The sequence below is a fragment of the Trichosurus vulpecula genome, chromosome 5 (genome assembly GCF_011100635.1).
Source record: "Trichosurus vulpecula isolate mTriVul1 chromosome 5, mTriVul1.pri, whole genome shotgun sequence".
Classification (NCBI taxonomy): domain Eukaryota; kingdom Metazoa; phylum Chordata; class Mammalia; order Diprotodontia; family Phalangeridae; genus Trichosurus; species Trichosurus vulpecula.
The window spans coordinates 168,859,486-169,147,843 of record NC_050577.1 but is presented as its reverse complement, the minus strand read 5'-3'; the positions used below and the strand labels follow the sequence as shown (position 1 = coordinate 169,147,843).

The 288,358-nt window shown below is 37.0% G+C and overlaps 2 protein-coding genes across 4 annotated transcripts; one reads left to right on the top strand and one right to left on the bottom strand.

The window, feature by feature from the left end:
• Positions 1–47,256: 47,256 nt before the first annotated feature.
• On the bottom strand, positions 47,257–268,542 carry USP6NL (USP6 N-terminal like). Of its 3 annotated transcripts, none has more exons than XM_036760376.1 (15): positions 268,383–268,542; positions 247,989–248,069; positions 144,779–144,846; positions 139,739–139,821; positions 136,426–136,465; positions 106,750–106,830; positions 93,504–93,611; positions 87,769–87,878; positions 86,638–86,686; positions 83,027–83,147; positions 79,520–79,614; positions 78,541–78,606; positions 78,358–78,457; positions 74,247–74,399; positions 47,257–50,371 (listed from the first exon to the last, which is right to left on the bottom strand). In XM_036760376.1, the coding sequence occupies exons 2-15, from the start codon at positions 247,990–247,992 to the stop codon at positions 48,954–48,956; spliced, it is 2,496 nt and encodes an 831-aa protein (XP_036616271.1). In that variant the 5' UTR covers positions 247,993–248,069; positions 268,383–268,542; the 3' UTR covers positions 47,257–48,953. The 3 variants fall into 3 exon arrangements, with proteins under 3 accessions (XP_036616271.1, XP_036616273.1, XP_036616272.1); XM_036760378.1 differs by lacking the exon at positions 268,383–268,542 and adding an exon at positions 268,145–268,246; XM_036760377.1 differs by lacking the exon at positions 268,383–268,542 and adding an exon at positions 268,151–268,246.
• On the top strand, positions 268,170–268,862 carry LOC118851107 (basic proline-rich protein-like). The gene has a single exon (XM_036760655.1). It carries the CDS (start codon positions 268,170–268,172, stop codon positions 268,860–268,862), a length of 693 nt encoding a protein of 230 aa, XP_036616550.1.
• The last annotated feature ends 19,496 nt before the right edge of the window (positions 268,863–288,358 follow it).

Genomic DNA, 288,358 nt, shown 5'->3' with positions numbered 1-288,358 from the left:
CAGGACTTAGCAGCTGATTGGACATAGAGGGAGCAGGGTTGAAAGAGAGTGAGGTAGAATCTATACCCTGTGCCATTAAATATTTCTTTTCTTTTTTTTTGGAGGGGGGAGGTGAGGCAATAGGGGTTAAGTGACTTGCCCCAGGTCACACAGCTAGTAAGTGTCAAGTTTGAACTCAAGTCCTTCTGACTCCAGGGCTGGAAATCTATCCACTGCACCACCTAGCTGCCCCTGATGTTAAATATTTTTAATAAACACAGCATTGGGATAAAGTGAGAGATGACACACTTACATATCCAGATAATACAAACATGAGTGGAGCCACCAGGTGGTGCAAAATTAGAAAGACCCAAGTTAAATCCTTCCTCAGACACTAGCAGTGCAACCCGGACAAGTCACTTTACCTTTTTCAGCCTCAGTTTCCCATAGTACCTACCTAACAGGGTTGTCATGGGGATCCAATTAGATAATATACGTAAAGTGCTTTGTAAACCTTAAAGTGCTACATACACAAGCGTTATCATAGGAGTCTGACACGGAGAGCTAACGTGCTGGAAAAGAAGATTCAAAAAGATCTCAACAGGCTGGAACACGGGGCATAATAGACCAAGAGGAAAGGTAATCGGGCTAAATACAAAGTTTTTGTGTAGCTTGTGAGCCCAGAGCCCCCTCAATACCGCATTAAATCCTGGCCACCTCACCACAAGGGTCAGTTCTTCCCCTCAGGTTCACAGCCTCCACCTGGGGATTCTACTGGAAATCTCAAAAATAAAGATTGGGTATAGTTTGTGTCTGCTGGGAAAGGAAATGGCATGCCGCTCCAGCATCTTTGCCAAGAAAACCCCAATGAGGTCATGAAGAGTCGGACACCACTGAGATAACTAAACAACAACAACAACAAATGGGTTTTTTCTTTCCCCTAGATCTCCCTAACTGGGGGTAACAGAATCCCTAGCCTGAGCAATTAAGGTAGCACAATGCAAATCACTTATGGGACAAACTTTGTTTCACCTCATAGAAAATGCAGAAGACACCGAGGACTCCCAGGGACCATAAAAAGATACAGAAACACACCCAGGGCTCAGGCTCAAATTGGCTATTAGCTCCCCCTGGAAGAGAACTGAAATTGGGGTTGCTTTTGGGACAACCTTTTGACATCCTGATGAGTTCCTCTTTTCCCCAGAGTCCTCTTCAGCCTCAACAAAGCTCATGCATACAGAGTGGTTCCGATGCATCACTTCCTTAGAATGCAAACACGCTTTGTGGACTGCTGAACAAATGATTCTTTTCCTTTCAGACAGACCTCTGTCTGAATAACCCATTGGCTTTGCTTTCCAGGTGGGGTGCTACTCAAGAAGGATGGGGATGACCCTCTCCTTTCTCCCAAGAGCACACAGCATCAGGAAATCCCCTTCTCTGCCTAGAACATGAGCTCTTAGAGCTTGTGTTAGTGTGTCATGGACCCTTTTGGCAATCTAGTAAAGCCTACAGGCCCCTTCTCAAAGCAATGTTTTTCAATGCACAAGATAAAATATAAGATTACAAAGGAAATTAATTATATTGAAACACAATTATCAAAATATTTAAGAAAATAAATTTACAGACTCCAGGTTAAAAACTCTTGAAGAAGGTCCAATCACTAACCTTTTGTGCTTGGGAACCCTAGGACTTGGATCACATAGACCAGCACATGTCTCTTTTTTGCTATGGGGTTCCATAAGAAAACTCCATTTGCCTCAGCTGCTATCCTCTCTTGACATGAAGAGGTCCATTCTCAGGTTTTCAGTCACTGGTTTTTCCCATAAAAGGAAACTGAAAGGCAGAAAACAGTCAGAAACTCAAGGTCCCATAACTATCCTCTCAAGCCACCTGAAAAAAGAATTCAATTTGTGCTGCAAATAGTCTCTAATTGTTCCCAGGAAAGTGGGAAGAACGCCTGTCTTCTTGTTCTCCCCATCATATTCCAGAAGGCACAAGAGTAAAGGTGAAAAAGTCCAGAAAAGAGTGAAAAAAGAAAGCTAGTTTGTTGGCTTTCTTTAAAGTCCATGGAAATGGGTAGTTCTACAAGTCCATTCTCTTGAATCTGTCAAGCAGTCACAGAAACTCCCTGAGCCCTCCCAGTACATTACAAAGAGACGTCCTTCAGCTTCCCCAAGCCCCGATACATGCTTTAGAGTCTCATCAGGTAAATTAGGGAAACTCATCATCAGGGAAGTTCATCAGGGAAACCTTAATTACCTCCACTCCTTACACGTGGCTGCATAAGTACAAGATGGGAAAGGCATGGCTAAGCAAGTGTGAAAAAAAGATCTGGAGGTTTTAGCAGATTGAAAGATACTTGTGAGTTGACAATTCACATGATCTTAGAATTCATCATAAGACATCATAAAGAGACCTGCTGTACAGTGTGTTGGTCAGATCCCATCTGGAGGGCATTCTTAGTTCTAGGCTCCAAATTTTAAATAGGACGTTAAGAAAGCAGGGAGCTTAAAACCAGAGAAAGGTTAATTAGGATGTCCAAGGGCCTTGATTAGGCCACGTGAGGAATGATTGAAGGAACTGAGGGTATTTAGCCTGGAACAGAGAACAGGTGGGAGGAGCATGAGAGCAGCCTTTAGGTGCTTAAATGTTGTCACCTAGAAGAGGCTATGAGCCTCTGAAATCAACGGAAACTTAAGGAAAAAGAGGGAGAGTGGAATTTTGCATAGTGAGGAGCAAGTCCCTGGCCCTGTTTCCTTACTTTTACAAGAAAGAAAGAGTGCATTTTTCTAAGAAGCAGCCAGAGACTCCTTGGCAGGCATGTTACTGCACAAAATCAATGCAATTATTGGTAAACCAAATAGCCTCAGTGATGAACTACCTGAAGGCCTATGGACAACCTACCCTGAAGGCGAGCAGGCAGCCATTAGTGTCTGGGGATGCCCTCGTACAATGGGCTGTGAATTACCCAGCTCAAATTCAGCAGCTGAACAGTCTTTTGGGAAAAGACAACCCTTGTTCAGCCTTTGCAATCTGTGATGTGCAGGTGAATGCTTTACATTTGGAGGGCCTGGCACAGAAAGCAAAATTTCTCTATTGAGAGAGCTCCGGCTACAAAACAGCACAGGGCCAAGGCTTTGTCCTCAATTTAAAAACATTCTTTTCCCCACAGACCCCTGAGCTGGGATTGTAAAGAACTGCAGTGAAGTTCTTCAAGTCAGGCAGAATGAGATCCTTTTGCTGGACCTTGATATGACCATTTGAAATACACACAGTATCCACTTAGTTCCCTTAGAAAGATTCTGCATCCTAAGGCTTTGTGAGTTTAGGTTCAGGGACAATTTGTAATGGAATTATAGTTTGTGAAGTTTTTCTACAGAGAGGCAGAGCGCTAGATTGGAAAGAGGCTGAAATTCCAACTCTTCTACTCAAGACCTGTGTGACCTCACACAAGATACTTAATCTCATTGGTCCTCAGTTTCCTCATGTATAAAAATGAAAGGGTTATATTCTTCTATATTCTTCTTTTCCCTGTTTTTGTGATGGACACATTCCTTGTGTCCTCTTAGGGTCACATCTTTTGAATTAAGTGCTTCAAACATACCATTCCACATGGCCTGAAAAGAATATATAAAAATGTCTATGGTGAAGAGGTAACGAGTTTAAAACCTAGGCAATGGGTGTTGCTAAAAGTAAGACCTAGCTCAGCCTCAGCCTACTCTGCAGAACTTGGTCCCTCTTTTCCCTCTTGAGCTGGGGGAAGTAGGAATATCAAAAGGATGGTAGGAAGAAAAGAACCCATGGGAGGCTCCAAAAATTCAAATGCAAAGAAAATGAACAGAAACAGGGTAATCTAAGCCTCATCTTGTCCTGCTTTGCTTTTATAATTGTAGCATTTTTTTTTAATCGGAATGGACCCTTAGGATTATTTAATACAAGCTTCTCATTTTAGAAATGAGGAAATTAAGGGTACAATGAAAGTCACTGGATTTAGAGTTGGAGGACTTGCATTCAAATACTGTTTCTGCCGCTTACCTGTTGACCTGTATCTTCCTTAAACTTTCAGTGCTTCAGTTTTTTATCTGTAAAACGAAGAGGTTTGGCTAGATGACCTCTAAGATTTGGACCTTCCAGCTCTAAACCTTTGATACTTTGATTCTACAAACTGAGATTCCAAGAGGTGGAAGTTAATTAGCCACAGTCTCACAGTTACTTAACAGGAAGAACTGAGACTATAATTCTGGATCTTCAGATGCCCACCCATTTCTCTGACACTTTCACTACCTTCTTTGGGTTTAACAGCATTTTACCATATAGCTCAGCTCCTGAGGGTAGAATTACTCCGTCTTTAATCCAAACAGTTAAGCACCTATTATGTGTAAAGCATTGGAGATAAACCAATAAAAACAGAAAATAGTTCCTGCCCTGAAGGAATTGGGTCATGGGCATATAATATATAAACAGAGAAACATAAACATGACAGGAGTAATATCCTAACCCTTCTCCCCAAGCAAGTTAGGCTAGTTTTTCCTTAAAAGGTATCAGGACCTTCCTTGAGACTTGGCTGGCTCAGGGAACTATTAATGTCACTTCTTTGCCTGAAACAAAGTAGCCATGAGGAAAGGTTCTGGTGTTTGGCTGGTGTGTCATAATTGGTCACTCAGGCAAGGGGTTATCACTCAGCTGAAACAACTCAAGGTATCCTCAATGTCTATCCTTGTTGAACAGCCTTGTCTTGTTATGACTAAGTAAATCTGGTTGTTTTTTTTTTTAAGCTCTTGAATGACTTACAAGTATCTCATTTTGTTCCAAAAAAGAACTTGAACTTTCAGGGGCCTGGCCTGAGTCCATCAGGAACACATGACAAATTAAAGAGGAGGAGATGAGCACCAACTAAGGACATTAGGAAAGGATTTCCATGAGAGAAGGTACATGACCTGAGACTTTGAGGAAACTAAAAAATTTGGGATCTAGAGGTGAAGAGGGAGGGCATGTGTGGCATGGAGGACAGCCTGTACAAAGGAACAGAAGTGGGAAATGGAGTGCTGGATTCAAAGAAAAGCAAGTAGTCCAGTTTGGCTGAAACCTAAAACACATAAAGGAGAGTAATGTGCTATATGTTACCCACCCGTGGGCCACATATCTCTGGAGAGGCAGGGCAGTAGTGATTCATAAGTCATTTAACAGAATTACTGCAAGGAGTACTTTCCTTAACTGATTCAGTACAATAAATAAGCAAACATACTACTATAGATTACATAAATAATATTTCTTGCAAGTATATTTATTACTGCTCTTAAAATGAGCATAGATGTGATTAATAAAATACAAGTTAATCTAAAAACATTGCTTCTTTTTGTTATTACATGTTGTGTTAAAATTGTAACTTATTCTGGTCCTCCTGACACTACCCCCACCACCCCCTTATAGTCAGTACCATAAGTTTTATAGGTAGCCAGTATAAAGAGGCAATAAAGTTTTACTAATACCTTTGAGATGATTTGGACCTGTTAATGAATTAACCCCAAGGTGGCACAGATAGGAGTTATTTTGTTTCCCCCTAAAAAAGGCCCTATGAAAATGAGGCTCCAAACTGCTGCCCCCTCCCCCAGCACTCTTCCTTCTCCTGTCTGCTGTTACTTAAGTGACTCATCCCCTCTCTATCTTTCTTCCTCATGCTGCCTGCCCTCTTTCATTGTCCCATTCCCTCCTATGTCATCGGCCTCTGTATCTCCACTTTTCATCCATTGTGCCACTTAGCTTCCCTGGAGTTATATTATTAGTGTCTGTTGATTGAGAAAATATGTGAATTGATAATTTATGAAATTATGAAATAGGTACAGGCGTGCCCAGTTCTTTGGGCACTCACTGGTAAAGGGGCAGCAATTACATTTTAATAACCACAAAGGGTGTAAGGATGAACAGCACAGGAAATTTAGAAACAACAAGTAAGAGCAGGGACTTTTTTGGTTGCCATTTTCAGGCAATATAGGTGAGCAAATGTTGGTTGATTGATGACTTGAGCTGAAAAATTCAATTGCCCAAGAACAAGATCACAGTTAGATAATAGTTCATGTGAAGAACTAGAATTTTTCATGGACTGAATAGTCAGTATGGATCAATAGTGTGACCCTGGTAGCCCCACAAAAGCAAAATTTGCATAATATTAGGCTGCAGTAACCTAGAGGGGCAAAGTGTCCAGGAGTAGGGAGATGATTGTACCGCTGACTTCTGCCCTCATGAAATCACAGCTGAAAATCATTTATTTCTGGGTGTCACATTTTAGGACAGACATTGGCAAACTGGATTACTTAAAGAGGAAGGTAAACTAGGTTGGTAGCAGAGCTAGAAAGCAAAATTAACTAACTAGCATATATTAAGTGCCTCCAATATGTCAGGCACTAGAGATACAAAAACAAAAGCGAAACCATTTCTGCCTTCAAGGGGATTATATTCTTTAAGAGAAGGTGACATTTACATATGTAAGGATTAGACATGGGGACTAGACCTATGATTTGTTCTTTAGAGAAGACTCCCTTTAGCAAGGTCGGTCAGCCCCTGCTCTGCAGTTGCAGACTGCAGGAGTTGCCTAGAGAGGTTGTGACTTGCCCAGGGTCAATTTAATTCAATAAACATTTATTAAGAACCTATTAGGTATTAGGGACTGTGCTAAGTGCTAGGAATACAAATAAGGAAAAGAGTGCACTCAAGGAGATTACAGTCTAATGCGAGAAGACAATGCACAAAAGGAAGCTGAAAAGGGCCCAGGGGACTGGTTGAGTGCGGAGAGAGGGGGAGGATCTGCTGATGGAAAAAAGAGTTACTGGGAAGGTTGTGAGCCCTTTATAAAGGAAAGCTTTGGGAGGAGTTTAGTGCTCCACCCTCCAGTCAGACTGAGAGGCAACTGAGGGTGAGTTAAGGTGTAGAGTATCCAGACTGAGCACTATTCACGAGGTTGAGATTTCAGGTGATGGCTTATACTGGCCGGGAGGCGGGGAAAGGGGTTGGTCACATAGCTAGCACGTGTCAGAGGAGGGACCTGGGTCCAGGCCTTCTTGGCTTTGAGGTTAGTTCTCTATCTACCATTACACTAGCTATATAGCAGATACAAACTATAGACAATATAAATACAAGGTAATTTTGCTAGGGAAGGCACCAGTAGCCAGAGGAGATGAGGAATGACTGCACTTGGGCAGTGTTTTATTTTGTTTTGTTTTGTTTTTGTAAACAACTGATGGGTGGTGAGCAGGACTGGCAGAGCTCCCTCCACCCAGAATGGCGACTGCCCGCAATTTGATAGCAGAAGTTTAACTGAACTTTGGCTACTTGTACCCTGGAGATTCTTATCAGCTCATGTCTCAGGAGGAATCTGACTCAACTACTCTTCTCTTTTCCCCTCTAATGCTCCTTAATTAAATACTCAGCTCGAACACCCAGGTAATTTGTCTTGGCAAAGACAGATTGGTTTATAAAACCTTGATACTTCAGTATCATGCTCTGGCCCCACTTTCTCAGGGCCAGGCCTAAGGCATTTCCCTCCTGCCTCCCTTGAATTGGGGCACCTCTCTTCTCTGCCATCAGTTCAATCTGCCACCTGCTGTGTTCCTATTTTAGGGGCCAAGTGATATGGCCCCCAGTTTCATATGATCATTGAACATGGAATTAGCTTTTACAACGGGATATTTACTTCAAAGATATAGCAAGAACAAGCATACAAGCATTTTCCCCTACCCATGGGTGCATTGTAAACCTCAGGTCTCTGAGGAGGGGGAAGGATTGGGCTCACATTTGAGCTCAGTTTCTATATAGCATCAGTCTTACCCAGTTCATGTCCAAAGCTAGAGCATTGCCAGCTGCCAAGCTGGAATCTTGGGACCCTTGCTGGGCTGATTACAGCACCTAGCCCAGACTCTAGACTCCGGGATCCCTGTGGCTCAAGCTTCCAGGTCCGACCAATGACTCCAGGCAGAATCTCAATGGCTCAAGGAGCAAGAAGCAATCTTTAAGATTGACCTTCAGGACCTTAGACCAGCAGAAGGATTCAAATTAGGCAGTTGTACTGCATCAGGATTGGACTCATCAGGACCAATGCTATGGTGGGACTGAGCTAAGTTTTGAGCCTCCTCACCTAGAGACTGAGGTGGTCTCTCTCCAGCCCCTTTTCTACTTCCTCTACTATCATTTGTGGTTACATCCATATACTTGTCAAGGCAGCATGGCATATCAATCAACAGGTATTGATTAAGCTCCTTCTATGGCCCATGTACTAGGAATACAAACAAGGAAAGAAATGGCCCCAGTTGTAAGGAGTATGCACCAGAGTTAGGAAGACCAGAGTTTAAGTCCTGTCTTTTCCATGGCACTCTGGATGAGCCACACATCCTCTTAATGACCCCAGGCAACTTTGGGTAAGACTAAGTGGTAGAACTGAATAGGCAGAGGAAGTTTACCTTATCTGTAGTTCCCAATGCCAACAAAGTCACTATTGGGGTTCCAACACTGCCTTTCCAACTCAGTCACAAACCCAATTAACCTACTTATCCTTCTTAAACCTATTTAAAGGCCATAGTATGCCATATCAAATAAGTTTGGCAAACATTGCTTTGGACTATATCCCGCTCTCCTGAAGCTCCTCAGTTCTGGCTCCTGCTTGGTCCAAGAATCCGTCTTCTCTCAAGAAATCTTCTAAGAAATTGGCATTATCTAGGAACTTCCTTCTTCTCTCCAAGTAGTTCAGTAGCTTAATAACCACCACTCCTCTAAAAAAAAAAATAAAAATTGACAGTCAAACCGATTTTCCCGGGGCATAAAAAAAAAGACTTTTTTTGGTGTCAAATTGAATCCTAGTAATATCTTAAGAGTCTTAATTTCAGGTAAACTACATAACAAATAGAAAACTATACTATATACAACAGGTATTTCTTTCAATACGTAAAGCTGGTTATCTGCCATTAGCTTGAAACAAAGGAAAATTACTTGCAATTATCTGAAGTTGAAGTAAAATAGCAAGTTTGGAAAGTTTTTGTCTTCCCTCCTACAAAGCCCATTAATAGACATAAAGGAGAAATAATACCACATTGATTCCAAGTAACTCAAGATATCAGAACATGATTCACTTCTTAAGAGGAGGTGGGTGAGAAGGATCTACCTTTAAAGAAGCCCAATTAAAGTAATTACCATTGTGACAAAAATTACTGTTTTTAAGATACTGAAGTCCTCTATTGGAGAACATATTCAGAGGGGAGGAAAAAAATGCCACATGACCAGCATTATTAATGCTAATGAGAGCAGCACATTGTTTAAACTCATCTACTTAAGTCCTCCCATGCTAGGACTCTTTGTGCATGCAGTCGCCATTTTGGGAGCTGTCAGACTTTTCAAGTTTTAAAAGAACTGTCAATGTCAAACCCAAAAGGCTTTCCACGTGTGCTATGCTTCACGTGTGCCTGTGTGTGAATAGATAGAGTGCTCAATGTTACGGGACAAGATGGCTGTTACATTTTCTTGAGTTATGGACTTTTTCTTCTACAAGGCATTGCTATTTAATCACCTTCCTGCAGAGCATTAATAAGAATTAAAGTATTCATAGATGAGTTTGAGAAACAAGATTCAGAGAATTTGCAAGTCAGAGCCCCTTACAGGATAGGGTGCTGAAGAAGCTATATGAACAGAGACTATTAACATTTGAAGTTGGATTATTCCAGAGAGCAACCTAGCCTTTGCCTGGTGCCTTGCTGACAAAAGATGACTTCTTATCCATTTCCCAGTGGCAGGAAGAGCAGTATCAATGCCCTGATGCCTGGGGGAGCCATCTATTGGCCTGAGCATCAATCAATAAATTACTATAAAGTGTTTACTATGTGCCAGGCACTGTGCTAAGCTCTGAGGATGCAAAAAGAGGCAGAAGACAGTCCCTGCCCTCAAGGAGTTTACAATATAAGCATCATGGGAGTTTTCCCATCATACCTTGTATAAATAGGGTACTGTGTGAGGAAATCTGATGGATAAGCTGAACAATCCGTGTCCAATACTGAGCTGATCAAGAGTAGGGAAAGTTATCTTTTCAAACAGCCTTCAATAGTCACTACAGAAGCACAAAGAATTGTTCATGGCATAACTTTACTTAGTTGCAACAGAGGACTCTCACTTTTATTGACACTGTATTTTGGTAACCACATAGTATGCTGGGACGAATAAACTCCATAAAGTATGAGTGCTTATTATACTATGGAACTCACCAATTCTACCAGCTTCTTCCAACTCTACCAATTCTTCCCGTACTCACTCAACCCAGGAACCAGAATGAGATTTCCTAATTAAGGTGGTATCAGTTTAATATCTCATAGTACAATTAATTTCTTTCCAGAGGAAAACATTTGAAACTATAGTGTCTCTCTCCTCCCTTTAAAATCCTTTAAAACAATTATGAATGATCCCATTTCTACCTCTCCAAACCCTAAATGTGACTCACACTGAGGTCAGTGGAAACGGGCTAGTGTTACGACACATGTATGGTATGGCTGCCCGTACTGTAGAGCTTCGTAACTCTCACATAGAGCATGTGAATACCTACCAACTCTGAGATGACTTGTTCATTCCAATATGCTGTCACTGGCAGTTCTAGGTTCCCAGAGAAGGACTACCTACATTGTTACACTCAAATTGGCTCTTTGGCCCTTACGGGTATGCTCTTATTTATACAAAACCAGTTACTAATAATAATGGCACATTTATATCATAAGCATAAGCATTTAGTTATTGATAAGGAAAAAGAAATAATAATATCGCAGATATTCATATATTAAAGCAAATAGAGTATTAATAAATACATCACAATACACACATATAGTGTCACACTCTCCCACTAATGCACTCAGGATATGTCGGGGAGAGTGGATACACTCAGAAACCCACCAAGAAAGCACACAAGGGAGGAAAACTCATGTGCTTAGATTAACTTGCAACTTTGGAATTTTAAACCTTGTCATCTTCTTTCTGTTTCAAAACATATACATAAAGTTTCTTCAGAAACATAACTTCTGTATTGGACATACTTTCACTGCTAAGCTGAGATGATCTATTCTTCTGGAGTAACACCCCAATACTAGTAAATCTGCTAGGTGGCTCCTCTGATTTTCTATTTCAAAGCTGTTACTCTGTTCAGATGAACTCCTTAATAGCAACTGTAGTATCCATCACTTCAAACTTCAAACCTAGCTGATGAGGTTCTGAAATCTGTCCTTTTACCTCTCTTCTCTTAATGGGTCGGTCCATTCTTTGAGTCCTCTCTGTGAACAAATCCATCTTGGCACAGTTAGTAACTAAATTCTGATCTTCAGCCTATAATCAGATATAAATTATATTTATCTCATAGTCATAGAATAGCGCTAGTTTCCATATTGCTCCAGTACACAGCTTGTCATGTTCAAAATGAGTAACAACTGTCTCAGAACTAAGATAGAGTTCACTGCTTCTCTTGGAACTCTGAGCAGACCTATGCTCCAGATGAAAGAACCAGGAACTGCTTTTCTCAGCACACACATCCTACACAAACGAACTGTCACTCCCTTAAAGGGTAACTACATTAGAATCAGACTCGTCTTCCTGAGTTCAAATCTTGCCTCAGATACTTACAAGCTGTGTGACCCTGGACAAGTCACTTAACCCTGTTTGCCTCAGGTTTTTCATCTGGAAAATGAGCTGGAGAAGGAAATGGCAAACCACTCCAGTATCTTTGCCAAGAAACCCTAAATGGGGTCAGAACGACTTGGACACAACTGAAAATGACTGAACAACGCATCAGAATTACAGAATTTGAGAGTAGGAAGAGAACTCTGTGGCTGTCCAGTCCAAGCCATATACCAAATGAACCCCAACTATAACATACCTGAAAAGTTGTCTACACTCTGCTTTATAACCTCTAGCTAAGGGAAACCCATCATCCCACAAGGCAGGTCGTTCCATTTTTAGTCAGCACTAGTCATCAGAATGATAACATTTTTCTTGATATCAATCACAAATTTTCCTCTTTCCAACTTCTACCCATTGCTCTTGGTTTAGCCCTCCAGGGCCAAATGGTACAAGACTAACATTTCCTCTCCATGAGAGCTTTTCAAAACCTTGAAGACAGCTAACACAACCCTCACTTAGTCTTATTTTCTCTAGATTGAACATACCCAAGTCACCGCACCTTAATATGTTAAGGACACTCCATTTTGTCAATGTCCTTCTTAAACCATAATGCCCAGAACTGAACACAATTGGTCTGTTGAGGGCAGAGTACAGTGGGACTGTCACCTCCCTGTTCTTGGCAGCTCTGTCCCTCTTAATACTTTTTTAGCTGACTCATCTTGAGCCTGTGGTCCTACTAAAACTTCATGATTTTAAGAACAGCAATTTGTCTCTATTTTCCTCATCTTTTACTTGGGAAGTTGATTGGTTTTTTTGGTTTTTTGGGGGGGGGCGGTTTACCCAGAACTAGATTTAGTCCTTTGCTCTGTAAGTGTTACTGACATAGGAAACACTGGAAGGCTGTTGCATATACTCCATCTAGATCTTTGTAGATGTCAAAGATGAGATCTTTTTTTTCTTAAATTATTGTCAAACTATCATAGGTCTTCCAGGTATTGCTGTACATATCTTACCTACCTCCTTACCTCCCTGACCCCAGTTTCTTATCTATTTGTTTCTACTACCCTATATTCTTCTTCAGGAGATAACCAAAAGACTTGGCAAACTTTAGATCATAGATTTAGAGACAGAAAGGACCTTTGAGGCCCCTCATTTTACAAATACAAAGATGGACACAGAGGGGTGAAGCAACTTGCAAAACTGGTATTTGTTTGCAAAGCAAACCCAGTTTGTCTAGCTCCAGATCCAGTTTTCTTTCCATTATACCATGGTGCTTCTGAGTTCAGCTAATGTGGCTACTCATCCAAGAAAATCCCAACTCCTTATCACTTGGGCTCAAGCTGCTGCTCATGATTCTCTATGTATTTTGTATTAACATGGTATTTTACCCCAGGAGTCATTGAATTGTGGATAACTGACTGAGCTGCTCTAGTGGGATTTCCTTGGTGCCAGAGACATAAGGGCTTAATATATGCTTGTTGATTAAGTGACCAAGCAGATCTCTTGTTTTGGACCCTTGATGTTCAGGAATGAGGTAGCTGCAGTAGAGAGAGGCAATGGCAGACCTAGAACAAGGAACCTTTCCCAGAATTCAATTCAATTTAATCATAATGGGGACATGAGCCATTTGCTTTTGAGGCAGGACACCACTGGCAGCAGCTGCCAGCTTTGCCTCTCATGTGCAGATTTTCTAGACCTTTCTTGGGGTTTCTCAAAGCCTTGGGCATAGTTTTATAGTGTGCTCCTAGCCAAGGACTAGGTCCTGGTGGGACATGAGGGAAACCTAAATGCAGAGGAATGTGAAGTCATCTAATCTAATCCCTGATTTTACAGATGAGGAAATTGAACCCTAAGGAGGTTGACTTGCTCAAGGTCACACAGGGAATAAACATCAGAGATAAGATTTGAGCCCAGGTTCTCTGGCTCCAGAATTAGGATGCTTTTCCCCAGTCTCAAAAAAAACCCTTAAAACACCTCAAGAAAGGATTGATGACTATAGGGGCACATTGTGAATACTGTGAGGTGGAGAAAAGGTAAATGAAATTCATTTGTTCTAACCCAGCTAGGAGTAAAGGTTGGGGGCTGTTGGTTTGTACAGACAAGTTGAGACATCAGCACAGCTGCCTAAGGGAGCCTCTTTTGGCCAATGCTGATCTATGGACCTAACTGTCTCTAAATAGCTTTAACACTTCACTAAGGCAGTAAGACAAGCAATAGTCACGGCAGCAGTAGCCATGACAACAGCTAGCAGCTGTGGCAGCAAAAGTTATGGAACAGCAGACAACAGGTATCACTGAGCTGTGCATGGGCTGGAGAGAGTGCAATGCCAGAAAGTGTCAAGCAGGAGTCATGGAGCTACTGAGTTCCCACCACTGTGGGAAGAGAGATCATACAGCACTGAATCCTGGACCCAAGGGCCAGAAGTAAAGAGGAATCATCCATGATGCCCAAGTGGAGCAAACATGGGTCATGGCCTTCACTGGTTGTGTGACTTAAGTGGACTGTTAAGAACTATGGGAAAAGGGTGGACTCTCAAGAAACTCCCAAGTTCTTTCCTTATTTGGAGTGGAGCTCAACTTCAGGGTGGTATAAGTCTACGGTAGCTCTATAGATCCCCAGGGAAGATGGAGCCAATCAGAAAGGTGGGTTACTTTATGCCCTAGTAGCCCAAGTTATTTTCCTACCTCTGTGAAGCAGGGAGGGAGCCACGACCCCTGTGGTGACAGCAGTAGTTAAAGCAACTGTATAGATATATGAAGAAATTAAGTCTTCCTGAGAGGAATTTTCTAAAAACTTTCTATGGGCTAGATCAGAGGTTCCCAAACTTATTTGGCCTACTGTTCCCTTTAAGAAAAATTATCCAGTGCCCTGCCCCCCCGAAATCTATTTTCTTTAACCTTTTAATGTATTTTTGAAATTTGTATCATTTCAAAAAAATTTTGAAATGATGCATCTTAAATGTAATAATTTATTGTAAATTTGTGAGTTTTCTGCATTGAAATTTTGATGATGCCAAATTACATCATGTAACTGTATAATACAGTATTGTAAACAAGTCGTTACATGCACATAATCCTGCTGATGCATGCTGAACTTCTGGACAGCGTGCAACATGCTCATCTGTCAACACTAGTTTGTTGAGGCCTGTTGGCGCACTCGACCACCGATTGGTTATAACTTGCATTTTGTACGTTTATTTAGAAAATAATGTAATCACTATGACATTAACTCTGTTATACAACAGATGAAACATGTACAAACGGTTTTTCAAAATGTTCTTCTCTTCTTTACTTAATGTTTCCAGCACCCCCTCCAATTGTATCCAATGCTACTACTGCCCCCCTGGATTGTTCCAGTGGGGGCCCCCCCCCCGCCTCCACGGAGTGGTATTGCCCACTTTGGGAACCTGTGGGCCAGACCATGAGTTATTTCTTCTTTCTTTGTTTTGTGTAATAAACTTGTTCTATGTGTCATATTTTGTAATCTTGGTGCTTGCTAGAAAACTAAGAACATCTAGAAACTAGACAAGTTCAGATTTTCCCAGGCTTGACCTGGGTGGGGACATGAACCATTGAGGTAATCAGTGAAAAGCCTATAAGGTTGAACCCTTGAGATAATTACTGAGAAGCCTACAATGTTGAACCCGGTCTATGGAAGCCCAAGCCTTCAGTTCTGGGACATATTACACAATAAACATTTACTCATTCTGACTAAATACCACGGATCCACAGGTTTAATAGTTTTCTTTTTGCTGTAGGACAATAGGAGAATTCCCCTTGGCACATGGAGTGGGGCTATCTCCAGATTTTGCCTCAGATTTTTTAGAGTGGAGAAAAGTGAGATTTCTTCCTATTTCCCTTCTTCCCAATGTATAATACATACCTGCAGACTGGCAGGGGACTAACCCATCTCTACCACCCCTAAACTCCTCTAGAGACTTTATACTTAAGAAATTTTTCCTCCCACATTGCACTTAACAGTTAGTTATACTTTAAATTCATGGTTCCAGAAATCCCAACCTTGCATTTGCAAAGATGCTTAACATACATTAAATTGACTCACTCACCCATATTTGCCCATGAAACATCTTAACACTCCTGCAGGAGTTAGATATCACCTTCATTTTGTAAATAGAATTTTCTCTTTCAGTATTCCTCTTGTCACTCATGCAGTTGACCAAAAAATCAAGTTTGTTCCTGGATGCCTTTAGCAATGAAGCCACAACACGATATGATTCCCCACTGTGGCACTGTAGAAAACATTTTATACAACTCCTTTAATTCCCCAATGCCTTTCCTCTCTCCATTCCTCTGTGGTCTGGAGGCCCATCTCTAGGACACGTCTACACCACCACAGCTTGCTGGAGGTAGAAATGGGCATGGCATGGAGGTCCAGAGAACTGCTTCCTTCTGCTTCTCCTCCTTCCTGCTGTCAATCCAAATGAAGCTCATAGTATCCCAGGTCTGGAGAGGATCTCTGAGGCCTCAGAGGCCACTAAGTCCCAGCTCTTCATTTCACAAATGAAGGAACTAAGAACTGGTATGACACAGATAGCAGCACAGAAAGGATAAGGCAATGCTCACAGAGGACATGGCACATGGTGCTGCAAAGGCATACTCAAGTGTGTACAAGGGCTACCAATATGGTCTCTTTGGGGTAGAAAACTCAGCAGCATCTTCAGATTCTGGCTTACCCACCCCCATCCTATGGATGTCACAGCTGGACACCATTCTCTCTGTGCTACTGCTTGCCATGACCTGCCTAGGTGAGTCTAATTTGAAGTAGAGCCACCCATTAGTGGAGACCTCCAAGTTCAAGAACCAAGGTATGTGTCCATGTGACTTGCCAGAAGCCCTGTGATAATTCTAGACCCTTAGAAGATTCAGTAGCCATCAGAATGGAAGCAGATGTATAGGGTAAGAGTGAGTCACCCTTTAGGCCCTCAAGTGTGTCCCTTTTACTGAATCCAAACTTCACAGAACAAATCCCCTTAATAAAAGGATTTGTTCTATAAAACTTGGACTCCATCAAAAGGCCACACCCAAGGACCTAGAAGGCCACATGTGACCTCGAGGCCTCAGGTCCCCATCCCTGCTCTAGGTATACAGTGTTAAATGTGTAAAAATCAAGGGGGCAACCAAAGGAGCTGGTGCATGCACTCTCTTCCTGCACTTTGGTCCTATCTCAGTGTCAATACGGGATCATAGATTTTGAGCTGGAGGGACATTAGAGGCCAGGTAATACAACCTCATTTTTTTTTAACAGGTAACAAAGGAAAGTTAACTTGATGATAGCAAGGAAAGGTATGTGACAAGGATACAGGACTGACTTAATAGGTGCAGCTTCTCTGACTCTTCATAGAGAAGCCTCTGACTCTTCATGTCCTAGCTTTTAATATTTAGATCATGAAGAAGTTATGTCAATGTCAACCCCCTCATTTTGCAGATGAAGAAACTGAAGCCCAGGAAGTTACATGACTTGCCTGCAGTCCCATGGCTAGTAAGCATCTCAGAAGGGGAATTTGAATTCAGGCTCTCTGATGCCTGTAAAAATCAAAGCCATTCTATTGGAGGTGAGAAAGATCTGGTATTCATTTGGCAAGACCAGAGACAGTGGGCAGTAATTAATTTATATGGTTGTGTGCCTGGAGATTCCCAGGGACTCCAGATGTGGACAGGGTTCTAGCAGCTGCTACTGTGCATAAAGCAGGTATCTGAATGGGCTGAGGCCAATAGAGGATATAAGTCATAATAGACCATGAGGATATCGGAGTATGGGATAAAGAACCTTCTAGACATTGTTGGGTACCATCTGAATATGAAGACATCAAGCAACAAAGACAAGGATCTTGTCCTTCCAGGACTGTTCTCCCAACTTTCTCCCACTTGCTCAAGCTTATGTGTATACCTTTTCTCTGTATGGAAAATAGAAGATTAGAAAGTTTAGAAGATTTAGGAGAATTAGGAGATTAGATTGATTAGTTTGGCAAGTTGGGTGCAAACAACCATTACCTGATTTGTGACATTTATAGAATGCTCACCATAAGCTAGGACACAATCTGTGACAGAGGGCTTCAAATTCCATACCAGGAAGAGGAGTCAAAAGACTAAGCCCAAGGGCATTAGTTTTTGATACAACCCTACTCTTCCTTCTAAAGAGCTTGGCATCTGGGGCTGAGAGTCTGCTGTCGGTGAGATCAGAGGTCTCAGTAGCCACTTGGCTATTGACTATGCTCCCTTGAAAAAAAGAGAGGCTTTTCTGCTATTCTAGAGTAAGGGACTTCTGCCTTTATTAAAAGAGCTGGGGTTGGGGGCAGGGGGAGGGAGTCTATCCATAGACTGGAAGCTAAAAGAATGTGAGATGAGTTTATCTGAGCCAAGCACTCGATTGGTGGAGCAATGCGCAGCAGAGACTTCCTGTCCAGGCTCAGCAGCATCTGGCAGCCATCCGTGGGAGCAGCATCTGGTAGAGAAACAATGAGACCAATGGGGAGCAGGCCCATTCAGCAGATGCTGCAAAACCAGCATCATTGGAAGCAGCATGACATCGGCTAGAAGACATCAGCAGCATTGGAGATACACATCGTCTCCCCTCCCCTCATGCATATGCCTTGGCTCCATGACCTCCCTACATGTATACCTTTTCCATTCATGTTTGCATGTTCTCTTCCCATAGATGCTTCATATATTTGTGGGAGAGTGTGCCTTAGGTTTCTGGAGGACATTTTTGCTGCTACATTTCTTCATATGTCATTTCATCCAAAGGGCAGCTAGATGACATCAGTGGATAAAGTGCCAGGCCTGAAGTTAGGAATATTCATCTCCCTGAGTTCAAATCTGGCCTCAGACACTTATTGGCTGTGTGATCCTGGGCAAGTCACTTAACCATGTTTGCCTCAGTTTCCTCATCCGTAAAATGAGCTGGCGAAGGAAATGGCTTTGCCAAGAAAACCCCCAATAGAGCCAGGGTCAGACATGACTGAAATGACTGAACCTCCACAACAATATTTCATCCCACTGCTATGATTTAACTCTGACTCCACCTAACTATTAATAATAATCACCTCTGCAAGGGGCTTCTCAGATGAAGTTTCAGGGGATGCAGAACCACACATTATTTTCACCGCAGGGAAACTTACCTACTTGGTGGGGATGGGAGTGCCTCTCAGGCATAACATACATAATAGGGAATGCTAGGCCAGTAGGGAAAATAATGGGTCACAGTGAGGGTCTGGGTATTCCTGCATGAATGGAAAGATCTGCTGCCATTGGCAGCAGAGGACTGTGACTTTTCCTTTAGGCCTCTACTATTTCAAGACAAGGGCCCATTTGTCTGAAACGAAGTAGATGGACCCATCCAGTTCTGCTTTGAGTGGATAGCTCTGCTCCTCGACCGGCAGGATTTCCCTGAAAATTCCTTTCCAGCCTGGTTCCTGCCCACCTGCTTATTCCTAGGTACTCTTCCCAGACTGTACCCTCTAGTTCTCTGATGCTCTCTTTTGCTTTCTCCACCATTCTATCAACTAATACCTTGACTGCTGCTTTGCGTACAATAAGCACTTGGTGGATGCCCTGGCTGAGCACGATATCATTATCTGTAATAGTACCCATCCAATCAGAGGTCAGAGCCCTCTTCTCCTCATTCTGCCCCCCAAGGCAAAAATGAAGTAAGCAGCAGATATTCTATTGGCTACATTGCCTCAGCTAGAAGTCATGGGGAGAAGGGAGAAGGGAAGGATGATTCATCTTCTCAGCTAGGGTACTGATACCCACTGACAGATACTCAGGTAAAGTGCCTTACATGACTTCAATGCTTACTAAATATTTGTTGAATTTGTTAAAACATAAAAGAAAGCAAATTATGACTTTGGAAGCAATTGTTGGTCTTTTCCCCTTCTTTTCCTTCTCTTCTTCTTTTGACTATACCTAAGGAGTGACAGTAGTACCTGAAGGCTTTTTGGGGAGGGGGCGGGAGGTCTGACTGTGCTAAACTTCATTCAGATACGATTTCATAACACTTTCTTTGATGTTGATAGGTCACATTTCACCAGCTGTGGCTGCTGATTTCTGAACTCAAGAATAGCCTGAGGGATAGCCTAGGTAAGTGAGAAGTATGTCTTAAGGTGTGCTTTTAGAAATACTTTGGGAGAAACCAGAGGAAAGAAAGGGTAGGTGAGCAGTGACTACAGATTTACTGGAAACAAACTTGTCTGCAGATTTGGGTGTTACAGGGATGAGTTTGCCAGAGTTGGCACTTGTCATATGGCACAAGGCCCAGGCATAGCAGGTGGCTCAGACAAAGCTTTAATTGATGGCTTGATTGAGGAATTAGGTAGGTTATGACTTCCAACCTATAACTCCCTTAAGTTAAATAGCATTCTCTGCCTTTCCCTTAGAAAGGTAAATTACATGTAGAAACAAATGAGCCATATCATTAGCTCAAAATTTCATTGGTAAAATGGCTTGGGGAAAGTTTTTTGTTTCTTTGGCCAACTGTAAGGGTTATACAAACCTACCTCTGTGCCCTTGCACTGATTGTTCTCAATACCTGGAATACATCCCTCCTCATCTCTACCTCTTGAAATCCCTGGTTAAAATTAAGCTCAAGCACCACCTTCTACATGAAGTCTTTCCTAATTTCCCAACTTCTAGTTCTGTCCGTCCCTAACTACCATGTATTCATTGTACCTTGTATATAGCCTTTAGGAATACGTGTGTGTGTGTGTGTGTGTGTACAGCCAGCAATCTATCCATCCATCCATCCATGCTGTCTCCACTGTTCAAATGTAATCTTGAAACAAGCACTGTTTGTTTTTTTATATCTAGCGCCTGGCACATAGCAGGTGCTTAATAATTGCTTGTTGATTGAAAGGCAAAAATGCCAGATAGCAAGGGGATGTGGTGGTGGTGGGGGAACAGCCTGTTCTGGGAACTGGCATCACTTCCTTCACTTGTTCAAAGGTACTAGGAAAAACACCTCATTCCTTTGGGTGAATTTTCTGAGGACACACTTAAAAAGTGCTTTCCCAGAATAGCAAAACCTTTTGGAGTCATCTGCATATCTCCAGTTTATTTCCATTAAATTAATTTATGTTATTTTACTGTCAAGGACAGAGGGGCAGCCACAGACTTAAACATTATAGTGCTACGTGTGCTCACTGAGGAGGTAGAAATGGAAGTAAAAAGAACAAAGATGGTGAAAACAGGTGAATTAGACCAAGTGCACATAGAGGAGATCTGTGCTGAAGGCAACACAATCATGAAGATACTGAAGTATCTGTTCAAGAGATATAATGATGATGATGATGATGGTGGTGGTGGAGGTGGTTGGGGTGGGGTGCTGGTGATGATGATAATGCTAATAGCAATGATTTATAGTTCTTTAAGGAGAAGACACCAAAGGCATGTAAGAGTTCTTGGACCTTATCAGTTCTGCAAAATGACAAATGATAAAACATCAAAAAACTACCACCTATATCCCTATTTTCCCACCCACATAAGAATAAGCATGGAAGGTATCCTTGATGAAGGTCTGGACAATGGAGCTCCATGCCCAGAGAACACTTACTGTGTTCTGCTGCTATCAGCCCAAGTGGAAGAGGCTGGTGTCAGATGCACATGATTCAAAGACTCTGTTCCCAGATTTGGAGTATTCTCAGATATTCTATAACTACTTTAATAAACATGTGGAGAAGAAACAAATTGCTAAACCAGAACTGGGGGTGCATTCAAAAGGCACTGATCAAAGAAAATAATTTTCTCTTTCCTTTCTGATTGCTGGAGAGAGAGGGAGACATTCTATGTCTTTGTCTTGAAAAGGAGCGGCCTTGGGCCCTCCCCAACAAGGATGACATGCAACCCATAAATATGGGGCCTCTGTTCTTTGCCTCTGCAATTGTTCTTTCAATCAATCAACAAATATTTATTAGGCACGATGTGCCAGGAACTGGGTTAATGGGGATATAAAAAGAGGCAAAAGATAGATCCTTGCCCTCAAGGAGCTTACGAGCTAATGGGATGGAAGCACAGAAAAGGCTATGGCCCTGAGAGCTTTGCAAAGTTACAGTAACTATAGCAAAGGAAGTCTGGGACCTGGAATCCATGCCAGAATTTCCAGGAAGCCCAGCACGGTTGAGGTGGCAGTCTAGGCCCTGATAGGGATATGCTCTATCTAGCCCAGCAGTAGCAAAGACTCAGACTTAACCATTATACACTCGGAAGCAAACTTGATGGAGAGAACCCCTCTGGTATAAATGCTTTAAGTGTGAGTTTGTTCTTCTCAGGGACTGAGGGAATAGATGGGATTGTATGGCTTCCTCCCATCCCCTGGGCTTGTTTGATGGGAAATGCTTGGTAAGTTCTGTTTTTGCTATATCTTCACAGTAAATTAAAAAAAAAAGCCAACTCATGTACATTGGTACACTAATTGATATCAGGGAGAACATACCAGAATGGGAGCTTGAAACCCATACCATTAGAGAAATATATTCTCTACTTCCTTGGAGGAGGAGGTACCCTCAAGGGGAAACATAGACTTGCTTGGGTACCTAACTCATCTGTGAGAGTGGGAATTGGGATGAAGACACCCAGAGCTTTACACAGGCTACTTAAAGAACATATTTTAAAAGCTTAAATTAAAATCACTTATATCAAAACAATTCACATTGCAGTAAATGCTAGCTAGCAAAATGCAACCCCACAAAATTGCAGCTTCACAAATTATAAAACTCATAGTGTAACATATTTAAAATTAACTGCAAAGTTGCAAAATGTAATCTTTTTGTTTTCCCTACAATGTTAACTTTTCATTTTTTAAAGTAATTTTGGCATGAGATCTTATTTAATTGAAGAAAAAGAACAAGTACAATGAGAAATATTTTAAAAAAAGAAATTGTTTTAGGGGAAAATTTGTACTTATGCCAATCAACCTTTTTGTAATTAAAGAATGCCAAATTTTAAGGACATAGTTTATCATAATAAAATTACAATGTACTCCAAATTTTTACTTTATTAATAAAAGCTTCATTTTTGCTACTCACAGTTTTGTCAATTAACATGCATTTATTTCTTCCTCTTCCCACTTTCCCCCTTCTGAATTGAAAAAAGAAAAAGAAAATCCTTGCAACAAATATGCGCAGTCAAGCAACACAAATTCTTACACAGGCCATGTCAAAATATATGTCATTCTGTATCTTGAGTTTGAGTTGGTAGGTAGCAAGCTTCATCATCAGTCCTCTGGAATCATGGCTAGTCACTGAATTAATCAGAAGTCTGAAGTCTTTTAAAATTGTTTGTCTTTACAATGTTGTTATTATGTAAATTGTTCTCCTGGTTCCGTTCACTTTTCTATCACTTCATGCTCACTTTACTTTCTTCAGTTCATGTTTCTCTAAAACTGTCCCTTTCATCATTTCTTACAAGGCAATAATACTCTCTTAATTCATATACCATAATTTGTTCAGCCACTCACCAACTGACTGGTACCTTTTTAGTGTCTAGTTTTGTGGCACTAAAGATTGCTGCTACAAATATTTCTGTACATAGGGGTTCTTTTCCTCTTTCCTTAATCTACATGGGGTACAGACCCAGTAGAGGTATTGCTGAGTGAGATTGTATGGACAGTTTAGTGATGTTAGGAGAACAGTTCCAAACTGTTTTCCAGGATGATTATATCAGTTCACAACTCCACCAACAGCACATTAATGTGTCTATTTTCCCACAGTACACTGCCCTCCAAACATTTGTCATTTCCCTTTTTATCATCTTTGCCCATCTGATTTGGTGGCTGGCAGAACCTATGGCATATGTTTTAGTTTATATTTCTCTAATTATTAGTGATTTGGAGTATTTTTTCAAATGATTATTGATACTTAAAAAGCTAAGATCAATTCATCAATCTCACTCTTGGGTCTTAGACTAAGTAAGAAAAGCCTTTAAAAGCAATTTTATTACGTGGATGGAAGTCTGTTCCAAGGGCATGAGGGATTTCATCACACCCTCTGAATTCTGCATAAAAGCATAGAATTGGCTGGAATTGAGGAGTTCTGCTATGTAGAGAGGTAGGAGCAAGTGTGGCTCTCTAGGAAACACTCTGAAAACAATCTAACAGTGGGAAAAAGAGATCTTAGTTTTGGCCTGAGGTCTCCTTTCCCCCTGTCTCCACTCTTTGGCTGGCAGAAGAAATTGTGAGGTTTGAAGGTTCTGGAGGATTTTGGATTTATTTCCTTCCTTCCTTCCTTTTTCTTCTTTTCTTCCTTCCTTCTCCTTTCTTCCTTTCTTTCCTTCTTTCTTTCTTTCTTTCTTTCTTTCTTCCTGTCTTTCTTTCTATCAGAATCCTAGCACCATCATGTTCTGTTTGCATTATTTTCCTCATCTGTAAAATGGGAACAACCTCTGAGGGTTGTTATGAGGATAAAATGAGATGATATTTGTAAAGTGCTTTGTCAATCTTAAATCACCGTAAAAATGCTAGCTATTGTTGTTGTTGCTATCATTAATTTGGAGCTTATCTCACTGTTTGGTTTGAAGTGTTGATCTAAACCTAATTTCTTCTAGATGGCTTTCCAGTTTTCACAGCAGGTTTTTTTTTTAACCAAATAATGAGTCCTAGGGTTTTAGGCTATATTAAACACTAGGCTACTAGGTTCATTGGCATCTATATATTGTATATTTAGTCAGTTCCAATTAATTTCTCTAATTTTTTAAACAAGCATGAAATAATTTTGATGATTAATGCTTTGCATTTTAGTTTGAGATCTGGTGGTTCTAGATCTTCGTTCCTATTTTTCCCATTATTTTCCTTGATATTACTGACCTTTTGATACTCCAGATGAATTTTGTTATTACTCTTTCTAGCTTTTTGAAAGTAATCCTTTGGTGGTTTAATTGGCATGACACTAAATAAGCAAAATAATTTAGATAATTTTGTCTTTCTATTATATTGGCTCAGCCGACCAATGAGCAATTAATATTTCTCCAATTATTTAGGTCTATTTCTAGAGAGTACTTTGTTGTATTCATACAGTTCTTGTATATGGCTCTGTAGACAGACTTGCAAATGTTCTGTATCTTCTATAGACATTTAAAATGAAATTTCTCTTTCTATTCCTGTTGGATTTTGTTGGTATCATACAGAAATGCTGAGGATTTATGTGGATTTATTTTATACCTTAAAACTTTTATGGTTATTGTTTAAGTTTTAGTTGACTCTCTAGAATCCTTTAAGTAAGCCATTATATCATGTTCAAAAATAATAATTGTTTCCTCCTTGGCTATACTTATTCCCTCAATTTCTATTTCTTTTCTTATTACTATAGGTGACATTTTTATCCCTATATAAAATAGTGATGATAATGAACATCCCTGCTTTACTCCTGATCTTATTAGAAAGACCTCTAGTTTACCCCCATTTCACATAATGCTGGCTTTGGGTTTTATATCACTATTAACATATTATAGAAAGGCTCAATTATTTCTATGATTTTTTTTTTAGTATTTCTAACAGATATGTGCATGGCATTTTATCAAAAGTTTCCTGTATCTGCTAATATAATCCTATATTCTTATTATTGGTATCTACTATGGTTACAGATTTCCTAATATTGAACTAACCCCCCAATCATAGTATACTATTCAACTTGGTCATAGTGTACAATATTTTTGATATGTTGGTATAGACTCTATGTTTACATTTTATCTAAAAAACTCACATTGATAGTCATTAAAGATGTTGGTTCATAGTTTTCTTTCTCTGTTTTGGACTCACATTTAGCTACTGAGATTATGTTTGTCATAGAACAAATATGCAGTGAAGCATATTTATACTCTGCCTCAACTCCCCTGTTATTACTTGTTCTTTGTTTCCTTTTCAATGACTTCAGTGTTTTGTTTTTTCCTTCTTCTGCTCCATATTCTATGGGGTCCTGCTGCTGATTTCTCTGGGTATTAAAATAAGCTCAGGCTAAGGAACACAAATACTTTCAGTATGCCCTAAATTATTTGATCTAGAGTGAAGTCTAACCATTGACTTCCTAATCTGTGCTCTGCAAGGTCCCAACCTTGGTCTGGGTCTGGGCAACACAACTGCAAACTTTCCCTTATTTGGAACTCAAGTAGACTGCCATTGGCCCCAGATCCTTTCATCTGTCTCAAATGCTCTGCAGATTCCAAGGGACAAAACTCCAGCATCACTCTCGGTGTGAGTTCCTTGTCTTGGTTACTTTGCTGAATCTACAACTCAGTTTAGGTCCACAGCCACCTCCCTTCGGTGGTTTCTGTTCTTGCTCCTTGTCAAGTACACAGCTTCAGGCCTGGTCCATGCTGAATCCACAACTGTTCCTTGCCTTTGTACATGCGTGGGTCCTTCCATGACCAAGACCCAGCTCTGGAGTCAGAGAGACAGTTAATGGCTTACTCTTGCCATTCTAATTCTCATACATAGCCCTGCAAACCCCAGACCAGTCCCTGTACTGGGAGGCCCATGTAGATAGGCCTTCCTGGCTGGACCTGCAGGAATCTCTGTTCTTTCTCCTTGTATATTCCCATTACAATTCAGTCTGGTGCTCTTCCTTGATCTTTGCTGTAATAGCTGTAATAGTGTAATAGTGGTAGGAAAGAACTGAGGTATATTGCTTCTTCCTTCTCTGCCATCTTTCTTGGTCTCCAAAAGATACAGTCTTAGAGTGACTAATTCAGGAAAACTGCGACTATGCAATAAGAAGAGACCATATGAATATACTTATCAAAGTGGAGAAGTGAATGTCTGCATAGAATCAGAGATACCTGGAAATGCTTGATATATGAAAAAAGTTTGAAAACCATTATTCAGAATTATAGCTGCATCGAACATGAAGTATATGTGTGTGTGTAGAACTATATTAAATTTTTATAGTATATTCTTAATATGTAATAGTTCCTTTGTATTTGGAATCTCGATTGATAACTGACAGTATCTTTGTATCATTTTCTTTGCAATTCCCTGATTTTAAACTGGATGTTGGAAACAAATGACACTACCTAGAAAGACAAAGTATATGAAACAGAGTTGGGATCTGGGGCTCAGGACCCCTTCCAAACTGCTATGCCCTGTTCTTCCCTCTTTTAGCCTTGGCACTGCCTCACTTGCCAACAAGAATGGTCAGTCTACTTTCCCATGCTTTCATTTGTTAAGAATGCTACTAGATATTTCACCATTGGCAGTTCTCCTTTCAATAAGAAATATGGCTTCCAGCTAATCTTATGTATAACAGTTACTGAAGACCTTGAGCAGATGGTGGGCTTGGCAGTGTGGGAGAATCACCTTCAGGGAGGCTTCAGGGGAGGTAAGCAGCATTGGAGCAGGCCTACTCACATTGTTAGTACAGATAGCAATTAATAGGAATTAATTAGCAGGAGTAATCTCATAGGAATTAAGCCAATTAGTAGGTATGGCTCAGCTACACCCAAATGACCACTGACTCAGGCACTAGACTATTGATTTTTTGAAACTTTCTTCATTATAGAGAGATTCAATCCAATCATTTATAAGTTGAAATTACCAAGGAGAGGGCAAATACACTCCTGGTTTCACACCTCCATCATTATTGTCCTTATCAGCCCTTAGCTTCAAGACCCACTTCTGTGCCATAGGAGAGAAGACAACAAACATAGTGACTAAGTGTCACAGGCTGAAATTACCCTTCATTTCCCCTTAGCTCTTCCCACCTCAAACACTCCATTGACCTAAATAAAACTCATCTAAAAACCACAACCACTAAGTAAAATTATGCTTCACTGGCCTAGGTTTTCAAGTCTAGCAGCACTCTAGATGACATCTTACCATACCCAAACTTCTAGTTTCTTTTGCATCGGCCACATTTTCCTATTCTAGGACACATTTTCTCTTGAAACTAAATACATGGTTTATTTTGGATGTTTTGTACCCTATGTTTGTCTTACCATAACTCTGCCTAAACTGATACATCCCTTCTGATGTTGAAAAAATATTGAGGCGGGGAGCTGGGGAGCCTTGACTGTTAATCCAAGGCCATTTGCTGAACCCTGTTACATAAAGGCAATAGTTAATTAAGAGCATTCTGACAGTTCCTAACACATCTAACAATGTGTCAATTCTGAGCAGAGACTGTACATTAGGTTTGATGGCACAATTTCATTTTCTGTAATCCATTCAGAAATAAGTTGTTCTATTGGCTGCTGAAGAAAGTCAATAGGTGAGGAACTGGTAATCTCTATAATTACAATCTTTTCTACTTCCTTCCTATTTCACTTATACTATAAAGACCCTATTTTTCTGAACCAAAAATTGGGAAACATAGCTTGCCAAAGAATTTTTTTTTCAAAGTCTTGTTAAAATTTTTCTTGAAATTAATTAATTCAATACTGCACTAGGTGCTGGTGAAGATATAAAATGTAGATAAAGCACAGGTTCTGCTTGTAGAGAGCTTACAGTCTTGTAGGGGGATAGAACACAAACACAGATAAACATTGACTCCCAGAAAACTGAGTCAGATGGTTACAATACCTAACAGTCTGCACTGACTGTTATTTTCCAGTTGCTGCACTACTACAACTATCTTTAAGCCCTCAAGCCCTGGCCAAGTCAGCTCTGACACCTAAACCAGCCATTCCATTCAATTCAACAAGCACATACTAAGTACCTATTATGTGCCAGGTATTATTTTGTACTGATGACAGAAAGATAAGAAATGAAGACAGTTCCCACTCTCAAGAAGCTTACACTGGCGATGAGTGAAGCGAGCAGAGCCAGAACACTGGAACAGTAACACTGTACAATGACCAACTTTGACAGACTTAGCTCTTCTCACCAATACTATGATCCAAGACAGTTCCAAAAAATTCATGATGGAAAATGCTGTCCACATCCAGAGAAAGAACTATGGAGTCTCACTTTTTTGGTTTTTTCCCCTCTTGTTCCGTTTCTTCTTTCACAACATGACTAACGTGGAAATATGTTTTATATTATTGCACATGTATAACCTGTATCAGACTGCTTGCCATCTTGCAGGGAGAGGAGAAAAATTTGGAACTCAAAATCTCTCAAAAAATAAATGTTGCTCTGTGTATGTGTGTGTGTGTGTGTGTGTGTGTGTGTGTCCATGTTTAATTGTAGCCTTGGGGCAGGGGCAGAGGGATGAAGGGGGAAAAAAAGAACAGAGTAGAAAGTGCACAGCAGAGAACAAAAGAAAACTTACAAGGAAGCAAAAAAAAAAAGATGGACAGCTCTGAACACAATGTGTAAGTATTTATTATATAGGCTTTCTTGAAATGGAAATTTATTGCTGTATATTTTGAATCCTCCCTCACATTCTGCTGTGCACATAGCAATGCTTTTTATTTTCTTATTTTGTATTTAAGTTTTAGTATTTAAATCTGTTTCTTTTCTTATTGTGTATTTAAGTTTAAAATAAATTAGTAAATTTAAAAATGAATGCTGAAAATTCTCTTTACATGTAATTAGAAAAAATAAACTACTATTTTAAAAAAGCTTACAGTTTACTGAGGGAAAACACATACAAGTAAATCAGCATAAAACATATACAAAATAAATTGGTTTGGGGTAAGCATTAAAAATTGAAGGGATCAGGAAGGTGGCATTTCAGATGAAGGTCAATGGCACTAGGAATTACAAGGGATAGAGATGTCAAGTAAGGGCATTCCAGAACTGGGGAACAGCCTGGGTCAAGGCCCAGAGGCTGGAGATGGAGCAGATTCTCTGTAATGAAGCATTCATGATGAGGAGTTATGTAAAATAAATCTAAAAATCTAGGTTGCAGTCAGATTGTGAGGGGCTTTCACTGACAAAACAAGGAGTTTCCATTTTACCCCAGAGGCAATAGAGAGCTACTGAAACTTCTTCAATATTCATCAAACTTTGTATCCCAGAAATATTCCAATACCTTAATGTTATCTTTTAAATTGGATAAATTTTGAGATTTGTTAAACAGCCAGTTGTAACTGAATTGTGAATAAGAGACTTTAGGACATGAGACAAGAAAACATTTGCAAGACTAGAAAGCAAGCCAGGAGCAATAATACTAAAACAAAAAGCAGCCCATATATACCTGCATCAGGAGAGGAGGGATGTGAATAATGTCTATCCACATCACAGTTTAGAAAAGGATTTAAATCGGAAGAGCAAAGATAGGATTTTAGTACTTGCAGGGTAGTTAAGGGCTACTGGCCTTGATATGTGTCTTTCTCCTTCAAGAAGGCTTGGACTGGGCTCAGAAGTGACCTGTCTCTGAGAGCTAAGATTTCCATCTCTTACTTTGTATAGGATTTCTCAGTTAATAGGAGTTTCAGTGTATTTATAGGAATGGCTCTATCAGACCCCAGACTCCTTTACTGCTAGGTCCTTTGTTCTTGGAGTTATTTTGTTTAATATTTTTTTAAGTTGATGTTTTACTTCATCCCCAACAACAGATACAGATGCTAACTAAAGCAAATGAATTGGGCAACAGCGATGTAAGATTCAGAGCATGCTGGATTTGGAGTCTGAGATTCTGGGTTTAAATCCTATCTCAGTTATTTATTACCCATGTGACTTTAGGCAAGTCACTTTCTACTCTGGGTCTCAGTTCTCCCTTTCAACTCTGAATCTGTGATCCTATGAGCTGCTGAAATCAAGTGACACAAAATTTGTTAAGCATTTCTTAAAACTTGAAGTTATCTTGAAAATTGTAGCTTTCTCTTCTATCCCCACTTCCCTAAATTTAGATGTGTCTCTCTTCCCTTTAATGAGCATTAGATCCATCCATCTCTTTTTCCTATAATTCATAGCTATGGAGATTTGCCTGGGGGCACTCAGAGGTTAAGTAACTTACCCAGGGATACAGAGCCAGGATGTATCAGAGGTTAGACTTCAGCCCAGGTGTTTCTGGCTCCAAGGCCAGCTGTCTATCCACTACCTCATGCTGCCTTGGCTAGAAGCTTACTAATGTTACGTTCTTTATGTAAGGTAGTTATGTGATAAATTAATTTTTTAGGAATCATTTGGATATATGAGCTAAAATTTACCCAAAGTATTTAATAGACAGTTTAGTCCTTTATACTTAGCATGTACACCATTATATTCAAGAAGGACTTATGTAAGTGTGAGTTGTTGGGTATAATCTATCAAGAGATTCTATCTGAATGTAATCTTCCCCTCATTGAGGTTTCAGTTTTAAGAAAGATTTTAAAAACAAAAGCAAAACACTTTTTAAAAAGGTTTCAGCAAAACCAACCAGTATATTAACCATGTCTGAGAGTGTATAGGATATTCCACACCCATTGCCCCTATCTCTGTAATAATAATACTTAGCACTTATATAGTCCCCTCCTGGATCATTGCCTTGTTGTGGTGGTAAGGCACAATGAAACTATGAGCTACGCTGTGCAGAGTAACCCAAGACAGACAGGTCATAGTGGAACATTCTAACAAAAGGTGATTCACTAGAGAAGGAAACGGCAGTATTTTTGCCAAGAAAACTTTACAGACAGTATTAAAATGACAAAGAAGATGACATCAGAAGATGAGCCCCTCAGGTTACAAGGTGTCCAACACCCTACTGAGGAAGAGTGGAGGACAACCACAAGTTTTAAAGTTCTACACTCAGTATTCCAACAAATTTGAAAAACTCAACAATGGTCACTGGATTGGAAAAGATTAGTTTATGTTCCCAATTCTAAAGAAGGGCAATGCCAAGGAATATTCAAATTACCAACAATTGTGCTCATTTCACACATCAGCAAAGTTATGCTTAATATTCAGCTAGAGTTAGCAATATGTGAACCGAAAGTTGCCAAAAGAGCAGGAGCAGGCTGGTTTTTGAAGAGGAAGAGGAACTAGAGACCAAATTGCCAATATTCACTAGATTACGGAGAATGCGAGGGAGTTCCAAAAACCATCTATCTACCTCTGCTTCATTGACTACCCCAAAGCCTTAAACTGTGTGTGGCCCACAACTAAATTTGGCAAGTTCTCAAAGCGACAGGAGTACCAGATCATCTTGTCTCCTGAGGAATCTGTGTATAGGTCAAGAAGCAATAGTTAGAACCGAACATGGAACAACTGATTGATTTAAGATTAGAAAAGGGGCACAACAAGGCTATATACTGTCACCTTATTTAACTTGAAAAGCATATCATGTGAAATGTCAGCCTGAATGAATTAAAAGCTAGAATTAAGGTTGCCAGGAAAAATATCAACAATCTCAGATATGCAGATGATACCACTCTGGTGGCAGAAAGTAATGAATTAAGAAGCCTCTGGATGAGGGTAAAATGAGGAGAATATAAAAGCCAGCTTGAAGCTAAACATAAAAAGAAACCAAAACTAAGATCTTGACAACTAGTCACATCACTTCCTGGCAAATAGAAAAAAGGAGGATAAAGGAATATGGTGTCAGATTTTCATATTCATGGGCTCAAAGATCACTACAGAAGGTGACTGAAGCCATGAAATTAAAAGATGCTTCCTCCTTGGAAGGAAAGCTATGGCAGATCCGGATAGCATACTAAAAAGCAAACATACCACCTTGCTGACAAAGGTCTGTATAGTCAAAGCTGTAGTTTTTCCAATAGCAATGTGTGGCTGTCCAAGGTGTCCAACACCACAGTTTGCAAGCGTTGGTTCTGCAGCACTCAGATTTCCTTGGACAGCAAGGAGATCAAATCAATCAATACTTAAGAATTAATTCAGGCTATTCACTGGAAGGTCAAATACTGAAACTGAAGCTTAAACACTTCGTCCGATAATGAGAAGATAGGACTCACTAGAAAAGAATCTGATTTGGGAGAGATTAAAAGCAAAAGAAGAAGGGGAGAGCAGAAAATGAGATGGATAGATAGTGTCATGGAAGCAATGAACATGAACTTGGATAGATTTTGAGGTATAGTGGCAAATAGAAAGACCTGGTATCCTATGGTCCATAGGGTTACAAAGAGCCAGACATGACTGAATGACTAAACAACAACATTTATATAGCTCTTAAAAGTTTGCAAAGCTTTGCAAGTGACTTCATTTGATTCTCACAGCAACTCTGTGAGATAGGTGCTAGTATTACCCCCAATCTACAGATCAGGAAACAGGCTGAGAGAGGTTGATTTTCCCAGGGTCACATTACTAGTATTTGAGGTCAGATGAATGAGATGAAGGACAGAATTAAAGAAGCAGAGTCACATCTTCTCCAGGGGCAAATCTGATCAGTACAATCACATAGCACTTTTTAAAAAAAAATTGTCTTTTCATTTACATTTTGGTAGTAGCTGTGTATATTATTTTCCTCAGTCAATCAATCAATAAGCATTTATTGACTGTGATGTGGTAGCCACTGGGATGACAAAAGATCAAAACAAAACTTCAAAGACCTTAAATTCTGTTGGGGGACATAACCAGTCTGGTACGTGCAAACATACACAAAATGAATGAGGTAATCTGGGGGTGAGAAGGGATAAGCTGCTAGGATGGCAGGAGGAATCAAGAAAGCCTCCATGTAGAAGGTTAAATTTGATCTGAATTTTGAAGGAAATAAGGGATTCTAAGAAGTGGAGAGGAGAATGGAATTCATTCCAGACTTGGGAGATGACCTAGGTACAGAAATGAAAGATGGAATAGTATGTGTAAGGAATAGGGAAAAGCTAACTGACTAGAATACAGTGTAGAAAGGAAAATAATGTATAGGGTGTCTGGAAAGGTAGGTTGGGGGTCAGACTGTAAAGCTTTAAAAGTCAACCAGAAGTTTAAATAAAAGGTAACCATTGAAGTTTGAGAAGCGGGGCAGCCTAGTCAGATTTATGCCTTAGGAATATAATTTTGGCATTTTGTAGAGGATGGATTGGAGAAGGGAAAGACATGGGTCCAAGATACTGCCTTCTCCTGGTTCTCCTCCTACATTGTCTGACTACTCCTCAGTCTCCTTTGTTGGCTCTTCCTCTATTACACACTCACCAATTTCAGGTGTCTCCCAGAGGTTCTGTCCTAGGCTACCTTCTCTTTTCCCTCTGTACTAATTTACTGGGTGGTCTCAATTGCTCCCATGGAAAATTATTATTTCTAGGCAGAAATAATGAAAAGAAAGATGATTCTCAGATTTGTCCAGCTTCTACATCTCTTCTGACCTCCAGTCTCATATCATTGACCACCAATTAGACATCTTAAACTCAACATGTCCAAAACAGAATTCATTATCTTTTCACCTAACCCCTCCTCTCTTCCCAATTTCCTTATTACTATTGAGGGAAATACCATTTTGCTAGCCAGATTTGCAACTTTGGCTTCACCCTTGACTTCTTACTTCTTCCCTCTCCCTCACAACCAATCTGTTGCTGTGTCTTGTCATTTCTACCTTCACAGTATCTCTCATATAAATCTCTTCCCCATTCACACAGTCACCACCCCGATGCAAACCCTCATTACCTCATGCCTAGATTATTGCCAGGAGCCTTCTAGTTGGTCTGTACCCACTTCAGTCTAGCCAGCAATTCATCTGCCAAAGTGATCTTCCTAAAGCACAGGTCTGACCATGTCATCCCCTACTCAATAAACTCCAGTAACTCCCTATTACTTCCAGGATCAAATATAAAAAACCTCTGTTTGACCTTTAAAAATATTCACAGGAGTCTGTTGAAGTGACAGGAGGCAGCAGCATAATGCCTGCGGCTGCAAGACATCTATTCCTGAGGCTTGCAGCCCAAAGGTTTGAAACTTGCCTTCTTGAACTTCCAGGAGTCATATTGGTCAGGTAAACATCTCTCATCCCTCCCTCCCTGACCCAGAGAATACCTTGGGAAAAACCCTGGAATAGAGGAGCCAGAAGTGGGGCTTCAGTGGTTAAACAGCTGGAGTTCCTGAGTCCCAGAAGGGTGGAGCCAGCAAGGATCAACACCAGGAACCCAGACGTGCCTTTGCACAGCCAGGGAAAGTGGCAGACACCAGCACAGACAACGGCTGAGACCACCCCTGTTGGAGAGCAGCCTGAGGGGAAGAGAAGACTTCTGGCAGCCAGACAACCCCTCCCCCACACCTCGGGAAACTGGAGGCCATAGCACACAAAGCCAGTAACTAGGCTGACAATTCCCAGAAAAGAAATCTGGGACAGAGTTGCCTGAGCCCCAAAATCAGAAATCCACTTTAAAGTCAGAAAAAGCTAACCAATATGAAGAAGAACATGAAAAAACCAAGGACCACTGATTTTTTTATGGAGACAGGGAAGATCAAAATACCAATATGGAAGAGGACAGCACTGACACTGTACCCACATCTAGGACAGCATTGACACTGTACCCACATCTGATACCTCAAAAGGGAATGTGAACTGGTCTCCAGCCCCAAAAGCATTCCTGGGAAGAGCTAAAGGAGGATTTTAAAAACCAAATTAGGGAGGTAAAAGAAAAAATGGAAAAAAAATCACTGATGAGAATAAATTTTTAAAAGTGGAATCGGCGAAATGGCTAGGGAGATTCAGAATCTAATTAGAGAAAATGACACCCTGAAAGGTAAAATCAACCAATTGGAAAAGGAGACTCAAAAGCAAAATGAACACAGCAATTCATTAAAAATTAGAATTGAGCAAGTGGAAGCTAATGACTTTATGAGGCATCAAGAAGTAGTCAAACAAAATGTAAAGAATGAAAAAATAGAAGAAAACGTGAAATATCTGATTGGAAAAACAACTGACCTGGAAAATAGATCCAGGAGAGACAATTTAAGAATTATTGGTCTCAGAAAGCTATGATGAAAAAAAAGAGCCTGAACAGTATCTTCCAAGAAATCATCAAAGATAACTGTCCTGAGGTCATAGAACCAAAGGGGAAAATAGTCATTGAAAGAATCCACCAATCACCCCCTGAAAGAGATCCCAAATTAAAAACTCCAAGAAATATTATAGCCAAATTTCAGAATTATCAAGTCAAGGAGAAAATACTGCAAGCAGCCAAAAAGAAACAATTCAAATAATATCGTGGAACTACAGTCAGGATCACGCAGGATCTTTCAGCTTCTATATTAAATTACAGGAGAAACCGGAATATGATATTCTGAAAGGCAAAAGAGCTTGGACTACAACCACAGATTAACTACCCAGCAAAATTAAGCATAATTTTTCAGGCAAAGAGATGGACATTCGATGAAATAAGGGAATTCCAGACCTTCCTGATGAAAAGGCCAGAGCTCAATGGAAAATTTGATCTTCAAATACAAAACTCAAGGGAAACATAAAAAGGTAAACAAGGGGAAAAACCCCACAAACCTTTTAATCAATAAGGGCAAATTGTTTATATCCTCATATAGGATTATATTGTTTTATATATATTACATATGTCAATCTTGAAATAGTACAGTTATTACGACAATTGAAAGGGATACAAATAGACTGTGGGTGTCAGTATAAAACAGCTGATATAATGATAAAAAACATAATTAAGAGATGTAAAGGGAAGGTTCTGGGAGAAGAGGCAAGGGGGTAGTAGAAAAGGGTAAATTATATCACATGAAGAGGCACAAAAATATATTATAATAGAGGGAAAGAAGGGAGGAGGAGAGTAGTATATGAGCTTTACTCTCATCGAATTTGGTTCAAGAAGAGAATAACATACTCTGATAAGTATAGAAGTCAAACTTGTCCTACAGGCAGTAGGAGGGGAAAGGGGAAAGAAAAGGGGGGGGTGGTCAGAAGGGAGGGAAGAAGTAGCAAGGGGAGGTAAGATAAAGGAGGAGAATCAAGAGGGAGGGGAAATTGAGGAAGGCAGTGGTCAAAAGTAAAACTCTTTTGAGGAGTGGAAGGGAGAAGGGAGAAAGAAAAGCATAAAGGGGGGGATAGGATGGAGAAAAAGACACAGCTTGTTATCATAACTGTGAATGTGAATGGGATGAACTCTCCCATAAAGCAGAGGTGGATAGCACAATGGATTGAAAACCATAATCCTACAATACGTTGTTTACAAGAAACACATGTGAAACAGGGAGATACACACAGAGTAAAAGTAAAAGGCTAGAGTAGAATATACTGTGCTTCAGCTAAAGTAAAAAAAGCAGGAGTAGCAATCCTAATCTCAGACAAAGCAAAAGCAAAGATAGATCTAATTAAAAGAGATAAGGAAGGACACTATATCCTGCAAAAAGGAACCATGAACAATAAAGCAATTTAACATATATGCACCAAGTGGTATAGCATGCAAATTCTTAGAGGAGAAGTTAAGGGAGGTACAGGAAGAAACAGACACCAAAACCATACTAGTGGGGGACCTCAACCTTCCCCTCTCGGAACTTGATCAATCTAACCTCAAAATAAACAAGAAAGAAGTTAAGGAGGTGAATCAAGTTTTAGAAAAGGTAGATATGATAGACCTCTGGAGAAAACTAAATGGAGATAAAAAGGAATATACTTTTTGTCTCAGCAGTACATGGCACATACTCAAAAACTGACCATGTACTAGGGCATAAAAACCTCATAATCCAGTGCAGAAAGGCAGAAATGTTCAATGCATCCTTTAATTTACTTATTCAATGGCATACCAATCAAAGTACCAAAACTTATTTTACAGAGCTGGATAAAATAATAACAAAATCCATCTGGAAGAACAAAAGGTCCAGAATATCAAGGGAATTAATGAAAAGAAATGCTACGGAAGGTGGCCTAGCCATACCAGATATCAAACTGTACTGTAAAACAATACTCATCAAAACTACCTGGTACTGGCTAAGAAACAGAGTGGTGGATCAGTGGAATAGGTTAGGTACACATTACAAAATGCAAAATGGATAATTTTGATTATGTTAAACCCAAAAGTTTTTGTATAAACAAAGCTAATGCAACCAAGATTAGGAGGGAAGCAGAAAATTGGGAGAAAATCTTTACAGCCAGTATCTCTGATAAAGGCCTCATATCTAAAATATATAGGGAACTGAGCCAAATTTATAGGAATAAAAGCCATTCTCCAATTGAGAAATGGTCAAAGGATATGAACAGGCAGTTTTCAGAGGAAGAAACTAAAGATATCTATAGGTATATGAAAAAATGCTCTAAATCACTATTGATTAGAGAAATGCAAATCAAAACAATCTCTCCTGTCAGATTGGCTAACATGACAAAACAAGAAAATGATAAATGCTGGAGAGAATGTGGGAAAATTGGAACATTAATACATTATTGGTGGAGTTGTGAACAGATCCAGCCATTTTGGAGAGCAATTTGGAACTATCCCCAAAGGGCTATAAAAATATGCATACCCTGTGACCCAGCAATACCACTACTAGAGTTATATCCCAAAGAGATCACACAAGTGGGAAAGGGATCTGTATGTACAAAAATATTTATAGCAGCTTTCTGTGGTAGCAAAGAATTAGAAATCAAGCAGATGCCCATCAATTCAGCAATGGCTGAACAAGCTGTGGTATATGAATGTAATGGAATACTATTGTGCTATAAGAAATGGGCAGGATACGGCCTTCATAATAACCTGGAAAAACCTACATGATATGATGTACATAACCACAGACATGCTGATTCTATGATGACTTTGATGGATTTGGCTCTCCTCAGCAATGCAGGGCTCAAAGACAGCTCCAAGGGACTGGAATGGAATGGAAAAAACTATCTACAACCAGAGAAAGAACTGTGGAGTCTGAATGCAGATTGAGGCAAACTATTTGCTCTTTTTTTTCTCTTCTTTTTTGGTTTTCTTTCTTCTCTCTCATGATTTATTCCATTGGTCATAATTCTTCTTTACAACTTGACTATTGTGAAAATAAGTTTGATGCGAAGGTTTATATTGAATCTATATCAGATTACACGCCATCTTGGGGGGGGAGAGGAGGGAAGGGAAGAAAATTTGAAATTCAAGAACATGTAGAACTGATTGTTGTAAACCAAAAATAAAAAATGCAATTAAAAAAAACCCTTCATAATCTGACCCCTTCTTTCCTTTTCAATTCTTATGCTTCACACCTCTTCACTCAATCAACAATCCAGTGACAGTGACAGTGACCTTTTTGTTCTTCCTCACACAGGACATTTTATCTCTTGGCTTCATGTCTTTTCACTGGCTGTTCCCCATACCTAGAAGGTTCTCCTTCCATCATCAAAGATGATTCATTGGTTTTCTTCAAGATTCAGCTGAAATTCTATCTTATGCAAGTGACCTTTCCTGGTCCTCTCACAATTGCTAGTACCTTCTCTCTCAGACTGCCTCCTAGCTACACTATATCTCTTGTATATACAACATATTTGTGTTTTATCTTTCCCATTAGAATGTGAGCTCCCTGACAGCTGTGACCATATTTTTTCCCTTCTTTGTATCTTTAGCATTTAGCACAGTGCCTGGTATGTAGTACACACTTAAGAAATGCTCTTGATTGACTATATAGAGAGCAATTAATACTCTATTGCAATAGTTCAGTCAAGAGGTGAAGAGAACCTGCATTAAGGTGGTAGCTATGTGAGAGGAGAAGATTACAGATAGGAGAAATGTTGTGGAGGTAGAAATAATGAGACTGAGCAACAGTAGGGGAAAGGAGAGTGAGGAGTTAAAAATAGTGCCAAGGTTAGGAACCTTAGTAACTGAAAAAACGATGATCTCAAGAGAAATAGAAAATTTCAGAAGGGGGATAGATTTGGAGAGAAAGCTAATGAGTCTGTTTTCTTCACTGTGCATTAGTTTGTGTAAGTTTTCCAATGTTTCTCTTTATTCTTCATATTAAAAAAATAATTTCATTGATACTTTTTGTTTTCATATTACCTCACTCTCCCATCTCTTATAACAAGGAATAAAAAAGGGAGGGACAATAGCTCTGCAAAACTAACCCACATATTGAAAAAATCTGTATTTATCCACATCTATAACCCCCCTCCTCTATAAAGAAGGGAGATCTCTTCTTTGGGGCTAAGTATGGACATTGCAACCCCACAGAATTTGATTTCAATTGTTTTATTGTAGTTCTTTCCATTTACATTGTTATAGTCAAAAACATATTGTTCTCCTGGTTCTGTTTACACTTTGCATTACCCCCTTTAAGTCCTCTGTCTCTTTATTCTTCATAAGGCACAGAAATGATTTGTAACACCTATTGGCCTTACTTTACCATTCTCCACAGGATGGGCTCCTACTTTATTTCTAGTTCTTGGCTAAAACAGGTGCTACACTTAGAAATTTTTAATATATGTAATCTCTTTTTTTCCCTAGTGCACAGAATACCAAGCCTGAAGTCAGGAAGACTCATCTTCCTGAATTCAAATCTAGCCTCAGACATTTACTAGCTGTGAGACCCTGGGAGAATCGCTTCATCTTGTTTGTCTCAGTTTCCTCATATGTGAAATAAGCTGGAGAAGGAAATGGCAAACCATTCCAGTATCTTAGCCAAGAAAACCCCAAATAGGGTCATGAAGAATCCGACACAATTGAAAAAATGACTTAACAAGGATCTCTAAGTCAAAAGGTATGGACATTTTAGTCACTTTGTAAGTGTAGTTTCACATTATTTTCCAGAATGGATTGGTTTGCAGCTCAGCCTACAATAAATTAGTGTGTCCCTCCAACATTGGCTATTTCTACCTTTTCTCATCTTTATTAATTTACTAGGAAGTAAAACATAATAATGGTTTTAATTTGCATTTTTCTCATTAATAGCAGTTTGGTACAATTTTTTATTTTGGTACTAGTTTGGAATTCTTGAGACTCGTTATCCATATTCTTTGACCACTTGTCCACTGATTCTTGGTTTTATATATTTGTGCTGGTTACCTTGAATATATTAGTCCCTTACCAGAAAATGTTTTTCCCCCATCAATAGTTTCCCTTTATATCCTCACTGCACTGATTTTGTCCATGCAAAGGATTTTCAATTTCATGTACTATAACAAAAATGATCTATTCAATCTATTGTGATTTCCTTTATCCCTTGTTTGGTTAAGAAATGTTTCTCTAGCCATAGTGTGAAAAGGTGCATTCATCCATGTTTTTTAAAAAAATGATGCAATCTTTCATGTTTAAGTGAGTATTTGGGTCTTATCATAAATAAATCATACATCAATTATATAAGGCTGTGACCTGAACCTGTTTCTGGTCTAATAACTTTTCAGTTTTTCCAGAACATCTAATACCAAGCAATTCTTGTCAAAAGTCCTTCCCCAACTAGTTTATGTTCTTGGGTTTTTCAAAACAATTGTTTCTGATTCTTGCTTATCTACTTCTAATCCACTTATCTACTTTTAAAATTTTTTAACCACTATCAAATAGTTTTAGTAATTACTGTTTCGTAATTTGAGCCCTGGCAGTGATATTTCTCCTCTATTCCAGCTTTTTCCCTCTTATTCTCCCTGAGGTTCTAGGTTATTCAAATGATTTTTTAAAAAAAATTTGTTTAACTCTATAAAGTAACTCCTTGGTAGTTTAATTGGTATTACACAAAATCTATTAATGAGTTTAGGGAGCTTTTATTGGTAATGCCCAACAATGAAAATAGATACTTTTACAATTTTTAAATCCATTCTTTATTTTCTTAAAGTTTTTAAATAGTACTTACACAACTTGAATGTGTCTCAGAGGATTGACTCTCAGATATTTAATGCATCTTATATTTTTTGGGGCGATCTAGGTGGAACACTGTAGACTGCTGGGCCTAGAGTCAGGAAGACCTGCACTCAAATCCAGCCTCACACTTACTAGCTGTGTGTCATTTAACCCTGTTAGTTTCAGTTGCTTCATCTGTAAAATGAGGTGGAAAAAAAATGATAAACTACTCCAGTATCTTTGCCAAGAAAACTCCAAATGGGGTCAGAAAGAATCATACATGACAGAGATTACTGAATAACATAGTATTTTTAATGGGGTTTCCATTTCTATTACTTCTTCCTGGATTTGCTGTTGCTACAAAGAAATGCATATTCCCTGGGGTTTTCTAAATAAATTAATGTCATCTGTAAATAGGGATAAGCTCATCTCCTTTTTGTCAGTTTTATGCCTTTATTTCTCATCTTATTGCTGTAACTAGCATTCCTAGACGTATGTTAAATAACAGAGGGAAAGGATGCTATCTTTGCTTTACCCTTGTATTTATTGTGAAAGCAAATAAGGTAAGATTTTGGTTGGACTAATAAAGTGTTGACTGTTTAACGGCAAATTAATTTGCTAACATTTATAAAGCACTTACTATGTGTCAGGCACTGTGCTAAGAGCTTTAAAATTATAATTTTCATGACAATCCTCAGGAGTAGGTGCTATTATTATCCTCATTTTACAGATAAGGAAACTGAGGCAAACAGTGGTTAAGTGATTTAGCCGAGGTTCACAGAACTGGCCAAGGTTCCGAGGCTGGATTTGAACTCAGGTCTTCATGAGTCCAGGCACAGCTCTTTATCTACTATGTCACCTAACTGTCCTAAAAATATAACCGTAAGATGCATTAATAATTAACATACCAATTACTTTCCTATAATAAAGTTTACTCTGCAGTTCTTGAACATGCTTGAAAAGTTTACTGTCATTATACATTCTGGGAGCAACTTCAGACTCTCTCCTCACCCTGTTCAGAATTCTGCAGAGAAATAAGCTGGGATAATTTGTATAACCATGCCTAGCTTCCCTAGGGGAGGATGGAAGGTGAGGAGATGTTTTGGCCACACAGAGGTGGTGGGAAAGGGATGGACTCCTCATGGGCTGACCAAGATGGGAAAATGTAGACTTCTTGGCATGATACAAGCAAAAGGAGTAGAAGATGAGACTGTGGGACCTCCAGTATGAGATAATACACTATTTCTTAAAACCCAGAGGCATTTTGGCCCTGAGTTTGAAAGATCTATGAAAGACCTATAAAACTGTTAGTCAGGATTCTAGTGTGATTCCCCTTTTAACATCCCTACCTGTCTTCCACCTCCTCAAAAGCTGGCACCATCTCCTAGAAAGAGAGCAGAGGAGTGTTGGAACAGCTGCAGGAGAACAGCAGACAGTTTGGAGGGCCATTCTACCTGTTGAGAACAGAGCATGTTGGTAGCAGATTGGTAGCACGGTAGAAAAGATGCTGGCAAAAGAATGAGGCAGGGAGCCCAAATGGAGGAGAAGCTATTTGTAGGACTCAGAGACGGAAAGGACTGGAGAGGTTATCTGGTTCAACCTCTGCATTATAAATGAGAGGAAACTAAGATCCAGAGAGGTTAAATGATTTGCCCAAGGCAGCACAAGTAGTGACAAAGGACATGAACCCAGTCCTCCCATGCCAAATCCTGTGGTCTTTTTGCTGTGGCACCTCATGATCACACAGCAAAGGCTGATGAAAGGGAAGTTCTTAGAGCCCAGTGAAAGAGTTGGCTTCGGGATCCAAAGGCCTTTCAAAGCCTTACTGTGGGAATCTACTCAGGGTAGCATTTTAAGTCACAAGGACTGCCAACAAGTTCCAGGGAAGGAGGTGGCTTCCCATTAGAAATGGTTTCTTGACTTTCTATAGACTCAGATATAAACCCTTTTCCCTTGCAGTGGCTCCCACTCAAGAGTAGTACTATATCACTTGAATTGTAAAGGTCCCTAGGGAGAGGAGTCAACCTAATGGAACTGGAAGAGGTGGTAGTGACTCTGAACTCAGGTCTTTTACTATGTAAATAAAACCTGTGTTTGGTATCTAATGCTTTTAGAGACCTGTTGCCACCACTGCTAGAATGCCAATACTGCCATCCCCAGGCTCTCTAGGTGGAGAGTAAATGAGCCAGAGAAATTAGTCCTCAAATTAAACCAGGGCTTAGGTCATGGGGTTGCAGAAATGGAAGAGATTTTAGGGGTCATATTGTCAACCTCTCACCCCCTTTACAGATGAGGAAACTGAGGTACAGAGGATTGACTTTCCCAAGATTTTATAGGTTAAGTAGAAGAGCTGGGATTCCAATCCAGGTCATCAGGCTCCAAACTCAGCACCCTTTCTACTATACCACTACTCTCACATCAGGAGAAAACCTGACAGAAGGGCTACATAAACATTCCTCTTACAATGTTGGTTACATTATTTATCAGAGATCCAAAATTAAGCCCAGACTCTATCTGAAGAATAGTGGAAAGAGTAGTGATTGAGAGCCAAGAGAAGCGGAATATAGTCCTGTTCTTACTCCTAGAGCTATGTGATCTTGAGCAGGCAAAAGCTCTCTGAGGTGATCAAGATTTGTTTTGTTGTTTTAGTCTGTAAAGTAAGAGGGTTGAATTAGATGACCTCTAAGGCCCTTTCCAACTTGAACCTGCATTTTATTCCAGAATCTATTCTTTATTCTAGAATAGTCTTCAAATTAACAGGGCTTAAATGTAACATTTGAACTTACTTATCTTCAAGCACAGAGAAACCATAGTTTGGAAAGTCTGTGGCCATTGCAGGTACTTTGGTTCTTGGCTACACCTGCCAATTTCCTTGTAATTTCTTCAGGGGTGGATATGGAAAAAGTTGTAATGATAGAAGGATACTTCCAATATTGGCAACAAGAACACTGCTGATTCTAATGGGAAGGGTATCAAGCTGAGCCAGAAAACTTAATTCAAACACTAGCCCAGCCACTCTACCACCGTAAGCCTTGGGTTTCCTCACCTACTTGCTGAGGCGCCTCAACTAGATGATCTCAGGTTTCTCCCATCGTCACCATTCTCCTACTCTATCTGGCTGGGTCGTGATGGAATAACTAGGATCTCTGTGAACTTCTTCCCAAAGCCAAACTTCTTCTAAGTGGCCAGATTCTCCATCAGCTGAAGGCATAAAATGCTAATTAGGTTGATGAAGAACTTTCGTTTTCTTAGCTGTTTGACTTTATCTACAACATTATAGTTCATAAGGGATTTTTCTGAACAACCCTGTGAGTTACATACGAAAGACACACTCACTTTTTCATGCTATGACCTAAACTCATACAAGAACACACATTCTGGAGATCTCAAATTTGATTAATTTACACAGTAGTTTGTCCAGATAAATGATGGCTAAACTCTCACTGATGACAACAGATCCAAAAACATTATCTTGATTGTCGTTCACTTCCTTACCTTCCCTGTTAAGGTACGGCTACAGCAACGGCTCCTCTGGCGTCTCCTATATTACATACATTGAGAAAAACCGTGAGCGATCATGTACTGCTTTTGTCTTTGAAAACATCAGAATACCAGACCAGAGATTAGGAGTTTCAGCTTGGCCCTGACACTAAATAACCATGTAACCTTGAGCACTCACTACCTTCATGTCTTTTCTGTGTCTGTAAAGCTAGAATAATCTAACACCTTCTGTAATTAATTTCAAGGTCAGCATCAAGGTTTTGGTGAAGTGTAAAAATGAAAGGCAAACTTTCATGTTTGATGGTTTTGCCATTCTTCATTGTTGTCTGTAGTGGAGATTTCTTTCAAATTTGTACATTTCATTTCTAAGACTGACCTTTTCAAGGGGACACTGGGATTCTAACCCAGGGGCTGGGAAAAGTTGCAGGAAGGGGCAAAGGTGAGCAGCATGCTCTGAACCTGTCTCTAACTTGTAGCGAGTAACATGTCTCCTCCAAAGGCATACTTGAATCATTTTTAGTTTCTTTTCTGCGTTCCATAAATGGTGACTTCTTCTAGTGTAAATGCTTCTGAGCTATGAAGCTTTGATCCTTTAGAGTTGCTCACGCCAACCATAGAGGGAATGGATTGAGTCAATTTCAGGGAAATTTTTCTAGGAACGTTCTAATGACTGTGAGCATAAGTCGAACTACAAAAATTAATTCTAATCCTTTCTTCAGTACAGAATTGTCATACAGTCTTAATTAGTTCCTTTGTTTCTCAGTTTTCTCATCTATAAAATGGAGACAATTATATGTAGGGGATATTTATAAAGATGAATAGATAGCTGAAAATCCTTTTGAAAGCATAATTCATTATATAGAATGCTAAGTAGAATTCTATTCCCAATGCTCAATGACCTTGTGTTATCTTAGAAGCAGAGTTCAACTTGTTAAAATTATTGTGTCAAAAGTTATTCATTTCCATATTGGATACAGACATTTAAAAGCCATTAGACAGACAATTTCCTAGAAAATCCCCAGTCTAATTATGCCACAATCAAGTGCATACTAACAGAGCTATGAATCTGAACTGTAGCTGAGATTAAAATATTTCCTAGAGATTATGGTGTAGATTCTCTACGCATACAAATCCATATTTGTGTAGAACGGTATGTATACATAACAATCGGGTTATTTCCCACATGAGGAAAATAAGAAAAGAGATCCCAACAAAGTTGATTTTGGACGCTCACTGTAACCAGGGTGCCTCTTCCAACGACTGCACAATAATGGGCCCCCAAAGACCAATCAGGGATTATTCAAGTCAATTTCATTGTCATGCTTTCGCTAAAAACAACAACAAAAAAGGGACAAAAATAAAAATCTACCACATTCAGGAAAAGCTATATGCCTCCCCAAATCATGAGATTGAGTTTCTTTTCCTAAGGACACGCCAGGTTTTTTTTTTGTATCAGTTTTCATTTATTTTTCTATGAAACATTAAGAAAATGAAGCTTGTTTCTTAAAAAAAATGTTTTCTATCCATAATATGGGTACATGAAACAGAAGGGCTTGTCTTAAACCCTTCAATAGCAAATCTCGTCTAGTTTGTTTAACTTTTCAGATTGGTCCCAAAAAATCTTTTTATGTGCCCAAGTATCTATTTAATGGTGTAGGAAACACTACCATGATGAGAAGTTTTGATAATGACAAGTTTTACTTCAAGCATGCAGTTAACAATAGCTTGCCAACACACTGACTTTTATTCTGTAAAAGAGTCATAAGTTTTCTATTTAGAAAGAACAGCTCATCCCACTGCATAAATTCATATTAAATTATATTTCCTGTTGAAGCTATATTTTTGGAACCATTTAACCTAAATGGTTATATTAGTCAAATAAAAATAAAAGATTATGTTATGTTTTCCTAAGCACGATGACAAGCTAAATTTTTTCTAAAAGTGATGTAAACAATAGCATGTTTCAGGGTGTGGGGTGTGGAGAAGGGAGTCAGGCCTGTGATTTCATTTATGTTGGGAACTCCCAATGAGGTAATTCCCTCTACTAATGCAAATCAACACCTTCTCTACCACTGACAGTGTTGAGAGTTGTCTGGGACACTGAAAGGTTAAGTAATGTTAGTCCAGGGTCACAAGCCATCATGTGACTCTGAGGCTGGCTGTTTATCTGTTTATCTGGCTGTGTATACTGCACATTGTTATTAATGGGGAAAAATCTGAAATGGGCCGGAGTTCTAATTACGTGATTTTTTTTTTAGTGAACAATAAATTCAAAACCATAATGCACAGATACTGAAAAATAACAGACTAAAATTAGTAATTTCAATGAGAAAAGAGTAACTCTTAGAAGAGACAGGGATATGACACTTGATGCTAGGAAGAAAAAGCTCATAGACACCAAATAAGATAACGTTATTAATTTTAGCATGTTAAAAATAATGACACAAAAAAGTATACAGTTAAAAACTGTTATAGGTGACATAAGAAAATAGTGTGTATATATTTCATATATATATATATATATAAAATCTACAGTATTTACCATTATTGATATATATGTATACATATGTATACACACACACACACACATATATACACACATATATTTGGGGGAGGCAGCATAGGTGCTACTAGAATAAAGTAAATTATACAGTGTAGTTTATTATAAATCACAGAATCAAGGTTTAAATTTTAAGGTTAACATCCTTGGCTACATTATATACATATATCCCAAGCAGCTATCAGCAATCTAAATCAATAGCCCAGTGATACTAATAATCAGAATTTCTTCATGATTCAGTGTAGTGTTTAGCTATTAATATGCTGTGTTCTATCATTTAAAATACTACCAAGTTCATTAAAATTACACCAGATACATTATATACATAAACAAGATCTATCACATTCACTAGCTAACTAAATAAATGTTACTTCCATTTTCAAAGGCATTATATTTCTGTACCTTAAAACTTTAAAGAATCGACCTGCAGCAATAGGCTGCAATGCCTATTCTTTGATTCAATAAAAGTTTCTATTATTCAAATATTATGAAAAGTAATTCTCACATCAAACTCTTCAATTACATACAAATAACAATGTATTTTCTTGAATTGCTCAAGAATTGACCTTGTATGTATACTGTAATATAGCTTGTCTAAAGAAATGTCCTCTAAAGACCAATTTAAAAGTATATAATTTGACAAAGTTTTTTCCAAAGTGGAAAAATGCAAAGGAATATTTTCAAAAAGCATGAAAATCACACTTAATTTTTTAAAAAGACAAGTCACTTTAGATTCCTATTGACAAGTGGGGTAATTTTTACATTCAGTTTTAATAATAATAATAATAATAATAATTTAACAGCCTGACAATGTAGCACATCCTGGCTCCACTGCTCTAACTTTTTACATGGGATGGCTATGTTTCAGCATATCTTTTGTATACGGCAAGGACTATTTTGCTCTGGGCCTTCAAAGGGTCAAAACTATAACAAAATAATGGCTATTTTGATATAAGTGACCTCATTATAAGCTGCCTATGTGGCACATATATCCCTGTGATCTACCTTGCTTTTTAAGCACCATTAAGAAGTCAGCTCAGAGAGCTGCACTTCTTCTCCTTCCAATGTCTTTGCTTGTCTGTTTTTCAAGGCGAATGATAGAAGACAGACCAAAAAAAGAAAAAAATTAGCCTCCTTGAGAAGTTGTAGGGCCATTATTTTAGTCAGTTTAGGACCCAAGTGAAGAAGGCAAATGGGTTAAATCAAGCAAAATTCAAGGAAGTCTTTGCTTCAAAGACAAGTTAGGGAAAGTAAGCATACCATTAAATATTAGTCATTCATGATAAATAATTGCTTTTCAATTTCCTGAACATTCCTGCTCAAACATGTATGCATATGTCCACAGATTTCTATTCAGAGATGATACATATACTACATATGGCCAGAAAAATACTCTTTCTATATACGGTTTTTCAGTGCTATTTTTAAAAAATAAAGCTGGCACATGGAATTCTCTGTTCTGAAACATAAAGAGTATGCAAATGAAAACTGAAAAGTAGTAATGAATTCATGTTGTGCGTACATCTCTCCATACTATTGCTATGTTTATATATGCTATCATTTTAAACAGGTTCAATAATAACACAACTTAAAATGCTCCACTTTGGTAGTATCTACCTGGAATGGAAAATGTTTTGATATATTCTTATTATTAACATACATAGAACTGCACAAGTTGTCCAGAACTGTATAAAATACTGCTTTGGCAATTACAAACATAGCAATGTAGATCTTAAATGGTGTCTATTCTCTTCTGTTAAGGAAACATAAGTCGATTTTCATAGCAACACTGACTCATGTATAGAAAGTCCATCACGGTTTCTGTAGTGTGATGGAGGTGGTGCACCTGAATATTGATACCGGGGTGAACTGACATCTTCTAAAGATGGTGAAGTTCTATACCGTACTGGACTATCTATTGAAACAGCTGGAAGGTTATAATCCTGATTGGCTACATGTTGAAAAACTGTATGCTTTGGTAAATTGCTGAAGTGGCTTCTGTTAGCATCTCGGTTCCATGATTGTCCATATGCCTCAGGTCTGTAAGTGTAAGTAACTTCTGGCCATTTTCTGTTATCTGGCAAATAATCCACTGGAGGAATTATGAAGTCACCACCCATAGGAGACCTTGAATTGCCTGAATATGATCCTGCAGCACTGACATCAACAGGTAGGACTTCTATTCGATTAGATGGCATAACAAGAGGGGCAGGGCGGCTGTAAGATTTCTCTGGAGAAAAGTCTATAGAATGATTGGAGCCATAAGGTCTTCGAGAAGGGCTGATTTGAGTCCCATGGTTATAATGTGGAGGTATGAAATTAGTGGTAGCAGTATAGGCATGTTTTGGAGAACTTCCACGGTAAACAGGGGGGTTGCTATAGGATGGTGGTGGCATTCTCATATGAGCTACACCATCAACCGGGGATGAATATCTTGGGGAATTTGGTGGCTGTACATTAAAAGTAAAATTATTTGATACTTTTGATGGACTAGAACATCTCTCAGAATACTTTCTGGGGCTATTTGGGTAAGTTACTTTACTTGGACTTTGAGAGTGAGCTCTTTCTAATACTTCCTCAGCGACAGTCGCATTTTCATTTTCAGCTCCTGGTACATTGTCATACTGGGAGGCATTGGACCCCCGCTTACCTTCATCACCATCTAAAATCTTAACCTTCTGCCTTACATTCAATGCCCATGTCTCAACAGGACTCGGGGGTGTGCCTACAAGTGAGTGATTTACTGTTCTACCTTTGCCTTCAATGGCATATTTTCCTGCTTTTTCAATGGCTGACATATCTGAAGGCTTATTCCACTTTGGTATAAAATCCCTCCGGATATCTGAAGTAGCATTAGAATTTTGGTTAGCTGCAGCATTGTTATATTGCTTAGAATTGTCTTGTGTACTAGGTAGTTGTTTTCTTCGAGTCTCTACCTCACTCTTAATTTTCCCACTATCTTTTTCTACTGAGTCAAGTCTCTTTACAGAAGGAATCTTTTCCCCTGCATTGATTGTACTTTCATGACAGGGCAACATTTCTTGTCTTCTGGGAGTTGCTGTGCCATCTGTTTTTTTGGATGGTTGGGAGTTTGATACACCAACATTTTTCTGTCCATTGCTCAGGTGATTAACAATAGTCTGAGGTTCAGGTGGAAGTTGCCCCAGAGGTTTCTTTGGATATTCATCCTCTTTGCCTAACAGGAAAAAAAGAAATAAAGTTAGGCAATGTACAATTGATACAACTCTTAATAAAATGCTATACAACATATAAAAATCTTTGTCTTCTGCTAATTAAAAATACTAAGCTCTTTCTCAGCAATACAAACCTGATCGGCTTATTTCCTTTCCTAAAAAAATATCCGAAGTCATCTATCAAGCCATCTTCATAACATCTCTTTCACTTTAACCAACTTCTAAAGTTAGAAAGTTGTGAAATCTTAGAGAAAACTGTTCCCCTTCTCAGCTGCAAGCCAAGATGGCCAAATTTAGAAGCCAAATGATGACTTAGAAGGTATCAAAGTTATTTCAATTTGAATAGCTGGTTGTCATTGGAGAGAGAAATGTTAGATATCATTTCTATTCTTGATGATGCTAGCCACTAAAATTGGGTACCTTTTGGTAGGGAACTTTTGGTTATACTGAAAGAGGAATTTTGGTTAAATGTAAACTACCATATATTCTAGAGAAGATTTGTAGGTATGAATTAATAGTCACAAAACTTAAATTGTCTTATACATTCTATAACTTTCTGCCCACATTTGGTCCCTTAATGTCAAATTTAAATATCCTCCAAGTAAGCGTATTCAAAAATTACATGTAGAACAAGAGCTGTGAAATCAATATGCAAATGCTTAAATTATCAGTAGATAAATTTAATGTTTAAATGACTGTAAGTTTATATTCTATGACACACATAGTTCTGAAAAACCACTATTAATATCCTACAATTGAAAGTTTGGCCTTGTTTCTACACATAGAAGGTAACTGGGATCAAGTTTATGACAATCAGCATATCATATATAGAAAGAAAAAAGTACAAAACAGTACAAAAATCACTGATCTCAATAAGCTTAACATCAAGTAAGAGACAAAACTAAAATACACAATAATATATAATAAATACAATAGAAATGCTACCAAGTGCTCTAGAAATTCAGATGAGGGACAAATAACTTCTGGTAGGCAGAGTATGAAAGGATAAGGTAGTATTTAAATTTAGCCTTCTTAAACAAGTAATGAAATGGCTCAGTATAATAGAAAGTATTAACCTAATGCTCGATAATCCATCTTCATGGTAGTAATGAAAAATCTTAAACAATTTTTAAAAATGTTAAAAGAAAAGAAAAATTTATCATTGGGGGTGGGGAGGTAATAATGCTCTTGAATAAATTAGGGCCTACTTAAAATGACTAATTTCATTATTTATTATTTTGTTCCAATGATAAATTGATTAAAAAGTTAAGCAGAGAAAATGTTTCACTTCAAAAAACTCCTGTGTTTCTGTGTGCATTTCAGAAGAGCTTTTTCATCATCTTCTTATCAGCACATAGTGAAACACTCCATGAAATAAGATAAAAAGACATAGTCCTTGCTGTCTGTGATCCATTTAAAAATGTTTGTATTCTGAATACAAAAGCAAATATGACAACTGTATGTCATGGCTTAATTTAATTATATATATTATTATTAATTTATGAGTTCAGATAATTTTCAAGGAAGTATATAATGGTATTACAAATTAAGCCAGTAAATGTGGTTTTAAAATTATCTGCTATAATAACCTATACCCAATAAATGTCATCTTGAGAAAAATAACAGAAGTGATCTGCCAGTAATACCTTAGCTTGAAATGTATCTCTCATCTACTAAAAAATTAATAATTACATAATCATTTAAAGATGAATGTTAAGTTTTCTTAAAATACCCATGATAATTTTATTATCTACACAGATAGCATAAGGTCTCTATGGCAAGTAAATGCCAATAAAAAATGTACAAAAAAGAAACTTGGAAAAAGAAATGTACAAAGAACAGTTTGGGGGTGGGGGAACACATTTACATGTCTCATAGAGTTGACTTTCCTAAAACTAAAAATAAAATCTAAACAATTTTGCTGAATTAAAGTTGTGAAATTGTTTCTGTAAATTCTTTTTTGCACATATTTTTGAACCTCAGAAAAGCATCAATAGTAGCAATGTCAGCAGGCTGATCTATACCCTAGCCTGTTTATTATATAAGTAATAAAAAGGGATGGAAAACACATTGGTTCAACAATGTGTGAAAAGTTAGTCTCAGTTTAGCTTCTGTAGATGCTCAGCATACAAGAATGTGTCAAATAGTGAGATCAGAATGTAGCTCAAGGCAAGAGAAAGTAAAAAACGTTCTCTTTTAGCTTCCTAGAAAGAGTTTTAACTAAGGGGGAAAAGGCAAAAATAAAGGGAAAGAGAGTGCAGGCAGGAGAGGAAAACTATTGACTCAATAAGGTTTTCTCTCATCTGAGAAATATTCATCAGCTCTGTAAGCATTTACCAACTATTCCTTCCTAGAGGACAAACATTTGCAGTGCTCTCCAACATTTTTTTTTAGGGTTCCTAAGGAATCAAAGAATGGAAAAGGTAGCCTTTTGAAATTTCTTCCAGAACCCAGTGCTCAGTGGTCCTACTGCTAGGGATATTCTAATTTACATGGCTGGCTGAATCTGTACCATTCTCAAATTGTTAGCTAGTCTTTCATGGGAAAATGACGTTACCATTAATAAGCAAAAGCTAGCACATAAGAATGGTTAAATATTATTTAGGTGATATAGCATGATAGTGATGGAAACAGATTAGCTGTTGATCTGTTCATTCTGAGTTTTTGAGTAGTCCTCCAATATTGCACAGTGGCTATCTGGCTGCCTGTAGAGACCTATCAGTTCTCTAGTCCCTGTAAAAAGAGATTTTAAAAAAATTTCTCATTATTTGGTGGGCCCTACCAAGGTCTATAGACTGAGCAGGGGCTTGCTGACATACAGCTGTTGTTCAAGAACCCTCTATTCACAAATTGAGTCATCACTAAAAGGATAGACACCAAATGATGATTTTTATTTTTTTAGCTGCAGTCACTCATGAAAAAGTAATTACTATGCTGGCAGGGACAGATCATTATCTATGCTAGTGAAAACTGTATCCACACAAAATTATGAAGGACCTTTGAAGTAAAGTATAACATTATTATTTCTCAATCTCATATCCTTTTCTGACTTTTCTCTAATCAAACAATATACTGATACAACAGGCAATAAAGAGGCAGTTAGGTGCAGACAATAGATTCATTTAGAGCCATTGGAAAATACAGAAATCAACAGACTGAAGTTACAGAAATGCAGATTTAGGCTCAATACTAAAAAAAACCCCAAAAGATTAAAATCCCCAAATTTCCTAACAAAACTATCTAAGAGGAGAATAGGTTGTCTCTACAGGTACTGGTATTCCCTTCCCTCCTAGAAGTCTTCAAACAAAGGCTGGATAATCACTTAGCAAGTAAGTTGTAAAGGGAATTGCTATTGAGGTATAGGTTGCTCTAGATGGCTTCTGAAGTGTCTTGTGACTATGGAGTAAAAAACTGAAATAGCTAAAAGACAGGTATCTGTTCACCTTTGAATGTACTCACTGGTTGAGGTCTCTCAATAGATAAAGAAAAACTTCTAATACTTCCAAGCCTGTGCTGTACACTTGCTTCAATTGTACTCTTCACTATTGTCAACCTGTCACCTTTAAAACTAATTAAAAAAAAATAAAAGTAAAAATGAAGTGTTTAAAAGGTTAGTTCGCTTTAGGCAGCAGGTTAACACTCACAACTAGCTCTCTTTCCTTAAAACATTTTACTGACTGAATCTTGGCCTTAGGACCTTTTACTTCATTTACTGGGATGATCTGCTTTTAATGGACCTATTGCATTTTTGGTATCAGCATTGAAATGAAACCAACTACAGTAATTAGAATTTATTCCCTTATTTATATTCTTTAGAAGGAAAAATCTTATGAATACTGGCAGCAGGACCCTTAAGAGTGCAAATGTTTTCAACAGGTGAAGATAACAATAAAATGGATTTTACTTCAGAAAGAAAGAAGTTTAAAAGTTTTCCAATGTGGCGTCAAGTAAGTTTTATACAAATTAAATACTTCATAAAAGAACTAAGTCTTGAATATGGCATGTCAGGTGAGTGCTGACAGATTTCTATAGATAAGAACTATATTCCTGCTGTTCCTGCTTTACTTTTTATTTACAGTATCCAAATCAATATACTTTCATTGTAATAATGTTACAAAATAAAAATTAAATAAGTAGCAAAACTGAAAGGTGTATATGTATAAAAACATGTGTTTCACACACACACACACACACACACACACACACACACACACACACACCACACACACCCCCGCCCCCCCCCACCAAGTGAAACAACATTATTGTATGTACAATGGATCAGAATGTCAAATTCCTGAGGCCAGAACTTGGCATTTTCAATTTGTTGACAACAGAGTCCATTTTGGGACGGACTCCCAGGTGAACCATATTACATGCTCATTCATAAGCACCTGGGCCCAAGCTACTGCTTCTTTGTATCCATTCCACAGAACGGGCCAGTTAGAGAACATGCTTCCAGTCATTCTAAATAAGTGGAAACAAACTGAGATGACAATAGGCACAGGGGGTGGAGATGGAAACTGTGGTACGTAAAATCAGAGCAGCAACCTATTTCCAGAAAATTTCAACTCATTCCTGACTATAATATTGAGGTATCTGAAAAGATTTTACCTTCTTAAAATTTAGAGAATTTGACACCTGAAAATCACCTTAAGAGTTGTGGAAATAATAGGATAAATAACTCCAATTTAATATACTTACACTTTTGAAACCATTTCCTCCTTCACAAAAGCAATGAAATATAATTACTAAAGCAAGGAAAAGCATATAGTTTTCTTCAATGCTCAGCATTTCCAATAGGTTTACAAAAGGTTGAAGTGAAGAAGAAAAAGAGACTGTTAGATCTAGAAAAAGATAAACTATCATGGAAGCATATGTATGGTACATCCTATCATAATGCTTTCTACATAGTAGATACTCAATAAATACTCAGATGAATGAAAGTCCTGTTTTAGAATATTAGTTCCCTGAGAAATTTTTGTCTACTTTATTGCACTTGCTATAATACCATGCATGGATTTAAAGGAATTATTAGATACAGTAGGCACCTCACTTTTCTGGAACTGTCAAGACATCAAATTGTTACCCCATTAATGAATTTTTCCAGATACCTGAAACTACTCCCTTTAAGTATTAACGGTTTCTTTTTTGTAACATTTACCCTTTTGGATGAAGATCTTCCTAAAATTAATCAATCACACATTTTCCTGTCTTCTTAAAGTGTAATTATCATAATTTGACCTAATGTTGATGACTCAAGTTCACTAGTAGAAGAATTATTACACTGTGCTATAATGCTGTGATGTCATCAGGGTCTTAAGGCATGTAGGAACGATTTACTTTTTAAGTTTCCAAGGACTTAATGCATATAACTCCAGGCCTATAAATTTAGCCTCCTGTCTCTCCCCTGAGATTCAGTTCCATGTCACCAACTTAACACTATTTCAAAGTGGATGTCATTAGAAACATCTCAAATTCAATACGTGCAAAACTGAACCTATTATCTTTTCCCCCAAACCGCCACTCTTCCAAACGTTTCTATTTATGTTGAAGATACCATTATCCTTCCAGTCTCCCAAGTTCATAACTTTGGCATTTTCCTTGATTTCTCACTCTTCATCACCCCACACATCCAACTAGTTACCAAACCTTGCCATATCTTTCTCATATGACTGTCCGCTCATTCAGCTACCACTTTAGTCTAGTCAGTCATAACCTCCTGCTTGGATTACTGTAACAGTTCCTGACTGATCTCCTAATCTCAAGTCTTTTACCACCCCAGTCCTTCCTATGCTGTTGTAGAAGTAATTTTCATTAAGCGCAGATCTGATCATGTGACTCCCCTAAACTTATTTAATTCTGGCTCAAACCTATCCTTCCAGCCTTATTTCATATTACTCCCCACTCCAGTCCTCTGTGATCCAGGCAAAGAGGACTTCTTTCTGTTCCTCCCACATACTATTCCATCTCCTGTCTATGACTCTGCACTGGCCATCCCTCATATCTGGAACTGTCTCTCTTCTCACTTCTGCCTTATAGAATACTTCTCTTCCTTCAAGACCAAGGTCAAGAACCTCCTTCCCCTTCTAAATGGCCTGCCTTGTATTCAACTACTGTACTTTTAGTTGTAATTATTTCCTTTATTTTTATTCCATATATACTTTTTTATGTTCCTATTGTCTCCCCCATTAGAGAGTGTAAGTTTCTTTGAAGCAGGAGTCTTTTTATTCATTATATTTGTATCCTCAGAACCCAGTGCAGTGCTTGGCACACAGTGGCACTGAACAAATGCTTGCTCACTGATCTGATTCTACATTTCATTGTTGTTCTTTCTTTTTCCTTACAGATATTAGTTTTTACTGGTGTCAATGTATCTGCATCTATAAGACTTGATCATTCTACCCCTCCACACCCTCAACCCCTCTCCACCTCCATGCATCCCTCACTCCCCCCCCCCACCCACTTTACAGCTATGTCTGAGAATTCCAACATTTAAATTGGCTAGGATGGTATATAAGCTGACATGCTCAAAGAGAGAGTCTATAAGAATATTCTTTTAGTAAACCGCATGAGCATTATTTCACAGGTTTTGTGATACCTATTTTGGCTTTATTTACTCCTAGGTTCTTACTCATGTTCTAAAAAGTTGAGGCTGCTCACTAAGTCAGTAGTTACAGTTCGTTAGAAATATTACTATTTGATAAGGACACTGAATATACTTGCATATATCTTAAATCACAGTTTTCAGCTCTATACTCTCCACTTTGCAAAACCCAAAACTAACTTTCCTATCTTAAATTTAATTTTGAAAATTTTTATGCAACTATGAAGGACTTTTTGAAGGAAAATATTCTTCACCTCCAGAGAAAGTACTGATATATGGAAGTATGTATTGTATGGTTCCACGTATATATTTATATCAACAGTTGGCCTTCTTTAATATAGGGATGAGAGGGTGGGAGGGAAACAACTTGGAACTCAAAATGTAACAAAAAAATAAATGAATGTATATACATAAAAAAATCACTACTGTGGCTTATGATGTTAAAGGTTCTTATTGAAATGAAAATGTGATCCAGGTTGGGGAAATCGACATCTCATCTTCTGTTTCTTTTGTCTTCCCACAAGGCTAAATTCATTTGCCACCTCCTATGCAAATCCTTTCCTTTGACCCTCCCCCTGAATTATTAGGCTTCTCTTCCTCAAGAAATTACTTTTATGGACTCTCCGGTCTACATATTGTGTCACCCTAATACAGGAGTTCTTAACCTAGGGTCCAAGGAACCAAGAATAGATTTCAAGGGATCTGTGAACTTGGATGGGAAAGAAAACTACATCTTTATTTCAATATAATTAGTTTCCTTTGCCATTCTATATATTTTAAAAAATTACTCATTTAAGAAGATTAGTCCAAGAAAGGATACGTAGGTTTCATCATCAGATTGCCAAAGGGTCTATGACACAAAAGAGATTAAGAACTAGTAGAATATAATGACAGGGGTAGTTTTCATTTTTATCTTTGTATCCCTGTACAGATTTTTATTAATGAGATCATAGACCATTACCCAAGATGAACTAGAAGGTCCCTTCCAACTCTAAAAAAAAAAAAATCTGTGATTCACATGTCAAAAGAGAAAATTACCAGAACCTCCAGTGAAATATGAAAGTGTGAATTTTTTTTCAAGGCATGGATTCCTTTGATAAAGTAATTTAAAAAAACACACCACGAACAGTATTTAAGAATGTGAATAATGTATTCAGCAGAGAAATATAAACAGCAAGGTATATTTTCCTATATTCTAGATGCATTTTCTAACGTGAAGAGTAGAGAGAGGTATCTTGTACTGAATATTACTTGAGCCAATATTTCTCCAGAGAGAGGAACTGTCCATATATCCTCTTATTATTTCAGAAATACATTAAATGTTTTCACATGTCCTATTGGCTGAATGGCAAGAAAGAAAATGGATCACTAAAAAAATGGTTATTCAACAGCTAGAAAGGGAAGTAGTAGTTATAAAAAGCAGCATCACTTCATCTTGAATAGGTCATTCAAGACCAACTTCATTTCTTCTGTTTTGACAGAATTACTCAGCTAACAGATAAGGAGAATGCTGTGGATAGAGTTTACTTACACTTCTGATAAAAGTATCTCATATTATTCTTGTGAAGGAGATGAAGAAACATTGATTAGATAACACAATCAGATGGATTCATAACTAGCTGGATGGCCAGATTCAAATGTTAGTCATTAATAGTTTAATGTCAAAGTGGCAGGAGGTATCCAGTGGAGTACCCGAGGGTTTTGTGCTTGAACTGGTGCTGTTTAACATCAATGACTTGGATAAAACCATAAATGGTAAGCTCATCAAATCTTTAGATAACACAAAGCTGGCAAAGATTGCTAACACACTGGATGACACACAGAATCCTAAAAGGCTACTGATAGGCTAGAACATGAGGCTAAATCTAATAAGATGAAATTCAGCAAGTATAAATGTAAAGACATATTTTAATACAAGAGAAAATCAATTCACAAATACAAGACGGCAGATGCAAGGTTAAATGGCAGGTGTTCTGAAAAAAGATATTGAAATTTTAGTGGATTATAACTTCAGTGAGTCAGTCTTCAATATGATGTGGCATTCAAAAACTAAGGTGATCTTGGGTTTCCTTAAGAGGAGAATAGCTTCCAGGAATAGGAAGATGTTACTGTACTCTGTATTCTACTATATTCTATCCTCATCAGGCCTTATCTGGAATATTGTGCTCAGATATGGCTATCATGGTTTAAGAAGGACAAGTGACAAAATGCTGTATGTTTACAGGAAGGCAACTAAGATAGTGAAGAGGTCTGATTCAATGACATGTGAAAATTGGTTCAATGAACTGAGCAAATTTAACCTGGTAAAATAAAGATTAAATGGGGATATTATAACTGCCTTCAAATATTTGAAGGAGTGTCACACAGAGGAAAGATTAGTCATGTTATGATTAGCCCTAAAGAGTCCAACCAGGAATAAGGGGTAAAAGCTGAAAAGAGGCAAATTTTGGTTTAATGTTAGGAAAAACTTAACAACTAGGGCTATCCAAATGCATAATGACCTGCCTTGACAGGTAGTAAGATTCTCTCTCCTTGGAAGTCTTTAAGAAGAGGCTGCATGATTACTTGTCAGGTATTATGTTACAATAAGGATTTCTTTCATGTACATGTTGGAATAGATGGCTGAAGTCTCTTCCAACTCTCAACTACTGTGATTCTATGAAACAGCACACTTTAAAATAAATCGATGACTGCGCTAAATCAAAACCAAACAGTAGGATCCTGCAACCTCATTTACACTCTTGGGTAAGTTTTAACAACTTTCTAAAAAGAAGACAAAGTCCTCTGCACCGGGACAGGATGAAGTGTGGAAGCTGAATTCACAATGTGGAATATTAGCATTGTAATAGTCCAATGTATCCCTAGGAAAAAAATTTCTCTACAACCCAAATAGTACTGTTTGCCTAGCCTTTCCCAGATGACCTCAAGTGAGGGAAAAAAACTCATTACTTCTTATGGAAGCCAATTCTGTACAACTCCAATGATTAGGAAATTTCTCCATATTATCAAGTTGAAATTTGCCTCTTTGTAACTTTTCCCCATTGTTCCTAGTTCTGTTCCCTGCGGCCAAGCAGAAGTCTGAACCCTCTTTCATATGATAACTGTTCAAATGCTTGAAGACCATGATCATGTCTTGCCTTAAACCTTTTTTTCCTCCAAGCTAAATATTCCCAGAACAGATGTTTAATACCATAAGGCCCTTTACCATAATGGTGGCCTTCCTCTGGATATATTAGTCTTTCCTAAAAAATGATCCCCAAAACTGAACACGATATTTCTAGATGTAACTAATACAAAATGTTATAGCAGAACTATCACCAACTTATTTCTGAACTTATACCTCTGTTAATGTAGTCTAAGGTGGCATTAGGTTTCTCATGTGCCATTTCATATTGTTGACTCATAGTGAAGGTGTATTATTTCTACATTTTTTTTTTTGAGGAAAACGGCCATCTAACCCTGCATCCCCTTGTTTGCCCTAGGGCTGTTTTGAAGATCAAAAAAGAGAACACAGGTAAAGCATCTGGGCACACCTTAAAGTGCTACATGCTCATCAACTGAGAAATGGCCAAACTGTGGTACATGAATATAATGAGATATTACCGTGCTTTAAGAAATGTGTGATGAATACAGAGAAGCATGAAAAGATCTATATGAAATGATGCACAGTGAAATAAGCAAAGCCAAGAAAACAATATACACAAGGACTACAATAATGTAAATGGAAAGAACAAACACAATACAGTCAAAAGTAAATGTTTTAAAATTATAAAGAACAAGCAAAGCCTGAAAACAGATATGAAAAAAAAAACATTCCCTTTACAGAAGTAGGAGGTCTACACGTATTGTATATTACACATATTTTCAGACTTTTTCAATGTAGTGATATCTTTTGCTGAATTTTTCCTCTTTTTCTTATTTTGTCTTTTAAAAATACTATCTGTTATGAGATGGCTCTCTGGAAGTTAGGGGTAGGCTACTGAGGAAACCTATGGTGATACAAAAAAAAAAACCTAAAATGCCAAAATAACTTTTTAAAAAATAAAAACTGCTATGTAAATGCTAGCTATTGTTATATTTATTTGTAGAGGTAATTTTTTTGCAATTATCTGAAATGAATTTCATTTTATTAGAGTCAGCCCAGTGTCCTAAATCAGGAAAATCTTTTTGAATTCTGACTCTCTTCCACTGTATTAGCTAACACACCCAGCTCTGTGACATCTACCAATACGTGTCACTTATGACTTTAGTCAAGAAAAGCACAGATGACCAGAGCACTTTACTGGAAACTTCCTTCCAAGCTGACATCAAAACACTAATGTTAGAACACTCTAATGAATAAAAGGCCCAGCCATTCAACCTGTTCCTAATTCATCTATCTAGTATAGCATAAAAGAATTTTACCATCTAGCTTGCAATAATTAAGATAAACTGCATCTAAAGCATTCATCTAATCTTTCAGTTTAGTAACCTTTTCACAAAAGGAAATGAGATTAATCTGGTACCACCTAGTCTTAATTAAGTTATGCTAGATGTTTATGAACATAGCTTCCTCTTCTGGATGTTCACTAACCATGTCTTTAATACATGAGCATTACATCAAGAATCAAAACCAATCTCTCTGGTCTACAGTTTGCTGGTTGTATTTTTTTTTTTAAGAATTAAAACAACATTTTCCTGTCTCCAAAATTGTGGTACCTCTCCCATTCTCTATGATCTTTCAAGGATTATTGACAATGGCTCAGAAATCACATCTGTCACCTTTTTGAGTATCTACGTGTATTTCAACTAGGAGAAAAGACTGCAAATCAGCAAGAGAAGTTGTGTCTTCTCTTACTATGTACCTACTTTTTTTGGGTATAAATTCCCTACTAGCCATTTTTGTTCTGTCATTTCAAGAACAAAGATCACTTTCCTTGACAGAGAAAACAGAAACAAAAAAAGTTATCACTGTTCTATCCTTACTAAGCAGTGTCCAATATCTTTTTTTATTCTCCTCTTTTCCCCAACTTTAAGAAACAAACAAACCCTAAATCAAACTTTTTTTTTTTTTTGCTATCTTTAACTGTCACTAACAGCCTCAACTCATTCTGAGCTTTGGCATTCCTAATGCTTCTCCGACAGGTCTCTGTCATGTTTTTGTAATTATCTGCTATTAATTGCCTTTGCTTCCATCTTCCATGCTGTATTTTAAAAATCTAAGTTGGTAATGCATGAGTTTTCTCTATGTCCATAGTGATTTCTTCAGAAAACTCCCCTATTTTTTCTTCTTCTTCATAACTGTCTCTTTTTTGTCTTTACAACATTATTCTTGAAAGCTTTCCTTCTCTCCTGGTCTTACTTCCCCTACAGAAATTCAGTATATGAGATCCTGACTATCCCTTCTCTGAACTCTTTGCAATCTGCTTTCCCCAAATCTACTGTGCCTATAGGACTATTCCTACTTTTTGTTTTTCTGCTCATCACAAATTCTAAAGATAGAAACATTACTTCACTCCTGTTATCATATACTCCAGAGACCAGTATTTACTTAGTGGCAAGAACAAGATCTTGAATACAATATGCCTCTCTTCTTTTCTCTATTTTTTGAAGGATGAAGCTATCATTAAGAAAAGTCAGGGCTTTATTAGCTACTGTGCAGAGAGCATTTCAGAAATATCCCATCACTACTACCACATGAATTAATACTAAGCTTATGATAGATTTCCCAAACTCCTCATCTATTTCCTCTTTCTGCTTGGGTGTGCTAAAGTATATCTCAAATTCTGGCCCCAACCCCCCATGCTTCACTATTCTGGTTCCTGTTTTTCTTATAGGTCTAGATCCTCTTAATATATAATTTTCCTTGCTCCCTCCTTGCCTTTTATCTATCTCGTTTCTTTTGAATAAGGTTATTACAAATCTATTTTCCAATTACAAATCTCATCTCATCAAGTTTAAATGATATTAATGAAGTCAAATTTATCTACAAGAATTAGGACCTGTAACTCATCATAATTGTTACCCATGATCTCTTTACTGGTAAATCCAATGGCATTTTCTCAGCTCTCAATCTTCTTAACTTTTCTGCAGTGTTTAACATTGCTGATCACCCCTCTCCTTCTGTGCTTGGCACCATGTCATTCTCAATCTTCTTTGCAGGATCATCATCACCATCATCCATCCATCACCCACAACATCCACACCCCAAAACTGAAATAATCCCTATTCTAAAGGCACTTACATCTGAAAGTGAAGAACAGGTACGTGTACACACACACACACACACACACACACACACACACACACACACACAACCCTCCCCCCCCTATAAAATTAACAAATACAAATATATACAAAGTATACAAAAGCAAAGCAGTTTGGAAGCTAATGCTAATTGGGTTTGGAAAAACTTTATGCAGAAGATGTTGCATGAGCTCTGTTTTTAAATAAAGAGAAGGAATTTACAGGGAAGAGAGATAAGGAAGAAGTGCATTCCAGGTATGGAAAATGGCCCAGGAAAAGGCAAAGAAAATTACACTGGCAGCAGTGCATAGAACGGCCTGACAGGCTCCAGTGAGAGTCTTGAGGTAAGGAGACCAATCACGAGGTTACTGCAATAATAAAGGCAAAAGGTGATGAGAGCCTGAACTAAGGTAGTAGTCATGTACGTGAAGAGAAGGGAATGCATGGGAGAGATGTTTCAAAAGTAAATATGAGAAGATCTGGCAACTGGGGTGAGAGAGAGTGAGAAGTTTAGGATAATGCTGTGATTATGAACATGGGAATGAATGGAAGAATGGTGGCATCTTAAGCAGAAATAAGAAAGTTTGGAAGAGTGGATGGTTCAAAGGGAAAATAAATAAAGTCAGTTGTGGACATGCTGATTAAGAGATTTCTCCAGAACATCCAATTTGAAATGTCTATACTTAACCATCAGAATTGTCCAAATTTTGGGGAAGAAGACAATTTGTCATCTTCAAGCTGAAGTTGAATGGACATTTGTCAGGGATGTTTTAGACAGCATTCATAATTCAGGCAGGGGTAGGACAAGACAACATGTGATGCTCTCCCAAATCTGCAATCCTATGATTTAAGTGCATACAAAAAGATAACTCAAAATTCCTAAGTAAAATGTATCCATGGTTTTAATTTCATTTAATAAATTGTTCACTTCTGTTGCAAATGGAAGTATACAGAACACCTTGAAATTATAAAATTCCAGAGGATATGGCCTCTTTTTGTCCCAATAAGATTTTCAATAAGGTGGAGAGATAAGAATGGGTTGGTGTAAATTAAGCATTCAATGGGCAGGTGTATAAAACAGCCTCTCATATCCACTCTTTCCAAACAACTCATACTAGTATGGAAGCTTGGGCTAGGAGTGGTATATTATGCAAGATTGGAGGTGAACATTGGGCCAGGATTGAGTTATTAGTTTCAGGCCTAAGACATTATTATATACAATAATATTTCTAGTTAACAAGGAGGGTAAATTCCAATGGCACATTTCTTTTACTTAGAAAAAAAGCCTAAAAGGACAAACAAAATTTTAAAAGTAGAATTAATAGAGGCATAGAGAAACATTGTAGGATGTCAGAAAAAAAAAGGTTACAGTATAAAGTATCATTAAACACTAAAATACATATTTGCTCAATATACTGCCTTTTAAAATTTAGATCAGCATCTTTCACTGCCTTAATATATAGTTTAGCAAGTATTTATTGACTGGATAGCACTGACAGATCTCAGCAGAGGCTTTTGGTCAGTCTAGATTCCTCCTATTCCCTGACATTCATAGTTTGTATATTATGGGGATTTGGAATCTATGAACAAAATAGAAATAGGAATGAAGAAGAGATGGAGAAGGTTAACCACTCCTGTCCCCCTCTTCTCAGTGAGATGGGGTTATAACTTGCCAGACCTTGTGGCCTGAACAATGATACTTTCATTTCTCTCAGGAAGTTAATAGGGGATGAATTCTGTTGGTTTCTAAACTATTGGAAAGCATCAATCACTAAAAGAGAAATTTCCTTTTGCCAATCTAAATCCCTCTGTGCATAAGCTACCCACCATCCACAAATTATGAAGACTCATACTGTGTGTTTTTTTAAAAATGCTACTGGTCTTCATTATTCAAGGAAATTTGTTTCCAGAGGGTTCCATAGAAGCCTAATAGAAATCCTTTTCAAACACAGCTACTAATGTTCAGAATGTTAGTATATACATTATACATCTATATCCTTAGTCCTTCAGTAGTTTAAAATGAAGTCTTTCTTCAAAGGATGGGAAGATAATTTAACCAGGTAAATAACATTTTTATTTCAATTCTATTTAAGGAGCAATACAGGAACAAAGAACTTCCTTAGCTTGGGTAAGTCCTAAGCAAAGAAAAAATTTCCTCCAAGCACATGAAATGAAACAAGAAGAGCAATTTGCCAATGTAACCGTGCATATTAATAGGCATTACTCAAACTCACAAAGAAATACAACAAAGAATATTCAGCAATTTTGTGAACCAATCAAGGAAAAGACAACAAAGAGACACTTATGAAGTTAAAGAATAACTGCTGGGAAACTGTGGGAGATGCGGAAATAGGTGATGGAGTTCATTTTTACTTGAACAGAAGAAAAAGGAAACCAATATAGAGAGAAAAGGAAGTAAGTTACAAGGGCAGTCATCAATGGTATTTTAAGTATGCCAATAAATATTCTCTAATTTTTCACAAAAGCAAAACAAAGCATAAAACATCCTGGCCCAACACCTCTGAGGTCTATCTCATGGACATAAGTTTATACTGCAGAACAGTGCATCTTCACATCTGGCACTTACGTCTGCACCATGACCCCTCGTTCTCTCACTCTCTAAACACGCTTGTGGCAGAACAATCACTTAAGCACAATTGAAGGATTCAAGCATAAATGCTGTCAAAGCCAGATGGCTATTAAAGGGTAAAACATTCTTTTTTTGTTTTTTTGTCAAGGGTTCAGTAAGATTGACTTATCCAGCTATTGTTTGAGTCATTACTACAACCTCAAATTTAAAACTGTATCCTTTTATTATTATCAGTGAACAAGGGTTAAAATAAAGAATTAATGCCCTACTCCTTTAAAGAACCATTTGAATCAGAATATTGGGAAGAGATACCAGTATCTTTAGTACAAATCTGACAATGCTGGTTTCCTTCTCCATCATGCAAAACTGGTGAGAGCATTTTTATCAAAGTTGTGCTTCTGAGCCATATGTTAAGAGTAATCTTATTAAAAAGGAAAACAAAAACAAACTTGGCAAATTTCAAAGAAAAGAAAATGTTCAATGTCTAGTCTATGAAAACATAAATAAAACAGCTAATATTAATATCTAGATAATCCTTAGAAAGAAGGAAGGAAAGTAGAAAAGGGAAGAAAGAAGAATGTGAAGAGGCAGAGAAAGAGAAAGAAAGAAAGGAGGGAGTAAGGGAGGGAAGAAGGAAGGAAGGAAGGAAAAATAAAGTCTTCACATCGAGATTTTTGTCTATTTCTTGATCTTGCTCAAGTCTTTGTCACCACCCAGTGGAAACTCAGTTCAACTGCAAGATTTACAGAATAATTGCCTCAGTAGGCATTAACAGCTTCTTGCACTGAACAACAGACATATAATTAGGGTAAAGTGCTCTAAGTGCTCTCTTGTGAACAACAGTCTACTTTTTAATTTCAGCACCAGAATGTATGTACTCTGACTGTTCTAACAGTTTTAAGTGAGGAGTGAAAGGACCCATTGTCAGAAAAATTATTCTAGAAAAATGGCATCTTGGTAGGAGCTTTATGATTCCTTCTTTACAAATGACTTCTGATTGAACGCTATAGTTTTAGAGTCAAAGTAAGTTTTTAAAATACCATCATAACACTGTGACCTCAAATCAATATTTGAAATATGAAAGTGTCTTTTATTTTCCTGTACTATGTGCCAGTAGAACATAAAATGTATGTAATACAGTGAGGACTACCAGAAAGGTGATCCATTCTGCTTTTTTATACCAATTCTATAGAGTCCTGAGAGTTAAAATAAGAGCTGCTTTAAATTTTTTAAATAGAGTATGCAAACTCCCTTTCCTTAGGTTAAACTTAAAAGAAAAAGGAAGTGGTGGTGCCATAACTGTTCCAGTCCACTTCTCACTAGACTATTACTTAATACTGTATGCATTCTATAGATCTTAAGATAAATTATTATACTGCTCAAAAATGACTTTTAAGTACTTACTATAACCTTCAATTTACAAAAGGATTTTTTTTAAAAAGGAGTATGCAATGGTTCCAATTATAAAAATTAAAAAGAGATATGGCAGCCTCTCAACCTCAACAAAAGGGGGACAGTGGCTATTATAATTTAACAATGAGCTCAGAAGCAAGTGTGTAATCAGTTTGAACAATAGAATAACCTGTAATGCTAAAATAATTTCTGAAAGCAAGTACAAGTTAATGAGTTCTGTCTAATCAATTACAATATTATAAGCACCTACTATGCAGCAAGGAATTGTAATGAAGAGAAAACCTAATGAAGAGAAATATAGGGGGAAATATAGGGTAGAATTATTACTATATTTTTCTGAGTTTAACTTTTGGTCCTATTAGAAGCCAAAGCACATCTATATAGAAGTGTAACTAAAATGACTGGTACTTTGGAGTCCCTGCCAATTGGCTGTGATTTAAATACTTTTTAAAAGCCAAGTATATGCACATAATATGTGTAATTACATAACAAGTTTATATGCAAATATATGAATATATACATGTAGGATTCTATACCATCCTGTAGAAACCTCTCTGCAGACCCACTATCTTGAATGATGACTCTCTAACTCGGACCATTTATGGGGGTTCCCAGCCATGCTCAGTTCACTCTCACTACTCTTACTTTCTTGATATCTCCACTTCCTTGCAGTTGAATTGCTCCCCTCTTTAGTACACATCCCTACTCTACCCCCTTTATGTACTGTCTTCCCTCATTTGGATGTGCCTTCCTGTCTTATTTGTTTGGATATATATCCTCATCATTTACTCCAGAGCCTGATACCACATAATAAGCATTTAATTTCTCCAGTGCTCGCGTGCTCTCTCTCCCTGTCCCTGTCTTCCATATTCTCTACTATTCCTCAGTAAAAGATATGAAGCTTTAACTTCACAAGTACAAGTGTTGCATATGTGGCATCCTTTCGTAAGGCCTGGCTCTGTGAATATGTTTATGAGAAGATAAGTTCTCAGGAAGGCAAAGGACTTAATAGAACTATAAGCAAGACTGTAATGAATTTCCTAATAGCTGTTCTCTTTTAAGGGACTCTAACATATTACACAGTTATAGCCATAATTAAACCAAAAATTTCTAATTTAGAAGTAGCTAGTATTATAGACTATCTAGAAAAATGGCAGTGTTTAAGGCAGAACTTCTGTAAAATTCTATAATGAACAATGAACAACAAATTCAGAGAAACATCAGACTTGTAAGAAGTGATGAAGAAAAGAAGAATCAAAAGAACAGCATACACAATGACTATAACAATGCAAATAAAGACACCCCTAAAGGGCAACAAAAAGCGAGTGAAATACAATAGACAATGTTAGCACCAAACTATTAAAGCTAAAATACCTCTTTACAATCTGTAAACTCCAAAAACTGAAAGTGGCATGTGATACAGCAGAGAAAAGAATGAGTTGCCTAAGAAAGTAGTGTGTTTCTGCTCACTGAAAATCTTCGGGGCGGAGCCAAGATGGTGGTAGAAAGCAGGGACTAGCATGAGCTCCCCGCCGAGTCCCTCCAACAACCTATAAAAAATGGCTCTGAACCAATTCTAGAACTGCAGAACCCACAAAAGAGCAGAGGGAAGCAGGGCTCCAGCCCAGGACACCTAGGATGGTCTCTGGGTGAGGTCTATCCCACACTGAGCTGGGAGCAGAGCGGAGCAGAGCCCAGGGTGGGCAGCGTGGACCAATCAGACCAGGAGCCGGGTGGAGCGTGCCCTAGTGCCCTGAATCAGTGAGCTGCAGCAGTTACCAGACTTCTCAACCCACAAACACCAAAGACAACAGAGAAGGTCAGTGGGAAAAGCTGCGGGAGGGGAAGGAGTTCAGGTTCAGCCACCGCCCCGGGGGCAGCTACAGAACTAGAGCTGCAGTTGCTTCTGGCCCCAGGCCCACCTGGTGGGAGGAATTAAGTGGCAGATCAGAGCAGGAGTGAAGAGCCGGCTGAAGATCTAAGTCCAGTCCGGGTTGGGGGTTCTTGGGGAAGGAGGAGTGCTGGTGTGGCAGACCTGGCGCATCCCCCAAGCTTGGAACATAGTTCTCATTACTCTACAAGCAGTCATATCTCAGCAAAAAAGTCAAGGGTCAAGTAAGTTGGCTGGGAACATGGCCAGGCAGCGACAATGCACCCAGATTCAGTCTCAGACTTTGGAATCTTTCTTTGGTGACAAAGAAGACCAAAACATACAACCTAAAGAAGTCAACAAAGTCAAAGAGCTTACAACAAAAGCCTCCAAGAAAAGCATGAACTGGTCTCAGGCCATGGAAGAGCTCAAAAAGGATTTGGAAAAGCAAGTTAGAGAAGTAGAGGAAAAATTGGGAAGAGAAATGAGAAGGATGCGAGAAAACCATGAAAAAGAAGTCAATGACTTGCTAAAGGAGACCCAAAAAAATACTGAAAAATATACTGAAGAAAATAACACCTTAAAAAAATAGACTAACTCAAATGGCAAAAGAGCTCCAAAAAGCCAATGAGGAGAAGAATGCCTTGAAAGGCAGAATTAGCCAAATGGAAAGGGCGGTCCAAAAGACCCCTGAAGAAAATACTACCTTAAAAATTAGATTGGAGCAAGTGGAAGCTAGTGACTTGATGAGAAATCAAGATATTATAAAACAGAACCAAAGGAATGAAAAAATGGAAGACAATGTCAAATATCTCACTGGAAAAACCACTGACCTGGAAAATAGATCCAGGAGAGATAATTTAAAAATTACTGGACTACCTGAAAGCCATGATCAAAAAAAGAGACTAGATATCATCTTTCAAGAAATTATCAAGGAGAACTGCCCTGATATTCTAGAGCCACAGGGCAAAACATAAATTGAAAGAATCCACCGTTCGCCTCCTCAAATAGTTCCCAAAAAGAAATCTCCTAGGAATATTGTAGCCAAATTCCAGAGCTCTCAGATCAAGGAGAAAATACTGCAAGCAGCCAGAAAGAAACAATTTGAGTATTGGGGAAACACAATCAGAATATCCCAAGATCTAGCAGCTTCTACATTAAGAGATCGAAGGGCTTGGAATACGATATTCCAGAGGTCAATGGAGCTAGGATTAAAACCAAGAATCACCTACCCAGCAAAACTGAGTATCATGCTCCAAGGCGAAATATGGATTTTCAATAACAGAGGACTTTCAAGCTTTCTCAGTAAAAAGACCAGAGCTGAATAGAAAATTTGACTTTGAAACATAACAATCAAGAGAAGCATGAAAAGGTAAACAAGAAAGAGAAATCATATGGGACTTACTAAAGTTGAACTGTTTTGTTTACATTCCTATATGGAAAGATGATGTGTATGATTCATGAGACCTCAGTATTAGGGTAGCTGAAGGCAATATGCAAATACACACACACACACATATGTGTATATGTATATATACATATATATACACCCACACATGTGTTTATATATATATATATGTATATGTGAGTGTGTATGTGTGTATATATGTATGTGTATATATACAGAGAGAGAGAGAGAGCGGACACAGGGTGAGTTGAAGATGAAGGGAAGATATCTAAAAGAAATAAAATCAAATTAAGGGATGAGAGAGGAATATATTGAGAGAGGGAGATAGGGAGGGATAGAATGGGGTAAATTATCTCGCATAAAAGTGGCAAGAAAAAGCAGTTCTGTAGGAAGAGAGAGAAGGCAGGTGAGGGGGAATGAGTGAATCCTGCTCTCATCAGATTTGACCTGAGGAGGGAATACCATACATATTCAATTGGTTATCTTACTCCACAGGAAAAAAGGAGGAAGAGGATAAAAAAGGGAGGATGATAGAAGGGAGGCCAGATGGGGGGTGGAGGTAATCAAAAACAAACACTTTCGAAAGGGAACAGGGCCAAGGGAGAAAATTCAATAAAGGGGGATAGGTTAGGAAGGAGCAAAATACAGTTAGTCTTTCACAACATGAGCATTGTGGAAGGGTTATACATAATGATAGGCATGTGGCCTATATTGAATTGCTTGCCTTCTTACGGAGGGTGGGTGGGAAGGGAAGAGGGGAGAGAATTTGGAACTTAAAGTTTTAAAAACAGATGTTCAAAAACAAAAAAAAGAAGTTTTTGCATGCAACTAGAAAATAAGATACACAGGCAATGGGGTGTAGAAATTTATCTTGCCCTACAAGAAAGGAAGGGAAAAGGGGATGGGAGGGGAGTGGGATGACGGAAGGGAGGGCTGACTGGGGAACAGGGCAACCAGAATATACGCCATCTTGGAGTGGGGGGGGAGAGTAGAAATGGGGAGAAAATTTGTAATTTAAACTCTTGCGAAAATCAATGCTGAAAACTAAATATATTAAATTTTAAAAAAAGACAAAAAAAACAAAAAAAAATCTTCAAGCAGAAACTGCTGTAATGGATATGCTTTATGATCTGAATTAAATGGATAATGTGATCAATTCCGACTTTAAAATCTTATGATTATGTGAATGAAATGTTTGTTGGACTGGATTTAAAAAAAAAAAACAAAGAAAAATATACTAGGCAAAGCCTAAAGTAAATGAGGTTGAAAAGTTTTAATTAAAAATGCTAAATGCAAAACAAATACTGAAGTAGTAAAGTTTGGTCTAGTATAGAGAGTATGCACATAGGCTATTTATTGGATTACTTAGTGTGAAGGGCAACTAGGATATTTAAAATAATACGTCTGACATTAAACCAGAGAATTTTAAATCACTTCCCCCAGATTTATAAAGGCAGAGAAGGCAATACTGAATATAAAGTCTATTTAATTTTTAAATTTTTTATGCTTAATTTTTAAAAACGTCAATTTACTAAATAAAATAAGGCTGCCAAGTTAATGGCATTCTAAGAAAACAGCTACTTATGACAATGATCCCAATGCAATTCTATTACTATCATCCTACTGAATATTACAGTGATGGTTTTCTTTTAAGCTTTGTACTTCAAAAACCCAAGTCTCTATACCCTCCCTCATATGTACTCTTTAAGCCTCCAACTCTTACAACTAAATTTCATTAAGCACTTTCTTTCAGCAACAAATCTTTCCTGAAAAGCCCACCTGTTCTGTGAAAACTTCACTTAAACTCCCCATCACTCATTTTTCCTCAGATGTCTCTAGTTGGTCCATATTCTTCCATTAAATGAAATAGTGTTCCTATTGCTGATCTAACACTAATGATGCTGAGCATACTGGCAAAATAATGCCACATTAATTTCAACAACTGTTGAAGGAAGGGACGGGTAATGAAAAACCAATCCTTTTGAAATAATGGAAACAAAAACAAAAAGGAATTATACAGCTCCTCCCTACATTAATGCAAGTGACAGAGATTATGTATAAATCAATTTAAAGTAAGATATTAAACCACCATATTATAAAATGTATAATAATTGGGCAACATATGAGACAAACTTTAAATGGAACATGAATACCCTACGCTGTTTGAAGAAAAATATTTTCTCTTTAAAAAGACAATAAGAGAAACAGAATGTCGCACAGTGGGCGGAGAGCTGGCCAAAGAGTCAGGATGACTTAGTTTCAAGTCCCACTTCTGACAAGCACTGGCAGTAGGACCAGCCATTTAAACTCTCAATACCACAAGCAACTCCCTAAGACTAGGTGCAGTTGCTGACTTTCATTGGTAGAAGGAAAATGGGAGAGGGGTAAGGAAAGAAGAAGAGAAGAGGGAACATGCTGAAGGGAAGGAGAAGGAGAGATTGCAAAAATGTGCTGTATATAGTAAGAAAAAAAAATTCTTAGTAGCAGAGCTGTCACAAAGGGCAAGGGGAACATCCTCACTAGCCAATGACGATGTCTCTAACAAAGTACGCTTTCATTTGCATTTATTACTGTGGCTCCTGTGCTAGCAAACTGATTACAATGAATAAGTATTAGAAAAGCATTAATTAACTATAAAAAATATGGAGTCATGAATCTGTCCATATGAAAAGAGGATATTACCTAGGTGCTAACTATATTTCCACTGCTTTTTATATATCCCTTATTAACTCGGCTCTTTCTATGCCTAGCAATCATTTTTCAATTGATCTACTTCAACCCCTAAAAAGGCAGCTCCATAATATCACATTAAGAAGACACTGTAGAAGCGACCACAACTCTAGCTCCAACTAATTTTAGTTCTTCTTTTTCTTTTCCCTTTTTCTCCCCTCTCCCTCAAAAAGTTCCAGTTAGAGAAGTGACTTTTATTCAGAGAGAAAAAAATGACAGTGGAAAGAATGCTGGGTTTAGAATTAGCCCGGGTACAAACCAGCTTTCTTACTATCTTCATGCCCTTGAATACATAACAATCTCTCTGGGCCTCAGTTTCCTCATCTGTAAAAGCAGGGGGCTAGACTAGATAACCTTTAAGCTCCTTCCCTGCTGTAATCAACAATCTTATGAGAAAAGAAGGCCACAAGCATTTATCCAGCACCTATATTATATGCCAGGCAATATACTAATCACTACACAAATATTAGCACATTTGATCCTCACAACAATCCTAGGAACTAGGTGCTATTATTATTCCCATTTAACAGCTGAGGAAACTGAGGCAGACAGAAGTTAAATTAACTTTTCCAGGGTCACACAGTTAGTAAGTATCTGAGGCAGGAATTGAAATCAGGTTGTCCAAGTCTCATGCTCAAACCACTGGGCCACCTATCTGCTTTCTAAGAATACATGCCCTGAGTCACATACTTTCAATCTGGATATATAACATATTATGCCTTTCTGTGTTTCTTAAATTCTCCAAAATACACGGTGATATTGTCCACACTGCAGAATACAAAGTGGTACTTACTGAATCAAGATTCACTAGCATTACTGGATCTGTGGAGGCAGATTTATATTTATTTTACTTAGAATCAAAGCTTTCGTAGGCTGTTTCAGTATAAATAGGAACCGCACCATCTAATAAGAGTTTATATATACCAATACTAATGAAAGTATAATGATTATACTTCTAAAACTGGTCAGTGTTAAGCTGACCATGTATTTTAATCTTTATTATATTAGAAAGCAGGATCTTTGGTAAAATTTCTTACCGGGTTCTGGGAGATCTAATTTGGCCCGTTTCAGTTCTAACATAGAATTCTGAAGTTGTTCTATTACGAAGTCATCATCAAAAAAAAAGTCCTTGGCTAGTGTTTCTTGAAGAAATTCCACAAGCTCCTCCATAGATAGTTTCATTAGATGCTCTAATAAGGGACAGGAGAAAAGAAAAACATATCGTCAATGGTCCCCACTGGTTTCACTACCACTGGTACTTGGTTTCAGCTATACGCAGTTAAATGGTGGTTGAATAAAACAAACTGGAAGTTTAAGTATTTCACCATAGCTATTATTAAATAACATAACAGAAATAATATGCCCTTTGAGACGAAACAGCTAAAGATTAAAAAAGTATTTGAATTTGGGGATGGGGGTATGCTGCCAAATGTCTCCCCTTTGTTTCAAAAAGTTCTAGGCTCCCAAAATGAGTGACAGTAACAGTCAAAAAACATCTGTTGGAAAAATATAAATGAACACAGAAGGGTCATACAGGGTGATGTGAGGGTCTATGTGTCTCCCCTAGCAGTTGTATTTAACTCCCAATGGTAGGAAGGCATTAATATTGATTTTAAATGCTTTAAAATCATTTGCATCACACCTGGTTCAGGGCCCTGTGTTGACATAAGGTTTTGATGACAAGGTAGAAGGCTATCCCAGTAAATGTCCTGGGGTCTCCCTCACTTCTCCCTAAAGGTGACAAATGTTTCAATTTAATACATATACAATAGCCATCACATCAAGTAAATTTTATGATATGGTAGTTTCCAGTACCTGAAAAAGTGAAGTTCTTTCTATCAGTCTGGCTCTTACAAGCATCATTGAGGGAAGAAATCATTGTACAGAGAGGGCCCAAGTTGCTCATCACAGGCAGATAGGCAAGGTGCAATGGGAAGGGCAGTGCCCCCAAACAACGATAGCTTGGAGAAGCAACCCCTGTACTAAAGGTGCCAGTCATCACTACCAACTTGTCAACTAACTGCCATAACAGCCTAGGTGAAGCAAAGAACTCCTGAAGACAAGTCAGGAGGCAGCATACACCAGACAGCTCCACCACCATAACCACCTTGACCACCATCATCCCCTAAATACTGATGTAGGCACTTCAGGAATCTAAAACTAAGACTCTTCCAGTCCAGTGCCTGCAGCCATCAGGCTGGGGAGGCAAGCCCTGTGGAGATGCAACCTGACAACTACTCTTACAGACACTATTGCCACAGCCACTGAAGACCCAGATAAAGAAAGTTATTACCAACAAAGTCCTTGGTTCTGAAAAGGGGTTCAGCATCAGAAACTGATGTAATTTTATCAGTGGAAATAATACTGAATCCTAAGGACAAAAGGATCTTTCCATGTGATTTACAGCTGAAACCTTCCACATGTCAGACTTCCATATAGGTTAGACCCATTAGACCGAGAGCTTCTTGAGAGAGAGGAATGTCTTCTTATTCTGTTTGTACTTCCTTCATTTAGCCCAGTGTTTTACATATAGTAAACATTCAATAAATGCTTTATCAATTCATATCTATCAAGGAAAAAGGAATCAAGGGCCATAATTTTTTTTAAAGTACCTTAATAAAGGTACTATTATTTTTGGTGTATAAAAATATAATTTCCTTTCACTTTTTAAATTGGGTCAGGGACTATACTACAGAACTAATAATATAAATTAAATGTCTTTTGTGTTTTGGCTAGCTAATCAAGAGAACGTTGGGGGAGGAAGAAAAGGGCATTTATAGACAGGCACAGATATAGACATCGAGGTATAGATATGAATGCAGAAATTTACAAAGACATAGAGCTGTAGATGAAGAAGAAAATGGACACAGATATAGATATATAATAAACAGGCTATCTGAAAGTCTCAGTGCAATTTTAAGCTACCAAAGCTTGTAAAGAGTTGTAGCATTACCAATTCCCAAAAATGTAATACTCACTGAAAATTTAATAATCAGATTGGCGGGAGCTGAATCCAGCACACTCTGGCCTATGATCCTTTTCTTGGAGAATGGAACAGAAAATATTGTCTTTTAAGCTACTAAAGCTTAACACTGCACTAAGACTTTGGGGACAGCCTTTATACATCAATTTTTGACAAAAGTCTGTGAGGTAAAGATCTAAATAACTAGCAAATAATACAATTATACAATTATTGTTAAGTTATATGGTACAAACTATTAAATACTATATCTAGGGAAGGACAGAGGAATAGGAACCTGATTTCAGATTTGAAAAAAGGTGTAAGATTACTAATTTTTAAAAGAAACTCTAACATTCTACTCTATTCTCATATGATCATTTTACAGTGAAAAAGAGACAGTGCTGCTCTCTCCTTCGACAACAGGCCATCCCAGAACCAATCCAGATGGCTGTGCAATGGGAAGAAATGTTGCCACAGGGGCTGCTCTCCCTTCCTGACTCCTCCCTTCACCCAAGTTACCTGACTGCTCATATGGCCTGGATAAGCTGAGTTAATAATTCCTTTCTTTGTTATGAAATGATGTAGGATCACCAGGCCTTAATATCTGTCCAGCCACTGTCTCCTAAGAGTCTCCAGGCCTTCGTACCTGCCCCATTTTTATGGCTTACGGTCTCCTGTTACTGTCACCTCCTCTGTGTCATGCCATGCACCTGAACCACTGAACCTTTAGGTCTTCCAAGACTTTCCATATACCCTTTGGCTGAACTTTTTTTTTATGTTATAGGTTTTAGTAGTTTATATCTGCCCTAACTAGAATATAAGCTCCTTGAGGAGGAATTTCTGGAATTTTCTATTTGTATTACTCTCCAGAACTTAGCATAGTGCTCAACATAGAGTACAGTGCTTAATAAATGCTTTCTCATTCATTCCTAATTTTAGGGAGTATCTGTCTGCTAAAGACTTTAAAACCTTTTTTAGTTTTTGCATATAATCTTAGATAGCATTTCTTCTTGGTTCTTGCTCAAAGGAACACCTAAAATGAAAGTTAAAAGCAACCTATGACTAAGGGAGTACTGATAAATATTGAACAACAAGTTCTCCAAAGGGAAAATACATGCACAGCACACTTTTAAGTTTAATTTGCATTATTAACATTTTCTCTATCACTTTCTTTCTTTTTTTCCTCCATCACTTTCTTAAATCTAGACTTAGACTTAACAGCAAAACAATGAAGCCCACATCTGCAACATTTGCCAATTCCCAAAATGTAATACTCAATGAAAATTTAACAATCAGTTTGGTAGGAATTGAGTCTAGCACATCCCTGCCTTTGATCCTTTTCTTGGAGAAAGGAGCAGAAATCAACTTTTTTGGCTTTTTCATGTCTGAGCTCTAGTCTCTTCCTATTCTATTCCAGTGCTCACAGACTAGGGGAAAAAAACAGACAATGTCTCACTAGAATAATAAGACACTAAAAAATGTTACTATTAGAGTACACTGTATTTCATATCACATTGTAGATGTGAAATGGGGGGATTATGATGTTTTGATGATTCCTATTTTTGCCATCTGCTGAATAAATGTTATTTATGATTATTCTCATTTTTACCTTGTCATTAGTAATTACCTTATGTCTGAAAGTTAATACTGTCACTGTGACTGCTCTATGGAAATGAGGACCACATTGGAGTAGGCTAAGAACCTACAGTGATGAGTAGGAGAAGTTTATTCCCTCCTCCCCCTGCCTCCACACACACCAGGGTCACCCCTAGAACCCTGAGAGGAAGTAGTAGCTGTGTGGTCACTGTTCTCAGGAACCATCCAAACTGCTGAAGTAGATCACAGGTGGAGTGCGCAAGTTAACTACAGCTCAAGAAGGGAGAGAACCTTGAGAAAAACCTGGCATCAGTGCCATGCTTAGGCTCCACACAGCTGTGATACATATTACTTCACACTTGTCATTAAGTGGAGGCAAGCAAAGGGAGATTTGAGGAAAAGGTCAAAGGCCACTAAAATGCCATCAGATCTATACTCTTTATATAATGGTTTCATGAGATAACCCCAAAGGTCACTTGTTTTTGGTAGTTAAGAAAACCATTAAAAAATAAATGTACAGGAATAGATAATGAGGTTTTTAAAGATGATATCAACTTTTGTAAGGCACTTGCAGTAAAAACATTTCTTACTTCTGTGTAGCTTCAGGATCGTGTAAGACATGGCAGTAAGAACTCGCTCTCCTTCAAATATGTAAATATCCCATATTCTGAGGCTTAGCGTAAAGGGGGTCTGCAATAAAGTTTTTTAAAAAGTCAATAATTTCATTCTACTTTATAATTGCATCCTCAAGTTCAATAAATAAAAATACTCACTCGATCAAGGAAACACTGAAAGAACCACTTCATTGTATAAAAGCTTGTGTAGATTTCTTGAGAATCCTGAAAAACAAACATCCCTCGTACAACACACAAACATAGCTTAAGATGATAATGGTAACTGACATTTATACAGATCTTTAAATTTTATAAAGCACTTTATATAGATGATTTCACTTGATCTCATTTATAGTATGTGGAAACCAGACTATAAAAACAAAGCATTACAAACTAGAATACTTAAAGATACGTTAGATGCGTTAGAGAGAGTGAAGAAAATGAATAAGAAAACTAGACCATGCTCAACCTTCTGCCATCTCACAGGAGCCTTTCTTCATGATGTTTTATTTCTAGTTTTCCCTATTCTGGTCTTTTTCCCATCTCCAGTAGAAAAGCAGGCAGAATTCCAAATTCTGCCTCTGTCACTTATTACTCACGTAACTTCAAGAAAGATGTTTCACTTCCCATTTATAAAATGAGAGAGATGGACTAGATGGCTTCAGCACTAAATTCTTTTCTCATTAAAATGCTATAATACTTTACACTGCCTTTATGGATTCCATGATATATATTGTATACTTAGGTACTATGAGATCCAGCCTGGTTGACACTTAATATATGTTTGGAGCCCCGCCCCCCCACCTCCTCCCAAATGCTTCTAAATCTACTGAGATCACTTCATGAGTGTGTGTTTGTGTATGTGATCACATATAATTAAGAAATGTAACATTTTTATTTGTCAGGTTAAACAAGAAATATCTTCCTTTCAACTACAAAGTACAATGAACGTCATATATTATTATATATATTATTGGTCAGATTAACCTGGCATATCAAAACTAAAATTCTGAAATCTAATATGCTGAAATAAATTATGATTTTTAAATTGCTTACTTTATGAATAAAAAAAGTGAAGACAGTAGAATCAAAAGCTGGTCTTCATTCTTTAGCTAAATTTTTGACTGCTTTTACCTACCAAGTGTTGCTTGAGTTTAGATAGAAATTTCTTCAGTATTTTTTCATGATGTTCTTGAAACCTCAGAAGTTTAGGAAAACCTTGGACAAAAAAGCCTAGGATATAGCAAAAAGAAAGTTATCTTATTACAAGGAAAGAAAAAATCAGTTTTGAAATACAGTATATAGCGTGAAGAGCTAAAATGAAAACAACCAGTAGTGTATAGATTTTCTCTCCATCTAGAAAAGCACGCAAATGATGGTAATGAAATTTTAACAGTACTGCTACTGTCCATTATCTATTTATTAAAGAGAGAGAGAGAGAGAGAGAGAGAGAGAGAGAGAGAGAGAGAGTGTGTGTGTGTGTGTGTGTGTGTGTGTGTGTGTGTGTGTGTGTGTGTGTGTGTCTGTCTGTAAAATCATCCTTGGATTAATTACCTTTCAAAGCAGGGTCAGGAAATACTCTGCCAGAAAATAAAAGAAAAATGTCTTCTTACATATTATAAAATTAAAATGCCATTTGTCAGAGTGGAAAAAGAGAGGAAGGAAGAAAGGAAAGAAAGAATTTAGAGTAAAGTCACCTAGAGATGAAATAGGCATTTAGTTGTATTTATGAAAAAATCAGGCTGTATATGAGAAGTTTTTTCCCTTGAGGAAAACTAACCTGACACCATTTTAATGTATTTATGTTATAATAGGAAAATTGAATAAAGTCCATGTAAAAGAAAATATAATATTTAAGTTAGCTTTACAAAAATCATGTTTCTACTTATCAAATGACCATGTATTAAGTTTGAATTCCATTTTTTAAATGACCTGTAATCCCACCATCAGAATCAGACTGAGATTCTATACAGATGTCAGATAAAAAAAAAGTTGTCACTGTATTTTTAAGAAAATCAATTACGCTATATAACTTAGGTGGCCTCTGACAGAGTAGGAATCATGAACTATTCAGAGCCATTTTTATACATTTATACATTTTTGAAAAATTCTAAAACTTAGGGTTTTAAAAATTCATTACTTTCTAAGAGACCAGTCCCAGTCTATGAAATTTAGCAAAGGACTAGAAGGCATGTTAAATTTGTTTTCTAATCAACACTACAACTTAATTATCGCAAAGTAAGCTGAAGGAAGCCTGGGAAATCAGGAGGCAGAGATGAGGAGAAAGAAAATTCCAGGCATGATCAGTGAAAATGCTCAGAATCAGGACATAGCTTGTCATGAGTGAGGAACAGCAAGGAAGCAATACCACCTCACTGGATCAAAGAGTATGTGCAAGGGGAGTAAGAAGATCGGAAATGCAAAAAAAGGTCAAGTTATGAAAGTCTGCCAAAGTCTAAGAGGAGATTTTATATTTCATCCTACAAGCACTAGAGTTTACTGAAGTAGGAGAGGTGGTGGTGATATGGTCAGACCCGTATTCACATCAATTTGACAACTGAGTGAAGGAGAGATTGGAGAGGGGAGAGATTTGAAGCAGGGAGACCAACCAACAGGCTTATATAGACTGAGAAAACAGAAATTTTATTTTTTTCTTTGATATCCCAGTATTAGTAATTTAAAAATATTTACTGAGCTATCACATTCAGTACAAATTCATAGCAAAATCATTTTTACATATGCAACATAAAACTGAGTTAACATACATTTCAAAGTTTTATTAGCAGACCTGGAAATAGATACCTTCAAGTACAGAAGTACCAGCAAAAATATCTTTAACTACAGCATAAAAAAAATTACTGAGGTAGTTAATATTAACTTGTAAAAAAAACCCTGGTAGCATTAATTGGTGAATAAGCTACCATGCATGTTTAAGTGAAATATCATTTCTCAGAACTGGGCATTTTTTTCACATCTGTTACCAACACCAAAGTCAGTGGTAATTCAGAATACACCAGCAACGCCATCTGTTCACATGATATATCAAAATAAAGATTTTTAAAAAGTAAAATATTCTTAATATATTTTGATTTTTACAACACCTACATTTTCTAGCATAACCCCCACACCCTGAAAGACATAATAAACAAGTTTTTAAAATAGGAGGAAAAAAACAACACAAAGCTAACTTGTCAAAAAAAATTGTCTAACCTGATATGTAATATGTTGCTCCTATAATATTCTACCTCTAAAAAGAACTAGGAGGGGGATTCTTCTCATATGCTCAAGCTTAGTGTTCATATCATAGAATTCAGTATAAGGCAAGAGACAATAGGGAGGCAGGCAACAAAACTCATTTTTGTGAGTTCAAATCTTGCCTCAGACACTCTAACTGTGTGACCCTGGATAAGTCACTTAATCCTGTTTGCCTCAGTTTCCTCATCTGCAAAATGATCTGGAGAAGGAAATGGCAAACCACTCCAGTGTCTTTGCCAAGAAAATCCCAAATGAGGTCACAAAGAGTTGGACATGACTTAAACGACTAAACAACAACAGTGTGTCTGTGTATGCGTTATACAGCCCCCCCACCCCCAGTATAAAGTTCAAATATCAATTTTGAGTTCAAGGTCAGATAGATGTTTTACTGTGATTCCAAGAGTTGGTGTAAGCTGATATTAGCATCTAAGTCTTCTTATTAAGTGTTCTTCCACTGAAAAAGTTTCACTTCTCGACAAATAGGGCTTACTTCTCATAAGCCATTGGAAAACAGTGGCATAATGTAAACAGAAGTAGGAAATGGAAATTTATAATAAAATACAAATTATTTATATTTAATGTTACTTAATTTATCTGCCTCAGAAGTTTCATGGGATGAATCTAACCCACTAGAATTTCAATTTCTAATTTTAAGAAGTGCTTTTTGTGTTCTAAAGATCCATTCAGAAGCAATTTATTATTAAAATAAAAATTTTAAATATGGTATGACCCATTTTTACCAGGTGGAGGGAAAACCATGACACACATATAATATGTACTTCCAAGAACAAATCACAACCTAAGTGGGTCAAAATCAGATTGTACATGGTTTAACAGATGTAAGGAAAAGGTTATAAAAAATGGGATAAGTTGCTTAAAATCATATATTAAGGATGAAAAAAAGAGAACATACTGCTAGTATTTTATAAAAACTGTCAAATATAAATGGCAATTTAAATTAAAATTAAGCTTTATGGGGTAACAGTATCTAACCATATTTAACTGAAGTACTAACCTTATTTTAAAACATCTAAGTGTCATAATTTGCCTCTAGGAAAAAAATTTACTTATTAAGCTCTGCAATTTCAAACAAGCCAGAAATTAATAAAATTGGGTGTAGGAATCCATTTATAGCATAAATTTATATTCAATAAAATGCAATTTTATTCTTTTTTTAAGAAAAAATTTTTAAAGAAAATTTATCTTCAAAATTCCAGTTAAAAAAAGTAAACTCTCCTCACATTGCCCAATAATTTTTAAAAAATTTTCCTCTGGAAATTTTTTCAGCGATTCATTTTTAAAGTCTTTCGCTTTATGTTACTAAGATTCTTCAAAGTTTTAAAAAGCTTTTAATATCTTTTTTAAACTGTAAAATATTAGCTTTTCTTACCATGCATGGCATATTTGGGGCCTGAAAGTAGCTTCACCAGAGCCCAGAAGGCATCTTCTTCATTCATATACATAAGGAGCAAAGCAGTGATCTGGCTCATTCCCTGACAGTATCCAACTTCCTGAATGTTAAGTGAATAAAAACAAGTTAACATCAAATATCCAAAGGATTTTTTACCAAAGTATTTCATGTTAAGAGAAAATGAATACTTTCACAAGTCCAATCCAAAATCTTTGGTCAACATAAAATACTAAACTAGATATGACTGGAAGCATTTGGCACCTTCCTTTATTTCCTGTACAGTTGTACTGTTGAGAATGTGTGTGCATGCATGTGTGTGTGTATTCACACATACTATGTATGTATGTATGTATGTATGTATGTATAGTATCCCACCATATATTACATAGAGCAGAATGATCTTGGAAACAAATCCAATACTGTGCATAGATTGTAAAGTCCTACATGTCTATGTTTATATGGTCAAAGGATTTACAGAGAGAACGGACTTTGGAGGTCATGTAGTCCAACCTTCTCATTTTGTGGTGGTTGTTGTTCAGTTGTTTTTCAATCCAACTCTGGGACCCCACTGGGGTTTTCTTGGCAGAGATGCTGGAGGGGTTTGCCATTACTTTCTCCAGCTCATTTTACAGATGAGGAAACCGAGGCAAACAAGGTTAAGTGACTTGCAAGGGGTCACATAGCTAGTAAGTCCCTGAAGCTAGATTTGAACTTATTAAGAAGTCTTCTTGACTCCAGACCCAGCACTTCATCTACCGTACCATATAACAGAGCTCTCCTCGTGGAGTCTAACCCTTTCATTTTGCAGATGAGTAAACTGAGGCCAAAGAGTAAAATGACTTACTCAAACTGACACCTTTAGTAAATGGCCTGGAATGCAAACACAAGCTCTTTGAACATGACTTCAGCGCCCTTTCTACTACCTCATGTTGTATCACCTCTGTTTAACCACCACTCTATGTTTTACTATCCCACCATTTTGTCCTCCAAATATAGCTTTGGTTTTCTTTTTTTTTCTTTATGACCTCAGAAATCAATAGTTCTACTATTAGTTCAACACAGTTCTCATTTTTTTTCTTGTATGATAAATGTTTATAGTGTTTCTTTTCCTTTGAATTTCTGACATAATCATTACTCCACAGCATTACAATTTATCCTAGTTGCTAATTCCCTTGAATCCAGTCAGTCAACAACTATTTACACAGCTTCCACACTGTGGGGAGCATTCATCTATTGTTTTTACAAAAAGCATGTAGTCACCCATTTAGTGATAAAAGTTCAAATAGCATCCTGTCTTCCCATTTCAGAAACTAGTCTAGTTCCATCCTAGCCCAAGAACAGGAAAAGTAAAAAAGTGTGTGGGTTATTACATTTGTAATCTCCTTCTTAAGAAAAGTCTACATGTATTCCCATAAACCAGTGAAAGGGGAATTTCAAGATCCGTGAAGGGCCATAAAGAACCCAACTATGGCACTCCAGAAGTCCAAATGGAAAGGCCTTATGGATAATTTTCATCTTTATTTGTATATATGACTAATATTTTAATGAATTTAATAATCACTAGGAGAAAGTCTTCTTCCATTAACTCTTCAGGTGGAGCTATTTATGTGGGACACATTTCCCAGGTTATAAAATCACAAAGCTAGAGAGGGAAGGGATTGTAGAGGTCACCTAATTCAACACTTTCATCTTACAGATGAAGAAACTAAGGCCTGGAGAGCTTAAATGACTTGTCTAAACTAGGAATAATAGCATCTACTTCAGAATGTTGTTGTGAGGATCAAATGAGATAATAAACATAAAGTACTTTGCAATCCTTAAAGTTATATATAAGTGAGTTTTTATTTTTGTCATTATTATGCATGATTACATATATCATAAGTAGCAGAGCCTTGGATTTGAACTCATGTCCTGTGATTCCAAGTAAAGTGCTCTTTTCCTCATACCATAAATCCTATTATCTGTTTTGTTGAGAGTGGAGACTGAGGTGACAACATTTAGGAGTCTCTTGTTCCGGAAGCAAGAATCTGGGCAGATTCCAGGACCCCAAATTATAGATGGACAATAACAAATACTACTATGCCCAAATCCAAGAATATGTGGTCTGCCAGGACACATGTTGACCTCAGACTCTTCACTTTCAAAGTTAATAATACTCAAGGCAGGTACCACATCTAGGTCTTAAATAACACCACAGAATCACTGGGTTTGATGGGACATGAATAACTGATTGTTTAATCTCATTTTTGCAAATGAGCAAACTTAGGATCAGAGAGGATAAGTGGCAGATCAACGATAGAACTTATCACTCCTGTACAACATGCTCTCTATTAGATCCCGCTGAATAAGCCAAAATTAGAAATCAGAAAATCAAAATAGCTCCCTTAAAAACAACTTAGCTATAAAAAGAGATAAGCAAAATCAAAAAGAACCAAGTCTGAACAATAAATAAAAACTGATATACTTAATCATCTCAATACATAAAATGGCAAGTGGTCATCTGGACTTGCCTCAATAGAAGAGCTATATCAAAATACTACAGCAAAAATCTCTTCCTAGCACTGAATTTGTGCACTGGTTTGCTTTTAAAATTTTCTTAGACCTGAAATCCCAAATGACATCAATGACACCTCCACAATTAAAAGGTGGGAATGCTTGGAGAATATACATATTAAAAATATAACCAGTTTTCTTTTCTGAATGGACTAAACACAATGGGGTTAAACTCTCTGACTCTCCTAAAAGTCTGGTGATAAGGTGAATGATACTATGAGCAAATGGTAGGAAATCTAAACTGAAATTTCAACTTTAGATACTCAATTTGCTTTAATGTGTAGTTTTCCAAATCTGAAATTACTGACTACAAATTAGAAGGGTACATACTTCCGAATTATATTTTTAAGAGAGGAAATGGATTTTTCCTGATACATTTACATCTTTTCACCCGCTCACACTTGCCACAGGGTTAAGGATACAGTTTATGGAACAGAAAAATTGGTTCACATAATAACCTAAGTAGAATCTTAGTCTTCTTATCACAATACTCTTGGCACTGACATAGTAATCAGGAAAAAAACAACTGAATAATATTCAGATGAGACATTGCTCTTTAAACACATTGTTTGAAAATTTCAACTGAAAATGCACCAACTAGACAATTTGTTTCCTAAATAAAATTCACTCCAATACCAAGACATGAACCCATACAATTTAAAATGACAATTCCCATCCTTACTCTTAGTCTATTCCTCCCTAGTTAATCTTCAACCAACATGTGACTCTTTAAAACATGGGACAACTTTAAAACCTGAGAAAGATTTCTTTCCTGAAGGAAATAAAGTGAACCTAATGGGGATCAACTCTAATTCTCCAAACTACAAAATGTAATGGTATTATGACCAAACAGTGCAGTCTGATTTAAAATTTCACTATCGGAATAGACATCCTATTGAACACTAAGAGAGACAGCAGAGAAATCTGGGTCTGAGTTCAGGGATCAGTTTTATTTGGAAAAGTTTTAATCTTAATTCTCAACATGATAAGGGAAAAAAAGATAAAACATGGAACCATGTACAAAATGAACAACTTACCGTATTATAAATAGAATATGCAGCTAGAACGTGGAATAAGGATTGTTGCCTAGAGGTAAAAGAACAATTATATGAAACACAATTTAGTTACTGAATTTTTTTTAATTTAAAAAATAAAGTTAATTTGTTATGAAACAGATTCCCTCTTACATAGCCCTATCAGGTAAAACTATATGGTTACAAGTGGGTTCAAGTACAAAACTTGACTGTATAAAATTAGACATGTTACATTCTGATGGAAAAATTCACACAGGGATCTCGGCAGCAGTTTTTAGCAACTCCTTACCTATCGTATTTAAAACTACTTCAATACAACTGATTCTTTCAAGAGAAACTGGAAAGAGTACTTTTATAACTATGCCAAACTGTACCACAGGTATTTATATGAAATTTAAAGCTTTATAAAATACTTTATATACATTATGTCATTTGATCCTCATAGAAAGTCCTATGATGTAGACAGTCTAAGTATAATTACTCTCATCTTACAGACGAGTAAAATGAGATTGGGCTGGGTTAAGTCAAGTAATTTGCCAGGTCACGTTGCTAATAAGTGGCAGAGTCAGAATTTGAACTCAAGTCTTCTGACTCCAAGTTGTGTGATTTTTTTTTTAATATTACGCTGCCTCTCACAGAAATTACTTCTCTGAGAATAGCAAGTATAACACAATACTAAGATTGAGCCTATGAAAATGATCATTCTTATTTTCTTGTCTCAGGATTTTTTTTATGCTGTAGACTAATTTTCTTTAGCCTTAAGGCCTCTAGAGTTCCATTATAATTTAGAGATATGTGGCATTAGCACAATCCTCAAAAGGTATTTCAAAAGTAATTTCATCCTAAAAAAGCTATCTTACACATATGAGAATACTCAGATCAAAAATTATTATTTTTTTTTACTAATCTCTTATTACTTAATAAGTGAGTAGAGTAGTAAATTAAATCAGACACTTAAGTTTCAGTTTCAAATGACAAGGCTTTAAATGTTCTCAAATTGGAAAATTAAAAACCATTATCCAATGGTAAGTACTACAGGAGACCCTTTAAGGACTCAGGTTCGAAGTAAAATATACTATAATAAGTCTTTTTACAGATTCTAACTCATATTACACAATATTCAGATTTACTTACTTCACACCATATCTATCTCTAAACATAATATGGTCCCTATATGTGCGGTTGACATCGAGATCAATTTGTCTGATATCAGGCGAACAACCTCGTGCTCTATGTTTTAGTTTCTGAAAAAGAAAAGGAACAATCATGCAATTTTAAAGAAAAGTCTCCAAAGTTTTAAGAAATTTCATAAGAAACAATAAAATGAACTTTTTATTAGTCCAAAAATTATTTATTTGGTGTTAACTGATGTCCCTATCAGTTTCTTGAGCAGCTGACTACTTAGGTCACAGGTGAAGCAATTTTGGTTATTATTGTGATAACTTACATAAAAAGGATGATGTATAACTCGTAAATACTGGAAAGGATGGCTTTGGCCCATTTCTCAAACCAATCTGGTAAACTGAAACTATAATTTGAAGGGGAGGAAAAAAAATGTTCTGATAAAACCACATACTATGAAGTACAACAGGTATGCCATGTAAAGCACCGTAACAACGGATGTAATGCAGAGTACTCCTCAGGTAAAAATAATAAAGAATTAGGTCAAGACCAATATTTATAGCCTATGATACCTAGGTAAACAACAAACAAAAGAGGGTTTAAGGGAATAAAGTGAAAGTGAAATGTTAGCACAAGAAGATAAATATGATTGTAGAAGTATCATCAAGACCTATTAAGCTAGGACTCAAAACCAGCCCGATGATGGAAGGATGTACTTTGTTTAAAAAAAATGTCTAAAGACGGTAAGAAGGAGAAAATATTTGAGACAGGAATAGTTGTTATTTTTTTGTAAGACATATGACAGGACAGCCAGAAAAAGGACATGGATGATGCTTTCCTAAGATCAATTGGCAAAACATCAAAAAGGCAGCATACAGTATTGATGAGATATTTCTACAATCTTGACATCTGCAAAAAAAAATCTGGTTCCAATAAAAAAGTAGATCACTTGATAAATGCTTTACTAGCCTTGCTGATAATTTCATCTTAGAAGCCGGAGGAGGCATTGCCAGTAGTTAACTACACTGCACTACATGCAGAATACTGTGGTAGGTACTAAAAATACAAAAATCAAGAATGAAAGAGGCAGGGTGGCACAGTGACAGAGTACTGGACTTGGGTCAGGAAGAAGACCTCAGTTAAAACTCCACCTCTGACACTGGCTACCTATGTGACAATGCTTATGTCGCCTAACCTAAGTTTCAATTTCCTCATCTGTAAAATGAGAGAACCAGATGGTCTCTAAATTCCTTTTCACCTCTAAATCTATGAACCTATGAGACCTATAAGGAAATGGATATTCTCCTGGAGAAAGTATGACACACACAGAGAAAATAGAAGTAGAAAATGATGGGAGTCAGAGAAAGCACTTGAGACAAAAGGAAATTATCAACAGGTACATGTATGAGCATGAAAAAGAAAGAGAATTAGTCAGATATGGAAGTGACAGGGAACAAGTAGTGACAAATTAACAATTCTTTTTTTAGACAGGATTACTAGATTAGTAGATAGCCGAATCTGTTGATACAGTATATTACTATTTTGGCAGGCATTTGACAAAGTCTCTAATGACATCCTCATGGATAAGATGGAGAAATGTGAGCTTTAAGTAGACTCACGTATGCAAACGTTGTTAATGTACAATAATACTAACTCAAAATGTTTTGCTGTAAGTTCCATAAAACACACTGGACCATTCACACTACCTTAGCACTGCACAATCAAATAATTTTTATCAATGGCTTAAATGAACACATACTTATAAAATCTGCAAGGGATACAAAGCTGGAAGGGATGGTTAAGATGAAGAATAATATAATCAAGATTCAAAATTATGTTCTCATAAGATGTACAAACTGTTAACAATCATATGAAAGAATACTCCAAATCATTAATAATGAGAAAAACGTACATGGGAACAACCCTGATTTTTCACCTTATACTAAGCAAATTGACAAAGATGACAAAAAATAGATGTAATCAATGATGGACTGTGAAAAAAAAGCCCCATTAATTAAAGCACTGTTGGTGAGATTGTGAATTAGTACAATCATTTTGGAAAATAATTTGTTAATTATTTAAATAAAGTGACTAAAATGTCCATACCCTCTGACTCAAGAGATTCCACAGTTAGATATATACTATCCCAGGATATCTTTGACAAAAAGAAAGATCTATGTGTATCTTAATATTTATAGCAGCACTTTTTGGTGTAGCAACAATGTCCATGGATTGGGAAATGACTAAATAAATTGTGGTACAAGGATAAAATGGAATATTAAGCAACTATGACAATTGTGAATAAAGAGGAGCAAGGACTTACATGAACTGATGCAAAGTGAAGTAAGAACAAGGAAAACTCTGTGTGTGCGTGCGTGTGTGTGTGTGCGTGTGTGTGTGTGTACAGAGAGAGAGAGTAAAAAAAGTAAATGTAGCCATAAAACAACTGAAAATGAATGCTGCAGAATTTGAAAAAATACAAGCTTGGATTCAAAGAAGAGATATGAGAAGACACCTCCCCGACACTCTTTTGCAGAGAATGGGGAAGAGGTTCTTGGGTACAAAACACTGAATATGTCAGATTTTTTCCAATGTTTTGATCAATATACTTATTGATTTTCCCCCCTTCTTCCTCTTCCTCATTTTTTCTTTTTTAAAAAATTATTTGTTTAAAAATATGTCTCAAAGGGATACAGAAGGAAATCTAAGTGTTATAAAAATAAAATATGTGAAAAGGCCAAAATTATCTTGCAAACATAAAATAAAATCAAAGAAACTACATTTAACAGGCATAAATGTAAAAGCTCTGTATTTAAGGTATGGCCTTTTTTTTTAAAAATCAATGTTACCTAATGATAACTGCTTATAGTAGGTGCTCAATGAATATTTTTTGTAAGGAAATATGCCTAAGAAATCCCGAGGATTAAGTTTTCTCGGATTGGGAATCAAGTGCACACATGATCTAGATAAACAATTTAGGATTGAAGAAAAGAAAGTTTTCTTTTTGAAACTCAAACGAAAAGCAATATAAGCTACATTGCATTCCTTTTTATAGAGGGAATGCCTGGAGTGTTACATACCGAGTTGGGAGCTCAGAGGGGAAGAAGAGGGAAGTAGTGTTGGAAACAAAAACTTTTGTAGAGGAGTAGCTAAAAAAAAACTTTAAGAAGTGGTGCAAAGTGAAGTCAGCAGAACCAGAACTATTTACATGTCAACTATAACTTTAAAAAAGGAAAGAAAAAGTCCTAGGCTTGGAACATGCAAAGCAGATACATTTTTGCAATTCAAAAAAATTCATTTGGTTCTACTTTGTTAACTCCTAAGGTTTTTAATATTTTTTGAACTTTAAATTAAAAAAAATTTACTCTATGATTCATTACTTGTCTCTATTGGTCGTTATTACAGTTCGCATTTCAAAAAATCAAGGAAAAAAATTTTTTCCCAATACCAGCTTAGTTATGTTGTCTTATATTAGTCAAATTCAAGAATTTAAGCTTCAGATGAGGAGTGAGAGTAACCACACTGGCTGCTAGTGCAGGTTCTCAGATCTGCTTTACTAAGGAAAGATAGCTATTTCAGGAGTTACGATCGCACTTTAATTAAACATTTATCATTCACTTAGTTCAGGGGAAAAAGCACCCTGAACTTCAGAGCAAATACAATTAGAAATTACAAACAGAAAAAATAACACAAATCAAAAGACACACTTCTAACTGTCTGACTACAGCAATACATAGAGTTACCAGAGAGAGAGAGAAGCACCAACACCTGGGTTTTCAAAGCCAGGTGGCTTCTTAATGGCTACCCAGAGTCTCATCTGGCCAAATCACATGAACACTCTTCCAATGAGTGAGCCCCAAAGCAAAAGGCTAACTTCAGAATATATACTGTTTTCAATCAAGGACTCTTGATTCAAACAAAGGCAAGACTCAATCAATGGCACTTGATTGCCTTAGGGCTGAGAAGCACTCCAAAAGAAAAAACAGAAAAAAGTCTCCCTTTGCTTGCCATTACATGAAGTCAGCAAAAGTGTAACTGAAAAGCACAGTTTTACTCACTACCATGCTAGCTACAGAACTACTTTTTCTCCCTTCATTACAATTCACTATATATTCTGTTTATATTATAATACAGAAATTCTAGAATTGTATACTGTAGGTCCAATACTTCGAACTGCTTCAAGCAAATTAAGAAAAATACGCTGCATTATTGTACCACCAGCTCTTTCGTGATGAATAAAACGTAAAGCAGAAAAATAAGGATATATATTACTTAAGCTATGTTGCTTTATGGAAAGAATTAATAATTTCTATTTATGTTGCCAATTAAACATCTTTTGGCCTTATTGACAGGAATATACAAGTAAGCACATGAACTGTAATTCTTCTACCTATAATTAAATGTAACATCTGTTTTATTCTGAGGCATATTTTAATTTTGAGAGTTAGTTCTTAAATAAATAATAAAAAACAAACCAATTATCAGTTTAAAAAATTAAAATATCTGAAATTTGAAAGATAGCCTGACATTAAACGTAGAAAATATCTACTTAGATGCTCACTACCAATTAAAGGTTTTTAGAAATTTAGTTTCAGTATCCTGAGGTTATGAGAGAGCTAGATGCCTTAGTGAACAGAACTGTGAGCCTGGAGTCAGGAAGACCTTAGTTCAAATCTGATCTCAGACAATTACTAGATGCTTGACCCTCGACAAGTCACTTAAGCTTTGTTTTAATCCACTGGAGAAGGAAATGGCAAACTGTTTCAGTATCTTTGCCAAGAAAACAGCAGGGATAGTATGGTCCATGAAGTCACAAAGAGTCAGACACAACTCAATGACTAAACAACAACACACCCTGAGGTTATACAAATATGAACAGTTCTCTAAATTAGAATAACTGTAACTTTTAGGGCTTCCTAATTTAAATCTTGATGAATTACTATATAAATATTATAGAGTGAACCAAGAATGCTGAACTGGCATTTCACTTCACAATTCCCTTTAGCAAGGGATTTTGGGTCTCAACTTCAAAAATGTTTCACTTTTCTCCTTTATGTTTCTATTAAATGTATTCTATATGATGTCATTTATCAAAAAGGTTGCTTTCTAAACCTGTGATTTTTGAGATACTTTGATATTGTACTGTTTTTACATAACACTTGGCTAAAGTACCCATGGGCCTACTGTCTTTCAAGACAAGGTATATAACTTGTGTTTCAAAAGGAGTTTCCTGGAATATGATAAAGGAAATTTTATTCACCAAGTCAGATTAAGTAGAAAAGAATATTTTGAATATCAATCCATGGTTTAATTAAGGAGTTATAAAAGTTAAACTAGAGAAAGTGGGTTAGAGGGAACCTCTAACTTCTATGCTGAAAAAGAAAATGGCCATGTAAATCAAAACAAATAATGATAGAGTTCTATTAAACTACTTTTCCATACTTCAGAAAATATTTTTTAATATCACAGCTTCATATAGCCATTTTTGGTGACTTTTCCCCCTAAATATATGCCTCAATATTGATTTACCACTGTAAACTACCTGTAGTGAAAGAGCTTTGGCTACTGATTCAATGAAATCAGAAAAAATTACTAAAGCTTTTGTCTGAAATCCAGGAGACACATATTAAATATGGCAAAAAAATCCACATAGAGTTTTTCTTTAGTTTTGGGGGAAGGCTTTTAATATCTAAAATGAAAAATTTTTGAACTTTTTAATTTAATTAAGACTGATTTAATATACTCACATTATAAAGGTCTCTTGTTTCTTCTTTCATTTTAGGAATCTCAAGTAGTAAAGACCAGACTTCACCTCTGAGCTGAAGTGGAATTCCTTTGTAAATCCTCCTATGAAACTAATTAAAAGAAAAGAAATTAAATTTTACAAAGTGCAAAAGTCTAGAATTTTTCCTAAATTCAGAATGCAAAACTTTTTATTGGTTATTTACAATATCAACAACCAACTCATTGAACATGTTTTTATATACTTCTTTCTAGTCCCAGACATGCTTTAACTAGACAGAAAAACAAACCAACCTGTCCTTGGAGGCAGGTTCACAGGGCCACCATTAGTAACTATAAAATAGAATTATAAACTTTCACAGTTAGAAGGGATCCTAGGTCATCCAATCCCACTTTCTCATTTTAAAGATGAAAAACCTGAATCTCAGAGAGGTGGTAAAAAATCAGAGATCACACAGCACACAAAGTAAATCAATACAGCAGCTGTATTTCCTAACTTCTGTTCTATTAGTCTTCCAATTATGTTATTTTTCTTCCTCATCAAAAATATTATGCATATTCTGTATTTCTCTATTTTCTGTTATTTTTCATCACTGACAGCTCAGTTAATCCTACTTCAGAAAATCTCATTTAGATATATACAATATCTTTAAGCACTTTCTTCATTTCCCTTCTCTTCTAATTCTTGGCCAGGTAATTAAGGAAAACTTCGCTTTTTTCTTTATTCATTCCATCTGTGTACCAAAAAATGATCTTAATTATGGATAAATATTAAGAAAAGTAAGGACAGCCATGGCACAGTGGACAGTGAACCAACCTGAAGCTAGGAAAACCTGGGTTGGAATTTCCCCTATGACACATACACGGGGGGAGGCAACCCAAGAAAGTCACTGCACCTTTCAGTACTTCAGCAATATTCAAAACTGTAAGTTACAGAGAAGGCATAAACGAACTACAATTGGTACAGAAGGAGTTTCCTCAAATAGGAATTCCCTATATCAATGAAAATACAAGTCCATCCTCTCCCTATAACATCAGCACTTAATGTGTAGAAGAAAAGAAGAGCCATTGTTTTAGAAGTGAAATCTGACACACATTACTGTCAACTTCTATGCCTTTTAAATCGACCAGAAATGAGCCTTCCTCAACTTCTGCATTCTCCTCATAAAATTTCTTCACAAATTTAAAAGCTTAAAACAGTTAAATTAAAAGTAGTTAAATTCAAGTTTTATGTCTTAAGTCACTGAACTAATAATATTTAAGACTTATCAATTCCAAAAGCATTTGTTAAAATCTAATATGTGCATGTAAAACTAAAGTTCATATTTTTGGAAACCATATTCTCACAATTCTATAAGGCTGCAAGTCATGGAATACCACAGTATCTGAAAAGACTTAATATGGGTTACCCAGAGGGCAATGTGGCCAATTATGGTGAATATAAATTGTCTATAATATGACATGAATAACATGAACCTCGAGGAAGAAGTACAAAGGCAGTAGAAGGTGGGAATGATACCAAAAAGGCAGATAATAGAATAAAGGGGCAAGAGACATGAGAAGAAGGCAATGTAGAGTTGAACTGACTGACCAAAGAGTCAATATGGAGAAGGGAGGAGGATGTAGCCATGAAAGGGTGATGGTGCTGTGAGATATAAAAAAAAAAAAATTATGTTTCAAAAAAAAAACAAAAAAAACAAAACAAACCACTCAGGACACTGAAGAATACATGATTCAATTTGCACTTTCTTTCTTTTTTCTTCTTTTTTCCCACAGTGATTTCCTTTGTTTTAACTTGTGATGGAAAGAAAAGGAAAAAGAGAATGGCCATTCAGAATGTGGTAAAATTAATAGAAAGAAAAAGTACAAATCCTATGAATCCTCCTTGTTCTCTGGCCACTGGCTGTGGCTGTTGTTCCTGGGGGAAGTTTGATATCAAAGCTTCAGAACAACTGTTGAAGTGAATCAGGGAGAATCTGAGTGTCTGAGGGACATGTACTAGTTACATTCATTTCCTCTCCAGATGGTTAAGCTGATCCTTATTTCTATCTTTAAGGTTTGGAGTAGAATGGATATTAGACTATGCTTATTATTGATGGGTCTGCCTTTGCAACATCTCTTGATTGTATTCATCCCTCTCCATTGTCTCTTACTCAAACCATATTCAGGTTCCTGTTATTTCACATCTTGACAACTGTAAGAAACTTCTAACTGGAAGACAAGTTCCTTGAGGGCAGAGACTGCTTCATTTTTGTCTTTGCATCACCAATACTTCCTGGAGTGCCTTGTAACTTAGCGGGCATGTAAGAAAAGTTTAACAAATTTTTCTTGACTTCTATTTCTCTCAGCTAAAATCTATTCTGCAAACTGATGCCAGTATAATCTTCCTAAAGCATTGCTTCTATCTTGTCACACCACTCCATTCAAAAATCTGCCACAGCACCACTACACCCCACCCCCGCCCCGCCCATTGCTGATAGTCCAGATTCCTTGACTTCGATTTCATAGATGTCTACAAACTAGTACTACATTAGTTACCAACACACCTCTGGGTTGTTTGTCATGCTTTAAAGATTATTAAGGTCAATAAACTGAGTTTATAAAATGAAAAAAAATATGTTTCCACACAGGTGGAGGGAAGCGGTTTTTTTTCTTAGAGGACTAGTCTCCTTTTGCTAAAACAATTCTCAAAAAGGGGGAGAACCAGTTTCAACCGGGTCTGTGGTCAAAAGCTGAGCAAAGGGTAAGCTACACCTGAGATATGTATGCTTAATGGCTTCATGAATATTAGCTTCTCCTCCCCAGGAGGAGCTAAGGCTCATTTTAACCCACATGAGATCTATGCAGATATATATGGATGAAGGGGAAAATATGAAGTAGGCATATGGGGAAGTTGTACACCTCAGAGAACTCAGCCAATGAGGAAATGAGGGAGGGACTTTGCATTTCAGGGCAAGGATTTAAACGGCTAGCTTTTGCTTTTGATGTGTGGTGTTGTTCAGGCAGCACACTTACTTCTTGCAAGAACTGTAGAATAAATGAGCTTGCCTCATCTACCTCGGGAGTCTTCGTCATTCCTTCAGAAAATTCTATTCCTAACAGTGTGGGAAGTTAGGACAAAGAATAGGGTTAGGAGTATGACTGGACCCTCTTGCCCCTTTCTCACAGCTCTGTAAACATCACTGCAGAAACCAAAGTATGTTGCACAGGACAAACAAGCATCTTGGATTCTTTGTTTTGCTGCCAGGGACAAAGAATTCATCTGCACATGGCCCGTCTACTGATAGTGAGCCTTCCTATACTTAACTTGGGTGGTACTTAGAAAGCAGACTGAGTTTGTTGCTAGGGCCAAACTCAAAATCTGGAAGAAGCTGCCTGAACTACTGCTCTACTAAGCACTTAGTTCCATGGTAACACCATAATAGGATGCTCTAAATGGATGATGAGTTGAACAACATCACCAAGGCACTTTGCAGCCCTGGACAGTTCTGGCTATATCAAGCATTAACAACATGATTACAAAATGACACTAAACAAAACAAGGCTGCACTACTTCATGAAGCTAGTTAACAGTGCCCTGAGGAACTTAAAAAGTTTTGTTTACATACAACTTTTTTGGATATACTGTGCACAAGTGACCTATGTTCAATGTAATCTGCTTCTGCTCCCCTGCCCCTCTTCTTTTTCAATTGACCAGGGTTAAGTCACAAACTCTCACCCTTTCTTTCTTTCCTTTTAAACCCCTCTTTATAAAACTCCCTTCAAGGTTAGCATTTGTTTTGCTTCCCCAAATCCTTCCCCAAACCCATATTCCCTCTCATTCCTTCCTCTCCCCTCTCTTAAATGCAGGTTTAAAATATATTTAATTAAAATTTAAGTGTGTATTTTACTCCTTTGTGACCATATCAGATGAAAATGAGGTTGCCTGTTCCCTCCATCCCATTCTCCTTGTTTGCAGTCTTCTACCAGTGCATTCTAAATATGTGACATGTTGCCTCACCCCTATCCCTCCTTTTTTCCCTAGTGTATTCCTTCTTCTTTCTCTTCCCTTTCTTCTTTTAAGTTCATCAAAGTAAAGCAAAATCATTCCCAGGCCCTGTGTCTTATTTAATTCCCCCCATGACTGCAATGTCATCAGAGTTCTGAGGGGACACTTGTTATCATTTATTAGAAGGTAAACATTACTTCTTGTTCTAGTCCCTTGTGATTGTTTGCTTTTATTTATCATGTTTCTTTTGATTCTCACATTTGTATTTTAAAATCCCACTCAGCTTTGGTCTTTTCATCGAGGATGCTTCGAATTCTCCTATTCCATTAAAAGTTCATTTTCCCTGAGTAGGATTGTAGTCAGTTTTGCTGCATAAATTATTCTTGGTTATGAGCTTCCATCTTTTGTCTTTTAGAATATCAATATTCCAAAGTGCTCCTCTTCTTTACAGTAGAAGCTGCCAAACTTTGTGTAATTCGGATTGTGGCTTCCTGATACTTGAACTCTGTTTCTGGATGCTTGAAACTTTTTTTTTCCTTTGACCTAGAAACTCTGAATTTTGGCTCTCACACTCCTGGTAGTTATCATTTTGAGATATCTTTCAGGAGTTGACTGGTAAACTCTTATTCTACTTTTCCCTCGGTTTCAAATATGTCTTGATTTATTTTCTTGAAATATGGTATTCAGGTTTGGGGAGCAGAGGAGTTTGCATGGTTTTCAGGTAATCCAATGATACTTAGATTGTTTTCTCCTTGACCTGTTTTTATATGAATTATTTTATATTTTCTTCTATTTATTCGGTCATTTGACTTTCAATATTGATTTTTATCGCAGAGTCCCTTATCTTCCATAGTTCCATTCGAATTTTCATGTAGTCTATTACTTGATTAAGGTTTTGTGCCTCTTGTACTATGTTATTAATACTCTTTCCAAGTCTTTCCTTTAGTGTTTTAATTTCTTTTCCAATTCTTTTCTCAAGAAATCTCATTTCATTTACAACAGAATTTTAAAAGTCTCTCTTCATTCCTTCCAGAAATTCCAGTTGACCTTGTAATCAAACCATGTTTTTCTTGTGGCTTTGCTTGTAGAAGTTGTGGAGTTATTCTTTTCTTCTGGGTTTGTGTCTTGGTGTATCCTCTGGCTCCACCAAAGCCTTTTATTATCGGTCTTTTTATATTCACTCATTTTTCCATCATTATTTCCCAAATTGGGACTGCGTTAGGGTCAGGATCCAGGCTTTTCTGGAAGGAATGTCAAGGTCTTTTTTGATCTGAGCTACAGCCTCTTGGGTCCTACTGCTACTTTCTTGGGGTACTGAGTTCTGGATCCTTCAAGGACCTTAAGGGACAGCTCTGGACAAGGTCAGATACTCACTCTGTTCTTGCTCCTTGCCTTCAAGCCACCATTCTCCTTACCCCAGTGTAGAGCCAAAGGTCTGGCACCCCCAGGTGCAGAGGTCCCTTCTGCAGTCCATGATGTATCTGTAACCTAACTCTAGGATCAATGTGATAGAGTTATCAGTTGGCTCCTTCCTGTTACTTCTTCCTAAACACTGTCTGGTCCAATTGTGCTGTATCTCTGGTCACTTTTTGTGTAGTACACACAAGGTCTGACTAGGTTGGTTCTCTAGTGCCCACATACCTCAGTCTGTATTCCTATATCAATCTCAGCCAGAAAAATAACTCACTCTGACTTTTTTTAGATTTCCTGATTGTGACATTATACAGTCACCTCTCTAGGTCTTTGTTGGCATAGTTATGGGGGAGTGGTGGACTATACTGCCTCTGTTGTCTTTACTGGTTTCTCAGACTTTAGTCCGCTTGGTTTTGCTGAAATGTTTGACACTTGTTGACTGAATATTAAAACTCAGGTAAAAAAAATACTGAGTAAGTGAAAACATAAGGCAAATGATCATTTCCACAGAACCCTTCATTCAATGCTACACAAATATCCACTCACATTTATATGTATTTTAAGATGTATAAGGTGCTTTCCTTACAACAATCCTGTTAGGTAATAAAATTGTTCTCGTTTCAGAGATGAGGAAATGAGGTTTAGAGGGATAAAATAACTTCTCCAAAGTTATACAGATGACAATTATATGAACTAGAACTCAAACTTGCATTTTCTGACTGTAAGACTAGTATTTTTATACCACCAAACAAATATGACTACACATAGGCTTTTCCTCACCATGAGGTTACACATATGTCACTTTCAAAGAACCCAAATGGAACTATTATTAAAATTTGTACTCTAAAAGTTTAAATAGTCACTCCTACATTTATATTTAAGACATCTTAATTTCACTATATTATTACTGTGTAAGTAAAGAGTTGGTAAGAAAAAATATATATCTCTTTTGGAAAAGAGAAATATAGCAACTTCTTTTTCTTAAAGTACTTTTTAAAACTACAGTTTATAGGATGAATCAGAAGAGGTATTTCTTTTAGAAAGTGCATCATGTCTCACACTAAATAAGTCTACATGTACACCACCTAAAGCTACTATCATTACAGAGAATAGTGTTTTAAAATTATATATCAAAGAAGATAGTTCCATTAAAATCTTTCTTAATGGAGAATGCATTAGTCTGAGTTGCTATTAGGTTAGGCTAATGGAGTCCCTCTTTACAGCTTACATAGATATTTTCATAAATATATATGTAAAGAAGAATACAGTTACATAATCCTATGAACATTATAACAGATGGTTTATGAAGTTGTAAGTGTAGGTGCCAAGCATGGTCATTTGTCTTGTCCTTTTCTGGTCCTCATACAATCTTTTTATTGAGACAAAATGCAAATTACTTGATAAACTTCATATCAGTATAAGAGACAACATAATTTTCAACAATTATATAGGCCCAACATCTATGTTTTGAGTTAGATTCAATTCTGAACTAGATTATCCTTAGCCATAACTGTGCCATTTATTTAACATCACACAAACTCATTAACAATGATATATTAGCTTTTAAAGAGATGGTCATTATAGACAAGTCTCAGGTAACATAGAAGAGATGAAAAAACCTCCAAAATTATGATATAACAAGCTAAAAAGGACTAACTGCCTTGAAGCATACCTTCATATAATGTGGAACAACACTTAGAATGCTAGGAAATTGCAGACAAAATTATAGGGTAGTAATAAAAAATAAGGTGTCTTTTGGAATACATAAACCCTTTGCATTAACCACAAATCTAAGGGAGGACTATAAATAGCAACAAGTTTTGCATATAACGAACCTAGAAAACAGAAGAATATTCATATTTTAAACATTTTTAAAAAGTCTTACACACTGTAGCAAAGGTGCACACTTGCACACTGAAACTTAGTTATCATCATCTGAATTGCCTTCTAACAAAAAGATAAACAATATATAACTATACAACAAAATGACTAATGTTACAAAAGAAATGGAAAGTGTTAACTATCCTTTGGACCTCCATTTCTATTATCACATCTAATAATTAACTGAAATCTAACTAGATGAAAGCTGTTATCACATGAACTGTCTAAAATCCCAATATATTTTTGTAATACTAACAACCTTTATTTTGGGAAATTCTAAATTAAGAGGAAGAAAGAAAGGAATAAGCATTCACAGAAGGCCTACTATGTGCAACAACGTGCTAAGTGCTTTTTACACATATTATCTCATTTGATCCTCACGATAATTCTGCAAGGTAGGTGCCACTCTCATCCCCATTTCACAAGGTTATAGAGCTAAGTGTCAGAAGCCATATTTGAACTCAGATCTTCCTAACTCCAGACTCTATCCACTGTGCCACCAGATGCCTTTATGGAAAACACCTTAATTAAAAATTAGCCATGAAACTGATAGAGCTGTATTTGATCAATTTAGAGACTCCTTCCAGTTATGCCTATTACAGCAAACATATATGGATCATCCCTTAGAACTCCTGCCAGTATTATGCTATAAAGCACCCACAGGATATCCAAAGTTGCTAGAGGCTTTCCTCAAAGATCTCTTGACATTTCACAGGCTCAAAGGATCATAGATACAGAGTTGGAAAAAAAAATCTCAGAGGCTATCTCTTTCCACTGTACTATACTGCCTCAATTACACTGCAAATACTAGCGGAGCATGAAGAGAAGTTCACAGTTATCACTCTTGCTGTGTAAGTAAGTACTTCAAATCTTTTCCCACATATACAACTCTCTGATGACATCCTTTGTATTACTTTTTCTGTAAAATTCCTAATTGGCAATATTTTATTGTTTATCCACAACTCTATGCACCTCTTCCGTTGATCTACTCAATGTCATAATATCAGTTTAAGGATACTGATGGGTCTTTGTTTCAGAAAGAAGCTTGGTTACATTAAAAGCTCGGCACGATTTCCCAAAGGCAATCCAATCTTCTTTCTTCCCAGCATTCAATCCTGAGCCCAGTTCATTGTCCACATGTAACATCTTTCCCAAAATATATGTACTGATGGACCAGACCTATGGTTTGTCCATCCAAATGCGTATCATAGTCAAGATAATAAACATTTTTTATCCATCTGGTTTCTCCTATGTGGACAGTTAGGTCAAACTCTTGAGTGACTATGGATCTCATTTAGGAGGTACTAAAGTGTTTCAGGGTTTGATACTATCATCATAATTTATTATTCAAACAGTATTTGGCAATAACACTATATACATGGCATCCATCTGTCAATCAAGCATTACACTGGACATCTGCCATTTTAGTCCAGGTCCTTATCACTTCTCCCCTGAACTACTGCCTACTAACTGGTCTCCTCGCCTCAAGTATCTCACCATTCTAGTCTATTCTACCTATTTACTACCAAAGTAATTTTCCTTAAGTACTGATTACCCTATTCAATCAACTCCGGTGACTTCCTATTGTCTCTAGAATGAAACATAAAACCCACCACAACGCTGGCCCAACTAACCTTGCCAGTTTCATTGGAAATTATGTACTCCTTATCCTTCACTCTATGATCCAGCCTTTTCTCAGTTCCTCACTCATGACATTCCATCTCCTTTCTTTGTGCTTTTTCATTGGTATGTCTGAAATACATTACCTCCTTATCTTTACCTCACAGAATCCCCCTCTTCCTTTAAGAAACCATCTTCTGTATGAATGCTCTCCTGATTCTCCCAACTGTTAGTGCCTTCCCTCCCAAACTTCTTTCTGTATGTGTGTGTGTACACACACACACACACACACACATATATTATGTATACGTATATGTATGTGTGTGTGTGTGTGTGTATATATGTGTGTGTGTATATATATATATATATATATATATATATATATATATATATATATATATATAAATAAAACTTACATTTATTCAGCATGTATTTTTATATGTACTTATCTCCTCCATTATAGTTTAATGTGAATTGGGATTGTTTCATTCTTTTGGGGGAGGGCTATCCCCAGTGACTGGCATACAGTAGACACTAAATAAATACTTATTGATTGATGATAATGGCTAACAACTGCAGAAAGAATGCTTTCCCCAGTTTTATGCCTTTAAAAGTCAGGTATGTTATTACCAAAAAATAGGCAAGTGTGAAAATATCAATAATAATATATATGCACACTTTCTAATGTCTAAAAGATCTTTGAGAATTAGTGAAATGCAAATGAATTGGACTTTATCATACTACCAGGAATCTTATTATCAATAAACTCATCAACCTATGCAATTGCATCAGTCTTGGTACTCACACCTCATTAGTATTCTCAATGTCCTACACCCCTCTGATAAGAGGATTAGAAGGCAGGCTCCTCCCACAGCATACATTTAAAGAGTGCTAAAAGGCCAGCCATTTCTTTATTTGCCACCTGCCACTCTCCTCTGAATGGGACTCTATCTATTCTGAGGTACTTCCCCTCCCTATTCTTTTCAGTTTTCTTTTTTGTGTTGTCTTCTCCCATTAGACTGTAAGTTCCCTGAGGGCGATGACTATCTTTTTCATATTTGTATCCCTAGCTTTTATTTAGCACAATACCTGGTACATAGTAGGCACTTAATAAATGTTTACGGACTGACAAATAACAGGCATCTTTGATTAAGGTATGAGGAAGGAATGCAAATGATATTCTATAACAGACCATACATTTGCAGGCATATAACTGACTGAACAGCATAAAGAGAGAAAACTGTGCTTATGATTTGTTGATCACTTACAGCAAAATACTGCCTTAAAGGATCTTTTCCAACACGATATCTCCTGTACATATGTTAATATGACATAAGATCTCTTGAGAGAGAACGCCAGGAAACACTTTAGCGACCCCTTGTTTAGCCACATATAGCCATTTTGTTGATACTTTAAAACATGATTGCTGGAAGATAGCGAAGTATTGTGGCATAGTGGATAGTAAGCTGGTCTTAAATCCGGGAAGACCTGAGTTCAAGTTTCATCACTGATACATAATGGTTCAGCAACCCTAAGCAAGTCACTTAAACTCTCAGTGATCTATGCAAATCTCTAAGATCAGAAATTGCAAAGAAGGTGCCATTCAACACTGGTAGAGGGAGTTTCTTCTCAGAATTACTCTAATTATATATACCAGTGAATAAATATACCAATATACTAGTAAAATCACAAAGTCAAAATCACAATACCCATAACCATAACCCCACACTTGAGTAATATTCTCTGCTGCACAGCTCTTAGTTTCATGACATGGAGCTTTGTCTACGTGATACTTCCTTTTTTGTTTTAACTCTGTCATAATAGTATAGCACTTATGAAACTGACACCACTCACTAAAAGTTCAATGAGAGTTTTGGGCTACCTTTTCTAGAAGTGGTAGTTGTTTATATAGCATAGTGCCTGTGACGTATAAAGCAATGTAGTATTTGATGAATGACTTATTGATGGAAATGTACTATCCAAGCCATCCTTTTATGTCCTATACCTACCTATAAGTAGTTTTTGGCGGGGGTGGTGCGCTAAAAAGGGATGAGGGTGAAGTCTGTGGACATAAAATGAAGTCAACTGACTGATACAGGAACTTAATTCACGACCTTGATGTTATTGCAAAATGGTCAGTTCAACTGCGTAACCCAGATTTAGTTATTAATGAGACTTGATTTCGCTCGCAAATATTCAGGTTGCCAAAAATGTTCACTATTTCTTGAAATTATAATTGCCCATCCAAATTTCTCACAGGTGCTCTATTTTCCAATCTCCTCCATCAGAATCACACTACCACCTTTCATATTATTCTTTGCTCTTTTCCAAACCTATGCTTGCTCTCATATCATATCAGGGAAAGGTACAGATTATCAAGTTCTCTCCTGAAAGAATCCTACCTTTTCAAAGAAAACACTACAGAATGTGCAAGGGAAGAGTCCTACCAAATTACTACCTTTCATTTACTTCCTATGAAATATGTCCAAATAAATAACACATATTTAAAAAACCATAAAACACAAAGGTGCCATATATTTTTGTTTTTCTAGCTGTTTCATTTTTCCATTCTAGATAGTAGAGCTCATACTTTCTTTCTACACTTACCTACTTTGGAATTTCTGAATCCTTCAAGAGACATGATTTCAATCAGTGTAGATACTCTCTCCAACAAAAGAAAAAGAATGACCTCCTCCCATGCCTTCTCATCCTGTGATTATTCTTCATGTTTTCCCACAAATACTCCATGGAGGATCTATTCAAGTAATGCCTTCTAGGTGATCTTTAAATCCCCAGAGTATTTTAGGCATACTCAAACACTAAATAAATCAATATTCTTCATTTTGCTTGCTTCCTAATCATTTTGCAAGTTGTAACATAATAATTACAATAGCTCATTATGTAGCACTTTATATTTTACAAAATGATTTCCCTCACAACCATAAATATTACCTAAGAGGTAATATTTCCCTCCGGTGTATCAAGAAGATATTTAAATTATTCATAATGATAAAAAGACATTTATAATACCAGTAAAGTATTTCAGTTGAACTAAAGTGACAATAACTGATACATAGTTACAGTACATAGAGCCTTACAGTTTACAATATGCTTTGTATGTTACTTCATTTTAACCTTACAACAATGCTACAAGGTAGGAAATAAGGTATTGTTATCCCCATTTTATGGACTTAAATCCACATCTTCCTGATTCAATTTCCAGAACTCTGTCCATGGCATAACTTTTACCTTCAATAATAGGGTAAAAAAGGACTGAAATTAATATGAAACTGTTCAATGGTTCTACAAAAATGATGTCAAATATTAACATATCATGCCTTCAAATTACCATGGAACCTAACGAATATAAAGTAAGTTTTCTGGTTCATATATATTCAGCACAGGAGTAAGGAACATATCTATAAGTGTCATTTTATCACCACCCTTCTTCATAGGTTTACACAAGTTATCTTTAAGGTTATTTAAGATGCTGTAACTCCATGGTCTCAGAGGACTGCTTGTATGATAGAGGGAATCTGCTGTCAGAGGAAGGGATTTCAATCCCAGCTCTACTTTTTACTACCTGTGTGATCTTTGGACAAATCACTTAACCTCTATGAGCCCCAGTATCCTCATCTGTTGTTGTTGGGTTTTTTTTTTTTTAAAGAGGGCATAAGGAAGGAAAAGATGATATCTAAGGTCCCTCAAACTGTCCATCTATGATCCCACTGTCAAGGAGAAATGGATGTTATTGCCACTAGTAAGGCACTTTCCCTGAAAAGATACTTTTACCAATGGCCTCAGAGAACAAGACGAGGCATATTATTTTTGGATGTCACCAATTTGAGAATTTTGGGATGTCATTAATTGTCATAAATTGTAACATATGACTATGCATATGTTACAGTGGTTTTGTATTTCTTTTTTCTTTGGGGGAAAATGGGGAAGGTAATTTTATTTCTCTGATATATCAATGCTTAGAAGCATAGGCTCTTTCTCCCTTCCCACACCCCTCTCCATATGCATACAAAAATACATACATACAGACAGACAGACAGACATAAAACAACTATAAATCAATAAATGGATATCCTAGCTTACAAATCAGTCTCCTGTAAAGCTGCCAATCATAAATCAGTTCACCAGAGTCTGATCATCATATGATGAACAGATAAAACTGATTTTCCAGAACTGAAAAGCTGAGGAACAGATTCTAGGTAATAAGTCTGAAAGAGAAGCAACTCCTACATCCAAATACAACCTACAACAATAAATCAGTAATTATTTTATTTGACTGAAAGCAATGTTAACAGCACTTATTGGTAAGTTTATTAAGGTTATTTAAATACCTTTTCTGTATTCTTGTATTTTTCCCAGCTTTTCAGCATTTTCAGCCATTTTGTACTTCTTTCAATTTCCAGGTGCTTTTGCTGAAATGTAATTAAAATGCCTTGTTATTGTTTTTCAAGGTTCCTTTGTTTACAAATTACATCTGTTAATAAAGGAAATGCTACTAAAAAGTATTACTAAAGGAAGCCAACTTGTCTTACATTCACCAACAAATCTTTAGTTGAAGCTATTTTTAAATAAATTTTTATTGATAATCTTTATTTTGTTTTTGTTCAGTTATTTTTTTACAGTCATGTCCAACTCTAGGTGACCCCATTTGGAGTTTTACTGGCAAAGATAACTGGAGTGGTTTGTCATTTCCTTCTCCATCTCATTTTACAGATGAGGAACTGAGGCAAACAAGGTTAAATGACTTACCCAGACAGCTAGTAAGTGTCTGAGGTCCGATTTGAAGTGAGGAAGATAAGTTTTTCTGATTCTAGGCCTGTCACTTTATCCACTGAGGGAGTCAAGAAAGAGGGAGTTCTGCCCCTAACTTTTGTTTTACTAATACTTAAATTTCTCCTTATATCTCCCCATCCTCCCAACAAAGACTGTCCCATCCCATATAAAAAAGGTTTGGGTTTTTTTTAAGGAAAAAGAGAAAGAAATCATCAAAATCAAATAATATATAGAAAAAGTCTGAAAATATATGTGATGTTCCACATCCATGGACTTGCTTGCTCTGCTAAGGAGGAAAAGTATCTTCTTAAATCTCTCTTTCAGACCCATGTCTGTTATTTTAAACTCTGCAACATTCACTTTCAATTGCTTTCTGGTTGTTTTTTTTTTCAGTTGAATTATTGTAGTCACTCTGTATGTTGTTTTCTTGATTCCGCTTATTGAATCTCCATCAGTTCATGTGAGTCTTTCCATGTTTCTCTGTGTTCATCAAATTCAGTTTCTAACTATACAGTATTACTCCATTCCATCTACATACCACAATTTGTTTAGCTATTTCCCAATAGATGGGCATCAACTTTGTTTTTGTTTTTTTGCTATCACAAAAATGCATACTGCCACAAATATTTTAGTGTATATGGAGACTTTCTTCTTATGAATGACTTCTTTGGGGTATATGTCTAATAATGAATTTCAGGGTCAAAGAGTATAGGCACCTTAGTCATTTTACTTGAACAATATTGCTTTCCAAAACAGTTGTACTGATTCATAGCTCCACCAACAATGCCTTGGTCTAACCTTCTTCTCATAACCCTTCCCCATCAACTATTCTCAGCTTTTATTGTTTGTTGAATGTGAGGTAAAACCTCAGGGTTATTTTGATTTATATTTCTCTTATTATTAGTAATTTGGAACATTCTTTCAAATGGCTATTACTTCTTACGAGAACTCTCTGTCCATATCCTTTGACCACTTCTCAATTATGGAATGAATCTGATCTTCTAATTTTTTTTAAAGGTATCTTTAATATTTAGATTATACATTCATTTTGAATCTGTGTGGCATGGCACAAGATGATATAAGTCTAATTTCTGTCAAGACTACTGCCAAGTTTTCCCAGAAGTTTTTAAAATAGGAGTTCTTTCCTAAGTAATTTATGTTTATTCAACAATGAGCTATTGAGAGCCATCATTTCTGATTCTCTTTTGTCTAGTCTGTTGCACTGATCTATTTCTCTATTCTTTTAAACCAATACCAAATAGTTCTCATGAATGCTGCTTTGTAAAATGGTTTGAAGTCCAAAAAAAGTCCACCTTCATCCCTTTTTTATTTTCATTATTTCTCTTGATATTATCTATCTTTTCTTTCTCCAAATGAATTTTCTTATCATTCTATCGAGCAGTGATTGGAATAGTACTAAAGCTATAAATTAATTTCAGTAGTATTATATTGGCCTGGCCCATCCAGGAATATTGCATGTTTCTCCAGCTATTGACATTGTTCTTCATTTTTTAAAGGAAGACTTTATAACTGAATCTTTATAAATATTTTGTGTGTACAATATTTGTGGAGTAAATATAAAGTAATTTTTAGAGAGTGGTTCACTAGCACCTAGGGAAATTAGGAAAGGCTTCAAGAAGGAAGTGGCAACTATGTTTTGAAGGTAGCTAGAGATTTTAAAAGGTGGAGGTGAATAGGTAGAATATTGTAGGCATGGAAGATAGTCTGTAAAAAGATGTGAAAGAGATGGAATGGTGAAAAAGTACATCACTCTGGCTGGATTATAAAGTATGTGAGGGGTAGTAATGTGTAGTAAACCTGTAGAGAAAGGCTTTCAGAGAAAAAGAGACAGTCCATTCTGTTAAGTCTCCAGCATTGTCTCATGCCTTGGGTTAAGGAGAGTAACAGCATTTCTTCAGATCCAAACCCCTCCAGAACTGCTAATGGCCCAGAGGTGGCTACACTCTGAGGCCAAAATCTTAGAGACAATGAAAATCTACCTAAACTTACTCCTAAATGATGAACCTCCTCTCCTTGGTCATAACCTCTCCATCCCAGGGATTCTGAAACTCTTCCCTCTTTATGACAAAAATCCTATCCCCTACTGCAGATCCCCTATTTCCATTCCCTTTGTCTTTTTCCATTTACTCCACCTTCTGGTTTTCACTGAGACCTGGCTGCCTCCTGATTACACCTCCCTGGCCTCCCTTTCCAGCACTGGCTGCATTTTCACTCATCCTCTCTGTCCTGACACCCTCCCCCATCCCCTACTCACTGGTTAAGATGGAGGAGTTGGAGTACTCCTTGATCCCTTCTGCCATTTCCAGGTTTTCTTTCTCCCATCGTTATACAGTAGCCTTTCCTCTTTTGAGCTTCATTCAATCCATAAATACCACCCAATAAAAATTCTAATAGCTGTTACCTACTGTAATCCAGGATACTCTGCCCCTCCCCCTTTCTTTCTTCAATGATTTCAGTGCCTAGCTCATAGTGTTTCTCTCTCCCTCAACTCCTACCCCATCAACTCTGAAACTCACAGCTCCGGCACCCTGAACCCCCTGGGCTCCTCACTCCTTCTGACTGGAGACGATGGAGGGTGGACACTGGAAAGGTCCTGCCCCATCCTCTACCATTTAAGGAGGACACCCTGGGACTTCATCTCATTATTTCCCACCCAGCTCCTCTTCTGGATTTCATAATCTCCAGGAACTCATCATTCTGCAAGATGAAATAAACTCTTAAACTTAAGCCTCCTCAGATCATTTCCCACCTAAATGTGGGGGCTGGTACCCCACCTCTTTCAGCTTATTTTTATGTGTTGTCTTCCCCATTAGACTGTGAACTCCTTAAGGGTAATGACTGTCTCATTACTCTTTGTATCCCTAGCAGTTAGCACAGTGCCTGGCACATAGTAGATGCTTAATAAACGTTTATTGACTGACTCTGAGAATGGGGTACTTAAACATACATACTGATACTTCCCTCAAGCAGTCACAGTCCATCAACTTAAGTCATTTCCCATAACCTACTCCTCCAGCCACTATGTCTATACACAGTTATTAAATTTGCTGTCAAAATGGTTTTGCTTCCACATTCATGAACTGCAAAATTCCTTTATCTAATGACACACAATCAGTTGTCATTCTACTTCTCCCTCTGCCTTACAATCCCAAATCCTGTTATTCAATTCCATTCAATAAACATTTATTAACTGTCTTCTATGTGCCAGGCACTGTGCTAAGTTCTGGAAATATAAGAAGAGGCAAGACAGTCCCTGCCTTCAAGGAACTTACAATCTAATGGGGGAGATTATATGCAAACAAATATACACAAAGCAAGCTATATACAGAATAAATAGGAAATTATTAACAGAGGGAAGGTACCAGAATTAAGAAGGGTTGGGGAAGGCTTCCGTAGGAGGTGGGATTTTAGCTGAGACTTACAGGAAGCCAGAGAGGTCAGTAATCAGAGTGGAGGAAAGAGAGAAATACAGGCATGAGGAACAGTCAGAGAGAATACCCAGAACTCAGAGATGGAGTATCTTGCTCATGGAACAGCCAGGAGGCCAGAGTCACTGAATCAATGAGAATGTGTTAGGCAGTAAAGTGTAAGAAGACTAGAAAAGTAGAAAGAGGCTAGGTTATGCAGGGCTCTGAATGCCAAACAAGACTTTGTATTTGTTCCTAGAGGCAATAGGATGCCATTGGAAATTACTAAGTAGGGGGAGGAGGGGTAACCAGAATGGCCTTTGTTTTCTTTGAATGACTCAGCTTACCTCATTGAGCCTCTGGATGCTGTGGCTTGCTCTTCTGGGGCAGGAAGCCCAGAGAGCATGTCAGGAAGCAGAAAACTTCCTGTGTGATGAGTCATGGGGCTGGCTGAGGGGAGGTGTTAGCTCCAGAACCTGGTCTACGCTAGGGGGAGGGGCCAAGTCAAGAACCAATCAGCCCTGGTCATTCAGGCGGTGCTTGATGATGTCAAAAACTCTATAAGAGGGGAGAGGACAGCTTGAAGCTCTCTCTTTCCTCTTCCAGTTGGTGTGGGAAGCAGCAGCAAGCAAGCGTGACTCTGGGCCAGCCCTTGCTCTCGGGCTGAGCCCAGATGTTGGTAACTATGAATTGTATTGGGTCTGTCTGTTGATACTTGTAATTTGTTTGTATTTTGGTTTTGAGGTTCGGGGTGCTGGTTTGTTTTTCCCCCGAACTAAATGAATGTTTTGAGCCTCAGGGTGCTGTTTTTTTTTCCCCTGAAGTAAGTCAATGAATCTGTATTTGGTCTGTCTCTTGATGCTTGTCTGTATGCTCCCCTGAACTCACCGAATGCTAACTGAATGCTGGCGTTCTCCCCTGAACTAAATGAATGTTGTCTGTATGCTAAGTGAATGCTGGATTAAAGTAAGCTGGTCAACCCCTTCACTGTGCTTTCCTTGTTTAAGCAGATAAAAAGAACCTGTGCTTTCCCGGCAGCCTCCTGGGTCCCAGCAGCCCCCTGGTGCCGGCTGTGGGGGAGGGATCTTACTCCCCCAGAGAAGCTGCTAGCTGGGTTGTTAAAACAGGAGGTGACATGATCAGACAAGTTCCAGGAAAATTATTTTAATGGATGAATGGAGAATGAATTGGAGTGGGGAGAGACTTGAAGTAGGCAGATCCACTAACAGGCTATTGAAGTAATCAAGGTGTGAGGTGATGAGGATCTGCATTGGAGGGGTGAAAGCATCAGAGGAGAAAAAGGCGGGGCATATCCAGAAGATGTTGCAAAGGTGAAATTGGCAGGCCCAGACAGCCTGGGAGAGAACCGATGGGTCAAAGAACTGGAGGTCGTAGTGAAGATGAAGAATAAAGTTACGTAAAGGAAGACAGAAGCAGAAATGAACTTGCTCCTCCTCCCTTAACACCTTCATCTAAGAACACTGCCTCTTATTTTACTCCCCAAAAGATCATTTACTGAGAAATCCCTTTTTCCCCTCCTCCTCGTCTCATGTTACCCAGATGCCTTCTGCTATCTCCTCCTTCACCTCTCTCTCTCATGATGAAGTGGTTGCCTCTCTTTGCTAAGACAAATCTCTCTAGGAACAGCTAGCTGGTACAGTGGATAAAGAGGTGGGTCTAGAAGAAAACCTGAGTACAAATCTGCCCTCACACTTATTGTGTGACCCTGGGCAGAACTGTTTGCCTCAGTTCCTCACAGGGTTGCTGTAAAGATTAAATAAGATAATATTTTTAAAGTGTGGCAATGACTGACATATAGGAAGTACTTAATAAACATGTGTTCCCTCCCTTTCCCCTTATAAGCACATAGTCCCATTCTTTCCGATCTTCTCTAGCAGATTGCCTCCTCTATCATCCCCACTCTCACTTACCTTCAGTTTCAGTCTACTAGCTGTTTCCCTATTGCCTACAAACATGCCTATTTCTCAACCATCCTCAAAAACCCTCATTTGATTCATCCAGCCCTGTTAGTTATTATTCCATCTCTCCTCCCTTTTGTGGCTAAAGTCCTTGAGAAGGCCACCTACATCTGACACCTCCAATTCTTTTCCTCTCACTTGGGCAAAGCCAAGATGGCAGAGTAGTGGCAAGCAGTATCATGAACTCCTTACCACAAACTCCTCTAAACAGATAAAGATAATGTACCACACCTACTCCTGATGAGGAAAACCAGAAAAAATCATGGTGAGTCATTTTTCCAGCCTGGTTCAGCATATGGAGACAAACGGGGATTTTTTAGACAGTGTCAAGCCAGGAGTACACAAAAAGTGAGAATTTTAGCAACCAAGGAAAGATTATGCACCAGGGCAAAAAGAGGTCCCAGAACCATACCAAGGTATCCATACTGAGGCAGTGGGACAGGAACAGATGTGAACTTGCAACTCTGTTGCCCACTCCCATTCTAGATCACAAGTCCAGAGTGCTCTAAGAAGGGTACCTACACACACAGGGATGGTGTTCTCAGGAAGAGAGTTCTTAGAGATGTATTAAGAAAGGAAGAAATTAAGAAGTAGTAAGAAGCAGCAAGTTGGCTCCGATTCCAAGTCAGAACAGGGTTTAATTTCCAACATCTTGCCCAGTTTCCAGAGGAATAACTAGGGTAGGCGTCCCAGACAAAAAGACAGCCTGTAATTCTGATGCTCAGAAACAACAGTTTTTCAGCTTGTTGACATGGGCTAAGTATAGCAGCAATCTACTCTTGCTCAGACTCAGTTAAGAAACAAGAAGAGCCTAGGCTAGGAGAGGCAGTAATCAGACTCTGCCCTTGATCAGACCATTTTCGGAGCAAAGAAAGCTTGCAGGTCCCCAACTTGTCCTTGAGATTTTGAAATCATGCAATACTCCAAGAAAGCAGCAGCAAGATCAGCCCAGACCTTCCCTCCAGAAGTGCTACAGAGCCCAGCCTGAACATCAAGTCCAAAGTCAGGAAGTAGGCTGGAAGAATGAGCAAACACAAAAAGTATCCCACCATAAAGAGCTGTTATGGTGGCAGGGAAGCTCAGGATAGAAACCCGTTAGATAAGAATGACTCCAAAATATCTAAATGCAAAGCCTCAGAGAAAAACTAGCCTGGGCAAAAACTCATCCAGAATGCCTGGCAGAGATGAAACAAAAGAAACAAACATTCTCTCATTTTCAAATGCCTATTGAACACCTTGAACTGAAGGTCCAATAGACATCTTAAACTCAACATGTCCAAAACTGAACTCATTCACTTTCTCCTCACACCCTACCTTTTCCTAACTTCCCTATTGCTATTGAGAGTTGTCCTCCCAGTGACCCAGGCTCACAACTCCTCACTCTCTCTCACATCTAATTTGCTACCAAGGCCTGTCAATAACACATGCAACATCTCTTGAATACACTGCCTTCTCTCCTCTGACACTGCCACCATCCTGAATCAGGCACTCATCACCTCACACTCAGATTATTGCATTAGTCAGCTGGTTAGTCTCTCTGTCTCAAGTCTCTCCCCCTCTAGTTCATCTTTCACTTACTTGACTATCAAAGTGATTTTCCTAAAGCAAGGTCTCACCTGGAGATAGGGTCCTACCCTCTCCCCCAGTTCAATAAACTCCAGCAGCTCCCCATCAAATACACAATCTTGTTTGGCCTTCAAATCCTTTCATAAGCTGCCTGCCCCCCACCTTCCAGTCTTTGGTACACACACACACACATTCTAATCCAGTGACACTGGTCACTTTGCTGTTCCTTACACAAGACACTCCATCTCCCAAATCAGGGCATTTTTACTGGCTGTCCCTCATACTTGGAGCTTTTTCCTTCCTCATCTTTGCCCTCCTGGCTTCCTGAAGGTGCCAGATAAATTCTCACCTTTGACAGGGAGTCTTTATAATGATTTCTATTAATTCTAGTGCTCTGCCTCTGTTGATCATTTCAAAGTTGTCCCGTACATAGCTTGACGGTACACAGTTGTTTACAAGTTGTCTCCCCCAGAGAGGGAGCTCCTTCAGAGCAGACACTGTTATCTTTCTTTGTATTCCGAATACTTAGCACAGCGCCTGGCATAAGGCACTAAATAAGTGTTTGCTGATGGTCTGATTTGACTAGCTTATCCTGGAGAGAAGAAGAAGTCACTAAAAGTTCTTGCACATAAGAATGACATGGTCAGACATATCCTCTAGGAATATAAAGTTTGTAGCTATGGGGTAAATGGACTAGAAAGTGGAGAAACTCACATTGAGAATTATTTAAAAAAATACTGAAATAATCCAACCATTTAATCAACAGGCACCTGTCACAGGCATTGCAGATTCAAGGACAAAACTGAAACAATCCATAACCTCAAAGAGTTTGTGTTCTAGGTGGGGCAATAACATGCAAACACATGCTTAATTACATATAACACATACACACATGTGAACTCATGGGTATATATACATACATACATGCACGTGCACCCACACTGGTGGGTAATAACGAAGGCTGAACTAGTGTGGAAACTGTAAATAGATCAAAGAGGCCATGTGTGAGAGATGTGGAAAAAGCATCGAGTGGACTTGGCAATCAATTGTATATGGAGGATATAAGGGGAGTGAAGCAATAGAGATGACTAAAAGGTTGTGAACACAAGAGATTAGAATGATCATGGTGCTCCCAACAGGAAGAGGGAAGGAAAGCGTGTTGGTTTGAGGGAGAAGATAAACATTTGTTTCATGCTCACTATGTGCTAGGTACTATATCTGAACAAGTACAAGGAATAAAACAATACCTACTCACATGGAGCTTACATTCTAAGGATGGAGACAAATATGTTTATAAATACATCCAGCTGAAATAGAAAATAGATAACTATAAATATGTATAAAGTAGTGAAATACTTTGTACAAACATGTACAAAGTAGTGAAATACAGGCAGCTAGGTGGTGCAGTGGATAAACCACCAGGACTGGAGTTGGGAAGACCTGAGTTCAAATGTGGCCTCAGAAACTTACTAGCTGTCTGACTCTGGGCAAGTCACTTAATCCTGTTTGCCTTAATTTCCTCATCTGTAAAATGAGTTAAAGAAGGAAATGGCAAACCACTCTAGGATCTTTGCCAAGAAAACCCCAAAAGGGGTCATGAAGAGTCCAACGCTACTGAAAGGACTGAATGATAACAGTGAATTACAAGGCAGTTTGGGAGGAAGGGCATTAGAAGGTAAGGGGATCAGGAAAAGCTCATGCAGAGTATGATGCCTGAATTGCATCTTAAAGGAAGAGAGGGATTCTATGAGGTGGATTTAATGAAAGAAGGAATTCCAGGGATGGGAAACAGCCAGTAAAAAAACAGAAGGGAGATGGGAGTGATATGAGTAAAGAATTCAGAAGTCAGTTTGGCTGGATCACAGAGTGTGGAACAAAGAGTGATATCCAATGAAATTGTAAAGGTAGTCAAGGCCAGGTCGTTTTAAGGCTTTATATCTTATCCAAGCAACAGCAGGAATTCAGCACTTGGAGTGGTGAAAGACTTGAGGCAAACAGACCAATTAAGAAGTTGCAATAGTCTAGGTGAGAAGTGAAAAAGGCCTAAACTAAGGTGGTAATTATGTGAGCGTAGTGGAGAAATCAGATTCAATAAAGAGATGTGAGGATTAAAATAGCATGATTTAGCATGAATTGATATGTGGGGTGATAGAGAGTGAGGAGATGTGGATAATGTAAAGGTGACAACATGGGAAACTGGAAGGACGGTGGTGACTGACAGAAATAAGGAAGTTTGGAAAGGGTGGAATTTTAGGGGGAAAGATGAGCTCATTCTTGGACACACTCAATTTGAGATGTCTGTAGGACATCCAGCCTGAAATGTCTAACAGGCAAGTGGTGATGCAGAACTGAAGTTCAAGTGAGAAACAGGAGCTGAATATATATTTATCTGAGAGTCATCTACACAGTGATGACAGTTAAACCCATGGGAACTCAGAAGTCAACCATAAAAGAGCATACAGAAGAAGAAAAGAGGTCCTAGATCAGAACCTTGTTGAAGCCCTAACCAGTTAGATGGCATGATACGGATCATGAGCCAATGAAGGAAACTGAAAATCAGTGAGATAGGTAGGAGAACCAAAAAAGTAGTGCCTCAAAATTCTAAAGATGAGACAATATCAAGAAAATCAAAGTGGTGGGACGGTATCAAAAGTGGCAGATGGGATGAGATGGATGAGAACAGACAAGCAGATCTGGCAATTAAGAGATCATTGATAACTTAGGAGAAAACAGTTTTAATTGAAGGATGAGGTCAAAAGCCATATTGCAAAGGGTTGAAGATCAATTAAGAGCAGAGGAAGTGGAGCCTATAGTCTAGAAAGCTTTTTCACGCAACTTGGTAGAGAAAGAAAGGAGAAATATCAGATAATAGCTTAATGAGATAGTAGGGTTTAGTGAAGGTGTTTTAAAGATGAGAGAGGTTTAGGCATGTTTGAAGGTAGCAGAGAAGTAATCAGTACATAGGGAGAGGTAGAATATAAAAGGGAGAGAAGGAATGCGGAAAAAGAAAAGGGGATGTGATCTGTTGGAGAAGATGAAATTAAGGGCACAGTTAGAAGGATTGAACATGGCAAGGAGAAAAACAGATTTTGTCAGAGACCTAGGTAAAAGAGGAAAGAGTGGGAGATCATACCAAGGAGTTCTGAGATGAAAGGAACGGAAGAAAAAGCAGCTCCTACCAAATGGCCTTGAAATTCTCAACAATGTATGTCAAGTTCCTCAGATGAAGAGGTGTGGGAGACTTGAGGAGGAAAGAGGTCTAGAAGAGTTTCTGTTGGGAGTGAGATAAAGAAATCGAGCAGGAAGTAATAAATGGATGGTCTTGCTACTAGCGGGGCAGAGTGGAGGTTAGAGAACATGAATTTGTAATCTACCCATTAAGAACAGTTGTGAGACTTTTTCCAGATGTGTTCAGCAGCTTGTAAGAACAGAAGAAGTAGATAGTATGCATAATCTAGGGCTGAATTTTAGCAAAAGATGAGCAGTGACTCGATGAGGGGGCAAGAGAGTCAAAAGCAGAGGTCAGTGTAGTGTCGAAATGGCTAACTATTGAGTGAAGATTAGCAATGAGGGAAAATGAAGTCAGAATCAGAGAATGAGAAAGTACTAAAAGTTGGAACAACTGAAAGTCTCCATGAGAACAAGAAATAGATTTAGAAGGAATGAGACATAGAGACAGATGGAATGATAGGAGATTATGGCCAAATAAGAGAATGTCAGAATTTGTAATTAGGGAAGTGGCATAGCTGTGTATAATGAGAAGAGGTAGTGTAAGACCATCCCTATGTGTGTCTGAAAGAATGCGAAAGGAGACTGAAGATAGTTTGAGAAGTCACAGGTGAAATAGTGGATAGATGAATTTTGAAGCAGTCTCCATGCAGTATTGTAGGAAAGGGGGGAAGGTGAAATCTGGGTCTGGTCTCAAACCTGGCTTTTCAGTGCAATTTGCTACTGCTCCTTAAGACATGTTGGGGGGGGGGGGGCAAGATGTTGGAGTAAAAGCAAAGACTTGCTTGAGCTCTCCCCCAAACCCCTCCAAATGCCTGTAAAAATTGACTCCAAACAAATTCTTAGAGCAGAACCCACAAAATGACAGTGAAACAAATTTCTAGCCCAACACAACCTGGCAGGTCTACAGGAAAGGTCTGTTGCACCAGTCTGGAAGAGCATAGTTCAGCATGGGCTCCACCAGCACAGACAAGGCTAGAGCAGGCCTCAGGGAAGTAAATCACTGGAAGCTGTGACAGTTCCCACAAACGCCAAAGACAATTTAGAAGGTCAGTAGGAAAGGTCTCTTGGACCTGGGTGAGAGAAGACTGTGGTATAGCCCCAGCCCCAGGGTGGAGAGAGAAGTGTGGTGTCAGACTCCAGCCCCTGGGGAAGTGGAGGCAGCAGTGGTTGCAGAAGTGGTGGTGGCAGCAGCAGCTGCTGCTTCCAGAGTTCTTGGCCCACAGAAGGTACAAGGATCAAGCTGCTGATCAGAAGGGGATTGCAGAGATCGCTTTGCTGGTGCTATGGCAGGATTCTCTTGCTTTGCCCATGCTTTGATCTGGGTCGCAGTCCTGGGTGGCAGTCCTGGGGTGAGGAGTGTTGGTGTGGCAGAGCCTGTGCAGTGGTAGAGAGGGAATCCTCCTCACGGTTCCAGGGCAGAAAAGGATGGTCACTCACAGATCAGAGCACAGGCCAGGAGAGGAATAAACACCTCTCCTTTGATCATACCACCTTAGAACTGAAAATTAATAGGTCCCTAGAAGTATCTCTGGAAAGAGCTGCACAAAAACCCCTGAAGCTTGGGACTGTACACCACTTATCACTGGAAGTAGAATTCTACCTTAACAAAGAGAAAAAAGTTAAGTAACTGGCTGGGAAAATGAGCAAACAGTGTCAAAAAACCTCCAACTATAGAATCTTACTTTGGTGACAAAGAAGATCAAAATATACGACCAGAAGAAGACAACAAAGTCAAAGCTCCTACATCAAAATCCTCCAAGAAAAATATGAATTGGTCATAGGCCACAGAAGAGCTCAAAAAGGATTTTGAAAATCAAGTAAAAGTAGAGGAAAAATTGGGCAAGAAATGAGTGATGCAAGAAAATCATGAAAAACGAGTCAACAGCTTGCTAAAAGAAACCCCCCAAAAAACTGAAGAAAAATAATGCCTTAAAAAACAGACTAACCCAAATGGCAAAAGAGCTCCAAAAAGCCAATAACGAGAAGAATGCCTTAAAAAGCAGAATTGGCCAAATGGAAAAGGAGCTCCAAAAGCTCACTGAAGAAAATAATTCCTTAAAAGTTAAAATGGAAAAAATGGAATCTAATGACTATGAGAAATCAAAAAATTATAAAACAAAACCAAAAGAATGAAAAAAAATAGAAAACAATGTAAAATATCTCATTGGAAAAACAACTGACCTGGAGAATAGATCCAGGAGAGATAATTTAAAAATTACTGGACAACCTGAAAGCCATGACCAAAAAAAGAGCCAACACATCATCTTTCAAGAAATTATCAAGGAAAACCGTCCTGATATTCTAGAACCAGAGGGTAAAATAGAAATTGAGAGAATCCACCAATCACCTCCTGAAAGAGATCCCAAAAGGAAAACTCCTAGGAATATTGTCACCAAATTCCAGAGTTCTCAGGTCAAGGAGATAAGATTACAAGCAGCCAGAAAGAAACAATTCAAGTATTGTAGAAACACAATCAGGATAACACAAGATTTAGCAGCTTCTACATTAAGGGATCTCAGAGCTTGGGATATGATATTCTGGAGATCAAAGGAAATAGGATTAAAACCAAGAATCACCTACCTAGCAAAACTGAGTATAGTCCTGCAGGGGGGAGAAAATGGCCATCCAATGAAATAGAGACTTTCAAGCTTTCAAGTATTCTTGATGAAAAGACCAGAGCTGAACAAAAAATCTGACTTTCAAATATAAGACTCAAGAGAAACATGAAAAGGTAAACAGGAAAAAGAAATCATAAGGGATTTATTAAAATTGAACTGTTTATATTCCTACACGGAAAGATGGTATTTGTAACTCATGAGACCTTTCTCAATATTAGGGTAGTTGGAGGGAACACACACACACACACACACGTATGTATGTATATGTAGACAGAGGGCACAGGGTGAGTTAAATTTCATGAAGGGATGATATCTTAAAAATACAAAGGGTGAGAGAGGAATATACTGGGAGAAGAAGAAAGGGAGAGACAGAATGGGGTAAATTATCTCACATAAAAGAGTCAAAAAGAAAAAAGCTTTTACAGTGGAAGAGAACAGAGGGGAGGTGAGAGGGAATGAGTGAACCTTCTTCTCATCGGATTTGGCTTGAGGAGGAAATAACACACAAACTCAACTGGTTATGGAAATCTATCTTACCCCACAAAGTAGAGGGGAAGGGGATAGGAGAGGAGGGGATGATGGAAGGGAGAGCAAATGGGGGGAGGGGCATAATCAGAAGCAAACATTTTCTAGGAGGGACAGGGCCAAAGGAGAGAATAGAATAAATGGGCAGTGGGATGGGATGGAGGGAAATACAGTCTTTCACAGCACGACTATCATGGAGGTGTTTTGCATGACTGCACATGTATGGCCTATATCAAATTGCTTGCCTTCTCAAGGACAGTGGGTGGGGAGAGAGAAATGGAGAGAATGTGGAATTCAAAGTTTTAAAAACAAATGTTAAAACTTGTTTTTACATGCAACTGGGAAATAAGATATACAGGCAATGGAGTATAGAAATCTATCTTGCCCTACAGGAAAATAGAAGGGAAGGGGATGGGCATGGGGGGAGGGGAGTGTTAGAAGGGAGGATAGATTGGGGAAAAGAGTAATCAGAATGCACAATGTCTTGGGGTGGGGGGAGGGGAAAGATGGGAAGAAAATTGGGAACTCAAAATCTTGTGGAAGTGAATGTTGAAAACTAAAAAATAAATTAATAAAAAAATTTTAAAAAGACATGTTGGGTCAGAGTTATATTAACAAGGCATTATCATATCACTGAGTCATTATTCTATTGTTGCTTTAAAATAATGTTCTACTTTCATGTCTAAAATGGCCTATTTTCAAATCTGTCATTCAAAATTCTTTAAAAAAAAAAAACTGGATATCTAAGTTCAAGCCCTCACCATGACTATAGTGGCTTTTGAACATTAAAATGTAAAGTGGATGAAACTGAAAAAAGCTTGCACAAATTTAAACCTCACCAGTAGAGGTCAGTAGAACACAAAGTTCAAGGAAGAAAAGCAGATATTAAGAGAATCATCACTATGTTCCTTGATCATCAAATTAACTTGGTTTTTGACTGTCAAGAGTTTGGTTATAAGATGAAGTTTTGTTTTTTAAAAAGAACAAATTGCATATATTATTCCAAAAACTATTTAAATGTTTCTATGTAAATTTTAAATAGTTTAATCCTTGAAAATATACAACATTCCATTAAAACCATAATATTCAACAAAATGTTTTGGTTCATCAACAAGGACATTAACTTCCAATACATTTTTAAACCCTTCTACTATATCCTCTACAAATTCTGAATATGTTTTCCCACTCATCTGTTCAGTAAGTGTTTATTAAGCAAACACTAAGGACAGAGAATTTTGGGTAAGACACGATCTTTGCCCTCATGGAACTCCTAAAAATACTCAAAAGAAGCTCTAACCAAAGATCTGAAGGCCTTCCTCTTGTGTTTCTGTTTTCTTAGAGATAACAATGTACTGTTCCAACTGCCCATTTTGTACTTCATTTGACAGCAATACTAACCTGATTATTTAACAAAATTATATGTATTTTATACGACTTTAATATATGCATGGGGCAATACATTACCATTAAGGCTGCTAATTATTATCGCAAGTCAAATATTTTCTTAAAAACAATGAAAAATAAACACAGCAGTGTTCTATTTTACATATCTTTTATTCAGCTCTGTGACTGTAAAGATGTTCTGGTGTAGAAAATTATATGGAAACTTACAGGTTCCTTTTCATGTTTACGAAAATACACCTTCAAAGGCTTTTATAAAATTGAGAAAACTGACATATTGGTGAGTTCACTAATGTCTTTTCCAATGCCCCTTTTTTTCTTTTGAAGGGGTAGGGAAGAGTATATTCAGTAAAAGCATCATTCACCATCTCTTCCATTCTTTTTTGATTCATTACCTCTGAAATGACTTGAAGATCAGTTCTAAAGAGACTCTGAAGTTGAATAACCTCCAATGCAGATTTCTTCTATTCACATTCATAACTAACCACTCTTCTTAACATAATCTTAAGTGCCACCAGCACTTCCTCATATATACATACATCTGAACGGAGATGATAGGCCTGAATATGATGCTTCCACTATTACTGTTGATAACAAAAGAGCATCAGAAAAATGCTGGGAGATTTGCTCTGTTTTGTGTCTATCCTCAGCCTCTTAATTACATCTACAAAAGGTGTAAGTAAGTTCTAGCTTGCCAAGTCTCATATCAAGGTCTCTGCAAGCTAACTCTTTGGTCAACTACTTTTCACTACCATATGAGGTTGTACTACTACAACCAGCTATATGACACAGTGGATACCATGCCAAGGCATGGAGTCAGGTAGGCTCATCTCTTTCAAATCTAGCCTCAGACACTTACTAGCTGTTTCACTCTGGGCAAGTCATTTAATCTTGTGGGCCTCAGTTTCCTCATCTGTAAAGTGATCTGGAGAAGGAAATGGCAAAGCATTCCAGTGTCTTTGCCAAGAAAACCCCAAACAGGTTCATGAAGAGTTGGAGAGGACTGAAACAATGAAACAACTACTACTCATCTGCTGGCACCCTCTTCTGGAGCACTTTATGATGACCTTCACTGTTATATCTCTTGACTTGGCAAAGAGGTTAACTGTTTTTTGGCTGAAGTAGTTTCTTCTCTCCTTCTACCTTCTCACTGTGGTGACTATTTTATTAACTAAACTTCTATAAGAAATGGTGCCAGTAAGACTCAATTTATTTACATTTGTCCATTTCCCATTTAAAAAAAAATCAATAGCTTGTTTATGGGTTCAACTAGAGCTTCCAGAATGGTCTGTAGTGTATTCTCATCCTGATCACTCTTTAAAAATAGTGCTTATTTGCATGTGTATGTTTGCTCCAACTAACCATTGATTTTAATTACCCATAAGAAGATTACAAAATGGTTCCTAGATCTCTAAGTAGTCTTTTCCTGTTGACTAAAATATAGTCAATTTTATTGGTTTTTAAAATATCATTCTGGCTGAACATTGTGGTATATGAATATAATGGAATACTATTGTGCTATAAGAAATGGCGAGTGGGCTGATTTCAGAAAAAAAACTGGAAAGACTTACATGAACTGATGGAAATCAAAGTGAGCAGAACCAGAACAATGCACACAGTAACAGCAACACTGTACGATGATCAATGTATATATACTGCCTGACAAAAGAATCCAATGGATCCAGTGGAGAAGAAAATGGCAGATCACTCCACTATCTTTGCCAAGAAAACCACATGGACAGTAATGGTGTGCTATGGTCCATGGAGTCACAGAGGCAGATATGACTAAACAACTGAACAATAACAAGCTCCCTATTACCTCCAGGGTCAAATATCAAATCCTGTTTGGCTTTTAAAGTCCTTCTAAATAAGGTTCCTTTCTTCATTTTCAATCTAACCCTTTAGCTCCCTCCACATATTTTGTGATTCAGTGATACTGACCTACTTAATAGTCTCCACATAAGATCCACCATCTCCTAACATGATGCCTTTTCAATGCCTATCCCCTATGCATGGAATGTTGTCCGTTCCTCACCTCTATCTCTTGGCTTCATTCAAGACTCAGATCAAATCATACTTTCTGCAAGAGGATTTTCCTGCTCTTCCCCTACCCACTACTAGAAGCAGCTGGTGGTACAGTAAATAAAGGACTGGGCCTATAGTCAGAAAGACCTGAGTTCAAAACCAGTTTCAGATACTGTATAGCCCTGGGCAAATCACTTAACTTCTGTCTGACTCAGTTTTCTCAACTGTAAAATGGTGATAATAACATCTATTTTACAGGATTGTTGTGAGGATCAAATGAGATGATATTTATAAAAAGCACTTAGCATAGTATCTAGACACTGTAGAAATGCTTACCCTTTACTACTAGTGCTTTCCCTTTGGGATTATCACCCATTTATGTATGTATGTGTATATATGTTGTATGCACATAGGTGTTTTATGTTCTCTCCCACCATTAGAATGTAAGCTTCTTGAAGGCTGAGATTGTTTGTCTTGCTTTATATCCCCAAAATTTGCCATAGTACCTGATATATAAGTACTTAATAAATGCTTGTTGACTGACCAGTTCATAGCAACACCCACATTGTATTAATATTCCTAATTTCCAGATCATGTACAAAATGAACTATCCCTGTCTTTTGCCATCATTGCCAACTTGCTGGATTTGAGGTAAAACTTCAGTGGGGTTATTTTGGGGGCGGGGAGGTACATTTCTCTTACTATTGAGGATCAGGAACAAGTTTTCATGTTTTTCATGCTTGACATTTTTTCTTCTGAGAATTGTTGCCCATATACATTGCAAAATGGCTCTTAGTCATATATTTGCATCAGCTGAATAACAGGGTATCATGGATTTGAGAACCTCATCAGAGTTATCTAAGTTTTTTTAAAAAATGAAAACCAAATAGTTTCCCTTCTTTTCCTAGTTGCAATGATTTTAGATCATGAAATATATTTTCTAACACAAGTTTTCTTGTCCTCCCCTGTGAACATGTTAAAGTTACAAATTATCAAAGTAGATACAAAGTTATAAAGATTGAAGTAGATACAAAGTTTAAAGTTACAAAGATCAAAGTGGACAGTGACAGTTTTAGGGCACCTTTTCAAGTTCTTGAGACAACTTAATATCTTTATAAACAATTTTGGTATGTCGACTGAAGTGGCCTTTAACATACTGCAAGGAACAGTACCCAAGCACTCTACTGAAACTGCTCTCTTGGGGAATCTCAATAAATTAAACAACCTTTTTCCCAGTTCTCTTCCTTGATCTTTCTGTAGCTGTTGATATTGATGATTTACTCTACCCCTTCTAGACATTTTCTCCTAGTTCTCCTAGAAACTTTCTCTAGTAGCTTTTGTGACTCTCTGCTTGCTACTTGTTTAAATGTTCCTTCTTACTTTTCTGTTCAGGATCATCATCTGATACAACCATCTGTTTCAACAATCTGGCTAGCAATTGTTGTGGGGGTGAAAGACCAACACAAGCCCAACAACAAGCACGCTGCCAGCACGCTGCAAAAGCCCAGGTTCTTTTGATCTGCTTTAGTAAGGAAAGCAATGTTAAGGGGTTGACAAGTTTACTTTAATCCAACATACAAATACCATTCACTTAGTGGGGGGGGGGGGGGGGGGGGAACCAGCACCCTGAACTTCGGAGAAAATACAAACAAATTACAAACATCGACAGACAGACCAAATACAATTCATTGTTACCAACATCTAAGTTCAGCCCAGGAGCTCAGAACAAGGGCTGGTCCAGAGTCACACGCATGACCACTGCTGTGGGTAAGAGCTCCAAAAAAAGAAAGCCAACCCCTGGTTTTATATCATCTTCTTTTTTTTTTTTTTGAGTGTCCCACTTCTTTATTTTTTTTTTCCTTAGTGCATCATACACCTTTTTTAAAAAAAAATTTAATATTTTTAGTTTTCAGCATTGATTTTCACAAAAGTTTGAATTACAAATTTTTTCCCCATTTCTACCCTCCCCCCACTCCAAGACGGCGTATATTCTGGCTGCCCTGTTCCCCAATCAGCACTCCCATCTGTCACCCCACTCCCCTCCTATCCCCCTTGCCCTTCTTCTCTTGTAGGGCAGGATAAATTTCTATGCCCCACTGCCTGTGTATCTTATTTCCTAGTTGCACGAAAAAAAAATTTTTTGTTGTTGTTGTTTTTGAACATCTGTTTTTAAAAGTTTGAGTTCCAAATTCTCTCCCCTCTTCCCTCCCCACCCACCCTCCCTAAGAAGGCAAGCAATTCAACATATGCCACATGTGTATCATTATGTAAAACCCTTCCACAATACTCATGTTATGAAAGATTAACTATGTTTTGCTCCTTCCTAACCTACACCCCTTTATTGAATTTCCTCCCTTGACTCTGTCCCTTTTCAAAAATGTTTGTTTTTGATTACCTCCTCCCCCCGTCTGCCTTCCCTTCTATCATCCCCCCTTTTTTATCTTCTTCCTCCCCCTTTCCTGTGGGGTAAGATACCCAATTGAGAGTGTATGGTATTCCCTCCTCAGGTCAAATCCGATGAGAGCAAGATTTACTCATTCCTCCTCATCTGCCCCCTCTTCCCTTCCTACAGAACCACTTTTTCTTGACACTTTTATGCGAGATAATTTACCCCATTCTATCTCTCCCTTTCTCCCTCTCTCAATATATTCCTCTCTTATCCCTTAAATTGAATTTATTTTTTTAGATATCATCCCTTCATATTCAACTCACCCTGTGCTCCTTGTGTGTATATATATATATACACACACATATACATATATACCTACATATATACATACATAGATACACACATATGTATATATATGTATACACATATATATATGCATATTCCCTTCAGCTACTATGATACTGAGGTCTCATGAGATACACATCATCTTTCCATGTAGGAATGTAAACAAAACAGTTCAACTTTACTAAGTCCCTTATGATTTCTCTTTCTTGTTTACCTTTTCATGCTTCTCTGGATTCTTGTGTTTGAAAGTCAAATTTTCTATTCAGCTCTGGTCTTTTCACTGAGAAAGCTTGAAAGTCCTCTATTTTATTGAAAGTCCATATTTTGCCTTGGAGCATGATACTCAAGTTTTGCTGGGTAGGTGATTCTTGGTTTTAATCCTAGCTCCATTGACCTCCGGAATATCATATTTCAAGCCCTTCAGACCCTTAATGTGGAAGCTGCCTGATTCTGTATTATCCTGATTGTTTTTCCACAATATTCAAATTGTTTCTTTCTGTCTGCTTGCAGTATTTTCTCCTTGACCTGGGAGCTCTGGAATTTGGCGACAATGTTCCTAGGAGTTTTCTTTTGGGGATCTTTGTCAGGAGGCGATCTGTGGATTCTTTCAATTTTTATTTTACCCTCTGGCTCTAGAATATCAGGGCAATTCTCCTTGATAATTTCTTGAAAGATGATATCTAGGCTCTTTTTTTGATCATGGCTTTCAGGTAGTCCAATAATTTTTAAATTATCTCTCCTGGATCTATTTTCTAGGTCAGTGGTTTTTCCAATGAGATATTTCACACTGTCTTCCATTTTTTCATTCCTTTGGTTCTGTTTTATAATATCTTGATTTCTCATCAAGTCACTAGCTTCCACTTGCTCCAATCTAATTTTTAAGGTAGTATTTTCTTCAGTGGTCTTTTGGACCTCCCTTTCCATTTGGCTAATTCTGCCTTTCAAGGCATTCTTCTCCTCACTGGCTTTTTGGAGCTCTTTTGCCATTTGAGTTAGTCTATTTTTTTAAAGTGTTGTTTTCTTCAATATTTTTTTCAGTATTTTTTTGGGTCTCCTTTAGCAAGTCAGTGACTTGTTTTTCATGGTTTTCTCACATCCTTCTCATTTCTCTTTCCAATTCTTCCTCTACTTCTCTAACTTGCTTTTCCAACTCCTTTTTTGAGCTCTTCCATGGCCTGAGACCAGTTTATGTTTTTCTTGGAGGCTTTTGGTGTAGGCTCTTGGACTTTGTTGACTTCTTCAGGCTGTATGTTTTGGTCTTCTTTGTCACCAAAGAAGGATTCCAAAGTCTGAGACTAAATCTGGGTGTGTTTTCGCCGCCTGGCCATGTTCCCAGCCAACTTACTTGACCCTTTTTTTCTTCGGGGTTTGACTGCTTGTAGAGCAAAGAGTACTTTGTTCCAAGCTTGAGGGGATGCACCGTTGATTTCAGAGCTATTTCTATACAGCCAGCTCTGCCACACCAGCACTCCTCCTTCCTCAAGAACCACCAACCTGGACCTGAGGCAAATCTTCAGCAGGCTCTGCACTCCTGCTCTGATCCGCCACTTAATTCCTCACACCACGTGGGCCTGGGGCCAGAAGTAACTGCAGCTGTAGTTCTATAGCTGCATCTCCCCTGCTGCCTCTGGGGTGGTGGCTGAACCAAGAACTCTGTCCCCTGCAGCTTTTCCCACTAACCTTCTCTGTTGTCTTTGGTGTTTGTGGGTTGAGAAGTCTGGTAACTGCCACAGCTCACTGATTCAGGGTGCTAGGGCCTGTCCTGCCCGGCTCCTGGTCTGGTTGGTCCTGCTGCCTCCCTAGCTGAGCTCTGCTCCCCTCTACTCCGTGTGCGATAGACCTCATCCAGCGACCATCCAGGCTATCCTGGGCTGGATCCCTGCTTCCCTCTGCTATTTTGTGGGTTCTGCAGTTCTAGAATTTGTTCAGAGACATTTTTCATAGGTTTTTGGAGGGATGTGGTGGGGAGCTCACGCAAGTCCCTGCTTTCCAGCTGCCATCTTGGCTCCGTTTTATATCTTTTTCAGGGTCAAGGGTGAGTCATATATGCAGCTCACCCATGTGACCTAGAATTGTCACAGCCACTCACCCATGTGACCTAGAATCGTCACAAAGAGGCGACTTAAACCCATGTGCTCTAAAAGCCTCTGATGTCCCAAACATATCACTCAAACTCATGTGTAAACTAGGCCCTCCCCTGAGGCAAACAGGTCATCAAGGACTCCCAAATCTAATCAAGGAAACAAAGGCCAAACTCTTCAAGGGCACTTGGTTGAACTGAGTGCTAAGAGCCCATTTTACCAACACACCATCTGACCACTAGTGTCTACTAAGGTTCTGTCTTAGGGACTCTTCTTCACTTTTCTCTCTACACTTTCATTCTTGGTTATCTCAGCCTTACACAGGATCAATTTTAATTTCTATGTAAATGAATTCCAAATCTACCCCTTATCTTTCTCTTGAGCTCCAGTCCCACATCACCAACAGTCTGATTAATGTCTTCATCGGCAAGTCAAAGAGGCACCTTAAACTAAGAATGTCAAAAACTGAACTTATCTTCCCCATAAACCTTTCCCTATTTGAAATGAGCTATTTGTGTTGAGGGTACCATTATCTCCCCAGTCACCTAGGCCTATGACTTAGAAGTGTTTCTGAGTTGTACCTCTTCCACACCGCCCACTTACCCCTCCAATCTACTACCAGGCCTTGTTGATTTTAACTGCACAATATCTCTAATATCCCCTAGCTATGCCAACTATATCCTGTGCATCTGTCAAACTGTCATTACTTCTCAATTGACCCACATAAATAGTGTACTATAACTGATGTCTTTCCTCCCAGTCTCTCCTTCTCCAAAACATCCTCCAAACTGCAATATGACACAAAAGAGTATAGTGAAGGAAAAGAGAGGAAGAAAGTGAAACAAAGTTTCATCACAGTATACAAGAGACCACCTATACAAAAATAAGAAACAGTTGAAGGAGGAGTTCAGTAAGAAGAGAACAAGCTTGGCAGAGAGGCATGCTAATGATGGAGGATAATAATCATACTGACATGCTAGATCTCTCCCTGACAAAAGATGTAATTTATTGACTTGCACTAATGTCATTTTCATCCTTCAAAAATGTAGAGGGACCCAATAGGAAAAATTCTTTCTGGATTTGATTGTCACCAATAAGGAGAAACTGGTGGCTGAGGATGAGGTGTACCATACCATAATGGGATTGGTACACGTAGTTCTCACTGCATCTAAGTGAACCTTTCTGCAGACCTTTATGTAAAGTGAGTTTTACATAATTTGAATTAAGTACTGCACAGTAAAGTTAACATAGGTGTTATTTTGGAATGTGGATTTCTAATTCTTTATGTAAAGCTGAATTTGCATAATGCAACTTTAGATTAAGTGAGAACTGTCTGTAACTACTCAATTTTAAAATTTGCGAAAGAAAATGAGAAGCAGTCTGGGAAAAGCCTGACATATATCCTAAATCTGGGATGAGCACATTTCAAAGAGTTCAAAGAAATAGTAAGGATAACAGGGAGGCATGGCTAGACAGCAGTTTTTTCTAAACAGCTCCATGGATTATAGTAGGCTACAAGTTTAATTTGACTCAATTATTTATCTCACAGGCATTTCTAAGCTCCTTAAATTTCCTTCCTTAGAGCTTAGAAGAGGCCTTAGAGATCATCTTTTCCAACTCAATTATGATGATGATAAAAATCATCAAAATATTCTCAGATGAGAAAACTGAAGCCCAGGGATTGAGATACTTGGACTTACAAATCTTAAACAGCTTAAGTACAGCCAAATTGAGATTAGAATCCATGCCCCTGGACTTAAATAAAGGCAGAAGTTACTATGTTTATTTACTTTCTAGACAAAAATGTTGAAATACTGGATTTATTTCTGACAACAGTGTGATATGGAAGTCAAGAAAGTTAATGCAACCTCAGGCTGCATAAAATGAGACATGCTATTTAGTTCTGGGTCACATATTTTAAGGGCACTGATGAACTGGAGTTTACAGAGGGGAGTAGGATGAATGAATAAATAAAAAAATTCACAGAGTAACTATGTGCCTAATACTGTGCTAAGTACTAAGAATACAAATACAAAAGAAAAAAGTCCCTGCCCTCAAGGAAGTTAGCTTCTAATAGGAAACAACATGTATAGAATAGGGGGAGTCAAGGAAGAATGCTTTGGTTGAGAAGATTAAAGGGATGGTGAGTGGTACCATAAGGGAAGAAACTGACATGCCCCTTCCAAGATCAATGATACAGTTGATATGATCATGGTCCCAGCAATGGAGAGTCATGGTATGGATACATGGTCTCTGGTATAGGTGCCAAGGAAGGTGGGAAGTAACTGTAAAAAGCAGGAAGTAGTGAAGGGTCTTAAATTGATGCTACTCTATTTTCCATCTGCAGTTCTGGCTGGGCTGAACTCCATAAATTAAGACACCCCCTCCCAGGGTAAGCTGATCACCAGAAACCTTATCATGATGTTTAACTTAACCTTAAATGCTCAGCACCTTCTCACTTCTTCAGCCCCTTTCTCCTCTGATTGGAAGACTAAAGGATAGAGTACTAACCTTCACCCAAAGCTTTCCTTTATAGAGGGCAGAACTTGGGACTTTGCAGTTCACTTGACTTTCCACCTACAGCTCTGCTTCACCTGAACTCCACAGAACAAGATATACCCTGGTGTCTTTATCTGCCCTCCTTTCCAGCTTCCTTTTATGTGCTGTCTTCCCCATTAGATTTTAAGTTTCTCGAGGGCAGGAATTGTCTTTTTCTTATTTGAATCCATGGCACTTAGCACAGTGCCTGACACACAGTGGGCACCCAATATATATTTGCTGAATTGAATTATGTGAGAATTGGAATGTAGACCCTTGGAATCCTAATTCAATGTTATTTACATTTGGTGCTAAAACTCATTATATTATTCTCCTTAGATAGAGTATAGAATCATATTATTTTAGACCTACAAGGGACCTTGGAAGTAGACAGTCTAAAGACTTCATTTCAATTTATTAATTTATTTTACAGATATTTATTCTCTCTCCCTCTCACTTTCTAACTTCCAACTAAAAAGAAAAAAGGGAGAAGAGAATCCTCATAACAAATATGCATAGTTGAACAAAATAAATTCCTACTCTGGCCATGTCCAAAAACCAAGTCTCATTCTGAAATGAAAAGTTCATCTTTCTGGCAGGACTCATCATAGTGAATCATATGCCTTCACATGAAGGAGGAAATTGAAGCTCAGAGAGGCTTTGTGACTTAATAAGATCACACTTTTCCTAAAGAACTAGGATTCAAACCCAGGTTTTGTGACTCGAAATACAATACCTCTTCCATTCTTACATTTTGTTTTACCTCAAACATATTTTAGAGGGTTAATACATATTAGCTATATATATGTATGTATGTATAATAGATAGGCTACAACTCCTACAGATTTTATCATAGTTAAAGTGTCAAATTCATCACACAGAGTTCTCTAAACACAGTGCTGCTTAAAATCATGGGAGCACTCTAGTGCTTCAAGCTCAACGCATTTCTTCTTATACAATGGATCCAGTAGCTCTGTCTCTACTTCACTGTATAACTGATCCTATTTTTTAATATAGAAACTATAACCTCTTCTTTTAACTTGTTTTAAATCTTTTATGGGTGAGGAGAACAACCAATCAAGTGCATTAAAATTGTGTATTTGAAGTAAGATTACTTGACAAAATACTGGAAAATTAAGGGGATGCCCATCAACTAGGGAATGGTTGAACAAGCTGTAGTATATGAATGTAATGGGATAGTACTGTGCAATGAAAAATGATTAACAGGCAGATTTCAGAAAAAACCTGGAAAAACTTGTATAAACTGGTACAAAGTGAAATGAGCAGAACCAGGAAAACAGTGTATACAGTATCAGAAACATTATTCAATGGTCAACTACGAATGACTCAGCTCTTCTCAGCAACACAATGATCCAAAATAAGTACAAATGAGTCATGAAGGAAAATTCTATCTGAATGTAGACTGAAGCATATTTTTTTCACTTTATTTTTTCTCATGGGTTTTTTTTTCCTTTTGATCTGTTTCTTCTTCCACAACTGTGACTAATATGGAAATGTTTTATATGATAGCATAATAGCACATGTATAAACTATATCAAACTACCTAGCACTTTCAGAAGAGGGGAGGGGAAGAAGGAAGGGAGAAAAATTTGGAACTCAAAATCTTGTAAAAATGAATGCTAAAAATTTTCTTGACATGTAATTGGGAAAAAATAAAATACTATTAAAAAAATTAAAGACCTGAAAAATTTCTATCACAGAATTAAAGTGTGTGACTTTTTAGATACACTGGCTTTGTGAGGGCTACCCTGGCTGATCAGGAGGTTTTTCTGCTTACCTCTGGGTTCAAAAGACAATGAATGCCCTGGAGATTTTAACCTTCTCATCTATGAAACACTAGCCCTGGGGGCCCACTGTCCAGAACGGTGAACATCTTATCTGGCCCACTATTTAAAAGCAGGCCTCAGCTATGCTTCACTTCACTTCACTTACTCCCTATAGCCATCTCTTTGACATCCTTACCTTGCAGCCTCTGGTATCGTCTTCCCCTCTTACCTCCCAATTCTGGAACCGTGATTAAATCAACTATGTCACTGTTCTAGCCAATCTACTATGGAACCATTTACCAATTTGTCCTTACAGAAGGCTTCCACTCCGCTATAGGGAGTCTTCCCCATTACAATATAAGTTCTTTTAAGGCAGGGACTGTATTTTTTACTCGTGTCACCAATACTTGGCACATTGCTTAGAATATATTAAGTGTTTAATAAATGAGTTTTCATTCATTCATTCCGTCACAACAATGTTCTGGATAGCTGTTGTTGAAGAAAGTTTGACTTGCACACAAATTTGAGGAGCTCTTCCACACGTGTGTATTTGTGTACATATAGAGACATAGAGATACACTCACAACATCTATGGTCTATTTTTCAAAACTGATCAGCAATTTTCAAATACTTGATATTCCTCTGAGTAAGCTATGCAAAGTTTGCTTAACTGCTAACTATAGTAACCATTTTGAATGTTTTTATTTTTCCTTTCTAGGAATGAGACACTCCCTCTGAACCAAGTTAAAGTGATGCTCCTCCAACTACTATAACAACCCATGTCAGCCAGAAGAATGTCAAGAAGGTGAAAAGAACATTCTTTTCACTTCATATCCTGTTTGGCCCCAGTCTCCAGGACTCAGGCCCTTTCCCCATATTAGCTGCTTGGAGAGAAGTTCATTTTACCTAAATATTAAATGTAGAACTTCATACAAAACTAATGACAGGCACTGATGCTCAGCAACAAAACTGAATTTAACAGCCCACTCTCCTATCACCATATTCTTATTAAGTTCCCATCTGTCAATTTGTAGAGGTTCTGCTCTTACCCCTAATTAAATACTTTCCACTACTCAGAGCACAGGAGTCAACAAAGAAAATCAGTTTAAAAACATTCACCACAAGAGCTGTCCATCAAAAACTAAATGAACAAGAGCTCATTTCAGCAGCAAAAGGAGAGAAGAGACGGGAGACAGTAGCTAGAATAAAGAAAAAGCAGTAAATGAGACATGACTATGGTACAAATAAGAGGAGAGAATGAGTAGGGAAGCCCTTCTGTACCTCGTATCTTACCCAAGTCATTTGGCAATATAATCTAAAAGTTCCTTCTTCTGATCACGAAACTACTCCTAGTTGTTCAAGGTACATATGATTATCCAAATAAACGATAGTCTCACCACATTCAATAAGGGACAGCTATTTGAAGTTGAGAGAAGATGACCTCAAATCTGTATGCTAAATTTTCAGGGACTTGACAAGGGTCTACTTTTGACAGAATTCATAGAGACATATTTTGATATCCCTTTCACAGTATGAAAAATAGGCTTAGTATAATCCATGGGAGAAAATGGCATTATTGCTATAAATCATTGTACTATATATATTTTGTTTATCATTATAAAGAATAATTCTTTCTCCTCCATATCACTCTCTTTAAAAATTCATGTCAATCTACATGGAAGATGTCAGTAATTTTAAGGAAACAGTAGAATATATTCCTTTTTAAGAAGACTCGCATTTTGAATAATGTTTTATACAGAGTAGGTATTTAATATATATTTTCAATGTGGGAAAAGCCAAGATGGGCTTTGGAGATCTTTTTCTCCAAGCTGCTCATTTTATGAATGAGAAAAAAGAAGTCCTCAAAAAGACCAAGGTCACATAGCTAGTGAGTGGTACTGCTAAGCCTGGAACTCAGGGCATGAGATTCTCAGTCTATTGTTCCATGAAATATAGCAAGTTGATATCCAGTTTGGGGAAATCAATTGCCATTTAATTTAAAGTCTTTAGAAATCAAAGTCATTTAGCTATGAAAATACAGAGCATCTTGAAATCCTTCCAAACACAGGAAATTGCTTCATGAACATAGAATTTTAATGTTGCTACTTCCCAAGCTACTCTTCCAGAAGACAGAACAGGAAGTTATAGGACCATGGTGGGGCAGACTCAAGGATTTTGGATTTTGCTCATTTCCCACAAATAAATCTTCTACGCTCAACTAGCAATAGGGATATCCCACAGCAATTACTACAACCCCGTGGTCTGTCTTAGAGGAGGAAAAACTAAGATAATAAATGCCTATTACACCCACACCTTCCCTCTAAAGTATCTAATGTCAAGTAGATATCCAGTGCCCAAGGAAATAATCCATTTACATATCTCTGAAGAATCAACAGGTTCTATCAGCTATAAGAGTTGATAAAAATAAGCAAGAAATCACAGAAACAAAGTTCTGCTAAACTAACTCAAATTGAGCTATATATTTAATTCTGTCTCTTCACCTCTCAATTCTTATACATCCTTCAAAGCTGCTCTTAAACTGACATACCCCATTTTTGCCTTCTTTGATTCACCCCAGTTGCTAATGAGCTTTCTCCTTAGGTCTCCTATATCACTTCGCTTTATATGTCCCTAATGTACTTAGGTAATACTGTATCTTACAGTTTGTTTTTGTGCTTTTACCCCTCATTAGTCTATAAGCACTGTATTTTTGTTTCTGTATCCTCATCATTCAGTATAGTTCCCAGAGCACAGTTAATACTTAGTATTTGTTGAATGAATGAGTGAATAAGAACAAGGACTAGTTCTTATCTAAATTTTGTCTCTCTTGCTGTGCTTAACACAGTGTTAGAGTTTAATAAGTTGATTGAATGAACAGATCATGTATCTGATGCATATGTACCTATATATATTATTTAAACATGTATCTACATTTGTATATGGAACATGGTACATAAGAACAAGACCAACTTCAGCTAAATCTTCAGGTTATGCTATAGGTCTCAAATTAAACCTGCTACTTTCTCCTAATTCTCCTGTTTTCTCTTAAAATCAGAATATAATTTTTGTCTGATAATAACAATCATACTTTGTTTCCAAGCTCCAATGCCAACTCTTAACATCTTTTAAGGACTGTTCATCTCAAATTTAATTCATAGGTGATATAAACAAGGCTAAATGCTATGATCTTTGAAACTTTTAATAGCAAAGATGCCTTTAAATTCTTTGTGATGGATATGATTACTTTATGCATTATAAGGAAAGGTTTCCTAATAAAACGTGCAGAATAAAAGCTACAAATAAATATAGAGTATAACTTACCCTTTCTACTGCTGCATTGTGGTATGGAAGCTCCTCCTCACTGTGGGAGGGAAAGTATTAATGAGATACAATTTTATGTTCAAGAATACCATTATATTTCTTATAATTACACACCTACAGATATACAAGAGATGCACAGCTACTGTTGTTATAACTAGGAATAATATACATCTCCACTGTACTCTATGTGACTGGCAAAAAATGGTACAGAATAAATGCTTGTTGGTTGACTGATATAGTAGAGATGATAATTTTATCCCAGAACTACAACCACTATACATTACCCTTTTTCATCAAGCTTAACTTGAAGCCCATGAACTTTTTAAAAAATGGTTCCACTTAAATGTTTTACTCATGTTTATTTTTCTTTGGGGAGGGAAGGGAAGTTGAGAAGCAAGGTTGGGGACGACGGTATGAAACAGAAAAATCAGGATCACTTAAAGTGACTACCCCTTCCCAGGTCATGAAGTAGTTTTAAAAATATTTTGATCTAACTATATTTCTATGGAATTGGTTCCTTTTGTAATCTAATAAACTTTATTTTATGTACCTAAAAACATTATTCTGAGAAGGGTGTCCACAGGCTTTGAAAGAATACCAAAGAAGTCCATGATACACAAAAAGTTAAGAACCTCCGCTTTAGGTCAAGCAATAAATGGTTACATTAAATTTACTAAAAGAAAATAAATGTTATATGAGTTGAAAAGAAAACCTCAAATCTTGTTTAATGATTTCAATCTCCTAGACTGAGTAGGAAATAAAAGAAATACACCGTTGAGTTTAATATCTGTAATTTTTTATTAACTCAGATGATGTATTTCTGTTACTCTTAAGTAACATAATAATTCCTTCAACTCAGAATCTTAAAATTAACAAGTTTTAGCATGTCAGCAATGTTATATGAAATCTAAACTAATAGTTTCAAAAGAGAAGGTTCTGAAGACTTAGTCATAAAGTTTTGATCTTAGCTTTTCAGATTTGCCAAATGTTTACTGTAAGCCATGATCATCTATTCAAGTTGTCTATCACAACTATAAAAACATATATTACTAAACTGCTAAAAATTTGCTGGAAATTTTAAATTTAGAATTAGTATGATAAATTTTCCCTTTTAGTTATAATTTCAGTTTAAAATAATTTCTTTTTTCCCTCCTCTTTTCATCTCCCATCTTTTAACTCATGACCTGTTAGGCTGAAAGCACTATCAATTGTTCAATAAAGAGTAAGTATCTCTTGTTCAGCAGACTGAATACCGGGTAACTGTATTCTATAAACAAGCATTCCAGATATTTAAACATGACATCTCCATTCTCTAAGCGTAACTCTTTCAGCAGAGAATAAATCTAAAACAAACCTCCTCATTCCTCAGCAATATACAAAGGCACTTCTGTTTTACCAACAGGACAGTCTGGTTTCCTTTCTTCAATATTCATTTTGTACTTTGTTGGGGAACCAAACTACCTGTGTACTGTCATATGTTGGTCTACATTATGGGATAATTTAAGTTTGAGATATATCTATGAAACAAAAGCTTACCAAGAATGGAAGTAAATAACATTATAACAGGAAAATAATGTCTCCTCAGTATTGCTGAGTAAGCAATGTTACATTACCTTGAACAATTCAGTTCAACCAGCATTTATTAAATACCTGTTTCCTGTGGAACACTTCTCTAAGCACCAAAGAAGATACAAAGTTTAGTCTCCAGCCTCATAGAGTTTACAATTTACAGATAAATAGATAGAAGATACACACACACATTTATATCACATAAACACACACACATATATATGGACGAATAATGATAATACAAACAGAACAAGATTAGTTAATAGAAAATGTACAGATGTAGGGACAACTACTTAAGATTCAAGGGGAGATCACTTCTAAATGAAAAAAGTAGGTATTTTATAGGCTATTCTATTGATATCTGTATTTGAGATATCCTTTCCACTCCAATCAAAAAAGATAACAGACAGAATTCTACCAGTTTGGAAGAACAATAAACCAACACAGCAAGGAGACTATTTATAGTCCTTTAGCCAAGAAATGGCCGGAAGCAACATTTAAATTCGTCAGAGAAAGTGAATAAGTTCTACATCTCTAAGTACCCCACAGTGCCATGGGGGGAAAAATATGAACTATAATCCTGTCTATGAGGTCATCTCCAGAGAAAGGTTTTTTTTTTTCACTTCAAGTTAGCAATTAAAGCAAAAATCAATAGCTTCATTTAAAGAAATTTAATGAAATATCTAACATTTCTTGATTGAAATCCATTTCTTTGCTTCTTTATTTTTATTTTTATTTTTGCTGCTTACTGAAAGAATACATTAGGAAGCTAATGAAAATTCAATACATTCAAAGAATACAGTTGGAGAGAATGAAAGCTAGTACAACTGTCTCATTCCAATAAGAGTTTTGAACTCTACTGTCTGAAACGTGCCTAAGGCAAGGCAGCACTCTCTAGCCTTAGCAAGATATTCTGAAACACATACTTCAGTGTTAATAGGCTTCTTTCTTATGCTAAAAGAATAACAAAAGAAAAGTATCTATCTTTTAAGATGTCCCATTTTAAAAGCACATATTCCTCCAATGTCCAAAATATTTACTAGAAATAAAGCAAAAAACAAACAAACAAACAAACAACAAAAAGACCAATTAAAGCTAAAATAACAAAAAGAAAAATGTTAAAATTTCTATCAAATCTCAACTCCACTAAAGTCAAATGAAGATGAACAGGAATAATAAAAGTCTCTTCTTCCTCCCCCTCAAAAAGACCCTAACAACACATTTACCTATAATTTTTAATAATTTTTAAATTCTTAAGAACACTCTAGAGTCTTTGTATCAGAACCCCCACATGTACAATAAATCTTTAGCTAGCTTTTTCTTAATGTCCATGAAGAGAAGTTTAAAGCAATGCTTTACAAGGTTCATTCATTTTTCATACACCTAACCACAAAGCTGCTGAGTGTTATTTTTATAATGCATAAAATGAATTTTCATAACAATTTTAAAACTAGAATGCTCCTAATTTTATTTCATTTTGGAATATCAGTAATACTCATCAGTTTTAATTTTTTCTCAATAAAAGAAAAGACATATAAAAATTGTTACTCCTGACAGCAGCTCATTCAGAAAGGCTAAAAACCATGGGAACTTTATAATTGAAAAGTATAATAAAGGTCCATTTAGAAGTTACTCTGCATATAATTATTTTTACAAGTTATCTCGAAATAATCCAAATCAATACTTGCAATAACTGCATAAAAATATTCTTACTAAATAGCTATGTTAAGTCTGTATAACTCACTGTAAAAAGCCAAATCTGTCAGTGACTTTGTAAACAAGGTAATCAGCATCTTCCCAAGGTTCAATTTCTGCACCTTCACGACCCTAAGGTAAGAAAAGGGAAAAGAATGTTTATGTAATGATTAACTATATTTTAATAGTATATATTTTCCATAGTGTTTAAATTTTATGAAGTGCTTTCCTTACAACAGCCCTGTGAGGTATGCATTTCCAAATAGTATGTAAAAAGGATATTCATTTTACAGATGAGCAGGCTCAGAGAGTCAAATGATGTGCCAGTGATGCAGTTAGTAACCATAAGCTAAAGTTTTAGCCTAGGTCTTCCTGATCATTTCCAGTTGTCTTTTCATTACACAGTATTACTCATTCAAGAAACCATAATCTATGTGCTTTGTTATTTTATATGAGGAACTACTCCCAATGACAACAGTAACAGCTGGAGAAAAGTAACATAATCCACCTAATTCATCAAGACCTTCTGTTTTATAAAAATGATTTTCCAAACTTAAAAAAAAAATCTGTATTTCTACAGCTCTTGAACCAATATACTATGGATCAACAAATAATCAATCCATCTCTTACTGAGAAGTACATTAAGAGACGGAAATCCAAGGCATCACTGAGAGGGTTAACAAAACAGAACCTTTTCAAATAATATTCAGAGTTGTTTTTACAAAGGTTTTGCTATATTAGGCAACTTTGTAAGCTTGTGGCAAAAAGTAGCCATCCAAATTAATTTCTAAAATTAAAATTTTTAACTTAAAGTGGGTTGTTGTTGTTTGGTAAATGGAAATGCTAAGATAACAATCCCTTTGTGCCTCAGTGAACAGTCTTCAAGGGGCACATTCAACATTTTGGTGATGAGTTTTTCTAGTCACCAATTGTACAAGCATCTATCAAATGTTTACTACATTCTAGGCACTGGGCTAATTGCTGGGGATATAAAGATATTAGCCCAGTACTCAAAGAACTCACACTTTAAGGGAGGAGGCACCATTACAATAACTAGGTACATAGAAGGTATATACAGAATAGAGGAAAGGTAATCTGTGTAGGGAAAGCTGGGAGGACTGTGAAAGCCTGAAAAAGTAGGCTTGCAACTAAGTCAGGAAAGCTAAGAGACAGAAGTAAGGGGGTCAAGCACTGCACAGCTAGCTTGGCCCTTAAACAGCACATAGAGTTTCTGTTTCTGTTCTTAAAATCTATGCCACTTTGCAGGGCCTGTCAAAACTTGCACTCCACTCCTAAATCACCTCCCCGTCACCATGAGGTATTACTACTATAATGGAGGAGAGGTAACAATAGCTGGGTATATCACTACTGTAATGCCTCATGACTAATTTTGGTGGAACTATTCTTAACTCTGAAAAAAATTGATTTTTAATCTGTTATAATCTCAATTTATTATTTTGTAGCCTCAAAATATGTAAAATATCGGGAAGTCCAGAGTTACATTTGATTCTTCTTATATGTTCTGTCATTTCAGTTGTACTGGACTCTGTGACTCCTTTTGGGGGGATTTTCTTGGCAAAAATACTGGAGTAGTTTGCCACTTCTTCTATAGTTTATTTTACAGATGAGGAAACTGAGGTAAAAATGGTTAGGTGACTTGCCCAGGGTCACACAGCTACTATCTGAGGCCAGATTTGAGCTCACAATAAGTCTTCCTGACTCCAGGCCTGGTACTATATCCACTGTGCCACTTAACTACCATATAAATATCATTACCTAATCGTTTATTCTAAGATTTTAAAAATAAACCAGGAAAAATCGGCTTTGATAAGCGATTTGAACAATATGCTTTGGACCTACGAAGAGTTTGTAAGAAAAAAAGTTAAAGGACAGGGGGAATATCTAGTCTATAATTAGAATCAGAATGTTTATAGTTAAGGTCATGTTTAAAGATGAAAACACTTAGCATATAATAATCAGTTGCTTTTAAATTACAGTAAGAAAAACCCAAGTTAAACACAGAGAAGAACATAAAGGGCTCTAGAGATAGTAGCATAGGTTAGGTTACAAAGGACCTTCACTACACATCAGAGAGGGTCACATCCTAGAAAAAAATAACATATCTAAATGATATATAAAAATAGGAGAATGTCTTTTCCCTCAAAAGATTAGTGTAAATAGGTAGCATAAGGGCAACAAGAACTTGTAATCTGTTTATCACTTAATGAAAACCCGCTTTTATTAGTAAATACTGTTAACAGTAGTAGCAGAGAGCTTCCTCTTTTCCCTCCTCCTCAACTCACATCTCCCAGATGCCTTCTGGGACCATCTCTTCACCCATGTTTCTCATAATGAAGTGGCCCCTCTTGCCAAGGCAAATAATTCTACATGCACAAGTGATCTCATTCCATCTAGTATTATCCAGTAGATTGTTCCCTTTGTCATCTCTCTGATCTTGAATTTCTCCCAGTCTACTGGGAGATATCTCTACAAACATGCCTATGTCTTCCCCATTCTCAAAAAACCCTCACTTCATTTATCTTCAACAACCATCAATCTGTATTTCTCCTCCCATTTCTGGCTAGTCATGGAAAAGGCAATCTACAATAGGTGCCATCACTTCCTTTCCCTTTACTCCCTTAACCCTCTAAAGTGTGGCTTCCAAACTTATTTGACTTTACTCTTTTCTCCAAAGTTATTTAATTATTAAATCTAATGGCCTTTTTTCAATCCTCACCCTTCTTGACAGACTTTGACACTGCTGACCACCATCTTTTCCTGATACTCTCTTTTCTCTAGTTCTTTCTGACAGCACGCTATCCTGGTTCTCCTCCTATCTGATCACTCCTCTGTCTCCTTTGTAGGATCTTGATCCCAGTCATGCCCACTACACCTTGAACATCTCAAAGGGCACTGTCTTGGGAATTCTTCCTTTATTCTATTTCACTTGGGGATTTCACCAGCTTCCATGGAATCAATGACTATCTTTATGTTGATGATCCTCAAATTTACTTATCCAGCCCTAGTCTCTCCACAGACCTCCAATCTCTCATTTCCCAACTGCCTACTGGACATCTCAAACTTAGCTTTCCTCCAAAACCCTTCCCTCTTCTTAATTTCCCTATTACTGTCGAAGGTACCATCATCCTCCTAGTTACTCATGCTCACAACATAGGTGTCATTCTCAAATCTTCAACACTCTCATCTCCTACATCCTGTCTGTTACCAAGGCCTGTCAATTTTACCTTCACAACATTTCTCATATGTACTCCCTTCTCTTCTCAGCCTTCATCACCATGTACAGAGTTTTGCAATAGCCTTCTGGCTGTTCTCTCCCAACTTCAGTTCATCCTGTACTCAGCTGCCAAAGTGATCTTCCTAAAGCACAGACACCAGCGGCTCCCCATCACCTCCAAGATCAAATATAAAATCTTCTGTTTGGTATTCAAAGCCCTTTATAAGCTACTCTTCTCTTACTGGCAGTCTTCTTACATCTTACTCCTTGCCATGTACTTTTGATCCAGTAACAATGACCTCCTTGCTGTTCCACAAACAAGACCTCTAATCTTCTAGTTGTGGTCATTTTCCCTGGCTGTCCCCCATGCTTGGAATGCTTTCTCTCTTCACCTCTGCCTCCTGGTCTCCTTCAAGTTTCAGTTAGAAATCCTACTTTCTCTATGAAGTCTTCACCAATTTCCCTTAATTCTAGTGCCTTCTTTCTATTGATTATCTTCAATTCAGCCTCTATCTAGCGTGTTTGTATGCCATCTCTTCCATTAGAATGTATAGTCCTTGAAAGCTGGGATCGTATCTTTCTTTGTAGCCCTAGTTCTTAACATAGTGCCTGGCACATAGTAGGCACTTAATAAATGCTTACTGATTGGCGAAATGTATTTAGTGCTTCGAGATTTATTAAGTACTTTATATTATCTCACAATTTCTAAATACTTATTTTCCTGTTAGAATATACACTCCTTGAAGGCAGGGACTGTTAACGCTTGTCTTTGTATCCTAGCACTTGTCATTTATCCTTAGTACTTGATATATACTAACTTGCTGATTCCCTGGTTAAGGCCAACGATCAGCTAGTAAAGGAGGTGAGTATAAGAAGAAGCAGAATATTATACTCCTAAATGTAAACATTAAATAAGTGACAAGTAAATAAATGACATCATTAGGCTGTAAGCTGCTTGTAAGTAGGAATTGATTCATTCTTTCTTTCGTATCTTCAGCAGTAACCTGTACCAGTACCTAGCTTTAAGAAAAGTTTGCTGATTGACTGACTGGAAGAGTGAAATTCCTCAACAGCTTCCCTACAGCAATGACCAAACAGAATAAATAACAAAACAGAAATGCAAAAGGGAGTAAAGATGAACCACCAGGAATTTTTGTGTATATATGTAATTATTATTAGCAAAAGGGTAAAATATTGATGAAATTTATACATTAGTGAATTATAAGTTATTGCATACATAATGCTTCATTATATATGTATAATTATGTAACATAATTATACATAATATATGTATTATACACAGTTGTACAGAATGTGCATACATTATTGTATATATAATCACATATTATTGAAAAAATTCTGACTTTTAAAAAAGCAAAATCTTTCACTTACAAGTTTTTTTTTAAAATAACTAAAACAAAAAATGGATGCCATACAATGTATGAAAGGCAGCCACAGCATGGGAGACAGAAAATTGGTCCTGAGTCAGGAAGACCTTGAATCCAGGTTCTGCCTGTGGTACTGACTATGTTACCCTGAGTAAGTTCATTTTAGCTCTCAGTGTCACCAGGCAGCTCTCTCAGACTAAGCTGCAAAGCAACTGCCCATCTGCATTGGTGAAGAAAGTTTCCTTAGCAGGGGAGGCTTATACCAATGGAGATCTAAAAGCAAACAAAAAAAAAACCCTACTGAATATGAACTATAGAAACAATAAAGAAAAAAGATAATCTCAATGTTTACTTGAAATAAATAAATAAACTGTTCTTGGCATTTAAGCTCTCTAGGCCAATGTATTTCGATTTTTAAACTTTTGATAAAATTAAACTCACAAAAAAAGTAAATACAGATACTTACTCGATCATATTTGGCAACTATTTCAGCCCGTTCTTGGGCAAGTTTAAACTCTGCATCCTGCTCCGAATCTGTAGAGTTAAAATGTTGTAATTATTATAAGGAAAACAAGTATTCCCTTGAAGAATGAGAGATATAATTTTAAAATAACAAAATAATATAATCTAAACAGCAAAAGAGAACATCAGGAGTGCCAGTCACAACAATGCTAAAGAGTATGAAACAGCTTATGGTTATAATCAGTTCAATGAGAATAATGTAATATTTTTTGTTTCCAAAATATTTATTATAAGGCATTCACAAGAAAAAAAAACAAGAATGTTGTAATGGTATCCAGAAGGGTCAATTATAGGTCCAGTTTCATTGTGTTACGCATAGAAATACATGGACCCACCCTCTCACATATGTATACATAAAAATACACATAAATATAAAAATATGTACATGTAAAATATGTGTAAACATATAAATTAAGCATTTAAAAATAAAGTAGAATTCAATTTTGCTTTTGAATCTAATTGGGGGAGATGAGAACAAATCTAAACTAACCTTTACAAATAAAGACAATCATAAAATCTCAGAATTTTAGAGTTGGCAAAGTACTCAGCAGCTGTCTAGTCCAAAACATCCTGGAAAAAAACCCTCACTACAACACACTCGACAGTCATCAGCCCCTGCATGAAGACCTCCAATAACTGATAACCTCCAGAGACAGCCCATTTCACTCTTATTCAGCTCTTTTCATTAGGATTTTTTTTCTACCCATCAAACTTAAATTTTCCTTTTTTTAACTTCTACCCACTGCCCCTCATTCTGGCTAACCAGAACAAAGCAAATCTCGCTTCCATGGGATCGCTCTACCAAAAACAACTATCGAATCCCTCTCAAATTTTTTCCAGGTGCCTTCCAGCTCCTTCAAACAATCTTCATGTCATAGACTCAAGAGTCCTTCACTGCCCCAGTTGCCTTCTTTTATATGCTCTTTAATTTATTAACTTCCTTCCCAAACTGTGGCACACAGGTATTCCAGCAGTGATCTGCCCAGAGTATTTCAAACAAAATAGAAAAATGTCCAAGGTAGAGTTCAAAGCTGGGTGTGTGTGTGTGTGTGTGTGTGTGTGTGTGTGTGTGTGTGTGTGTGTATAGACACACACACACACACACACACACAAGATTTTAAAGGACTATTTGATATAGGTAATAGAAAAAAAAAGGCATGAAGGTACATAAATAATTCACCAAAAGTATAATATGAACAAAAAAGATAAAGTCAGCATATAAACCATGACTTAATAATGGGCATATAATAAATGAGAGCTGGGAATGACATCCATTATAAAGTATTAGTTTCCAATTTTGCTTCTAAGGTATAAATAAATCAACAAACACTACTGATTAAGCTGTCTCAACTATATAGAAACTATAAAAGATTGAAAGATCAACTAAACTGACCAATGAAAAATGTCTCTTTTTAAAGGAAGTGGGGTCTGCTCATCTAACAAAAATAGGATAAGGGATAATAAATACAATGTCATAGCTTTTTATGAAGTGAGTATTGAACAGAATGAAAGGCAACATGGCATAAGCAGAAAGTATGTTGCTGTTATAATCAGGAAGACTCAGTTTCTAAATTCCATCCTTATATTTACATGGACCAGAACCATGATCCTCTCCAAGCTACTGTTTTTTCACTTGTACACATCTGACACAGATACCTTTAGTTCCGTGTGGCCTCAAGGCCATGTGTGGCCTTTTAGGTCCCCAAATGCAGAACCTTTGACTGAATCCAGACTTCACAGAACAAATCCCCTAAAGGTCCTGGTTTTATTGAAATGCTTCTTTCCTTTCTTCGTAAGTCTTTTTACAAACAAGGAATAAAGCTTACTATAGAGAAGTAGAAATATATTAAAAAATGAGAGATATATAAACATATAGCAACTACTGGATCACATGAACATGATGGAGGACTAGACATTTTCTCTGACGACCACAACTTATCAAACTTATCCAATACAAATTATGTGGTAAGGTTAAAGCAATTATACAGCTGCCTTCATGCTCTATGATACTTAGAATCCAAAACAAACGAACAAAAAGTCTCATGAACTGACCCTCATTGACCCTGACTGAGTTCACTCAGAACCCCTCACCCACACCTCCTACACTCAAGGCAGTACAACATCCAGAGCATGTTGTCATGACAAAAGAGGAGGTCTCTGAGCTGCTGGGGCAATTTAAGCTTCGAGAAAACCAGCTGTTCAGAATCCAGGCAGGAGCCCCAAAAGAACATTATTTTGGAATAAAGTGACAACAGGTAGTGAAGATCATAAACATACATAATCTACAGGATAGTGCAGTAACTGGCTGCTTCCTCCCTAAGAACGTCCCTGGAGACATGCCAACCTCTGACTCTTGTCTCAGAGTGTAGGGCAGTTCTACTTGAGAAGAGGGGTGACTTCTATGCCTTTGTGGGCTACCATGTGTGTTGTCGATCCCAGGAGAAAAAGTGAAAGTGTTCCCTCTCACTTGCTCAACAGGATTGAAACTGGAGACAAAGAAATAGCACAGGATCTTTTTTGGATCAAGGTAGAAGGGAAGAGTAATGGTTCACAGAAGTAAAATATATATCATGGTTCTTGTATTATGGTCTCTAAATCGTACTTTGCAGAACTGCCAAATAATCTGGCTAATATCCAGGTCTGATCATGCTATTTACCTGCCTAAAACATGTGGTGGCTCTCTGTTGTCTCTAGGATAAAATTTGAGTAATATGGCATGGTGGAAATTGGTGCTGGACTTGAAATGAGGAAAAGTGGAGTGTGAAACCTCACTGGGCCTTTCATTTCATTATTTGCTTAATGCCAGTATCTACCATAGGGTTATTGTGAGGCTCTGCAAACCCAAAAGCACTATAGGAACATCAGTTATTTATTCCTCCTGTAAAAAAATGATCTTACCCTCATTTTCTAATGTTTTAGATTTATTTCGCCTTCACCACATTGTACCTTGTATTGTACTTGTTTGTGCATGTCATGTCCCCCACATCAGACTATAAATTCCTGGAAGGTAGGAAGTATTATTTTCCATCTGTGTATCTGTAAGTGCCTAGTACAGTGCCTCATCCATTACAGCTACTTAATAAACAGTTTAATTAGAAAAAAACAAATATAAAACAAAAAACTAACAGACCCAAGGATTAGACATACAAGTCAGGGCTTACGACAAAACCCAAACCTATACCCTAGTCACTGCTCCTTCTTTCCAGTGTTATGGGGACCCTGGCTCAAGGCTGAGTAAGTCTGCTTTGATAGTACCAGCAATCTATTATGGCAGGAGGCACCTCTTTAAGAACAAAACATTCTGGGGGCCACAGCTCTGACAACCAGTATTGCAAAGCTCTGAACTGCCAGTTCTACAGGTGCAACAGTTCTTCTGGTGCTGGAGGACCACCCTGTAGTGCCAGCATGACATGCTTGCCAATGCCAGGGTAGACAATCCCATAGAACTAGCACAACCTCACCAACACTAGCATGCCAGGTCTCTGAACTGCTGGTTCTAGGCAAGACAAGTAAGAAACAGAGGGAGGGGGATAGGACATCAGGATAGGACACGTTAAGGAGGGAGGGAGGGAGACTATATAATATTCTACTAAGTCTGACAGAAAAAATAATCCACCTGGGGATAATTCTGACCACCCAAAAATCGTCTGCGGAAGAGACCTAGGCTGCTGAACTGTAACTTGCCCAGCATAGGAGGCTAAGATGCTTTGAAATACAGCCTCCAAGAAAACCACCACCAGAGGGGGCAGAGTCTAAAAGTAAATAGAGGAAAATGGGGATGGGGGTGGGGGAGAGAACTAAAGTTACCAAAGATAACTAAAGTTACCAAAGATAACAACAAAAGGAAATATGGCCTCTAAATCTAACAAACAAGTTTAGGAATCTATGAATAAACTCTGCAAAACAAAACAAAATGATGCAACACCTGATAAGACAAAGGACCTTGTGGAATGTGGGAACATGAAAAGGAAACACTATTTTTCAGTGGTTCAAAAGAGAAACGAGAATTATGAGAGTGGAATTTATGGTCTATAAAACAAAAATAATGTGCAGAATAGAAAATGGAATGTGAAAGTAAGATTTACCAAAAAAAAACCGACAGGAGAAAAATAGGCTGGTAGCACAAATATAGAGAAGTAAAGGACAATCAATAAGAAGAGAAGCAAACAAAGACTATGCAAGCAAAATATGACCTCAAATAAGGAATGTGTAAAAACAAACTAAGGATCCAGGATCTCCCAGAAGAACACAAAGGGAAAAATAACTTTAACACCACAATGCAGGAATTTATAGAAGAGAGCGACCCAGAACTCCTAAACCAAGAAAATGAAATTCCAACTGAAAGTCACCTCCAGAAAAAATAAATCAAGGCTGAAAACTCCAAGACACACTGGGGTTAAATTTAACAATTCAATTAAGAAACAAGTTCTGCTGGTGGGAAGATCAAGAGAAAGATTTTAAAATACAAAGGAAAGGAAATTTGAATAATACAAGACTATTCTTTTCCTACTAGAAAACACAGGAGAGAGTAGAATGTGTTCTGAAGAGCAATGGAGCTCAGAATGCAGCACAGGGTGACGTACCCTGCAAATGTAAGCTAAACGATATATGAAAAAAGATGGATGTTATAAATGAAAAAAGATGTCCAGTTTACTACTGAAGATATTATTTGCTTCTCAAATACCCCAAACAACAAAAATGCAAGAGGAGTGAACATATGCAGTAGCTAAGGTCCTCAACAGCATTAGAGTGACGGCAGAGACCAAAACACAAGGAGATGGTGGTGAAGGTGAAAGTCCTGTGGAGATCAAAGAAAAGAGGCATACCTGGGGCATTATGGACAGAACCTGGTAACACTGCCTAGAGATAAATCATTGTCTTTACATGAGACTACATTATAACATAAGAGGAGATACATAGAGATAGAGAAATATAAAAAATAGATCAGGAGAGCAGGGAGATAGAAAGGAATGTGTGATGTACCAGGGTCAAATCTAGGGCTAGCAATGAAGGGAAGATGTGATCCCATAAAGAGAAGAGCAGTTACAGGGGAGTGAGTGAAGAGAAATGAGGAAGGTTTGACAAAAAGGGGGAAAGGAAGAATGCCTTCCTTGCTTGGTGGCAGGAGCAAGTTCAACTGATAATCCTCCACTAGATGAAGAAAGATGGCCTGTGAAGGGAGATGTAGGCTTTACCCTTGGGAATTTTTGACAGCATTAGGAATACAGAGAAAACAGAGATACCAGATAATTATAGGAGTCATGAATCATATAATGAGGATCTAAAGTAGACAGAAAGAGAGCATAAATAAATGAAGAGAGTAAGAGAAATCCTTTTGGCAAAGGGGAACAAAAAAACGAAATTTAAAAATCTAATGAACAGGACTAGTTGAAGGGAAAAAAGGGTAAACTGACTTGACTGAGAGAGGAAAACAGGGGGAAGAATTATATAACCAGATAAAAGCAGGAGATAAAAAAGGAACTAATAAGCTAAATCCCAAAGAAAAAGGAGTAACAAAAGAGGAGGGGATGACGTCTGAGGAGAAGAAAACCAAATGGAACAGAGCTATCTTTAAAAAGATTAAGGTAAAGTAAATGAAAGAACACAGAACTGTGTTTACATCAGAAATAGTGAAAAAAAATCATAACTTAAAAACAAAACAATATTAGAGCCAATGAAAGAAAAGATAAACCTAACTCTCATAATTTTAGGTAAATTAAACAAGCCAATAAAATCAAAAAGAGACTGGATAAAAAAAAACCCTATAATCTGCTGCTTGCAAGAAACACATTTAAAAAAGTCATATACAAAAGAGGATAGAAAAACATTTGCTATGAATCAAGTAAATCAAAAAAAAAAACAACCCCAGGAGTTGCCATCATGGTATCTAACAAAACAAAAACAAATATTAAAAAAAGGGATAAACACTGAAACTGTACTATGCTGAAAGGAACCATAGGCAATGAACTAATAACAGTAATACACATACATGCCCCAAATGTGTTAGTATCCATATTTATAAAGGAAACATTTGAGCTACACGAAGACACAGACAGGAACACAATAATGACAGAAGACTCCCACATTCATCTTTCAGTTTTGGTTAAGTCTAACAGGAAAATAAACGAAAGGGAAAATAGGGAACAGAACTCAGAACAAATGCCTGGAGAAACTAGAGTTAAAACTTATGATGTCTTCCAAATGGGAAAGCAAAAGAGTATAAATATTTCTCAGCATTACATGAACTTTTACAAAAACTGACCATTTACTAGGGCACAGAGATATTGCAAACAAATGTATAAAGGCAGACATATATAGTAAATGCATTCTTAGAGACAACAACACAGTAAAAATAGTGTTTGGTTGAGGAATGACAAACAAAAGGAGACTTAACAATGAAATCTTAAATAATGAGAGGGTCAAAAAACAAATTACAGAAACTATTAATAGCTATACAAAAGAAAATGATTATGATGAAACAACATGACAAAATTTCTGGGATTCAGCAAAAGCAGTCATCAGGAAAAATCATATCCTTACAAACATATGTAATACAAGGAAAATAAGGAACCCCTGAGTAACCCCTAGCTACTGACAAGCCCCCTAGGATCCGGAGACTCCTTCCTGGAATGTCAATAGATAGGACCATCCCACCTGGCAGATCCTGTCTAGCAGATATCCCTGAGACTCCTTGGCTCCTTCCTGGAATGTCAATAGATAGGACCATCCCAACTGAGAGATAACTTGACAGACCCTTCCTGGGAGATATCCCTGGGACTCTGTGACTCCACCAAGGAATGTAAATGAGATTATCCCACTAGTAAGATAACCTGACTGAACCTTTTGATCAGCCAGGACCTTGGTTCCTCTTCCCCCCTACTCTGTACCCCCATATCCTATATAAGCCAAGCCATCACCCCAACACATTTGCCATTGATTTGTGGTGCCGTACCCCGATGGCCGCCGGCTAATAAATTCTCCACTTAAAACTTATACTCTGTGGTGTGTCTCGCTCGCTTCTGGTACAACACATACATTAATAAAACAGAAAAAGAGAGGGTTAATAAATTAAATAATGCATTTTAAAAATCAGAAAGCCAATAAGCAAACATAAAATAAGCACAAAAGAGGAGATATTAAAAATTAGAGGGGAAATATATGTTGTAAACCAAAAAATGTAGTAACGATAAAACTGAAAGCTGTTGCATTAAAAAGACCGATAAAACTTATAAACCCTTAAGTAATTTGATTAAAAAGACAGCAGAAAATCAAATAAAAATATCAAATAAACAAGGTAAGAGTACAGCAAAATCAGAAAAAAATGCAGAGTAATCAGAACATATTAAGCATAGCAATATGTTAAAAAACTAAGAAAACAAAAGAAACACTAATACTTTCAAAAATATAAATTCCCCAAGCTATCAAAAGACCAGTCAGAGATCTCAAAAAACCTAAGTTATCTCAAAATAGATCTGACTATAAACAAACTACCAAAGGAAAAACTCCTGGTCCTGATTTTGTCAAGCTTTTAGAGCACAGGCAGCATCCATAAATCACAAATTATTCTCAAAAACTAAGAAAGTACCCTACCAGGATCTTTTTATAAAACCAAAAATATAAGGAAATATAAAACATGGAAAGGAAGCTATAGGCCAATATCATTAATGAACAATGTCTCAAAAATACAAATTTTAATATCCTGTCAAAAAGACTACAGCAAATTATCTAGGAAATTATTCATTATGATCACGCAGAATCTATATTAGGGATACTAGGAAAGTTCATCACTAGGAATCAACATAATCATACCAAAAGCAGAAACATCCAAATCTACATGATCATCTCAACAGATGCAGAAAAAGCCTATGACAAAATACAACGCTCTTTTATGCTAAAAGATATACAAAGAACAAAGAGGGACCTTTCTTAATATCGCAAAAAGCATCTATCTAAAAACAAAAGCAAGTATCATGTGCAGTGGGAAATATGCTAGAACCTTTCCCTTCACAAGTCTTTGATATCAAGAAAAAGTACACAATACCACACATACAGTGAGATGTTAGCATCCAAGTGTTTAGAACATTCACTGTAAATGTAATCTGGTAGAAATAGTAATACACTTGTTTTTTAATTTGTCAGAGTATTGTTTTCAAACCAATTACTTCAAAATCAAATATATAAGCATTGCAATGTAATATAAAACAGCAACTGTACTGTAATAGGCAAAAAAATTAAAGAACTTGAAATTCAAATCTTGCATTTGCTCTTCACCCAGAGTAGATTTTGTAACCCTTTTGCTTCTGTGCAGATATGGAATAAACCGTTTCCTTTTTTCTTTTTTTTATTAGTGGGGAAGGCAGGACAACTGGGGTTAAGTGACTTGCCCATGGTCACACAGCTAGTAAATGTGTCAAGTGTCTGAGATCACATTTGAACTCAGATCCTCCTGACTCCAGGGCCAACGCTCTACTCACTGCACCACTTAGCTGCCCCAGTAAATCATTTTCAACAAACTTTGTAGGGTAGTAGTTTGGCCTATAAATTAGTGTAGGCCACTAGATCTGAAGCCTTAAATAAAAATCCAAATAAAAGTAGAAAAATATTTCTTAATTTTCAGTTATGGCACTGTTTTAGGGAAAGTATTTAGGAACAATACTTTTGGAACTGATTGACCAGGCTTCTTTTTAATTCAACTTGAATAATGATGTACCTGTCACAGAAGATTTTTTTTTAGATTATTTTAGTTTTCAACATTTACTTTTAGAAGATTTTGAGTTCTAAATTTTTCCCTCACCCTTCTCCCTCCCGAATATGGCATGCAATCTGATACAGGCTATACATGTACAATCACATTAAACATATTTCCACATTAGTCATGATGTGAAAGAAGAATCAGAATAAAAGGTAAAAACCATGAGAAAGGAAAAACAAACAAAAAGAGGGAAAACAGTTTGCTTCAATCTGCATTCAGACTCCATAGTTCTTTCTCTGGATGTGGATAGCATTTTTCTTCATGAGTCTTTTGGAATTGTCTTAAATCCTTGCACTGTTGAGAAGCTAAGTCTATCAAATTTGATCATCGCACAATGTTGCTGTTACTGAGTACAGTGTTCTGGTTCTGCTCACTTCACTCAGCATCAGTTCATGTAAGCTGTCTCAGTCTTTTCCAAAATCTGCTTGCTCATCATTTCTTAGGGAATAATAGTATTCCACTATATTCATATACCATAACTGGTTCAGACCATTCCCCAATTGATGGGCATCCTCTCAATTTCCAATCCTTGTCCACCACAAAAAGAGCTGCTATAAATATTTTTATACATGTGGGTCCTTTCCCTCTTTTTATGATATCTTTGGGATACTGACCTAGTAGTGCTATTGCTGGATCAAAGGGTATGCACAGTTTTATAGCCCTTTGGGCATAGCGCAGAAGCAGATTTTTTAAAAACAGCAACAAAATGTATGTATTTCAAGATAAACATGATGGCAGAATAGAAAAGCTAGCTGGAAATCTGGGTTCTACTCACTCTTCAAGCCATTAACTGTATATACAGCTAGTTATAATATATTAGGCAAATCATTCAATCTCTTAGGGCTTCAGCATCTTCACCTTTAATAGAAGAGTTGAATGAGATGATTTATATAAAGTACCTTCCATTTCTAAAACTGCAGAACAGCCACATCATATCACTTCACTAAATTCAATCTTTTATGCTAAAAACTATACAAAGTACAGACATGGAGAGACTTTTTTTTTAATATCACAAATACCATTAGCACAGGATTTAAGCCTAAAAGCAGCTCCATACTTGTAATCTTAAGGAACTGAGTTGATTTTTCTTTTTTGCCATACACCCCCCAAAATGAGTATAATTTGATTGTTATTTTTTACAAATATGCTAATGTGTTTTGAACATGAAATTTACACGAAGACTTTTTTTCAGTAGTATCTCTATACTTGTAGTCTCTAAAGGATAACATAACTAGTTTGTGAGAAAAACATTTTATTCTAGTTTAAAATAAAAACTTTTCCCACTAGTATTCTTCTTTCAAATAGCCCCGATAACATGATTTTTCAAAAATCATAAAACTGTGATAGAAAACTTAGAAAGGGGAAAGGAAAGGTAGTTCCAATTTCAATTATAATCTGAGACTGGCAATTTATGTCTTTTTTTACCTTGAAAAATGTGTAAAAAGGAGTGATCAGATCAACTTTTGTCATTTTTGGATCTTCAAATTCAGTATCAATGAAGAAAAATACTGTTATATCTACTTCTTGAGGATTAAGCCTTTATTGTTCAAAAGAGAAGCACTGTATTTCATTAAAATACTATCCAGCTTCAAATGGTACTAGAATTTCCCATGCTTGGTTTGTCAGTAAGAATCTTAACTTTTTTTTAAAATGCCAATGCAATCTTTCGTGATAACACAGACTCAGAAATATTTACATTTGTTGCTGCATAAAATTTTTTGCATACATATCTGCACTACAGGTGACTTTAATGATTCAATCCTTAACAGATATCACAGTCTCAACGGGGCCTAAAGCACGATCAGTTACTAGTGACCTACCATGTCCTGTGGTCTGGTAGTAGAGGCGGTAGAGGGAAGGTCCAGCAAAAGCAGCCCCAACCATGGTCAGAGTACCAGCCCCAACCAGGGTCAGAGTACCCGTCCCAACCACGCTCACAGTATTTGCCCCAACCATGCTCGCAGTGCCGCCCGCAGGCATGGTGCAGTTGCCTCCGCCAAACAGTCCAGTTCTTCCGCTGATGCGTTTGTGCTCTTCAGCCTCCGCTGTAGCTACTGCTAAGGGCGGTACTGACCAGGACGCCACGACGCAGCTAGGGCCGCCCCACCACCAGCAGGCCCCATGACGCCCCAAGCTGGCCGCTCAAGTGCCATGGCAACCAGGGCAAGGCCGAACCTTTCCCAATACATACGGGGGAAAGCAAGTTTACCCACTCGCACCAGTATTATTTGATATAGTTCTGGAAAGGTCGGCTACAGCAGTAAGACAAGAGAAAGAAAGTAAATGCATAAAGATATGTAAAGAGAAGATAAAATCCCTATTTCCCAAGAAAAACCCAAAGGGGTCATGAAGTGTTGGACACGAAAAAAAATCAACAACTGCTGATTACAGGGATGGAAAACTCTAGGAATCAGCAAAAATACTAGTAAGACAACAGCTTCCACAAAGTTGCAGGCTACAAAGTAAAGCCTCAAAAATAACAGCATTTTTATATGATTATTTTTTTTAAAAAACCGAGAAGCAATAATAGAAAAGTAAAAAATGCATAAAACATTTTAGGGATCGACCTACCAAAGCACACATAAGACTTGTATAAATTCAGTTTACAAAGTGTTCCTTAAAGGAATAAAGAACAACTTATCGCTGGAAGATTATTCAGTCTTCACGGCAAAGCCATGCCAATATACTAAAAACAGGAATTCTACCAAAAGTAATTTACACTTTTAATTCTACAGCAATCAAATTATGAAGGGAATACTTTATAGAATTTTATAATAACAAAATTCATTTGGAAAAAAAATCTAGAATATGAGGGGATTGTGAAAACAAGTAGGGACAAAGAGAGAAGGGCACTTCCAGAACTCAAACTATATTATAAAGCAGCAGTCATCATAACCATCTGGCTTTGGTTTAAAAATAGAGAGACTAGACAATGGAGAATCAAAAACAATAGAACTCAATAATCCAGTGTCTGGTGAAGTAGAAAACATAAATTACCTAGGGAAAAAAAAAAATCTTTATTTTATTTAAAAAAACTGCTTGGAAAACTAAAAGCAGTCTGGACCAAGCTTATACCATATTCCACAATACATTCTAAAAAAACCCTTAACATTAAAGATCATACTATAAGAAAATTAGAAGAGAAATTGGTCATATCCTCTCACAGCTATAGGGAGAGGGGTTATATTCTTAAACAAGAGATAAAGGCAATTACAAAAGATAAAATAGATAACTTTGATTAACTTGAAATTGAAAAGCTTATGGAAGGACAAAATTAAAGCTTCTAGGATAAGCAGGGAAGTGGCCGAATGGAAAAAAAACTATCGTTTCTCTTCCTGAAGCCCCTCTAACAATGAATTTTCCCATCTTTGCCAGCATGTAGTTGTTTTAATTTGCTTTTCTCTGGTTATTATTGATTTTGAATTAAGGTGGTTATTGACCATCTTTATCTTTTTTGAAAAGCGCTCATGTTCTTTGACCATATTTTAATTTTAGCAAATCATTTCACAAAGTCTCTCATGCTATTTTTGGTGACAAGTTGGAGAAAACTGTTCTAGATGATAATACTGAGCAGTCACTAACAACTCCGATGCAACTTAGAAGTCTCTAACAGAGACTTCCGTTGTAAGGAGTACCTTACAAATCTCTATCTCACCCTCTGTTCTTTCATATATTTATCAATAACTTGGAGGAAAGCACAGGTGACATATTTATAAGGTGACACAAACCTAGAAGAGATGACTAACACACTAAGATAGCTGAATCTGATTCTAAAAAGATCTTGAGCTAGAGTACTGAACCAAATCTAGTAAGATATAATTTAATAGGGACAAATGCAAAGTCTTACACGTGGAATTATTTTTTAATTCAAGTACAAAATGGGGGGATAGTGAGGCAATTTGGGGGAAAAGGTCTTTGGCTTTTAATGAATTGCACTGCAAGCTCAATAAAGGCAATAGTGTTATATGGAAGCAAAAACAAAAATAAAGTACTATCTCTAATGTGATCTTAGATAGCACTAAGAGAGGGACTAGGGACATAATTATTCTGCTTTACCTTGCTAATTAGATCACACCTAGAATACTGTATTTACTTCTGGATGCCACTTTTTAAAAAGATATAAAGTTGGAGTGAATTCATAGGACTTTGGTGAAGGATGTCAAAACCATGCCATATGAGAATAAGTTGAAAAAAAAAACTGGGAATGCTAAACTGAAAGAAGCGAAGATTACACATGTTGGTTGGAGTGGACGTGACAGCTCTGTTATAACTGAAGTACTCCTATATGGAAGAAGCAATGAGTGAAAGCTCTAAAGAGGCAGGCTTAGGTTTTGATATAAGGAAAAACTTCCAGGAAATTCAAGCTATCTAAAAAAATTAATGGGCTGTTTTGGGAAATAGTGGGTTCACCTTCATTAGAGGTTTTTAAGTGAATACTGAATGACCACTTATCATAAGATCTTTGTAATATATAATAGATTTGGAGCTAGAAGGAACCTTAGAGCCCACTGAATCCAACCCCCTTGATTACAGATGAGGAAACTGATGTATAGAGGCAAGTTGACTTGCCAGGGGTCACACATCTACTAATTATCTGAAGTAGTTTGGAAGCCAGATCTTCTTAACTTTAGGTGTCATGCCCTATCTACTATGCCTATAGTGCCTTTTAGTTATAGATAGATAGATAGATAGATAGATAGATAGATAGATAGATAGATAGATAGATATTCTTTTTTCATGAATGAGTTGGGTTATATGACATTGAAATTCCCTTCTAACATTGAAATTCTATGATCTGAAGAACTGTCATATGTAAAAGATATTATATAGGATATGTCTGGTCTCAGAGGAGTAAAGCAAGAGTAATACCTAGAAATTGTAGAAAAGTAGATTTTAGCTGAAATGTAAGGAAAAGCTTTTTTTAAAGCAATTACAGCTATGCTCACTAGAAGTACTCATAGGATTATAGATGTACAACTCAGAGATTTTATCATTTCTTTCAATAAGTTTACCTTATCTCCTTACCTTAAGTATAATTCCTTATTAGTTATTTTCCATTGCAAAATTTTCATTTTACTTGGCACAATAAAGAGAAGGAAAATTAGAATTGAGTATTTTTATCTTCTCTTCACTGTCCATTATCTTCTTCCAGTCCCCATCAACTAGTCCTATTAATTCTTTGATACTCTTCTTTTCCTCAATATGACTTTTTTAAAAATACATATCCTTTTTTGCTGTCCTTAGCATTCCTTTCTAGAGGCAGTGTATTCTGATATTTAGTGCTCTGAATCTTGTAATAACAGGACCATGCCATACTTTTCTCTTTATTCATCATTTTTTTTTTAGCTATTCATGTTTCCCCCTTTTATTCATGTCTTTTAAAATCCAAGTTGATTGATAGATTCCTTGAACAAACTTATCAGTCTATGAACAGCTTTTTCTTCTTAATTAACTATTTTAGGATATGTGAGTACTTCCCTCCAAAGTTCCATCAATTTTATTCCAAGAATCACTTCCTCCTTAATGATCAGAATCATATTGAGCATAGTAGTTTCTCATTTTCTCCAGTTTTTGAAGGATATAATTATCATTAAGGCAAGTCAAGAATTTCTTAGCTAAGCCATTTTGTTAGAAAAAGCACCAGAATAACTGGTAACTGAAGTTGTGTATTGGTGATTAAGGTGGGACTTTTTTATTGTTTTCCCTTTTGGAGGACTGAAGTAATCAAGTGCCTTTGATGAGTTTGGCCTTTGTTTCTTTGATTAAATCCGGGAGTCTTTGATGAGCTGCTTAAGAAACAACAAACTCTAGTTCACATAGGTTTGCATCTCATGGTTGTGACACCCTTTGACCCTGAAAAGGTTATATAAACTCAGAGGTTAGCATTTTGTTTGGGGCTTTCACTCACTGGAAAGCTGTCCTGTGATTTGACCAGTCTGAGACGCTCGGTAGCCGCTGGAGACTTCCCCCGCAACCCCCACCTTTCTACACCCAGGTATTGGTGCCTTTCTCTCTGGTAACGATATAATTCTTTGGTCAGGCAGCTAGAGGCTTGTCTGTTGATAACTGTGTGTGTTTGCTCTGTTTGTATTGTCTCTGTTTGTAATTTCTGTTTGTATTAGCTCTAAAGTTCAGGATGCTGGCTTTTCCCCCTGAACTAAGTGAATGATATATGTATGTTTGATTAAAGTGAGATTGTTCTCCCCTTAAGGTTGCTTTCCTTAGAAAAGCAGATCAAAGAACCTGTGTTGGCAGCCCTTCTGTGTGCTGGTGTTACTGGTCTTACACAGCCACAGTAGCAGCAAGCCACATTGTTGTTACAAGTTGTTCTCTATGTCAAGAGGAGATTGATAAGGAGCAATTGGATTTTTTTGAGTCTTCATCTTTCTTGAATTCCCTACAACTTTTTAAATGGTTTTAAAGTGGTTACTCTGACCTTCCATCACAATGTGCTTTTCTTATTCCTATCTATTAATTTTCTAAATATTCATATTCAGTCCTCTGTCTATATATACTCCTCTCTCTACTCTCCAGGTTCTTCTTTTTCCTCTCACCTCCTAAAATTAAATGTCCCAAAGGTTCTCTATTGAGTCATTTTTTCTTCAATTTCTTTCTTGGAACCTTCATCTACTCCTATCACTTCAATCATCACCCTTAGTATACGCTTCTCAAATAAGTATATACAACTGTGACAGCTCTTCTGGGTGCCAGATCTAACTTCCATCTGAGAATCAAAGAGACAAATTTAAATGTATAGAACCAAACTCACATGATCTAGAAGAAAGGACACTGGGATTTAGAGTCAGGGGAACTGAGCTGGAACTCTGTCTCTGTCATTTATAATCTGCATGACCTTGGACAAGAACTTTCATCCCCTTGAGTCTCAGTTTCCTCATTTGTAAAATAAAGAAGTTGAACTAATTTATCTCTAAAATCATTTCCAGTTTTAAATTTTATTCTCCCATGACATCTTCATTCAAAAACTTATTGCTCATTCTAATCTTACTATTCTTCTAGTACTCTGTTCCTAAATCTTGACCCTTCCATATCTCATGCCTCCTCACATCCAAATGCTTGCCAAGTCCTCCAAATTCAAATTTCTCAGTATTTCTTTCTCCCACCTCTCTCTTTGTATTCTTACTTCTATCACCAAAGTTCAAGTATGTATTACTAATTGTTTTATAATTAGAATAGCTTTCTAATCAGATTCCCCGCTTAAAGATTTTGGGTTTTAGGATGGATGAAAAGGTTTGGAAGAGCCACTGTGGAAAATGGGATAGGGAGTTGTTAAGGAAGGTATAAGTAGTGCATTGCTCAGCAGTAGTGAGGGCCCAGTTGAGGTCATGTAACATAAATTTGTAGTGGACCTTGGCAGAATGGTTTTGTGATTCTCTCTACCTTCATTCAGCCGCACACACATAAGAGTGAAGACTAGAAAGGTGGAAGTAATCCAAGGCTAAGGTTCAGAAGGGCTCAATTGGAGAAATGATAAGATGGGTAGGGTTTCAAGAGAAAAGGACAATGTAGAGTTCAATCAGTTCACCAAAGGGTCAAGATGGGGAAAAGAAATGGCCTGAGAGAGAACTGAGGGGCTGAGAGAATAGAGATCATGTTTGATATGGAGAGAAAGAGAAAGAAGTGAAAAGCCAAGATTGTGGTTAGATAAGGAGATTTCAGAATTCTTGAACATGGTACATTTGTGAGTAAGGGCAAGAACAAAGATATGACAATTCTTGTGTGTGGCTGAGGTGGGGTGGAGGAATAGGTCATGGGAAGTGAGTAGCTACTTGAAAGTAAGGCTTATGCCATTTCTATCTTTGTATCCACAGTATCTTGTATATTCCTTAAGAGAGATATATTTTGAATATTTGAAAGAACTATGGTAAAATGTTTAGATCACAAGTGGTAAGCAACTTAGTTTCAATTTTAGCTATTTAAGTCCCCTAATTCGAGGTTTGAATCTCAGTTGGCACTAAAATAACTTAATGGAACACCACTTACAAAACAATGCTATGTTTCCTAGGACTTACATAGGTCTATCTTTAACCAAACATAATTAATAACAATTATTATGAATTATTCATTCAGTACACTTCTGTGCTACCACTGTGTGCCTTCCATCTCCTTCCTGCGGGATACAGCCTATCTCCTAAGGAAGAGTGTGAGGGGGCAGGCCTGGTGTCTTCCATCTGCCCCTGCACAGGAGGAAACCAGTCCTGCTGCTGCCTTATAGCCAGCCTCCTCAAGTGAGAAAACCTCAGACCCTGAACTAGTACTATATGCCTTCCATCTCTTGATGGGTGAATATGTCCCCTGACAAAGGGTAGGACAAGGCATCTTTCACTTGCCCCAAAGAAACCATTTCTGTCTGTGCCAGCAGAAGGTGACTTCTACCTTCTGTTACCAGCCCAATCTCCCAAGTGGGACATGGAGAAGGTTCTCTAGGGCAAAGAAGAACAACCCTCCCCTTGACTTCAGATCTTTCATATCCTGCTATGCCTATCTTTTGAGGTAAGAGGAGTGGTACCCTCCATCCAATAATGAACATTCTTGCACCTTGTCATACCTTTCTCATCCCAGTAACTCTGACTGCCTGGAGTTCATCATCCAAACCTAATTCCCTACCCACACTACACCCCCGCCAACAAATTATTCATTCCCATTCTTCTCAACCCTCTTACCTCAAAGTTTCAAGCTAACTCCATACAGCCCTTCCATTGTGCCCTCTGGAATGCCTGTTCCATAGGTAACAAACTTCCCTTCAATATAAATCTTTTTCTCTTGTTCCATCTATTAGCTCTTACTGAAATCTGTCTCCTCCTGATGGCACAGCCTCCCTGGGCATCCTTTCCAGTAATGAATGCACCTACACTCACTCTCCTTCACTCACTGGTTGAGGTGAGGGATTTGGAATACTCCTTGATCCCCATTGCTACTTCCAGGTTCTTCCATTTCTTTCATGGATTAGTAATCTTTTTTCTTTAAGGTTCATGTTATTTATATTACCACCCAATCAAAATCCCAGTAGCTGTTGTCTACAGACCCCCAGAGTTCACTACCCTACCTCCTTCATTAAGTTCAATACATGGCTCGTAATTTTTCTCTCTTCCTCTACTCCTGCCCTCATACTAGGAGACTTCAACATGCATATTGACTCTCAAACACCCTAAACATTTAGGTCCTCAATTCACTTATCATGAGATACTCCTCCACACTATCCTCAGGCATACATAAAGATGGTCATTACCCTTGATCTTGCCATCACCCACAATTATTTCACCTCAAGAATTCCAAAATGTCAAAATACAAATCTATGCTACACAACATCAACTGGGTCCTCACTGCTGCTAGGCAATCCTATCACACCTCCCTTATCAACTCACTACCCCACTTTCCACAGTGCCTCTTTTAATCCTTTTTATCCTTCCTGGCTCTCTCAGCTGGGAACCATCACATTTCATGGGAAAAAAAAATGAGGCTAACTGCCCTGAGCTCCCTCTTCTTCCCTCTTCCCAATCTCATATCACTTAGAGGCTTTCTATCACTTTCTCCTCCTTTACCCCTGTCTCACATGAAGTGGCCTTACTCCTTACCAAAGGTAACCCCTCAAGTTCAAGTGATCTCATTCCATCACTGCTCTTACAACAAACTGCTCTGGTCTCGCCCAGTCAATAAACTTTATTGGCTTCCTAGTGCCTCGAAATAGAAAATACTGTTTCATATTCAAAGTCCTTCATAATCTAGCCACCTTCTATCTTTCCAGTCTTCTTACACCTTACTCTCTGACGTGTGTTTTTCAATCAAGTGACACTGTCCTGCTGGTTATTCCACAAACAAAACATTCCATCTCTTGGCTCCAGACATTTTCTCTGACTGTGCCCCATGCCTCCCTCCCCTGCTCTGACTACTTATCTCCCTGCCTTCATTTCAGTTCCAAATAAAATTCCACCTTCTAGGAAACTTTCCCTAACCCTTTTTACTTCTAGTGGCTTCTCACTGTGAATTATTTTCTATTAATCCTGTACATAGCTTGCTTTGTACAGATTTGTTTGCCCTTTGTTTCCCCTCTTAGATAGTAAGCTCCTTGAGGACAGGGACTGTTTTTTGTCTCCTAGCACTTAGTGCAGTGCCTGGTACATAGTATTCATTTAATAAATATTTATTGATTAAATGAACCCACAATTATATACCTCTCTTCTACCTTCAAATTTGAGTTATTTTAAAATACCTCATTTTAACAGCAATTATTTTTAATCCTAAATAAGTAAATAAAGAAAAGGCTTTAAAGGGTAAGAGAAATATGCTGAATGTTAAAATAATAAACTAGCATCTACTAAGCTTTTCTTCTTGGTTAAGATGCATTATACATTTTCAAAGGGGGTTCTAGATTGATCTAGAGTAGTAAGGGACCTCAGAGGCCATGTAATCCAATCTCTTCGTTTTATGGATGCTTAAACACTATAAAGAGTTGTGTGTTACTACAGTTTTCTTAAAATAAAAAGGATCTCGTAAAAATGACTCATCGTAGAAAATCTAATGAGTATTCTATTCTAGCAATGTAGAAAATGAAGTAAATATAGAATAGAAAAACTGAACCCATGAAATTTCTGCTGCACAAATATTAGGGAAATAGTACAAATTCACTTAGAGGCTTTTTTTAGATAATTAAGAAATCAAAAAACTAGTTTTAAAAGTAAACTTTTAACACGTAATTCACTGGTTTTATAATTTTTTCTCATAAAAAGCTTAAAACAATGTGAAATTCCCATAGTATTTGCTCATATTTAATCATAAGGGAGTAAATTAGTGCCACCTTTGATACTTCAGTCAGATTTTTGCTTATTTACACATTCCATTAAAAAGAACAAAGAGTTAGATCCAAAATAATTTACTGATCGGAAACAATACCTATTGCTGTTCTGCACCTGTACACTTATCAAGAAAATGATAGTATGAGAAGTTAAGACACTAACCTGGTAATAACTTTTATTTAGACCAATGATTAAAGTATCAGCTGTCAAAATGACTTCATATAAACTCTGAAAATATTCTGAAACCACTCAAAGACTATTGTTACAAAAATGAGACTTTGTTTTGGAAACATGCTTGAAAATATATGTTTGCTCTAAAAAAAATTTACAATAATCAAGGGGACACATTGAAACTGTTTAGATATAGTAATGCTATAAATTCCTAATATTTACCAAACTTTTGAAATATTTATAAAACACTTCATATTTACAAATATAAAAATGGAAAAATGTTATTTTATAAAATCAAAAATCAACTCTCAGATACTAAAAAGTTACAAGGAAGTATTTCTTTGTAATCTTCTCCACCTTACTTCATTGGGAACTGTGGTCAGAAATCTAATATATAAATCCAGCATCAAATCACATAAATATTCAACTAGGCATAACACTTGATTCATAAAAAACACAGCTTCAGTGAAAGCTGAAAAATATTTTGAAATGCGAATATAGACAGTACTTTCTCTAATGGACACACAGAAGAAAATATTACTATGAACAACACAGTTTTAACTATAGTATTTAATAACTTGACACGGTAGTTTAAAAGAACTTTAATGAAAATGAAACTGCCTATTGATAAAAAGAATTTCCCAAACCTTAACACCTAAAAGGAGTTGCATTTTAACATCATTACTAAACCAAAATAATTATATGCAACGTACATTCTTCATTATTGAATCTGAAATTTTAAATTCTATCCAACAACATTATATCATTCTCTGGAAGCTGACATGATTTTTTTTCTTAATCTGAAAAAGACAAGAGAGAGAGAGAGAGAGAGAGAGAGAGAGAGAGAGAGAGAGAGAGAGAGAGAGAGAGAGAGAGAGAGAAAATTAAATACAAAATTACCTTTTGTCCTGTTTTCTCTCTGGTACTGGATATTACCAAAAGCGTTAGACTTCATGTAGTAAATTTAGTTATTCCTAATCTGTCATCATCATTAGGCCTAATAATTATTATTATTACTTTTAATAGTTATTGAGCACCAAGAGTGTGCTAAATAAGACAACTGGTGCATCCTCAATAATAGCACGAGAAAAAAGGAAGCACCTGAACTTAAAGCTATTTGGGAAAGGAATGGTGAAAAAGAAAGAAAAGAGTCTTAGATGGAATATGTCTTTTCCTAAATAAAAAGGCCCTCACTGTGGCTACACTGACTACAGATATTCCAACAAAGATGATATTTGTTGAGGATAAAAAATATGACTTTTAGGCTATATGCAAATATGAAGCATACCAGCCTACACCCAGCATTCCATCTAATAACAAACAAGGTTTTTAAATAACCAGCTTCATAGCACACCATGGTCTTGTGCTTCAAGACTAGCTATATTCTTTCCTCTTTTGAATATGGTATGCCATAGGAATAAAAAAGAATATCATCAGTTTAGTATTTTAGGTCTGATCTATTTTCATTATCTTATTTTAAAATAAGTTTTACAATTTAATACAAAAACCTAGTCTTTCACCAAGTAAGAGGGACTAGGAGAGAAGGCACATTCAGACGTGACAATGATGTAAAAACAAAGAAGATCAATAATTTGTTTTAAAAATTAAGTGAATTTAAATTTTAGATAGCTATAGACAGATTGTGTATAGCTACATGTGATATATATCATAACAACTAGGTTCTATGGTGATGGATTTCTGAGACATCAAAAAAAAAAAGAAATAATGTTTAGTGTACTTTGTTGAAGGTGACAGGAATCTATGCAATACACTTTAAAAGATTTTCATTAAAAATAGATAATCTTTTAAATTTATGGAACTTAAAGATATAGATAAAGCCTACTTGGGAGCATTAGGTGGAAAAAAAGCCTCGGTGGAAAAACTTAGTTTTGTTGGATAAAATTAAGTGTAATGATGAGTATTAGTGGGAAATAAACAGTGTTCTCTTTCCTGGTTGTTTCTACCAGAGAAGGAAGGGAGAGAACTTTGCAGAACAAAGTTACAGTGAATAAGTACAAAGGTACATTGTTATTAGGAATGCAGATAATAAATGCTTGTTGAATAGTAACACATAGCAATGATCATTACGAGGATAAAATGGGAGGAAGATGGGGTCTCATACTTATCTTCTTCAGACAAGCTGCTCTTTATGTGTGTACGCACACATGAGTTTCCCACTGTCTCAGGACTCAGTTGCTCTGTAGTTTTAGTTATATACCCTCTCACTTTTTTGATCTCTATGCACCATCTCTCTCTCTCCCTCTCTCTCTGTTTTTGAACTAGCAGTTTTATGTTATTAACCCAAGTTAATAATCAGTTTTATTTCATACTATATGTCCAGGGTAGTATAATGTCCAGTGGTCATTCGATCAAGAGACCAGAAAGGCCAAGTGAAGTGCTCTAAAAATGGCATGGTGGAGTACCAAGAAAACCATTGCACAAAACAGCATTTGAACAAGAGATTAAGAGACTGATTCCAAAAAGAGACAAAAGAAAGTTTGCCAAAGTGGACAAGAAGTCAAGGGGTATATCAGAAAACAGATCAGAAGCCACAAAAACTCTCCAGGAGAATTAAAGTACTGACCCAAGGAAAACAATGTTAACATTTTTGTCGCAACATCATATGTTACATTAAACCTAAACTGTCTAAATGTAGTATGTGTATATGCTGGTGACAGCTGGAAGGAGGAGAAGAAAGTAGGAAGGGCTGGTACTCAGAGGAACATCTCAGGAAGAGAGAGCTAGTAAGTCTAGCACTAGCATAGCAAATAGGATTTGTGTTATTATATTCAGCTTACTTAGGCCACCAGGTTTAGGTTTATGTGTTCTTGCCCATGAATATCCTACTCTAACAAAAGAGTAAATATTTAACTATTTGGAAATAGCTAGTCAGTCCAGAATGACATGTACTAATGACAAGTTCCTACTATATTATGTCACTACTAAATAATTCTGTAACTCTTTCCACGCCTAAAAAATAACACTGATTGGTCCAAGAAAGTGATTTAGGAGCCATTCTCATAGGGATTACTTATATTAGCTGATTTTTTCAAATGTCAAACACGAACTAGATGTTCTCTTCATATACACACACACATATTATATGTATATGTATATTTCTGTCATTTCCCCACATATATTAGCTTTATCTTTAAAATGTTCTATTCATAATGCTTCCTCGCAAAATATTTATCTTTTCTCAGTTCTTTAAAAACATTGAGCTTCATGATACATATGTGTATATACATACACGCATGGACTTTCCACAAATACCTTGTGCTGCCAATTATTTTTGTTGTATCACTGTACTATAGTTAACATAATCCAGCCCCATGTTCTTTTTTGTATTAAAGTGTTAGTTAAAATATTTTTTGTTTCAGCATAGTTCCTTCTGCTTTAGAGCAAAGACTACTAAACAGAAAGGCAAGAATTTTTAAAAGATAGCCCATAGCAATCCAGACAGAGAGAATACACATATACGTGTGTACTATATAAGCACCAAACATATTGCACTGCAAAATTCATCCTCATGATATGAAGCAAAATATACGGGATCATGAAACTTCAAATTTTAAGGAACAAATTATTAGATTGCTGCTTCAAAGTTACACAGTCTTCATACATTCTATGACTCACCATTATTGTGTCACCTCAACTTAAAGTCTCACAGTTTAAATAGGCATAATGCCCAAGCTAAAGGAGAGAAGTAAATTACTTTGTGAATTCTATAAACCTGATTCATACAACTGCTTTCAAAAACATGCAAGAAGATGTGAACAAGTAATACTACAAAACAAGTGATTAATTGCCTTCATTAGTTTGTTTCTGAGGCATTATGCCTACTAATAGCATAATACCTCCAATGAGTCATTGATTAGGATAAAAATCATAGCCCTCCTCCTTTTTGGCATTTGGTAATCACCAGCTGGGGCAGAACATAACTTTCTTAAGCTAGATGCTTCATCTAGCTCCATCTTCCAATTGGTTATTGAAAGAAATTTGTAAGAAACTAGATTAAATGACATTTTAAAAAACTGAGGAAAGCTTGCTACTCATCCTTGATTGAGACAGAAACTAAAATTTATAGTGTCTGACTGGTACCCAGCCATAAAATCCGGGAATGCTGCACTAGTGATTATGTATTGACCACTTAGAGTCAACCTTTAATATTGCCTTTCAAAACTCAGGGGCATTAATTCTTTCAGAACTTAATGGGGAAACACAGGACATAGTAAATGCATCTAATGTTGCACTGCCATCCATAAAAGATAAAAAAATTAGAAGAGTCTCTCTTAGCAAAAGCCCCAATCCTCCAATCATCTCTGCTTACTTCATACACTGAATTGTTATTGGACAAAGAGATACTAGTAAATCTAGTTTGATGCACTAAGTCCTTGACCTAATCCACTTTAGTGATCAAAATAAAAATTGGAGAATTGAACTGCTCTTCTTCAAATTAAAATAATGGTCTGTAAATAAATGAGAGCCAATGACAGATTAGATGCATGGCTTCATTTGAATACTAATACATCCTTTATATAAATTCAAAACAAAATATAAAGAGAAAATTAGCAATGTCATTAAATTGAGTAAAATGTAATTCAAAAAAACTTGGAAGAGAACACAGTGTACACCTCAGCAACTACATAAAATTAGTCTCAAGTACATACTATGGTCATTAGATCTTTGGACAAACAAGCTATTCAAAGGTAACTGAGGACTAATCTGAAAGAAAAAAAAAAAAGAATTTATACCAGTACTATACAACACAAATCAACAGAAGCCAGTTCCTTCAGCATCACAAACCTCTGACAAATGAACTAATTATCTCATCTACCTGTACTAGCCCGCTCACTTCCATTCCCAACAATTAGGTGTTTCATTACCAAAACTTCAGTGTCTTTTCCTCTTTTACCCATCCTTTTGACTTAACATTTTCTATTGACAATACAAGTATTCCCCAATAACCAAAGTATGAAATTTCTGTCTCCTTCATTCCCCTTCTTTATCCCCCAGAAGCAATAATTGCCAAGACCTGTGGATTTTCCCTTTGTGATCTCTTTCATCTGGCCCCTCCTTTCCACTTCCATTTACTCAACCTTTGTTCAAACATTCATTAAACTTCTCACCTAACATGTCTCTCTCCTTTCCAGTTTAATGTTTATATTCCTGCCAAGATAATCCTTTAGATGTATACTTTGAATCATGTCACTCCACTACTGAAAACTCTTCAACGGTTCATGATTGCCTACTGAATGAAAAAGAAACTCTTCTTGGCATTCAGATATGACATAATAGCCAAGGGAATGATAAGTTTAAAGTATAAACTTTTGAGCAAAACATTATGGAGATGACAAAACAGCTGAAAGCAGAGGAAACAAGTTTGCAAACAGCTTGGCATAAGACCAAACTAAGCCAGATCATCAGAAGAGTACTTATAGATGGAAAAAACGACCAAAGAATAAAAATGGAATAGATTTGCAAATACTGGTACAGAGATCTACTGTGATCATTAGTGACAATGAAACCACCATATGTGGATTAAATACCTCAGTATCCAATGTAAAGACATATGTCTATGATCCCATTAATGTGTTTTTACCTCCAATGGTACAGATCACAATTTATCCAGGCTCTTTCATTTTATAATTCCTTGCTCATTTTCAATACATTCTCTACAAAAGATCCTGACACATTACAGGCCATCTTTAATATCATTTTGAAAAGTATAAAGGAAGTACTAGATTTATTGACTAATCAATCCTCACTCGTACTATATGATGAAAGCAACCTCCTTTTCTGATGATACATTTCCTCAATGATAGCCTTTCTGCTCCTTCTTGAAAGAGATTTTTACTGGAAATATGCTAAAGCTTACTTAAGCATATCATGACTCTCTTCATTGTTCTCAGGGTCAACTATCAGAGACTACGGTGTTCTAAGATATGATGAGGAGAGCTAGGATTCAAATCCAGATCCTCTGACTCCAAGTGTCAAGTCAAGTCAGTAAACATTTATTAAATGGTTACTATATCCAGGCCCTATACTAAGTGCTAAGGATACAAAGGCAAAAGCAATCGTGGCCCTCAAGAAGCTCAGCGTTTAACTGACAGAAACAATAAGTAAACAACTAGATAGAAATAAGACATCTATAGATCTAGATCTATGAAAAAGAGAGGGGAAGAAAGGGAGACAGGACAGAAAGAAAGGGAGAAGGAATGGGAGGAGAGAAGAAGGAAGAGAGATGAGAAGAGAGGGAAAAGGAGTGGGAGAGGCAGAGGGAAAGGAGAGGATAAATTGGAAATAATCCTGAAGAGAAGGCACTAACATTAAGGTGGACCAAGAAAGGCTTTTTGCATAAGGTAGGTTTTAGCTGAGACTTAAAGAAAGCCAAGGAAGCCAGGAAGCTTTGAACATGGGAAAACAGCCAGTAAAAATCCACAGAGCCAGAAGATGGAGTGTTTTGTGTAGGAACAGAAGGAAGCCAGTAAAAGGATCAGAGCATACTTGCAGGGACATAGGGGAATGAGGAGAGAGTAGTGTAACAAAAACCTATGTAGATGAGAGTATCAAGAAGGGGACGAGGGAAAAGGAATAAACACATGTATAGCACCTGCTATGTGCCTAGCCAGGCACTGTGCGAAGCATTTTACAAATATTATAATTTAATTCTCACACCGACCTTACAAGGGAGGTATTACTATTAACCCTATTTTACAGTTGTGGGAACTGGAAGTAGAACTGGTAGTAGAAGCCAAATTTGAACTCAGTTCTTCCTGACTCATGATATAGGTCTCTAGCTGCCTCAGAAGAGGATGTTCATCAGTGTCAAAGGCCACAGAAAAGTTGAAAACTACGAGAAGAAAAATTCAGATCTAGAACTCTTTCTACATAACCACGCAGAAAGCTAAGCCTTTATGTCATTTCTGCAGCCTATTCATATCTGCTATGCTTCTATCAATTACCCTAAGGTAAATCCCCAACTTTAATTCTTCAGAGACTATGAGATTAAGAGACCTGCATATAGACATCATCACTAAAATAACACTGATGTTTAAAAGATGGGCCTTTGTTTCAGTGAGAAGTTTGCTATCATTAAAAGTACCTCACAATTTCCCCATTAGAATCCACCATATTCTTTTACTCGTGGAAAACATAAGCACAGTTCACTAAGCCCACATCTGCTGTATGTCTGACTCTTCATGACCCCTTTTGGGGGTCTTTTTGGCAAACAGGGTTAAGTGACTTGCCCAAGGTCACACAGCCAGTTGGGGTCTGAGGCCACATTTGAACTCACCAAGATAAGTCTTCCAGATTCCATTCATATTCTCTTTCATTCTCTCTGTCTCTCATATTCATTCTCTCTCCTCTTCCTCTTCCCCGCCCCCCTCCACTTTGCATCTGCAGCTCTGCTAGGACTGAGTTACACAGATCAAGATAGCTTTTCCAGGATGAGCTGATCACCTGAAACCTCGATCACACTGCTTAATTCAACACTTTCCCAACTCACTCAGCCTCCTTTCCCCTCTAATTAGAGGGCTGGAAGGTAGAGCACTCAACTCCTCCCAAAGCTTTCCTTTAGAGATAGCAGGATCTGGACTTCCAGATCACTCAGTTTGCCTTCTGTACCTCTACATGAACTAAACTCTACAGAAGATGCTAAGCCATTCAAGGTACCCCTTGGTGTCCTTCCCTCCCCCCACCCCACTTTCCAGTTTCCTTCTGTGTATCTTCTTTTCCCATTAGATTGTAAACTCCTTAAAGGCAGAGTTGGTCTTTCTTTTTCTTATTTGTATTCCCAGGGCTTGACACAATGCCTGGCACACAGTAGGTACTTAGTAAATGTTTATTGAATTAAATTACTGTCTTCTGGGCAAGACGATTCCCCTACTTGGTTTTTTCCTGTTACGGAATGTCATGTTGAATTATGTTAAATGATTACTGATTTCACTTAGGAAGCTCTATAATATTCTGGATCTTGGCTGAATCATTATGATGACATCTGCCGACTATAATATCTGGAGGACCTCAAAGTTTCTGAAGAGTCCCTCTTTCCTTTGATCTCTGTGTTGGACATCCTCCATTATAGACGCAAAGCTTATTTGAGTGTCTGTCTCTCTCAGAGGTTCTCAAAGTGGGTGACAAATTGACTGACTTTGATAGACTTAGCTCTTCTCAGCAATGGGAGGACATAAGAAAGCTCCAAGAGAATCATGATGGAAAATGCTATCCACATCCACAGACAGAACTTTGGAGTCTGAATGCAGATGGAAATGTACTATTTGCTATCCTTTTCTTGTGTTATTTTATTTTGTTTTTTCTTTCTCATGGTTCCTCCCATCAGTTCTAATTCTCCTATACAACAGGACTAATGTGAAAATATGTTTAATAGGAATGTATAAGTAGGGTCTATATCAGATAGCATGCTGTCTTGGGGAGGTGGGAGAAGTAGAGGGAGAAAATTTTAAACTCAAGGGGGTGGAGTCAAGATGGCGGCTGGAAAGCAGGAACTTGCGTGAGCTCCCCACCCAGATCCCTCCAAACACCTATGAAAAATGGCTCTGAACAAATTCCAGAACTGCAGAACCCACGAAACAGCAGAGGGAAACAGGGCTCCAGCCCAGGACAGCCTGGATGGTCACTGGGTAAGGTCCATCGCACATGGAGTAGAGGGGAACACAGCCCAGTGTGGGCTGCACCCAGACCAACCAGACCAGGAGCTGGGCAAAACAGGCACTAGCACCCTGAATCGGTGAGCTGTGGCAGTTACCAGACTTCTCAACCCATAAACACCAAAAACAACAGAGAAGGTTAGTGGGAAAAGCTGAAGGGGACAGAGTGAAAGGAGTTTCCAGTTCAGCCACCCCCCCCACCCCCCAGGGGCAGTGGAGGTGATGCAGCCACAGAACTACAGCGGCAGTTACCTCTGGCCCCAGGCCCACCTGGTGGGAGGAATTAAGTGATGGATCTGAGCAGGAGTGCAGAGCCTGCTTAAGATCTGAGTCATGTCAGGGGTTGGCGGTTCTTGGGGGAAGAAGAGCACTGGTGTGGCAGAGCTTGCTGTGAGAAATAGCTCTGAAAACTAGAGCACATCCCCTCAAGCTTGGAACAAAGTACTCTCTAGTCTACAAGCAGTCACACCCCAACAAAAAACTCAAGGGTCAAGTAGTTGGCTGGGAACATGGCCAGGGAGCAAAAATGAACTCAGATTGAGACTCAGACTTTGGAATCATTCTTTGGTGACAATGAAGACCAAAACATACACCCTGAAGTAGTCAACAAAGTCAAAGAGCCTACATCAAAAGCCTCCAAGAAAAACAAGAACTGGTCTCAGGCCATGGAAGAGCTCAAAAAGGATTTGGAAAAGCAAGGTAGAGAAGTAGAGGAAAAATTGGGAAGAGAAATGAGAGTGATGCAAGAAAATCATTAAAAACAAGTCAACAACTTGCTAAAGGAGACCCAAAAGAGTACTGAAGAAAATAACAGAGACAGAATGGGGTAAATTATCGCACATAAAAGTGGCAAGAAATAGCAGTTCTGTTGGGAGGGAAGAGGGGGCAGGTGAAGGGGAATGAGAGAATCTTGCTCTCATCAGATTTGACCTGAGGAGGGAATACCATACACACTCAATTGGGTATCTTACCCCACAGGAAAGGAGGAGGAAGGAGATAAAAAAAGGGGGGATGATAGAAGGGAAGGCAGATGGGGGAGGAGGTAATCAAAAGCAAACACTTTTGAAAAGGGACAGTGTCAAGGGAGAAAACTGGATAAAGGGGGATAGGATAGAAAGGAGCAAAATATAGTTAGTCTTTCACAACATGAGTATTGTGGAAGTTTGCATAATGATACACATGTGGCCTATGTTGAATTGCTTGCCTTCTTAGGGAGGGTGGTTGGGGAGGGAAAACGGAAGAGAATTTGGAACTCAAAGTTTTAAAAGAAGATGTTCAAAAAGAAAAGTTTTTGCATGCAACTAGGAAATAAGATATACAGGCAATGGGGCATAAACATCTATCTTGCCCTACAAGAAAGTAAGGGAAAAGGGGATGGGCAGGGGGTGGGGTGACAGAAGGGAGGGTTGACTGGCAAACAGGACAATCGGAATATATGCCATATTGGAGTGGGGGGGGGGGTAGAAATGGGGAGAAAATTTGTAATTCAAGCTCTTGTGAAAATTAATGCCGAAAACTAAAAATATTAAATAAATAATGTTTAAAAAAATTTAAAACTCAAAATTTTATGGAAGTGAATGTTGAAAACTAAAAATAAACAAATTAAGAATATAAATTATTAAATTTAAGATGCATCATTTTAAAAATATATATTTTTGAAATGACAGAAATTTCAAAAAAGCTATTAAAAGGGTAAAGAACATAGATTTCTGGGGGGAGCTGAGTAAATTTTTTTTTTGGAAAAGAGGGCAGTAGACCAAATAAGTTTGGGAACCTCTGTTCTGTATGATATTAATCATCAGAAAATAACATGAGTTTAAAGTGGACCAGGTCAAAACGGTTATGTGACTTCCTACAGTAGTAGTAGGAGTCAGTAAGTTAGATGTTGGAGATAATCCCAGAGTTGGGGTTTAAAAAGTTTAACAAGTCATAAGCAATAACAAAGGAAAGGAGCAGGCGATTCAAGGGTAGATGATAGCATAAAGTTAGACTGGGTAAGTACAGGGACAAGAATGCAAAGAGTTTATAAAGCCAGAGGAGATGGATATGGAAAGCAGGAAAGAATGGAATGACTGGACATGATGATGGTAAAAAATATGTTTAGGAAGATAGAGGGAGAGGGAAAGATAGAAAGGTAAGAAGCTACGGTCAGTGAACAGAATTTCAGAGTTCTGGATGACGGAAAGTGAACAGTTGTGAGTGATGATGAGATGAAGGGTATCACCTCTGTTTTTGGATGAAGTTGAGTGAAGGTATGTACAAATCACAGAAAACTCAATAGGTTTGAACTATGGAACTGATTGCCTAAGAGTTTCTGAGGAGGCATCAACATATGTTCCCAAGGATGAGGGAATGGAATGGAAAAGAAGAATGAGCCAATAAATCAATTAATAAGTATTTATTAATATCTATCATGTACCAGGAATCATGCTAAATGTTGGTGACACAAAAACGAGTAACCTTAAAACAAGTAAGTCATTTAAACTGTCTGAACCTCAGTTCCCCATTTGTAAAATGAGGACAACTACTTAGCCTATATTACAGAATTGCTGTAAGGATGAAAAAGAAATTAGGTTCTTAAAATACTTTAATTCCTATACATATAACATTCTTTGGTGGATCTAAAGCTATCTTTGAGGATGCAGATCATAACCCTTCCATACCTTTTATATAATAAATGTTGAATATAGAACATAATCACTTTATGTATGGATGGATATAGATATATTGGAATATTTAAAATACAGATGGAAGTGAATTTCTACTCTTTCAAGTAGTACTAGCATAATTTATTTTTGCAACAAGAATTCTGATGCAAAGCCCATGTAAGAAAGTCCAGACCATATGTTTTCAGTCAGAAGTGAATGAACATAGCTGAAATGGTGATGAAAAAGCATACAATCTAAAAATGAATATTACTATGCTGATAACAGACAATATCAGTCATGGTCTAACCACTAGCAAAACTTCCCTGGAGGGCCTAAACAATCACTATTACCTCTCAGAAATGATATTTGGTAAAAGTGTGAATGATCAATTTTTTCAACTAGGAAGTCTTCTTCCCATCCTTTGCTAATATTAGAATTATTTTGTAATTGGGCTATGAGGAAAAAAATATACTGCCCATTATGAAGAACTCAAGCTAAAAATAAAGAAAAAAAAATACCAAGGAAAATTTCCAGAGCCCATAAGGACTATAACCTGAGTGAACTATACATAATCCCTTTCTTTCATATCTGAAATTAAGACAAATCTCATAAGGAGATCCTGAAGCAACTGTGAATAACATAGACCTGGCTGATTCAGTCAGGTGACATTCCATAAACAACATTTCAATTCAACCAAATTCAACTGAATCAGCATTTACTGACATACTATCTGCCCAGCTGCTATACTAGGGGCTGGAGAACAAAGAAAAAAAAAACAATCCAAGCCCTTAATGCCCTTAATCTCAGCTTCTTAATGGCAGAAATTAAAATGCCGTTTATCAGACAAGAGACCATCAGCTACACTAAAATACATGGCAATCTGGCCACTTCTCAAAAATTCTATAATTGACTCTCTGTAGACTGGGCTAACTCCAAGACTGACAGAACCCTGCTGTCTTGCCACAGAATTTCAGATCAGCTTACAGCTTTAAACAAAACACATTCCCCGCAGTTGTAGTAACTCTTGTACTCCCAAAGGACTAAGCAGAATTATAATTCACATCAATGCTTAATAATTAATAATATTCAAAATCATCTTCTGCAGTACTGATAATCAAGAACTATTAATCACTCCTAGGGTCCATCTGTCACATGTAGAAGAATATCCTGAATATCTTAAAGACTCATTCTGCCACTAAACCAAATTAGTTCTCATGGCTTTTGATCTTCACAGAAGATTTAGTAGGAATTGAAACCAAAAGCATTCTCAAAATAGGATCCAAGCTCAGGAACTTATTTCTCAACTGCAGAAAATGTTTGGAATTGTTAACTGTTGATTGCTCAACCCAGGCCTTCTCATAATTAAAAAGAACAGTGTTTGAGGTAAAGAAAGGATTGTTAACTATAAAAGACAAATGTTATTTCTGCTAAATTAAAGCAGGAAAGTGCATCCTGAAATTTAAAGGCCACCAACATAACAAGCAGCCTCAACAAGTTCAAAACAACCTGAATATCACCTTATAAATTGTTGACAAGATACAACGGGTTAGCTATGAAAAGAAGATTTATCACCTTTGAGGAAGTATCTTTACAATAAGAGTTTGTTCAAAGCAAAGCTCACCGGGTATATGAGCTTTAGGAACAAAGAGCTTAAATTCCAGTTTGGGTGATTACATTCCATCTCTGTATGAAAGAAGTGGGATAACACAATTTAACAAATTAAATATTTAGCATTATAGAATCAGAGGGAGCTAAGTGATGCAGTTGATGGAATAGTGAACCTGGAGCAAAAAAGAGGCAAGTCTGATTCTGGCCTCAGACATATACCATCTCTCTGTGACCCTTATTAATCAGCACAATGGTAATAATAATTGTACCTACTTTTCAGGTTGTTGTGAGGATAAAATGAGTTATTTGTAAATAGGTTTGCAAACCCTAAAATGCTATATAGATGCTTGCTATTATTAATTACAGATGTAGAACTGGAAGGGACGTCAAAGGCCATCTAGTTTAACCCCTTCATTTCATAGATGAAAAGACAAAGGCCTAGAAAAGTTAAATGACATGCCCAATGTCACACAGATAATGTCAGGGGTAAGAATTAAACTAGATCCTAACACCAGATACGGTACTCTTTTCACTGTACCATAAAGGTTTTATATTATGCATTCAAATTGCTTGATATTTTATTTCTAGATTTTTAAATACGCAAATTTATTTCAATGAGTACCCTAATGAGTACAAATATTCAGCTATATAAAGAGCATAAGAAAAACAAAGTGCAATAAAAAATAGAAGATTGTAAATGATTGCACTTGACTACACACCTTCCTTTTTTATTGGTAATCCAATCCAAGTCATGTATGTATTAACATTAATATCATATTAACCCTCATTTGTCCTAGTTTTCTAACTACATAGTTAATGTGTTCTTTTGGTGCTATTTTCTTCACTTTTTATCACTTCATAAAACCTTTACTGTATTTCCTTAAATTCATTTTATGACACAATAATGCTCCATTCAATTAGCATGACATGATTACTTAGCTCTTCTCCAATCATTAGACACTTGTTTTTTCCAACATTTTTTGTTTTGATAAATGGCAATGTCTCTCCTTTGGTTCAAGAGTTCTTGGACTTTTTCATTCCTCTGTCAGTCTGGCCAAGTCTGGGGCCCTGCTCAGGATCATATGGTTAAATGCACTCAGGATCACAAAGGAAACCAAGTATATTGAAATACAGCTATAAAAATGTTTTTTAAAGTTCATGGATCCCAGGTTAAGGACCACTGCTTTAGTCGGTCTTACCCAGACTCAAACTCACACAACTCTAGGGACAATTCTGATAAAGACAGAGTGATATTTATTCAGACACACATACAGCTTTAGACAAAATCTGAATCCTTGCCTTTACCAAATGATTCTCATCCCAAAACACAGCAAGTCAATTTCCTAGATTAGTTTAATTACCTCTAATGCTTTTTGGGAGGTTAGACCTTCCAATTCCTCCCACGTTTGCCAAAAGGGTGCATTGTTTTAGGATTACCCTTAGGGTAACTCTGTACCTACCCTACCCTCTTTCTCTCCCTTGCTTCTCAACAGTTCTGCTACATACAATGAAAATTTTCTCTTTTCCCTTGTTTTTGTTGTATTTTATTCACTTTTCTAAAAGAATCAAAGAAGGTATTCTGAGCAAAGAAGACTAAAGTTGTAACCCAAAAGAACAGTTCTTTCCTCCCTTGTCTTTCACCAAGCAAAGTTGTTGACAGAAGAGAAGAGGAATTGGGGTCAAAGAACAACTCTGGCCCCATTTGGTGATAACAGTGTTACAATATAAGGCCCTTGAATTTGTGAATGATGAGCTAGAGAACTAATTCTAGGATTTTCCATATGGATTTCGTGGTATTTTTCAGATAGGGTAGAGTACTATGGAACAACAGGAAGCGAAGAGAGAAAGTTGTAATACCCACATGTCTGAAGCAGGTCCTCTCAAATGAGGACATGAAAATATCAATGTCCTAGGTATACAAAGAAGGCAAATGTTGCCTTTTCTTTTAGAACATAAACTCTTAGAGAGCAGGAACCATTTCACTTCTGTCTTTGAACCCAGTCCATAGCACAATGCTCAGCATGAGACAGAACTTAATAGATTTTTGCTAACTGATAGGCCCCTGACATGGCTAGATAGTAAAATAATAATATTTAAATAGTAGTTACTATGTGCCAGGCGCTGTGCTGAGCAACTTACAATTATCTCATTTGATCCTTACAATAAACCTTGATAGGTAGGCGCTATTATTATTGCCCCCCCCCTTTTTTTTTTACAATTGAGGAAACCAAGGCAGATGTTAATGATTTGCTCAGGGTTCAGTTTGTAAGTGTCTACGGTCAAATCTGAACTCAAGTCTTCCTGAGTTCAGATCTGGTGCTTTATCCGCTGCATCACTTAACGTGCCTCTACAAGGTCACACTCCCAAGATATATTTGGGAGTACCTTATCTTTAGGCAAGAGTTATCTCCAAGAGAGGCAGAAATTTCCACTGACACAAGGCTACTATCAATCATGGCTAAATATTCCTTCCTCCTGCTAGGTAGGAAGGTATACTTAACACAGATAGGAAATCCAAGGAATCAAAATCCACACGATCTTGGCAGAAATGTGGCCACTTATTGTCTTACTACTACAAAATGACAGGTTGAGAAATTAAACCACTGAAACATGGAATATGAGAGCTGAATGGGACCTCAGATGGTTTCTAATCCAAACCTTTAATTTTACAGATATGAAAACAAAGGCCGATTGGAGTAAAATTACTTGCTCAACTTTAGGCAGCAAGTATATTCTCACCTAGTATTTACCAAACAACATCATGCTCATGACATGCAGTACCAAGCCTCTTGTTTATAATTAAGTTTTGCATTAATCATTTTAAAGAGTATGTATATTGGTAGATTATAAGGCACTGGGCAAAACAAAATTGTTTCACCATCAGAAAAATATTAGGGATGCTCATTCTATAGAAGAAATTCATATCCTATGTCCCTTACCGTCTCAGAACAATAGACCAATCACACAGTCATACCACTATTTACCTAAGCAATCCTATTAGAATTGATTTATTAGAACTCAATCTGTCCTGTATTTATTTTCATATCGCAGTTAGAATGAGACATACTCTCAACTCATGAAGACGTTTTTACCAGTTTTAATCAATGAGCTAGCTAGTAGACTAAGGCTTCTTAAACTTTTTCCACTTGCTACCCCTTTTTGGCAGTATCTCAATGGACTTGCATGGCCTGAGGGCATACGCAGTATAAAGTACACATGCTATGTTCAGAATCAGGGCAGCAATGAAATTGTTCGATGCAACACCTGCAAGCACTGCCAGAAACACCTCAGATTCATTACTCGTTAGATTTTAAATTAATTTTTGGTCGTGTAGTCAGAAGCCTTTTACTGTTGCCAAATTTTTCATGATCCCATATGGGGGGGGGGGGGGGCATGATACAAAGTTTAAAAGGCACTCAGCTAGACCACTGTTCTAGCTCCATAATGGAGTAGAATCACTGAGGTTCTAAATTTATTGAGGAATGAAAAAATAATTCCCCCTTCCCCTCTTTTTTTTAAGCTATACAATTTGCCCAATCCAGATTGTCAACAACACTGCTATGAATTTTAAGATGATAGGAAATGATACACTGTGCTTTACTCATTTATAGAATAATAAACCTCACACAAATACAAATAAATATAAATACATGTTATTTTAAGACAACTATTTTAGGGGTATATGTATTTAGACTCAAACAAGAATTCCTTTAAATGTGCCTTATCATACATTCATATCTAAGTTACCAATCATTCCCAATTTAACTTTTTCTTCCAGGGCACTGAAAGAACTTTGTTTTGTAACTCCTTGTTCTCATCTGGAGATCAGAAACTCAAATTGCTTGGTAAATGCATTGGAATGCCAAAATGAATTAAATTTAATTGCTGACATCCTGATAAGATCATACCAACCACCATAAGTCATATGAAAAATGTGTTTTTCCCTTATTTTTAATATAAATGATCCAAAGCATCTATTACTGAATTATGTCTGGAATGTGTACAGACAAATATGGAAGCACTGCCTTTCCTAAAACCACATTTTCAGTAGATTTTAAAAGCCCAAATTAAGTTTTTTGAATTTAATTGTTTAAAACTGGAACACAATTATTACTTAATTATGATAGAATTTTCTTTTTAATTTTAGCATATTTTTCTTTTATTTTTATTTGCTTTAGTTTAGGGTTCTAGTCCTAACACTGCTACTTATTAGCCAGACAACTAGGAAAATAATTTAAACCATGAGAGCTCTGAAACATCCTCCTTCTTGAAAGAGAAGACAGAAGTAAAACAGGAATTAAATGATAATAATTCACATTTGTATAGCACTTTAAAGTTTGTAAGCAACAGCCCAGGAGGCAGAGAGTGCAGATATTATTAATCACCACTTTCCAAATAAGAAAAATGTAGCATAAAGTTAAAGATTAGGTAATCACAGCTGAAAAAGGTTTCCCCAGCCCAAAGGCAGACAGTTCCTTTCACTTCACCTCTAAACTGTTAACATAAAATCAGCTGTTCAAGGAGTGGGCAGGTACATTTATTCCTTAGTTTTCATCATTCTATGAACAAAGTTTTAAAGACTTATTTGTTGTTCTGAGTATCACTCATAAACTTAAATTTATTCTGGCTTTAGCCTTCTGGGTGGTTAATTATTTTCACTGCATGCTTCTTCATATTCATTCTTAATTTCATGCCCCTATTTTTCATCTTTTATACATTACTTTTTACAATCATAACTTCCACAGACCTCTTTGTGAAATTATAACAAAAAAGTGGGTTTTTAAAAAAATTTTCCTCTTTTCTCATTCATCAGGATCATTTGTACTTGTATTGTCAGAATATCTTTTTTAAGATTTTCCTAGTCCTCTTCAAGGATCTTCCCTCTTAGAATTTCATACCCATGTTTTCTCCAAGTTTTGTAAATCACCTTCCCTAGCATTGAGCAAGCATGTCAGACTATACCCACCATTCCTTTCTTTGGCTATTATAAAATATTAGGGTTTATTTCCTTCTATTTGACCAACCAATTTTTCTTTAGCAGAACTCAGTCCATTAGCAGCAGTTCTCCTCACACTTTCTTCAGACTTTTGGACGGATGATGACTCAACATTCAATTAACCACTGTTGTTATAAAGCTGAAAAAAGACAGCTGATTAAAATATCTAGGTATATCAGCATTATTTGTAAATGTGAAGAACTGGAGGCAATCTAAATGTTTAATACTTGGTGAATGACTAAAAAACTTTGGCCCACCAATGTAATGGAAAAAAGAGATAGTATAAGGGGCAACTAAGTGGCACAGTAGAAAAAGACCCCAGCCTAGAGGCAGGAATACTTGAGTTTAAATCTGGCCACAGACACTAGCTGTGTGACCTGTGGACAAGTCCCCCAACCTCTGACTCAGTTTCCTCATCTGTAAAAAGGGGATAATTACAGAACCCACCTCCCAGGCTTGTTGTGAGGATCAAATGAGATGTTTGTGAAGTGCTTAGCAAACTGACTAGCACAGGGGTGGGGAATCTGTACCCTTGAAGCCACATGTGCCATTCTAGTTCCTTGGGTACAGCCTTTTGACTGAGTCCAAGTTTTACAGAACAAATCCTTTTATTAAGGGGATTTGTTCTATGAAGTTTGGATTCAGGCAAAGGACCACACTTGAGGACCTAGAGGGCCACATGTGGCCTCAAGACCATAGAGATTGCCCACCCCTGGCTGAGCACATAGCAAATGCAATATAAATGTTAGTCATTAAGTACCACATCAAATGTATCAGATTGGCCAACATGACAAAAGAGCAAAGTAATAAATGTCAGAGAAGATGTGGGAAAATTGGAACACCAATGCATTGTTGGTAGAGTTGTGAACTGATCCAATCATTCTGGAGAGCAATTTGGAACTATGCCCAAGGGGCTATAAAACTGCATATCCTTTGACTCAGCAATAGTACTTCTAAGGTCTGTATCCCAAAGAGATCATAAAAATGGGAAAAGGACCACACATACAAAAATATTTATACCAGCTCTTTTTGTGGTGGCAAAGAACTGGAAACTCAGGGGATGTCCATCAATTGGGGAGTGGCTGAACAAGTTGTAGTATATGAATGTAATGAAATACTATTGTCCCATAAGAAATGATGAGCAGATGGACTTCAGAAAAATCTAGATTTATATGAACTGATGCTGAGTGAAGTGAGCAAAACGAACCAAGAAAACATTGTACTCAGTAACAGCAACATTGTGCAATGACCAACTTAGATGGAATTAACTCTTCTCAGCAATACAAGGACCTAAGATAATTCCAAAAGGTTCATGATGGAAAATGCCATCCACGTCCAGAAAAAGAACTATGGAGTCTGAATGCAAATCGAAGAATGCTATTTTCTCTCTCTCTCTTTTTGTTCCTTCTTTCTTGTTTTTTTTTCCCTTTGGTTCTAATTCTTCTTTACAACATGACTAACGTGGAAATATGTTTAATATGATTGTACATGTATAGCCTATATCAGGCTGCATGCTGTCTTGGGGAAGGGGAAGAAGAGGGAGGGGAACATAATTTACTCAAACTCAAAATCTTAAAGAAGTGAATGATGAAAGCTAAAAAGATAATAAAGAAAATTATAAAAAAGAAAATTGTTTAAAAGATAAAAAATAAATTTTAAGTTATTATCATTACTATGTTGTGGGGAAATAATGGTCAAGATTTAAGGATGGATGGTATAAAACGCAGGGTGTATTAGAAAGTAGGAACTAAAATTTCTAATACAATGTCAAAAATTATAAATATGAACATAAAGAAACTTTGTAAAATGGCTGCAAATGAAATAGTGCAAGGTGGAAAAAGCAAATGAGAAGGACAATTAAACAATAACTGTGGTTATATGAAAGGAAAACTGGTTATACAATAGCAAGAAAGAAAGAGAATATAGAGGGAATACCTAAAGAGGTATTATGGCTATATCATAGAAATTAATTTTAAGTATAATTACTTTTAAACAATTTTTAGGGACAACAAAATCAAGTAAAGAGAAATGCATAATTAGAAGTCATTTTTAATTCACCAGAAAACTGGAAAATTAGTATAGCTAATCAACAAGCAGTTGTGCCAAGAACTGTGCTAAGCTCTAAGGATACAAATAAAAGCAAAAATACGTTCTTTGCTTTTAAGGAATTCATGTTCTAAAGGGGGAGACTGAGCAACTAACTATGTAGGTACAAGATACACTGCGTAAATGAACTTTCTGACATGTCTAGAAGCTTAATAAGGTGCAAAAGAAGGGCCCTTTCCAAATACACTATATTTTAGTAAAAATAACAATAAAGTATTCATTAACAGTATAGTTACGAGCCAAATAATAATGTAACATTTGCAATCATAGGTGGAGCACTGGATAGAACACCAGGCCTGGAGTTAGGAAGACTCCTCTGAGTTAAAATCTGGCCTCAGACACTTACTAGTTGTGTGACCCTGACCAAGTCATTTATCCCTGTTTGCCTCAGTTTCCTCATCTGTAATATAAGCTGGAGAAGGAAATGGCAAACTAAGCCAGTATCTCTCCCAAGAAAACCCCAAAAGGGGTCATAAAGAGTCGAACATGACTGAAAAATGACTGAGCGACAAATATTTATTAAGCGCTTGCCATATATCAGGCACTGTGCTAAGTGCTGGGGACACAAGTATGAAAAAAAGAAAGGCAGCTCCTGCCCTACAATCTTCAAGAGGAAAACAACACAAAAAGCAGCTGAAAACTGGGAGGAGTAAGAAGAGACACCTGAGGCAACTGACGTGAGGCCAGTTAGAAAAGCTAGAAAAATGGCGAAGTAATTCAGCCAGGTGGGAAATGAGATGTCTGAGCTGAGCTCCCTCCTTAAATGGAGGTTTGAGTGTTTTTGCAGCCCCACTTTCCAATCAGAAACAGAAAGTCCTGAGGAGGTACCCAAGGCTGATAAAAATCTTCAAAGATAATGCTATTTTTTCAAATCACCTTGAAACTCACTTTTTATATGAGAGACTTCGAGAGGGTATATGCTACATTTCTACTGAATGAATTAAACACAATGTATATTTTTCTTTATCATATAGGTAACTATTATCCATTAAATCACATATGTGGCATAAAAATCAGTCTATTTAAAATATGAATAAGGATAAATACCTCATTAATCTTATCATCAACAGATACTGATCCATTCCACATAAACTAAGTTTCCAAATAACTGAAACTTATTCCTTCAAACACCAAAACTTTCTTTTGATTTTAATCTATTCTGAACATAAATTACTTTTAAGTAGATTACACATTAAAATATAGACCAATGAAGATATCATGGTACAGTATAATTTGCCCCCACACTAAGTGACAAGTTTACAGTATTTTTTGAATTCTTGGATATACTTAAAGATTTTCTATCTTCTCCTTTACTGACAAAAAAAATGACAGTTCTTGGCACCATCACTGTTACTAGCATCGAGCAACTGATTCTTTACAGGTAACTGACCAGAGCACAAGTGAGGGGTTCCTAGAATACTTGTAGTCAATTTTATATTATGTACACTTTATTTATAGTTAAGAAAATACTATTTAGGCTTACATAATAAATCTAAAAAAACAGCTAAAAATCTGTTACGACAAACTCTAACAACCAAGCCTTTTGTTATACTGGAATTGTATTTAATCAAATATTACCTAAAATAATGAAATGAAGTAAATAGTTTCTTAACACTAAATCTGTATCTTTTTTTAAATGAAAAGTTGGATATCACTTTAAGTTTAATCCAATAATCACAAAAAGTTTGATGTTTTATAGTGGAAAGAGCTTTATAAACTGGAATTGAGACACATACAAGTTCAAATCTCATTTCAGACACTTACTAGCTATGTGACCACAGGCAAGTGAAACTGTGAACTGCAGTTTCCACATCTATATAAAGGGAATAGTAATATTTATAGTACCTGTCTCACAGGATTTTTGTGAGGATCAAATGAAATTGTACATTTAAAGTGTTCTGCAAATCTTTAACAACATACAAACACTAACTTATGTAATATGCTTTCAGAAAGGGTAGATTTTAAGCATGTAAGCCATGGAGTTCTATTAATATAATGCTGTACTATGTTTTCAGTCAAGTCTACATATAGTAACATTATTTACAAATAGAAATAATGGAAACAACCTAAATATTCAATGTACAAAGCTATCCTAGGGAAAAGCTTTGAATGTGCATATATATAGACATGGCACACAAGTATCAATTGAGACAAAACAAAGATAATATTCAATAATATGAGACTAACTACAATGGTTCTATTCATTAGGAAAAATTAAAACCAGAAAAGGAAAAAACAAAATAAAAGGCTTTTGAATGTAAGTTAAATTCAACGAGTGAGACTAGATAGTTTTCATTCTTAAATTTATACCTCAAAAACACAAAAAGGATTCTACCAAGACCATTAAGACTGTACATATGACAACCACTTAAAAATGTAGAAACATTTCCATTTTGCCTTGAGTTTAGTTTCTTGTGTACAGTCTTATTTTTTTTCTAAGAAAATGAACATAATGCAGTACATTTTCTAAAAAGAATACCTCAAAACATTATGAAAGTATATTTAAATTCTAAAAATTCTCAAGTAAGAGGTGGCACATGGCTCTAAGCAAGATGCTGTACAGGATGTTGTAGTTTTTATTTCAGCTATCACTTTGGTAACATGATGTTAACTACATTACAGCAGAAATACAACTAACTAGTTTCTTTAAACATGTCATACAAATAGGTAATATTCAGATGAGTGTTTCTTAATTTTACCTAATGATATATCAAATTACTGCCTTCCAGGGAATACTCACTCATCTCAATGAACAATTATACTCAACAATATCACAGTCCCAGTCCCGCAAATTCAAATTTTTGGAGTCATTTTTAATTTCTTTCTTTCTTCTAAATCTAACATCTTATACTAGGGGTGGGCAACCTGTAGCTTCTAGGTCCAAGGATTTTTTCTGTGAAGTTTGGATTCAGTCAGAGGGCTGCACTTGAGGACCTAGAGGGCCACATGTGGCCTCAAGACCACCTTATACCATTTATCACTATATTGGTATCACTTTCCCTCCACCCCCTGTAACTTTTGTTTTCTCCATTTCTAAAGGTATTTTCCTGGATCAGAAACTCATCATTTCACCCTTGGATTATTGCAATAGCTCTTTAACCTATCTAATAATACTTAATTGCTAATAACAATTTTTCAAAACAGTATTTTTTCCCTGAGACACTTTTTGCCTAATGTTCTATTTTGGTTTTCATTACCTTAATGATAGAAAATCTAAGCCTCTCATCTTCGCCTTCAGGGGACTTCAGTAACCATTACTTCTTTAACCCAGTATCTCACCAACTTCATCCTCTTTAATCCCCAGTAGGGACTCTCTAAACCACAACTTGCTTAATTCCTTCCTGGCTACATACAAGTCTTTTTACCTAGGAAGAAATCTGAAATCCTCATTCCTCCCTTGACCCACTAATTGATGCTCCAAACCAAAAAGCTTGGCATAAAACCCACATCAACACTTATAAATACAATTTGCCAATGTTTTTCAATAATACTGTTCCACCATATATTTGCAGAGGTGGAAAGGACACAGATGTGAGACATTACTTATGTTTTCAGACCTTTCAGATATACTGATCTGTTTTATTGGTTCTTTTTCCTATTTTCTTAAAAATATCATTTTTTCCCTACAGGATGGATCTCTGAGAAGCAGAAGAAGAGGGACATTTGGAAAAATTCTCATGACATAAGAAACAAAAGATATCAATAAAACTTTAAAAAAAAAACTATCACCAGAGGAATACAAAGAATTACCTATGGGTTAAGGGGGAAAGTAGTAGCAAAGGCAGGGGAAGAGATCAAGAAAGTGCAAATAATAATAATTATTATTATTATAACTTGCACCATATGACATTTACAAACCAATTCTCTCACAACAACTTCACAAGGCAAGTCTTAACAGGACTACAAAAGCTCTTCCACCACCGAACATGGTATAGAAGTTTTAGAAGCAGGTATTTAACACCTTAATTCCAAAAATTTTCAATCCAACTTTTTAAAAGGGGTGGGGAAGGAAAAGAAAAAATCATAGTAACTGACAATTAAGTCAGTAGAAAAGTGGGCTTCACATTAAAGTAACACATTAACGGGCCAAATTAGCTAAAACACATTTATTCTGTAAAACCAGGGACACCTGTATCCATCATAGCAGATGATCTTATAGGATTTTGAAAGGTTCTCATCTTAATTCTTTTCACCTCATATTATAAAATATATATGAATAAAAACCTTATTGCTAACAACAAACAGATGTAGCCTTAAGTTCATTTATAGTCAAGAAGACAATAAAAATTGTTAATCAAATAGAGGATTTATTTCAGGGTATCTCCAGAGTATAAAAGTAAAAAGTCATACCACTTTATCAACTCAGCATTATTTAATCACTTCTTGTTCCCTATCTCCACTTAATCCATTATTCCAATGTCAAAGGGTACAATGGGGTGGACCCATTGTAACATCTATAAGGGGTAACTAGTTGGGATAAATACACTGATCATCCAATATTAAAAGAACTATACAAGAGGATAAAAAACTTTTTATTAGCAGTTAACCACAGATCTACAAAAGCCATCCCCAAATAAAATGTAGTAATAGAAAAATGTGAACTTCCTTGAGTTAGTTTATTCCCAGAACAGATAAGAGTAGGGGAGATAAGACATAAGGAAACATTGACAAAAGAATGATCCTGAATGAGAATTTGTAAATTGCATTACATATCATTACTACTAATATTACATGGTAGCATTCAAAGCCTATCAGTAGATGTGAAGGAAAAAGAGAGCAATAACCTCATCCATATTGTGAACATGTAAGCATTATCTTCTGAATCAAGGTAAAGCCAAAATATGCCAAAACATGTGCTATTTCTTTCTCTCAGACTCAAATCTATCCAAAACATCTAACTGTAAAAATATCTAGGATATTCGCAATTTCTGACAAACTGACTCATCTTATGGTGTCCTATTCTACTTGTTCTTCCCTATGGTGTTTCATTTTGAGATGCATTTCAATATAAACTGTAAGCAATTTAAGAATTTCTTCTTCTCTTCTCATTTATAGACACACCTATTTCAACTCACTGTATGACAGATGCTCAAAAAACCTATCCTCTACACAACAAACTCAACAAAGTTGTATTGTTAAAAAGCATCATTTCAAGACTGGTTGACAACATACAGTCTAAGATACTACTGGCAGGGAATTTGTTTATTTAACTTCTTATTACATGGGTAATACTAATTAAACTACTCAAGAAGTTTTACACTTGACATCTGCCTAAAGCTTCAGTCACTATAAAAGATTAACATCTTTAATTTAGTATGGATTTTGACTAGAGATAATAATTAATTCTGTGCATGTTTTCTTTCCCAGTTAGAATATAAATTCTTAAAGACAGAGACAGTGTTTCTGTTTGTGTCCTCATTGTTTATACAAATGCCTGGCACACAGTAAGCATTTAATAAATGCTTAATAAATGACTTGACTTTCAACTTGTGCTTTTAAGTACTTAAAAAAAAAACTAAGTGAAATCTCAACACTTACCTCAACTCCTTTTCTTTGGCCTGATATATTTTGTTTTGCCAGTCACTTCCCAATAATACCTCTCTTCCATCCAATCACCATAATATTAACATTTTTATATGTCCAAAACAGCTAAGCAAAACTGTTTATAAAGCACTTTTAATCGACAGCCTACCAACATTCAAATCTCATGAAACAAACTGGTCACTGTGTCACACACCTGAATTACTGTCTTTTAGTGCTGTTTTCATTTATATCATTGTAGTCATTGTGTATTATTCTTTTAGTTGTTTTTTTTCCCCTCTGTATCAGACTACATAAATTCTTCAATGTTTCTCAGAATTCTTCATAACTGGAATTCCTTATAACATAATAATATTCTTTTATATTCATATGCCATAATTTGTTCAGCCATTAACCTCCTGATGAGCATATAAATTTGTTTACAACTTTCTGCTACAAAAATATTGTTGTTATGAATACTCTGGTACACCCTGGGATCCTTAGTTCTATCAATCACATCTCCCCAGAGTATGAACATAGTAGTGGGACTACTATATCAAAGAATAGGGAGAGTTTAGTAACTTTTATTGCGTAAGTATAAATTGTCTTCCTTAACAACTGGACCAACTCACAACTTCACAACAATGAAATGAGTGTGCCTGTTTTCATACAGTTCTAAGAATATTATTTCTATTGTTACTATTTTTCCCCAAGTTGATGGATATTAGTTGATATACAGGTGATGTTTTAATTTTCAATTCTTTTATCATTAGATTTGTAACTTACTGAACTGAATTCAATTAAAATGACAGTGCTTCACAATTACATTACATTAGTATGTGTATTATGGCAGGTAGGTGGTACAATGGATAGAACACCAGGCCTAGAATCAGGAAAACCTGGATTCAAATCTAGTACTTACTAGCTGTGTGACCTTGGGCAAGTCACTTAACCCTGTTTGCCTCAGTTCCTCACCTGTAAAATGAGCTGGAGATGGTAATGGCTAACCATTCCAGTATCTTTGCCAAGAAAACCCCAAATTGGGGTCATGAAGAGTTGAACATCACTGAAATGACTGAACAACATTTTTCTTCAGTTTGCTTTTATACCTCTTTTTCCAAATAGCCAATTCTTCTTATTAAGGAATTATTTTCATCAGTGAATTTTTGCACCTCTTCTTTTGTTTGGCAAATTCTGTTTTTTTGAAGTGTTATTTTTCTCAGTAATTTTTTGTGCCTCTTTTACGCCACTTTTACACTATCTTTTCATAATTTTCTTCCTTTGCTTTCATTTCTTTACCTAGTATTTCCTCTACCACTCTTGATTTTGAAAATCATTTTTTAGCTTTTCTGGAATTCTTGTTGGGCTTTGTGTCTAATTCACATTTTTCTTCGAGGTTTTGCTTGTAGCTGTTTTGAATTTATTGCTTTCTTCTGCATTTGTGTCGATGTTCCCTTGTCACCATAGTAACTTTCTATACAGAAGTTCTTTTTTTATTATTTGCTCATTTTTTCCACCCTATTTCTTGATTTGGAATTTTACATTAATGTTGGGTTCTTTTCTTGGCAAGGGGTGGAGAAAGAGGCTGAGTCTCAAGTTTTCGGCTTTTTCAGAGCTAGTTCTGGGGTTATGGAAGTTTTTGGTGCTTCCAAGGTGATATGATATGATCTGGGGAAAATTATGGTCACTGCTGTCCTAGTCTACACTCTGGTCCTTACCCAGGAAGGGCCCCTAATCCCTTGGGACCAGAAATGATGCTGCTCCTCAGGGGCCCTCTTCCCTTGGGACCAGAAACAATACTGTTACTTACAGTCCCTGATCCCCTTGGATTTGGAAGTGATATTATACCTCAGGGCTTTCACTTCCTCTTGACCAAAGATGTTCCTCCCTGCACTTGAAATATGCCTCAGAAGTGGTAAAAGGCAAGGGAGTTGCCAAACAGTTTACCCTTCAGGGGTCCCACTCCTTTTTGACCAAAAGTGCTCCTCTCAGCCCTTGAACTATAACCCAGAAGTGGGTATAGGCAATGGAGCTGCCAAATATCATCTGGTCCCATGCACAGTGTTCGTAATGAGGTCTCCTGTAATTTCTTTCTGACCAGATGCTAAGCCTCCCTTGCTGTCTCTGTCTTATGAACTCCCAAAGCTGCTGCTGCTTCTCTCACCACCATCTATTTGTTTCATCCATATGGCTTCAGATCAGCCTCCTTTCCCATGTCACAGATCGCTATTTCTGACCTCCCATAATGTCTTGCAAGATTCCACATTGGCCTTGTGTAAAAGTTGTGTGCGTGTGTGTGTGTTCTGCACTAAGCCTTTTTCCTCTTTATCAGAGGTGTAAACCATATTTCATTAGTAGTTCTCTGGAATTGTTGTTCATAATTACATTGATCAGAGTTCTTTAGTCTTTCAAAGTTGTCTTTAAAATACTGTTGGGGGGGGGGAGGAGAGAGGGAGGAAGGGAGGGAGGATAAGAAGGAGGGAGAGGGAAAGAGAGAAGGAAAGAGAGAGAGAAAGAGAAAGAAAGAGAGAGAGAGAGAGAGAGATCTCCTAATTCTGTTTCTTCACTCTTCTTCAGCTCATATGTTTCCTTAAGCTTCTCTGAAATCATACCCTTCATCATTTCTTCCAGCGCATTTCTATTACATTTATAAATCATATTTATATCAATTTATAAATCCTAACTTGTTCTTCCATTCCCCAGTAGATCAGTACCTCCCTCAGACTTCAATTCTGTGCCACTTCAAAAGGGGATTTTTGTGCATCCTTAGTTTTGTTGTGGGTAGTTTCGGGTGTTTTGGCCTAGGACTAACATAATCCCTTAATCTACCCTCCTATCTGATTCCTTCTCAATTTTCTCTCCCATTTCCTTATTCAATGAAATGTATTTCTGTACCCAATAACGTGTAATCTTTCCTCCTTTTACTGGCTCAGAGGAGGGTAAGGTTCAAGTGCCAGCTGCTTCCTCAGCCCCTTCCTCCTTATTTGTATAATTATTATTTATTGTTCATTAAAAGTACTGTTATTACTGTTCCTTAAAAGTATATGCTAAGCAGAGTAATATTTTGCTGCCCATTAAGTATACTGTATATCAAAATCAGTTGACTTCATCTTGTCTTTTAAATTTAAGGTCTTAAACATTATCTAACTATAAGAAAAATTTCTAGTTCTTAAAATTAACAGTGGTATGAGGATGTGTGCGTATAAATTCAGTTTTATGAATTTCTACTCCTCCCCAATTTTATTTTTAAGTATTTACCAAAGATTTCAGACATACATTTATGGTCTAGAATGAAGCATAAGCATACTGAAACTATAATGTGCGCATTTTTCTTAGGGGTAATTTTGTGGTTTTGGCATTTACTGAATTTGTCCAACTTCTTATATTTTCAGTAATATTTTCATTCTTGAGATAGATTGTAAGCCAAAGAATTTTCTAAACCAATGAAAAACCTTGTTCATGGCTTCTTTGGGAAACTATTTTCCTGATTCCCCATCAGGTAGTTTACAAATGCATTTCCATTAGAATAGTGGCATAGGGCCAGAGCCAAGATGGCAGAGTAACAGAAAGTACAGTCAATTCCGCCTCCTCCCCATCACCAAATGGCCTAGAAAAGTCAATAGACTGAATCCTGATAGAGAGATTCATCAAAAGTCATGGCAAGTCACTGGTCTACTCTAAATTGGCACAGGAAGACAGAGGTCTATGGACACTGGCTATGGGGTGTGGATGTAAGAAATCATGAAGGGAATGATTTCACACAAAGTTGGAAAGACTTTCATGAATTGACAGAGTGAAGGGAACAGAACCAGTAGGTTAATTCATGAAATCACAATAATATTATAAGAAAAACTTTGTAAAACTTAGGATCTCAGAGGACTAATAATGAAACACGCTGATAGAAAAATGAAACAACTTCTGACAGAGAGGTGAGCAACTCAAGATGCCAAAGGAGACATAAGTTTTTAAGTGTGTGTATACATATATGTTCATGGACATATATATACGTATACACACGGCCAAAGAAAAATTGTATTTTTCTTGAATGTATGTGTTTGTAACAGGAATTTTTTTCTTTTCTTCTCAATGGGGAGGGGGAAGGAGATGAAGGGCCAGTAAATCAATGAGACAGAGAAAAATTTCATATATTTATACACATATAACAAAAGAGTTGGACTTTGAGTGATACAGTTGGACCTGAGCATTAGAAAGATTACTTTGGCAGCTATGTAAAAAATAAATTGGAGGAAGAAAAACCAGAAGAGGGGTACTAATTAGGAAGTTACAACAATACTGCATGTGATAGGAGAAAAAAGCCTGACCTAGAGCCGTGGAACCATAGACATGAGCGATACTGGTAGAATCAGCAGGACTTGGCATGAGGGAAAGGAAACATTGAAAGTACATTCTAAGTTTCTAAGGCTGGATGACTAAAGAAAACATGGCGCCATTAACAAAATTTGGAAGTCAGGAAGAAAAGTAGGTTTAGGGGTGGAGTTGAACAAGAATGATGAAATTAACTGTCTCCCATCTTCTAAAAGCAAAGAAGCTACTATCAAACTAAAGTATCTCAATGCTGAAAAAAATTTACCTTAAGTTTTAGACTCAGAGATAAATTAACGTTCATGGAATGTATTACTATCAGGCTTTGAAATGTATTAAAATTTTAATATATGCTGCAATTCAAAAATGCAATCAATTCTGAGTCTAAACAGAAGAAAGCAATTTAACTTGGTTTTCATTTCTGGAGTCTCTAGTTGAAAAAAAAAATTGCCAAAGTGGCAAGTTCTTAAATTAGGAACAAGATATTCTAGTTAACTTATTTCGATTATAGAAAATATGCATGTTTTAATATTTTAATCTTGTTGAATGATTTGTACAGTGGACTTCAAAGGGAGGAATTCAATTCCAAAAAATTACCTGAGTTTCAATAAGTAGCATGAATCACACATTGTAAGAAATGGAAGGAACCTCAGAGTAAAATGAGTCAGATAAGCAATAGGCATTTTATTATAACAGTAACAACAATGTTATTTATTTTTAACATTCTTTTAAAATTGAGTTCCAGTATCACTCTTTACTCTCAAACGGTGAACCCATTTTGACTTTATTTTGGTATACAGTGTAAGATATTGGTCTATGCCCAGTTTCTGCCATCCTATTTTCCAACTTTCCCAGCAGTTTTTATGAAATAGTGAATTCTTAGCCCGGAAGCTGGATTCTTTGGGTTTATCAAAGAGTAGATTGCTATAGTAGTTGACTACTGCATCTTGTGTACCTAACCTATTCTACTGATCCAGTACTCTGTTTCTTAGCCAGTACCAAGCAGTTTTGATGACTGCTGCTTTATAGTTTAATATCTGGTATGGCTAAGCCACCTTCCCTAGCATTTCTTTTCATTAATTTTCTTGATATTCTGAATCTTTTGTTCTTCCAGATGAATTTTGTTATTTTATCTAGCTCTATAAATAATTTTTTGGTAGTTTAATTGGTATGGCACTGAATAAGTAAATTTAGGTAAAATTGTCATTTTTATTATATTAGCTTGGCCTAACCACGAGCAACTGTTTTTCCATTTATTTAGATCTGACTTTACTTGTGTGAAAAGTGTTTCGTAACTGTGTTCATATAGGCCCTGAGTTTGTCTTGGCAGGTAGACTCCCAAATATTTTATAGTTTCCACAGTAACTTTAAATGGAATTTCTCTATTTCTTGCTGTTGGGCTTTGTTAGTAATATACAGGAATGCTGAGGATTTATGTGGGTTTATTTTATATCCTGCAACTTTGCTAAAGTTTTTTTATTATTTCAAGTAGTTTTTTACTTGATTCTCTAGGATTCTCTAAGTAAATCATCATATCATCTGCAAAGAGTGATAACTCAGTTTCTTCTCTGCCTATTCTAATTCCTTCAATTTCTTTTTCTTCTCTTATTGCTAAAGCTAACTTGGTAGAGCAAGGAATAGTTTACCTGTCAGATTTATGGGAAAGGGAAAAATTCATGACCCAACAAGAGTTGGAGAGCATTACAAAATGAAAAATGGATAATTTTGATTATGTTAAATTGAAAAGTTTCTGTATAAACAAAGTCAATGCAACAAAGATTAGGTGGGAAGCAGAAATTTGGGAGAAAATCTTTACAACTAATGTCTCTGTAAAGGCCTCATATCTAAAATATACAGGGAACTAAGCCAAATTTGTGTACAGAACACTGTACACAACCACAGACATATTGTTTTGTAATGACTAACATTGATAGACTTGGCTCTTCACAGCAATACAAGGTTCAAAGACAGCTCCAAAGGACTCATGATGGCAAGAGCTATCTACAGCCAGAGAAAGAACTATGGAGTCTGAATGCAGATTGAGGCAAACTATCTGCTCTTTTTTTTGTCTCTTCTTTTTTGGTTTTATTTCTTCTTTCTCATGATTCACTCCATTGATCATGGTTCATCTTTATGACCTGACTATTGTGTAAATATGTTTAATGCAAAGATATATGTAGAACATACATCAGATTCCATGCCCTCTTGGGGGGAAAAGGGCAGGGCAGCGAGGGGAAGAAAATTTGAAACTCAAAAACTTGTGGAACTGAGTGTTATAAACTAAAAATAAAAAAAATCTAAAAAAAAATTGAGTTCCAAATTGTCTTCCTCCTTCCCACCCTTCCCCCACCCACTGAGAAGGCAAGCAAAATACTATCAATTATACATATGAACTCATACAAAACATTTCTATATTAGCCACAGTGCAAAAATAAAAAGCAAGATAATTCTATTTCAATTTGCACTTGGAGCTCCTTAGTTCTCTCTCTGAAGATGGATAGCATTTTTTTCTTGCATCCTTTGGAATTGTCTTGGATCACTGTACTGACTAGAGTAGCCAAGTCTTTCACAGCTGATCATCATCACAACATTGCTGTTACTATGCAAATGATCTCACAATTCTTCTTACTTCACTTTGCATCAGTTCATAGGTCTTGCCATGTTTTTTTTGAAACCACCCCTCTCATCATTTCTTATAAGCACAATAGTACTCGTCCTTCATAATCATATGCCATTTGTTCAGCTATTCCCCAATTGATTAGCATCCCCTTAATTTCAATTCTTTGCCACCACACAAGCTGGTATAAATATTTTTGTACATGTAGGTCCTATTCCTTTTTATTCTTTTTATTTGACCTATTCGGGATACAGACCTAGTAGTGGTATTGCTGGGTCGAAAGGTATGCACAGTTTTATAGAGGGTTTTTATACACATTTGGGTGTACAGACAGTTCTCACTTTACATAAGTGGACCCTTCTACAGACCTCTACATAAAGTAATTTTTATGTAATATAAATTTGCCTGCAGATATGGGGAAGGGGGGAGGAAAACAGGAAGGGGATCCTAAACCTGTGGAGGGAGGGGACCAATACAGCTCAAGGACACTTGGGGGCCAGAGGGAGAGAAGTGAGAGGCAGATGTTGGGACTGGGGCCAGCCATATGGGGGACCTGATCAGGGGCAAGAAGAAAAACATGCAGGAAGCAGACATGTAGGGGCCAGGCACAGACAGTGATAGAAGATGAGCAAAATGTGGGGGCTGGAGACAGACACATGGTACCCAAGCATGGACAGACAGAAGACAGATACATGGGGGGCAGAAATGTGGGCAGGTAGGTCGAACATGGAAATTTTTCTCTCTTAGTATCAGAGGTGTCTGGCCAAGCCCCCAATCTGGCAGTGGAAACAGTGGTGGTGGCAGTCTCTCTGCAATCCATTCTTCTGCTTTCACTTGGGAGGGTTTTTTTAAATGGGGGCCTCAGGGACCATGGAGCATTCAGCCATGGGGCAAGAGTGCAGAGACAGAAAGAGAAAGAACAGTACTGTACAGTGAAGTTAACTTAAGTGGTTTTTTTGGAAATGTGGTTCACTACAGAATGCTTTACATAAAGTCAAATTTATGTAATGTGAATTTATGTAAAGAAAGAACTGTCTGTAGTTCCAAAATGTTCTTGAGAATGACTGGACCAGTTCACAACTCCACTAACACTATATTAATGGACCTATTTCCCACCATCCCCTCTAGCATTTGTCATTTCTGATAGGCAAGAGGTGGTAGCTCAGAGTTGTTTTTATTTGTGTTTCTTTTATCAATAGTGATTTAGAGCATTTTTTATGCATGTATATATATGTATATACATATATATAGAAACTTTGATTCCTTCTTCTGAAAACTGCCTGTTCATATCCTTTGACCATTTATCAAATACCTTATTTTTGTAAATTTGAGAAATGAGGCCATTATCAGATAAACTTGGTACCTTTTAGCAAAATATAGCTTCCCTTATTATTCCTTTTACTCAGATCTATTTTTGCTTTTGCTTCCTCTAAGATCATGTTTGCTAATCCTGCATTTTTTTTTTTACTTCAGATGAAGCATAGTAGTAGATTTTTGTCCCAGGCCTTTATTATACTCAGTTTTTCTGGGTAGGTTATGCCTGGTTGTAATCCTACCTTCTTTGCCTTCTCCAAGCTCTCGGCTCCTTTCACAAAAAAGCTGCTAAATCTTGGGTGATCTTGACTGTGGCTCCATGAATTGTTTCCTTCTGGCCCCTTATAATACCTTCTCCTTCCCTGGGGGTTCTGGAATTTGGCTATATCTTTCATTTTAAGATCTCTTTTAGGAGGTAACTGGCATATTTTTTTCAATTTCTATTTTACCCTCTGGATCTAAGATACTGGGGCAGTTTTCCTTTATACTTTTCTGAAATACAGCTAGGCTCTTTTAAAAAAAATTATGGCTGATCTATTTTCCAAGTCATTGTTTTTCCAATGAGATATTTCACATTTTCTTTTTTTTTTCATTCTTTTGACTTTGTTTCTTGATGTCTCATAGAATCATTAACTTCCACTTGAGCAATTGTAATTTTTAAATAATTATTTTCTTCAGCAAGCTTTTGCACTTCCTTTTCCATTTGACCCATGCTGCTTTTTTGAGGAGTTCTTTCCTTCAGTGAATTTCTGTGTATCTTTTACCAAGGTGTCATTTTCTTCAGTATTTTTTGTGCCTCTTTTTAACAAGGTGTTAATTCTCTTTTCTTGCATCACTCTCATTTCTTATCCCAATTTTTCTTCTACCACTCTTATCGCTTTAACACTTCCAAAAATTCTTGAAACTATTTTCATATTGTTGTCTTCTTCTGAGTTTATGTCTTGATCTTCTGTGCCACATAGTACTTTTATATGTCAAGCTCTTTTTTTCTTGTCCACTCACTTTCCCAGACTATTTCTTGACTTTGAACTTTATGTTAAAGTTCAGCTCCGTTGACTTGAGGGTGGGCAGGCACTGTCACAAGTTTCAGGCGATTTTTTTTACTGCTGTTTTCAGATCTATTTCTGAAGGTATGCAAGTTTTTGGTGCTTTGAAGGTGGTATGATCTAGGGAGAGGTATGGTCACTGCTCTGTCTATGGTCTGTGCTCTGGTCTTTACCCACAAAGGGTCCCTGTTCCTTGGACCTACAAGCATTAGCACTCCTCTCTTCCTGCGACCAGAACTCCAACTCCTTTGTGACCAACCAAAACTGTTCCTCTCTGCCCTGGAACAATGACCCACAATTTCTATGGGGAACAGAGCTACCAATCAGCGCCAACCGTACTTAATGCCAGCAAAAGATCCCTTGTAATCTCCTTCTGACAAGTTTCCAATCTCCTTACTGTTTCTGCATACAAAGCTCCCAAGCTGTTGCTGGTGCTGCTACTGCTACTGTCATGGCCACCTCCAAGGCCCACTACTAGTCCTGCTGTAGCACTCCAGGCCAGCTGCCACCCTAGTATCACAAATCACTTCTGCTGAACTCCCAAATTGTCTTAGGCTGGGAAAAAATGTCTCACTCTGACCTTCTGTTAGCTCTGCTGCTCCAAAATTTGATTGAAGAGTTATTTTAAAGTCATTTGGAGGGGAATGTTGGGAGAGTTCTGCTGTGTTGCTGCCTGTACTCTGCCATCTTGATTCCATCTTCACTAACCATTTATTAAGTGTCTACTTTATGCCAAGCACTATATAAAACGGTTGGGATATAAAGAAAGGCAAAGACAATCCCTGCTCTTAAGAAGCACACAATTTAATAGGGAAGGCAGCAAGCAAATATATACTAAGAAGCTATGTACAGGATAAATAGGAAATAATTAATCAAGGGGAAACATTAGAATTAAGGATTGGGAAAGGCTTCCTGTAGAAGGTAGGATTTTAGTTGAGGCTTAAAGGAAGCCTGAGAAGTCAGGAGGGTGAGCATTCCAGGCATGGAAATCCAATGTGAACCTGAACAAGAACGCTCTCTACATCATTCTTGACATGTAGTCATCCAGGATTACCTAGATCACCTCAAGTCTACCTCCTAAAGCAACCCATCCACTTTTAGAGATCCTTCTTTTCAACAGGCCTAAATTAACCCTAAATGCAACTTCTACTCATTGCTCTCAGTATTTCCTATGGAAGAAAACAGAACAAATCTAATTCCTTTCCCACATCATATCCCTTCACATAATTGAAAAAAAAGTTATCACACTCTCTCGTCTTCTCTTCCTATATGTACTTTTTTGTGAATATGTGGTATTTTCTTAGTAAAGTATAAATTCCTTGAGGACAAGAACTATCTTACTTTTGAATTTGTAACCTGAGCACCTAGCACAGTGCTTGACACATAGCAGTCACTTGATAAATGCTTACTGATTGTTTGATTCTCAATGAGGTTCCAATCTACTTAAACCCCAAATATTTTTCTGATGAATTTTTGTCTAGCAATGTCTCTTCCACCCTGTACTTGTGACATTCTTTTTTATGATTCTCCAAACATGCCTTTCTCTGTCCACAACACTCATTTATGTGTTGTCTCTCTAGAATGTAAGGTCATCGAGGGCAGGTACTATCTCACTTTTGTATTGGTACCCACAATGCTTAGCATGGTGCCTGGCATACCATCATTTGTGCTTTTTCATTCATTCCCTCAAGGAATTACATTCTACTCTCATTTATATATTACTTTGAAGAAATAATATTTTACTAGTAAATGAATTTTATACAGCGCTATTTGGAGTTTATTATTCCTCTAAGTGCCCAAACACTGAAAAATAAAGTTTAACCACTTTGGATGGAAATTTTTCTAAAATGCATTAGACATACTACTCCACTGTCTTTGAACTGGGGCCACTCATTGAAGCTGAGGGCTCTCTGTGTAAATTCCTATATTTGGTGGCAAAAGCCTCTCCAAAGAGAATGATTAAGTGGAAACTCAGTGTCCACACTATGGAAAGAAAAAAGGAGAAAACCCATGCACAAGATTTTTATGTACAAAATAAATTTATTAAAGGCTGGTCTTTATAGCCAGCTAGAGATAGGAATGGGATGCAAATGGGCCTCCAAATATGCATAGAGGGTAGGCTGACAGTTTCAATGAAGGCTTCCCAGCTTCCCCTTTTTGTACAAGAAAAATCACATCTGTGATGTTTGTAAAGGATAACCCCTCCTTTTGGGGTATTACTCAATGTTGGGAAACAAGGGGGAAAACAGAGAGAGAAAAAGAGAAAAGTGCATGTGTGTGTAGAATTTAGGTAGATATATGTATGGGTATGTATGTATTGATATGTATAGGTATGTATATATTGATATATATATAATATATATATAATATATATATAATATATATACACACACATATTGATATGGTAGCTAGGAAAGGGAGGTAACAGTCCAGCTATGTTCTGTCCTAGTTAGAATAAATATCATTCAACTGAAGGTACCACATTTTAGGAAGAATGCTGGCAAACCAGGGTATATGCAGAGGAGGGAGACTTTGATGGTAAAAGGTAAAAGGCTCATACCACATGAGCATTAGTTGAAGGAAAAAGACTAGAGAAATCAATGTTAAAATTTTGATAGCAGGCTACAATTATCCAAAAGGCTATCACAGAAAAGGAAACAGATTTTTTCCTTCATTAGCACCAGAAGGATAGAGAGGTAAATTTTGGTTCAAAATAAGGAAAGACTTCTGAATACTTAAAATCTCTCTCAACAAAGAATGAGGCTGCCTCAGGAGACACTGGGTTCCCCATCACTGGAATTCTTTAAGGCTAGATGACTTATTAAAGATTAAGATTCTTCAAGATTCTCTGATTCAGTATAAGAACTGAATAAAAATTGAGTATTTGCTTATGGCATATCTTTTCTCAAATAAGCAATTTGTCGGAATTCTTAAATATATGGCATATAACTATTTCCTAAAAGAATGAAATAAAACCAGTTACTAAAACTAAATGCAGTACCTAGGTCACCATCAAACGCCACAAAAATTAGGTGGCTTTTTTTTCAGAAAGATACTAAGAATAACTAAAATTTGTTCTATTTTAATCATAACTGCAAATAATTGATGTAAAGATATAAGAAAATCCTACAGAGTAACAGCAGGTTAGCTAGTACAGTGCACATATGGTACATCTTATAGTGCATCCCTAAACTGATTTAATATAGAAACTATTTCCATATGTTATTGTATATATAAGCACTTTGAAAAGAATGATTTACTGAAATACTGCAAAAGTTATTATCATTATTATTACCGTTTTCTCTGGATATATTCCAAGCAAGTATGATTGTGATTTCAAATGCACAATCCAGGAACCTGGCACTACTTAAATAGAATAGGATTAACCAACTTCAGTATTCCTTAAATACTAAAACATGTTAATATTTTTTTTAAAAACAACCAGATTTTAGAATTTCATTATCCATAAATGGAAGGAACATGTCATTTTCTATTTTAGGAGAAAAGGAAATAGAGGTAAATAAATATAGAGGATTCTAAATAGCATTCTAACATTTGCAAAGATAAATAACATTTGCTTCTTTGTTTTTAGAAGATGGGAGATGATGCATTTCTTTGAAACAATAGCAGCTCTGTTTGATAATTTATTTAAAGATACCTTACCATACTTTAAATGAAAAATTGCTTATATGTAAAATGTGTACTTGATCTCTAAAATCCCATCTAGCTCTAAAATTCTATTGCTCTGCCAATTTATATTGTTTGATGCTGGTTAACATTCTTGGCAATCATTTAAAAACCTAACTTGAAGTATTTTATAAAAACTCATTTGAATCATAGGATTACCAAGCTTTAACTAAAGAAATAATAAAAGCTATGACTAAAAAACATTTTTTTAAAGTCATAATTTATGCAATACATCAACATAAGAAACAATATTGCTTTGGAGAGGCAGTTGCCTAAACATATCCAGAATGATTCAATTTGTAAAAAATCAATTTAAATAAAACTTTTCAAAAATATATGTTTTCTGAGGTATACCTATTTTTTAATAACATGGAGTTATAATGAAGTAGCTGAGTGGGTCAAGTGTTTTCCCTTGTCAACAAATAATATAATACAGTTAGCAGCATTAGCAGCCTAGCTCCCAGACTCATATTTTTTTTTCAAAGTTATCCTCAAATCTAAGTTAGTACCTTAATAAAAATCAGTATTATATAAATTATTTGATGTCATGATTCCCATAGCTTGCTTTAAGATGAAAAAAAGTATGAATTCAATATGAGAATTTGAAGATATATTTTGGTGTACCATTAGTTAAAACTGAGTAGAATTATTACAAAAAATAAGATTGCTTTAAAAAGAAATAATAGCAGATAAATATAAAAACCACTAAAAGGAGCAGAATTAACCACCCTTCAAAACTATAATAATAATATTGTCCCTTACTACTGGCAATATTCATCTGACAAAAGCACTTAGATTTAAATCTATTAATATAGCAAATTCAATCTACTTCTGAACTAAATAGCAACATAAACTGAATAATTTTTACTCTGATATAAACAGATTATAGGACCTTTCAATTTTACCATTAATATTTATATTTTTTACAATCAGGAAGAAGAATTTTTAGTTCATTTTTCTGGCTATGAAAACTGTGAAGAAAATGCTTTCTCCTGCATATTTAACAAAATTCACCTTATTCTCTTTCCCTTCTACTAGCTTGCTTAGGATATAACTAAGTTTAAGATTTTAAAAATTTGTCAATAATAATTGGATTGTTATTGACTTATGTCTAAGTAAGTCTGAGAAACTATGAAATTCAAATATCGGAACCATAACAGCATATTATTTCATGGTAACTGAAAATACATTTTAAGTAACTGTTCTGTAAATAGTTATGTAAAAAGATCACTGAATGCCTCAAAGTGCTATGATCCAATGTTCTTACACTATTCCTACCTTTCTTCCCAGTGGGTGATCTTTGTCTTGATGGTGACACCAGATCCTTCACAATTTGTAAGACTTGAATCATTGCTGTTTAGCAAGACCAAAAACTCCAGCTGCTCCTCCGGAAATCCAACAGGTTTCATCACTAACAGCTCATTACATTTCTGCTTTCAGTGAGCTCAGAAATGCTGAGACACCAACACAGTTAATCTTCAGAGAAATAAATGCTTTTGCTAGCTAACCCATGAATCCTTTGAAGCAGTTAAAAAATTCAAAGTGGATTCAGCACATGTGAAAAGCACCATCTTCAAGGTTCAAGGTGCTTTTCCAGGCAAAGTTTCAATTAGTGACAAAAAGAAAATTTTCTTCTATACAATATCATAATTTTCTCAAAATACTTTCTCTAAAAAAGTGATGGAGTTTAAAAATGCTATGAAATAAATACATAAAAAGAATAATACACAAAACTAAATTTCCTTAAAAGTACAGCCAATAATAATAAATAATCAAAGTATAAATATTTGAATTTTTTCTAAAACCTTTTATTTAATTTTTTATTTCCCATAAAGGAAAACAGATGAAAATAAAGATCTTGATAACTCCAAGCTGCTAATAATTCTAAAATCACTAAGCACTGCCAAAAATATCTACAAGAACAGCCCTTAAGTTCCTCCTCATCCTTTTTACACACCTCAGAGATTCTGGGTACATGATTCTTATGTGTCACTGCACACCAGACACCCTAGTAAGAACTTGCAGTTTCTTCTGTCTCACCACCAGAGGCAAAAAGGAAACTAAAGTATATTCATTGTTTCTGTCAGGAAAGCTTAAAAGACAAGTTACAACAAATGCTCAATTAATATTTATTACCATTTTTTAAAAAGTACACTCATTAGTCATTACTTAAAGCTACCAAAAAGATAACTAAATGAAAAAAATTTTTCAGGTATAATTTTCAGTTCTCTCAAAATGCTATATTTATGCCTCTTGCTCTTTCATGCTTCCACCATGTGAACCATCTTATTTCCCCCTCCAAATCTTGTTGGTATCTCCTACTAATGTTTTCTGTTTCGACATTTTAAAATATACACATGTAATGTACATACTGATATCTTCACACTGGAAAAAGATTTCTGGATGTCTACTGAACCAGCCCCACAATTTCAGGCACAAAAATAGTCTATTTCCATTTTAAAGATGGGAGGATGAGGACCAGAGGAGCTAGTCAACCATTGCATTCAGATGCATCAATTGTCACTAGCTATCCGAAAACTATTCAAAATCACTAATAATTGGGGGAATATAAATTAAAATAATCTTTCGATATCACTTAAAACCTAACAAGCTAGCAAAGATGGTAAAACAGGAAAACTTTATTGTAGGGGCTCTGAGAAGATAGGCAATGCGAATTCATTACTAATGGAATTGTACAGTGGTAAAAAACCAATCTGGAAAATAATCTGGAAGTATGCAATTAACGTTACTAAATTGTTTATAATATTTAACCTAGAAATTCCACTACTACATCTATATCGCAAGGAGGCTACTGCTAGAAAAAAATATTCACCTACAAAAATGTTTATTACAGCATCACTTGTCATAACCAGAAGTCTGAAAGAAAATATGTCCCATGACTAGGGACTGGCTGAACAAATTATGATATATAAAATATAATGCAAAATTGCTAAGCCATAAGGAAATTCAAATACAAAGAATTCAGGAAAATATGGCTATGGCTCTTCAGAGCCCAACTGCATATACGGATAACTTCACTCTCGATCTCAGCATCAGCCATACTTGCTCAAACTCCATGATGCAGAGCTTTGAAATTCCACACTCAGACCAGGTTCGTTCCCTTACACTGTCCTCACACTCACTCGATAAGGCTGTCTGCTTTGCTTGTTCCCTATTCATGACATTTATTCTGTGTCTTTCCACAGGATCACACCTGGCTTCCCACCCTCCCCCCACCCCAACTCCTGATGCCTTGAATCCACGCCATTCCTCACTTCAGCCTTATAAAATTACTAGCTTCCTTCTAGACTCAGCTCAAGTGCCCTCTCCTACAGGAAGAGTTTCTTGATCTCTTCTACCCAGCTGCTAGTGTCCTCCCTAGAAATTACTTTGTCTTTTTCCAATAAAATGTTAGTTCTTAGAGGGCAAGATTATTTTATTTTTGTCTTTGTGTCCTCTGTACTTAGCATAGCCTGATACAAGTGTTTAATAAATGTGGGCCAAATTAATATCAGTCCATTTATCAAATTCTGTCCCACTGGCTTCCCAATAAACTCCATATACTCCTTAGCATGTCAATCAAGACCTTTTATAATGTGCTCCAATCTACCTTTCTAGATTTATCCCTCACTAACCTCCTTTATATCCTTTAACTATACTCATGCATGATTACGGAAAATATTTTTGAAAGCAAAAACACTTATTCAGCATATGTTGTAGATATGAAGTAGCCTAGTAGCACTGCATTTAACTAGCAAGGGAGATGTTTTGAAAGGTAAAACTACTTACTCAGTGAAACAGTTCTTATCCCAAATCCTTGTTTCCACAACCATGTTTTCTCTTTCTCTTTCCTTGTTCTTTTCCCCCATGTATACACTTCCAATTCAAACATGTTAAAAGTGAAGCTAAAATGACATTGGAGGCTGGACACTGGGGCGGAGCCAAGATGGCGGCTGGAAAGCAGTGAGCTCCCCGCCGAGTCCCTCCAAAAACCTATAAAAAAATGGCTCTGAACCAATTCTAGAACTGCAGAACCCACAAAACAGCAGAGGGAAGCAGGGCTCCAGCCCAGGACACCCTGGATGGTCTCTGGGTGAGGTCTATCCCCCTGGGAGCTGGGAGCTGGGAGCTGGGAGCTGGGAACTGGGAGCGGAGCAGAGCAGAGCCCAACATGAGCTGATCAGACCAACCAGACCAGGAGCCGGGTGGAGCGGTCCCTAGCGCTCTGAATCAGTGAGCTGCAGCAGTTACCAGACTTCTCAACCCACAAACATCAAAGACAGCGGAGAAGGTTAGTGGGAAAAGCATGGTTCGGCTACCAGCCCTGGGGGCAGCGGAGGTGGGGCAGCTACAGCTGCTGTTGCTTCTGGCCCCAGGCCCACCTGGTGGGAGGAGTTAAGTGGTGGATCAGAGCAGGAGTGCACAGCCTGCTGAAGATCTAAGCCCAGTCCCGGCTGGGGGTTCTTGGGGAAGGAGGAGTGCTGGCGTGGCAGAGCTGGTGCATCCCCCCCCAAACGTGGAACATAGAACTCTTTAGTCTACAAGCAGTCATACCCCACTGAAAAACTCAAGGGTCAAGTTAGCTGGTTGGGAATATGGCCAGGCACCGAAAACACACCCAGATTCAGTCTCAGACTTTGGATTCTTTCTTTGGTGACAAAGAAGACCAAAACATACAGCCTGAAGAAGTAAACAAAGTGCAAGAGCCTACACCAAAAGCCTCCAAGAAAAACATGAACTGGTCCCAGGCCATGGAAGAGCTCAAAAAGGATTTGGAAAAGCAAGTTAGAGAAGTAGAGGAAAAATTGGGAAGAGAAATGAGAAGGATGTGAGAAAACCATGAAAAACAAGTCAATGACTTGCCAAAGGAGACCCAAAAAAATACTGAGAAATACACTGAAGAAAACAACACTTTAAAAAACTAACTCAAATGGCAAAAGAGCTCCAAAAAGTCAATGAGGAGAAGAAGGCCTTGAAAGGCAGAATTAGCCAAATGGAAAAAGAGGTCCAAAAGACCACTGAAGAAAATACTACCTTAAAAATTAGACTGGAGCAAGTGGAAGCTAGTGACTTGATGAGAAATCAAGATATTATAAAACAGAACCAAAGGAATGAAAAAATGGAAGACAATGTCAAATATCTCATTGGAAAAACCACTGACCTGGAAAATAGATCCAGGAGAGAGAATTTAAAAATTATTGGAATACATGAAAGCCATGATCAAAAAAAGAGACTAGATATCATCTTTCAAGAAATTGTCAAGGAGAACTGCCCTGATATTCTAGAGCCACAGGGCAAAATAGAGATTGAAAGAATCCACCGATCGCCTCCTCAAATAGATCCCAAAAAGAAATCTCCTAGGAATATTGTTGCCAAATTCCAGAGCTCCCAAATCAAGGAGAAAATACTGCAAGCAGCCAGAAAGAAACAATTTGAGTATTGTGGAAACACAATCAGAATAACCCCAGATCTGGCAGCTTCTACATTAAGAGATCGAAGGGCTTGGAATACGATATGCCGGAGGTCAATGGAGCTAGGATTAAAACCTAGAATCACCTACCCAGCAAAACTGAGTATCATGCTCCAAGGTAAAATATAGACTTTCAATAAAATAGAGGACTTTCAAGCTTTCTCAGTGAAAAGGCCAGAACTAAATAGAAAATTTGACTTTCAAACACAAGAATCCAGAGAAGCATTAAAAGGTAAACAAGAAAGAGAAATCATAAGGGACTTAGTAAAGTTGAACTGTTTTGTTTACATTCCTACATAGAAAGATGATATGTATGATTCATGAGACCTCAATATCATACTACCTGAAAGGAATATGCATATATACATATATATATATATATATGTATATATATGTGAATGTGCATGTATGTATATATGTATGTGTATATATATATAAAGAGGGAGAGAGAGCGAGAGAGAGAGCGGACACAGGGTGAGTTGAAGATGAAGGGAAGATATCTAAAAGAAATAAAATCAAATTAAGGGATGAGAGAGGAATATATTGAGAGAGGGAGATAGGGAGAGATAGAATGGGATGGATTATCTCGCATAAAGGTGGCAAGAGGAAGCAGTTCTGTGGGAGGAGGGGAGAGGGCAGGTGAGGGGGCAATGAGTGAATCTTGCTCTCATAAAATTTGGCCTGAAGAGGGAATACCATACATACTCAATTGGGTATCTTACCCCACAGGAAAGAAGAGGGAAGAAGATAAAAAAAAAGGGGGGGATGATGGAGGGGAGGGCTGATGGGGTGGAGATAATCAAAAACAAACACTTTCAAAAGGGGACAGGGTCAAGGGAGAAAATTCAATAAAAGGGGATGGGTTGGGAAGGAGCAAAATATAGTTAGTCTTTCACAACATGAGTATTGTGGAAGGGTTATACATAATGATAGGCATGTGGCCTATGCTGAATTGCTTGACTTCATAGAGAGGCTGGGTGGGAAGGGAAGAGGGGAGAGAATTTGGAACTTAAAGTTTTAAAAACAGATGTTCAAAAACAAAACAAAAAAGTTTTTGCATGCAACTAGAAAATAAGATACACAGGCAATGGGGCATAGAAATTTATCTTGCCCTACAAGAAAGGAAGGGAAAAGGGGATGGGGGGGGAGTGGGGTGACAGAAGGGAGGGCTGAATGGGGAACAGGGCAACCAGAATATACGTCCTCTTGGAGTGGGGGGGAGAGTAGAAATGGGGAGAAAATTTGTAATTCAAACTCTTGTGAAAATCAATGCTGAAAACTAAATATGTTAAATAAATAAATTTAAAAAATAAAAAAAAATTTTTTTAAATGACATTGTAAGCCAAAGAATGAGATAACAGTAAGGAAAATGCTGCCACCCAAAAAGACAAAGAAAATTATCAATGAAAGCAAGTAATAGTAATATGGTCACCATCACCTACTATCGCTGACTGAACGCCCAAGACTACGCCTGCCTTTCTCTATATTAAAAAAAAAGTGTTTTTTTTCCAAATGAAATACAAACAATGGCAGTACCAAAATATAATATAAAGTTGTATGAGTGCTCAGAAAAGAGAAAAAGGAAACTGACATGAAACCTATTTCAAATAAATAAGCTTGTACTTTCTAATAGTGTTAATCTCTGGGATTAACAAATAAATTAATTGGAACATCTTTGCCCAGAGTATATGAAATAAATAAGATGACAAATAAATCAGTAAAATTAAAAGTTAATAGTAAAGATATGCATAATAAACAACAGTGAGTAATTAAAATTACTCTCTCTGAGACTTTAAGAACTGCATAGTTATTTTAACAGACCCTTTTGAGCCTTAAAAATCCAAAGTCAGGACCATTTTCAATGTGTTTTGTTTCTAATTCAAAATTATCTTCTGAATAACAAATCAGTCAATTAATCAGTTTCCTTTAACTCCTGGGGACAAAATAAAAAATCCCAATGAGGCAGAAAAGGTTCACAGAGGAATAATTGACCAAGCTGTTTTTTTAAAAGACATGCAGTGAAAATGGAAGCAAGGCTAAGTCATGGAGTAAATATAAATGAGTGGCAATTATAAGAAAAATATCAGGAATGATGAAGCTCAGAATAAGCTAAATCTGTCACAAATGGTTAAAGACATCAAAAACAACTTTCCAGCTATCTGGGGAAACGAGAGGTGGATCAAAGAAGGGACTGCCCATTTGGCATTTTTCAGGGAGGAAAGGATGATAAGAGTAGTGAGAGCGAAAGCAGTTCTGTTCAACTCTTACTTGGGTTATATTTTCACTGCCAAAGAAAATTATCTTTAGGCCTGGAAAGGACAAAACAAAAATGGTTAATAAGCAGTTGAAACCCAAAATGAGGACAAACATAATAGGAGAGGAACTAGCAGTCCTCAAATAATTCAAGTCATCGGGCCAAGATAAACTAAATTCCAGGGCACTGAAAGAACAGGTGATGAAACTGTAGGCAGTGTTAGTAATATCTGAAAGACTATGGAGATGAAAGAGATGATACAGATCTAGAGAAGGGCAAATACTGCCTTGATTTATATCAAAGGAAAAGGAGTAGATTTTGCAACCTAAATACTAGTGCACTTGTCTTTGTTTCCTGAAAATTCTAGAACTTATTAAAAAGCAGTGATCACATAATGTCAACATAGCTTCATCAAAAACAGGCCAGGCTAAACTAATCTCGTTTCCTTTTGTAGCAGGGTATAAAGACTGGTAGATCAAGCAAATGTTGCAAATATGCTTTACCTAGATTGTAGCAATTCTATCAGCAAAATATTTCATGCTACTCTATGAACAGAATGAGGAAAATGTCTGTTGAAAAGTAGATAGATTTGGAACTGATCTGATGTTAATTTGGAAGGAAGGCCCTAGTAGACTGGCACAGGAATCTGCACTTGGCCATAATGGGAAGGGGGGAGGGGAAGAGGAAGGGAGGAGAAAGAAAGGAATAAGTATTTATATAATGCCTACTATGTGCTAGGTTCTGTACTAAGCCATGGAGTTTCTTAAGCAAGGGAGCGACATAAACAGACTGCGCTTTAAGAATATTACCTTGAAAGCTGTATAGAGGATAGACTGAAGAGTGGAAAGTCTATAACAGGGAGATGAACGACAATGCAATAGTCCAGGTAAGAGATGATGATGGCCTTAACAAAAATGGTGACACTAAGAATGGAAAGACCAGGATGGATATAAGGTTTTGTAAAGGCAGAATCAATAAGACTTAGTAAATCATTAGAAATGAAGGAAGGGGAAATGAGGATGATTTCTAGATTGAAATTAGCTAAGTAGAAGATTGATAATGCCTTCAACAGACATAAGAAGCTCACTCGATCTTAGACTTTATTAAGAGAGGAATAACGTCCAGTGATTCCAGTGACTACAGAAGTGCTAGTCCTACTGTATTATGAGTTCGTCAAAACACATCAAGAATACTCTGTTCAGCTTTAATACTACATTTTAAAGTAGAGAGTATTTGAAGAAGGGTTACCAGAATGATGAAGGAATATTATGCTATATCAGTATCAACTGAAAGGAACTATAAGTATTGAACCTAGAAAAGATTAAGTGGGGACATATGAACTATCTTCAAACATAGGCTACAAAGGGATGTCATGTAGATATGTGATTTAACTTGTTCTGCTTGGCTCCTAAAGGAAGCATGGGAGCAACAGATGAAAGATGCAGAAAGGCAGATTGGCTTAACATAAGGAAAATCTTTCTAACAATTAGAACTATCCAAAAGTAAAATGTTTTGCCTCAGAATAAAGCTCTCCCCTCATTAGAGGTATTTAAGCAAAAGGGCAGCTGGATGGTGCAGTGGTTAACATGCTGGGCCTAAAGTCAGGAAAACTTGAGTTCAGGTTTGTCCTTAGACACTAGCTGTGATCCCAGGCAGGTCACTTAACCCTGTTTGCCTCAGTTTCCTCATCTGTAAAATGAACTGGAGAAGGAAATGGAAAACCATTTTTGTATCTTTGCTATGAAAACCTCAGAATGGGGTTATGAAGAGTCAGATACAACTGAAATAACTGAACAAGCAGCAAAAGTTTGATGACCTCATATTACCTATGCTGTAGAGAGAATTCTTTGTTAGGTATGAGTTAGATCAGATGTTCTCTGAGGTTTCTTAGAAGTCTGATTCCAGGAGTCGTTTGGATCTGTGACCTTTCTTCAAAACATTTCTTGGGTATCAGACTACCATCATTTTATAGGACATGTACTACAACTAAATAAGAAAAAAATAATCCTCATCATACTAGGGACAAGAACTTAAAAATTCAAGATATAGCTAAATAACAACATAGATATATGTTGCATAACTGAGTATTATAATCTCAATTCTGGACTATTTCTTTTTTTGGGATAACAAATCAGTTCATCTTATCTTACTTTTCATCATATCTGAATTTGCAATATAGGATATAATTGCCTGCTTGAGATGATAATGTTTAAAAATGTGTTTAAGATTAGAAGTGCCATGCATTACAATTACACATTCTCAAAAGCTTAAATTACACATTGAAACTTGGAAATCTTGCCCTCAGATGTTTTTCTGCAAAAATATATAATCTGCAATAGATCTTGTTCGTATATTCTAGAATTTTCTTTAAAAAAAACTAATGCTAATTATGGAAGTGAGGGGTTTAGATATTAACACTATCCGCTAAAACTTGGTTTACTTTGGACTAGAGACTTGGAAATTGAGACAAGGAAAATGTTTATTTTGAAGTTGAAGACTGAAGACTGAATAACCTAAAATCTTCCTCTAATCCTCCTCTTAACTTTTCTGTAAATGGTCTTACCATTCTCCCAGACGTGATTAAAGCATTTTTCTTTTTAATCAACCACATCCAATCAGCAGTCAAGTGCTGTCAATTCTATCTTTGCAACAGTTCTTCTCTAGTAACTATTCCCATTATACCAACAATAAAATGATAAGAACAGCATTTATATAGCCACCTTCAGGTGTACAAAGTGTTGTACATTTTAAACTCACTGGGATTCTCACAACAACCCTGGGTGATATTATTACCCATTTTACAGATGAGGAAAACAGGCCCAGCGAGGTTAAGTGACTTACCCAGGGTCATACAGATAGCAAAGAGTTTTAAGGAAGGAATCAAACGCAGATCTTCTCGACTCCAAGTTCTGCACTTTACCCACTATGTCACTTAGTTGCCTATGAGAGCAACCTTAGATCAGATCCTCATTACTTTCTTACCTGGGCAATTTTAACAGCATTAAATGCCAACCTACCCCTTTCAGTCTTATTACACGCTATACCCTTCAGGTGCTCTAAACTACAACCAAACTGGATTACATGTCTTTTCCAAATTCAACCTGTCACTCCTAACTCTGTGGATGTACATATACTGTCAAACAAGGGTAAGATGCACTCCCCAACATCTCGAACAGTAGAAATCTTGATTGTTCTTTTTTGATCCTATGAAGTCTCCAAGAAAGGTTTTCCTGATGCCTGAAGGTTTTTATCTGTTTTATCCCTCCTTTGCCACATCACTCATTTTATCATGTCCTAATTGATACATTTTCTCTATCTATCTTCCCCTGTACAAAACCGTAAGCTTCTTGATAACAAAAGCCCTTTTGTTTTTCAAGTTTCTACACCCATTCCCTTACTCATGGCATGTCCTCAATAAAAGACAATTGGCAATTTATTGTCCAAACTAGATGGTGAAGAAATATGATGTAATAACAGCAGTGCTTTTAAGGAAAATAAATGGTACATTCTAACGCTTCATTCACATGATACAAAGAGAGACTATTACTATGAAAAACGATGAATTTACTAAAAGAATTATTAGCATAATTAAAATTAGTGACTTTTGATTTTGGGGGTGGAGCCAAGACGGCAGCTGGAAAGCAGGGACTTGTGTGAGCTCCCTGCCAGGTCCCTCCAAAAACCTATAAAAAACGGCTCTGACCAAATTCTAGAACTGCAGAACCCACAAAATAGCAGAGGGAAGCAGGCTCCAGCCCAGAACAGCCTGTGTGGTTGCTAGGTAAGGTCTATTGCGCACAAAGCTGGGAGCAGAGCAGAGCGGAGTCCAGCGTGGGTGGTGGCAGGACCAACCAGACCAGGAGACATGCACAGCAGGCCCTAGCGCCCTGAATCAGTGAGCTGTGGCAGTTACCAGACTTCTCAACCCACAAACACCAAAGACAACAGAGGTTAGTGGGAAAAGCTGCGGGGGACAGAGTGAAAGAAGGAGTTTATGGTTCGGCCACCACCCCGGGGCAAGGGGGTAGGGGGGTGGAGCTACAGAACTACAGCTGCAGTTGCTTCTGGACCCAGGCCTGCCTGGTGGGAGGAATTAAGTGGTGGATCACAGCAGGAGTGCAGAGCATGCTTAAGATCTGCTACAGGTCCGGGTTGGGGGTTCTTGAGGAAGGAGGAGTGCTGGTGTGGCAGAACTGGCTGTATAGAAATAGCTCTGAAATCAACAGCACATCCCCTCAAACTTGGAACAAAGTACTCTTTACTCTACAAGCAGTCATACCCCAACAAAAAACTCAAGGGTCAAGTAAGTTGGCTGGGAACATGGTCAAGCAGCAAAAACGCACCCAGATTCAGTCTCAGACTTTGGAATCTTTCTCTGGTGACAAAGAAGACCAAAACATACAGCCTAAAGAAGTCAACAAAGTCAAAGAGCCTACATCAAAAGACTCCAAGAAAAACATGAATTGGTCTCAGGCCATGGAAGAGCTCAAAAAGGATTTGGAAAAGCAAGTTAGAGAAGTAGAGGAAAAATTGGGAAGAGAAATGAGAAGGATGCATGAAAAAGAAGTCAATGAATTGCTAAAGGAGACCCAAAAAAATACTGAAAAAAATATTGAAGAAAACAATACCTTAAAAAATAGACTAACTCAAATGGCAAAAGAGCTCCAAACAGCCAATGAGGAGAAGAAGGCCTTGAAAGGCAGAATTAGCCAAATGGAAAAGGAGGTCCAAAAGACCACTGAAGAAAATACTACCTTAAAAATTAAATTGGAGCAAGTGGAAGCTAGTGACTTGATGAGAAATCAAGATATTATAAAACAGAACCAAAGGAACGAAAAAGTGGAAGACAATGTGAAATATCTCATTGGAAAAACCACTGACCTGGAAAATAGATCCAGGAGAGAGAATTTAAAAATTATTGGAATACATGAAAGCCATGATCAAAAAAAGAGCCTGGATATCATCTTTCAAGAAATTATCAAGGAGAACTGCCCTGATATTCTAGAGCCACAGGGCAAAATAGAAATTGAAAGAATCCACTGATCGCCTCCTCAAAAAGATCCCCAAAAGAAAACTCCTAGGAATATTGTTGCCAAATTCCAGAGCTCCCAAATCAAAGAGAAAATACTGCAAGCAGCCAGAAAGAAACAATTTGAGTATTGTGGAAAAATAATCAGGATAACACAGGATCTAGCAGCTTCCACATTAAGGGATTGAAGGACTTGGAATACGATATTTGGAGGTCAATGGAGCTAGGATTAAAACCAAGAATCGCCTACCCAGCAAAACTGAGTATCATGCTCCAAGGCAAATTACGGATTTTCAACAACGTAGAGGACTTTCAAGCTTTCTCAGTGAAAAGATCAGAGCTGAATAGAAAATTTGACTTTCAAACACAAGAATCAAGAGAAGCATGAAAAGGTAAACAAGAAAGAGAAAGCATACGGGACTTACTGTTTTGTTTACATTCCTACATGGAAAGATGATGTGTATGATTCATGAGACCTCAGTATGATAGTAGCTGAAAGGAATATGCATACATATATATTTGTATGTATATATATATACACATATGTAGGTGTATATATATAGACAGAGGGCACAGGGTGAGTTGAATATGAAGGGATGATATCTAAAAAAAAACAAATCAAATTAAGGGATAAGAGAGGAATATATTGAGAGAAGGAGAAAGGGAGAGATAGAATGGGGTAAATTATCTCCCATAAAAGTGGCAAGAAAAAGCGGTTCTGTAGGAAGGGAAGAGGGGGCAGGTGAGGAAGAATGAGTAAATCTTGCTCTCATTGGATTTGACCTGAGGAGGGAATACCATACACACTCAATTGGGTATCTTACCCCACAGGAAAGAAGATGGAAGAAGATAAAAAAGGGGGAACGATAGAAGGGAGAGCAGACAAGGGGAGGAGGTAATCAAAAACAAACATTTTCAAAAAGGGACAGGGTCAAGGGAGAAAATTCAATAAAGGGGGATAGGTTAGGAAGGAGCAAAACAAAGTTAATCTTTGACAACATGAGTATTGTGGAAGGGTTTTACATATTGATACGCATGTGGCCTATGTTGAATTGCTTGCCTTCTTAGGGAGGGTGGGTGGGGAGGGAAGAGGGGAGAGAATTTGGAACTCAAAGCAACTAGGAAATAAGATACACAGGCAATGGGGCATGGAAATTTATCTTGCCCTACAAGAGAAGAAGGGAAAGGGGGATGGGAGGGGAGTGGGGAGACAGAAGGGAGGGCTGACTGGGGAACAGGGCAACCAGAATATACACCATCTTGGAGTGGGTGGGAGGGTAGAAATGGGGAGAAAATTCGTAATTCAAACTCTTGTGAAAATCAATGCTGAAAACTAAACATATTAAATAAATTAAATTTTAAAAAAATTAGTGACTTTTAAAAGTTTTTAATATATTGCCGTAAGGAAATTCACTTATCTTATAAAAAGTAGCAAAGATATCTAAGCTCAGTGGAAAATTGTCACAAATGTTACAAAATTAGCTTTACATGTATGGGATAATCCCAATATATTGTCTCTCTATTTTTCTTCCCAACATTTAGATTTTAAAATTGTATTATTTTAATAATACTCCTGATACATCACCTATGCCTTTTTTAAAAAAAAATTGGTTTTTTTTTAAATTTTATGATCAATCTATCAACATTTATTAAGAGCCTATAGTGTGTCAGCCATGGGGCTAGGCCCTAGGGATACAAACAAAGAAGGAAACAATCTCTACTCTTAAAGAACTTTATATTATAATGTGAAAGACAAGTACATCTGTAAATATATAAAGAATAAATATAAATATATAAAAAGTGGTCAAATACAAGGAAGTTTGGGAAGGACACTAGCAGAATGGATCAGGAAAAGATTCTTTTAAAAAAATTTAATTTGTATTTCTAGATCCAAATTCCCTTCCTCCCTCCACCCAAAAAGAAATATGAAACCTATTATATATATATATACAGTCAAGCAAAACATAATTCCTCATTAGCCAAGTTCTGAAAAAGAAAAAAAAGAATAAAAAAGGAAAGAAAGCATTTGCTTCAAGCAAAAGTTATCTATCTGGAAGTGAGTAGTATTTTTATATCATCATGGGTTCTGTGGTGGATTACTGTACTGATAAGAACTACTAAATCTTTAGCAGTTGATTTCCCTTACAATATTGCTGTTGCTATGTAGATTGCTCTCTTGTTTCTGTTCATTTCATTCTGCATCACCTCATAAGTCATCCCAAGTTCTTCTGAAATCATTCCCTTCATCATTTCTTATAGCACAATAGTATTCCATTATATTAATATTCCATAACTTGTTCAGTCACTCTCCAATTGATGGGCATCTTTTCTGTTTCCGATTCTCGGCCACTAAAAGTGAACTGCCATAAATATTTTTGTACATATGAGTTCTTTTCCTTTTCCTTTGATCTCCGTGGGGTATAGCTCTAGTAGTGTTATTGCTTTAAGTTTCATAGCCCATTGGGCATAGTGCCAAACTGTTCCGAAGAATGGTTAGACATTTGCATTTCTTTATCAGTGATTTAGAGCAGTCTTCCCTATAACTACTGATAGCTCTGATTTCTTCCCTGTTAAAACTGCCTATTCAAATACCCTGACCATTTATCAACTGGGTAATGGCTCCTATTTTTTATAAATTTGGCTCATTTCTATATATATATTTGAAAAAAAAGACCTTCCTCAGAGAAAACTCGTGGCAAATTGTTTTCCTAGTTCCCTACTTTTCTTCTAATTTTGGCTGCATTGGTTTTGTTTCTGCAAAAAGTTTTATATTTACTGTAACTAACATTATCCATTGAACCTCATTGTAAACCTCATTGTCTCTTAAATAGGGAGGAACTCTTCTCCTATCCTTAGGTCTGTCTGACTGGCTAATTTCTCCCATATTTCCCTAATTTGCCTACAATAGCACTTTACACTTAAATCATCAACTTTGAGCTTATATCAGTGTACAGTTTGTGACACTGGTCTATGACTAGTTTCTGCCAGACTATTTTCCAGTTTTCCCATCACTTTTTTGTCAAATAATGAGTTTCTGCCCAAAAGCTGAAATCTTTGAGCTTATCATTTGAGCTACTGTGCTTATTTACTTCTGTACATAATGCCAAATACATTCCATTGATCAATCACTATACTTCATAGTCACTAACAAATGGTTTTGACGATTACTGATTTGAAATATAGCTTGAGATTCCATACTGTTAATGTTAAGCCTGCTTCCTTAAATTTTTTTTCATTGATTCCCTTGATATTCTTGACCATTTGTACCTCCAAATAAAATGTTACCATTATTTCTAGCTCTATAAAGCAACTCTTTAGCAGTTCATATGGCACTGAATAAGTAAATTAATTTAAGCTGTATTGTCGCTTTTATTATATTGGCTCAGCCTACCCATGAATAATTAATAATTCTTTTTGTGTGTGATAAGTGTTTTATAATTGTGTTCAAATAATTTCTGTGTTTGTCTTGGTAGATACACTCTCAATTATTTTATGCAGTCTGTAGGTATTTTAAGTGGAATTTGTCTCTCCATGCTGGGTTTAGTTGGTAACACTAAAATGCTGATGATTTGTGTGGATTTATTTTATATCCCACTACTCTACTGTTATTGTTTTGACTACTTATTAGTTGACTCTCTAGGGTTCTCTTAAGTATACCATAATATATATCATCTGCAAAAAGTAATAGTTTTGTTTCCTCATTATCTAAGCATATGCCTTTAATTTCTTTTTCTTGTCTTATTGCTATAGCTAACATTTCTAGTACAATAATGAATAAGAATGTTGATGATGAACATCCTTCCTTCACCCCGATCTTATTTATTCCCATTAGAGATAATGCTTGCTCTCAGTTTGAGATAGATATTTATCATTTTAATAGGGATGAGGGTCATCTTTTGTTAAAAAGCTTTTCCTGCATCTATTGATATCAAAAAAGCAATTAGCAGCTATTTTGCTCATCTCTCTGCCAATAATACTGAGCAAAATAGCTGCTAGTAATTGCTTTAATTTCATCTTCATTAGTTTTTCATTCAGTAATTTTTAAAATGGTAATTTGGTTTTCTTCTCTCTTTTTTTAAGTTAAATTAGCCAAAAGTTTATCTAGTTTTTTTTCCACAAAACCAGCTCCTAATTTTATTTATTAGCTCAATGTTTTTTTTAAACTTTCAATTTTGTTAATTTCACCTTTGATTTTCAGGATTTCTATTTTAAGGTATAAATAGAAGTTTTAAATTTGGTTCTTTTTAAAGTTGTTTTTTAATTGCATGCCTAATTCATTGATCTGCTCTTTCTCTCTTTTATTGATGTGAGCATTTAGAGATGAAAATTTCCCCTAAGTACTGCTTTAGCTGCATCCCACAAAATTTGGTATAGTGTCTCGCTGTCAACATTCTCTTCAATGAAATTGCCAATCGTTTTTACAGTTTGTTCTTTGACACACTTATTCTTTAGGACTGTATTATTTAGTTTTCACTTTTTAATCTATGCTTGAAAGGCCTTCAATTAAACGTATTTTTCATTGCATTGCAATCTTAGAAGGATGCAATCAATATTTCTGCTTTTTTGCATTTCTTTGTGGGCTTTTTATGACCTAATATGGAGTCAATATTTTTTGAAGATGACATTCACAGGTGAAAACAAGGTATACTCCTTTCTATTCCCATTCAATATTCTTCAGAAGTCCTCATATCTAACTTTTCTAAAATTCTATTTATCTCATTAAATTCTTTCTTATTTTATGGTTACATGTATTTAAGTCTGAGAGGGGTAAATTGAGGTCACCTATTAGTAAAGTTTTACTATTTCCCCCTATAACTCAATTAACATTTCCTTTTTGAATTCAGATGCTATGCCATCTGGTTCATATATGTTCAGTATTGATATTAATTCATTGTCCATGGTATCTTTTAGCAAAATGTAGTTTCCCTGCTTACCTCATTTAATTAGATCATTTTGCTTTTGCTTTGTCTGAGATCATGATTGCTACCCCTGCCTTTCTTATTTCAGATAAAGTGTAACAGATTAGGTGCAAGGCCCCCATTTTAACTCTGTTGTGTCTTTCTGTTTCAAAGTATCTCTTGTAAGCAACATATTGCTGAATTGTAGTTTCTTATCCATTATGATATCCTCTTCTGTTTTATGAGTTCATCCCAGTCACATTCAGTTATTACTGTTAACTCTATAGTTCCCTCTATCCTGTTCTCTTCTATTTATCTTTTGCTTTTTTTTTTTTTTGCCCTGTCCCCTCCTCAAAAGGGCAGCTAGGTGGTGCAGTGGCTGGAGTACTAGGCTGGGAATCAGAAATACTCAACTTCCTGAATTCAAATCTGGCCTCAGAAACTTACTAGCTGTGTGACCCTGAGCAAGTCACTTAACCCTGTTTGCCTCAGTTCCTCATCTGTAAAATAAGCTGGAAAATGAAATGGCAAACCACTTCAGTATCTTTGCCAAAAAAACCCAAATGAGGTCATGAAGAGTTGGATACAGCTGAAAAAACAACTATACAACGAAAACCTCAAAAGTCTGTTCTGTTTCTGACCATCACCATCCTTCATCTAATTTCCCTCTTATCACCACTTCCTTTCTCTTAGCCCCTTCTCTTCCTACTCCCCAGCTGAGTAAGATGAATTTCCATATCCAACTTTGTGTGTATGTATATTCCCTCTTTGAAACAGTTCAGATGAGGGTCAGGTTCAAGCACTGCCCACTGCCTCCACACCCAACATTTTCCTTACTGTAAAACTCTTTCTTACATGCCTCTTTTATGTGAGATAATTTTCTTCAATATTCCTCTTTGTTCCCCTTTTCCTAGCACAGCCATCTTTCTCACCCTTTCTTTCTTCTTCAGAGATCATTGCAACATAATAGAATCCCACCTATGCCTTCTAAGTAGAATCCTCCTAACTGCTCTAATGATGATAAAGTTCTTAAGGATTACAGGTATCACCTTTCCATAAGAATGTTAACAGTTTAACCCTATGCTTCTCTTATGGGTTGTGTTTCAATGTCAAATTTTTTATTCAGCTCTAGTATTTTTATCAGGAAGGCTTCAAAGTCCTCTATTTCATTAAATTTCCATTCCCCCCTCCCGCAAAGGATTATAGTGTTTTCCTGGGTAGGTTTTTCTTGACTGAAATCCTCGCTCCTTTGCATTCCAGAATATTTAATTCCAAGGCCTCTGCTCTTTTACTGTGGCAGTAGCTAAATCTTGTGTCATACTTACTGTGACTCCATGGTAGCTGAATTTTTCTTTCTTGCTGCTTCACAGTATTTTCTCCTTGACCTAGAGGCTTAGGAATTTGTGTGTAACATTCCTGACTTTTCATTTTGAAATCTCTTTCAGGAAGCAATCAGTGGATTCTTTTAATTTCAGCCTTGTCCACTGGTTCTAAGATATAAGGGCAGTTTTCCTTTGTATTTTCTTGAAATATGATGTCTAAATATTTTTTTAAAAAACCTTGCTTTCAGACAGTCCAACAATTCTAAATTATTTCTTCTTGTTCTATTTTCTAGGCCAGTTCCTTTTCCTATGAGGTATTTCACATCTTCATCTATTTTTTTCAGTCTTTTGACTTTATTTAATTGTTTCTTGATGTCTCACAGAGTTATTAGCTTCCACCTTATTCTTGAGGATCCCTGTCACCATAGTAGCTTTTTATTGTCAGGTTCTTTTTTTGTTGTTTGTTCATTTTTCCAGCCTACTTCTTAACTTTATACTTTTACATTAGAGTTGGTCTCTGCTTACCTCTGGAGGAGGATAACACCTGAGCATGAAGCTTTAATGTTCTGCTGCTTTCAAAGTCAAGTCTGGGATCCTATGGATTTTTAGCATTTCCAGAATGGCATGATCCAGGGTCAAGTCTGGTCACTACCTTCCTGCTCTGGGCTCTAATCAAAAGTAGGGCCCCTGCTCCAGCTAGTAGTGTCCCTCACCATAATGACTCCTCTCCACCCTGGAACTGGGTAATGGAGTTGACAAATGGCTCTCAATCCTGTACTCATTGCTAGCAAAGGGCTCCCCCAGAATATCTTTCTGACCAGGTTTTCAGTCTCCTGACCATCCCTGGGTGACTGGCAGTCCTGGTGCTGCCACCACTGCTGCTACTGACACTTCCCCCACCAAAGCCCACAGTCTATGATACTTCTGCAGTGCCCTCCAGCCCAGCCCCCACCCCCAGTGTTCATAGCCCACTGTTTCTGTCTTCCTCAGTTGCCCTGGGCTAGAAAAATGATTCACTGTGACTTTTGTTTGTTATCTCAGAATTCAGTTTGACATGCTTTTTTAAGTTGTTTAGAGAGGTATGTTAGGAGAGCTCAGAAAAAAGCTCCCTTCACTCCACCACCTTGGCTCCACCCCTCAAAAGTTTCCTTTAGAAGGCAGCGTTTAAGCTGCATTTTGAAGGAACAGAAGAATTCTATGAGGCAGAGTTGAGGAGGAAGTACATTCCAAGACATTGGGCATAGTCAGTGCATAGCCAAAGAGATGGATAGTCATGTGTGAGGAACACAGAGAAAACCTGCTTAGCCAGATTTCAGGAAGCGTAGCAAAACAGATTGAGATTTAGAAGATAGGTTGGGGCCAGGTTAAATAGAATTTTCCGAACTAATCAGAGGAGTTTACATTGTATCCTTTAGACAACAGGAAGCATTGGAACTTATTAATTAGGGGAATAACCTGGTAAGATCTTTATTTTACAAATAACTTTACAGAAGTGTGGTTAGAATTTAATTTTATAAAATACTAGATGTTCTCTTTATTAAAGAGATTCAGTACTACTATGTTACTACTTGAGTTGTGAATCGTGGGGGCAAGGAGTAAGTGGCGTATTAAGGGTATAAATAAGATAGAGATAAGGACTGAACCTGTGATTTCAATGGTATAGATAACTCCAATGTGAGAAAACTTCTACCAATGTTAGAAAACTCCTACCAACATTGGCAACTTCTCTGGAACTTAGAATATTAGAGTCACCTAGTGTACTGAGAGGTTAAAGGATATGCCCAGGGTCACAAAGCCACTCTATGGCAGAGGCGAAAGTCTTCTGAGGCCATCTCTCTACTATGCCACTGCGCCTCTCAAGGGTACTCTAACAAAACTACATAAACTCTAGCTATAGAGAGCTTACAGATGGCTTTCCTGATCAATGTAGCTCAGAGAGAGCTCAAGCTTAACAAAGCAGCTTGAAGATCATCAAGGATTTATGCAAAAAGTAACTTTTTGCAACAATAATACAGATATTTTGGGAGACTTGCATATGGCCTTATTTTCAAATTCAAGAACTCATACTAAAAATGGTATTCAAGAGATCAGAGATCAAAGTGCTACTTAACAATTCAATAGAAAAAAATTCAAGATGTCAATAAAAATTATTTTCAGATTTGAAATTTATTTTTCATTTTCAATCTTTACTTTTATAAGATTTTGAGTTATAAATTTTCTCCCCCTCCCTTCTATTCCCCCCTCCCCAAGAGAGCATGCAATCTGATATAGGCTATATAAGTAAGATCATATTAAACATATTTCCACATTAGTCATATTGTAAAGAAGAATTAGAACCAAAGGGAAAAAGCATGAGAAAGTAAAAAAAAAAAAAAAAAAGAGAGAGAGAAAATAGTGTGCTTGACCTGCATTCAGACTCCATAGTTCTTTCTCTGGATATGGATAACATTTTTCATCATGAGTCTTTTGGAATTCTCTTAGATCACTGCATTGCTGAGAAGAGCTAAGTTTATCAAAGTTGGTCATTGCACAATGTTGCTGTTACTGTGTGTAACAGTATATACCAGAACCATGCCAGGAAATTGAAAATGAATTGCTTCCATTTGAACTGCTTAGGAAGATTCTTAAGACAAGGTGGCAGGATAAGATACCAGACACTGAGGTCCTTATTAGAACTAAACTGCCAAGCATGCATACTCTGCTTCAGAGAGTGCAACCCGGATGGGCTGGCCATGTTATTTGAATGCAAAATGTACGCTTGCCAAAAAGACTGTTTTATGGAGAACTCACACAGGGCAAGCGTTCACATGATGGTCAGAAGAAACGATACAAGGACATTCTCAAGGTCTCTCTTAAGAATTTTGGAATTGTGTGACATGGGAGATGCTGGCACAGGACTGCTCAGTATGCTGTGCCCACGTCAGAGAAGATGCATTGAAAACAGCACAAAGGAAACGCAGGATGCACAAGTTTAGACTATCCACCCCAAATGTTCACATGGACTATTTGTGCCCAACTTGTAGTAGTAGAGCATTCCAAGCTTGTATTGGTCTGATCAGCCACAGACACACTGCAACTTGACTCTAGCATAGTGATGTCATTTTGGTCCTCTCGGAGAATGAAGGACAACAACCAGTGGTCTCCTGTTTCTGCTTACTTCACTCAGCATCCATTCATGTAAGTCTTTCCAGGTTTTTCTGAAGTCTACCTGCTCATCATTTCTTATGGAACAATAGCATTCCATTACATTCATATACCACAACTTGTTCAGCCATTCCCCAACTGATGGACATCCCCTCAATTTCCAATTCTTGGCCACTGCAAAAAGAGCTGCTATAAATATTTTTGTACATGTGGGTCCTTTTCCCATTTTTATGATCTCTTTGGGACACAGACATAGAAGTGGTATTGCTGGGTCAAAGGGTATGCACATTTTTATAGCCTTTTGGATATATTTCCAAATTGCTCTCCAGAATGGTTGGATCGGTTCACAACTCCACCAACAATGCACTAGTGTTCCCATTTTCCCACATCTTTTCCAACATTTATCATTTTCCTGTTTTGTCATGTTAGCCACAGAAATGAAATTTCTTACTGCCAATTTTGATCATCGTCCTAAAAGCTTTATAATCTGGGCTTATCACTGCAATTTCATAGAGCAAAGGAATTCAATATAACATTCCAGCAAAGTCAAAATTTTTAAGTACACATATATGTATTTATATACAAACATGTGTATGTATTTATACCAACATGTTTATTAAAAATATTGAATACACACACGTGCACACACACATATACACACAGAGTTTAAGTAATCAAAGGGGAATCTATTCTAGAAGCTTTCCATCAAGGAAATATGTAAAAATTACAGTACCAGTTATAAGGAGGGTCACTGCCAGATCCCTCCTCAAAATGTAAAGTAGGCAAATGCTTATCTTTAGAATCCCCCTACCTCCTTTCTTTTGATTCCCAAAAATCTAGTATCAAAATCTCTACCTCATAGCATTAGCCTCACTCTTCACAACTGACCCAAGCCTACTGCTATCTGAATGCAGTAGCCCTCACAGTTATAGTACCTGATTAGAATAATTTACACCAAGGTAGAAAAGAAAAAGCTTAGTCTTCCCAGATGGTATTTACATGTTGAAAGAATATATATTAATGTAACTAACAATCTATAATCAGTAAAAATGGGTGAGGAGATATTTTTGGGCAATCTATTCTGAGAAAACCTTTTATCTTAGACTCCTGGGGAGTGTGATAGAGGGTTCATAGTATCATAGTCTAAATATATTTTACAGGGGAGGAAACTGAGATGTAGATAATAAAGTGACTTCTACACAATCTACATAGCAGTAACTGAGTGAGGAATTGAACCCAGGTCTTCTATCTCCATAGCTGGTCTCCCTCCTATACAACATTTGGCAGAATGAAGCCACTCCATTGTCTCCCCATTGAGAAAATTGAGGCCATTTGCTTCAATTTCCCTCCTCTTCATCTCTCCTCATCTCACAACTTCCTAACATCATCCTTCAATATCTCCTCCATTACTACTGTCTCTGATGAAAAGGAAACCTGCCTCTATGTCTAAGCCAACCCCTTTATATATACCCTTGATACCAATTTTCCCATTTTCCCTGCCCTCCCTACGTCCCCTCTCTTTTTCTCTAATCTTTAATCTTTCACGACATTAATCTCATGACTGCTTTCCATACAAACCTCCCAAGTTTTCCCCATCCTTAGAAAAAAAGTACAAAACCTTCACTAGACCACAGCTTTCCTGCTAGTTATCATCTTATATCTCCCCATTTCGGCTCATGTCCTCACTGTTGATTGCTTCTAATTCTGTTAATTCTGAGCCCCCAGGTGCCATTGTTTAAGCCCCATTTTCTACAACCCATTGACTATTCCCTCATGCTCATCTCCTTCAACCCAACCCAACTAACATTTTACACTAAAGCTACCCTACCCAGCCCTTCCACTGTGCTCTCTAGAATGCCTGTTCCATAAATTAAAAACAACAACAATCTTCAGTTTTAAACTGTTTTCCTTTCTTGGTCCCTCCATTTTTTTCTACTTAAGACCTGGTTTCCTCCTAAAGATTCCCTAGCCATCCTTTCTAGAACTTAAGACTCCCATTCCCCAATGAGGAGTTGGAATAGGGGAGTTATAATAGTTCTTGCACCCTAGTTCATTTAATTCATATTCATCACCCAATCAAGATTCTAGTGAATATTGTCAACTGCTCTCCAGAGAGCATGCATTTAAGTGCATGAAGGGGAGTGATGTTAATTCTATTCCTTTTTCTAAACCACCCTGGTATCTTTAAGGTCTTCTTGACAAGAACTACTATAAATCAGAGACGTCTCAATTTCAACCCTAATTCTTCCTCATTGGAACTATGAAATTCTCCCTTATCATTTCCCAGCTAGAAGTAATTTCTCTCCACTCACAGCATTTTAGATTGCTTATACGGCATTTATTATGCACTAGGTTGTACTGTCATTACTTATATACAATTATTTCCCTTACTAATCTGTAAACTCCTTGAAGAAGATAAACCATTCCTTATATAATAATTTATTGATTATAGAACCTAACAAAATTCTAACCATATGGAAGGCTTCCAACAGATTTTTTTTTAAAAAGTAAATGGACTAGACCAGTCTTAGAGTGAGACAACAGGAGAATGGAAGACAGCTAATTTAATTCCATATATGTGTGTCTAGTTGTGTCAAACTTGTGAAAGCGGGCTAGGAGAAAACAGCTAAAACACTACTTTCTTTTCCCATGTATGACAACCTTGTGACAGAAAGAAAAAAAATCTTCAGCAGACTAACTAAGGAAAATTTACTTCATGTATATATTGAGAACTGAACTTACAACATCATTTTCATACAAGGTTATATTTATACATAATTGTACACATTTCAAACCTTAATTCAGTTCTCCAAAAAACCTTAGTACTGTCAGAGCATTCTTGACTACACCTGTTTGGCAACATCTATCTTTTGGAGAATAAAGGAGATGAATTGTAGTAGATTTTGTAGTTAACACAAGCTATCTTCCAAACATGATATTGGGGGAGAACAATAATAATGACAATACTAGTAGAAACAGTAATAATAGTAGTAAAGAACACTTACATAGCAGTTTAAGGCTTGCGAAGCACATTACCTGGTAATTCATTTGATCCCCACAACTTCCTGAGGTAATTACTATTTTTATCCATGTTTTCAGATAAGAAACTGAAATTGTGAGCGGCTAAGTGATTTAATCAGGGTCACATAGTTAAGTAAGTGTATAAGGCAGAATTAGAAGATTTAAACTCAGGTCTTCCTGACTCCAAGTCCTACATTCTATCTACTGAACCACCTAGATAACCCCATGGGGAATATAGGGTCCAGCGGGCACAAAGGATATTCATGCAAATAAAAGATATAAGCTGAAATCTACTGACGTTTTCATCTATGATTAAGATATTTCCATTTTATATCATTATTTTACTTAGCGTCCTTTAAAAAATGTTTTAAAGAACAATGACCCATAAGAAGTTGCAATACAATCATCATTTAAGTAAAATTCAAAGGTAGATAAATTGATTTTTACATTTCCTATTTTGACTAATAGTCTAAAATTAATTTTTTTGGTTTTTAATTAAAGTCAATGCTTTGTAGTTATAAAATTTTTAGGAGCACACTATGGTTAGAAGCCTAACTTTTCATATTAAAATCTCATGTGTCCCATAAATCTTTAAAACTTAATGAGAATTAGAATCTAAGTGTATTCATTTGTTCCATTTTTAGCTAGAGAACATCTATCAGGCCAAAGAATAAGTAGTACCATGTTATGAGAAAGAACTAACCTTTTTCAAAGCATTCCCAGTTAAAAATAAGAAATTAGTTGTGACTAGTTTCTATTTTAGAAAAAGAAAACAGAAAATTATACTGTACTTAAATATTTAATATTCTGAAGGTTTCAGAGTTTATGCTAACTCCATTGGAGATGCCTTTCAGATGCTGATAGAGGAAACTCATCAAATTAAACCAGAGCTCCCCTGTTCCACTCCCCCTCTTCGCTCACCTGCATCTTACAAAGCAAAAAGATCTGTGTCTAGATCAGGGGTGGGGAACCTGCAGCCTTGAGGCCATATGTGGCCTTCTAGGTCCTTGGGTGTGGACTTTTGACTGAAACCAAGCTTTACAGAACAAATCCTTTCATTATGGGTCTTTGTTCTGTGAAATTTGGATTCAGTCAAAGAGCTGCATTTGAGGCCTTGAGGCTGCAGGTTCCCCAGCCCAGCTACATAGTCCCCCACACCTCCTCAACAAAGATCTAGAGAATGAACCAGATTGAACTCTGATCAGAAAAGCCAAAAAGAATAAGAGAGTCATTTTTCCAGGCCAGTGTCACTGAGGGACAGAAACAGAGAGGTCTGTATACACTGGGGAGGGAATCTGGTCAAGAGAGTAAGAGATGGTGGGGAGCATTCCAGCACTCAGTAACGAGGCTAAAGCCTAGAAATGGTATCAAAAGAGCAAACCCCAGGCATAAAAAGATCTCAGAGGATGGTTGAACAAGATGCAGAAAAGGGTGAGACCTGGAAAATATACCACCCCTTAACCAGGTCCACGTCGGAAAGAAGTGGTCTTAAGCTTAGGCTCGAGCTATGTACTAAGCATGGTTCTAGGAGGGAAAAGGTAATTAGGCAGCTCTAATCCCTGGAATAAAGCACATCCCAAACTGAAAAACCTTGGTAGTTCAGTTATAGGGAACCTATTGAGACTACCAGGGGGTAAACAAACAGTCGGCAATTCCAAAAGCAGTCAAGTGAAATTCCCAACCAGAAATAAGCCAACATACCCAAACCTCAGTCAGGAATTTGCAGAACACATACCAGAAGGGTAGTGAAAAGATATCCCACTCACCCCCTAGATCACACCATCTTGAGGGCACTAAAAACATACAGGATCCTAGTCAAAGCTTTGAAAGCAGCAGAAGGATGCAAGAGGACAGAAGCTCAAGTCAGAAATCACATACACACACACACACACACACACACACACACAGAAGTATGTGAAGACTCAACACTAACATAACATTCAAAGTCAAGAAGTAGACTGGAAAAATGAGCAAACCAAAAAAGAATCTGACCATGAAAAGTTACCATGGTGACAAGGAAACATAAGACATAAAAACAGAAGAGAATGACTTGAAAAATCTACAAGCAAAGCCTCAAAGAAAAATGCAATCTGAACAGAAGTCCAACAAGAATTCCTGGAAAAGACAAAATAAGTTTAAATATGAGCTAGCAATGATTTTAAAAACCAAATGAGCAATAGATGGAAAGAACAGGAAAACAGAAAGGAGCTAAGGAAGAAAGAATTACTTTGGAAAAAGATACAGAAGAATTATGTGAATCAATGACTGAAAAAACAACTCTTTAAAAATTAGAATCAGACAAGTGAAAGCTAACAACGCCATGAGATATCAAGAAATAACAAAATAATGTCAAAAGACTAGAAAAAATAAGAAATTGCAGAAATCTCTCATAGAAAAAACAAATGACCTATAAGATAAACCCATGACAGATAATTTAAGAATCACTGCAATACCTGAAAGCCAAAAGCAAAAGGGAGGGGGTAAATAGACATCATATTTCACAAAATTATAAAGGAAAACCATCCAGATATCTTAGAACCAGAGGTAAAGTAAAAAATGAAAGCATCTACTGACCAATTCCTTAAGAAAAAAAAAAGAAAATTCAAAGAAACGATACAACCAAAATCCAGCTCCCAGGTAAAGAAAAAATATTGCTAGTAGCCAGAAATAAAGAATTCAAATATTGAGAAGGCATAATCAAGATTAAACAAATTCCACCATTAACAGGTAGTAGAGAGCTTAGAATATGCTACTACAAAGAGCAAAAGCTCTAGACTTACAACCAAGAATAAGCTATCCCCCCAAAATGAGTATAATCCAACGGAGGGCGGGGGGAACAGGTCTTTCACAAACTAGAGAACTTCCAAGCATTCTTGATGAAAACACCAGAGCTGAGTAGAAAATGTGACATATCATCAAAGGAGTCAAAAGAGGCATAAAGAGGAATGAGTAAGAAATCATCAAGGACTAAACAAGGTTAAACTGTTTACTTTCTTATACAGGAAGATGATACATGGAGCAACTCAGAACTTGAACATCATCGGGGGTGTGATTCCACTGTTTGCATGATTTCAAATGAAAAAAGAAAGGCATGAGAGAGGAACAGGAACGCACTAGGAGAGGGGAGGAAAGGAGAGAAAGAATGGGAGAAATTATCTCATAATAGGTGCACAAAGAAGACTTTATATAAGAAGATGGCAATGGAGTAGTGCAGATGACGCTTAAACCTCACTTTCATGTAAACTGGTTAAAGGATAGAAGAGTACACATAAAAACACAGATACAGAACAGGGAAATAGGAAGAACAGGGTCAAAGGAAAAATGGGGAATGAGAGGAAAGATATACTAAGGAAGGAATTAGAACCAAAACAGAGGGCAAGGAAAAAAGAGAAAGATAAGTATAAAACAATAGGATGGTGGGAAATAGAGTTGATAATCATAACTATGAATGTGAAGGAGATGAACTCACTCATAAAATGGAAGAGGACAGCAAAAAGGAATAAGAAGGGGGGGAGGCGGAGCCAAGATGACGGCCGGAAAGCAGGGACTAGCATGAGCTGTAAAAAATGGCTCTGAACCAATTCTAGAACGGCAGAACCCACAAAACAGCAGAGGGAAGCAGGGCTCCAGCCCAGGACAGCCTGGATGGTCTCTGGGTGAGGTCTATCCCACACAGAGCTGGAAGCTGGGAGCTGGGGGCTGGGAGCAGAGCACAGCAGAGCCCAGCGTGAGCAGCGTGGACCAACCAGACCAGGAGCGGGGCGGAATGTGCCCTACTACCCTGAATCAGTGAGCTGCGGCAGTTACCAGACTTCTCAACCCACAAACATCAAAGACAGCAGAGAAGGTTAGTGGGAAAAGCTGCATGAGTGGGGCAGCAGAGGTGGGGCAGCTACAGCTGCTGTTGCTTCTGGCCCCAGGCCCACCTGGTGGGAGGAATTAAGTGGCGGATCAGAGCAGGAGTGCACAGCCTGCTGAAGATTTAAGCCCAGTCCGGGTTGGGGGTTCTTGGGGAAGGAGCAGTGCTGGTGTGGCAGAGCTGGCACATCCCCCCCAAACGTGGAACATAGAACTCTTTAGTCTACAAGCAGTCATACCCCACTGAAAAACTCAAGGGTCAAGTTAGTTGGTTGGGAATATGGCCAGGCAGCGAAAACACACCCAGATTCAGTCTCAGACTTTGGAATCTTTCTTTGGTGACAAAGAAGACCAAAACACACAGACAGAAGAAGTTAACAAAGTCAAAGAGCCTACAACAGAAACCTCCAAGAAAAACATGAACTGGTCCCAGGCCATGGAAGAGCTCAAAATGGATTTGGAAAAGCAAATTAGAGAAGTAGAGGAAAAATTGGGAAGAGAAATGAGAAGGATGCGAGAAAACCATGAAAAACAAGTCAATGACTTGCCAAAGGAGACCCAAAAAAATACTGAAAAATACACTGAAGAAAACAACACCTTAAAAAATAGACTAACTCAAATGGCAAAAGAGCTCCAAAAAGCCAATGAAAGGCAGAATTAGCCAAATGGAAAAGGAGGTCCAAAAGACCACTGAAGAAAATACTACTTTAAAAATTAGATTGGAGCAAGTGGAAGCTAGTGACTTGATGAGAAATCAAGATATTATAAAACAGAACCAAAGGAATGAAAAAATGGAAGACAATGTCAAATATCTCCTTGGAAAAACCACTGACCTGGAAAATAGATCCAGGAGAGATAATTTTAAAAGTATTGGACTACCTGAAAGCCATGATCAAAAAAAGAGCCTAGATATCATCTTTCAAGAAATTATCAAGGAGAACTGCCCTAATATTCTAGAGCCACAGGGCAAAATAGAAATTGAAAGAATCCACCGATCGCCTCCTCAAATAGATCCACAAAAGAAATCTCCCAGGAATATTGTCGCCAAATTCCAGAGCTCCCAGATCAAGGAGAAAATACTGCAAGCAGCCAGAAAGAAACAATTTGAGTATTGTGGAAACACAATCAGAACAACCCAAGATCTGGCAGCTTCTACATTAAGAGATCGAAGGGCTTGGAATATGATATTCCGGAGGTCAATGGAGCTAGGATTAAAACCTAGAATCACCTACCCAGAAAAACTGAGTATCACGCTCCAAGGCAAAATATGGATTTTCAATAAAATAGAAGACTTTAAAGCTTTCTTAGAGAAAAGACCAGAACTGAACAGAAAATTTGACTTTCAAACACAAGAATCAGGAGAAGCATGAAAAGGTAATCAAGAAAAAGAACAAGAAAAAGAAATTGCAAGGGACTTACTAAAGTTGAACTGTTTTGCTTACATTCCTACATGGAAAGATGACATGTATGATTCATGAGACCTCAGTATTAGGGTAGCTGAAGGGAATATGCATATATATATATATGTTTATGTATATATAATAAGTGAATGTGTATGTATGTATATATCTATATGTGTGTGTATATATATGTGTATATATATATATATATATATATAGAGAGAGAGAGAGAGAGAGAGAAAGAGAGAGAGAGAGAGAGAGAGAGGAAGAGGACACAGGGTGAGTTGAAGATGAAGGGAAGATATCTAAAAGAAATAAAATCAAATTAAGGGATGAGAGAGCAACATACTGAGAGAGGGAGATAGGGAGAGATAGAATAGGGTGGATTATCTCGCATAAAGGTGGCAAGAGGAAGCAGTTCTGTGGGAGGAGGGGAGAGGGCAGGTGAGGGGGGAATGACTAAATCTTGCTCTCATCAGATTTGGCCTGAGGGGGAATACCATACATACTCAGTTGGGTATCTTACCCCACAGGAAAGAAGAGGGAGGAAGATAAAAAAAAAAAATAAAAGGGGGGGGATGATGGAGGGGAGGGCAGATGGGGGTGGAGGTAATCAAAAACAAACACTTTCAAAAGGGGACAGGGTCAAGGGAGAAAATTCAATAAAGGGGGATGGGTTGGGAAGGAGCAAAATATAGTTAGTCTTTCACAACATGAGCATTGTGGAAGGGTTATACATAATGATACACATGTGGCCTATGTTGAATTGCTTGACTTCTTAGGGAGGGTGGGTGGGAAGGGAAGAGGGGAGAGAATTTGGAACTCAAAGTTTTAAAAACAGATGTTCAAAAACAAAAAAAAAAGTTTTTGCATGCAACTAGAAAATAAGATACACAGGCAATGGGGAGTAGAAATTTATCTTGCCCTATAAGAAAGGAAGGGAAAAGAGGATGGGAGGGGAATGGGGTGACAGATGGGAGGGCTGACTGGGGAACAGGGCAACCAGAATATACACCATCTTGGAGTGGGGGGGAGGGTAGAAATGGGGAGAAAATTTGTAATTCAAACTCTTGTGAAAATCAATGCTGAAAACTAAATATGTTAAATAAATAAATTTAAATTAAAAAAGGAATTAGAAACCAGCATCCAACATGTTGTTTACAAGACACACTTGAAACAGAAAAATACAAAGAGAGTTAAAATATGGGGCTGGAGCAGAATCTATTACAATTTAGCTGAAATTAAAAAGGTAGGGATAGAAATTATTCTCTAATATGTGGTCAGTTATACCACTGCAAAACTTATACCCCCAAATGATCAGAGAAATAGGAAAACTGATAGAGGACAAAATTAAAAGAAACAGAAGAAACATGCATATATAGACACACATATGTATATACATATACACACCACAGGATTTTAAGTGTTTCATAGGAGGAATTTAGTAGGTTCCCTTCTTTACTTATTTTTTCAGTGCTTATGTAGTACTGGAGTGATTTGTCCTTTAAATGTTCGGTAGAATTCATTTTTAAATCACTGTCATAGTTTTTAAAAACTTTTTTTTTAACTTGTGGGTTCATTTATAGCTTATTCAATTGCTTTTTCTAAGACACGGTTATATTAGGACTCCACTTCCTGTTCTGTTAATCTGGGAAATCTATATTTTTGTAAATATTCATCCATTTTGTTTAGATTGTCAGTTTTATTGGAATGTAGCTGAGAAGACTGACTAGTCCTAATGACTGCTTTTTTATTTCTTCTTCATCGGGTATGAATTCACCTTTTTCATTTTTAATATGGGTAATTATGTTTACTTTCTTTTAATGAATCAAATTAGCTGATGGCTTATCTCTTTTGTTATTTCTTCCCAAAAAAGACTAGCTCCTACTTTGATTTAGTACATCAGTGTAGAAGTACAACACTAAAATTGGGGGCCGGAGGGAGACCCAATTAAAAAACTGATCAACTTTAATTGGATCCAAACCTTCCTGTTTTCCACTATAATTTTTTGGACACTAAGAACCAGAGAAGCACACTGTTTTTGTTAATGTAATAGACAATATAATTTAAATATCTCTTTATGTGAAATGTAAGAAATTTAATGTAAAAATAAGAAAATTAACTCATATAAAATCATAAATGATAAAACTTTCCTAGGTTTGGATCTGTTGAATTTCTGTGTTATTAAAAAGAGGGCCTCAGAATTTCCAGTATTTTAGATGTTCCTTTTTTAAAGGTATAATACTTTGATTACCAAATCAAGTTTTGTTCATTAAGTTTTCAGTACCTTAAGCAACTGTGTTATTGGCAGTAGTAGCTGAAAAGGATACAAAGATACTGTATCAAGTAGAAGTCATTATCGTAGGGCCAATGGGGAGAAAGTCACACTCTAAAGGCCCACACAACCCTCCTCCCTCAGCATGGGAAAAATGCTACCTAATTCATAGCTCCGTGCAGGCTCCAGGAAAACAAAATCATTAGCAATTCAATGTCAACTTTGTAGGAGGTCTTTAATGGAATGCCTTGTGGTCAATAAAAGATATGTATATTATTTTTGCTTTTCTATATATATTTATGAGATATTTTCCCCCAATACATGGGTCAATTACATCACTGACAGACATACCCAAAAATGATCAGAGAAATAAGAAAAAAAAGAACAAAATTAGCAAAACAGGAGAACAAATTGTACAATAATCAAAAAAATATAGAGAAAAAACAACTTTGAAAGTCGTAAGAACATTATCAAGTTATCAATACAATAACCAACGGAAATGCCAAAGAATCAATGATGAAACACACTATCCATCTCCTAAGAGAGGTAACAGATTCAGAGTACAGAATGAGAGATTAGTGTATACAACCAATGAGGAAATTTGTTTTGTTGACTGTGCATATTTGTTACATAAAATTTGTTTTTCTTTTTTCTCTTTTTCCCATGCAGGATAGAAGGGATGGGAGAAGGGGAAAAAATTTGTTAATTAAAAAATATTTTTTTAAATAAAGAGGTTCAGGAGATACTATAGATGTCAAACACTGCATGCACTTTCTGATGAGGCCACTGTATTATTTCTTTTGTCTGTTTTATTTGGTTACAAAAAAAAATTTCACAGAGTAAGAGTAATCTGTGAATGTCTAGAAAGACAAAACAAAAAAAACTTTTTAAAATGCCACAAAAGCTGAAAAATGCGTGTAGTCCTTTCTGTTCTCATTCTGTAACTGCCAGACAACTATCATCTCTAACTTCCTAAGTTTTTATAAGAATATTATAAAGTTTTAATCAGGTCTTCATTCTTATAAATTTTTGTCAAATTTGTCTAAATCAAAAGTGTTACACTGCAATCCCTAGCTATTTTAATTTTCCTCTACATTTTTCCTATAATTAAATTTTCTTTTAGTTACTTACATATTACACTATTTGGTACACATATAAGGTATCGATTTTTTTTTCATTATCTATGGTGTTTCAGTATGTTGGTATCTGTCTGTTTTTCTCTCTCCCTTCCTCCCCCTCCTTTCTCCTGCTACCCCATATACTTCAGAACTTTTAAGCTGATGAGTTCAACCAGCCTCAATCTCATGATTGTCACTCTTACTTTTTCTGAGTCTACACTAAGCACAATAAATTCTACTCCAGCCTCTTACTTTAACTATATATGAACCTCTATGATTCAAACAAACTTCTTGTGAATATATTAAGTACTGCTTTCTAATCCATTCTATTATCCTCTTCAATTTTACAAGTGAATTTATTCCATTCATGTTCACAATCATGCCTGTTAATTGTGTATTTCCCTCCGCCCTATCCTCTTATATTTTGGCCTCTATTCATCCACTCCACCCCTCCTGTTCCTCTTTACAAAGGGCGATAAGCTTGTGAAAGAGAAGTGTACATAATACTTGTCATTTCCAAATGAAGTTGTTTGGTTGTGCTCCTCTTCATTTCTCCCAGCCCTGCCTTCAATCATCCATTTCTCTGTGAAGTTTGATATATTTCTACATCAAATTCTATGTGTATGAGTGTGTGTTCAACACTTCTCTATCCATTCAAATGAAAGTGATGCTTGTGTTCTACTAGCTCCCCCCAACAACTTACTCTATGTTTTTGTATATTATTCTTATATACCTTGAATGCATGAGACAGGAATGTCCTCCCTTTCCCCCTAATACATTCAATATTCCCTTCCATTTTTCTACTTTTAAGCCAAACAAAACCAAACACAACTATTCTCAGGCCTTCAATTTGTCTTATTTAATTCCATCTATGATCCTAGAATACATTCAGGTTCTGAAGGGAGTCTTATTTCTTCCTCCCCTATTAGAATGCAAGCACTTCAACACCAATAGATTAATAAACATTTATTAAGCACCTACCATATTCCTGATACTATGCTAAGTGGTATGGATACAAAAAGAGGCCAAAGACAGTTGTGCTTTCAAGAAGCCCACATTCTAATGGAGGAGACAACATGCAAATACATACATACAAACAAGGTACATACAGAATAAAAAGGAAATAATTAACAAAGGTAAGGCACTGGAATCAAGAGGGGCTGGGAAAGGCTTTCTGTAAAAGATACAATTTTAGTGGGGAATTAAAAGAAGGCAGGAAGTAAGTAGGCAGAGTTGAGGAAGAGAATTCGAGGCATGAGAGGCAGCCAGTATTCAAAACTGAGAGATAAAGTGTCTTGTTCATGCAACAGACAAGACGCCAGGGAGTGACACAGGATCAGAAAGTACATGGTGGGAGACAGGGTGTAAGAATACTGGAAAGGTAAGAGCGGTTGGGCTGTAGAGGGCTTTGAATTCCAAACAGAGGATTTTGCATTTGATCCTAAAGTGAAAGGGAGTCACTGGAGTTTACCGAGTAAGGGGGTGATACGGTCAGACCTGCGCTCTAAGAAAATTACTTTAGTGATTGAATAGAAGATGGAATGGAATGGAGACTTGGGGCAGGCTACTGCAATAGTTCAGGTTTGAGGTGACAAAGACCTGCACCAATGTAGTGGCAGAGTCAGAGGGAAGGCATTTTGAGAGATGTTACAAAGGCAAAATCAACAGGCCTTGGAAACAGACTGGATGGATATGGGGGAGTGAGAGAGTGAGGAGTCAAGGGTGACACTTAGGCTGTGAGGTTGATGGCCTGGGAGGACAGTGCTGCCCTTTGCAGTAATAAGGAAGGTAGGTAGGGGGAGGAGAAGGTTTTAAGGGAAAAGATGGTTGTTTTAGACATGTTAAGTTTAAGATATCTACTGGGCAGCAAGTTCCAGATGTCTGAAAGGCATCTGGAGATTTAAGACTGAGATCAGTACAGAGGTTAGGGCAGGATAGGCAGATTAAGAAGAATCTTCAGCATCAAGATAATAATTAAGTCCAGGGGAGCTGATGAGATTACGACGTGATGTAATATAAAGGGAGAAGATAAGAGGGTCCAGGACAGAATCCTGTGAAACACCTACAGTTAAAGGGCATGACCTGGATGTGGATCTAGAAAAGAAGACTGACATCATATATTATATATGACTAACATCATATAGCCCCATTGAAATGCTCAAATATATCTACATTTCTAGTTGGGTTTTTTTTTGGTGACTGTTTTTATTTCAATGTCTTTCCTCAGCTATAACATTTTATTAAGAAAACCTCAAAGTCTTTTATTCCAAATAAGGTCTATTTTTCTTATAAGATTATAAATAACAACAATAATTCTCATAAAGCACTTCACAAATTATCATATTTAAAACTCAGAAAGAACCCTAGGAGATAGGTGCTCTTATTATCCAAATTTTACAAATAAGGAAACTGAGGCAAACAGGTTGAATGACTTGCCCAGGATCATATAGCTAATAAATGTAGGATCCCAGATTTGGACTCAGGTCTTCCCATCTTCAAGTCCAGTATTCTATCCACTGTGCCTCCTACTGGTCTCATACTTAGTCTAAAGGGTAAGATATTCTTGGTTGTAAACTTTTATCTTTCGCTTTTTGGAAAACTGAGTTCCAAAATGTCCCCTTCTTCATTGCTGTAGCCCATGCCACTTTGAAATTTTGTTCAGTTGTTTTCGAGTCATATCCAACTTCACGCAACCAAATTTGGGGTTTTCTCGGCAAAGGTACAGGAATGGTTCGCTATTTCCTTCATCAGCTCATTTTACAGATGAGGAAACTCAGGCAAACAGGGTTAAGTGACTTGCCCAAGATCACACAGCTATTAAGCCTCTGAGGCCAAACTTGAACTTAGGAAGACGATGAGTCTTCCTGACTTCAAATCCTGAAATCTATCCACTGCACCACCTAGCTGCCCATGTTGGAATAACTATAGTTGTTACTTTTTCCTGACATCAAGTTTAATTTGCTTCTTTATAATTTTGACCCATTGCCTCTACTTCAGCCTTCTGGAATCTATAAGAAGAAATCTAATTCATTTAGCACATAACATCCTTTCAGATACTTAATGGTATCTATCACCACCTCTCCAACTTTCTCTTTTCTAATCTGAACTTCCAGTTCCTTCAACTTAGCCTTATATAGCATGAACGTACGGACTTTCACCCTCTTGGGTGCCCTTCTCCAGATATTCTCCAGCTTAACAATGTTTCTGGCGTTTTTTTTTTAATCTGGTACCCTAAACACAATACCTCAGACACAGTCTACTAAGCCGAATACAAGAACTATCGGTTCAAGTTCTAGACACTGTATTACTCCCTTCTACAAACATCTAAAAAGAGTTATCTGTACTAGGTTTTGTATTTTATTTTAGTCCTAATTTCAAGGGCATAATTATAAAACATTTTTAACAAAATTCAATATTTTAAATAAAATTTTTCAATAAAAAATTTAGTCAATAAATTTATGGTTTGGGACTTGAAGTGAGAAGAAGAATAAACTTCAGCAACTTCCTGACCAAAGCTTGAACAGAGAGGTCTTGGATTTGAATCCTTGCTCTTTTTCCTTGGTGGTACCTTAAATGGACTTGGGCAAATTGCTTAATCTCTCTGGCCTCAATTTTGACTGGAATAGAAAACCTTTAAGCTGCCTTCCAGCACTAATTTGTGCTCTTTCACACTCGGATAAAACTTCAGATTTCAGGGAAGACAGGAAAGAAAAAGAAAGTAAAAAAGGAAAAATTTCCCCTTTTCCCTGAAAGTATAACACCAAATTTTATTTTTTTTATAAATTCTGAAGAGCAAAAGGGATGGAAGTCTTAGGGTGCTTTTTGGAAGGAGGGTGGTGCTATAATTTAATAGCAATTTCATACTTCTGGGAAACAAGAAGACAGCTATACAATATCATTTATCACATATATTCAAAAGATCAAATTCTCTTTATGCAAAATGTTTCTTTTTATTCAATCCAAAAGATGATATGACACAGGCTCTGTAGAAAATACTGGATCTCATAACCATTTGCTGTTATTATGAATTTATTGGCTATAAAAATAGACAATTATCATGACTTACTGAGCTGTGCTTTCACATATGTGTGAGAAATTAAAAATATCAAGGAATGCATATAAGATTGTAATTTCAAAATTATTTAGTAATATGAATTCAACATCAATAAAAGAAAGTGGGTATCCTTGATTATTAAGAGGACTGCATCTTTTAATCAGTCTAGCACACTCAACTATATAAAGAATAATATAATTTAGGGGGTGGAGCCAAGATGGCAGCTGGAAAGCAGGGAATTGCCTAAAGCTCTCCCCCAGGACCTTCTAAACACCTATAAAAATGGCTCTGAAAAAATTCTAGAACTGCAGAACCCACAAAACAGCAGAGGGAAGCAGGGCTCCAGCCCAGGACAGCCTGGATGGTCACTGGGTAAGGTCTATAGAACAGAGCTGGGAGCAGAGCCCAGCATGGGCCACACCTGGACCAACCAGACCTGGAGCCCCCTAGCACCCTGAATCAGTGAGCTGTGGCAGTTACCAGACTTCTCAACCCACAAACACCAAAGACAACAGAGGTTAGTGGGAAAAAACTGCGGAGACAGAGTGAAAGGACTTCGAGGTTTGGCCACCACCCCAGGGGCAGCAGAGGTGGTGCAGCTCTGAGGACAGAACTACAGCTGCAGTTGCTTCCTGCCCCAGGCCCACCTGGTCGGAGGAATTAAGTGGCGGATCAGAGCAGGAATGCAGAGCCTGCGTAGATCTGAGTCGCGTCAGGGGTTGGTGGTTCTTGGGGGAAGAAGAGCACTGATGTAGCAGAGCTTGCTATGCAGAAATAGCTCTAAAAACAACAGCGTAGCCCCTCAGGCTTGGGACAAAGTACTCTCTAACTCCACAAGCAGTCATACCCCAACAAAAAACTCAAGGGTCAAGTAGCTGGCTGGGAACATTGCCAGGCAGCAAAAATGAACTTAGATTCAGACTCAGACCTTGGAATCTTTCTTTGGTGACAAAGAAGACCAAAACATACAGCCTGAAGAAGTCAACAAAGTCAAAGAGCCTACATCAAAAGCCTCCAAGAAAAACATGAACTGGTCTCAGGCCATGGAAGAGCTCAAAAAGGATTTGGAAAAGCAAGGTAGAGAAGTAGAGGAAAAACTGGGAAGAGATATGAGAGTAATGCAAGAGAACCATGAAAAACAAGTCAATGACTTGCTAAAGGAGACCCAAAAACATACTGAGGAAAATAACACCTTAAAAAATAGACTACCTCAAATGGCAAAAGAGCTCCAAAAAGCCAATGAGGAAAAGAATGCCTTGAAAGGCAGAATTAGCCAAATGGAAAAGGAGGTTCAAAAGACCACTGAAGAAAATACTACCTTAAAAATTAGACTAGAGCAAGTGGAAGCTACTGACTTGATGAGAAATCAAGATATTATAAAACAGAACCATCTTGGAGTGGGGGGAGGGTAGAAATGGGGTTAAAATTTGTAATTCAAACTCTTGTGAAAAATCAATGCTGAAAACTAAAAATATTAAATAAATTAATAATTTTTAAAAAAGAATAATATAATTTATTGAGAGATACATTTTGAAATTGATGAGATAAATATCTGACATTAGGTCAAAGGAAACAAGCCACACTGTACTTTCTCCTATTCAATTCCACTGATTCCCTATTTCTCTATTCTATTAATATAAATGTTCAAAGACATAAATTTTCTTCTAAGGAAGCTCTATCTAGCTATATTTCAAAAATTCGGGTAGATTATGTCATTGTTATCATTTTCTTAAATGATTATTTGTGCTATGGGCCAAGCCTGACTCAGGCCAACCTGGTGGGTTAGGCTCAGAATTAGAATCAAATAAAAGACTAATATATCATACAACATTTAACTAAAAGAAGTTAACTTAATAGCATTAAAAGGATATTCAGCAAAGATACATTGTGCTTCAGCTGGACACAGGCCCTTTTACTCTATTTGGAGACCTGTCCTATCAAATAATTCAAATGACAGCAGGAAGTCTATCAAACCTAAGAAGCACCAGACTTATCATACACTAGGTTTTTATATTTCGGTGATCAGGAAGCTATGTCAATGGTTCAAGTTTTACTTCCCTGGACCAATTAAATTAAGTCTCGAGGATGGTTTCATTGCCTTTTAGGGGGGAAAAAAACAACCTTGCCTAAATGGCACAAACATTGCTCCTACAACTATTTGTTCTATGATATCATATTCTATGATATCTACTCTTTTCAGAATAGTATTACTTAATCTCTAATTCTGTGTCTTTTGATCATGCTTCCCTACCTGATTACGAATTCTACTGCATTGTACTCTTTTTTAAGAGATAGTCATGGCATATTGGATAGAGTAATGGCTTTCAATCCTAGAAGTCTTCTGATACATACTAGATCTATGGCCCTAGGCAAATCACTTGATTTCCCAGTGCTCTAAGAAGCTCTTTTAGAACTTAAAGGTATAGAGAAAGTTCTGCCTTGAAGAACTTTATCACTGTTACTTCTGGTGCATTTTTCAGACCTGCACTGGTAAGGGTAATTTCCTCACCAGGAAGTTCCCTGTATCTTCAACAGGTCCAGTTTCTATCTCTTTCCCTATGACTTAAAAAGTTTTCCCTTTTTGTTTTTTAGTTCTTTATGATCCAGAACATGATCAGGTTTTATACAGGTGTAATACAATTCTGAAAAAAAAAAAGCATAGTCCTTAAGATTCCCATTTAAAAATCACTAGAGGTCTCTCATATCTATTTTTTAAATATTGTATTGACCCCTAATTTCTTTCTTATCTCTGTTAAGTTTGCCTAGTTCTTAAATGGGCATGTTTAAACCAATAATAATTATTGTTTTATGATCTAGATTTTCTTGTAATTCAGTCAGCTTTTTCTCTAAATACTTAGATGTCATGGCATTTGGCATATATTATTTTAATCCCTATTTTACAGACGAAACAATTGAGCCTCAAAAAGGTTAAATGATCTGCCCATAGTCACCTATCAAGTGTCAGACACAGGATTCAAGTCTTCCCTGATTCCAAGCACAGGACTCTGTCCACTAGCATTATGTTGCCTCACATTATAGATAGCATCAGTTTTCAGCAATAAAAATAGACAATGTTAAGGGAAATCATTTGCTCTCACTAGTAGAAAGCATCAAACAAAATAGGAAAGGTGGTCATGAGTAAACTAAAATTGCTGGACACTTGGTCCAGAAACTTACTAGCTATGTGGTTCCATGCAAGTCACTTAATCTCTTCGCCTGAGTTTCCTTGATTATAAAAATTGGTATGATGATACTAGCACTTATCTCACAAGGCTGCTGTGAGGATAAAATGAAATAATATATATAAAGTGCTTTGCAAACTACATATACATTGGCAATTAACATCTATCATTAATATTATTATTATTATTTGACACTTTCAAATACTAAGCCAAGAAATGAAAAGCAGCAAAAACTGACGTAAAGCAGCAAAAAATATCAGTGATGTTAATTTGTATCTAATGTCTATTTCAAAATATCTTCAAAACACAAGTCACGTCCCAATGCACCAGTAATAGTGCTACACTAAATAGTCACTAGCTAGCTATTAATCAATGATCAATAAACATTTATTAAGAGCCCACTCTGTGCCAGACACTATACTAAGCACTAGGGATATAAAGAGGCAAAAGACAGTCCCTGCCCTCAAGGAGCTTACAATCTATCCTTGAATATGCTTATTCGCCATAAGGGGTTTTTTTCCCCTCTGTTTAACTGGGAAAGGACTGGGTACAAGAGAGGGAACTGGCAATACTGATGCCAAAAAACAAACAAATAAATAAATAAAGAGCACCAATGAAACATTTTTTAAAATGCATGAAAAAAAGGAGGAAGTTCAGAAAGCACAAACAGGAGAGTTTTGAAAAGTAATGAGTAGAATTTATTATATATTTTGAAAAAATCAAGCAGTATGAAATGAAGATCCAAAGTTTCATACACAGAGTCCTCTTTTTGTGTTCTGCTGAATACATGGAAATGCCCCTTGAATTGGCATTTAAGTTTTTAAAAATTACATTTTAAAAAACTGGCACAACCTTTGTAACAACAATGCTGCTGGCAGCTGCTGTGGAGGTAAAAGACCAACAAGAAAACCATCAACAACAGCACACAGGATGGCTGCTAGCACAGGTTCTTTGATCCACTTTTCTAAGGAAAGCAACTTTAAGGGGTTTACAATCTCACTTTAATTAAACATACATATATCATTCACTTAGTTCAGGGGAAAAAGTCAGCACCCTGAACTTCAGAGAAAACACAAACAGAAATTCTAAAAACAGAGCAAATAACACAAATCAGCAGACAGGGCTTCTAACTGTCTGTCCATGGCAATACATACATAGTTACCAGAGAGAGAAGCACCAACATCTGGGTTTTCAAAGGGAGGGTGGGGGAGGTGCTCCTTAACAGCTACCCAGAGTCTCATCTGGCCAAATCACAGGAACACTCTTCCAACGAGTGAGCCCCCAAAGCAAAATGCTAACCTCAGAGTGTATGTGTATGTGAGTGTGTGAGAGTGAGTGTGTGTGAGAGTGTGTGTGTATTTTCTTCAGGGTCAGAGGGCATCATACCCATGTGACTCAAACTCATGTGACTTAGGCTTTCTTGTGACTTAAGCAAATCATCAAAGACTCTTGATTCAATCAAAGACTCTTGATTGAAAAAGGCAAGACTCAATCAAAGGCACTTGATTGACAGTGCTGAGAAGCACTCCAAAAGAAAAACCAGCAGAATTCCCCTTTGCTTGCTATTACACCTTTTCCCCTGTTGGGGCAGGGGGTAGGGGGGCAAGGAGGCGCAGACAGGGAGAATTGACTAGGAGTTGTGAAAAAGGAGGTGATGGGTATAGAGTGCTTTCTGGAGTTTGGCTATGAAAGGTAGAAGACATATGACAACATAAGGAGGTGGCAAGATTAAGTAAAGGTTTTATAAAGGAAGAGAGAAATATAAGCATTGAAGGAGACAACAACAAAGACCAAAAATAAGAGCGGGAATGATAGAAGTGGTTAAGTCTTAAATAGTATGGGACGAGATCAAGGGCACAAGTAGTTAGTTGTACAAGGAAAAGAGTATCTTCTTCACAATATAAAGCAAAAGAAGAAAGACGTGGTATAGGAAGAAAAAAAGAGGGAGTTTTAAACAAGCCTCTTTCTCAGCAAATTAAGAGGTGAGATCTTTTGCTGAAAGGGAAAGGGATTAAAGTCTTGAGAAGGCTTGAGAAGAAAAATAAAGTTTATAGTAGCCACAGTGGGAAGTACAATAGAAATCAATGAGGAGAAAATAAAAACCTTATCATACAGCAGTGAGGGTCTAATTGAGATGCTATAACAGGGTTGTAGTGGACCCAGTCAGCATAGCTGTGTAACTTTCTCCAGCAGCAGTCAGCACCACAAGTTGGAAGAGAGAAGGTGCCTAGTGGAGGCAAAGTAGTGTTGCAGTTTGCCAAAACAAACTAACAGTTAAACAAAATGTGATAATTTTACTAAGACTATCTACAAAATGCCTGAACACCATAAAAACATTTGCTGCTACTATTACAATTGCATTCCCTTCTTCTGTTTCTTATACCAATTCAAATGCCCATCTTTGCTGTGTTCCAATATATTCTATTTGATCCTATTGGAATAAAGATTAAAAGAGCTTTCTAATTCTATCTGAGAGATGGCCTGGCTTAGTAAACACAGAAGTGGCCTTGAAACCAGGAAGCCTGGGTTCAGGTCCTGCCTTTGCTACCAACTGACTACTCTCTATCACTTGCAGAATAGCTGAGGTAGATGGAGCTTCCTCACCCAAAGAAGTTCCCTCTATGAATGAAATCAAAGGTCCAGTCCCTATTCCTATCTTATGTTTAAATTCACCTGCTTGCCAGCATTCTCAAATAATTTTGCCTTGTTTTATTGGAAATATGCCAACAAAAAGTTCATAGTAACAATATTATTCTAGTCATTAAAGAGCTTACAACATTTAAGGGCTTCACAAAAACAAAGCCTGTGTTTTTAAGCCCTCAAGCAACTAAAACAAAATTAACTGAAACTATCAAGTGTAAGGACAGCAAAGCTTGCTACATTATAGAACACAAAAATAAACTAAATTTTAAAGTACTTTTAAACTAAAACTCAAATGAAGGAATGTTGGCTTTACAAGTTTTATTTACATGTCATTTTTACCAGCACATATTTCTTAACCAATGGCTTGTGTCCTGCTTTAAAGTCTAGAAATCTTGGATATTATTCCAAAATACAAAGCCAATTTCTAAAAATAGAAAAAAGCTAGATGGACTTTTTAAAATTTCAAATTAATGTGTGCACATATTAAGTATATATGCACAAATGTATCCTCTACATGAATATTTTTCCCAAAGAATAGAATCTTAATATCATTTTTCATATAAAGAAAATTTTGCCAAAACCTGGAGTCATGTCTCAACAATAGGACTGTAAAATTATAGTCAATTCCAACATGACACAAAAATTCCACAAGATTTGGGGGAAAACATTACTTCCTCTAACCCTAAAAAGGCAGGAAGATATTACCACTGTCATCATGAATTGTTATTTTATAGACTTCAACGACTAAGATATTACTCTTGCTCAAAGTTAATGGTATGTTGTAATATCAATGTTATACCTTGATTTCATTTAGTAAGAAACATTTGATGAAAGTGGTAACTAATTTCCATTTTTCCTAAGTATTTTTTAATCAAAAATTATTTTCCAATAGCTAAGAGAAATAGGTTTTAAGATAAAGGATTACTGTAAACACAGCTGATGAATCAGATTTTCATCATCTTAAATACAAACTTTTCAAAGTATATTAGTTAAATATGTATTTTAGATATATTTTAATCTTTTAAGAGCTCACTATCTAAAAAGACATCAATCTGTCTTAGCTACAAATGAGATCCAATTTGCAAGTGTATAAAAATCATACTAGAATATAATACAATGGCCTAACCATTCAAGACAAATTTCCTACTGTATAGGAAGCTATAATAATAGAGATTCTACTGAGATCACCAAAATAAAAGAAAGAACTGTACTTACTCATGACTGGAATTATCTCTTTCTATCATCCAAGTCAGGTATAAGATCTTCTGTCCAAAATTTCTCAAAGGAATACATGTCCTAAACAAGAGGAGAAAGTAGCAACATGTTATTTTCAAAACTCCAACATTATAATTTTTTCAAGTTTTCTAACATTACTTTAGTACTTAAATTGTATAGTAGGGACACACTCTACTAATGCAGATCAAATTTCTCCTATGCCATATATACTGTACATTAGTTGCTGTGTATGAAAAAATACTCATCATCTAATGGCTATTCATCTAATTATAAACCTCTCCAAATTCAACCAGGCTGGCCTTTGGTTAACAGATTCACAAGTCCATCAAATTCCCTCTCCTCAAAACCTTAACAGGTTGTGAGGATCCAACAATAATTGTGCTCTACTGCCAAAGCCTTCAAGAACCCTGAGTTACCTCCACCTCAAGATGAAGCAATGGAGGACTATTTTAATTGATGCTCTTAAAATTCAAAGGGTTGAAAAAAAATAAGTTCATTTCAAAACTAATCTCTATTTCTAAAGGAACATTCATCTTCATGTTTTAAAGACAAAATATTGAGAGTTAACTCTTTTTTAGCCCCTAACATCTCAATACAAATAACATTTCCCTTTTCCTATAATAATTTATTATAAAATTGAGCATTATATGCAAGAAAACCACCAAACTAAAAGTTTAGTATGCTTGATTTTTAATTCTTCTTCCTACTCCATTCCAAAATAAGCAAAGCACATAAAACACTCCATCTAGTGTAAATACGAGACATCACACCTACTGAATCCAGTTTGTTTGATAGAGAGTATTTTTATGGGAAAGGAAAAAGACTAAAATAACTTAAAATCTAGAATAAAACTAACTTTCAAATATATTTCAAAGTTTAAAGACTATATAAAAACTAAACAGAACACTCAACAGACACTGTTGATACATGATTAATACTCTCATAGAGTAAAATATTTTCATTAAGTTAAATAACAGTCTAATTATTTTTAACTATTCCATTCTTCTAGGTTTCAAATATTATAATCTAAATAGAAAATCTGATTAGAGAGGAAATTCATGGTATTGGCTCAAATTTTTAATATATTTTACACACATGTATTTTTAAAAGTCTTCCCTGAATTAATAAGTACTTGTTTAGTAATATATTATGCACCAAGAAGGATCAGGAAGTTTGTTTTGCTTGTGACCTTTCTCTCTTTAGTAAATCTTCCCCTTTAAGTTCCTGATTTTCTTACTATTTCCCAGTTTAATTTGATATATTTAAACACCAAATTGTGTATGTGTTCAGCCTTCCTTTGTACAACTCAGATAAGACCAAAGTTCACATGATGTCCACACTCTCACCTCATCCATTCCTCTATGTTAGTATACTCTTCTCTTACACCCCTCTATTATGAGAAATACCAGGTCCACCCATTATTCCCCTTTCTACCCTAGTGCATTCCTCTTTTTACCTCCTCTTCTCTACACTCTCAGAACAAAACCAATCTTCCCCTTGACCTTCAGATTTTCTTATTTAACTCCCCGATATCCTTTGAAAAAGGTTCTGAAGAGACACTTGTTTTCCTTCTCTCCATATTAGATGGTTAGCCCTATTATTGTATAGACCCTTCCAACTGTTCAAATAAATTTACCCCTCTTGTGTTCTCTTGACTCTTGTCATTTGCCTTTTAAATTTCCTATACAGCTGTAGTTTTGTCATCAGGAATGCTTGAACATCTTCTATTCCATTAAAAGTCTCTTACTTAGGTAATGTTTACCACTTTCTCTTCTAAGCTATTTAATCATCTTCCTGTTTTTTCCTCAGTAGCTTTTATTTTACTTTTTATCGTGCTTCATTTCTTTTAGGTATTCATGAAGTCATAATGGAAAATCCATTTTTTGTTTTGAGTCTCATTTTGCAGTTGTTACAGGATTATCTTCTTGTAGGTTAGAATTTTAGGTATTTCTGTACCTACAATAATTCTTTAGAGTAGTCATTGTCTTTCTCAGTTTACCCGTATCTCCAGCCTGGGTTTCTGAATTGCTTTATATGAGGCTGCACTCCCTGCTGTGCCTTGGGTAGGATCATCGACCTTGCTTGGTTTCATCTTGGGTCACATGGAGCATAGGCTGATCTATTCTAACTGAGGTTTGGCCTCCTGAATCTTTGAGTTTCAGAGTACTGGCTCTTCGGGGACCTCTCTGGCATCTCAGGACAGCATATTAAGGATCTTGGAGCTCCTGGGCATGGGGCTGTCCTGGCCTGAGTATTTCAGTGTTTCTGCTGATCACTGCCACTCCCAATAGTGCTGTAACCCTCCAATTATCCCAAGCTTCTCTGCAGGGCCCTCCATTCTTGCTGCCTTAGGATACAGAGCAACACAGGATACACATCTCTGGCTCATCTCTGGTCATACTGGGAGGCTGCAGTCTTGTTTAATTATGCTAGAACTGGCTTTACTAGTAATCCCTTTTTACTGCCCTGGTCTTCCAAATGACTTTTTGTGCATTTGGGGAAGAGAAGTTCCCACAGATTTTCATTAGATTTCTGGTCATTATTAAGTCTGATGTGATTTTTAGATTTTTTTGCTGGAGTGGGTATGTAGGAGTTGGACTGCCTGCCTCTGCTGAGGCAGCCATTTTGGTCAGAAGTCTTTTGTTTATTTTACATTAATAATCAAAGTCTTTGAACAAAGATGTATCTGTAGTTACATCCATCAAGTAATGGTATATGATCTTAATATGGACATAAGTGTCTCCTAGTTGGAACAAATTTTTAAAGCTACAATTGGCTTTACCAGTTCATATCCCTTTTAAAAGATTAGCAAACACACAGCAGTTTCTCATATTCTCTGTGCCTTTCAGTAAATTACGTGATTGTCAAGACAGAGTCAATCTATCAACAAGCAATTATTAAGCATTTATTATGTGCCAAGCTAAGAACTAGAGACATGAAGATAAAACTGCTCCCCACTTACTTGTCTGTGAATGCCCACCTGCTGTTCCTCTCATTTGTGCATCAATGATACACACCATAAGCATCTAAACTGGGGATTCATGAACTTACTTGGGTTTTTTATGTTTTGATAATTCTATAGGGTGTCCCTGTCAGCTTTAACAGCTTAAAACTGCCTTATGGCTTCTCAGACACATTGTATTTCAATATAATCTAGTTTCCTTTGAAATCCTTTATTTTTTATAATGCAAATGCATTAAAAATTAAAAACATTATTCTGAGGTATCCATAGACTTTCAGTTTGCCCAGACGGTTCATGAGACAAAAAAGGTTAAGAAGCCCTGATCTAAATCATTCTCATAAATATTTTATAAAGACCGACTTTAGGATCATTACTATCAACTATAGGGTTTTTTTTCATTCGTTTGAAATCTTCTCCTTGAGATAGATTCTGAAGTGGTCTCTCAGTGCTTTCATTGAGAAGTGCTAGTGGTTTCTACAATATTAGAAAGGCTTCAAGTACTGTACCAGAAACAGAGTGAGACTACCTTAAGTCCAAGGAACAACCTAAGAAACAAGAGGCTGTTTCAACAATCCAGCTGGCTGCTGCTGTTGGGGTAAAAGACCAACACAAGCCCAACAGCAAGAATGCTGCCAAACCCCAGGTTCTTTTGATCTGCTTTACTAAGGAAAGCAACGTTAAGGGGTTGACAAGTTTACTTTAATCCAGTATACAGACATCATTCACTTAGTTCAAAAAGTTCGAAAAGCCAGCACCCCGAACTTCAGAGCAAAATACAAAGTACAAACATCAACAGACAAACCATGTCTGATTCAAATCCCAATACATAGTTACCAGAGTTTAACAAAGTCCCAACATTCAGGTAACGAGCAGGAGGGCTCTTAGCTACAGCTGCCTGGAGTCTCCGCATCAGCATGCCACCAAGAGTGAGAACCCTGAGCAAATAGCTCTGTCTTTTCTTATACCGTTTCAGACATCACCAAACGTCATCTGAATGATCAGAACTTGCACTCCTATGATTGGCTCTTGAGTCAGCACCTCCCCTTAGTACCACGGAGCTTCACACCCACATAGGCTTAGCACCTAATAGGGTTTTGGGCCTGGGGCTTAGCACCTAGTAAGACTCAATGAAATACACTAAATTAAAGGAAACAAAAGCCAAACTCTTCAAGGGCACTTGGTTGAACTGAGTGCTAAGAGCCCATTTTGCTTATCAACACAGAGGTTCATCACCAGTAGTGTGGCCTTTAGAAAAATGTTACTATTTGGCTATGGCAACCAATGAAACAAAGAAAAAGAAATAAAGGACCTCATACATGTGCAGACTCCTATTCCACTCTCAGCAAAAATGGTAGAGTAGCAAAAGACAGGGTTAATATTTGTTTAACTGTAGACACTCTAAACGTGAAATCTTTGTGCAAGTTTACTCACTTTTAAAGACAGGCTGGAATAGATGAACTTTGAGGTCTCTCCCAGCTCTACAGCTATAATTCTATGATCCTATGAGTAACAAATTGATATATTACTGACAAAGATGATTCACAAATATTGGGTGGTAACTCCCCATAATGGATAAAGACCTGGAACTGGAACCAGAAAGACCTGAGTTTAAATCCAAAGTCAGACATTTGCTGACTATAAGATTCTGGACAACTCAAACTCTCTGTGCCTTAATTTCCTCTTCTATAAAATTAGGAGGCTGGATCCAATTACCTTTAAAGTCCCTTCTAACTCTAAATCTGTGATCCTATTTATGTTCTTACCATAAATGAAGCCAAAAGACAAAAAGAAGTTGCGAATGAATGGAAGGCTGAAATACAGATTCTCCTTGGAGAGGAAAACAAAGGAGTTGTTACTGTTTGTTCATCATATGCTCAGAGGCAACAAGGATATCATTTCAAGGGACACATGATCATCTCAACTTACAGAGTTCATAACAAGTATAAACAATAAGACAATCGTAAAGATAATCAGTTTACACACCAACATACAATATAGAGGATGAAGAAGAATTCTATAAAGAACTAGATAAAATAATCCACATCAACAACATATATTTTCATAAAATATAATTTCAGTATGAAAGATAAAATGGCAAAAAAAACCATAGTGGAAATAATATAGACTCCAGTTTGTAGACTACACAGAAGCCTAGTTTCCATGGATATTTTTTTTTCCAGAATACAGGGTGTTCCTAAAGTCTGGACACATAGGCAAAAATGCCTATTTTCAAGAAATGAAATGAATGAAATTTTCAACCACATTTTCTTTAACTGGAATATTAATAACATCTTCAATATGATTTCTATCATGTGATGCACTCTGCAAGATTCACGTGAACTCATTGCAATAACTCCACATTGCTGTCGATTTTCCTATGTGTCCTGACTTAGGGACATCCTCTAGAAGCAGAAGGCATTAGAAATGAAAAACACCAAACAGTATCATCCCACCCACCCCCAAAAAAATAAAAGAAAAAAGATACTGACATCTTAAAAAAAAAAACAAAAAGTTACTAACATGAAAGTCATGTCACTATATATGTGGTCAGACCATCCAATAGAACAAGGACTAAAAAAATATGAAAACAGAAGACTGAAGAGTAGAAGACAATGTAAACCACTGCAACAACTTCACCTTAACCTGATCAGACAATAAGCATTTATTAAGCATCTACTATATGTCAGGCACTGTGCTAAGAGAAGGGGATACAAAGAAAAAAATCTATTCTCCTGCCTAAAAAGAGTGCACAATCTAATGGAGGAGATAACATGCAATAAACTATGTATGGCAAGTTAAATATGGGATAAACTATTGGGAACAGCCTCAGAGGCAAGGCACAAAAATTAAGGAGCACTGGATAAGGTTTCTTGAAGAAGATAAGACTTCATCTGAGACTTGAAAAAAGCCAGGTAAGTGAAGAGAGAGCATTCCAGAGATGGTGGACAGCCATTGAAAATTCCCAGAGCTGAGAGCTGGAGTTAATTACTTAAGGACCAATAAGAAGGCCAGTGTCACTGAATCAAAGAGCATGTGGCACAATGTAGGGAATAAGAAGACTGGAAAGGTGGGAGAAAGGGTTGTGGAACCCTAGGTTATGAAAGGTTTTGTACACCAGAGGATTTTATATTTAATCCTAGAGGTGATAGGGATCCACCAGAATTTCTTGGGGAATAGGAGTGATATGGTCATACTTGTGCTTTAGGAAAATCATTTTGGCAAGCACATTGAATGGAGGATGTACGGGAAATGAGAAGACATTTATGGCAGGCAAACCAAAAAGCAGGCTATTGCAATAGTTCAAACGTGAGGTGATAAAGACCTGCACCAAAGTGGCAGCAGTAACAGAAGAGATCAAAAGATGTTGCAAAGGTGAAATCAACAGCCTCTGGCAACAGTCACAATACCTCCAAAAGGTCAAAGACAAAAAGAAAATATGTACTCGGGGGATGAGACAATGTGAAGTCTGGCATGATACCTGGGCTGCAAGCCTGAAAGACTATGAGGATGGTGATGCATTTCAATAGTAGTAGGGTCAAAAAGTACTCCCATACAGAAAAGCAGGAAAGGGAAAAAAGGAAAAGATATGTAACCCTAATTATCACCATTTCCTTCAAAAGTTCAATGAATACAAAGTTTTCACAACAAAGAGGCCCAGACTCCAAAACCTATCAACAAGCAAATATTTGATCTTCACAACTGTAAAGACATGGCAGTCAAGGGCAACACGATTTTAGAATAAAAACTCATTTTCAAAACACTCTGTGGAATATGAAAGTTAAAAAAATTATGAATACTATTGTGGTACAAAACAGCAAAAAGCAATGGAAGATAATATAATTCTAACCAAAGGCTCAAATAGTTTACATGATTCCAAGTGCATTCATAAATGAAAATAAAATATAACAAATGAATGCAAAATAAAATGTTTGTCAATGTTTCTAAAGGAATCTCTTTTCATACATCCATGACATAGGAATTACCACATCTGAACACTGATATACATAAGAAGCAGAAATGACACTCTGGAAAGGGAAATCAAGAGGAGTATTTGGACCAGATCAAATGACGTATGTTAAGGATAACTATGCTGAAAATAACACTATCTCTTTTTATTAATATTATAAAAATTAGAGGAAAATAGCATGTAATTAAAGTACCATGTTTCACCATTATCCTAAATAAATATACACCTTTGAGTTTTTAAACTAAGATGTAAGAAGATCTAGGACAATTTCAATCATAATCACTAATAACTTCATAAAGGTGCTCAAGATAAACGGTTTTCATAGAATATTAAAGCCCCTATATCTATTACTAGAGTAATAGCTCTATCCAAATCCATTAAGATAACATAATATTATATATCCTATTCAGTACCTTCCATCCTTTTAAAATAGACTATTATCAATTAAGTTGAATATTTGCTGAAAAAAGTGGTTATTGAATCTTTATATGCTCTTCCTCTTAGCAACAAAAATACATGAAAAGTATAAACTATTTACAAAATGAAAAGCAAAAAATGACAAAGGAAACCACTAACTAGAAATAATCTGATATCTAAGACATAAAAGGAATTCACAAACAATATGAAGAAACATTCTCTAATAGATAAATGGCCAACGGATATGAAGAAGTAGTTTTCCAAAGAAGAAATCCAAGTTATCAACAATCTTACTCTTTTTAAAATGTTCCAAAGCACTAATAAGACAAAATACAAATGAAAGCAACTATGAGGTTCTACTCCCATGTAAGTCACATTTGTACAAATTACAAAATGAAAAAAATGACTAGAGGAGTTCTGATAAGCAAGGTGGAGTTGCGTACAGATCCCACCATTCTTGATTTATGAATTATACTATGATCCCCTCCCCCCAAACATTAAACTGTGCAAATCCTCTGAACAAGAGAAATCTCTAGGCATATACCTCCAAAAGGTCTAAAGCAAAGAGAAAATATGTATACAAACATTTATAGCAGCATTTTGTTGTTGTAGTAAAAAGCCAGAACCAAAGTGAGTGCTCATCAACTAAGAAATGACTGTACACATTTTAGTATATGAAAGTAATAGAGCATAGGTTTAGAACTAGAAGGAACTCTCATTTTATAGCTGAGGAAACTGAAGCATAGAAAGGTTAAATGAATTGTCCAGGGTTCAAAGGGTATGGACATCTCAATCAGTTTATTTGCATTAATTCCAAATTGCCTTTCAAAATGGTTATAACATTTCACAGCTCCACCAAAAATGCATCAGCACATTTATCTTCCTACGACCCCTCCAATATTGAATATTGCTAATTTTTGTCATCTTTACCAGTTTGAAGGTTGTAAGATAAAATTTCAGGTTGTTTTAAATTGTGCTTCTCTTATTATTAGTGATTGGGAGAATTTTTTCATGTCAATGTGAATATTTTGCAATTCTTTTAAGAACTGTTCATATTCTTTTGACTACTTGTCTACTGGGGAACGACTATTGATTATATATATATATGTATGTATGTATGTATATATATATGTTTATATCTTGGATATCAAATACTTATTAGAGAAATTTGATACCAAGATTTTCTTTCCCATTCAATCACTTTCCTTATCATCACAGATACAGTAATTTTATTGTGCAGAAGCTTTTAAGTTTCATATAATCAAAGTTATCTGATATTTTGTTTGCCTCTATTGTTTGAGTGTTGTATCTTCTACCCATAGCCGAGTTATAGGATCTTCTTGTCTATTTTTTTAATATTATGATCATTAAGGCCATGTATCCATTTAGCATGTATCATTGAATGTGCTGTAAAGTGTTGGTCTAATCCTAATTTCTGTCAGATTGCTTTCCAGTTTTTTATCAAATAAGCAGTTTTTTCCCTAAGTAATTTATATTCTAATCAAACACTGGGCTACTGGATTCCATTGCTTCTGATTCTCCCTTGTCTAGTCTATTCCATTGATCTCTTTTTTTAAACCAATACTAGATGGCTGATGATGCTAATGACTGTTGCGTTAAAAGATAGTTTGAATTCTGGAAATGCCATTTCTCCTTTATTCCTACTTGTTTTCATCATTTCCCTTGATACACTAGTTTGTTTTTTCAAATGGATTATTATTTTACCAAGTTCTATTAAGTATCCCTTGGTAATCTGGTTTAACATTAAAAGTACAACTTAACTCTGGAACTAATGTCATTTTTATTATATTGTCAGGGTTTAGAAATAAGCACCTTGCTCATTTGCTATTTTATTGATTAGACTTTCTGGTTTCTTAATTTTAATCAAATTAGCTAAAAGTCTATCAACTTTATTAGTCCTCAAAAAACCAACTTTTAATTTTATCAAGTCTGTGGAGTTTTTTTTTATTTCTTATCAATTTCTCCACTAATTTTTATGTCTCTTCTTTTGTGCTTCTTATAGGTTTATTGGCTTTCTAATTTTTATAAATGCATGTTCAGTTAACTCTCACTTCCTATTTTGTTAATGTAATGTTTGTAGAGATATAATTCCCCCCTGCCCCCACCAAGGACTGCTTTAGCAGCATCTCAGAAATTTTGGTAGGCTATTACATTATTTCCTCCCATAATTATTGTTTCTACAATTCACTCATTATTTAGGATTTCCTTGTTAAATCTCCATTTAGGTCTGTGCTTTCTGTTTATGGACCTTGAACCAATGATTATTTTATTGCATTATGGTCTATAAGGGATATATTAACAATTTCAATCTTTTTTACATTTGCTTGCAATATTTCTATGCACTTTTATACACACACATATACATATATATACATATATATATACATATATATATATATACACACACACATACAACATATGGTCAATTTTTGTAAAAGCTGCATATGGTACTGAAAAATACTTATATTCTTTTGCAGGCGTATTTAGAAGATGCCATAAGTCTTTTAACTCGTTTCTCCAACAATTTACTCACTTTCACATTTTTCCCTTTAGTTTATCTTTCTGTTAGTTACACAAAACTGAGAGGATATGAAAGTCTCCTGTCACTACTGTGTTATTATTGTCTATGTCTTTTTGTAGCTCAGATGTTTCCTTTATGAATTTGGATGCTAAGGCATTTAGAGTGTATAAATTTATTACTGGTATGGGTTGGTTGTCTACGGCTCTTTTCAATACATCGTTTTCTTCTTTATCCATTCTCATTTTTTCAATGTCTGTTTTTGCTTTGTCAACATGACTGCAAATCCTGTTTTTTTTTGATTCAGTTGGCACATTCAAATTTTTTTTCCATCTCCTCAGCTTTATTTTGTGTATGTTTTTGTTTTTCAAATATGTTTCTTGTAAGCAAAATATTATAGAGTTTTGTTTTCTTATCCCATGAGAGTTTAGCAGAGTGCCTGGCATACAGCTGGCATTTAATGTCTACTGACTGATTCTACTGAATTGCTTAATACATTCACATTTAAAGTTTTTTTTTATATTCAAAGTTATGAGAGTTACTGCTTTCCTCAATTTGTCTCTAATACTGGTTGGCTTTTTTCAGGTTTTGTTTGTTTTCCCTCTTCTGCTGTATACACAGTACTATGTTTCTTCAGTTACTTCACCCTATTCTTTCTTAAGATAGCCCTATTCCCAATGGCTCTCTTCCCCTCATGTCTGATCTCCTCTTCTTATTAATTACCTCTTTTCCTTTGGGGTTTTAGTGCCTTTTTCTTTCCTACTTTTATTTCGTTATTTGATTATTGTCATCTTTTTTTTCCCTCCCAATCAAATAAATTCCCCCTTCCTCTCCTACCCTTCAACTAGTCCTATTCATTAGTTTTTCTTTTTAATTTCCTCTTTTGCTTGCCAAGGAGTCCCCTTCATTGTGCCTCACTCCCAGAACAAAGCCAAGTACTGCAGGTGTCAGAAAAGACCCTGCCCCACTACCAAACACACACCCACTTACATCCCTGATTATGCAGCCTACCGCTGAACTAAACCCTTCCCCCTGGTTACCTTCTTTTCTCCATTTGCCTCAAAATCTCCTCCCTAGGTCCATGCCCTTGCACTCTCCCAGGTGCCAGGCACCCTCAAGATATTTAACTCCATCCCTTCCAAGATAGGACAAGGGATCTTTTCAAGCACCAAATCCTCCAATCCACCTAACACAACATTCACAGAACATCTCTCTTCACCCATGGGAGCCTTCAACAAAGGAACCCCTCTCATTACTAAAGGGAAGCCTCACTTCTTTCCTTCTGCTTTTTCAATCCTTCTCACCTCCTCACCCACTTCCCTGAAGGTTCTTCTCTTACTGAGACCACCAGGGCCACCTCTGGAGCTTCCTTTTTGCCAAAAGCAGAGCAGTTAATAACTTATTGACTTGCATTGGTGACAATTTGTTCACGCAAGAGATGAAAAAACAAAGGGAAATTCTATCCTGAATCTGATCTCATTAACAAGGCTGTTTGCTGCAATGAAAATGATGGAGACCATTGTGGAGGGAACTGATCACTTTCTCCTAGTGTGTGTACAATAGAGGAGAAAAAATCTAAGCATAGTCTGACATGTACCTTAGATTTCAAAGAGTTCAGAGAAAAGATAGGTAGAAAATCATGGAGTAAGATACTGTCAACCTAGAAGAGATGACAGATTCTCAAAAATGAAATTCTAATGACTCAAAAGGTGACAATTCCAATGCAGAGGAAAAATGGAATTTGTCTGAAAAGACCAATGTGGATACATAGAAGACTCAAACTTTAAAAAATAATTTAGAGTTAGATTTTTAAGAAATTAGTTTAGATGTTTTAAAAGATCAGGAAAAGATGGAATCAAGGTCAGTTAAGGGCAGACGAGTATTAGAGAGAGGCATTAAAAAAACAACGTGAGGACTCTAAGGCTCAAAATGAGCTGAGGGTAATGAGGGAAGGTAGAGAAACACACAGTAACAACAAATATACTTGGAGTATCCCAGGGATCTGTACTTGGCCCTGTACTGTTCATTTTTATCAATGACTTGGACAATGGCATACATGAAATGTTCACTCCAATCAAGAGCCCAAGACCTTTGAGTGGGAATAGTGCCAAGTCAGGATCCATTGCAGGACTAAGAATGTAGTAAGATAGCATGGCCAACCTCTTTAGGAGCAGAGCATACTGCTTCTCTTTACAACAAATGAAGAGGAAATGAAGTATATTATTAAAAATCCTTTTGCCCAATTATATTCCAACAGAACTGATAACTCCAATAAAATCAATGAATATTCACAAAGATATAAAAATACCTACAAAAGAGAATAGGAAATATCAGAAAAAGAAACTGAAGCAATAAAGGAACCCCAAAGGGGGGAAAAACAGGACCAGATGGACTTGCAAGCAAATTCTATAAAACGTAATAAATAATTCCAACATTAAATAAATAGCCTGTGGGGGAGAGGAAAAGAAGAGATTCTACCAAATTCCATCTATAATACAAATCTAGTCTTGATAACAAAACCAGGGAGTAGAAAAATAAAACAATAGATCACTGTCAAATGATTGTCAATACAAAAATACTGAATAAATACTAGCAAAGAGGCTATGACAAAACATTAAAAAATCACATACTATAACCAGGTTGGATCTCTACTGGGAATGCAGTATTTATTCAATATTAGTAAAGCTATCAGGCAGCTAGGTGGCCCAGTGGAAAATGCACTAAGCTTGGAATCAGGAACACTCATCTTCATGCATTCAAATCTGGCCTCAGACACTAGTTGTATGACCCTAGGCAAGTCACTTAACCCAGTTTGCCTCAGTTTCTTCATCTGTAAAATGAGATAGAGAAGGAAATGGCAAACCACTCCAGTTATCTTTGTCAAGAAAACCTCAAAAATGGGGTCACAATGAATCAGACACAAGTGAAATGACTGAACAATAGTAAAGCTATCAATATAACAGGCTTAATAAAAACAAAATCAGCAAAAATAACAAGATTATATCAATACATTCAGGACAAAAAAGCTGACAATACAACATATGTTTGTTTAAAAAAAATAAAGGAATAAGCTGACCTTTCTTCAACATAATAGCGTCTATCTAAAACCAAGAGCCAGTATTATATGTAATGAGGTATTATATGTAATAAGAGCAGAGACAAAGCAAAGATGTCCATTATCATCACCATTATTTGACATAGTAGTAGAAATGCTAGTATAGCAATAAGAAAAAGTAATCAAGGGAATAAACATAGGCAAAGGAAATAAAATTATTGCTTTTTGTAGATGACATGATAGCTTATTTAAAGAACCCTAGAAATTCAACTATCAATTAATATCAACAATAATAACTTCAGCGAAGTAGCAGGATAGAAATTGAACCCACATAAATCATCAGTCATCATGAATACTAGCAACAAAACTTGGCAGGGAGAGGTAGAAAGAGAAATTCAATTCAAAATAATTACAGAATAGATCAAACATTGGACATTTTGCCTACCAAGACAAACACAGAAATTATATGAATATGATCACAAAACACTCTTTACAGAAATAAAGGTAGACCTAAATAAATAGAAAGAAATTAATTGCCCATTGTTGGACCATACCAATAAAAGAAAATGATAATACTACTTAAATTTATTTATTCAATGTCCTACTAGTCTAATGACCAAAGGACAATTTTATAGAACTAGCATAAATAACACTACCTAGAGGATCAAAGAGATAAATAATCTCAAGAAAATAGTTTTAAAAGTGGGAAGAAACAGGGATCTCCTAGTGCCAGATCTCAAACTACACTAAGAAACAAAGTGTGTGTGTGTGTGTGTGTGTGTGTGTGTGTGTGTGTGTGTGTGTAAAATATAAGAAACAAAACTATAAGTCTATGTACTTACATGCTAGTAAAAGAAAAATGGAAAAGTTGATCAGTGAAAGAAATTAGATATATAAGACGCAGAAACAAATGAACATTAGTAGCATAGTGTTCGATAAACCCAAACAATCCAACTACTGGGGAAAGGATTTACTATTTGCTAAACTTGCTGGGAAAACTGGAAAGCAGTATGATAGAAATTAGGCTTAGGACATCATCATATACCTACAACATACACTTACATCCTATACCTACCTAGATCATATACCACAATAACCCCCAGATAAACATAGGAACTAGATATAAAAGATCACACCATAAACAAATTAGATGAGCATGAAAGGAGATAATGTTCATAACCATGAATGAGGTAAGAGTTCTTGATTAAACAAGGGATAGAGGATTATGGGAAATAAAATGCAAATTTTTTGGTTCCATAAAATTGAAAAGTTTCTGCATAAATGAAATCAGCACAGGAATAACTGAAAAGAAAAGTTACCTATACAAAAAAAAAATCTGTCAACTATATTTATTTAATAAAAGTCTGCTATCCAAGATATAAAGGAAACTGACTTCTGGGCAGGTTACCAAAACTGAAGAAGATGGTCCAGCTCCCACATACTCCCAAAAAAAACTTGAAATTCACAAGAGACTAAATAATAATCAAGAAATCCAATGAGAAACCATAGTAAATGATTTCCACACCAGAGCTTCACAAAAAATCAGAACCTCCCAGGCAACAGGAAAGGTGGACACCAAAGCTTGAATCTGCATGGGCAAACAAGCCCAGTCACAACCATGGATGAGCCAAAGACACTTGTAGCCTGCAAGTCTCTGTCTTGGGAAAGAACAAGAAGAGGGCTCACTGAGAAAGACACAGTAAAGTAAAAAAAGCCCAAGAGTGAGAACCTTAGAAACCCTACAAATCAAAAGCAACAAGGAGGGGCAGCTAGGTGGCACAGTGAGTAGAGCACCAGCCCTGGAGTCAGGAGGACCTGAGTTCAAATTCAGCCTCAGACACTTTGGACACACTTACTAGCTTTGTGACCTTGGGTAAGTTGCCCTGCCTTCCCCCTGCAAAAAAAAAAAAAAAAAAAAAAAAGCAACAAGGGCTTTATGGAAACATATCCCAGTGGATATCAAGGGGCTCTAAGGTCTCTAGCACCAAGATGCCATAGAGGGCCCTGAAACCCCAGTACCTTGAGCTTCAAAGATCCCAGAAGGCAGTCCATTTTAGGTACCCAGGGGACCCAGGAAAGGACTATGAAGTGATGACTACCCAACCCAAAAGTGGAGCAAGGGCTGAAGCCTGGCACTGGCACAAAGCCCCAATTCATGAAGTATAGAAATCAAAGAAAATGTGAACCAGTATAAAAAACTATTGTAGTTTCAAGAGATCTTCCAAAAAGCAGAGAGTAATTCTATAACAAATGCAAGCAGTATCTCAAAGAAAAAAATGGATTTTCCACAAGGATTACATGAATATCTAAAAGAAGTAAAGCAAGATATTTAAAATGAAATAAAATCTATGGAGGAAAAAAAAATCAGAATAGGAAAGAAGATAAAAGTGGTAAACATTGACCACAGACTTCCTACAAACCAGAATAGACCAAACAGAAATCAATGACTCCATAAGACAACAACAACAAAAACAGAACAAAAGAGTGAAAAAAAAGATATTTGATATCAAAAACAACTGGTCTGGAAACACAGGTAAAGGGGATAGCACTTAAGAATCACTATATTCAACAACTCTGAATGAGTTTAAAACTCTGATCAATTCAAAAATGAATCACAAGCTCATAAGACTGAAGATGAAACACACTACCCAATTTCAATAAGAGAAGTAATGCCCTTAAAATGCAGACTGAGACATATTTTTGAACATGGACAAGTGTGGAGATTTGTTTTGTTGGAGTACTAATACTTGTTGCGAGGATGTAATTTTTTACTTGTTTTTACTGAATGAATGAAGCATCTATTAAGTGCTTACTATGTGCAAAACCCTAGTCATACACATAGAAAAAAGTTTGTCCCTGCTCTTGTCAAAGAACTCAAATTATAATGGGGGAGACAACATATAAGGAAGGTTTTAGCTGCAAGTTAAATGGAAAAGTCTCTGACCCCTAAATGTAATGGCAAAGTATGTTTCTCTGTCTTCAATGTCATTTCCACAGATAAAATGATATCAGTTTTCGATGAACTATTTGACAGTGCCAAAGAATTTGGTTGACAGTAACTTTCTTTTCTATGTCTTCAGTACCTGTGTCTGTAGCACCTGCAGCAGCAGTTGCCAGGCTGCATCTCCATGGGACTTGTTTCCCAGGATGATGGCTGAAGGCCCTGGGCTAGGAAAATTGCTATTCCAAACTCTTGGATAAAAGTTTCTGGGCTGTGCTCACTGGGGTCTGAGGTGGGATATTGGGTCAAAGTGGTGGTGTTGGTGGCCTGGCACATGCTACCTCCTGTTTCTTTTTCAAGGTGCCTTGCTGCTTCCGCTAGGCTGGCTTGCTTGCTCTTGTGTGGCACCTGGTAAGAAGAGCTAGCCCCTTCTCCATTGGAGTTGGTTTCCCAGAAGACAACTATAAAGGGTGAGCCAGAAGCAGGATCAAGCCGTCTGGAAGGTGCTGCCCAGGGCTCCTATGCTCATCTGTCTCTTGGTGGCAGGTGATCAAGAATTGTTGCTGGTGGTGATGAGAAAGGTGGGCCCCTTTCTCCATAATGTTTTCTCCCCTCAGTGATGGCTGTCAGGACCGGAAGGCTATCAGGATGGAAGCAGGTCTGGTAGGTTATGGGACACTGTAATTCCCAAGGTTCTTAGGCTCAGTCAAAGTCCTAGGCTGTCTCCATCAGCATCTGAGGGAAAATGGTGGTGGTGGTGGTCTGGGTACATACTTCCTCCTGTCACTCACTCAGGGTGCCTTTCTGCTTCAAAAAGTCTGGCTTGACTTTCCTGTTATTGTTTAACTGGTTGGGGCAGTGGGAGGGAAAGATAATGCTTGGGGGAAAAAATGGATGAATCATTGGACTCTGTAAAAAACCATGATTTTTTTTAAAAACCTAAACACTCAAACCTATACTTCAAGAAATCATAAATGAAATTGCTCAGATCTATTATAAGGTAAAGACAGATTCCATCAATCAATCTCCTTCCGAACCCTCAGAAAGAAAATTCTCAGGAATGTCATGGACAAAATCCATAGCTACCACAAAGATACTGCAAACATATTGATACTGAGAAAGAAACAGATTGTGTATCAAGCAACTATAGACAGGATCACAGAAGACCTGACAGCTGCTACTAAAAGCAAGAGGAGATCTTGGAATACAATATAGGCAAAAAAGAATAATTCACCCGAAAAAGCTGAATATAATTCTACATTGGAAAAATGGAGTTTTGTAGAACTGAGGGCTTTCAAGTATTTCTGATGTCAGGGAAGGGAAATGAGAAGGGGAAAAAGAAGAAGGAGAAGAGGAAGGAAAAGAGAAAGGGAAAAGAAGCACCTTTAAAAAATGAGAACAGAAGGAAAATAATAAAGAAGCACAAACAGGACAGAAAGCTATAGCTTAAACTTATATCAGTATCATATCAGTAAAAAGAAAAGCAGGGTATACATAATAGAAATCTGTAGTTGCAGCTACAGTCCTCTTTTTGTGAAAATAGAAATGCTTATTTACTTGGTGTTAAATTCAGGATAAAATATTTTTAAAAACGAGATACATGTTCTTTTGCTTCAATCAATACTTTCACATGACAACAGTGAACTCACAGGATTTTGACTTTTAATCATGAAACTACATTTAGTATCACATTGCATATTAAGCATAACTTTGACCAGGAGGCCATTTTTCTAACTCTAGCCTTAATTATAGTACATAGCTTTTCAGGTTTTCAATAAGCTTCAAGTAAGGCTAATTCTCAGACCACTGACATTATCTCCATCACTTGGATACATGTCTTCACCTTTTGTGATGAGTCATGGTATAAGGTACTACAGCACTTCATCTCCACTTGAAAATTTTGGAATTCCAGAATAATTCTGCTTTTCAGTATACATCAATAAAAATTCCCTTAGAGAAGACAAGACTAACAGGTTCATTGGAAGCAAAAAAAAAAAAAATCCCCAAAACATTTGGGGCACTTGATGTTTTTATCGTCTGAGGACACTCCATCCTCCAAGGTCATCTGGACTTCTTCTAAACCTTATGTATATTCAATTAAAAGGTGAGTTTTAGCAGTAAATGTCTCATCTAAAGTACTGAGTTTTGTAATACCATGGTGATGACAAATGTTTTTGTTTTTTTTTTCCCTCATAGAAACAATTAGCAATTGCTCTTTTAATGGTCTTCTCACTGCTCTGCCCAACTTAAGATGCCTATATCACACTGTGGAGAAATCAGTAAGAACCCCTCCAAGTGCTAGATCCCCCTGGAGTTCTTTGCTTACTGTTTGGATGTTAATTATGCTTTCTTTCAAAACAAATTTATCAGCTCTTGGAGTTTTTTGTTTTCATCCATACTTTTTTGGACTTCGGTGAGATTGATCCTTCAAATACATAACTTCTCCATACCAACAGCAGCTACATCTAACAGTTATTGAAGAGTGCGCTTTAGAAACTACAATTTTTGTGCATTTCCACAAGAAATATTCAGTGAGAAAATGAACAGAATTAAAAACACAACAAAAAGAACAATGAAAGATATGCATGGTGGGAAATTCAGCAGTCAACTGATAGAGAACTAACTAAAGATGGAGAAAACAGCTCAGACTAGTTTCATCTTGTCAAGGTCAGAGTTTTTGAATCAACTTAATTTCAGCCAAAGTACACACATATATTCATTTCTGTCACAAAATAAACCATATCAAGTGTTGCTTGTCCTAAGTAATTTTCACACCAGTCTATATATACATAAAAGTTGAAATTTTCATTTTATTTTATGTACATCATCTTGTTTGAGCCTCAAAACAAACCCCAGAAGTAGATGTTACAAGTATCATCTTACCTATTTTAAAGGAAGATGAGGCTCAAATAGGTGATTTAGGTCATGGAGTTAAGAAGTGTCACAGCTGAGATGTGAATCCAGTTCTTCCTGACTCCAGTATATTACTCTATCCCTTATCCACCAAGTCTCTCTGGACTAAAGGATACTCTTTTAAAATATGAAACGTATCTACACTTGAAAATCTAAGGATTGGAAACTTCAGTATATTCTCATTTATAAGGAAATATTCCATGATCCACCTACTATGTGCAAGTCAGCACATAATTTTCACTTTGCTTATTTCTCAGACAACCAAAAGCCTGAGATGAACTATATAAAGCTACAGTGATACAAACTATCAAGATCACTTCCTTCCAATTATATATAACATGAAACACCTGCAACACCATTATTCAACTTACAATTCACAAATCCAATAGTAACTAAACATAATTTCCCCAGCAGAAAAAAAAAAGTTCTTGCTTCTTAACAGTATTTATTTTTTATTTATATAGCATTAATTCCAATGATTCGGTAAAGCCCCAATTCAACAATCATTCCCAACCTCCAAAGAGTGAGTCAACGTTTACTATCTAACAAGTTTATGCAAATTTTTTAAAAAGATGAATTACAAAGCGCAAAAATGGAGGGAGTTTACATTTAAATGGAATGGCATCCATTAAGAAGTTACAATGTGCCAAGCACAACGTAAATATACAAATACCAATTGTTCGATTCAAAACTTGTAACATTTCGAAAGCTTGGAACAGTGAATTAACAGCTTTCACGCGAGAGAAACTTTGCAAAAACCCAGCTGTTACCTCCAAAGTATTTTTATAAACTTTGTAGGGCAAACCGGTCTCCCCGGCTCTCGAAGAAATAAATCTCTTCCTCATTATTTTCTCCCTCACCCCCACGGCTCTTGCCCAAAACTAAATTCCCAGAACTCAAGGCGATCATCTTAAGGACAGAAAAGTTCCCCCCTCTCCTCTAGCCCACTTAGTGTCCGGCAGACGCCACAGAAACTGACAAGGGAAGCTAGTCTCCAAGGGGCCAAAGAGAAACTTGGAAAGGGAAAAAAAAGGGGGAGGCACAGGCTGGGACACCGCCTCTGCCGAGTGTGGAAGGGGGGGGGGGGGGTGGGCGCACAGTCAGTCCAGGGTCACCCGAAGCCGCCTCCTCCATCCACACCTCCTCCATCCATACCTCCTCCCTCTCACCTGCGCCCCCTCCCCGCTCCCCTCCACGCGCTCCTCGAAAGCTTGCCCCCGCCCCCACCGAGTTCCCCACCCGCCAATCACACCCCCTCCGAGCCCACCAACGGAGACTCGCGGAGGGGACAAAGGACACCCCCCCACCCTCCAGGTCACACTCACGTTCGCATACACTCACACTCACACGCAGGCGTACGCGTTTCATGGAACTCCGGTCCCCAGACCGTGCCCGGGAGGTGGAACGTCCCAACCCTGGGCACGGCCGACAACCTCATCCTTGGACTCCCCGGGACGGGGAATGGCGGCGTCCGGCTCTCGGGGGGCCGCTCGCTCCAAAGTCCCCATCCAGAGGCGGGGCTGGGGGAGGGGGAGTCCGGGCAGGTCTGGGTGGGAGGGGAAGCGGCCAACCAAGTTACCTCGGGACGGTCCCGTCTGCTGAGGAGACAGGCGGCGAGGTCCCCAGGCCGCGGGCGGCAGCGAGGGCTACTGCAGTCTCCTCCGCCCCATTGTTTCCCTTCCCAGTGGATCCCCGGCCGAGCGGCTGTGGCAGGGAGCGAGCCCGGGAACCAGGAAGTTCCCCGGCGCGACACCTCCTGCGGCCGCTATGGAAACGGCGCCTCGCCCCCCCCCTCCCTCCTCCCGGCCCCCGGGCCCGGCCCCGCCCCGCCCCCCCCAGCCCGGTGACCCCGCCCCCTCGCCTGGGCCCGGCCCCGCCCCTGCCCCGCCGGCCGCTACTAACCGCCGTCGCCATTTTGACGCTGTCCACAGCATTTCCCCCCCGCAGTGGCCTCGCTCTCGGATTCTTACCCCTCCCTCTGGCCTCGCTTTCGCCTTCGCTGCAGGTGACGTGCAGCTCCGGGAGCCAAGCCTCCTCCCCGGCACCGCCCGCGTGCTGAAGCGCCGCTGGGGCCGGGCTGGTGCTTGTGGGGAGGAAGAGATTGACCCAGGCGGGGCTGCGCTCTAGGAGCGTGGGAAAAGGGAAAGGGCCCCTGGTGCAGAGGGTCCAGCAGGTCCATGGTAGTTGAAATGAGGGCTCTCAGCTTGGTCTAATAAGGAGGTTAACAAGCATTTATTAGGCGCCTAATATGTGCTGTGCACCGTGCTAAGCACAGGCGATAACCAAGAAAAGTAGAAACGGGTCCCTGCCCTCAAGGAGCTCCCAGTCCAAGAGAGGAGACAACATGAACACAATAATGCATTTGTACAGGATAGCTTGGAGATGATCTCCGAGTGAAGGCAGTAAGATTATGGAAGGCGGAAAAGCGTTTTTGCAGAAAGTGCACATTTTAGCTGAAGTGGGAGGAAGCCAGGAGGCCAAGTAGAAAATTAGGCCTCCCATTCCAGGCTTGGGAGGTCACTGGCTTTTAAATACTTTGAAGTCTGTTGGGTGGCCTGGTGGAAAGGGAAGGCCCACTGCTTCTTCCTTTCAGAGCCTTATACTAACGATAAAATTTCTTCAGCTCATTACTCTTATTCATGCCTTTTTCAGGAAAGTATTGAAAGTACTTGGAGACCATATGCAATCACGTATTGTTTACAGTTTTTCAACCCTTTCATCATTTTGTTTAAAAACTGACTTTCTCTGGGTCAGCTTGTCTTTTGTACCATGGAAATTTTTCAAGAGTCTTCCGCTAAAGGGGTGATGCATTTGAAGATGAATGATGTAAATTTTCCAGGACCATAATTAAATGACAATTGAATTATTTATATTGGAGAAGCTGGAAAAGATAGGGTGGATGTGAGAATAATTAAAGGGCCTCTTCATTCCAGAAACCAGTTGTCCATGTTGGTTTTCTTTTCTGATTTACTGTGGAGGAAAACATCCAGAAGCAACATGTATGTTGTTTCCCTCAATTAGAACGTAAGCTCCTTGAGGTCACTCTTTGTACTTTGTATTATCAGTAATTAGTATAGAGCTTGTCCCCAGGTGATAATAAGTGTTTTTTTTATTCATCCTTTCATCTCTTCTCTAAAATCCAAATAACAGAAATAACATTCCTGTTCTGTGCTTTAAAAGATGAGTAGGGGTTAGGGGAAAACAGGGAATGGACCTATGATTTCATTGGCATTGGAAGTTCTCCAGTGAGGAATCTCCTTAAAATGCAACTTAAGAGTAGCCCAAGGGTGGGAAACCTGAGGCCTCCAGGCCACACAGGGCCCTCTAGGTCCTCAAGTACAGCCCTTTGACTGAATCCAAACCTCACAGAACAAATCCCCTTAATAAAACGATTCCTTCTGTAAAACTTGGACTCAGTCAAAAGGCTGTACCCAAGGACCTAGAAGGCCATCTGTGGCCTGGAGGCTGGAGGTTTCCCATCCCTGAAGTAGTCTAAAGCGTCAGTTTTCAAAGTATGGTTCTCAGGACCACTGGGGGTCACCACAAAATCAAAACTACTTTCATAATGATGTTTTAATTTTTAATTCAGTAAATATTAGTAGCTATAATCTACAAACAAAAGCCATTGGTAAGGGAGAACTTTTAAGATTGAAGGAGTTCTGAGACCAAAAAGTTTGAGAGGCACTGTCCTAGAGCACTGAGGGTTAAGTGACTTGCTCAGTATCACGAAGCCAGTGTGTCAGAGGGCACTTGAGCCCAAGACTCTGGCTTCAAGGCTCTCTGCACTTCTCCACATTGCCTCTTTAGAAAACTTGATAACCTCAAAGGATAATCTGTGGTACAGCTTTCCTTTTGGTCCACTCTAAATATGCTAATCACTACACATGAACAAGTGTTAACTTTCATAGTTAGTATAACTATTTCTAGGCTATATAGTTGCTTACTAACTCTGGCACCAGTTAACAAGGCAGTCTTGCCTTAGGGTGTGATCTTGGGGGTTTAGGGGAGACACAGGCTATCAAGGACATTTTCCTTGCTATAAGCCCCCCTCCCAGCCCTGATTGCCGCTTCAGCATCACAGGATTCACAAGGTTCTAACAATTAATTAGCAATTACAGTGATTATTGCTGCAGCACCTCTAAAGGCACTGCTCTAAACATTTAGAAAGTTTTCATCCCTTTTCCCACCACTGGGTTTTTATGATGCTACTGTCTCCTGGTTAGCTTTTTACTGCTTGTGTTCCTTCTATCTTCTGGCATTCACAACCACTGACACCACCACCACTGCCTTTCCTCACCCCATTCTCCCCAGGATAACACTGTATCCCTAGGCATGCTTTCCAGTACTAGCTAAATTCAAATTTTGCCTCAAGCACTTACTGGCAGTTTGACCATAGATAAGTCGCTTAACTTCTCACAGCATGTTTTCTCATAATAATAATACCTTCCTCACAGACCTGTTATGAGGATCAAATGAGATAATATATGTAAAGCATTTTCCAAATCCTTAAAGGAATACATAAATGTTAGCTAACACTGTCCCTCATACCACCACCACTGCCCCAAACATTAGCCCTAGCCAGAGAGTTGGAACATTCCCTAATTTCCATTACTACTTCCAGACTTTCTCCCTTGCCACCATCCCTCAGCAACCTCCTCATTTCAGTTTTGTTCTATCCAAATTTGTCACCCAGTTTAGATCTTTATAACTTTTATTTACCAGACCCCAAATAATTTCCCCTCCTTTCTCGAGGAGCTTAAGAGTTTGATTGTGAGTCTGGCTTACAATCTTCCTCTCTTCCTTACCTGCTCCTCTTATTCTAAAAGAATTCAACACATATGCTTCCATTCTCTTAAATACCCAAACCTCCTAGTTTATCAATACACTCAAGTGTTATGGCCTATTCCTCCACTTTGCCATATCAACACACAAAGATGATCACACCCTTGACTTTTAACGAACTACAAAAGTTCCATGTCCACGAAGAACTATGAAATTCTTTTGTCCAGTTATAACCTATCATTACATCTCTTCCTATGCTTTGCTTCTTCGACTTGTTCTTTATCTTCACCAGGACCTGAAATCCCTCCATTTCCTTCTATAAATCCTCTATTTTCCTGGCTGTCATTCTTGTTCTGACTTCTCCCTTCCCAATCTCAATCCTTTAGTTAACCACTTCAGCTCTAGACTCTCCTCTACTCTGAAATCCCTTGCTCCCTTGTCCTTTCATTACTCATGTCTTGTCAAAACAAAACTTTAGATGACGCCCACCATCTGCCTCCTCTGTGATAGTCACGCAACTGTTCTAACTAAATTCACTACAAATTTATGCTACCTAATCTCAACTGAGCCCTTACTCTTCCCCAATTGATTCTCTGTCTCATTCCCCACAGTGACTATACAATTCTTGCCTCGTGTCTCATATCATCAGCTTCCCCCGCACTCTCAGCTGAGGATTTTACTTATAGTTCACTAAGAAAATAGAGGTCATTTGCATTGTAAGGTCCCTTTTTTCCTCTTCTCTACATTAATCGGTAAACATTTATTACGCATCTGCTGTGTATCAAGCACTGTGCCAAGCACTAGGGATACAACACTGCTCTCCAGGAGCTTCAAATCTATTGAAGAAGACAATATGCAAACAATATATAAGAAGCAAGCTATATACAGGGTAAATAGGAAATGATCAAGAGAGGGAAGGTACTAGAATTAAGAGTGGTTAGGTAAGGCTTATAGTAAGAGATGGGATTTTAATTGGACATTAAGGAAAGACAGGAGTTGAGGAGTGAAAATGTTCCAGGATTTGGGAACAGCCAGAGAAAAAAGCTTAGAACATGAGATAGAGTATCTTGCTCATGTAATAGCAAGGAGTCCAGTGTCACTGGATCAGAGTATGTGGTAAGAAATAAGGGATAAGTAGATTGGAAAGGTAGAAGGGGGTAGGTGATGAAGGACTTTGAATGTAAAAAATAGTATTTTATATTTGATCCTGGAAGCAATAAGGAGCCCCTGGAGTTTACTGAGGAAGGTGATGATATGGTTCAACCAATGCTTTAGGAAAATCATTTTGGTTGCTAAATAGAGAATGTACTGGAGCGGGGTGAGACTTGAAACAGGAAGACCTACCAGCGGGCTATTACAATAGTCCAGATGATGTGTATCCATATGTCACAAATCCTGGGGGTCATCCTGATCTATATCTTGCCACTACACCCAGATGACTCCAGAAGAGAAAGTAAGGCTGGTAACCTTGCACAGACCTCCCTCACTTAAATCCAATTCACTTCCAAGTCATGACATCATCTTCCTGATGTCATGGTCCTCCTCAGGAATGAGGGACAAAACTACTGAGTCTTCCCTGCCCTTAAAAAACCCTCACTACATCCTACCATTCCCTCATCCCTTATCTCTACTCTCTTTCTCAACTAGACTTGTAGAATTAATTGTCTGTATTAGTTGACCCACATTTCATCTCCTCTCATTCCTCAACTTTTTGCCATCTAACAAAACTACCAATGATATCTTTATTACCTAATGTAATGGCTTTTCTTTTCAATCCTCATCCTTTCTTACCTCACCTTATCATCTGATATCCTTTTTTCTCCTGGATAGTCTTTCCTCTCCGGGATTTTGTGACACTGCTCTCTCTACATTCTCTTCTTACCTAACTATTCCTTCATTGTCTCCTTTGCTGGAGCATCATCTCTATCACTCCCAGAAACTCTAAGTATGCATCAAAGGTCTGTCCTAGGCCATCTTCTCTCTATACTCTCTCTCTTCAAACCTCATCAGATAGTAATGATTTAATTATCATCCACTCTGCAAATGATTTACAGCTCTATATATCCAGCCCCAGTCTCTCTCTTGAGCTCTCATACCACATTACCAACTCTCTATTGAACATTTCAAACTAGGAGTCCCATAGGCATCTCAAAGTCAAATATATTCAAGATAAAAGCCATTATTCAAACCTCTTCTCTCCTGATATTTCTGATTATTGTTAAGGATACCATCATCCTTTCAGTTACCCAGGTTCACAACTTCAGTGTCATTTTTTACTCCTTACCTTCAACCAACATCCAAGCAATTTTCAAATCTTATTGTTTCTATATCCACAAGATCTCCAGTATCAATCTTTCTCTCAACCCACATAACCCTGGTTCAGGCTGTTATCAGTACTTTTCCACACTATTGCAAAGGTCTCCTAATTGATCTTCCTGCTTCAAGTCTCTCCCCTTTCAATCCGTCCTTCACATACATGGCAAAGCAATTTTCCTAAGTGTAAGTCAAATTATTATTATTATTATTATATCCCATGAATTCCAGTGGTACCCTTTTACCTCTAGGAATAAATACAGTCAATCCCCAACATTCACATGTTTAACTTTTGCAATTTGAAGCACTCATATGATTTTATTAATAACCTCATTTTCACTTTCATGTTGGCAGCCACACACATTCATAGCTATGTGCAATAGAGAAAAGAATGAGAGACGTAATGCCTAAGTTTGTGGAGTGGCTGATATCCTACCAGGCACTACACTGGTCTTGTTCACCCTACTATTGTAAAGAGCTCCCCGTGCATTCATTGCGTATTTTCATTGTTTGCCTTTAAAATTCAAGTTTGGTGTTGCAATTACATCCCCAAAGCATAGTACAAGTCCTTTGGGCTCTGAGACCAAGGGTGTAAAGTCAGCGATGCAATTGGCACTATCTCCCATACCTAAAATGCAATCCCTTCTCTTCTCCATCTCTCAGAATCACTACTTTGCTTTTGCTCACTCTCTCCCTTCTACAGGATGCCTTCCCTGATCCCCCTAGCTCTTAGTGCTTTCTCCCTTATCAGATTTAACATATACATACATCTTATTTTATGTATTGTATCCCCCCCGTAGAATGTAAGCTCCTTGAAGTCAGAGACTTTGTCTTTTTCTCTTTGTATACCCATGTGCACTGAAGCACCTAAAAGTACATAATGAATTGGAAACATTCAAGGGGCACCACTGACTATCAGATACAAAAAAATCCTAAATTATGCTTCTGTGGCTAAATGATTTAATGGGGATACTATGCGGCTAATAATGATTTTTTTAGCTCTACCCTAAGAGAAATTTTAAGGTACTTTATTCCAGTATTTCAGGAAATATAAGTTGTATCAAGATACATGCCTGAATTGCCCGGGTGAAGGAAAAGGATGAATAAATTCTCATATTAAGATATTGTCTTGAGAAATGATAAATACAAGGAACCAGAGAAACATGGGAAGATTTGCATGAACTAATACAGAATAAAATAAACAGAAACAGAATAGCAACATACAACATGACTACAGCATGCAAATATAATTAAGGAAGTCGAATTCTGAGTAAAAGAAAAAAAAATAGGGGTTCCAGAAAACAGATAATGAAAACCACCTCTGTATTCTCTGCAGAGATAGAGACACTACTGGGTTAGAGAATGTTGTACTCATTTTTCAATTCAGCAAGTTCTTCTTAACTGCTTTTCTTTGTTGCAAAGGACAGTTTAATTCTTTAGAGTTGGGGGAAGGGATAATGCATACTCAGAAATTACTGTGATGTAAAAACTGAAGGCATCAACAAAATGTATTTTCAAATAAATAAATTATATAGGCAATTAAGCAGAAATGGTATACTAGTTTATGGCTATGTTATGTGGATTATTGCCTCAATTCTCTACTTTACTTTTTAATGAAGACTTGACCCTGTAGTATTATTAGAACACCCAAAAAAACCTAAATGACCTCCTTTCCTCAAAGAAGTGCCAGTGGCAAGTAATCCTTATACAATGTCTGTTTTTAGTGTGACTTAAAGCATTTGTCTTCCTTTATACTATTGTTTTTAAAATTATTCTTCTGAAGGCTTTTGAAAGAAAAAAAAGTCTAACCATAAAGTTATTCTTAAATAGAGTATACTAAAGGATAGTTGGGAAATAAAGGTATATATCAGAATTATTTCTTATAGAAAGGTGAATGTACTTCAATATTTGATACTCTATATTTAATTGTACTTGTACTTAAGTATGATGTGCCAGATCTTAAAACACCCCTAAGCTTCTCTCCATCTCTCTCCTGACTGTCAGAGTTTCCATTTCTGTTCCCTTCCAGGTACTCTCTTTCCTCCCCCTGCTTTTGACCTCTCTTTTATATATTGTCTTCCTCCATTGGAATGTAAGCTTCTTGAGAGTAGGTACTGTTTTTCTTTTTGCCTATATTTGTATTCCCAGGACTGTGCTAAGTGCCTGGCACACAATAAGTACTCAATAAATGCTTTATTTGTCTATCTAAACTGAAGCAACAATGGTTTGTTTTCCAGTTGGAAAAAGGGTAGGAACTTGGAGTCTCCCAAAAGTAGAAAGAAATAAAGAACAACTATTTAATGTCTTATCAAATTTAAAATTACATTTCACAAATATAAGAGCTCTGGAGGTACGGCCCAATACACACCAAGGAATAAAGATAGACTGACATCTGGATTTCATTTTTTGAAACTGTTATATATAATTCTAATGATTATGCTGAAAAACTTTTGCCAAAGGTAACAGCATATGTTTAAATCCCCATGGAATTCTATACTAACTGGAGCCCAGAGTACAATTAGTGGTAAAAAAAAAAAAATGAAAATGCAAAAAAAATCTTAAAAGCGAATTGTTCTATCTTTGTTCTCCTACTATCATTCACAAAACATGGATGCATGGATTTTGTAACAAATACTTGACAACTAGAAACTCTGCTTCATTGTCAAATAGTTTTCAAATAATTTTTCAAAGAAAATATGTAGGAAGATTTTCTCAGGGTAGGGAAATATAAGCTAATGAAAAGCCTGGCTACAAATTAGTTGCCACAACTTTAATAGATCTCCAAATTCTATAACAAGTGTGTGCTCTACTATTGATGATAAAATTAGCTCCAATGACCATGTGTAATATATATGTGTGCGTGTATCTGTATGTGTGTGCATACACAGATACATCTTTGTTATACACACACATATATATATATATATATTGTGTGTGTATGCTAAAAATTTCTGCAATAATCATCTGTATGTGTAGGTATGGATAAAATAACTAATGTAAAACCCATAGATCCTTCTATATTGTCTGTAAAAAATATCCTATGGCTATAATTATAGACTATAAGCAGAGCCTATCTCTCAGTATGTTGCCAGCAAACTTTTACTTGAGTCACCCTATTTCTCATTTCTGAATCCCAATTCATTTTGTCATAATTATTTTCCAGGAATCTACAGCTATGCCATGCTTAAAAAGGCAAATGGATTCATTATCTCATCAATATGGATATTTCTTCCAATAATGCAAATTACATTCTATCCCTGCTTCCCCATCCTGTGAAATTCTTGTCCTTGTTAGCCCATTAGTTCACCACAGGGAGTCCACCTGGGATGTTTCCTAATGTTCTCCTCATATTATAATGATATTATTTGGGGACAACATGGGCTGTCCATTGGTTATTCCTTACTCTTGCCTCGTGAGTCCATCTTCTTTATAGGAAGTCCTATATTAGGACATAAAATATAATGTCCTTCATTAAAGAGTCCATCTCCTTAAGAGCATTCTTCATCCTAGTATTTATTCAGTATTACATTATTACAATATTACTATTCTAATTTATGATGCATTGCATCCCACTCACATCCATCAAACACCTCTCCATTATCCACTGATCAATACTTATTTTTAATTCTTCAGAGACTACAATGTTCTAGGACTTATAATCATAAAATACGGTTGCTGTTGGATGGCTATAAGCGCGTGGTTTGTCATTGTATCTCAGCCATATCATATTGTTTGTAATTATATCTCAGCCATAGCGCATTGTTTGTAATTGTATCTCAGAGCATCTGAAAGATTTTTTCTGCCCAACCTGCTTATAGTTTCCATGCCAACTCCCCATTCAGCAGTTTTTTTTAGATATTGCCCCACAGTTCTTCCATTCTCTGCTTATGTCCTAACCGGCAGTGTTTTGTTACAAAGTAATGGCAAGTTTTCAAAAACTTTTTTGGAATTTCAGAGAGATCCCGACTCTATGGTATTTTGTTTCTGTTTTAGTGATAGGAAACATTTGCCCTTGTCTACATTATGATTTCTGCTATTAGTAACTAAATACTTTTACAAACATATTTTGGTTGTTATAAAAATGCTATTTTATTATTTAAAGATATTTTTAAAAACAATTAAAACAACAATCTTCAGTACAAATCATTTTGTAAAATTAACAAGATAAATGCAAAATTAGAAAACAAGTCAAATTATATTTAAAAAAAAAGAAGAGTGCATTCATTTTACAAACAGGTACTGAATATTTTCTCTGTTAAATTGCTTCTTTCCTTCAAGTTATATTAATGTATACTTCTTGCTTTGGGAAACAGAATGACCTTAACCCTTTGGAGCCTGCCCAATAAACAGTTTTTCAAATATAACTAACTTTAAGAGGCATAAAATAAACACTAGTTGAGCCTAAAGTGCTAGGCCCAGAGTCTGGAAGATTCATCTTCTTGAGTTCAAATCTGACCTCAGACACTTACTAGCTATGTGACCCTGTGCGAGTCACTTAACCCTGTTTGCCTCAGTTTCCTCATCTGTAAAATGAGCTGGAGAAGAAAATGGCCAATCACTTCAGTATCTCTGCCCCCCCCCCCCCAAAAAAAGCAAGTAGGGTCATGAAAAGTCAGACACAACTGGAAAATGACTGAACAACAACAATAATGATAGCTGAAAGACATATCTCAGCTATTTAGCCTTTCCTTAATATCTTCAGTTTTATTTTCACACAAGTTGCTAAACTTCATTCTCTTAAAGTTATACTTCTATAAATCTATGGACAGAAACTCTTTAAAATATATATGTGGAATTAGGATCATATCAACATCTAATTTAGTTTTTGAAAACTGCTTATAAACCTATTTACATACATACTATAATCCTAAATATTGAATAAGCTTCTACATATTGCTCCAGTTTAAAAACTTTTATATTGCAATTTTTAAGCTTTTATAACTAGTCATCCTAAAATATAAGGTAAATCCTTCATCCTGAAATAAACTCCGTAAGTACTCAAATTTGCTCTCAAGGAAAAATTGAAAAGGCTATTTGGAAATATTTATTTTACTTATATAGTATGATACTTAGTCATCTTTAGATTATAATACATAGCATTTAGTTTCTGATGATTCATAGTGCTCAGAGACTCATTGACCCAGACAAGCATTGAAGTATTTCTTTGAAAATATTTAAAAGTAATAGTTAAGTTTGAATTCATGTATACCAAGTATGCTCTGAACTCACTCTTCCTCAACAAGGCCAGCTGCATCTCCCTATTTAGAGGGTGTCCATGAGGAATCAGTCTATCTCTTATCTAATGCTTCATCTCGAGCCCCTCACTGGTTGTATTTCCCACTGTTGGCCACCCATCTATGCTTGCACTCTGTTCTATTTAACCGATTAACATCAATTAGCTTTTATGAATAGATATTTATCTTGAACGTATAGTAAGAAGAGAAGTACTTATATTTCCTTGCTCCAACATCTGAAGGATATACTCTCTCCTATCTCTGGGGAGAATGGGCTCAGACTTAGCATAGCACAGCATTGGTCCCATAAAGTCTACATGCAAGTGTGGCATCAGTAATTGATAAGTTCTTATTTCAGCTACCCCTGACCTAGATCTAGGGATTGGTCCTTGGACACTGATGTTGGGATGGCTGCAAAATCTGGTATAGATTCGACTCCCAAACTCCTGGATTCCTAGACACCAGTACACTCAAATGCTTTGCTCTCCTGATCTTTCAAAAATCAGCATTTCATAGCCTTCAATTCCTCCACCTAAAATGAAAGAACAAAGAACCAAAGCATATTTTCATGGAGGGCCCATGGTCTTTCTCCTTAGAATATTCTCTCTTGAAGAATGTTATCAGTGAAGGAGTCAAATGTAGATCAGAGATCCACCAAAAGAGAAGGCCAAAGCAAACTGAGGCCTTCTGAGGGCATCCCTAATTCTAGTTCTTCATTTGCAGCCAATTGAAAAGACTACTGTCTAACATCTGATTCACAGACTAGAACCAATTATAGGATATATATAGTGGCCTCTCCGAGTCTCTCCAAGATACTTCTATTATACATCACCATGACTCTCCCAGAGGCAGAATCCCCGAACTCTTTCACATGGAGAGAGTAGTAAGAGACATTGTGTGCATGCACCAGTCCTCTATTACACATAGATAAGCGTTTCATCAACTGATCATCAGGCTGATTTACAGTCAATTAAAAGGGAACCTAAGGAAGCAAATATGGCCTACAGTGTCTGGAGACCCAACAAATTTGAAAATCTTTCAATAAACTCATTCTTTTGTGTCCCTTTGTCAAAAAGTCATAAGGCCCTGGCAATGGGACTAGATTAGTAGTAGGTTCTATAAGAGCATAGCTTTCCATGACCTTGTGATAGAATCGTCTCTTTAGTATTCTCTGTGCTTAAGTCTTCAAGATGCTCAGCAGCATGGTTAGCTGTCCCTTGCCTACCTAACCAAGCCCCCTGCCTCTAAGTACTTCAAGTGAGGCCCAGTTACTGTTTTACTCACCAACAAATAACTATATTAGCATAGTAAAGAAAGCTTAGCGATCAGGACAGGAAGACAACAGCTGCTGCTAATTTTGCCACTGCTGTGCTACCTGCAGATAATGCATAAAATCCAGGAAAAATGGAGCTTCCCTGCTGGTGTCTGAGGCTAAATAATCATACGGCTGCTACAGAGCTTGTTATCTGTTGAGAAGAGAGCGAACAAGAGCTAGGTAGGACCTCATCATAGTGGAAGACAGGGACTAGTGTCCTTGGATAGCTTTCTTTGTGTGCCTGTGTTTCTTAGTGTTCTCTATATATCTTTGGAAATCTTGCAACATAAGCTATCTTGCTTAGTGTCCTAAGATCTTGAGCACAAAGAATAATAAGAGGAAAGAAAATGATGAATCTGTATCATGAGGTTCCTGCAACTTGTGTTTTCATAGGACCTTCTAATCCAGTCCCACTGCCAGGACCTTTGATAAAGAGACATCCAAGAAAAAGAATTTAAAGAGCATTGTCTGTATGAACTCTGATCAATGTAGTGACCAACCATGATTCCAGAGGACCAATGACAAAACATGCTACCCACCTCCTGACAAAGTAATGGATTCAACATGCCAAATGACAGGGAAATGAGAGAAATTATTGTTAATAACCAGTTAATATCAGGGATCCCGGTTTTTCCCCCTTTCTATTTCTTCACTTAGTTACTAGGTCAAAGTAGCCTCTGAAGGACAGTGCTGATTATAAAATTGGGTTCAGTCTTGGGTGGGACCACACCCAACTGGGAAAGCTTAGTTCTGATTAAAAATAAAGACCACCTTATCAGGTGAATTGGTCCATTGTTCAACTACATAAGTAGTTTGGGTGGAGGATAGATCCTTTTGTATAGATGGCTAGAGGTGAATGATCTGCATGTGGAAATGAGCTTCTTTGTCACTCTTTTGAGTGACATGATTAGAATCACATACCCAGCCCCTCATCAGAATAAGCCCACTTCTCATTATAACATTCATTCTCTCATTAATTGTTAACCAATCAGAGTTGCTTTCCACCTGTTGGGAACACCCATTCTTCTATGGGTAAATGTTCAGTGGTTCCTCAAGTTTGTCTTTGGCTTCTGAGAAGGTCACTGACCTCATTTTATTCATTATTTGCTAGCCATCATTAATAAACTGATTATTAATTACCCAGAAATTATATCTCTTGGACTTTTCATTCATCAAAGAGAGATTTAAAATATCCTCATCAAATCTTTTTCCTTCTTCATCTTCAGTCCTTCACCTTCTGACAGGATTATGACAGAATTTCAGAGTAAGAAGTAATTTTATAGACCATCAAGCCTAACCCTTAACAACAGTTAACAAAAGTTCTTCTACAACATACCCGACAAATGCTCATCTACTCTTTTCTTGATGACTCCTTTGCTGCCTATTTTTCTACATAGTTTATATAGTATTGGAATCATTTCTTCTGTAAGTGTTGGGTAGAATTCATTTGTAAATCCATCTGGTCCTTAGGAAGTTTTTTTAGGGAGGTCATTTATGGCTTGTTCGATTTCTTTTTCTAAGATAGGGTTATGTAAGTATTCTATTTCCTCTTCTATTAATCTAGGCAACTTTTATTTTGGTAAATATTCATGCATTTTGCTTAGGATATCAGATTTCTCATTGTATAATTGGGTAAAATAGCTCCTAATAATTTCTTTAATTTCATCTTCATTGGTGGCAAATTCACTCCTTTCATTTTTGATACTGGTAATTTGGTTTTCTTCTTTCTTTTTTAAATCAAATTAACCAGTGGCTTATCTATTTTGCTGATTATTTTTTCATGAAACCAGCTCCTAGTTTTGTTTATTAGTTCAATTGTTTTCTTAACTTCAATTTTATTAGTTTCTCCTTTGATTTTCAGGATTTCCAATTTGCTGTTTAATTGGGAATTTTTAATTTGTTCTTTTTCTAGTTTATTTAGTTGCATGCCCAATTCATTGGTCTGATTCTTCTCTATCTTATTGATGTAAACATTTAGTGATATAATTTTTACCCTTTTACAGCTTTACTGCTGTAAAGTACCCTTTACAGCTTTGGCTATATCCCATAAATTTTGGTATACTGTCTCATTGTTGTAATTCTCTTTAATGAAAGTATTCATTGCTCCTATGATTTGTTCTTTGAACCACTCATTCTTTAGGATTAGATTGTTTAATTTCTGATTAATTTTAATCTATGTTTCCATGGTCTTTTATTGAATGTAATTTTTATTGCATTATGGTCTGAAAAGGATACATTTAATATTTCTGCTTTTCTGCTTTCAGTTGTGAGATTTCTATGCCTTAATACAGGGCTGTCCAACCTTAGATTTTTATTGAAACAATAGACAATATATTTTGATTTGCCATTTTAGTGAGAGCTCTACAGTAGCTCAGCTTCATTTACTAAAACATTTATGTAAATTTCTGTGCTTGTAGGTAAGCCACATAAATCACACTACAGGCCACATTTTGGACAGCCTTGTCTTAATATATGGTCTATTTTTGTACAGGTACCATATATATCTGAGAAAAAAGGTACATTCCTTTCTATTCCCATTCAATTTTCTCCATATCTAACTTCTCCAAAATTCTATCTCTCTCCTTAACTTCTTTCTTATTTATTTTATAGTTAGATTTATCTAGTTCTGAGAAGGGAAAGTTGAGGTCCTCCTAGTATAGTTTTACTGTCTGTTTCCTCCTGTAACTCATTTAATTTTTCCTTTAAGAATTTGGATGCAATGCCATTTGGGGCATATATGTTTAGTACTGATATTACTTCATTATTTGTGGTACCTTTTAGCAAAATGTAGTTTCTCTACTTATCTCTTTTAATTAGATCTATTTTTGCTTTTGTTTTATATGAAATTGTGATTGTTACCCCTGCTTTTTTTTTAACCTCAGCTGAAACACAATTGATTCTTCTCCAGCCACTTATTTTTATTCTGTGTGTGTCTCTGTTTCAAGTGCATTTTTTGTAAACTACATATTGCTGGATTCTGATTTTTAATACGTTCTGCTATCCTCTTCTGTTTTATGGGTGAGTTTATCCCATTCACAGTTATGATTACTAACTGTATATTTCCCTCCATTCTATTTTTCCTATTTGACCTTTCCTTCCTCTCTTTTTGCCCTGTCCCTCCTGAAAACTCTATTTTGCTTTTAACCATTGTCCTTTAATCTGCCTTCTCTTCTATCAAACCCCTCCCCTCAACTTTTTCACTTCCCCTCCTACTTCCCTGTTGGGTGAGACAGATTTCTATACCCAATTGAGTGGGCATGTTATTCTCTCTTTTAGCCAATTCTAATGAGAGTAAGGTATCATTGCTGCCCACCATCCAACTCCCTCCCCCCAAATCTTCTCTTCCACTGTAAAGATTCTTTCCCTTTAGCCTTCCTATGTGAGATAATTTCCCCCATTCTATCTCTCCCTTCTTCCTTCTCCCAGTGCATATTTGTTTCTTACTTTTTAATTTTATTTTTTGAAATTATTTCATCATAAACCATTCATACCCATGTCTTCTGTATATTTTGTGTGTGTATATGTGTATATTTTATGTTATGCATATATAATTTGTGTGTGTGTGTGTGTGTATATTCCTAAGTGTCCTATTAATAATGAAGTTCTTAGAAGTTACAAGTATCATCTTCCCACATAGGAATATAAATAGTTTAACCTTATTAAATCCTTTATGATTTCTCTTTCATGTTTATGTTTTTATGCTTCTCTTGAGTATTATATTTGAAAGTCACATTTTCTGTTCAGTTCTGGTCTTTTCATCAGGAATGCTTGGAAGTCCTCTAGTATATCAAATTTCCATTTTTTCTCCTGAAGGATTATACTCAGTTTTGCTGGGTAGATTATTCTTGGTTGTAATCCTAGTTTCTTTGCTTTCTGGAATTATCATTATTCCAAATCCTCTGATCCTTTAATGTGGAAGCTGCTAAATCACATGTGATTCTGACTGTGGCTCCATGATATTTGAAGTGTTTTTTTCTGGCTGCTTGTAGTATCTTATCTTTGACTTAAGAGCTCTTGAATTTGGCCATAATATTCTGGGGAGTTTTCATTTTGGGACCTCTCTCAGGAGGTGATTGGTGGATTCTTTCTATTTTTAGTTCTAGGATATCAGGGCATTTTTCTTTGATAAATTCTTGAAATGTGATGTCTAGGTTCTTTTTTTGATCATGGCTTTCAAGTAATCCAATAATCCTTAAATTATTTCTTCTTGATCTATTTTCCAGGTCAGTTGTTTTTCCAAAAAGATATTTCACATTTCCTTCTTTTTTTTCATTCTTTTAACTTTTATTGTTTCTTGATTTCTCGTGGAGTCATTAACTTCCACTTGCCCAATCCTAGTTTTTAAGGAGTTCTTTCCTTCACTGAATTTTTGTATCTCTTTTTCCATTTGACCAATTATGCTTTTTAAAGAGTTCTTTTCAATATTTTTTTTGCCTCTTTTACCAAGATGTTAACTCTCTTTTCGTAACTTTCTGGCATCCCTCTCATTTTTATTCCCAATTTTTCCTCTACTTCTCTTGTTTGATTTTTTTTTAATTCTTTTTGAGCTCTGGGTTCAGGACCCCGTTGCCTTACTCATATGTAGTTCCAAGTTATAGTCCTAGGCCAAAGAGGAGCACTAGTGCTTGTGACTGCAGGGAAGTAGGGGCCCTGGTTATAGCTCCAGAGCCAACAGGAGCACCAGCACTTGTGGCTATGGGGAACAAGGTCCCTACCTAGGTAAAGACCAGAGCACAGATCAGGAGAGCACAGACCACACTTCTACTTATATCATACCACCTTGGAAACACCAAAAACTTGTTGGACTTGTGTCCAATTAACATTTTTTTCCCTTCAGGGCATTGCTTGTAGCTGTTTTGATGTTTTTGTCTTTTGAGTTTATGTTTTTCCTGTTATTATAGAAACTTTTTACAGTCAGGTTCTTTTGTTATTATTCTTTGCTCATTTTTTCAGATTATTCCTTGACTTTTAACTTTATGTCAAAATTGGATTATACTCCTGGGATAGAATGGGCACTATTCCCAGCTTCAAGTTTTTTGTGCTACTGTTTTCAGAGCTAGTTCTGGGGATCTGTAAGTTTTTGGTGCTTCCAAGGTGGTATGATCTAAGTAGAGGTGTGGTCAATGCTCTCCTGATCTGTGCTCTGGTCTTTACATAGGTAGGGACCTTGTTCCCCATAGCCACAAGTGTTGGGTCTGTAGCTATGACCAGGGTCCCTACTACCCTGTAGCCACAATCACTAGTGCCTCTCTTTGCCCTAGCACCATAACTTGGAACTGCATATGAGTAATGCAACAGGGTCCTGAATCCAGTGCCAGCAAAAGATCACTTGTAATCTCTTTCTGGCCAGTTTCTGACCCCTTTACCATCTATGAGCTAAGAGCTCCTGAAGCTACTGATGCAGCCACATCCAAGGCCTGCTGCTGGAGTTGCCAGGGCATGGTCTGCACTGTGCTCTGAGGCTGACTACTACCCTGATATAACATACCTTTCTGGCTGACCTTCTATATTGTCTTGGGCTAGAAAAGTGTTTCACTCCAAGCTTTTGTTGACTCTGCTGCTCTGGAATTTTATTTGAGGCATTATTTTAAAGTTATTTAGATAGGAATTTGGGAGAGTTCAGATGAGTTCTTATCTCTACTCTGCCATTTTGTATTGATTTTCTTCTAGCTCTGTGATACAACAGTAACAGCAGAACAACAACAACAACAATAATAAGCATGTAAATAGTACTTTAAGGTTTGCAAATATCTCATTTTTACAAATCTTATCTCATTTGATCCTCACAACAGCCCTGGGAGGTAGGTACTATTATTACCTCCATTTTAAAGATGAAGAAACTGAGGCAGATATAATTTAAGTGCCTAGAGTCACATCTCTAGTTTGGTGTAGACACACATTAAATTCAACATGGGTACATGCAGGGACAAGGAGTGAAAATATAAAATATAAGATAGGAAAAAGATTCAGGGAGAGTCAAGAAGGAGGAAAGAGTCAGAGGGTGTGGAGAATTGGGTTTGAGAGAGAAGAAAGAGTCAGAGAGGAGATAGTCACAAGGAAAACAAACTTCAGCTTCATAGGGTTGATCATAAAGGGTAATTAAAAAGATAAAATAAGTCTAAGAATAAGAAATCAAGATCGGAGCTTGGTGAAAAGAAGAGGGGCAAAGGAATAGGGAAAGATTGATTATGGACTACTAGTGCTTATCAGATTCTTTCTTTTCCTCCATCCTTTTCTTTGTAAAATAGGCAACTAAGAGGGAAAGAGGAAAATTATAAAAAGACACAATGGAGGGAAATACACAATTAATGATTATAACAGTAAATGAAATGAATTCAACCATAAAATGGAGGCAGGCAGAGGAATTGATTAGAAAACAAAATCTACTTTCTTTCCAAAAAGCATACTTGAAACATAAGGATTCATATAGAGTTGAAATGAAATACCCGAGCAGAATTTATTATGCTTTGGACAAATTTTTAAAAGCAGGTTAGTAGTCATGGTCTCAGACAAGGAAGCAATAAAAATAGACATAGTAAGAAGAGATATGCAGAAAACTAAGTTTTGCTTAAATGTACCATGGATGATAAAATAATATCAAGATTTAATATATTTATTAAATGTCAGTATCTATACACTTCAATTAAAAGCTAATCCAAGTATCAGGAGAAATAAACAGCAAAAGTATAATAGTTTGGAACCTCAGTGTGTCTCTTTCAGACTTAGACAAATCTAACAGAAAGATAAATATGAATGAAATTAAGGACTTGAATAGAATTTTAGAAAAGTTAACTATGATAAATCTCTGGCAATTACTAAATGGAGATAGAAAGGAACAAGAATATTATTCATTTGTGCCTTAAAAATTGACCATGTACTATGTTATAAAAACCTCATTAACAAATGCAGAAAAGCAGAAATATTAAACATATAATTTAATGACCACAGTACAATAGCAAAGAAAAATAATAAAGGAACTTTGATGAAAGATTTCAAAATTATATGAAGACTAAATAATTTAATCCTAGGGAATTGGTAGTTCTAAGAACAAATCATAGAAACAATAGATTATTTCATTAGAGAAAATGACAACATGAAGACGTTATCACACATTTTTGAGGATACAGGCTTATCAGTTCTTAGATAAATCTTAAATCTCTAAATGCTTTTATTAACAAATGGAAGAGTAAACAGATCAATGAATTGAGCATGCAACTAAATAAAACCAGAAAATTAATAAGTTAAAAATCCACAATTGAAACAAAAATAGTAATTCTGAAAGTCAAAGAAGTTAAAATTTAAGATAAAAACTGTTGAAATGATTTAAAATAAGAGCTTCATTTGAAAAAAAATTAGTAAAATAGGTAGCTAACTTCACAAAAAGTGAGGAACACCAAATGCTTGATTTTTTTAAATGAAAAAGAGAACATGTAAAAAGTGAATAGGAAATAGTTATTAGAAACTATTTAACCAATAATATACAAATACAACTGAGTGAGTGAAATGAATGAATATTTGCAAAATATAAAACACCCATATTATCATAAGAATAGAGAATGCAAAAGTTCTAATATCAGAAAAAGAAATTTAAGAAACCATAAACAAACTCCCAAAGGAAAAAGTAAAGACACCAAGACCAACTGAATTTATAACTAAATTCCATCTGATATATAAAGAACAATTAACTCCAATTTTACATAATTTTTTTTGCAAAAATTGAAAAAGGTGACATTCTTCCAAATTTGTTCTATGAGTCAAATATGGTCCTGATGCCTAAGCCAGGAAGAGACAAGTCAGAGAAAGAAAATTATAGAGATAAATATCTCTAATGAATACCAACACAAAACTAACAAAATGTTATAGGAGGACTACAACATATTTAAAATGAGGTAAGGCATATTTCTTACCTTT

What these genes read in the sequence shown, in the direction of transcription:
- USP6NL (XM_036760376.1), bottom strand. An exon ending in AATACAAGAATACAGAAAAG is followed by an intron (nt 93,612 to 106,749) that starts GTATTTAAATAA and finishes TCTTTTAATTAG; the next exon opens with TTTCATAGGAGGATTTACAA. An exon ending in CTAAACTCAAGCAACACTTG is followed by an intron (nt 78,607 to 79,519) that starts GTAGGTAAAAGC and finishes TTTGTTTTTCAG; the next exon opens with GATTCTCAAGAAATCTACAC.
- LOC118851107 (XM_036760655.1), top strand. Translation starts at nt 268,170, where the DNA reads ATGGAACTCCGGTCCCCAGACCGTGCCCGGGAGGTGGAACGTCCCAAC.